The 288,358-nt window shown below is 43.1% G+C and overlaps 4 protein-coding genes across 9 annotated transcripts in view; 3 read left to right on the plus strand and 1 right to left on the minus strand.

Annotated features, from left to right (window-relative positions):
- Positions 1 to 55,314: 55,314 nt before the first annotated feature.
- Positions 55,315 to 148,742, minus strand: PI4KA (phosphatidylinositol 4-kinase alpha). Of its 2 annotated transcripts, XM_066603519.1 has the most exons (56): positions 148,593 to 148,742; positions 140,870 to 140,986; positions 139,564 to 139,657; positions 136,333 to 136,421; positions 134,876 to 134,948; positions 132,878 to 133,137; positions 132,646 to 132,712; positions 129,639 to 129,787; positions 128,391 to 128,456; positions 127,937 to 128,033; positions 126,525 to 126,716; positions 125,372 to 125,472; positions 125,132 to 125,261; positions 124,249 to 124,378; positions 122,028 to 122,123; positions 121,434 to 121,617; positions 116,121 to 116,224; positions 115,820 to 115,988; positions 111,911 to 111,961; positions 100,902 to 101,010; positions 98,289 to 98,425; positions 97,500 to 97,633; positions 97,310 to 97,392; positions 95,360 to 95,430; positions 92,475 to 92,599; positions 92,014 to 92,095; positions 91,112 to 91,195; positions 90,822 to 90,911; positions 88,911 to 89,030; positions 86,979 to 86,999; positions 85,874 to 85,966; positions 81,241 to 81,397; positions 81,025 to 81,152; positions 80,668 to 80,826; positions 78,503 to 78,654; positions 76,003 to 76,110; positions 75,685 to 75,812; positions 74,666 to 74,821; positions 73,662 to 73,741; positions 71,947 to 72,140; positions 71,550 to 71,640; positions 71,303 to 71,470; positions 71,032 to 71,085; positions 70,547 to 70,667; positions 69,440 to 69,569; positions 64,672 to 64,742; positions 64,347 to 64,419; positions 62,269 to 62,339; positions 62,073 to 62,179; positions 61,102 to 61,206; positions 60,842 to 60,967; positions 60,298 to 60,418; positions 59,236 to 59,395; positions 57,508 to 57,597; positions 57,325 to 57,408; positions 55,315 to 55,980 (listed from the first exon to the last, which is right to left on the minus strand). In XM_066603519.1, exons 1-56 carry the CDS (start codon positions 148,695 to 148,697, stop codon positions 55,929 to 55,931), a joined length of 6,309 nt encoding a protein of 2,102 aa, XP_066459616.1. In that variant the 5' UTR covers positions 148,698 to 148,742; the 3' UTR covers positions 55,315 to 55,928. The 2 variants fall into 2 exon arrangements, with proteins under 2 accessions (XP_066459616.1, XP_066459617.1); XM_066603520.1 differs by lacking the exon at positions 86,979 to 86,999.
- SERPIND1 (serpin family D member 1) lies at positions 104,239 to 110,953 on the plus strand. The gene is made up of 5 exons (XM_066603521.1): positions 104,239 to 104,371; positions 104,524 to 105,392; positions 105,650 to 105,923; positions 107,731 to 107,875; positions 109,982 to 110,953. Exons 2-5 carry the CDS (start codon positions 104,540 to 104,542, stop codon positions 110,171 to 110,173), a joined length of 1,464 nt encoding a protein of 487 aa, XP_066459618.1. The 5' UTR covers positions 104,239 to 104,371; positions 104,524 to 104,539; the 3' UTR covers positions 110,174 to 110,953.
- Positions 148,743 to 148,974: 232 nt separating the features above from the next.
- On the plus strand, positions 148,975 to 168,571 carry SNAP29 (synaptosome associated protein 29). 4 transcript variants are annotated; one of them, XM_066603524.1, is made up of 6 exons: positions 148,975 to 148,998; positions 149,126 to 149,377; positions 160,213 to 160,406; positions 162,154 to 162,239; positions 164,222 to 164,314; positions 165,736 to 168,571. In XM_066603524.1, the coding sequence occupies exons 2-6, from the start codon at positions 149,138 to 149,140 to the stop codon at positions 165,894 to 165,896; spliced, it is 774 nt and encodes a 257-aa protein (XP_066459621.1). In that variant the 5' UTR covers positions 148,975 to 148,998; positions 149,126 to 149,137; the 3' UTR covers positions 165,897 to 168,571. The 4 variants fall into 4 exon arrangements, with proteins under 4 accessions (XP_066459621.1, XP_066459619.1, XP_066459620.1 ...); XM_066603522.1 differs by having other exon boundaries at positions 148,987 to 149,048; XM_066603523.1 differs by having other exon boundaries at positions 148,987 to 149,010.
- A 31,888-nt stretch (positions 168,572 to 200,459) lies between these two features.
- The window catches only part of LOC136627971 (clathrin heavy chain 1-like), an 88,007-nt gene continuing 108 nt past the window's right edge, over positions 200,460 to 288,358 (plus strand). The window contains exons 1-32 of one of the 2 annotated variants that reach the window (XM_066603526.1): positions 200,460 to 200,594; positions 214,401 to 214,608; positions 239,777 to 240,045; positions 241,849 to 242,010; positions 246,898 to 247,011; positions 247,278 to 247,451; positions 247,989 to 248,186; positions 248,736 to 248,936; positions 249,071 to 249,223; positions 249,470 to 249,592; positions 250,180 to 250,317; positions 250,448 to 250,612; positions 251,410 to 251,590; positions 253,926 to 254,089; positions 255,260 to 255,385; positions 260,121 to 260,263; positions 263,250 to 263,484; positions 263,742 to 263,864; positions 265,981 to 266,126; positions 266,264 to 266,447; positions 266,985 to 267,177; positions 268,186 to 268,343; positions 268,422 to 268,586; positions 268,701 to 268,808; positions 271,092 to 271,259; positions 271,366 to 271,515; positions 271,600 to 271,731; positions 272,017 to 272,127; positions 274,099 to 274,269; positions 275,315 to 275,536; positions 279,401 to 279,476; positions 287,678 to 288,358. The exon at positions 287,678 to 288,358 is cut by the window's right edge and continues 108 nt beyond it. In XM_066603526.1, coding sequence (XP_066459623.1) covers positions 200,553 to 200,594; positions 214,401 to 214,608; positions 239,777 to 240,045; positions 241,849 to 242,010; positions 246,898 to 247,011; positions 247,278 to 247,451; positions 247,989 to 248,186; positions 248,736 to 248,936; positions 249,071 to 249,223; positions 249,470 to 249,592; positions 250,180 to 250,317; positions 250,448 to 250,612; positions 251,410 to 251,590; positions 253,926 to 254,089; positions 255,260 to 255,385; positions 260,121 to 260,263; positions 263,250 to 263,484; positions 263,742 to 263,864; positions 265,981 to 266,126; positions 266,264 to 266,447; positions 266,985 to 267,177; positions 268,186 to 268,343; positions 268,422 to 268,586; positions 268,701 to 268,808; positions 271,092 to 271,259; positions 271,366 to 271,515; positions 271,600 to 271,731; positions 272,017 to 272,127; positions 274,099 to 274,269; positions 275,315 to 275,536; positions 279,401 to 279,476; positions 287,678 to 287,814 — 5,040 coding nt within the window. In that variant the 5' untranslated portion in view covers positions 200,460 to 200,552 and the 3' untranslated portion in view covers positions 287,815 to 288,358. Of the gene's footprint in view, positions 200,595 to 214,400; positions 214,609 to 239,776; positions 240,046 to 241,848; positions 242,011 to 246,897; positions 247,012 to 247,277; positions 247,452 to 247,988; positions 248,187 to 248,735; positions 248,937 to 249,070; positions 249,224 to 249,469; positions 249,593 to 250,179; positions 250,318 to 250,447; positions 250,613 to 251,409; positions 251,591 to 253,925; positions 254,090 to 255,259; positions 255,386 to 260,120; positions 260,264 to 263,249; positions 263,485 to 263,741; positions 263,865 to 265,980; positions 266,127 to 266,263; positions 266,448 to 266,984; positions 267,178 to 268,185; positions 268,344 to 268,421; positions 268,587 to 268,700; positions 268,809 to 271,091; positions 271,260 to 271,365; positions 271,516 to 271,599; positions 271,732 to 272,016; positions 272,128 to 274,098; positions 274,270 to 275,314; positions 275,537 to 279,400; positions 279,501 to 287,677 lie in introns of both variants that reach the window. The other variant, XM_066603527.1, reaches the window with a different exon arrangement.

Consider the following 288,358-nt stretch of genomic DNA (forward strand, 5'->3'; position numbering starts at 1 on the left):
CACAAAAGAGCCTGAGATACTTCAAGCTGAATTTGACATGGCGACTTAATGTGCATTTTGTAGGTGAAAATGTATTTATTTATTTATTTTTTTCTTAATTCATATTATGTCTATGAAGGTCGACATAGCTGTCAATGGCTCATCAAGGCAGCTGCAATCACAGGTTCTCTGCTTTCAGAGAGTATATGGGGTTTAAGGGTGTGCTTCTCAAGTTGTGTAATTCCTGCATTTTATGTTGTTTTTTAAATGTCCAGTTTAAAATTAAGATTTTTGGCTTTTTCAGCTTCCAGTGATTTTAAGAAGATTTGTGCCTAGACGCACAAAACTAAGGTTTATGTATGAACTCTGCACATGTTGAACATTTTATTTTCAGGATGTAGTAATAAATTTTCTGTTTTGGGTCACTCTTTTGGCCACTAAGGGTGAATGCCCACGGACGGATTTGCATCGCGTTTCCCGTGGTGGATATCCGTGCATGAATATCGCAGCGGCAAGGTTCTATTGAAGCTAATAGCTTTCTGCCTGCCAACGCACACATGTAGATTTGTACCGCGGATTTCTGTGAGCGTGAAAGAATTGCGGCAGGTTCTATTTTACCATGGATTCGTCGCATAGATATCAATAAAAGCAACCCGTGGAAAATCACGATCACTCACTGGCACTTTTTTTTTTTTTTTTCTGCTTTGTTTTGATTCGCAGTACTCCCACGGCGTAAAATCGCAGGTGTATTCCTGCATCGCTCGTGGGCATGAGCCCTAATTATAAATTTTTAAGCATTGTTATGAAAAAAAATGTCATCTAAATATTTCTTTTGTGAATTCTCCTGTAAATGCTCACTGGATTTGCCTATGGCAGATACTGAACATGTGACTATACACCTACATGATTATATTTGTTTCCATTAATTATGCAAAAGAAGTTTTGTCACTTTCGGGCTCAGTTCTTGGGAACATGAATATGTAGAGCACCAAATCTGGCCACCTCTCTGATTTTATGTTGAAAAGAATGGAACCACTTCCAGTTATGTGCAGTAGCCTGCGAGCCAACCTATTCTGCGCCTGGCCATCTCCCTTCGCTCTACATAGAAGTGAATAAGCAGACTGCCAAGCATGTGCAAGTAGCCCTGGCAGTCTCTTTCAGCTGTCTCCTACTTTTGAAGAATGGAACTAGAAAAGATTGACCAAGCGACGCAGTTGTCAACGAGGGACAATTCAATAGTGGAGGGAAATCGAGCAAACAAAAGTCAGGTTTTCAATATGCAATGCTGTTGCTAAGTGCCTATAATGCCGCATCTTTTGACTTTCCTGTAGAATCTACCTAATGATGGTAGGACATAGGAGCGCCCAAAACTAGAGGAAGAGGAGTGGGGACAGAGTGACAGGAATATGTACATGGGAGGTAAAATAATTGACCAGAGACTTGCAAAAGCTTTTAAAACATTGCCAGTATTATGGGGGGAAAAATGGTGTAAAACGGGAATAACTATCTTTTTGGGACTAAATTGATGACCTATTCTCAGGATCAGTCATTAAGATGTGATTGATTGGGGTATACTGCTTGGGATTCATAAAATCCTAGAATGGTAGAGTTGGAAGGGACCTACAGGTTTATTGGGTCCAACACCCTGTTCAATGCAGGATTCACTAAATAATCTCAGACAGATGTCTGTCTAGCCTTTTGTTTGTAGACTTCCATGGAAGGAGAACTCGTCACCTCCTGTGGCAACCTGTTCCACTCATTGATCACCCTCACTGTCAGAAATTTGTTTCTCCTCTTTCAGTTTCATCCCATTGTTTCTAGTCTTTTCTTGTGCAAATGAAAATAGGACTGATCCCTCTGCACTGTGACAGCCCTTCAGATATTTGTAGACAGCTATCAAGCCTACTCTCAGCCTTCTTTTTTTTTTTTCAAGCTAAACCTTGCCAGATCCTTTAACTGTTCCTCATAGGACAGAGCTTGCAGACAGCTCACCATCCTGATAACTCTTCTCTGAACTTGCTCTACTTTGTTGTCTTTTGACTAAGGAAGAGTAGAGGGAGATAATTGCCTCAAGTGATGTAGACTTCCTGCTTCTGTTAATGCATCACAGAATTGTGTTTTGGCTTTTTTGCTGCTGCATAACGCTGTTGACTCATGTTTTTAGTCTGTGGTCTTTTAGTATACCCAAGTCTTTTTTCACATGTTCTGCTGCTTAACTTAATTCCTCCCATTCTGTATGTGCTTTTTTATTTTTATTGCCCAAATGTAGGACTTGGCATTTCTCCTTGTTAAAAAGTATTCTGTTAGTCACCACCCACTGTTCAAGCTTGTCTAGATCTTTTTGTATCCTCTCTCTCTTCTCTAGTGTTAGCTGTCCCTCCTACCTTTTGTCTCGTCTGCAAATTTGATCAGTCCCCCCCCCCCCCCCCCCCCCCCCCCAACTCCCTTCTCCAGATCTCTTTATAAAAATATTGAACAGCACTGGGCCTAGGACGGAGCCTTATGGCACCCCACTTGAGACATTCTTCCAGTTAGATGCACAGCCATTCATGACCACTCTGAGTCTATAACAACAAGATATCTGCGCTCCAGATATAGGGAGAGTACAGTAATTGAAATGCGAATGCAATCCTGAAGAAATGTGGACTTACTTGTTTAGTGCAGAGTCTGTCAGTAGGCAGAACTCCACACCATATTGGTCCACTTCAGCTGTAAACAATTACTTAGTTGGAGATCCCAATTGCGAGAGCCGCAGGGAACATAGACCAAGGGTGATCAGCCTTGGTAATAGTAAGAATCAAGAAAAAATATTTGTATTCCTTTTATGCCACAATACACCTATTCCAGAGTGTAAAAGTTAAAAGCGGTACACACTTCACAGGGGGGATCTGGGACCAACCACTTCCCTCCCATTCCTAGTTAGCCTTAAAGGGGTTGTCTCGCGCCGAAACAGTTTTTTTTTTGTTTGTTTTTTCCATAGGCCCCGCGTTCGGCGCAGGACAACCCCAAAGGATGTGTTAAAAAAAAAAAAAATTATTACTTACCCGAATCCCCGCTCTGCGACGTCTTCCTTCTTCTTCTTTCACCAAGATGGCCGCCAGGATCTTCACCCACGATGCACCGCGGGTCTTCTCCCATGGTGCACCGTGGGCTCTGTGCGGTCCATTGCCGATTCCAGCCTCCTGATTGGCTGGAATCGGCACACGTGACGGGGCGGAGCTACGAGGACCAGCTCTCCGGCACGAGCAGCCCCATTCACCAGGAAGAAGACCGCACAGCGCAAGCGCGTCTAAAAAAGCAAGAAGACATCAGGATTAGACGGATCCATGGCGACGGGGACGATCGCAACGGAGCAGGTAAGTGAATAACTTCTGTATGGCTCATATTTAATGCACGATGTACATTACAAAGTGCATTAATATCGCCATACAGAAGTGTATAACCCCACTTGCTGCCGCGAGACAACCCCTTTTAAGTCCCATTTACACTGAAAGATGATCACTTAAACAGTTTGAGTGACAGTTTTGAGCGATCATCTTTGCATAAACTTATAAGTAGCTAATTGGCTACTTAAGAGTTAAATGAAGGCGGAGCGGTACACCGCTGACAGCTCTGAGAACAGCAGCTGCTTTGTATATGCAAACAGCTGCTTACAATTGCACATATAAAGTGCAATTCAGCTGGTATCCTGCTGAGAAGCCCATGCGGGATACTAGCAGAAAGAATGCTACCAGTGTCCCGCTGAGTGTGGCGCTGATAAGTCTCATTGCTGCCTTTTAACTTGCTAAAAACCAACGATTAAGGAATAGTGCATGATGGCAGCGCGTTTAGACGCAACGGTTATAGCTCAAAAGATGGCTTTCAAGCAAATTTTGAGCGATAATCGTCTAAATTGGCCTTTTAAATGATGTAGACAATGGTGTGTCCTTGTCCTTTTTATAATACATGTATTGCACCCGCTTTGTACTTTATAAGGCCTTATATTGCACCTGCTTTGTACTTCATTTGTATTACGTGGGAATAAAAAAAAATAGTAGAAAGAACACACCATTGTCTACATCGTTTAAGGCTAACTTAAAATGGTTGGTTCCAGATTGGTCCCGCCCACCCCACACCCCAGTGCAGTGTGTACCACTTTTGACCTTTACACTCTGGAATAGGTGTATTGTAGCACAAAGGGACCCAAATATTTTTTTCTTGATTCTCACTGAGTATGATCACTCAGCTAGTTGTAAATCCCATATTTGTTTTTTTTTGTTTTTTTTTTTTTTTTTTTTCCAGGCAGATTTTTTTAAAGGCAGATTTCAATGATCTCAGAAAGCGGGTAGGAAGAATCCAATGGCTGGATGTTCTTAAGGACAGAAAATCTAAGAAGGTTGGGAAATATTGTAAATGAGATTCTCAAAGCACAATCCTTAACAATCTCTAAAAGAAGAAAGAATGGGAAGCATTTAAAAAGACCAGGATGGATGAACACAGAACTTGGAACACATGTTAAAAAGTAAGAAAAATATGTTTATTAAATGGAAACGGGGGAATATCTAAAGAAGAATATGGTGCAGTCTGCAGCAACTGTAGGGCAAGGGTCAGAAAAGCTAAAGCTAATAATGAATTGAGGCTTGCAACAGAGGCCAAAAGCAATAAAAAAGGATTTGGGGGGTAAGTCAAAAGCAAAAGAAAAGTCAAAAGATGCTATTAGATGCTTACAAGATGAAAATGGTGAATAGGTTAAGAATAGAGATGCGCAAACATACTTGTTAAGGGCGATTTCGCAATCGAGCATCGCTATTTTCGAGTACCTGACTACTCGGGTGAAAAGATTCGGGGGGTGCCGAGGGTGAGTGGGGGGTTGCAGAGGGGAATGGGGGGGAGAGTGAGAGAGCTCCCCCCTGTTCCCCACTGCTACCCCTCGCTCCACCACGTCGCCCCCCGAATCTTTTCACCCGAGTAGCCAGGTACTCGAAAATAGCGATGCTCGATTGCGAAATCGCTCTTAACTAGTACGTTCACTCATCTCTAGTTAAGAATGATGTTGACAAGGCCTAACTTTTTAAATTCCTATTTTGTATCTGTTTTCTCTCAAAGTAGATGAAACCTCACCTGATCTTCCCTGTGCTATTGGGGGAATAAAAGAATGCAGGCTATCTAGAAGCAGAGAGATGGTGAGGGAACACTTAGCTAACTTCAATGAATTCAAGTCTCAAGGTCCAGATGAATTACATCCTAGAATACTAAAGGAAGCAGCGAAGGTAATTGCTGAACCACTCATCATAATCTTGGAAAATTCCTGGAGAACAGAAGTCCCTGAAGATTGGAAAAGGGCAAATGTTGTCCCTATCTTCAAAAAAGGGAAGAAGGTGGATCCAGGAAACTACAGGCCTGTGAGCCTGACTTCTATAACGGGAAAGATCTTTGAACAAATTATTAAACAGCATGTATGCAAGTACTTGGATAAAAATAGAATAACCAGAGCCAACATCAGTTTGTAACAAATACGTCATGCCAGACTAATCTAATTTCCTTCTATGACAGTATCACCGAATGTGTTGATCAGGGAGATACGGTGGATATAGTTTTATCTTGACCTTTAGTTAAGCATTTGACAAAGTATCTCATACTATATTTATTGAAAAAATGACGAAATATGGGATTGACAAGGCAACTGTTAGGTGGTTTAACAACTGGCTGAGTGATTGCACATACAGAATGGGAGGAATTAGGCTAAGCATCAGCACATGTGAAAAAGACTTGGGTATACTAATAGATCATAGACTGAACATGAGTGAACAATGTGATGCATCAGCCAAAGAGGCAAACACAATTCTGGAATGTATTAAGAGGAGCATAGTCTAGATCACGTGAGGTAATTATCCCCCTCTACTCTTCCTTGGTCAGGCCTCATCTGGAATACTGTGTCCAGTTCTGGGCACCCCACTTTAAAAAAGACATAGACAAACTGGAGAAAGTTCAGAGCAAAGTTACCAAGTTGGTGAGCGGGTCTACAAATCATGTCCTATGAACGGTTAAAGGATCTGGGAAAGTTAAGCTTGCAAAAAAGAAGGCTGAGAGTAGACTTAATAGCCATCTACAAATATCTAAATGGCTGTCACAGTGGAGAGGGATCAGCCCTATTCTCATTTGCACATGGAAAGGCTAGAAGCAATGGCATGAAACTGAAAGGGAGAAGACACGGATTAGATATTAGAAAAAAACTTTCTAACTGTGAGGATCATTAATGAGTGGAACAGGTTACCACGGGAGGTGGTGAGTTCCCGTTCAATGGATTCTTTTTTTTTTTTTTTTTTTTTTTTTTTTTTTTTTAAATTCTTTATTTTTAAACTTTTCAGGGTAAACAAAACATTTCCATATAGTCTGAACACAGCACAACGATCACATTTTCGTAATTTCCATCAGATCTGGTAACTAGAGTGTGTGTGCTTAACCCGGTTAACTGCTTAATCAACGTAAAGATTAATCCGAACTGCAACTGTGTTATCTATCTGAACACCCTGTCTCAGTTAATTGAGAGTTGTTCGCTAGTTCCTTGGAAACCAGAGGTGGTTAGGGCTAGGGAAGAGGGGGGGTAAGGGGGAGGCACCTGTGGGGCGGAGGTAGATAGATGGGAAGAAGGAGAGTGAAAGTGAGGAGAGAGAAATGAGAAGGAAAATAAAAAAGAAAACATCGGAACACAACAGGAGCACATCAGGATTGAGGTCTATTGAGCTATTCAGGCGTTTAGGTTCTTATATTCCTCCGAGTTCTGATACTCAATCCAATGATACCATGTCTTTGTGAACTTGTCCTGTGTGTGTTTGATGGAGGCTGTAAGGTCCTCCATCTCCATAATCTCCCGGACCTTGCGCAACCACATTGAGATGGTGGGGGGTGATGATTGTCGCCACAGTTTTGGAACGCATGCTCGTGCTGCGTCAACCAGATGTCTCACCACTGAACGCTTATAGGAGTGCTGAGTGATCTCGCTGAGGTGTAATAGAAAAAATGCAGGTGAGTTTGGGAGTATGTGCGCTCTGAATTTGGAAGAGATCCGCCATACCTCAGACCAGAAGCCTGCTAGTGCTGGGCACTCCCAGAATATGTGCAATATAGTCCCTTGACAGGTGCCGCATCTCCAGCAAAGAGGGGACACTGCGGGTATCATTTTGTGAAGTCGGGAGGGCACCCTGTACCAACGCGAGAGAATCTTGAAACCCGGTTCCTGTGTCTTGCTTGACATAGATGATTTATGTGTGAAGGTGTAGATTCTGCTTAGTTGCTCTTGTGTGAACGATATTGCCAGATCCCTCTCCCAAGCTAGCGCATATGATGGTGGTGGTGTCTCTGTGTCTAGGGTTAGTATCTTATAAACCTGTGAGAGGGTGTGGCGTGAGGGACCCGACCCACAGCAGAGTTGCTCAAAAGGAGTTTTTGCTCTAGAGAATCCCAGGGCAGGGGGTAGGGATATAAGAAAGTGTCTGATTTGAAAGATTTGCCAATATGTCAGTGGCGTAGGTTCTGTAACGTTTGCTAATGCGTCTGCTGACAACCATTGCCCCTCTGATATAAAGTGGATCGCTCTAGATCTCCCGTTTCGTATCCATTGGTAGAACCCCCCTCCCCCTGTACTAGACGGGAAATCTGGATTCCCCAGTATGGGAAACATTGGGGAGGGCCTGGGTGATATGCCCTGGTTAGTGAAGATTCGGGAGAGGACCCTAAGAGTAGGACCCACTGTGGGGTGTGTACTGGCATCTACGGGGATATTCCCCTGTATCCATGGTAAAACGGTCAGGGGCACCGGGGAGAACGTCTGTTCCAGTGATACCCACTGTTTGAGCTCTATGTGCCTGTGCCAGTCAACCACCCGTAGTAAATTAGAGGCTTGGTGATAGGCCATCATATCTGGTAGGCCTAGTCCCCCTCTCTCTTTGGGTCTCGTCAAGGCGTGACGGGCTATGCGGGGGGGGGTTTGTCTGCCCAAACAAATCTTGAGAGTGATGAGTTGAAGAGTCGGAAAAATGATCTTGGGATGTGAATGGGCAATGCTTGGAGAATGTAGAGTATTCTGGGCAAGATATTCATCTTAACTATTGAACATCTACCGAACCAAGAGAACAGGCTTTTGTTCCATAATGTCAGATCCCTTTTGATGTTATTTAATAGACTTGGGTAGTTGGCTGCATAGAGGTTGGAGGTATCTGTGGTTAGGTAGACACCCAAATATTTGATATTGTCACTAGCCCAGCGGAAGGAGAAAGTCTTTTAGTTCCGAGAATAAAGAGCTTGATAAAGATATGTTGAGTGCGGCGGATTTTTGGTAGTTAATCTTAAAGTTTGATAACCCGCCATATATGCGGAGTTCGTTTAGGAGATTTGGGAGGGAGATAAGGGGGGTTGAGAGGAAGAACAATAGGTCGTCTGCGTATGCGGCTACTTTGTGCGTGGAGCCCCCTAACTGAACTCCCCCAATGTTAGTATTGGCCCTAATATGAGCGAGGAGAGGCTCCAAGCACAAGACAAAAAGGAGAGGAGAAAGAGGGCAACCTTGTCGCGTGCCGTTTGAGATTAGGAATGGCGTGGAAAATTGACCGTTTGCTTTGACCACTGCTGAGGGGAAGGAGTATAGACTGGATATCCAGCGCATCATATTCTAGCCTAACCCTAAGTACCCTAGGGTTGCTTGCAGGAAATCCCAATTGATTCTATCAAAGGCTTTGTCCGCGTCTGTGGACAGGAGGCATATGGGTGTAGATGTTTTTTTTTGCCTGGTGAATGATGTTGATGGCCTTGATAGTGTTATCCCTTGCTTCTCTCAAAGGCACAAAGCCCGCCTGATCTCCGTGTATTACGTCACGGAGGAGGGGTGATAGGCGAGTGGCGAGAATTTTCGAAAAGATTTTTAAATCTACATTTAAGAGGGATATGGGGCGGTAACTCTGGCATTGGGAGGGGTCTTTCCCCTCCTTTGGGATTACTGTGATGAAGGCTTTCAAGGTGTCCCTTGGTAAGCTGGCACCTGCAGGGAGGGAATTGAAGGCCCGGAGGAAATGAGGGGATAGGGCATTATAAAAGGTCTTATAGTATGCGAGAGTGAAACCATCTGGGCCGGGGGCTTTCCCTGTCTGTGACTCTTTTAATGCCTGGGCTAGTTCTTCTGGTGAGATGGGTGATTCCAGCGCCTGGACTACGTCCTGTGGGAGATGTGGCAGGCCTGAGTTTAGGATATAGGAATGAATTGTTTCTCTCCGTGCAATGTGTTCGTGCTCTGAAATGGGTGGGGATAGGTTGTATAGGGAGTGATAGTAGTCCCGGAACGCTTCTGCTATTTGTTGTGGCAGGTGGAGGTTATCTCCTGATGGGGAGGAGATTTTTGGAATGTAGGAACGTGTCCTCTCCTTCCTCAGGGCTCGGGCCAGGGTCCGGCTAGGCTTGTTGCCGAATTCATAAAAATGTCTCCTGCATTTAGTTAGGCAACCCTTAGCACGTGACATGTACAGAGAACGTACTTTTTCTCTTAATTGTATTAACTCCCGTCCCACTCCTGTGTCTAGGGTTTGCTTGTGAGCTGTTTCCAAGGTCTGGATACGGCTCATGAGGTTCCCGAGTTGGATCCCGCGTTCTTTTTTTATTCTGGAGCCAATGCTAATGAGAACGCCACGGGTAACACATTTGTGGGCTTCCCATATTGTAAGCGGGGCGGTCTCTGGGGTCGCATTGTTCCTAAAGTATTCTTCTAACGTGTCTTGAATCTCCTTTTTGATCAGTGGGTCTTGTATGAGGGACTCATTAAGGCGCCACTGCCATGTCCTACGGTGTAGTGAGGGGAGAGAGAGTGAGATAGAAATTAATGCATGGTCTAAGAAAGAGATGTTGTCAATGTGCGCTGATGTAATGAGGGGGAGGCTAGCATGCTGAACCAGGAAATAGTCAATTCTGGAATAGGTGTTGTGCGGGCGAGAGAAGGTATAATCTTTGGTGGAGGGGTGGGCAATTCTCCAAGCATCCACTAACTGGTGTTCATAAAGTGTCTTGCGAAACCTGCGGTGTGTGGACCCTGGTAGACTACTGACCCCTTTTGAGTTGTCTATGGCTGGGTTAAGGGACATGTTGAAGTCGCCCCCAAGTATCAGGGTGCCCTCCCGAAATTCCTCCAAATCCTCCAAGGCCCTCTCTAGGAAAGAGACCTGGGCGGAGTTGGGGAGGTAGAGTGAGGCCAAAGTGACTGTGGTGTCGCCCAACCTACCCTTGACGAAGAGGTATCTACCCGCTCCATCCATCCGCGTGTCCGAATGCTCCCAGGGGATGGAACCTGCGATGAGAATGGAGACTCCTTTACTTTTGGAGGCCGGGCAAGCGCTGTGGTAGACATCTGGGTAATGAGCATCCTTTAGCCTGGGAATCGAATCCGCTCTGAAATGGGTTTCTTGTGTGAAGGCAACGTGAGCTCTTTTATGCCAGAGAAGCCGGAGCAACGAGGACCTCTTCTCCGGAATATTCAGACCCTGTACGTTGATGGAGACAATATTAAGGTTAGGTTTGACAGAGGGCATTGTTCGATTGAGCTAAGGCCGCACCTGGAGGGCCTACCCGGAGGAGGAAAGAAGGCAGGTGTCTACTCTCTTAGGGAGAGGGAGAACGAGACCAGTAAGTGGTGAGAAATTAAGATAGGCAGGGAGGAGCCCGAGATAGAGTGAGAAGGAGGAGGAGAGGTAAGAAGGAAGAGAGAAGGGGAAAATAAAGATAACTAAGTAAAAATAATAAAAAAATTAAAAAAAAGGGGGGGGGAGTGGTGAGCACTAAGTAGAAAGGGGAACAATGTGTCGCTGGGTGGAGATGGAGGGGTTGAGAAAAGCTGCTGTGGAGCAGTGGACTACGGGCCTTACTTGTTGGTCCGAACGCCCACCTGGGCGAGCTGTTCAGTACAACAAGGCAGGCTCAAATTACCTAACTATTTTAACTCCTCAAGTAAGGAGCCTGTCCCCTCTCGTATAGGGGTGACAGCTCCAAACCGGGACCCTAGGTGGGTAACGTAGAACGGCAGTACGCTGCCCGTGAGGGTGGAATCAGAACCTTGAACAGGTCTATCAAGGAGCCCCGACACCCACTACTGCAAGAAAGAGATTCAGGAGCGTTTTATATTCAGGGGAACCTCAACGAGGGGAAACAAGAGAAGAGCAGATCAGTCTGTCCTCTAGAGCAATTCTTCCTCCCTCTCTTTGGCAACATTGTGAACTAGGGTAGTGAGCCAAGACGAGGAAACGTCCTGATTCATTAAGTCCCGACTTGGGGAGAGTTTCCGGCACTGCTTCTCTGGGCCCTGACTCCGGTGGCGGATTCTTCTTCTGTTGGTTGGTTGAAGTCTGGGGGTAAGGTCCAGTCTGGGACAGGGATTGCCGGGGTCTCCAGGAAGTGGAATGCACCTTCCAAATCGGCCGGCGACTTTACTGTGTAGATGCGGCCGCGTCTCCGGATGATAATATGGAAGGGGTGCCCCCATCTATATGAGGCATCTGTATTACGAATAGCTTCCAGCAGAGGTTTAACGGCCTTTCGCATATATAGGGTCAGCCTGGAGACATCTGGAAGGATGGTGATCTCTGAGCCTTTGAAGGGGAGCGGGCCGTGCTCCCAAGCGCTGCGTAGGATATCTTCCTTTTGTCTGAAGAAGTGGACCCGACAGATGACGTCCCTTGGATAGTTAGAATTGCGCCTTCTAGGCCCCGCCAGCCGGTGGACTCTATCCAGCTCAATCAATCTATCTTCTGGTCTGTTCAAGAGCTTATTGAAGACGGAGATCACAAAGTCGTAGAGGGCGTCTGGAGGGATTTCTTCTGGTACACCCCTGAGCTTTAGATTGTTGCGGCGTCCTCTGTTTTCTACATCGTCAAGGTGTAGAGTGAGATCTCTCATCTGGGTCCTGTGTTGGTTTAGGGATTGGGCTAGTAGTTGTAAGTCCGTTGAGGTGGCGCTTGACGTTTCTTCCAGAGTCACGACTCGAGCTGTTACAGATTGGACTGAATGGTTTACAGCTTGAATCGCTGTGGCATGTTTTTCTTCAATACGCCGTATCTGGTGTTCCAGGTCTGTTTTAGTTGGTAGGGCGCTAACCATCCTCCATAGCTCCTGCAAAGTATGGGTTAGTCCTGCGGGGATGGAAGCGGAGTTGCCGTCTGCACCCTGGTAATCTGGTTTCGAGAAAGGCGGTGTATTAGGTGACTGTGGAATGTTCTCCGTATTCCGTGTGGGATTCTGGTATAGGGCGCTGGTTTCCCTCTCATAGATAGGTGCATGCGGCGGTGGTGCAGGTGCTGAGGTTATCTCCAGAAGGGGTGTCTCGTGTCTGGAGGGGGGGCTCCCCTGTATGGGGAGAGATGTTGCTGGGGTCAGAGTTGCCACCATCTTTGGTGTTCTGTGGGCCTCCTTGTGAGGTGCTGCGATATTGATGGGGCTCCACTGTGATGATGTGCGCATTTGTTTCTCGGCCGTCGCGCTGGGCAAGGAGCATGTTGAGTGATTTTCCTTACCCCCCCCCCCCCCCCCGGCTGAGGAGGGAAGGTACTGTGTTTGGAGTAAGGGCTCTTCAGTTTTGAGGGAGAGGCTGCTGGGATCTGTAATGCCACGTCTTCTGATGCCTCCTGACCTGCCCTGTGTGGTGGTGAGGAAGTGCTGCTGCTGTGCTGAGGTGGTGGTACTGCATACTGTGTTTCCCTCTGAGGGGTGGGCATTTGGTCACTGGGGGCCATTGTTGGAGGACAGGACTGCATGTTACTGTCTCTGGCCTCTGGCTGACTCTGGTGCTGGGATCCCGCTCTATGTGCCTCCCTCTGCTCTTCTTTATCTACCCACTGTACCTCCGGTGTCCTCTTGTGCTGTCCTGGCTGAACAGTAGCGTCATTCAACTCCCGGGCAGGGGGGGGCGCCGGGCTCTGCCGAGGATCGTCCGCCGGCTTCTGCAGGGAACGCTCCTCAGCGGGGAGTCCCGGTCTCTTCTCCTTGCGGCCAGCGGCGCCCTGTTCTCCTGGGTGCGAGCGCTGAGCGGCGGACTGCAGCGCGCGCTCCGCTGTGCTCTCCACGTGCTTCTCCGGCGCCATGACAGGTGGACCGCGGGGGGAAGAAGCCGCTGCGCTGCAGAGGTATCGGCTCAGCGGCGCGCTGGCGGTTGTCGGAGCGCTCCCTCTCCTCTTGCCCCCTCTTGCCATGTCTCCCTGGGCTGGTGCTTGAGGTTTTTCTGGGTGTCCTGACTGTTTTAATGGTCCGTGGGCCCGGAGCTCCCTGTTCCTGCTTCCTCACACGGCCATGCCGAAGCCACGCCCCCCCGTTCAATGGATTCTTTCGATAGCGCAGCTGCTTTTTTTTTCTTTTTACTGCAAATGTCAATGTGACTTTCCAATGTTAGAATCGCTTTGCAACATAAGTGCAAGTTTGCGCTTCTGCGTTTTTTTTTTGTTCCCCCCCCCCCCCCATCCCCCGATGCGATTTTTAACATTAGAAAGTTCTATTGACATTTGTAGTAAAAAAAAAACAAACCTGCAGTGATATCACAGCGTTAAAAAAACGCTAGTGGGTAAAAGCCCAAAGGCAGGTCAAATATATCTGTCTGGGATGAGCAGGGGGTTGAACTAGATGACCCTGGAGATCCCTTCCAACTCTACCATTCTACGATATAGTATATCTACTGCATTTCCCTGATCAATGCAGTCAGTCATACAAGAAAATTAGATTGTCTGGCATGACTTTTTTTGTTACAAACCCATGCTGGCTCTGGTTAATTACTCCATTCTCATCAAGCTGTTAAAACCACTTGCATATATGCTGTTTTAACCAAGAAAGATCTTTGAACAATAGACGATTACCTCTGCTGCTTCCTTGTAGTGTATCCTAGGATGTAATTCATCTGGACCTTGAGACTTGAATTCATTTAAGTTAGCTAAGTGATCCCTCACCATATCTCTGCTTATGGATAGCCTGCATTCTTTTATTCCTTCAATAGCAGAGGGGAGATTGGTTGATGTTCCATCTACTTTCTGAGAGAAAACCGATACAAAATAGGAATTTAAAAGTTTGACCTGCTCAACATCCTTTTTAACCAATTCACCATGTTTATCCTGTAAATATACTATAGCATCTTTGACTTTGATTTTGCTTTTGACATACCCCCAAAATCTTTTCTTTTTTATTGCTTTTGGCCTATCTTGTAAGCCTCAATTCATTTTTAGCTTTAATTTTTCTAACCCGTACTTAGTTTCTGCAGACTGCATTATATTCATTAGATATCCCCCCCCCCCCCTCCTTTTTTTTCCATTTCATAAACCTATTTTTTTTCCCTTTTTTTAGCATGTGTTTATATTCTACCTCTGGCAATCAACTGATTTGACACAACAGTGATGCTAGAGTGAGGAGCGTCATGGCAGCTTCAATCCATACCAGGCACAGTACTGTACATTCTAGATAAGCTGTGCCTGGTATTGCAGCTCAGTCTCATTCTCTTGAATGAGACTTCGCTGCTCTCAGGCCTTGATTAATGAATGTGATGTCATATAATAATAATAATCTTTATTCATATATTGAAGAAGAGGCAGCAGCACTCGTGAACACCATGGCATCTCAAGACAGTTGATCAGTAGGAATCTAGAATGGCAGACCTTCACCAATCTTCTATTGATGATTGATCCTGAGGATAGGGACTCAACAGTTGAGTCCCTAAAAACCTCTTTAAATTGGTTAGTTCATGCTACATTGAAGATTTTCCCTTCATTTTCTAATCTAAATTGTAAGGGACATAATATGGTTGCGGCTTGGTTACAGAGGAGAACATCAGACTTTCTTGCGTGACAATGTCAGCAGTGTTTTCCTAGCTTACTTAAAGTTAGATACTTTTTGGTTTTATAAGTTGGATTAAAAAGGATAACCAATGTTTTTTCCTCTTGTTTTGGAAACCGTCCCATTTTCCAAACTAAAAAAGAAAATACAAGCTCTTAGGCCTCCTTCCCACAAGCGGATTTACACCGCGTAAATTCGCGGCAAAAATCCGCTGCGTTGCCCCCTGCTATTAGGTTCTATTGAACCTAATAGCACAATGCTCACGGTGCGGAATTCCACCGCGGAATTTCGCACCGTGAAATCACCCGTCCTCACCCGCAGCATGTTCTATTTGGCGCGGGTGTACACGCTGACGGCTTCCATTGCAGTCAATGGAAGCCGTCCGTTCACACTATCTCCCGCTGCAACCAGCGGAAGATAGCCTGAAAAAACGCTTCCCCGCCTACCGCCGCGCGTCAACATTGTGTTATAATTTATTTATTTATTTTTTTTTTTTACACATTTCTGGATGGATTGCTGGGAAGGGCTTATATATTTAAGCCCTTCCCGACAATTCATCCTGCGATGGCCGGCAGCCCATTGCTTTCAATGGAGCCGGCTGTATTGCCGGCTACATTGAATTCAATGGTCAGTGCTCGTTTAATCGAGACGAGTACCGCGTGGTGCTCGTCTCGAGTAACTAGCATCTCGAGCACCCTAATACTCGAACGAGCAGCAAGCTCGGACGAGTATGCTCGCTCATCTCTAGTAAGGAGTTAACAGAATTTTCTTTGTTTTTACAGGGTGATACTAAGGTGGGATCATGGCACTTCTCACACATGGAGTCAGTAGCTGCAGACCATGGTAAGCGGACCTCAGGCTTTGCAGCAGGATTTCTCATTTGGTCTGCGGTTCATTTTGACTCTGGCAACAATTTCTCAGGGAGAGCCAGTGATGCTGAGCAGGCACCACTGGCACTCTGTGAGAGGGCTGGGGCCAGGGATATTCTGACCCATTGTGTGATGTGCTACAATTTGTTAGGATTACCCAATTATGCTGCTTATGAGATTGGATGATGCCACAATATTTTGCCATAATATGGTTGTGTTAAATGATTTGGGCTTTAACATATCTACTGTAACTGGTGTTGTGCACTGTTATTCTACTGAGAGTACTAATATAACTACTATAATATTATAAACATTTAATATTAATGTTTTAAGAAAGTAGGGCCACTGAAGGAGATTGTATGAACAAATATGCTTGATGTTTCACAAGTGTCTTCAAGTATAGTTCCTTTCAGAATATAGTGTGCTGCACTGCTGTTTCAGTGTATTCAGTGATCACCATGTAGCCTTGCAACCAGGCTTTCTTCGAAAGAGATGGTTCTAATGCTCCACCTACAATGATGTCTTTTACTGAATCGTCTATCTTCCTCTCCAGGTATGCCAACAAAAACACTTGCTAGAGGAACCTGCTTCTTCTGGGTCTCTACTTACACTAGCTAGCATAGTGCTTTCCATGAACACAAAAATGAATTGGTGCTCAGTTTGTCATATTTTGCTTTGCGTAATCAGTAAATCTGAACCATTTTCCCTCATTTCTGTTATCTAGAACATTTATAAAAATGTTGAACAACACTGGGCCCAGGACTAAGCCTTGTGGTATGCCACTTGAGACATTCTTCAAATTGAATCTACAGCCATTTATGACCACTCTTTGAGTATGATCACTCAGCCAGTTGTAAATCCACCCAACAGTTGCCTTGTCAATCTAATGTTTGGTCATTTTTTTCATAAAGATGGTATGAGATACTTTGTTAAATGCCTTGCTCAAGTCAAAATATACTCTTATTTCTGATCAATGACCCCGATTTCCCTGATCAATCCAGTCTATGATTCTGTCATAAAAGGAAATTGGATTAGTCTTGCATAACTTGTTACAAACCCATCTTGGCTCTGGTTAATTCTCGTCCAAATACTTGCTGTTTTAATAATTTGTTCAAAGATCTTTCCAGGTATAGACGTCAGGCTCACAGGCCTGTAGTTCCCTGGATCCACCTTTTTTTAATTATTATTATATATATATTTTTTTTTATTTTTTTTTAAGACCGGGACAACATTTGCCTTTTTCCAATCTTCTGGGACTTCTCCTGTTCTCCAGAAATTTTCAAAGATTATGGTGAATGGTTCAGCAATTACCTCCACTATCTCTTTCAAAACCCTAGGATGCAATTCATCTGGACCTGCACTCTTAAATTAATTTGTTAGATCATGAGGGAATGCATAGCTCTCTTATTTATAGCCTGGATTTTTTTATTCCTTAAATGGCACAAGGAAGATCAGTTGATGTTGCATTTACTTTTTGAGAGAAAACTGATACAAAATAGAGATTTAAAATTTCAGTTTTCTCTACATTATTATTGACCAATTCAGCATTTTCATCCTGTAAAAATCCTCTAGTATCTTTTCCTTTGGACATTCCCCCAAATTCTTTTTTTTTTAATTGCTTTTGCCCTCTCTTGCAAGCTCCAATTCATTATTCGCTTTAGCTATTCTGCACTTGCAGTGTAGACTGCATTCTTCTTTAAATGTGCCTCCTCATTTCATTTGATAAACTGTTTTTCCTCCTTATTAGCATGTGCTGAAGTTCTGTGTTCATCCACCTTGGTATATTTTAAATACTACCCATTCTTCCTCCTTTTTAGGGATTGTTAAAGATTGTGCTTTGTGACTCTCATTTTGCAAAATTTCCCATACTACTTGGACTTTTTTACCCTTATCCAGCCATCTATTTGATCCTTTCTATCCAATAAAATCTGCTTTTCTGAAATCTAAGCTTGCAGTCTTGTCATCCAAAATTCAGGGATGGCATGATCGCTGCTTCCTAAGGTTCCAGCCACTCTTACTGCCTCAACCATTTCCTCCCAGTTGGTAAGAGTTGGATCCAAAATAGCTGACCCTATTGTGTTATCCTCTACCATATGGAAGATAAATTTCTGAGAAAGAGTGGATAAGAATTTGTTGGACCCATCACAACAAATGTCTGGATAGTTAAATTTCCTATGATAACTGTCATACTTCTTTTGAGAACTCAAGGTCCGTTTAGATCTGTCAATTTCTCGTTTGAACGATTGTAGAGTTTGCTCTGGCAGCTTGTTTATACGGGTAGATAAATCGTTGGCTCGTTCAAACGAGAAATCTTTCAGTCCTCCACACAGTGTATAGGTGAATGAGAGAGACTGAATGACCTGTATTTAAACCTAATGATTAGTGAATGAGCCAACGATGATTTTTTTTTTTTTTTTTAATCCTGCATAAAATTAACCAAAAGCAAAAAATTTGTTTGCTAGCTAGTTGCATTTACACTGAATGATTACACTGCAGCACAATTTTTGTAACAGATAAGCAGATAGGTGGCTTATACGGTAGTAACTTTAGTGTGCTGAATTCAAACATGTTTTTTTTTTCTCTGCCACGTAAAGTTTTCCAATTATGGGGTAAAATGCAATCCAATTGCCGTTCTATGCATTTGTTGGAAATATGCATCTACAATTAATCTAGTAGGTTTGCCATTAACCTTGCTTTATAAAAAGAACAAAAGTGATTGCACAACTATTTTGCAATCACTGTTACACACCGCGTGCTGACTGAACATAATAGGGGTAGGTTTATGTAGCATATTGGGTATGTTTCCCCGTGACGTAAACACTGCGGCTCATCCACCAGTAAGTTGTAATTAATGAACTGTGTTTTTACAGGTCATTGGTTAGACTAAATAAAAGAATCAAAATCATAAAACAAAAATACATGTTCAGTATCGCTGCGTCCATAAAAGTCCGATCTATCAAAGTAATGCATTATTTACCCCGCATGGTGAACATCATCCGGAAAAAAAAAAAAATTAAGCACACCAGAAATGCGCTTTTTTTGATTATTCTGTCTGCATGAAAAAATGCAATAAAAAAGTGATCAAAAAGTCGTATGTATTCCTAAATGGTACTAATGCAAACTATAGGATGTTCCGCAGAAAATGAGACCTTGCACAACTTTGTGCACGGAAAAATAGAAAGTTATTGCGCGCAGAAGATGGCAGCAGAAAATTTAAAAAAAACAATGTTTGTTTTTCATTTCTTTCCACTTTTTTCAGTACATTAAATGGTACATTAACCCCTTAATGACGTACATTAACTCCTTAATGACGCGACCCTATATATATTTTTTCCCTTTTTAAAAAATCGTAACTTTATTTATCCATCGACGTTGCTGTATGAGGGCTTGTTTTTTGCGGGCCGAGTTGTATTTTTCAATGGTGCTATTTAATGTACCATATAATGTCCTAAAAAACTTTTCAAAATTTCTAAGTGGAGTAAAATGAAAAATGCTGACATCTGCATGCAATAAGGTTTTTATTTTTCCGTCGCTGTAGTTGCGCAAGGGCTCATTTTTTGTGAGATTTCCTGTAGTCTAGATTGATACCATTTTGGAATACATACGCCTTTTTGGTTGCTTTTTATTGCATTTTTTCCGGGAGACAGGGTGACTAAAAAAAAAACCGGCAGAGATGCACTGAACATGGTAGATAATGCTCTACTTTGATAGATAAGACTTATACGGATGCGGCGATACCAAATATATATTTTTGTTTTATGGTTTAGATTTTTTTTTATTACAGATATGGCAAAAGGGGGGGGGGGGTGATTTAAACTTTTTATTTATTTTTTTTCTAACAATTAATAAAACTTTATTGATGTTATTTTTACGTTTTGTTTTTTTTATCCCCCTGGAGGACCACAACTAGCGATGCTTTGATTGCTCCTGCAATATGACGTAATGCCATAGCATTACATCATACTTCAATCTGACAGGCAGTCTATCAAGCTACTCAATGGGAACAGCTTGATAGGAAGTCTGCTAAGGCAGGCCTTTCAGAAGGACCCTGGCTGCTGTGGCACCCGTACGCATATTAGCTTTTTACTCCCTACTTATACACGAGCCAACCTAAACAACCAATCCGCGTGAATCAGCCAAACCAAATAACCAATCACCGTGAATCAGCCAACCCAAATAACCAATCACCAGGAATGAGTAAATCCAAACAACCAATCAGGTTGAATATGGTTTGGATTTCGGGAGTAATATAGATATATGCCACCTGTACAGCTCCCTGCGATCTCATGAAGGGGGGGGCGTACTTTATGTTTGGGGCATTTAACCTTTTCCAATCTAATTTGTATTCTCGTTTTCCTAGGGAACGTACTCTTTTTCTACTGTTATAGAACGGCGCTATATGCTGGCTAAAGCCAGAACTGCATGAGGCGACACGTTGGATAGGCTCTGACAGCAGAAAGGCTGGCATTAGGGTGATTACCCACTACAGTTTTTTTTCACTGCGAAATTCGCAGCGTTTTTTTTTCTGCAGGGGTCTATGGGACTTGTAATGTTAGAATCGCGATCACGCAAAATCGCAATTTACCGCAAAATCGCGATTTTAACATTACAAGTCCCATAGACCCCTGCAGAAAAAAAAAAACGCTGCGAATTTCGCAGTGAAAAAAAACTGGAGGGGGTAGTCACCCTTATACAGTAAGAGAACCCCGACGGACGTCTTCCAACATCTGAGCTGTACAGCCTTAAATCATAATGTCTTTAGACGACAGACAGTGGATTGGAAGGGGTTAAAGGGTTAATATCTGCAATCGGCCGCGCGGCCGATTGCAGCTATTGCCCGCAGGTGTCAGCTGTAATAAACAGTTGGCGGCTGCGCTGTATGAAGAGAGGTCGCCCGCGATCTCTCTTCATACATATGCCATCAAAAGGCATATTGGTCGTCGTTACGGGGTTAAAAAGTACTAATAAAAAATACAACTCATCCCGCAAAAAACAAGCCCTCATACATAGAGGGTTTTTCCCAGGTTTAGGGAGAACTATTATAGTGGCCTCCATCATGGACTGGGGCTACAATAAGACTTCAAGGGCTTTAGAGAAGACCTAAAGTAGACTGGGGACTAGGAATCCAACATAGTATGTAAGGCTGAAAAAAGACATGTTCAGCCTACTGCCCTCCAATGTTGTTGCAGAGGAAGGCAAAAAACTTCAATGAGGTTGAGGTAGAAGCCAAATTTTCTCATTACGGGGGAGGGGGAAAAAAAATTCCTTCCTGACTCTAATCTGGAATGATCCCTGCATCAACAATCCTTATAATATTCTATTCTATCATTAATAACTTTATTGCTCAAGGCATCCAGGCCCCTCAAGAAATATTTTAGCCCTGCACATCCTTTATAAATATCTGTAGGGAAGCTACCACTGCTGGGGGATTTAGCAGTTTTGAAGGAGTACATAGCCTCCAAGATCTCTCGGGACGTAATAAGACTGTAAGGGCTCATGTCCATGGGCGGTTTTTCATGGCGTATGCGATGCACAGCCGTGTGATACGTAGTGAATGGAGTCACTGGGCTTCCATTGATCTATGCACATGTGCGTCTTGACACTGCGTGTAGATACACACTAGAAATAGATTGCAGCATGCTCTATTTCTCTGCATACGATGCAGCGTGAGCCCTGTACATTTGTATAAGCAGTGTATGCAATGCTGTCCATATGTAATACATTGCATATGGGTTGCATTTTTATAACGCAACCCCGCTAAGAAACACAGCATACTATTTTTTAAAAAGTCACACTGCGCATGACTGCGTGAGTTTGATTCGCAGACATACACGCCAGATGGAGTATTTACAAACAATGGTAAAACACAGTATTTTACCAATATTGTCTTAGGCATGAGGCCTAAAGGGACATCCAGTATGCTGCAGAAATGGTAGGGAAAGGGGTATTACCCTGCAACAGATTTATTAGCAGGCTGTGTGGACTGATTGCTCTAAATCTGTAAGCATTGACGAGAAAACTTTTGGAAATGCTGACTGACAGCAGTTCCCAAGATTCTTTGTAGATGCCTTTTTCAGCTGAATACCAGACACCGTAAACACTTCTTTTGATTTTGGGAGACCTCTGTGAATTTGCGCCACTGACAGCATGCACCTTCTCAGCTGATTGGTCGGGGGTCCCAAGCAACTGACCCCAGCTGATCAACTATTGATGACCTATCCTAAGGATTCCAGGATTTTGCCCTGGAAAAACTGGATTTGAGGAAAAAGTAGACAAGAGGCAAGAAAAAAAAAAAACTGTACATGATAACCTCCCTTAGACAGTTTTTGTTTATTTTTGTATTTAAAAAAGCCATTAATTTCATCTTTGTTCAAAACAGTTTTTGGGTAATGTGGTCTTATAGATAAAGTAAATGCACACGAACGGAAATTCCGCGGTGGGCTTTCCCGCAGAATTTCCGCCCATGCCCGCTGCCATAGGAATGCATTAGATAAAGCAATCCTATGCAGACAGCCGCGATTTGACCGTGTGAAAACTCAATCGGTAAACAAATCACGGCATGTCCTATTTCTGTGCGAGTATCCTCGCAGCAGGATCCGACCCGGCGGTCTGCAGGGGGCCATAAATGCAAGTTTTTGAAGCAGCTATTTTTGTATAGAGAAGTGTATGGGAAAATTTCTGAAAGAAAACCCCAGACCTAGTGCATGCTGTTTCTGAAAAAGAAACACTATGGATCCAAGAAATGAGAAACAAGTAAGGAAAAACACTGCAAGAAAAAGTGTGTAATATGTTTTATAAACTTCTACTGATCTACAGCTATCGTCTCCACTATGGGTGTTTTTGCCACAAACACACCAGGGGAAATGCAGGATTTGTTTCTTAGGCTGGGTTCACACAGCACAGACTTGCTGCGGAAATTCCATGCGGCAAATCCGCCTGTGGCTCCTAATCCTAGGATTAGCCAGCCATGCGGACAAGATTTTGCAAACATCTCGTCCACACAGGGCGGCCAATCCGTCGCAGCGTAGCTGGCGTGGAATTGACAGCCGCAGCAAATCCTTTTTTTCCCCCCATTGCAGCCTCTCTCAACAAAATGCCGGCGGCCGAACCACTCCAAAACCTACGGCAAACTGCCACGGGTTTTGAAGCGTCGCTTATCCTGCGGAATTCTCGTGGTTTTTTGGTGTGGCCAAACCGTTGGCTTTCCGTCCGGTGGGAACCCAGCCTCAAGAATGCGATATGTGAAACCATCCATAAGCTTTTTTCTTTTCATCTTTTGTTAAATAACTCACAAGGGTGTTTAACCCATTCCCGCTGCAGGGCGTAAGTTTACGTCCTGGGAGCGGGGTACTTCCCACAACAGGGCGTAAACTTACGTCCTGGAGATAGCGCTGGATCATATGTGATCCAGCGCTATCCCGCAGCGGGAGCCGGCTGTCAGTCACAGCCGGCGTCTCGCTGCAGCAGCGGGGGGACATCAGAGATGCGCCCGCCACTGTTAACCCCTTCCCTGCCGCGATCTAAGTAGATCGCGGCAGGGAAAGAGTTCACAGCGGGAGCGCGGCTCCCTCTGTGTCTCCGGCCGGAACTCGCGATGTCATCGCGAGAGCCCGGCCTGTCACCATGGCAACAGGACGCCAGACACTGGCGTCCTGTATTGCCTATGCCTGAGATCGCTGTATGAGCGATAAGGCATGGGAGAGCAGTAGCTCTGCCATGCCTTATGACAGCGATCATCAGGGCAGTGATTAAAGTCCCTCAGAGGGACACAAACAGTGTAAAAAAAAAGAAAGATTTAAAAAATGAATTAAAAAAAATGTAAAAAAAAAAGTAAAAAAAACATTTTTTATGCTTTTTCTCAGATTAGCATAAAAAAAGGTAAAAAAAAAATAAAACCCCACATATTTGGTATTGTCGCGTCCGTAACGATGCGTACAATAAGTTGCACATGCTTTTGACTGTGCACCGAAAAAAACGCTAAAAAAAAAGCTAAAAAACTGAGGCAAAATGCTCATTTTTAGCATTTTGCCTCACTAAAAACGCAATAAAAGTGATCAAAAAAGTCGTATGTACGCCAAAATGGTACCAATAAAATCTACAGCTCGTCTCGCAAAAAATAAGCCCTCATAGAGCTCTGTACATCAAAAAATAAAAGTTACGTGACTTTGAATGCAGCAATTTAGAATAGAAAAAAGATTTCCAAAAAAAAGGGTTTTTATTGCAGAAAAGTGGGAAAACCTAAAAAAAATGTTAGAATTTTGGTATCGTTGTAACTGTACCGGTCTGCAGAAAAAATGGAAAGTCTCATTTATGCTGCATGATTAACGGTGTAAAAAAAAAATAAAAAAATCTATGGCAGAATTGATGCGTTTTCTCTCTCTGCTATCATTAAAAAAAAAATAAAAAAAAAATTTTACAATATAGTCTATGTACCCAAAATTGGCATCGATAAAAACTACAGTTCGCCACGCAAAAAACAAGCCCTCATACGGCCGCGTCCACGGAAAAATAAAAAAGTTATGGCTTTTGAAAAATGGAGATGGAAAAATACCAAAAAATCGCTTGGTCCTCAACTCCAAAATAGGCCATGTCATGAAGGGGTTAAAGCATCACAGCTAATGTATGCTAAAGCATTCTGTTAGAAAAAAACAAACTACAAATTACAAAATAAGAGATTGATGGCAATTTGAGAAATTCCAATTAAGATGTCATGCCCATGCCAAGAGCATGAAGTCTTTAAAGGGAACTAGTCATGTCCCCACAGCACCATAAACTAAGTTATGGTACTGTTAGGGGACATGAGCAGGAGCCAGGTGATATATAGCTATATTTATATATTTATACTCTCCTGTTCCTGTGATCCAGTGTTGTCACCCAATGAAGATTGTGTTGCACACAAAAATCTGACTCTTCAATTTCCTGTGCGTTTCCGAAGAAGCCTATAAAAGAACGCACGTACAGGACTATGAAAAGAATAAAATTTTCGTGCCGACAGCGCTGGATTGTGGGAGCGAGTGAGTGTAAAAAAGAAAAATATATATAATATAAAAATCTGGAAAGCACCGACCCCGTGTCCATGAGCAGAGAATCATTGTGATTCTCCGCTCGCGGCCGTCAATTCGCAGCATGCTGCAAATTGCCCCGATTCTCCGCGGTCAGCCTATCTGTCAGATAGTCTGACCTGCGGAGAACAGTCTGCCGGCTCCTGATCCCGGGCGGTGGCGGCTCCCGTGGCTTAGATCTGCTGCAAGGTACCGCACCCCCGTGGACAGGGGGCCTAAGTTTATGATACTGTGGGGACCTGACAGGTTCCCTTTAAGATATAACTGAAAAGCAGTCAGAGGGTGTGCCCCTTCTACAGTTTAAGAGATTATTTTTTATGTTTTTAGAATGGGGAAGGGCATTATTAGGCAGGGTATTGCTGTACTTGGTAATAGAATCCCACCCTTCTGCAGTATCTAGTTAGACTAGTTTACCTGGTTTCTATGATCATAAAAGTGAGCACTTAAACAGGACCAGTTTGTGGGTGGGGGATATCCACACTATTGTACAATGTAAAATCTTACATTATATGGGTAGATCCTGGTTTACAAAGGATTGCTAAATATTAACTATGGAAAGACCATAATCCAGTTTGTATTGTGTCAGTGCAGAGTGAGAACATAACATTTTGTGTCAAAATCCACAGCATTTGTGCAGATTTTGTTGCTTCACATTTGCAGTGGACTTCACCTCTTCAATTGAAAGGGTGAAATCTGCTGCTGCTTTGCCGTAAAAACTTTTTAAAAGCTGCATCAAATGGTCCCGATTTTGACATGTTTTTATTAGTGCAAATCTGCAGCACAAATTATGCTGCAGACTTTGCTTATTTTGGTGCAAATAGATACCAATGTGTGACTACGTCCTAATAGTACCATCACATTGTAATAGTGTCCCCAAATCTGGCCCCTTTAGTAATGCCCCCATAATGTGGCCCTTTTAGAAACTGTGCCCCCAAATGTAATCCTTTATCCCATTGTGGGTCCTGTGGCCACCCAGCGTTGCTATCAAGTGCTAACTTCTTGTTACCGCCCGTAGTCACCTAACGCAGAAGTGTCAGAGGCGGACTTGTCTGCAGTGCGGTCTGAGCGCCGGAGACACAGCAGAACAAGAAATTTTTTTCTTACTGCCACTCGATGACCAAACTCAGCAGCATCAGAGCCCAACTTCTCCTCTGTCTGCACTGTGGTCTACTCACTTGAGACACAGATGAAGAGTTGGGTTTTGACGTTTCCTGGTTAGGTGACAAGTTAGCTTTTGATAACTGCAGCATGAGAATGTAAAACTAAAGAGAGCACATCAACTTATTACATTGCCAGTTGGTGCTCATTATAAGCAAATGTTCCCTTAGGCCGGGCTCAGACGGCTGTGATTCGCTGCATGTCGTCTGCAGGGCGGCATGCAGCAAGTGTGCAATGACACTGCATACTTGCGTGCCACCAATCACCATGCACTCTTTGCGTATATGCATGCATAATACACTGCAGGATAGAACGTGATTTTTGTTGCGCACATACTAGGTACAATTCGTTTGAGTAGTAACACAGCAGCATATAGGAGATTGGTCACAGCGTCTAATGCACTCGGGCGTATGGTACAGCTTATTACGCGTGCTAGACCCATGTGAGCCCAGCCTTACTGAAACATTTATGTAGCTTACAAAACTGTAAAATGGTGTTCAAAGGTAAATATTCCCCTTTAGGTATGTGGTATAATGGTTACATAATTTATGTAATCTGTGATAAAGTATAATAGAAATGTTAAAAAATGTAGTATTTACAAAATGAGCACATGCAAAACGAAGAAATATTTTAAAAGGGAGTTGGGGGTCGATAAACTATGAGCGGATATTTCCAAAGAGACATAAATTCTCAAAGAAGCAATGTGCACAAAGCTAATGATTAACAACTGAACTTGACCTTACCTCTTGACCTTGACATACCTCATTACCATTTGCATTATTTTAGCTAATTTGCATATTCATATCTAGGGCTAGGTTTCCATCTGTATTGAAGGCTCTGTTCCAAGCCACTTTAGCAGATTTCTGTTAAAATCCCAAATGAAATGGCTCAGCATGGTGTGCTATTTTATCTGGGAAAATGCTGGAAAGCAGAATCAAAAGGTGGATAGACCCCATTAGAGTCCATCCGCCACTGCTTGTTTCCGTCATCGGACTGATCTGGTATTCCATTTTCTTCCTTCCATAATGACAAACTTTGAATGATAAAGGCTGGTGTGAGGTCAGTTAGCAGGACTAGGTCTTTTAAAGATTCTCTTTATGTTAGTGGCTCTCTGCTCTGGGTAATGGGGAGGCTTAACCCCTCATTGATGTGTATGAAGGGCGATTGCGCGGCGACCTTCCTTTATACATCCTGGGTGTCAGCTGTTTCTTACAGCCGACACCCGGCAACAACAGCTTCAATGAGCTGAGTGGCTCATCCGGGCTGTTAACCCTTTTAATGCTGCTGTCAATTCTGACAATGGCATTTAAATCCCCGAACATCGTCCTGTACGGCATCCCCCGCGATGAGATCGCAGGGAGTCGTACGGGTGTCATGGCAGCCGAGGGCCTTCTGAAAGGCTCCAGGGCTGTCATGGCAGGATGCCTATCAAGCCATCCCCAGATGGCTGTCAGATCGCACTGTCCCATAGAATAAAGTTTTCAGGTCATTTTTGTTGGTGCGTGCGCCGTAGAAACAAGACGCACTGGAAGATGGAATTTCATTTTTTTTCCATTTCTCTCTACTTAGAATTTTTTAAAAGTTTTTCAGTACATTATATGGTACATTAAATAGCACCATTAAAAAATACAATACGCCCCGCAAAAAACAAGCCCTCATACAGCGACGTTGATGGATAAATAAAGGAGTTATGATTTTTTAAAAGAGGGGAGGAAAAACGAAAATAGAAATAAACAAAAAAGCTCCGTCACTAAGGGGTTAAAGCAGCGTACCCCATTTTTGGACTTCCATATTTCCTAACAGAAACTGCATGCAATGTTCAGATTTTGAGCTTTTGGCCCTGTTTAATATGCATCAGGCAGTATCCGTATCAGTTTCCAGCTGTTTCCAGCTCAATCAATGTTTTGCTTTTTTGTCTTCAATGTTTTTTCCTGGAAAATTCATAGGAAAATCTATTTCCTGCAGAAATTCTGTATTCTTCTCCCATGACGGAACAGGAAAACAGAAACCCCCCACTCAGATGTGAACGGAGGGGAGCTTCAGCGTTGTGCTATTTTGACAATAATATAGCGCTGCATGTTCCCGTCAAATGTGAGCGAGCTGCAGGACAGAACCCGCAGCAGCAGTGTGAACCGTCAGAACAGCTCTTCTTTTTCTTGCCACAATGGGTGGCTGCAGTTTGCTAAGAAAGCGGGACATATTTTCAAGCGAACATCATGCTTACTACTAGGGCTCCTTCACACGGGTGTGTGGTTATAGTGTATCACGTGCGCAGGTTTTGCGCGTGTAAAATGCTAGGCCAATTTCCCATAGGCCCCCATGTTGCAATGCACACGTATTGCGCAAAATACGTGTGCAAGAAAGATCGCAGCTTGTTCTATTCTTGGTGCCTATTACACGTACGTACACACCAAGATCGTGCATGGGGATTGGTGGCATGCAGCAAGTACGCTTGTGTGAGCCCGGTCTTAGTATAGCCTTTGATATTCTGTACTCTTCAATACCTCTGGTTTACCCAATGGGGCAAGAAGACTGCAATACTTCAATGGATTGAAAACATGTATTTTTCAGCGGTACTGGTGTATCTAGTCTCCACTACACAAAAATTGGTGGAGACCTGGGATTGGGCTGTGGGAGGTATAGAGTACACCCACAGCTGCTGATGGGCTGGCTTGTGCGATACCCTCCTATCTCAGCTTCAAGCGGCTTCCCCGCTGGCCTCTCTGCAATGGGCCTGGCTGTAACGGTGTTGCCGCTGTCCTCCCTGCAACATGGCATGCCGTCTCTGCGCCCCAAAAGGCGACCCAGCTCTCTGTCTTAGTACAGTTGCCAGATAGGAGACTGACAGCGCGCGGCAGCTGGGAGCACAGAGCGCCGGGGGAGAGAGAGGGAGCATGGGCACCTGGTGAGGAGACTGATAGCAGGCGGCTGCTGGGAGCACAGAGCGCTGGGGGGAGCGCGGGCGCCCAGAGAGGACACTGACAGCACAGCCGTAAGCATGGAGGAGAGGACAGCGTCGGGGGAGAGGTGAGGGAGTGCGGGTCTGTCACATGGCATGGCGCAAGGGAAAAACGGTGACAGCGGGGCCCTGAGCGGAGTGGGGCAGGGGGTAGGGGTGGAAGAGCAGGAGAACAGTGGAGATTCAAGCAGGGAGCCGATAAGACAGCCGCTGGCGGCTGACAGTCACAGTAGCCCAGGAATCGGTATGGGAGACTCACAGCAGCAGCGGGGTCGACATGGCAGATAGGAGGCAAGACACCGACTGCAGGGTCTTCGGCAAGGAGGAGGGGAGCGCTGTTGTGGGCGTCAACAAGCCTCCCCTTAAACTCAACTAGGCCAACCCATGTCTCCACCTATTCTTCCAGTGGAGACAAGATACACCAGTGCCGTTTCAGCCACTATTTGTAAATGGGACTTTTTTTTTTTTTAAATAGAGAAACACGGCTGCTGTGGTACAAAAAACTGCAGCATAAGGCTTGTTTCACACAGGTGATAAACTGACGTGACAACGCAGAATTATGAAACTCTTGCTTTTTGATGGTTTTCACATTTGCGATGCTTTCACTCATGCGATGTTGTGTGAAAAAAAAAAATCTCAGCATGTTCTATTTTTCTACATTTTGCTCTTTTTTTTAATCACCCATGTTTGCCTATAGAGCTTTTGTTTTATCACATCACAACGTACAAACTTACGATTTTGATGCTTTGCGTTAACATTAGAAAGTCCTAATGTCTATCTCGTGAGAAAATTCCAAGCGGCTGCGATTGATTTTTTTTTTTTTTTTCTTTTTGGGTGAGAAAAAGCAGCGATAACACTCAAATATCTCATGAGCAAAATTGCAATATTGCCACGATTACCCGTGTGAAACTACCCTAAGGGTGCCTTCACACTTGTGAGAAAAACTGCGCTATGCGTGAGCGAATGAAAATGAATTATGAAACCCATGCTTTTCAATGGTTTAATTCACTTCTGCGATGTTGTGAGATTTGAAACTTGCTGCCTGCCCTATCGTTCTGCTTTTTTTTTTATCACCCACGTTTCCTTATAGAGCCTCCTTTTTTTTGCATTGCAACACACGAACGTGCAGTTTCCATGCGGTTTTTTTTTTTTTTTTTATCATTAGAAACTCCTATTGGCTTTCGCACAATAAAATTGCGTCCCAGCAGCGAGGCATGATTTTTCCAAAGAAAAAGCATCACTGACGCTAAAAAAAGAACGCATGAACATAACGATTTTAGCGCAATTTTCTTGTCGCCAGTGTGAAGAAGCCCTCAGTGTATGAACATCCACGTCTCATCTGCACATAATGACCCCCAATACTAAAGACGGAATAAAGTTTCACATATTAGCAAAAACGAACAACACAAATAATTAGCGTCATCTGATCCCTTCCACCCTGAAACTCTCCTTGTCCTCCCTCTTTCCAGGCGGTGGGCACCTTGTGGGAGTGGGACTAAGCCGGGTAATCCAGGTGTGGCTCCGCTAGTAATCTGGATGATGGAATCACCACTTTATTACAAGGTTCCCAGCCGGGGACATGATGACACACACGTCTCTTATTATCCAGAAGTGACCTTTTATTGGCGATGACACACGATACACACAAGACTCGTACAATATTTTACAAAGCCTCAGATTTCTTGTGAAGCCCATTTTTCTTTATAATCTTCTCCTCTGACGTCACACCATATTAACCACTTCCTCCCCAGATGTGCAGCACATTCCGGTGCTATAGCCTTAGTTTATATGAGCATTTCCTCTAGATTAACTCTTCCTTTGCCAGAGGCTGAAGTTCTCCACCTCTGGTGTTGGCAATGAAGGGGTGAATGCCATCTTTCTTCCACCCCCTCTGCTATCCCCCATCTCCCGGTCCCAGCTGCCTGGTTGCTGTGGTTACACAGCTTCATGTTCAGGCGGGTGCAGAATGCGAGATGAGAGAGGTAGAAGCATGAATAACAAAATATACTCCACCGCTCCCCGCCTCCTCCATAACACAGAGGACTGGCATCTGGACGAGGGAACCACTGGAAGAGGAAGTGGGGGAGGGGGCCATGGCGTCCATCTGACATATCACTGTGTAGCCCCCAATGCGAGTGCCTGCTGTGGGCGTCCTCAGGTGCTGCCATCTTCTGTACGTGACGCAGTTGTGAGGCAGCACGCCAGCGCTCAGGAAACCTCAGGCTAATTGCCTTTGTTTTAGCAAATTAGCTCGACAATTACGTTTATTGAATGCTGAATATTAATGAAGGTGTTTTCCAATCTCTGAGGAGTGCGACTATCCTGTGTGGTAAGGTCACACGCGGCGGGGAGGCCAGCAGCCCTCAATATGGTGGCAGTTGTAGGCCGTAACAGAGTCCCCGTGAGGCCGGGCAGATTTCTCACTTGGGGCTTATGCACATGGCTGTATTATAAACGCCTAAGGCCGTCTTCAAACAGACGTATTTACGTATGCAATACGCAGTGAATGGAACCCATTAAGTATGTTCACGTGTGCGTATTTTGCATGCGCATTCCGGATGCGCAAAAAAGATACGTGCTTTATTTTCCCAAGTGTTTGTTCACCAAAGGTCCCAATAGAAGTCAATGAGGGGTGCGTAAATGTCCAGAGGCGGGAGACACTTGTGTAATGGCGCTAGAAAAGAACGCATCTGGAACTATTTAGCAGTTTTCAATAGGTGCGTTTGTTTGCTGCACACGGAGGAACATGCCCTGAGGGAAGAAAAAGTCCAATAAAATACACGGATATGTGAATAAATACTTATAGCACACACAATTGCGCTTGCGTTCATGTGAAGCAGGTATAATACACAATAGGACACTCATACCAAATTGGCGCACTTCATTGGACTTATTTTCCTATAGAAGTAGTGGCGAATGTACTCCGCACCCAAATCATAACAGTTATCATTAATCAACACAGAATCCATTTGATCATTATAGGTGTAGTCCCACATCATACTTTTATATCCTTTCCACAGGGAATGCCATGTAAGCCTGATGGCTTTGAGTCTAACTTCTGGGACCTGCGCCAATTTTCTTCTCTGGACCCCGCTGCTACTGGCCAGAGTTGGGAGCACAGAGTCTAGTGCCCTGAGCTGCGCTGTTTCTGTAACTCCCTGAGGCCACCTCACACAAATATGAACCTTATTCTTTTAAATGGGGTCATACGCATGAGCGATTTTTCTTTTTAACTTTTTAAAATTTTTTTCCTTGCATAGAACCGCGATGTGATGCTATTCTACGCGAGAAACAAATCGTGGCATGTTCTATCTGGTTGCATGACCTCTCATTGCAGCACATTGTTTACAATGGAGCTGGCAGAAGAAGCACCGGCCCCATTGAATGCAATGGGAGAGCTCTGCGATCTTCTGCTGCGGCTGTTAGAGCAGCGGTGGGGATTCCATGCATCCCCGAAGTGATACTGGGCTGTTTTCACAGCCACTGGCTTTTCACATGGATAGCGAGGGCCATTACGCCCTCGCCTGTGTGAAGTTAGCCTTAAAAGTAAATTGGATATCCACAGCCACAAAAACTGAAGCATGTTCCATTTTTTAGTGAGACTGCTGAAAACTTGCCCATTATTGGCTACACTTGTTCATGCGAGTGCAATGTGATTTTTTTAATTTTTTTTTTTTGGCTAAAAAAAAAAAATCATGCACCTAACATATATTTTAGTCCAAAAACTTTTAGAAAGAAGAGGATTCTGCCGGGAAGAAAAAAATACTCTAACTGCAGAAAAAAAAAAAAAGCATACATCCATGCTCCTGAAAGCGCTAGATGTGATTGGCTGAACATCAGCCAATCACAGCCAGCACTTTTCTAGGAGGCTGGGATTTTCAATCCCCGACCAGAAGATGATGGAGAATAGTGCTGGGGACCCAGGAAGAAGATGCGGCTAGGCTGAGAGGTGATGTGTTTTTTGGGGGGTTTTTTGCAGCCAGGGCTCAGACAGTAGGATTTTTTACGGTGCATGTTTATGAACCGGCCATATGTTCATCGCGCAAAAATGTTGCACTTGCACACAATTGCGCTTGCATTCATTTGAAGCCGGTATAATACACAATAGGGCACCGATACCAGCGCGTGGACTGTTACCATACCGTGCGGAATTTGGCTGCGGCAAATCCCGGGATTAGCCAGCCATGTGGATGAGATTTATCAAAAATCTCGTCCACATGGGACAGCCAATCTGTCGTGGCAAAGCGGGCACTGCAATGCAGATTCCCAGGCTGCAGCATGTCTTTTTTTTTTTTGCCATTGCGGCCGCGCCAGCTGCAACGGAAAAGCATGCGGCTAAGTGCCGCGGGTTTTGGAGCTGCACTTTCCCAGTGGAAATCTTGCGTTTTTTCACTGCAGAAAAACCGCAAGATTTCCGCCAGGGATATGACCCATGAGACCCCAGTCTAGAGTATGCTGCGATTAATTAATTAATTAATTTTTTCCCTCTACTTGCCAATGACAAAAACTGCCTCCAATCACTTCTGTGCTCATCACATGGCGTGCAATGTCTTTTACTGTCCTATTGAAAACAATAAGCGACGCGTTCCGAGGAATGCAAAAAGATAGGATGTGCCACATCGCTCATGTGTTGGACATCATTCAAAAAAGCTTTACATGAGTGTATACATTTTTGTGCACGACTTAGCTCAACATATTTGCGCTAGGAAGTCTTTTTTGTGCTCGCAGGGTCTGGGTTTTTGCACACGGAACACAACTAGGCCCTGATTTAAATGGATATCAAGCCAAATGAGTTCCAGATGTGTTCTTTTTTTTAACCACAGAATTTCGCAGCGTAATGCGCTTTCCATTGGGTAAATGCGCACAAATGTAGAGCATATTGCATTTTTTTAATGCACGCAAAACAAAGAAAAGGAGAATGAACAAATTGAAATCAATAGATTCTATTTTCTGCGTATTGCGCACACAAATACACTCGTGTGAATCCGCCCGTACCTTGGTAGGAAAAGTCAAAAGTACTCCCAATGAGGCCTCAATAGACTAAAGAGAGTATAGTACCTGACCCCACTGAATACGTACCAGTACTCCCTAAAACTATTTCGGTACTCCTGCCCTACTGAATGATAGGGGGCGCTGCTCAGACACCCAGGCCGGGTTGTTAATACAACCGCTACACCAATTTTCAGACTGTATACATAGTTGCTAGGTTAGATTATCCTTCTTATTCCTGGACAATCTCGAAAGGTGTTTTGCTTGCATCGATGAAAGAGTTAAAGCCGAAAACCTAAAGAAAACCTAACTCCTCCCTGGCCTTTTCAATTTGCTGTTAGAAAATACAAAGCCCGTGGTGAGTGCAGAATCCTCACACAAGGTAAAATAAGCTGTGTATTTACCCGCGGAGTCTTGGCCATTGTGCGGTAATATTTGCTCATACAAACCCATTACACAAATAACTGCAAAGCAGAAAGGAAGCGTATTGCATCATGTTAACGTCTGCTGTCATGAAAAGAGGGGGGGGGGGGATAGAAGGGGTCGGCGTGCTGTGCCAGTGTTAGCGGAGATGGTGGCACACTTCCCTGCAGTGCTGCAGCTGCCACTTGTCTGCCCTAGAGTTTATGATCACACATGTGTATGTAAGAGCACTGGCGCCCTGCCAGCCAGGGAGGCCCTAGATAAAGCTTCCCCTGGCAGGGAGCCTGGCTCTACGCTGACATGAGCAGGGGGAGAGAGGTGTCAGGCTGCGCGTGGCGCTCGCTGTGCATCTCTGATCAGCAGATGTTAATGGGGAGTTGCCAAATCTCTCTGTGGGTTGACACCCTAGAAAATACATACTAAAGGAAGGCATTGATGTGTGTCACCATAGCAAAGGCCAAAGGCAGAGAAGAAGCTATTCATATCTGTATAGCTTTTTCTCTCACATTTAAATAGTTTATGGTTGCAATATTACGCTGATTGGAACAAGTAATAGAGCTGAATTTGTCATTTAACTGTTTAGTTACATTGACGATGAATGCATAAGACACCATCTACCTGCATTCTTATGTAAAACCGTAGCTTATGCTGCCTTCACACTATATGCTTTTTTTTTAACCACAAATTGGCACTACTTTCACTAAGAAGAGGTTTCCTGCCGCTGGCTGTATTCCCACTTTTGATGAAAAAAAGGCGTACCAGAGAGCGGGTCTCCAGAACTGTAGCGTGGCTGCTTCGTGCGGCAGTAATGTAAGTACATATAACTCAGCTCTGCCACATACGTATTACAGCCACCTATGGGGAAAACTGCAGGCATGGTTCTCTTTCTAAACCCGCGCGAGATTTGTGCGTTGAGACGCATGAATATCAACACCTTTCTTTTGAATAGGGTCATATACACTCGCGATGTTTCACTGCACCGCATAAAACCGTGGTATGCTCTATGTCATCGTGTTTCTCGGAACGCACTGCCTCTTGATTGCAATGGGACCTGTAAAGCATCGCATGGCTCTCGCAGGTCGTGCACTCACATTCACTCACGAGTTCAGATGCGCTTACATCCGCAGGTAAATCGCACGTTCACGTTCACTTCAATGGTTTCATTCACATTTCTGTATTTTGTACAAAAAAACCAAACACGCTCTATTCTTCTGTGTATTTGCGCACAAAGGGTCCTCATAAGTAAATGGTGAGCGCACACACGCAATACGCAAGGAGATGCGCGAAACCCTGCCTAATTGCACTGGAAAAAACACATCTGGAACTTATTAGCCATTTTAATCTGTGTCTTTGTTTGCTGTATGCAACTGAACTCGCTCTGCGGGGCAAAAATTAGAGTAAAATATGTCGATGCACACGCAAAAATGCATTGTTCATTCCGTAAATACGCAGCGCTCAGGTGCGTGCAAATACGCTTGCGCTCGAGTGAAGCCAGCCTAATAGTTGCTTCTCACTCGGCTTTCTGCACTCCAGACTTACTCAGGCATTTGCACCTTGGAGAATAGAATTCAGAAAGCTGGTATTTCTGGAGACACTCCCTACACAGCCTAAGGGATGCCAACTTGCCTGGTAACATTGTTACCAAAGGACAGGGGGCTAATTAGCTTGCTGCCTGCCATTAGCAGTCTTAGCGTCCTTTTTAATCCATCATGTGGCGTGCTCCAATGAGCATGTAGTCTGATTCCTCCCGGGCATGGGGTGGGGGGAAAGCCTCTCCCTCCTGCAGGCCCAGGCTTGTCTTTTTTGAGCACTTATCCCCCTTTTTCTCACTACTTGTGTTTACCTGATCTACTGACAAGTAACCTGAAAGTCATCCTGTCTGTTACCTACAATGATGTAACAAAAGCCAGGAATGGCTTGGAAACTGAAAGAGAGCACTGGAACTAAATAAACACAACGGGGAACATATCAGTCATCGCACATCACCGTACACGGCTATCCCCCTACTTTCATCTGCAGCAGTATATAAAAATATATGTATGACTAGCAGACAACAGGTGCAAAGGGTTAACTCACAAAATATATCATGCAATAAAATGTCCGAACATCCGTTATCAAGGTAGTTGGCTTTATGTGCGTGCTTTTGTTATTTTATGTGAGGTGTCTAGTAATCAATGAAGTCTTAGAGTTTATCTGGCAGCATCTTTAAGCCCCATAAACTAAAGTTATGGGCTTATAACAGGGAGAGTGCAGAGTCCGGGGATTAGATTGTTCTACTCACCTGCCTTCCAATTCTCCCTTTGTCCACCTCCAAATCTGCCGCTCTGTGCAAGCAGGGGAACAAGGGGTCAGGTGAGTATAAAGAACACGCCCCAGGACTCTGCGCCCCCTCTCCTCTGAGCCCAGGGCACTAGTATAAGGGGCTCACTGGATCTTTAAGAAAGTTTGAGGGAAATCTTAAAACATCAAAGTTGAGAATCTTCAGGGTGCTTTCACACGGGATGGAATTAGTCCATGCGGTCATCTCCGAATTATGTACCTGTTAAAACCAACGCATCTTTAATTCAAGAGCACAAGATTCAATTCTGCAGCGTAAAAGCTTTCTGCTGCGAAATTAAGGACATCTTACGTAATTGTTCTTGCGGATTTCTAACATAGAGGAGATGTAATTCTTCAGCTAAAGTCTGCGGAAAAGAACACAATCTGCAGGTAAAAATCTGCATTGGTGCACAATTTCCGCATCGGTGTTGCATCAAGTGGACCAATTCCATTCTGTGTGAAAGCACCTTGAGGTTACATTCACACAGATGAGCGCGATATTAGTCACGGAAACTCTGAACGATACCCCACTTGTAACATTGCGATTCTGGATGCGAGCATGATGCATTTTTGCGTAAATAACACACCGCCTCGCATCTATATACTTGCAATATTTTTCATGGACGTGAAAATCACAAGTGCTTCCAACAGTTTTCATTAGTAAATATGTTTTTTTAAAGATCCCATAGGAAATAGTGGGGAAAATAGATGTTGAAATCCACGTGTTATAAACATGGGCTAGTTGTGTCCATATCGCTATCAGACGGAACCCGCGCATAAAACTCGCCAGTGTGAATACACCCATAGGGTGGTTTACCACTGATGTTTTTTTAAGAAAAAAAAGGTTGCATTTATTGTACAGTTTTCTTTGTTTTAGCCCAAACCAGAAGTTAGTCCAGCAGAAGAAAGAACTATAAGTCTTTCCTTTATATTTACCATTCTTTCTTAATCCGCTTCTGGCTTTGGCTCAAAAAACTGTCAAAAAACTGTGGCTTTTAATAAGAAAATAAAGCAGCCCTTATAAAATGTGGTGTTTTAGCATAATGAGCATATCCAAACCGAATTCAAGAGTTAGGGCTCCCGCACACAAACACGGTTTCTGCATTTCAAGCTCATATTTAAAAATAATTTAAATAAAACGCCATGTTTCAAGCAGTTTTTGGTGCCATTTTCTCATTTTGTGCATACCGGTTCCTGGTGTTTTTGATATTCTATAGAAAAGCGTAAGGATGTGCTCACATAGTGGAAGTTTGCTGCAGATATGAAGCAGATTTCGCATCACATTTGCGTCAAATCCGCACCTGCTAAGTGATCCATTGATTTGAATGGGAATCCACGTCATAGCCTACATGGCACAGATTTTTCTACACGTGGATTTCAAATCTGTGCTTGAAAAAAAGAAGTGATGTCACTGCTTGATGTTGATTCAACATCAATTCCACGGTGGGAGTTCCACGCATGGATTTGCCCACTGAAAAGAGCTAAATCCGCTGTGGCCACGCAAGTGCATTGCTACGGATTGAGGTGGAATCCGCACTGAAAAATCTAACATGGATTCTGCCCATGTAAACGTACCCCATCAAGACTATACACTTCAACCTCTTCCTGACATGTGATGTACACATACATCATGTGTCATAGGGTGTAAAGGGAGCTGAGTCCACTGCATATACAGTAGGTTCTCACTGTGTCACACAGCTGATACAATGGCTTGGATTGGAGACTATTCCAATCTAGTCCATTTAACGACTTAGATGCCAAGGTTAATAGGAAACACCACATGTAAGCCATTATTGGGGAGGGCTCTGTCTATAACCCCCATTACAACATGATTGTGGGGTGTGAGGTTGTCATGGCAGCAGAGAGCTTAGTGGAGGTCCAAGCTCTGCAATGTTAGCACATTGTTTGCACAATCTGCTACTAGGATAGCACTGACAGCATAATACAGTTCTATTGCACTGTATTGTGTGAATGATCAAGCTATTGCATATACAAGTTCCCTTGAGGGACTTTAAGAAAAGTTTGATGTAATGTTTTAAGGTATCAAAATATAAAAGTTGAAAAAACCTTTTCCCATTCATCACATAGAAATCTAAATTAAAAAAATTATTTACTTAGCTGCATCTGTAAAATTCTGAACTATTAAAAGATCAAATGATATATCCCATATGGTGCCATAGAAAAGCTACACAATGTCAGACTAGCATTTTTTTTTTCATCTTATCTTCACAAAAAAATGGATTATACCTACCTGATAATCGGGTTTCCAGTAGTCTCCACGACAGCACCAATTGAGATTGCCTCCTCCTGATAGGACAGGAACACACTGAGAGGTTAAAAGCTCCCCCCCTTCCCCACTTTCCTCAGTGGATTCTAACGAATTGCCGGGGTAGGAGCTCAACTTAAATTTTTTTCTTTTAACCGGGGTTTTTTGTTTTTTTGTTTTTTTAATAAAATTATATTATATATATATGTTTTTTATATTATATAGTTTCTTTTCTATCAATTTAGGGGGGGGGGGGGAAGGTACGGGTGCTGTCGTGGAGACTACTGGAAACCTGATTATCAGGTAGGTATAATCCATTTTTTCCCCAGTCGTCTCCACGACAGCACCAATTGAGACGTACCAACTAAAGTTTCCCTAGGGTGGGATTGCTGCCGAGAGGACTTTGCGGCCGAAGGCCATGTCCTCGTCCTGCTGCACTTTTACCCTATAATGTTTAACAAACATGTGGGGTTTCTTCCAGACTGCGGCTTTGCGTATCTGCTTGACCGAAGCTGAGCTATGTTCGGCCTATGAGGATGCTACTGCCCTTGTAGAATGGGCTTTAAGAGCTAAAGGGATTTCCTTCCCGAGGGCCTTATAGGACTCTATGATGGCCAGGCAGATCCACCTGGCTATGGAGCTTTTCGCTGCTTTGTTCCCTTTATTTGGGCCACTGAACTGGACGAACAAGTTGTCGTCCCGTCTCTAGTGGCTTGTCGCCTCTATGTAGCCTAGGACTGCTCTCCTAACGTCCAGGCAGTTTAGGGTTTTTTCTTCCTCGTTTTTAGGTTTACTAAAAAATGAGGGGATTATTATGTCTTGGGACCTATGAAAATGTGATACTACTTTTGGCATAAATGCCGGGTCCGTTTTAAATACTAATTTGGTGTCTGAGATTTTCAGGAACGGGTGGCGAATGGACAAGGCCTGCAGCTCGCTAACCCGTCTTGCGGAGGTGATGGCTACTAAGAAAATGGTCTTGATAGTAAGCATTTTTATGGGTAGTGCTTCGATCGGCTCGAATGGTACCGTTGTCATGGCCCTTAGGGCCCAATTAAGGTTCCAGTCTGGAAAAAGATTTATGGGCCTAGGCCGTAATCTAGTTGCTGCTGCTAGGAACCTGTTGACCCATCTGTTGTCTGCAAACTTTGTGTCACATATGGCGCTAAGGGCTGCGACCTGGACCTTCAGGGTGCTTAGAGAGAGGCCCATCTCTAGGCCCTGCAAGAACTCTAAGATTAGTGGGATGTCCGGGATAGAATCCCCGCGATCCCTTCCCTGTCTCCATGAGGAAAACCTTCTCCTATCTTTCTGGTAGATAAGGTGAGTAGTCTTTTTTCTGCTGGACATTAACGTTTCTACTACTCTCTCTGAGAATCCCTTCTCTTTTAGTGAGGATTCCTCAAGAGCCATGCTGTTAAGTGGAGCTTGTCTAGGCTCGGATGGCTCAGTGGCCCCTGTGATAGAAGATCTGTCCAGGTAGGGAAGATGACTGGGTCCTGGACGCTCAATGTTGCTACAAGACCGAACCAGCTTCTTTTGGGCCAGAAGGGGGTCACCAGGATTAGTGTGCATACCTGGGTTCTGAAATGTTGTAAGTAGAGATGAGCGAACGTGTCCGTAACGGACACATCCGCACCCGGACACCGGCTTTAGCGAACACTGGAGTGTTCGCGCGTAAGTGTCCGGGTGCCGCCGGGGGGCGGGGAGATGCGCGGCGGCGCGGGCGGCAGTAGCGGGGAACAGGGGGGAGCCCTCTCTCTCTCCCTCTCCCCCCCACTCCCCGCCGCACCCCTCCGCGCTGCCACGGCGGCCCCCGAACTTTTTCGCCCGAACACCGAGGTGTTCGCAAAGTTCGGTGTTCGGGCGAAAAAGGGGCGGGGCCGAACGTGTTCGCTCATCTCTAGTTGTAAGACTCTGGGGATCAACGGTATAGGAGGAAAGGCGTACACCAGCCCCTCTCCCCAGTCTTGGCCTAGGGCGTCTACTGCTGTCGGACGATCTCCTGGCCGGAGGGAGAAAAAATTGCTTACTTTGGCATTTTCCCTGTTTGCGAACAGGTCCAATTGTGGGGTCCCCCACTGGTTGATCAGGATTCAGAATGCTTTCAGGGAGAGAGACCATTCTCCTGGGTCTATTTGCCTCCTGCTGAGAAAGCCCGCTTTTTGGTTTAGCGTCCTCTTTAAATGGGTTGCCGTGATCGAGAGGATCCGGCCCTCTGCCCAGTGGAAAATTTTCTGTGCGATGTTTTGCAGAGCGGGAGATCTTGTGCCCCCTTGGTGTCGTATATGGGCGACCGCGGTGATATTGTCTGACAGTATCTTTATATGCTGGTCCCGTAGCGAGTTCCCTAACTGCTATAGGACCTGCCATACGGCCTGTAGTTCCCTGTAATTTGAGGACTGTTCTTTTGTCCTTTGAGGCCTTGGGCCTTGAAAGAACTGGTTCCCCACATGCGCTCCCCATCCCCAGGCGCTTGCATCCGTTGTGATGCGAGTGGCTGGGTTTTGTAGCCAATGAACCCCTCTCCTCAGGTTCTCTGGGGATACCCACCAACGCAGGCATGTTTTCACCGCGCTTGGAATGTACATTCTTGTCCCTAGAGAGGACTGCTTTTTGTCCCACGTGGATAGGACTGAGGCTTGCAGGGCTCTGGTGTGAGCCTGGGCCCATGCCACTCCTGGAATGCATGAAGTCAAGCTTCCCAGGAGAGACATGGCTTCCCGAATTGTGCATAATCGTCTCCGTAAAAAGGTTTTGACTAGCCGTCGGATTTTTTGTATTTTCTCCTCGGGTAGGCAGGAGCATTGCGATTCTGAGTCGAGCGTTATACCCAGAAACGTTTTCTGTTTGTCAGGATCTAGGCTGGATTTTTCCCAGTTTATGATCCATCCTAAGGATTGGAGAAGTTCTAGCACTATCCTCAGGTGTTTCGTTAGGAGTTCTCTGGACTCTGCTATTATTAAAATATCGTCCAGGTAGGGTACTATTAGGACCGACTTCTTCCTCAGGTAGGCGGCTACCTCTGCCATAATTTTGGTGAAGATTCTGGGTGCTGAGGAGATCCCGAAGGGCAGGCATCTGAATTGATGGTGCTCTATTCCTTTGCCCATATCCACTGCGAACCTTAGGTATTTCCGGGACCCCTCGTGGATCGGTACGTGGAAATAAGCATCCTTTAAATCGATGGATGCCATGTAGGCTCCTTTGGGAATCAACTTTATCGTTGAGGAGATGGACTCCATCTTGAATTTTCTGTATCTGATGCGGGTGTTCAGAGGTTTCAGGTTCACTATCATCCGCTGTTTCCCGCAGGGTTTCCTTACTAGGAAGAGCCTGGAATAATGGCCCTGGGTTTCCTCGTTTTGCGGTACGGGGGATATTGCACTTACTTGTTGCAGGTCCCCAACGCTTTGCCTTAGTAGGTGTAACTGTTGTTTGGAGCCTCCCGTGATAATGAATTTTCTTCTGGGGAGGGACACCAGCTCTATCCGGTATCCCTGCTGTAAGATCTTTGGGATCCATGGGCCTTCGGAAATCGCAGCCCCTTGATCCACAAAGCCCCCCAGCCTTGCACCTACGGGGATGGCGTCAGGGTCTCTGCTTTGGCTCCCCCTGGTGGGGGTTAAATAGGATGTTCCTTCCTCTGCCCCCCTTGGGGCAACTCCAGCGGCCTGCCTTGCCCTTGCCTCGGTAGGCCTCTGGCTGTTGCCTTGGGGCCCGGAAGAAGGTCTTCCCTCTCTGTGGCTTTTCTTCCGGGAATCCCTTCTTTTTGTCGGCCGCCTTCTCTAGAATCTTGTCAAGGTCCGGTCCGAACAAAAATTGGCCGTAGAACGGGAGGGTGCATAGCTTATTTTTTGAGACTAGGTCGCCTGACCACGATTTCACCCATAACACTCTTCTGGCTGAGTTAGACCGGGCTGTAGCTATCGCCGAGAGTTTGACAGTTTCGGCCGCGGCGTCCGCTAGGAAATTTGTTGCCATACGCAGGATCGGAAGGGAATTTAGGATCTGTTCCCTCGGCGTCTTATTGGTTAGGTGTAGCTGTAGCTGTTCTAGCCATACCTCCAGAGTTCGCGCCACACAAGTGGCTGCGATCCCTGGCCTAAGTATGTTTGCCGCTGCCTCCCATGATTTCTTTAGAAGGCCCTCAGCTTTGCGATTCATGGGATCTTTTAACTGTGCGGCGTCCTCCACTCTTTTTGGATTATTTTGGTGATATTCTTGTGGACAGGGAAGGTATGCTTGCGCTTCTCCCCTAGTCCCCCAAATATCTCATCTTGTAGGGTACGTGGTTCTCTGGGTTCTTCCATTTTTAGTGTAGCCCTGACTGACTTAATCAATTCCATTAAGTCGTCCTGATGGAATAAGTATTTTTTGTAGTCCTCCTAATCTGAGGACTCCTCGGCCGCCTGTTCCTCTTGCTCCGACCCGATAGAACTCTCGGAGTCGGAAGGCTCGTCAGGAACATACGCCTTTTTCTGGCGTTTCGCTGGCGACGCCAGCTGTGACGTTAGGGCTGACCTACCTCTTCTTTCACCAGCTTCCTAACGTCCTCCCGATTCCTCTTTAACTAGCCTAGCTACGCATGCCTTGCATAGAGGCCTCTGGTACGTAGCTGGCAGTTTTATCCCGCATTCCACGCATTTTCTGAGTTTTGTTCTGGGGGTGATGTCTTTTTTATCCCCCTGACAAAGCAAGCATTTTTTGCGGGTAAATATGCAATTTTCCATACACAATACACTGGATATTTGCATTGTATTTTTTGCCGCACTGGCTACTTACGGCCGCTGAGGCTGAGGTTTCAGCTGTCTCTGGGGCTGGAGCACTCATTACTATACCGGTGCTGCAGACACCCTGCGACCTATAGTGCTGGTCTGTTCTGGCTTCTCTCAGGTTCCTTTTTTTTTTAATTTTCGCACTCCTGCACTAAGCCCCGCCCCCTCCGCTCCTGATGCAGACGCGATGACGTCATCGCACTGGACACGTGACGCGGCGCCCCGCCCCCCACCGTCGAAGGGCTTCCTGGAGCACCGCGCTCTAACTTCTGCAGGGAGGACGAGGGGGACTGAGGCTCCCGCTTTGTACCCCCCATGGGCCGCCGCGGGAGGAACCTGGCCCGGGGGTTACCACCCCATGTGGCGTCCCGGGAGTCGTCTGGCTTGGAAGGGAGGACAGGCTGAGCCACTGCCCTCCGATCCGCCTGTAAGTAATCCTGGCTGGCTTCTCCACCAGCTCCTCTCAGAGATCCTGCCTCCTGGCAGGACAGGAAGACACTGAGGAAAGTGGGGAAGGGGGGGAGCTTTTAACCTCTCAGTGTGTTCCTGTCCTATCAGGAGGAGGCAATCTCAATTGGTGCTGTCGTGGAGACGACTGGGGAAAAAATGAATAAGTAGTAATCCTAAGGCTGTATATACCCCAAGATGGTAGCATTAAAAACTAACGTTCACCCCACAAAAAGCAAAGCCCTCACACAGCTATCCAAGACCACATTAAGGTCTCAAGCAGGAATTGGATTTCCTAACAAATGGTTTAAGCTTATCTGCTCCCTGTAAAAATCCGCATATGCATCTGTTCTCGCTTAGTTGGACATCGAACACAGAACTAAGAGCCCTGCCTCCGCAGGGTTCTAGGACTAAGACTCTTATCTAGACCTTCTTGTAGAAATGCTAAGATCTTCGCTAAGTCAGGATTCTTTAGACCTAGAATATCTGAACCGCACTAGTGGGTGAATTTTTTTCCATACCCTCGAATATATCATAAAGGTAGAATGTTTACGACAGTGTGTGCATTACCTTGGATGGTAGTCCTTAATCCTTCAACCTGCGCCACTCAGAAGCCAAGCCATCAGTTTCACCCAATGGATCTCCTGGCAGAAGACCGGGCCCTGGGACAGAAGGCTCTGCCTGAGGGGGTAGCGTAATTGGTGTGTGTATTGCCAAGGAGGTCAACAACGGAAACCAGGTTCTTTTTGGCCACGCTGGGAGGATGAAAATAACCCTGGCCCAACAGTTGCAGATCTTCTGAAGGACCCGAGAAATCAATAGAAGAGGGAGAAAGGCATATGCCAGATCCATATTCCATTCCTGAGGATTGTCCGTGGGGTTCAGGGAAAAGAATCTGTGCCATTTTGTGTTTTTGTTTCCCCCAAATAGGTCTATTGGAGGGTATCCCCACTGAGACGTCAGGAAATGGAACACGTCCATGTTCAAAGACCATTCTTCTGGGTCCAGCTTCTACCGACTCCGATAGTCTGCAACAATATTCTGGAAGCCGCTGATAGTGACTTTATGTTGTCTTCTGCCCAGGAGAATATTCTTTTTGATAACTGCTGTAGATGAGGGTGTCTGGTACCGCCCTGATGACGAATGAAAGATACTGCTGTCACATTGTCAGATAATATTTTAACATGTTTTCCACGTACTGTATCTACGGCCTGAATCAATGTTTCCCACACTGCTCTGAGCTCTCTATAATTAGAAGATTGACAGCTGACATAGACCGACCAGCAACCTTGCAGGTTCTCATTTGCTATCTGTGCCCCCCAACCTTACCCACTGGTGTCAGTATTGACCACGATAGACGGGGAGAGGGACCACTGCACCCCTTTGTTAAGGATGCGAGGCGATAACCACCAACCTAAAAACTTTTTTACTGAGGTGGACAACTTAAACTTTTTTATCTAGTGAGAATTGGCTCCAATCCCAGGAAGACAAAAATTTCCTGCTGTAAAAGTCTGGAATGAAACTGAGACCAGGGGACCATCGGCAGGCAAGCCGTCATTTGTCCGTGGATCTTCATACCCTCTTATAGAGACTTAGTTCTTCCCTTATGCTTACTAATTGAGAGGCTTATATTCTTTATCTTAGTAGGAGGTAAAAAAGAGTAACCTTTAGAAGAGTGCAAAAGAAAAAGGACCAGGCTGTTCTGTACCTTAAGGACTAGACACTTTTTAGGGATTTTTACCCATGTGGTGGCTTAACTCCCCAATTTTTTTTTCCTTCAGCTGCCAAAATAATTTTTGCAGCGTTTTTTTCCGCCTGACATACAGGGCTTTTTAAAAAAATATATCTTTTTCACTGACTTTTTTCCCGTGTTTTAGTTTTATTGAGGGGTAAAAAGCTAAAAAAAAGTAACCATTTACAGTTATTTTTTTAAAATTAGTATATTTACACTAAAATACAGTATAGGAATGGGTTCCTCCTTTTTGTTTCAGACGTTTTGATATATAATATGTATGGTTTGGGATTACAGGGCGTATATGGTGACTATTTCTTATATGTATTTGTTTTTTCTGCAATTTTTTTCTTTACTTATAATTATTTTTTTTACTATATATGTCCCCCATGATGTCATATAAGACCTCTGGGGGACATTCACATGTTTTTTGTTTTTATTTGACATTTTTCCACTGTAGCTAGGGCAACCATAGGAGCCACAACTACAGGGAAAAACATCCTCTGTAGTGACAATAGCCACTGGCAGAGATGATCAGGGTCTGCAGGGAATCCTAGTGGTCACGTGACTGCTGGCTCTTGTAGTTGAAGTTATACTTCCACTTTTTAGTACATAGTGCTCATTGAGTGATGTGTACTCTGGAAAGGGGAAGACAGAAAGGGTTAAAAACCCCTCCTGTCTTCTCCTCTGAGTTATCAGCTGTGACTAACAGCTGACAACCCGACATGCTCCTGCTTGATTGCGAAAGCAGGGGCTTTAAACCCGTATTTTTTTAGCAATCAGCTGGGTTTAAAGCCCAGGACCAAGCGCTTTAACTTTTCAGTGCTTGGTCCTAGATGGGTTAAAAGATAGTCTAAATAAGAGATTATAGTAATTCCCCCTACTTCTGAGGAACCCAATTGGCTCAATCATGAATTTGGAAAAGACCCTTGGAGCGGTCGATATACCAAAAGGCAGACAAATAAATTGAAAACAGAGAATTTTGGAGCCCATAGTAACTGCGATTTTGGTACGACTTATAGGTGTCCTTTAGATCTACTGTACACATGACATTTTACTGATTAATCAAGGGAATTGTGGACCTAATAGTTTGTATTTTAAACTGACGATTAGCAATATATGTATTAAGGGATTTTAAATTAAGTATGGTTTTAAAAGAACCATAATTCGGTACCAAAAACAAAGACTAATAATAACCAAAACCGCTTCTCATTGTAGGAACTGGGATAATAGCTCCCATCTGTAACCCGTTTTTAACCCCCTCCTCTAATTTTGCTTGAAGAAGGGGTGTTTGATTTGGGGTAACCAAATATTTCCTAGGGGGAGGGATAAAAACTGAAGTTTGTACCCCGATATAATCTTCAGAACCCAGAAATTTCCAGAAATCTGGGACCATCTCCCTGCAAACAGATAACCTACCCCCTACTGGACCTGTCGTTTTATTTGCGTTCGGCTCTAGGAGGGAATATGGGCTTCTTACCCTTGCCTCCTTTTGGATAAGATTACCTGCCTGTCTTTCTCTTGCCTCTCTGAGTTGGAACGACTGTCTGCAAAAAGGCTGAACAGTTTTTAGGAAGGTAGTCTGTCAGGAATCCCCTTTTTGTTTTGTTTTTTTATCCCCTGCCTTTTCCATGATTTTGTCTATTATCGGACCAAATAAATATTCGCCCTGAAAAGGAATTGAACACGGCTTCTTTTAAGAGGCCGTATCTCCTGGCCAGCCTCTAAGCCACAGAGCGTGTCTGATGGAATTTCCCAGTAGCATGTTTCTGGCAGCAAATCGCACTGACTCCGCCCATGCATCAGCTAGGAACCCCGTAGCTTTTCTGAGTAGGGGGATACACTGCAGCAATAACTCTCTAAAGGTCTTCTGTTTAAATGCAACTCCAATTGCGAGAGCCATAGGTGCATAGACCGTGCGACAAATGTGACCACTATTTTAGCATCTATTAGATTTGCTGTGGATTCCCATGCTCTTTTCAGGAGGAGATCTACTTTCCTATCCATCGGCTCTTTTAGTTGCAACGCGTCTTCAAAAGGTAGAGAGGTTTTCCTAATTCATTTTGCCACCTGAATGTCTACCTTTGGTACCTCGTTCCATAAATTGGTGTCCTCAAGTGCGAACAAAAGTCTATCTTCAAATTCTCCAGACATGGATAACTTTTTATCGTCTTTTTCCCAATATTCTGATATGAGTGGACTTAAAGTCCTAATTACAGGAAAGCATTCCTGCACAGAGACCCAAGACGCTCAAATCATGTGTCAGATCTAGGTTGTTGGATATCTACTATTTCCATAGTGTTGCGAACTGCTGATATCAGTTCTTCCAGGTCTTGATTTGAAAAATATTTTTTATTATTGTCGTTATCCACAGTTATGGGCGCTGTTGACTTCCTCAGAATAATTCACTTCGGATGGTTCAGATGTGGAAGATAAATAACTGTGTTCGGGCCCTTTTTGATGGCCTAGAAGGTCCAGGCTGGGACTGGGAGATCGGTTCGGCTCTTATAGCTTGAACCTCCTCCCTTACCATTTGGCAAAGGCCATCTACTAGGTATTGTTGCTCCTCTCTGACAATTTTCGTCGTACATTAAGCGCAAACAAGCTTTTTTGCATTGTCATTTAGCTTCCTAGCACATAGCGCACATCTCTCCATCTTATTTTTTGCTTAGATGCTTCCTCTTGAAAATACAGGAGAAACCATTATACCCACAATACAGCTAACATTGCTCTTTGTTTGTCCAAGTGGACTACTCACGGTTGGTGGGTTTCCCATCACCTTTCATGCTGTCCACGTCTGGCTCGACATTTCTGGATGTTCTAGGAGGTGATCCAAAGCTTGTATCCCACAGGGTGAGCTCTATGGGGGTTTAATCACCATTTTAATTTTGAATTTGGCGCCCTAGACGCCGCCAAGTGTGTGTCTGACAGCATGACGTGGAGGCACGGTGCCGCATCATCACTCCGTGCCAGCGGCCACTAGACGCTGGCCCCTCTGCAGGGATGCCAAGCATTTGCAGAGGGGCAGTGATTCGAAGACCACCTCCGTTCTCCTCAACAGGTATCCGGACTGAGTGAACTCTTATCCCGCAGGGCACTGAGTCCGGGCCCTTCTGCAGGGATGCTGCAACATTTGCAGGGGGAGCTATCCGGAGACAGTCTCCGCTCTCATGAGCGGGTATCTGCCAGACTCCGTGAGTTTCCACCCCGCAGGGTGCTCCATCCTCCGGCACACATGAGAACTCTTGGTCTCGCTGGGACAGGAAGAACACTGAAGAATGGTGGTGGGAGATGGCCTTTTAAACTCTCATCTTCCTGTCCCAACGAGAACAAGAGGGCAATCTCCATGTGTGCTGTCAGGATGGATGTTATGGTAAATGCATTTTTGCCAGAGTGGCCCCTTAGATCAGTGTTTTTTGTAAAAGTGGACCAAGGTTCAGGATGACACTTATTCCCTTCCACCTAAGGAGACCGGACTGGTGAGACGGGTTGATTCACAACTGAGACTGAAATATTTATCTCTGTCTTTGCAGATGACTGGATCATTACTGTAGTCGTGGTGGCCTTGTCTACACACATAGGTATCAGGCTCAGCAATCGCTTATGACCAGGGTCAGACATTCTTTGTCACACTTAGCAAAGTGATGACTATCTCTGAAATGAGCTTGTGGCATAGTCGTGTACTTTGGGCTCTGTGGATATTCAATAAAAGTATGTGGATTGCTCATGCTGAATATGAAACTTTAATATGGCAACAAAAAGCAAGTTCAACAATTAATGCAGGGCTGTGATTGGGCCAAAATAGTAAATTCGCAGTTCCAGGAACTGGCTCGTTACTGGCGCCTAGTAGGTATTCCCCATACTCGGAGGGTGAAGAGAACTGAATTCCTCAGTAACAAAACCTCTTTATCAGTGTCACTAACACGTGATGTGCCTGGATTTTGGGCTTACTTACAGAGTCCTTCTTTTCAAATACGAGTCACCGGTCGCCTTAGACCAGGGGTCTCCCAACTCCAGTCCTCAGGGACCACCAACAGGTCATGTTTTCAGGATATCCTATGGAAAGAACATCTGTGGCAATGTCTGAGGCACTGATGATAATTACATCACCTGTACAACACTGAGGAAATCCTGAAAAAATGACCTGTTGGCGGTCCCCAAGGACTGGAGTTGGGGAACACTGCCTTAGACGGATGGTACAGAGCCAGGCGCTTAAGGATGTTCCCAGTGGTGGCCATCTCACTGATGCAGATCTATGGAAGCACTCTGTCTTGAATGCCCGTAGGGCGGTTAATGTACTGCATCAGGCTGGTTTGTCCTATAGGGTCTAGCAATGCTGAAAAACAAACAAACCTCACACTCAAGACTTTTTTACTTCTCACAACTCAGTTGCTCGCTAACTCTGCTTCTTCTCTGGTCCAGGATAGTATGCGCAATAAGACAGCCACATCCCAAGCCACAACCAGCGGCCTTCTCTTAAAGACACATATCACATCTATAGCATATTTTAACAATCATGTCGAGAAACAAAGTCATACTTATTGCATCAACCACATTCCACCTTTACTTTTCATATGCCAGTCTTAATGCGCATACCTCTTAGTACGTTTGGCACAGCTCAGGCTGTCCCTGTGCCAAAAAAAACTACAATAGTTACTGGTTGGCACAGATTCCAGCTACAATGAGGGTCATGTCTCCCTTGTTGAACCCCACCCACTTGTTTAAAAGTGGTGAAGCTGGAATAAAAATAAGAAAAAATGCCACATTTTTGCACAAAATAGCAGAATTTATGACTTTATGCCAGACTGTTAAATTCTTCCCACTGTTTTAGTATACTCCCAGCATGCCATTGTGAAACTCGAGCACAAGAGAAATGAAAGGTATGCTTTATGGCACTTCAGTATTATGCACGATTCTCTATGGGTGAAATTTACAATGCCTGGCATTTCCTGCCAGGCTTACTAAAATTTCCCCCAATGCACGATGCTTTGAATACATGAAGAGGCCCACAGCTCTTCATGTATTCAGCGCATCCCTGCGCCTTCATGAGCCGTTATTAACTGGTACGCCTGGTCCCGACCTAGCGTACATTGCTGGCAGAATTTAAGACAATTTGTGGCTGACATTATACATGAATCTGTCTCTCCAGGGTAGCCACACCACCTCTTGATAAGTTCCACCTACTTTTCGGAAAAGTAGTGGGGCCGACGTAAGAGGAAGAAAAGTTGCAAAACTTTTGGACAAGCAGGGTTTGTGCAAAAGTGTGCTAATTTTCTACGTCAGTATTGGCGTGATTAAGTTTGTAAATGTTCCCCTATATGTTTCAAATACATAGATTTATTCTCTATTCTCAAGAATGAAGAGCAACACTGAGACCACTACATTGCTTTACCTGTGGAGAGGTTTGAGTGAATTGTAAACCACGGCTTGTCAGTTGCCAGAAAACTACATGGAAGAAAAAGATGTAGGTCATTATACTGATTAAAAAATGTTATTGCTTTCAGTAAGAAACAAAATAATCTAAAAACCTTAATTTTTGGTGCAATTTCTTACTGCCTAACACGGTACCAAACTTTTTTCAGTATACTAACTTGCTACAACCAGTGAAAGCTGTCACAAGTCTTCCTGTAAATCTACAGTGCCATCTAGTGTTCAGCGTGTTCTACTGTAACACTCAAAATTTCTTATCAAACTGATCATCAATACGGTTAACCAAATTAACAACAACAAAAAAAAGTCTTTTTGTGCTGTGAAAATGCCATGAATACCAGTCAGCAGGGCAGACTTTAATTTACATTGCCAAAGCAATAGCTTGCCTACAGCAACTTGCAGCTCTTGGGCTGGTATGAAAGTACATAACTCTAAAAAATTAAGGGAACAGTTAAGCCCCTTTTACACAGGGCAGCTGTCGGGCAAACAATGCCTGACACTCGTCCCTGCCTGTACTTGCTCCCGTGCTGGTGCACAGGAGCGAGTATCGTTGGCTCGCAGCGGGGAGGCTGGAGATTTTTCTCCTTGCTGCCCTGCCTTGCCCCTCTCCATTCAATAACGGTTTAGTACTGAACAGCTGCTGTTTACACTCATCGTTCAGGCTGCATAAAATCCTGAACGATGAATGAGGAGTGTAAATAGCAGCCGTTCAGTACTGAATGACCGCTGTATTAAGTGAATGGACAGGGGCAGGGGAGAGCAAGGAGAGAAATCTCCTCCAGCCGACCCCGCAGCCCTGCTGGCCAATCTGTGAGCGAGCCAGCGTGACAGAACAGGAACGAGGACACACAGGGACAAGCGTTAGGCATCGTTTGCCCAACATTTGTCCCCTGTAAATGGGGCTTTAAACTGCAGTTCTTCATTGAGATCCAAGCATGAATATCCTGATGACAGGTTCCCTTTAAAATTTCAATCTCGCATTCTATCCCTTTGACTATCATCTGATTATTACACTCTTTTCCTCTCTCATTTTGACACCTGATTGCATTTCCTATTTAATCAATTAAAAAGAGTACCTGCACTTTCAACTCAGAGTGCTCCTGCTACGATTACTGTTTTCGTCTTCTTCGGGTGGCTTCAGAAGACTCCATAAAGCACTAAATGGGACTGTACCAAGCTGCCGGAAGCAACAGGAGGTCTCCAAAGTGAAAAAGCAGGTACTCTTCAAAGGTTTATTCACACAAGCAATTTTAACCCCTTAAGGACATGGCCTATTTTGGCATTGAGGACGCAACGATTTTTGGGGGTTTTCATCTCCCCTTTTCAAAAGTCATAACTTTTTTATTTTTCTGTCGACATGGCCGTATGAGGGCTTTTTTTTCTGCGTGGCAAACTATAGTTTTTATTGGTATCATTTTTAGGTGCATATAATGTATTGTAAAACTTTTTAAAAATCTTTTTTAGAGAGCAGGGAGAGAAAATGCATCACCTCTGCTATTTGTTTTTTTTTACAGTGTCAATCATACAGAAAAAAATGACAATACATTTTTTTCTGCAGCTTGGTACAATTATGACAATAGCAAAAATATAATTTTTTTAGGTTTTTCCACTTTTGCACAATAAAACCCCTTTTTGGAAATAATTATTTTTACATCACTGCATTCTAAGTCCTTTAACTTTTTTTTATTTTTCCATGGACGGAGCTCTCGAGGGCCTGTTTTTGCATCACAATCTGTAGTTTTATTGGTACCATTTTAGGGTATATATGGCTGTTTATATCACTTTTATTGCGCTTTTTGGGAGGTAAAAACAAACTACATATTTTGCCTCCATTTTTTAAAAAGTTTTTGCTGCACAGAATTAATAGTATGCTTAAATTATAGTACAGGTCACTATGGACACTATGATACCAAATATATGGGGGTTTTCTTAATTTTTATTTTTTTAAGGAGAAAATTAGCTAAAAAGGACTTTTGTTTTCTGACATTGTTTATGTCCCTGAAGGGGACCTGATCCATAGCAGCTATGATAAGGCATTGCAGGACTTATGTACTGCATTGCCTTATTGCTTGTAATAGCGATCATAGGCAATGGCAACCCATCGGCCCCCCCGCGATGTAATCGCGGGGGTCCGATGAAATGATGTTACAGAGGAAGAGCCCTCCCTCTGTAAACCCTTTACATGCCGCAACCTACATAGATTGTGGCACGCAAGGGGTTAACAGCGGGGCTCGCTGTCCTCATGTACCCCCGCTGTTGCAGCAGGAGGCCGGCTATCAGTAACAGCCAGCTCCCGCTGCCGGATGGCGCGGGCTAACTTCTGATCCTGCGCCATCCACATGACGTTATGTCCGGTCGCGTCAAGTACCTCGTTGCCATGATGTAACCTTATGTCCTGTGGCGTTAAGGGGTTTACATCCAAAAATGTGAATGTGTGCATTTACATTTGCAATTTTTTTTCCACAGACCAACGGCAACATGCCCTGTTTTGTAGCGATTCTTCTACAAGAATTGCCCATTCAAGTCAACTTTGAAAAACTGCGTGCAACCATCACCCTTGGTCAGATGTGAACCTACAAATCCAGCACTGCAAGCAGGGGCGTAACTGTAGGGGATACAGATAAAGTGGTTGCACCCGGGCCCTGAAGCCTTAAGGGGCCCATAAGGCCTCTCTTCTCCATATAGGGAGCCCAGTACTATGAATAAAGCATTATAATTGGGGCCCATGTTACAGATTTTGCATTGGATCCAGAAGCTTCAAGTTATGGCTCTGACTGCAAGGCCACAGTGTTAGCAACTGAACCACCGCACTTGTTATTTCATTGCCAGAGCATTGGAAGAGAGAGAATAAAATACACAAAGAGAACATAAAAACCCAATTCAGGCATCAGTCTTGGTCAGATTCAAATCTACAACTCCAGCAGATAGTGCTAAAGACTGAGCTACCATGCTTGTCCTTTCTTTCTTCTCTGGAGGAGGAGAACAAGAAACATAAAGAGAACATACAAAGTCCATGCAGAAGTTTTCTTAAGTCAAATTCGAACCTAGGACCCTAGTGCAGCAAGGCTACATTGGTAATGACTAAGCCACCATGCTTGTTCTTTCTTCTACTCCTTCTCCAGAGGAGAACAAAGTGAATGGGGAAGGATGGGAAGAGGTAGAATATATTTTTCCTCCGGAGAAGGAAAAAGCAGGAAGAGAAAGAAGCTTGATGGCTCAGTGGCTAGCACTGTTACCTAGTAACACTGGGGTTCTAGGTTCATGTCTGACTACAATCAAGATCGGGTTGGAGGGTGTATTTTCTCCTTGTGGTTATTCTTTTTGAGCACTGTAGCTCATTCATTATCACTGCTGCCTTGCAGTGCTGAAGTTGTAGGTTCAGACTAAGGCTTGTTTTACATGAGCGATCACGATTTTGCAGCGAGAAAACCGCGGGGAAAAAAATTGCGTCTTTTTCCTTAGATTTTAGAGCGTTAGCGCTGCTTTTTCTCACAAAATCATTGCTGCGGCTCGCGATTTTCACTTTCTTGATTTGGAGGTATATTTTGGGTCATTGTCATGCTGAAAGGTGACATTTCTCTTCTTTTTTAGCAGAGGCTTGAGGGTTTTGTGCCAAAATGGACTGATATTTGGAACGGTTCAGAATTCCCACCACCTTGACTAAAACTCCAGCTCCAGCAGCAGAAAAACAGCCCCAAAGCATAATTCTGCATCCACCATCTTTACTGTGGGTGTTCACACTTATGACAAAAAGCCAGATATGCAAATGATGAGAGTTGTGGTGTGATTAGATGAACGGTCTTGCCGCCTGAGACCCTAAAAGTGGTTCCACCATTGGCTTATAAAAGGCTGTCAAAGGCTCCTTGTGTGTGACCTCTTTTCCCACTTGTGTAGAGCTTGTTGACCACTAGATGCCTCTATGATGCTATCGAAGAGATTTCAGACAGTTAACAGAGTTTGAGAGGAGGAGCATTGTATACACATACATACTATATTAAATATATTAAACACACACACATATACATACACACAATTGGTGAGGCACCAGTATTGCATATTTAGACACAAGGATAGATCTAAGATGAATACTTTGAATTGTTTTAATTACATTTTACAGATTAAATACATTTCCATAAAATTTTTTACACACACAAAAGAAAAATTAACTTTCTTCATCTTTCCTGTATGAAGTGGGTTCCTCGTATTTGGAGGTGCAGTGCATTATTCAATCCAGGAGAAGCCTCAGACTAACGGCACAGTTTAGATGCTGGAGTACTGATTGTGAACTGACAGTGTAGTTAAGCTGGCAATGCTGTTTTTTCATTCAGTAAAATATATAATCTGCATTTTAAAGAGAATAAATATTTTATACCCCTCCCCCCCTGCACATGGCCACTTCAGCAAAATAAGCTCAGTTCCAAGAACTCAGCCCTAATATATTGCACCGTATTATCATAAATATAACTATCATGATTCTGTTGTAAATGTATTTTGGACAGAAGAAATTCAACAACCCAGTGCAAGAATTGGCTAACAAGTTGCTACAAGGTAATCTGATTGACTGTCACCTCCCAAGTCTACCAATCTCCACACTTCACACTTGCTGGAGTTACCCCTAACCTGTGGATATACGAGTGTGCAGAGACACAAGACTATAGTTCACTACAAACACAGGAAGGATGCACTGATCCGTGGGAGCTTTAGTAAGGGATGTCATTTTGATAGTACTGGATCATGTCATATGTTCTGCTCCTGTAGAATAAAACAGAAAGAGTCAACAATCCAGAGGAAAGACATACTAAAACATTAAAGGGGTATTCAGGCCTTTTTCAACTGATGACCAATTATCTGGATAAGTCATTACAAAGTAACATAATATGTTAGGCTGAATGAAGACCGTGTCCATCTAGTTTAGCCTGTTTCAACCCCCTTGTTGATGGACGGGGATCCTCATCCATCAGCTAATCGTCTGGTCCGTTGTCAGACTTTACTCCCATTGCAATTAGTGGGAGCACCCTGCTTCTAATACACTGCCTGCTCCTGTTACAGACAGAGCTGGATACCCTGTCTGTAACGAGGAGCAGAAAGTGCAATTCGTCCCCTGTCCGCTGACGATCAGCTGATGGACAGGTATTCAGAGTGGTGGATTCCCGTCCAGTCAACTACTTGTGACCTATATAGAGGGAAAACTAAATCTTTACGGATAATTCACTTTAATATATGGTTACAAAGCAGCAGATGATATGCACATATTGGGTATAAACATAACATATCCCATAAATCTGTTTCATTGTTTATAGCAATTGTGTCAAGGTAGAAAGTAACCCCTATCCACAGAGTAGAGAATACGTTTCTGAAAGGTGAGGTGATACCGATCCAACCTCTACCGAGAATGGGGGTCCCAGGAGTACCTACATGAATGAAGCAGCGGCTGCTCATATGCACTACTGTTTCATTTGTTTTAATAGGAGCACTGGAGAAAGCCGAGCATTTGCACCCCAATAGAGGAGCAGCAGAATGCATGGACTGATTCATGCAGCGAACTTTTGGAACCCTGTTCATAGAATCAGTGGGGTTCCCAGTGGTCAGGCCCTGACAATCAGAAAGGTATTATCTATCTTGTGGATCACTTTCTATGTTGACACAACCCTTTAAAACGATTGGTGCATGGTGGATCGAAAAAAAAAAAAAGTTGTTTTTTTTTAATTTGCAAATGTCAAAATATTAATATACATAACTAACATTTCTGTATTTAAGAACCCCAAATTATTTCAACATAAAAATTGCTTTTGATGACTAGGATTTTGTTCCACGGCCCGTACACTTTCTGTTATTACAAAAAAAAAAAAACAAGAACAACAAAACAAAAACTTTCCAAAAATTAAACAAACAACAAGGAAGGGTCAGAGATTTGCCTCCGTCATACAAATCAGAATTTCCTTGCTCCCTCTTTTCGCTTGCAGTCAACAATAAGAATTCTTACTGCATATGGATTTATATTCTGTAGGTCCCCAACAACATTATAAACGTCTAATATGGATATACGCATAGATCAGTTAATCTAATCAGCTGGAAAGAAATCAGGAAAAAACAAACCTGTTGCTGAGGAAGCAGTTTTGAATTATCTTCAAGATGAAATTTGCTGCCTCTTTCTCCGTCATATTGGGACTGAACCTGTGCCTGCGTAATAAAATACAGATGGGGATAAGAGAGCAGTGACCAGGTGAGATACAGGAAGACCGAGTGCTTCTCAAGAATTAGTATGCGCTTGTAACTTACTTCAACAATTTTATTGTTTGTCCACGGAAGCAAGGTAGTCCTGTGTCCAACATGAGAGTGACCAGAGACACTACAGCATCCATGTACGGCCTGTATGTAACAAAAGATGGCGGACAACTGGATGAATAATGAAATCAAAGACACACGAAGTTCTGTATCCTTCGCTGAGTTAGCTCTTCAGGAAGGGCAAAACATTTGCAGGGTGTTCTCTCATGATAAAGGAATTGGGAATTACTGCATTATGAGAGAAAATTTACTAAGGCTGGCATTTCCAGCATCGGGTTTTGTTCAATTTTCCTGGCACACAGTGCACTGAATACATGAAAAGCGAATCCCTGGCAGCTCTGTGATCCTAAGCATAAATCTGGAGTACATTTCTGGTATAATTTACACCGGTTTCTGGTGTTCATTATACATAAATCTGTTGGTCTGGGGGAGGCCACGCCCTCTTTCAACAAGGCCCACCTACTTTTTTGAAAAAGTAGTAGGCCAGAACAGAAAAGAGGAAAGTAGTAAATTTTTGTGCAAATACAAGTTTGCACAAAAATTAGGGCCTTTTTATGCCATAAACCGGCGTAGACATCTTCATAGATGTGCCCCTAGGTGCTTAGAGTGACAGTGTCACAAGACAGTTGCAGCAATATGATCCCTACAGGCAGTTAGGATAATGTGCTTCTAGTCATAGAATGGTAGAGTTGGAAGGGACCTCCAGGGTCATCGAGTAAAAACCCCCTGCTCAGTGCAGGATCACTAAATCATCCCAGACAGATGTCTGTCCAGCCTCTGTTTAAACACTTCCATTGAAGGAGAACTCACCACCTCCCGTGGTAACCTGTTCCACTTATTGATCACCCTCACTGTCAGAAAGTTTTTTCCAATATCTAATCTGTGTCTCCTCCCTTTAAGTTTGGACAGGCGTATAACAGGCACTATAAGTTTGAGCTGAAACGGAAAGGAAATCTGTGCTTTGCATACTTAGCCGATTCTCCGATCCTGTACAGTTAACCCTGAAAGTCAGCATTTGGTCTGTGAGCATGACTCTTTCCTTAATCAGTGGGTGAACTGCCACAGAAAACAATGAAGAAAAGATTGGCACTCAGACCAAGCACCAACTTCTAGGGGTGACAGAGCAGGAATGGAGAGTCAGGTAACTATAAAAAGTACACCCCCAGTATTCATGTTCCCTCTCCTATAAGCACCATAACTTACATTAATGGTGCGAATAGGATGTGACTGGTTGTCTTTAAAAGGTTTGCATAGAAAAATACAGCTGCGTTCCACCGAAAATAGCGCCACACCTGTTCACGAAAGTGGTGTCTGGTATTGCAGCACTGCTCAATAGAAGTGAATGCGGCTGAGCTGCAATACTAGACAACTCATGGACAGGTGTGACACTGTCTGTTGAAGAAGGCAGACACGTTGGACCATGGCTATAAGCCGCACACTCAGTCCTCAGGAAACGACATATAGGTGTCTCTTTTGGAGGAGATGTCAGCCCGTTCTTCTCAAATCAGTGGTGGCAATTTGTTCTAGCAGTGCCACTGTCTGGGACAGCAGCCGATGGAGCTGGTGTGACTCCGCTCATGGGTCCCATGAAACCTTGTAGCTGTCACTGAACCCCGAAGCGGAGTCACACAGTATATGTTCAGTATCACTGATCGCTCCCTTAACCTCACTAAAAAAAAAAAACAACCACAACTACAATAATTGTAACTTGACCTCCCTTACCTGACAGCCAGGTAGCCACGCACACACATCTCCATGAACCACTTAAAAGGTGTAGCTTCCATTTTGCGTCCCATGATCATCACCATCTCATCGGTTAACTTTATATCAGGTTCCCAGCCTAGGTTACCCCCAGGGGAGCTCTCAAACATAAATCCAAAATCTGAGAATAAAGATGTTGCAGCTCAGTAGGCTAAATGTGCAGACATACTAAGACATCCATTCAGTGTGCTAGGAAACGGAACATTGTAAAGCAGCAGAAAAGGGAAGGACCTTCGAGTACAGAACAAACCAACTTAGCGCACAGCTGCAATCCCAAATCAGATCAATGTTACTAGAATACACTAAGGAAGTTTTTCTTAATCCAGGACTTTCTCCTGTGCCTCCAATCATATTTACAGTCCATTAACCCCTAACAGTCACATTAAAATTTGGAAGAACATCCCGACGAAGGAACTTTTTAAATTGTAGATATTAAAATATATGTATCATGTAAATAGGGTTGTCACATTGGTGCATATTAACCCCTAATGGCAAAGTAGAGGTTCGTCTTAAAGACTGTTCATACCTTTGTTTCTGGAAAGTTTAACTTTTTTTAATATTTATCATCAAAGCTGCTTAAGGGTGTTTTTTCACAGGACAATTATCATTCAGATTATCGCTGGATCCTGGGAAACTGAATGATAATCATTCAAAGTAAAAGCTAGCATTTAAATGAAAATAAAGCTATTTTCGTAAGAAAATAGTTATAGCCATCACAAATGTGCATTTTTCCACTTTTTTTTATGGAATGTTGCCAACGTGCAGCTTCTTATACCGTGAACCATTAAGGCAAGATACTTTTATATGGCGTTATCCAGCTCCCAGTAAGGCCAAGGGATAACTGTATAGCTTTGTGTGAGGGCAGACGATGAGGAACCAAATTTGGGGAGCAGCACATTGGAACTACTTGAATACAGTACCATAGTGGCATGAAACAGACCTGAGCAGAATGGGAACTTTTCATGTAGAATTGAAATTTTAAAGAAAGAAGAGGGAGAGCGGACAAGTACTGGTTGGACTAACCAATGTGGATGATGTGCCCCTCCTTATCCAGCATGATGTTACCATTGTGTCTGTCTTTTATCTGTAGCAAGAACAGTAAAAGGCTGTAGGCTGCCATACTCCGAATAAAATTATAACGAGCCTGCCAGAAGAAAGAAGAATAGATAACTAATTATAATGTATGCCACTTGAAAAAAATCTAACACAGAATACAAATACAGTGAAATATATAGGGAAGAAAAATACTAAAGCTACCCATAGACATAAAATAGCAGTGTAAGCTAGTTTATGGTCAACGAGCATCAACCCCTGAATCATATTTACATCAGCCAACAAGGATCTTTACTACCAGAATAATCTGCTACCTCTCGCTCTGCCACCAATCCATGTTTACTCTATTTGTGTGATAGTCATGCAGGCTTGCTCTATATACATTGGGCTGTCAACAACATTTAGACAATTATCTATGTGCATAGTCAGGGTTAAAGTACGGTTTGGCCATATCTCCTTGCAAGAGGCTAAAATCTGAATTATTTAAGTAGAAGATGGTGCAAAGATATGGTACCTTTTGAAAAGCAAGAGTAGACTCATCTCCATACTGCCTAGTAAAATAGTCATACATGCCAAAGTCTGTTTGCCGGCCTAGCTGGTCCCGCGAGGTGCAGTTTGGAATACACTCGATAACACCACACTGATAAAATAAAAGCATATAGAGTTGTTGAATATTTATCACTGAATTTTACAACAAAAATGTACTATTACTCAAAAAATATATTAAAAAAAAAATAATTGCTTTAAAAAGCACCCTTCTTAGTTTCTACTCACGCCAGGTGCGGTTGCCACTACTCGGTACGGAAAGACGAAGAGATCAAGTCCAACTAGTTGGAAAATGTTCTTGAATAAATCAATTATCTGCAGAGCCAGCATATCCTGCAAGGAGGAAACGGGTGCAAAGTTATTGATCTAGAAAATGAGAAAATCTCAGACTTGCACATAGTGTTACTGTCAGCTAAATACTGTTCATGCAATAGTTATTAGCCCACATCCCTCAAGTGACATACATGTCTGACTCGGCGGAACATACAGGTTATTTCAGTCTTGCAGGGGAAATAAGCAGCTGCCATAAACCTCTGACAGAATTACATTTCCTTTGTCATCTATATCTTTCTAATAAAGGTTTGCCGTGTCCCTTACATATAGGATTATTGGTGGTGCTTTCCCTGCATGCACACATCAGCGGGACACATTTAGATTAGTATAGAACTTAAAGGGGTTGTCTCGCGGCAGCAAGTGGGGTTATACACTTCTGTATGGCCATATTAATGCACTTTGTAATGTACATCGTGCATTAAATATGAGCCATACAGAAGTTATTCACTTACCTGCTCCGTTGCTAGCGTCCCCGTCTCCATGGCTCCGTCTAATTTCGCTGGCTCCTTGCTTTTTTAGACGCGCTTGCGCTGTGCGGTCTTCTGCCTGGTGAATGGGGCCGCTCGTGCCGGAGAGCTGGTCACCATGGGAGAAGACCCGCGGTGCACCATGGGAGAAAACCGCAGTGCATCCCTGGGAAAGGACCGGCAGCCATCTTAGGGAGAAGATTTTTTAAACTCCTTATTTCGTCGGATCGGTGAGTAGCAAGCGGTTTAAAAACCGCTTTAATTTGCTATTTTATGCCAGGGGGGTGACCGGGGGAATGGGCTAATGTAAAATTTTGATGCTTGCTGCGAGACAACCCCTTTAACATTTTATTATGGAAGAAAATAATAATGCACCTTTTCACATTTCTGTCTACTCACCTGTCTGCAGTCATCGCCTACTTTAAAGATGGCAGCTTGCCAGCAAATCTTTTTATCTACATCTTCCTCTTCACTTTCATCAATAGAGTCTGAGCGGCAACGGAGGCCTGAGAGTTGGAGAAAGTTACAAGAATTGACTGATTTCTGTAAAAGCCATGCAATACTGGTCACTTCAGTGGTAAAAGTTGAAGTTTACCTTCCTTCTCCAGCTCACTGACTCCACATCTCTTGACCTTGAACTTGGCAAGATACGGAGCTTTTGCCGCACTACAAGTACAGATAAACGTGTTTCAGATGTCGCAGCAATGACATGCATATATCCAACAGCATATAACAAACACCAACGCTATGCGTTATTGGTATAGCCTGTATGGTACTATTCGCAGGAAGTGGTGAATTATAGGCAGGCGTCAGCTAGGCTCTCTTCACACCACGGTTTGATCTTTCTGCGAGAGGTATACATCAAGAGGACCCATTGCCTCCGACAGAACGCTGCAATGTGTGTGCGTATGTATGTATGTATATACATACATACACATATATACACACACATATACAGACACATATATATGCACACATATACATACACATATACATATATATGCACACATATACACATACATTAGCAATACTGGCCCTCCCTCTTGATGCAGTGCATAATATCTCCAAAGCTACAAACAAGGCCACCAGTCCTACCCATCACCAGTGGGTCCAATTCAGCCTTGGCTATCCTCGGCAGTCCGTACACTGAATAGGCAGGTAGAGAAGTTCTGTGACCGGCCTTGCAGCTTGGTCATCCTCAGAACCTCGTTCTCTATCCTGTTCTCCTGAATTCAGTGTTCAGCTGCAGCTTCAGCTTCCCCATAGGAAGCATAGACTAGGGGTCCACTGCCACTTGCAAGCAGTTTCCTAAATGTTACTTCTCCCTACAAGTGAAGTACGGCCGCGGAGCTGTATACATAAGCACTAGCACTGCCAACACATGGCCAGCAAGGACGTGAGGATTACCCTTCTCCTCTGTCCTTCTACAGCCTTGACTAGTGTCTTGTATGTGGGTGTGTAAATATTTCTACACAGCCCAGTGAGTCGAAGAGCCGGCAAGTCGGGGGGAACTGTATAGCAGAGATGTCAGTTTACAGCTAAACTTATAGTCCCCACAACAATGTTATTTATGCATTGCTTTAAAGGGTTAAAATGTTATTCTGTGCCCGGAATACCCCTTTAAAAGGGAGTCTTATCAGTTAAGCTATCTGAGGGCAGCATAGCTAAAGGGATTTATGTAGATCTTGTAGATACATAGTTTTCTATGATTGAAGTCAGTCTTTTCACATGGAGACCTGTATAAAGGCTATGGACACCTTTTTAGGGGTAATTTTTTTCCCACTTAAATGCATGTATTTTGGGCCAACAAACATTTTTGCATAAGGGTTTAATTAAAAATTTAGCACAGTTTGTCTTCTGCTACTTCTACATATCAGTGTATATAGAAACTGCAGTGTAAGGGCTCCCACACACTTGCGTTTTTTTAAAGACACTTCCTTGAATGTGATCATACTGCAGACATACACTTCCTTTATTGTCTGTGTAGCAGGGTGTGTGCGCTTATGGCAATTGCAATGCATAGGATTTAAAGGGAACCGGTCACTTCTCTAGAGTTGTATAGGAGAGCGTGCGCACAGCAATCTGAGAGGAGTCACATTGCCGTGCGGTGCTGGATCTTCAGCAAGTGACCGCGCAGGAACGAAGGAGCGGGAGGGTATAAAATAAAATACATCACCCAGCTCCCTGTCACATACCCTAAAAGCACCATTACTTAGTTTATGGTACCGTAGGAAGGTGACAGATTCCCTTTAACTCTCAAAGAAAAGGCAATAGACTAATACAGTTTTCAGGGGAAAAGTTGAAGTACTGCGCCTTTCCCAGAAAGTGGCAGAGGAGACACATACAGATACTTTAATTATAATGAGATGATTCTGCTAATTTTGTCTCAGTCTATACAGCAAAGCTGACAAGTCACCTCCAGCAAACATTCTGCGGTGTGCTGCAGTAACCAGAGTGAAAGTTGCAGGAAAAAAATACAGGATTTTTTTTTATATATGGCTATACTAACAGCAACAACAATTTTTGAAAAATTGGTTTATAATAAAAACCTTGCTGAAATAATGTCATTTTTGATACATTCCCTTTAAATATGAAAATAAAAACTCATAGAAAACTAAACAAGTCCCGTCTTCGTCTTATGCAATGACATTGTCAAAAACAACTTCTTTTTACCTTTGCATGGGTGTTCCCGATTTGTAGTCAATATCCAAAACTATAGCTTCTGGGTTACTAGGCAAGTAACAACCTAAAGATGGTAGATAAGAGGAAACTACAGATAACGCACCAAAATAATATACCTATATAACAGCACAGCAATATACCCCTGGTAAACAGCCCGTTAACATCAACCTTTACTACTGTTACACCGAAATGGAAACCACACCACAATTTTCCATTTCCTGGAGTCCGGGACATCACTTAATGGACTATCACAAAACGTGTAGATATTGAAGCATAAAACTTTCAAAATCTAAAAGTAAGTAGCAAGAATTCTTACCTGGTTGCACCTTTACTTCAGAGAGAGCATTAAGACAAGCTTTTTTACGTTCTTCTCCTTTAGGGTATGGTCTGGCAAGAGAAGAAAGGCGATAATTGTAACACAGCTAAATACACATGGAGAAAGAAAGGGGATAAGTGTGTGGTTGGGTTCAACATAATAAAAATATTCACAGCCTCATACAAAATCGATTAATTCACCTGTGGAGACATATTGGGCACAAGGTATATTGTAACCTCCTGGAACATTATGCCATGCAAGACTTGTTACTTGCACCAGCATGCATTAGAATCTACTGTGTCAGTAATTCACAAGAAAGGAAAGTATCACGGAGTACCAGTCCCTGGATTAAAAGAGCTTAATGCAAAATGTCACAGCTTATACCTTAGAGTATGTTATTGTAAGGGTAATCACTATAATAGTTTTCCCCAGATTTTAAACAGTTTTATGCCTGGATTGACTTCATTTGACCAATGAGACTGATGGGAAAGTTGGCATTGCCACCTTGTCAAATTTTCCTGCATACTACTGAATAAGCAATAATTACATATCAAAGCAAATATTGTTGCTTCACCGCCGGGCGGCTGGAAGAGATTTCTCTCCTCGCTCTCCCCAGCCCCCCAACATTCACTTAACGCAGCAGCTGTTCAGTAATGAACGGCTGCTATTTACACTCATCGCTCATCTTCATAATTTTAAGTTGCATAAAAGCCTGAACGATGATTGCTCAGTGTAAACAGCAGCCGTTGAGTACTGAACGGACACTATGTTAAGTGAATGGAGAGGGGCGGGGGAGAGTGAGGAGAGAAATCTCCTGCAGCCACCCCGCTGTGCAGCAACGATGATCACTCCTGTGCAAAAGCGCGTGAGTAGGGTACATGCGTGGACGAGTGTCGGGCATCATTTGCCCGGCAGTCATCCCGCGTAAATGGGGCTTAAGACATAAGGGAAAGGGTGTGGTATGATCAGTGATGCATCCAACACGTCCGCTCCAGATGGCTTGCCACAACTTTCCACTTTAAGTGAAACCATTTGACAAAGAATCATGTTCAGATAACAGGATGGAAGAACATCAGTCTCAGAGTACATTCATACGGGTGATAAAATCATGCAAAAACAAATTGCAGCATGTTGTATTTGTGTATGATTTTCTCACAAGAATAGAACATGCAGATGTGTGGTCTCCCGTACAGCACACAGATTGAGTGTGTGTTTACCATGCGGTGCGTATCACACCCGAGAATGTCGGGCACAACTCGCGCTCGCCCATGTGAATGCACTCCCAGTCTTATAGGTGCTGTGATACATAATAAAGTATAATTAAGTACAGATTGTAAACCAACTGGCTTCATCTGTGAGACATTTCTGAAGAGACACCATAGAAAAGAACAGAAAATCTGACCTTAGCAAAAGGGGCACTGCAAGCAGCTTATGTAGTGATACAAGGGGAATGACTTGCTTTCTACTTTTGCTATTAAATAAGAACATTCACTAACCATTTCCCACAAAAAGTACTACGTTCATGTCAGCATTGCAAATGTCCAGAGTCATCCGATAGTCCTGTTATAAAAGGTGGGACTTCGAGAGGTTGCATCAGAATTGGGTGATAAAAGTCTAATTGGTGGGGGTCTCACCACTGCAACCCCCACCGGTTCTGAGAAAAGGGGACTCCTGTCTCGTTCTTCTCATCACTGCGGGGATACCACTCACACCCGCAGTGGAACAAAGGCAGAGCATGTGCGGCTGACATGCCATTCATTTCAATGGAGCTAACGGAAATAGTCAAGCACTTATACTCGGCAATCTCCGCAGCCCCATTGAAACTGAATAATGTGGCACCACGCATGCGCAGCCATTGCTCTATTTAATCCCCTCCTCACTGGGATGGGGGGTGCAGTAAGCAGGACACGGGGACATGGGATCTCCATCCTCGGGATAGGCGAGTGTCTCAGTGGTGAAACCCCAATCAATCACACTTTTATGGGTAGATGGTAAAAGTTAATTCTGTTATAACCCCATTTTTTAAACTTTGTTTTAGTGAACACATCATAAAATTGATACATAGACATATTAAATAGATCATTGGTATATAATGACAATTGAATCTTTTTCAGGTTCCAGACTCGTCTCATAACTCAGTTTACAGTTCTTGTTGTCAATTTTGCAATCTACAAACATCTTTGAGACAATAAAACGTTTTTTTCAAACAATAATCCTGTCTGCATTGGTGTTTATTTACGCTAAATGGTTATCATCTAGAATTAGTTATGTTGCAGAGTGGTACAGGCATCCAACCATGGATCCCATATTTTGGTAAATTTATTACGGCATCCTCTGTTTTGGTAGATTACCTTTTCATAAATTTTTTCCATCCCATAATGGAAGGAGATTCGGTGGCCATCACTTTTAGAGCAATCGCCTTCCGAGCTAAAAATAATACCTCCCTCCTAAAGATTCATAGGTGGTGAGGCCATTGTTCTCCATCTAATAAGCCAAATAATGCCAATAATGCCATCTACAGTGAGTTTCTATGGGGAAGGTAAGATCATCGACACAAATATTGACACCTAAGGACACTAATCTCTAATATGCGTGCAGTCCCATATCATGTGCCAAAAGTCAGTATTCGGGTGATCACATCTATGACAATCTGATGTTGGGGTTCTGCCCATTGTATGTAGTCCTATGGGTGTTAGGTAAGATTGATGTATTATGTACAGTTGTATCATTCTGTTGTCCACTGCCGGGAATACTAATAGACCGGATTCCAGTATATCTTGCCAATCCTCCGGTGTTAGCTCTGAAACGAGAGCTTGCCAATTATTTTGAATTGGTAGAGGATTCTGACCAATTTTAGTTGATAGCAAATGTGTATAGCGCAGATATCAATCCTTTCGGGCCTTGGGATTGAAAAATTCCTATTATGGGATACTTTGAGACCTGGAACGTAGCGGCAGGAAATTGGGCGTTTGCTGCATGTCGCAATTGGAGGTACCTAAACAGCTACAAGTGGAGTGTTTGCAATTCATCTCGTAATTACATGTAAGAAATAAACATATTAGCCCTATACATATCTCCTAATGTTGTTAACCCTAGTCGTATCCAGTAATGAGGATCTAGTATCACACCAAAAGCCGGGAGAGTGGGATTATTCCATACCAGGAGTTCCGACATAGCACCCTCAAAGCGTTCATTGGATTTAGGCAGTCGCCAGTCAGCTAGGGCTAATTTCTGCAATGGGAGTAAATCTGCAGTTTTAGTGTATTCTGGTCTTTCTAGGTAGCTTATTATTTTTTTCCCCATTTACCATTTCAGCTAGATAGTAATCTGTTATGGAAAGTTCTTCATTTAAGAACCATGATCTCAAGTTTCTTAACTGTCCTGCGATGTAATACAGTTTGAGATCTGGGAGGGCGATGCCTGCCTGGTCTTTGCAATGAGACCGTTTCACCTTTGCACGGGACGAACCCCAAATAAAGCTGGTGAGTATAGAGTTTATAGATTGAAAAAATGTAGCGGGATCTTGACTGGCACATGCTGCATGATGTATAGGCATTTGGGCTGTATTGCCATTTTGATGAGATTTATTCTCTCCGCCACAGAGAGGGGTAATCTAGAACAGAGTTTAAGTTTAGTTTTAATTAGATTTGGTAGTGGGTCAATGGTTTCGGCCAAGGCATGTTCATGATCCCGTACCATTATTATACCTAGATATTTAAATTTGGATACCAATGGCATTTTGTATCTGGTAACGCAAGGGTCTATTATTGGGTTTTGTGCGGTAAACAATATTGCTGATTTTGCCAGTTGATGTACAGGCTAGAGTATTGGGAGAATGTGTTAATAACATCCATGGCATGGGGGGTGATTTGTCTGGGTTTTGACGAAAGAGAATCATATCATCCACACACAGTCCGATCACACTCTCCCATCCCCCCCATTCGATAACCGTGACAGCAGGCGTTTCCCCTGTATAGCCAAGGCTTCAATAGCCAGTGAAAATAAGGCAGGTGATAGTGGTCATCCTTGTCTAGTACCACTAGAGAGGCAAATTGTTGGAGGGGATGCCATTTACTTGAATATTAGCTTTGGGGGATTTATATATAAGTTTGATCCATTTTTGGAACTGTGGGCCAAATCCGAAGCGATGAAGGCAAGCTTCTAGGAAGCTCCACTACAGGGAGTCAAATGCTTTCTTGGTATCTAGTGAGGCTAAGGCCCATGGCATATTATATTTCCTGCCTATTTGAATGGCTGTCTGTACTCTGTGTATGTTAATATTTGTAGATTTGCCAGGCATAAAGAATGTTTGATCTGAATGCATAAGTGTTAGGATAATGTGATTGAGCCTGGTGGCTAGAATCTTAGTTAGTATTTTGTAGTCTACATTTACTAGGTGTTATCACCGCCTTTAGGTATTCTGTGCGTCAAAAGTTGCTGAAAGTTTATATCAGGTCTGATAGCATGAAGATAGCAGAAGAAAGTCCTCCAAATGTAGAAAACACAATATAGCACACCAGGTTATTCAATGAAGATGCTTCTTTTAACTACCCATCTACGATGGCATTTTGATTCTTTCCACGCTGTGATTCAAAACATTCTGGTGCCTTTCTTACATGAATAATAACTATTGGGGAGTAGGTTGCACCACTGTACTTTTGGAATTGGATCGATGCTACAGTTTTCAATAAACTTATAAGAGGTTACTGTACAGGCTTAGCACTTTTCTTCAAAAGTTATAGTGATGGATAAAATGCAACAGACTTACTTAATAATGGCAGACACATTGGTGATTTTATTGAAAAAGTCAAACTCCCGCTGATAGAAGTCTTTGGCAGGCCCAGACAGGGATCCTGTGATTTCCTCCATGAGCTGCTCCAGAAGATCTCCAATGTCAGCTGTTGGTGAACATGAAAAGATAAGCCATTACAGCACACGGTTGATAAGAATTAGAAAACAGGAATGGAGCTATCCCAGTGAAAATTAGACACAGTAAGACCAAATACTTTCGTTGTCCAAGTTACTTCTCATCGATTTCTTTTTCACACACCTCCATCCCCCTGCTCTGCACAACGTTATGCATACCCCCAGCATTACTCAAGAAGGAGTAATCTGTTGCTTTGAAACCTATTTTTAAACTGGTATTATCAATAAAAAAATGGAGAAATTAATCTGACAAGATGGGTGCATGTTCATCCACGGGTCACGCCTTATTCACAGTTTTTTTTCTTGTTCTGCACCATTCATTACAGCACACTATTGGTTGGCATGCAAAAATTCCAAAAAAAAACAGAACGTGAAACATTGTGAAAGCTCAAATCAGCAGTTACTAATAGATTTGTTATTTGCTGCATCACTCAAACTGTGGAAACCAAGAGACAGCAGGTGATCATGGGATACTTTAAGTTTAGGATCACTCTCGCAGAGATCTGTTGCATCTTGAGCTAAATCACTGGAGGGAAGTATTCTTAAGGTACGTTCACATTTGTGGGTAGCGTTATAGCAAAGTGGAGCACCACTACTACATTTAAGAAACTGTTGACTGCTGCTTTTTAAACATTTGAAATTTGGGGTATTTTTTCCATTTAAAAGGGATTTTTGTGGAGGAAATTTTTTTATTTTTTTTTTATTGGATTTTTTTTAATTAAAAACTTTATTGAACTATTTTTTAGTCCCTCAAGGGGACTTAAAGATGCGATCATTCGATCACTAGGACAGTACACTGCATTTACTTATGTAGTTCATTATACTATGCCTATGACATCAGTCTATTAGACTCTAATAAAGGGGTTTAATGCCCATTAGTGAGGTCGTTAAAAAGGCCTATTGACGGTCTCTAAGGGGTTGAAAAAAGTAGTTTAAAGGAAATACTTACGGTCCTTCTGGTGTCCTTCTTCATCTAGATAAATGTTTGTCTTCATGTTCCAGATAAACTGATGAGCCAAAAGCTGGGACTTGGAGGCTGCCCACAGAATGTATTCCCGAACATAACCCATCTGAGAGCACAAAAGACTTTTTAAATATTATTCACAGTAGTTCCAAACAGAATATACCAAACGGCAGTAAAGAGTCTCTTTTTAGTCTATCCATTTAGTGTGAGTATATAAAGAAATTAAAAATCATGACATGTAACGTGTGTATTGTGGAGCATACTAACCACAGCAACACATATTAATCCACAGCAGTAGCAGATACTATTTGTCGTGCTTTTCTTATATATTGAGACAGTTGTACGAGATACATTTTACCAATACAAATTATATACATTCTTAGAATGCATGGCTCAATTTTGTTTAGGCTTTTGCTTCCTCAGGTGCTTGACAATTATTTGTGGTATAAGGATCAGTAGAGAGAACTCACCTTGTCATATCTCAGGGCTTGTACGATTTGTGGAATGTAAAAAAGAATGGCATCCTGAAGATTAAAAGGGAAACAAAAAGAAAGACAACATACAAAAAGAGCAAATTAGGAGGTCAAAGGCTAAAGAGAAATAAAGTAAAACATTGAGTATGTGAAGAAAAAGTAAGGATATAGCGAGGAGAAAAAAAATGGAAAAGCAAATATCAGCTATGAAGAGAATAGCCAATTAAAAAAAAAAAACATTAACATGACAGTGTGCTTGAGTCGTTACCGGAGGGAATGATCGCAGTACTTTGACCCCATATTGCGCAGTTAGTGGATGTGGAGGGTACATGCTGGAGAAATAAGAGAGTCCGGTAGGTGGGTCAGTTGGTGCCCAGCATAGAATATGACTGAGCTCAGGCGCATCAGCATCTATCGTATGCCACGTTACCAGATACTGCAACACAAAATGATTTATCAGTCTTCAAAAGAAAAGGTTTAGGAGTTGGCACACGTCTGCTCACTTCCCGACTTACTTTGATTGCCTCTGGAATGTCACAGACAGCACCGGGGTCCAGTCTCACTAGCCGGGTCACTTCTCCAGCAATAGCTTCAGTGTTTTTAAATCTACAGATGAAAAATGTCACTGTTAACGAACTACTCTCATTAAAAAGCAGTAGGAAGAACACACAAAATCTGTTAGTATAGTGTCACAAGAGGTAAATGGGCCTCTCCGGTTGGTCCGGTAACCCACAATGACAGGACAATCCACATATACAAAGATATATCCTCTCCAAAAAACCTGCTTGACTCTATTTAATTATTTTTTAAACTTCTTTTCTCCACTTGTTCTGGAATAATACATCTCATCGTGGTATTCCAGAGTCTGAAAGAAAACATCACCTAGATGGGTATTCTGCAAGGAACATTCACCTTGTAGGTAACTGAACGGCTAAATGAGGAGAAATACTCCAGGCCAAGTTAACATTGTCTTTCCATTGCTTTTCACTGAGGCTGATGTACTTCGATCGCCAGTTGGCAACACTGTTCTCTCCTGTTTGATCCAGCTCCAGCTCAGGAGCAGACAGAGGGTTGTACCATGTAGTCAGGCGGTCAATATCAGTGGCCTAGAAAAGCAAAATAGGGAAAAGTTTGGTTTGGAAAGTACTAAAACGGTTCCCCACAAGCAGAGATTCTGACACGGGCTGATTTATTATTACACTTTTACATTTCGGCAGATTAAAAGTAGATCAGGCATCCAGAAGATGTACCAAATTACAGTGTGTGATAGATTGGGCGCATATTGAGAGACACTTTTGTTTTCTTTACGCTATCTCTTGGTGGTTTGGCTTAGTTTTGGCACAAGTTGAAACATTTAAGCCACATGTTTTTCTAGGCACTTTTCAAAACGGTCTAGGGAGATGCAAAACGCGTCTAAAAACCTTATAAATCTGCCACAAGGCATGTACATCAGTTTTATGGTGCAGAATGAGCCACAATTCTGGGTATTCAGCTTAAAGGAGATGTCTCGAGGAAGCAGTGAATTTTTTTTTTGTCCAGTCCCCCTAATTAAGCATACATTACTAATTACCCCTGTAAATGACTTTTCTAGCTGGTTTCTACTTACAGTTCCAGCGTTTCAGCAACTTATAAAAATTTTCCCAAGATGGCCGCCAGCTCTTTTCCCTTCGCTTGCTGTAGCCCGACGTGCGCGCTCCCGAGACGCTACCAGCTGTGTCTCCCTGACAACCAGACGCCCCGCAGCCGCCGACCGGACCCCTGGATTCAACGCGGCCGACCACGGCACACAGTCACCCGCCGCCAGGCAGCAGGTAACCGGCGCAGCCCCCCCGGCCCAGCGACAGCCCCCCCCCCCGGCCCAGCGACAGTTCCCCCCCCCGGCCCAGCGACAGTTCCCCCGGCCTAGCGACAGCCCCCCCCCGCCTAGCGACAGCCCCCCCGGCCTAGCGACAGCCCCCCCCGGCCTACCGACAGCCCCCCCCGGCCTAGCAACAGTTCCCCCAGCCTAGCGACAGCCCCCCCCCCCGGCCTAGCGACAGCCCCCCCCCCGGCCCAGCGGCAGCCCCCCCCCGGCCCATCACTTACCTGGACGGCTGGGCGGCTTCTCGGCTGGGCTTCTCGGCTGGGCGGCTCTGCACCTTCCTCTAACAGAGGATGGTACAGAATGGTCGCTCCAGCGCGCTCCCGAGCAGTGACAGCTCGTCTGCGCATGCGCAGAAGAGCTGTAGCGGCGAGCACACTGAAGCGGCTCGTGCTGAAAGGAGAAGACCAGACTGCGCAAGCGCGTCTAAAAAAGCAAGCTGCCAGCGAATTTAGACGGAACCATGGAGACGAGGACGCTAGCAACGGAGCAGGTAAGTGAATAACTTCTGTATGGCTCATAATTAATGCACGATGTATATTACAAAGTGCATTAATATGGCCATACAGAAGTGTATACCCCCACTTGCTGCCGCGAGACAACCCCTTTAATAAACCTCCTCAGTGTTATTCATTCCATACACAATGACAGAATAGTCTGCACTTGTGATGGTTTGTCCCAAGTTTCTCTCCAGGAATGGCTGAGCTAAGATCACTATATGAAGCAGAAACCTGTAAAATATGTACAGTCTAATCCATACTCCTACCAAGAGGGATAACAGCAGAGTCCTCCTTTTCATGTAGTATTTGTGTAACTGGGTTCCCCGGTTTGTTTTCTTTGTCAGTCCTGAAAGCAGAAAAATATATAAAATAGAATATAAAACCTTGATTTAAAGAATAAAAAATAAATAAATCTATATATATAAAAATGTATGTCTGTCTGTCTGTCCTTTATGCATTACTACACCATTCATCCAATTGCCATGAGACTTTGGGAAGTTGCTGAGTACACTCCTGGGAAGATTACTGGCATAGTACAACTATCCTACGATAGGTGGGGTGCGTGCGAGCATCGCCGACAGTTATGCCCCCCAGACAAAGATCGTTTGATTGCCATCTCAAGCACAAAAGCAAAAGGCATTACAAGCAACGGGATGCGTGTTCAACTACAAAATGATGCATCCGCCGAACGGTTCGCAAGACAATTGCTGCATATTGAGAATGCTGAGGTAAAATGAAAGCTGTGCTGTGATTGGTTGCTATTTCTTATACTGCTGAGGTAAAATTAAAGCTGTGCTGTGATTGGTTGCTATTTCTTATACTGCTGAGGCAACATGAAAGCTGTGCTGTGATTGGTTGCTATATATTATACCGCTGAGGTAAAATGAATGTTGCGCTGTGATGGGTTGCTATTTTTTATATTGCTGAGGCAGAATAAAAGTTGCGCTGTGATTGGTTGTTATTTCTCTTATTGCTGAGGTAACATGAAAGATGCGCTGTGATTGGTTGTTATATATTATACTGCTGAGGTAACACGAAAGCTGCACTGTGATTGGGTTTTATATAGTATAAAGCTGAGGTAACATGAAAGCTGCGCTGTGATTGGCTGTTATCTAGATATAGAAAAACGAATGTATGTATATCTGTCTGTCTTCGCAGCAACGCGCAACGGGTCAGCTAGTAAAAAATAAACAAATCCCATTTATAATTGGAAAGAGTATCTATGAAAATAGGATTTAAAAAAAAGATCAGTGAATATTACACAGGTTACCTGATTTTTTAGAGATTGTAGACATGCCACTGGACAGAGGGTATGTATTTATCCAACCCTGAGCTGTCTGCTGCCGAGAGCCCATAGTTACATCCAAAGTGCTACGTGCAACATCCACCATTACAGACAGGCTGTTCACTGAGGGATCCTGATTATCTACAGAGGATTAACAACCACAGAAAGAGTCTAGGGGTCAATAACAAGAATTGAAAATGGACGCTACGAAAAACATTAGCAAGTTTAAAAAATATTACCAGTTATACACGACAAGCAGAATGCTGGAGTACACAGCTTAAAGTGCCCCATGACACATTGGGACCAGTGGTCCATATTTAAAATAAAGAGAACACAAAAGCTTAAGAGGATTGCCTGGAATTAGAAAAAAAAGAGCTTTTTTTTCACTAGAATCAGCGCTTCTCTTGTCCGTGGGCTGTGTCCAATACTGCAGTCCAGTGCTGTTTAATTGAATGGGAACTTATTTCTAATCCTGGACAACCCCTTTGACTATACTGAAGAAAGATTAAATACTCAAAGTATGTGTAGCAAAACTTTCTTTATTCTTAGGAATAGTGGGATGTCTTCTTTAAAGTTGTTCTTCTAAAAGTAATTTTACAAAAAAAGTTGAATATTTAATAAAATTATTACCCATGAACAGCTGGTAATTCCACTGGTATTGGGGATTCAGCAAACACAGTCTACTGATTGTACAGTGAAAAGTTATACAACTTTCCAATAAACTTTTCAGAGTCAATTCTGCACTGTTTTCAAGATCTCCGTTTTCAGTCATACAATAGGAAACCTCATTGCTTCCATCCAGTGGATAAAAATCTGTCCAGGTTATGTTAGGCTGTACAGGTATCTCATATGGCAATAGCGGGGAAGTCATAAAATATACTCATGCTGATCTAAGAAGGTTTCCATAATTGATAGCATTATATAGCTAATGCATCAGTGTGATCCAGTATATTCAACAAGTAAACTCACACTGTTCATACAGGATCAGTTGTGGAGGATCTTACCTGGAGGAACCAGCTGATTGGCTGTAAGGTACTTCTTGTCTGAGAACATGGCTGTCCAAAACTTAATCATAATGGTTATATCTTCCCGGAGCTGCTTCTCTGATTGTGTTGGGAATTTAGGAGGAGAACTATTACAAGACAAAGAATACAAGACATCTTCTAAGAGGTTTGCATCCAGGCATGAAGATATCTTACAATAAACCATTCCATGTACATAAAAAGTATAATAAAATACAATGAATAATCACGATTGTCCAGCTAATTAGAACCGTTTATTTTGCATTCACAAAAAAGCAGGAAATGGATTAAACACGCTACCTGAAGTAATCAAAGGCTGTTGAGTAGATTTTTTCTCGAAGAACGTTACGGATAGTGGCATTAGGAACCACATCTGCATGGAGTAATGACAACCCTAGAATCAGCAGCCTGTAGAACAGATGGAACACGAATGATGTAAAAGGGGTTGACCAAAATATAAAAACAAAACAAGAAAAATCACATGGATGCTCACTTTCAAAAACGGCACCCCAACTGTTCAGTTTGTATGTGGTATTGCAGCTCAGCCCCATTCATGTCAATGAAGCTCAGCAGCAATACCAGACACAAGTGTAGTGCTGCGTCTGGAAGAAGGCAGCCATGTTTTTCTAATCCTGTACGACTCATTTAAATAGGCAGACATGATGAAAAACAGCAGCAATGGTGTTTAAACTGAAGCTACTGTAATTATAATACTAAGAAACTGCACAATCAGCAATTCCATTCTAGAATGGTATTACTTAAGTGTTCCCAATACAAAGAGCTGATGCTGCTAGTAAGCCAGCAGCACACCATCAGCAGAATATATAGTCTACATTCTGTGAAGGAAACGGCTAGAATTGCTGTTCATTCATAGGCTTCTAGTAGAGTTGAGCGAACGCACTTTGGCGAGCTTGATGCTCGTTCGAGTATTAGCATACTCGATGGTGCTTGCTACTCGAGCGAGCATCACATCGTGTTCGACCCCACCCCGCTGCACGCGTCAACTTGTGGCTGGGGAGGGGAGGGGAGAGGAGAGAGGAGAGAAGAGAGGAGAGGGGAGAGAAGAGAGGAGAGGGAGAGAAAAACAAACAAACAAAAAAAAAAACAAAGACTCTGCAACCGGCGAGTCCCATACAAAAATGCTCGAGTCTCCTATTGAAGTCAATGGGGTTCGTTACTCAAATAGAACTCTCGAATTTTACGAAAAGCTCAACTCGAATAACTAGGACCAGAGCATTTTGGTGCTCGCTCATCTCTAGCTTCTAGTCTTCTACCTGAACCTGAAAGGAACTAGTTGGAAATTCTAATCCACCAAGGCCTGCAGTCGGCAAGAGCCAAATCCAATAATTAACTCTGAAGCTTTGAAGGGGCTGGCCCACGATCAATATTTAACACCTGTACACAGGTGATAAAATGTTTGATCGGTGGAGGTCAGACTGCTGGGACCCACACCAATCATAACAAGGACTTCCCAATTTGTATGGCACGTTAGTTACGCATGAGCACTACTCCTCCATTTATTGTCTATGGGAACAACACAGATGGTCAAGTACAGCGGGATCCTCATCCTCATGATCAGTGGGTGTCCCAGTGTTCATACTGTAAGAAGGGGATAAATATGGTTGTGGAGCAGCCTCTTTAGAGTATGTTCACACGGCAGAATTTTCTGTGGTGAATTCTGCCATGACCTCCCCACCCCCAAAAAAAGAAAAAAACAAAAAAACATGTTGCAATCTGTTGCGGTTTTCGGCGCAGAAATTCTCGAAGATTTAGCCCTGTAAATGTGCCAAATCCCCATGTGGTATTCCAACACGGAAACATGATTTTCCACATCGTAATTTCGCATGCAGATTTGCCAATTGACATTGGATAAATATGTGTGCAGCCAAAAAAAGGAACCGAATGTGGATTTTGACAGAGTTCTTTGAGGCACAATTTACCATGGAAAATTCTGGTCGTAATTTCGACATCTGAATATACCCGTAGTCTAGTTTCACACAGGCGAGTGTGTTATCAGGCCATTAAAATTTGGCCCGATATCGTGCTCTCCAGTGTGAGCTATCCACACAAATGCTAGGCATTTGTGTGTTAAAACTGCCTTGCATCACTTCAGGAAAGTAGCAATCCTCCGCCTCAGCTTTAAGCCGTGGCAGAGGATCACGGAGCGTTTCCCATGTGTAAACATCGCATCGACGTTTGATGCACTTCACACGACATGTGATGCTGTGCCGACCCCATTGACGGTGACCAGCAGGGGAGAAGGCACAGCAGCGGACGACGAGCAGGGAAGAAGGCACAGCAGCGGAAGTGCCGCGGACGCTGTCAGCCACCCATGGACAGCGTTGGAGTAGCAGGTAAGATGACAATTACAGGTGCGGGACTGTAACACACCACCCGGGTCGGCATCAGGAGCGGCGGCGCCAGGGGCAATGGGCTTCACACACAGCTGGCTAATTCCGACCACCGTGGCCTAGAATCGTGGAAGCAGTTTGCTAATGGATGGAGGGTTAGGTAATAATGTACGCCCCACTGTGAAACAACCCCTAACTCTAAGCCTCCATCCAGTACAAAACTCCTTCCACGGTCCTAGGACCTTGCAAACCAGGAGGTTTTTAGCCAATCAGGAAGTGGGGGCGTCACCTGGTTGTCAAGCAGCCTAACACTGGTGGACACCCACCACTTCCGGTGGCGTCAAGGTACACCAGTACCTATGTTTAACATAAAAACTTGATTTACACAACAGGTTATTTTCTACTAGCACATTCCCTTTAAAATCTTGAAAAAAAACAAATACACATACTTAAAACGAGGTCCAATAGCTGCCACGTGTCTATTTAGATTTCCTTTTGCCCCTCCAATATTTAAGGAAAGGGATCGCTGCAGGAGGCTGGAGAATATCTCCACCTGGTCAGAGCTGCAGTACTTCGCAATTTCAAACCTCTGCATCAGGAACTAGAAAGGAGAGAAACAATCATTAGTAGAAGTTGTCATTCTTGTGTGTTTCAACCCACCTACATCCTTCAAATAATTCACTTCATGGACAACCAGTACACTAGCTCTATAAACTACGTATATTATGGATTTGTGGAAGCAGCTTTAGTGTTTAGTGTTTAAAGGGGTTTTGTCATTAAAACAAAAACGCTGTTCCCCGCTAAAATAACAAAACAAGGGTATACACGCTTGTCTTGGGGCCCCAGGACGCAGCTTACAGCCGGCACTACCATTGGTGGTGACTTCAGAGTAGACGGACCAGTGTCACAGTTGGCGCTCCTGGTATCAGCGCTCATATCCTGGCCCCCATGATATCAGGAGTTTGGGGACATGACGCTGTGGCCTCTGACTGGCTGTAGCATTCACCTTCTTCCACCCAGCCCATCTAACTAAAAGCTACCTCCGATGCCAGTGCCAGCTGTCAGCTGTCCGCTGCAACCTGGAGCCCAAGGAGAGGTGACTATGTCCTTGTTTATTATTTCAGACAAGGCCTAGCTGGGAATGGGGTTTTGTTTTAATGACAAAACCCCTTTAACCCGTTTAGGACCAGGCACCGTAAATTTACGGCGCCTGGTCCTGGGCTTAAAGCACCGCCGATAGTAAAATTACGGCGGCGCTTTAAGTCTCCTGCTATTAGTAACAGCTGATATACCTTTTCCACTGGGTTGAGGGTTTTTTAACCCTTCCTGCCTTTCCTTTCCCTAGTACACAGTGCTCAATGAGCACTGTGTACTAGAAAGTAAAAGAAGAACTGTAGCTTTCACTACGGGAGGCGGGGAAGGAGGCGGGGGGGAGGGTCATGTGACCTCCGAGGTTGCCTGCTACAGCAGAGCTGGAGGGTCAAAACTAGACCCCGGCCAGCTCTGCCAGTGACTAATGTCACTCCAGGGGTTGTTTTCCCCTGTAACTGGGGCCCCTATGGATGCCCCAGCTACAGTGGAAAAGTGTCAAATAAAAAAAAAAATGAATGTCCCCCATAGTAAAAAACATAATTACATACACAAAAAAAACAATATTACAGAAGTAAACAACAATACATACATAATAAAGAAAATAACACAAAGCCGACGCCAACCAAAACAGTCGCCGTATGCGCCCTGTAAACCAAAACCATACATACTATATATCAAAACGTCCAAAACAAAAAATGAGGAACCTGTTCCCATACTTCATTTTAGCATAAATATACTACATTAAAAAAAAACTATAAATATTTTTAAAAAATCATTTTTTTTAGCATTCTACCCCCAATAAAACGAAAAAAAAAACGAAAAAAAGTCAGTGAAAAAGATATTTTAAAAATCACCCTATATGTCACGGAAAAAAAACTCAGTAAAAATAATTTTAGTAGCTATAGGAAACAAAATAGGACAGTAAAACCACCATATGGGTAAAATCCCTAAAAAGTGTCTGGTCCTTAAGGTACAAAATAGCTTGGTTCTTAAGGAGTTAATAATCAGGTTTTATTTCAAATGTATTCCCCCTAAAATTTACTTATTTTTTTCGTATTTACACAAATTTTGTGTAACCGCCATTGTCTGTTGCCATCAGCCACATAGACATTTAATGGAGCAGCGGCACGCAAACTAGATTGACAGTCAGTTCAAACATCATCTCACCATATTGAGAAGGAAGAGAGAAGTCTCCTTCGTTCTAGTGATGGCTGAAGACCCACAGAGCATACATTTATCAACTATTCTATCAATAAGCGATTAAGATTCTCAGAAAAAAAATATGTTAGGATAAGTGAAAAAGGGGCATACTTGGAGATTTCCAAAGCCTGTTCTACTACAAACTAAATCATGGTCTATTCATACTGCTCTCAGTGTATATCCATAGATGACCAGTCTAAAATAATGCAATGTGAATACATACTAGTATGACTGATTGCTACAGGTAATGTGATTTATCATATTGCATTCCCCATTGACAGTATTGGAAAGTATTGTCTCTAGCTGACAAATTACAACTCACATCAATCCAGATATAATGGGGATTCACTTCTGGAGCACACGGTTGAGGTTGGCTTTGCTCCGAGGCAGCCAAGGGGTCTGCTTCCTTCTTCTCAGGTGAGAAGAGTCCAAGCTTCTGCTCTACCGTCATTTGCCAAGCACCAGCCATCTCTCGCATGAACTGTGAAAATATGGGATGAACTTAGGGAAAGCTAGGTACTGCGACACAATAACTAATTAGGCATCCAGCTTACAAGTCACAAGTCTTCCAGCAATACCGAAAGAAAACACTACACCATACCGAACAGATCGGACAGTTCCAACAAACCCAGTTATACATTTTCACTATAACATTTGGTGACGTCTATCTAATCCTTACCGGCACTTCAATCCCATCTTTAGCTGCCAAAAGCCATTCCCAGCAGGCTATCGCTGTCTCCACACCATGGTCAGTAAACATACGAAGAGGGGCCCAACACAAGTGGTGCAGAAGCTGAGCATCACATTCTAGAAGACAGACATTGGGATTTGTCAGATAACACTCCAACAACATTTTCATTGCCCTTCTTTTTGTAATACAATTAGACCCGGTTACCCTTGCTGGTGATAAGCATGGCGGTGAGCTTGAACATGACCTGTGTGTACGCCTCCGGCTGCCCCGATTCCAACGCATCATTCAGATGTTTCAACATTAACTTGTTCAGATCAGAGGACCGTCCAGTGGCTCGGGAGAACTCAATCATGCCGGCAACCTGCAGAAAAACTCCAAGATTGAGATTTCTGGGGAATTCATATTAGGGCTAGAGCAAGAATCTACGCTAAATGCCACAATCAGGACTGGAATTACCTATAGGCATCTGTAGGGGAAGAGTGCTGGTGAAGGGGAGATTTACATATTAATACATTGCACAATGTACATTGTGTATTTCTGGGGAAGTGGAGCCTGGCTGGGGATGTGAGCGTCCGTATGTTGTGAGAGCTCCATCCAGCTATTTAGACATCCATCTTGATCCTGGGTGTTTATTACCTGCTACAGCCTGCCAGGCGTGTTGGAAAGCTCCATGGCATTGTAGGCACTGGATCAGCGCAATTCCATAAGGACACGCAGGAGAAAAAAATCCCAAAAAACAACAGCCTTAAACAGGGGAGAGGGGTGGCTGGGATATTCATGATGACGCCAGAACACATGGTGCCATGGCCTCTCCAGGCAGAGCCGAGTGTTAGCCTTGCAGCGATGTCCTTGCTATAAAATTTGCAAGAGACTCTCTGCTAATTATACCCAGGTCTTCAGTGGTAAGGAGGGAGGAGTATATCAGTGACCATACTGCAGGGCAGGAGGAGAGTCTGCGACATCACAGGCCTCGCAGCAAGTATGAGTACAAGAAGAAGCCGTCTCAGTATTATTAGCAGCTAATTCTACTACAGAACTAGTAAAACCAGTAGAACCCACATTAAAGGACATATTTTTGGCTATTAACCCTTTAAGGACATGGTCTATTTTGGCGTTGAGGACGCAACGATTTTGGGGGGGTTTTCATCTTCATTTTTTAAAAGCCATAACTTTTATTTTTCCGTCGACATGGCCGTATGATGGCTTGTTTTTTGTGGCGACCTGTAGTTTTTATTGGTGACATTTTTGGGTGCATAGACTATATTGTAAAACGTTTATAAATTTTTTTATGATAACGGAGAGAAAACACATCAATTGTGTTATTTTTTTTACAGAGTTAATTATGCAGCATAAATGACACAAAACATTTTTCTGCGGGTTGGTACGATTGCAGCAATACGAAAAAATTGCTTTTCTTTTAGATTTTTTCACTTTTCTGCAATTAAAACCCTTTTGTTTGGGTTTTTTTTTAATCGCTGCATTCAAAGTCCTATAACTTTTTTATTTTTCCATGAACAGAGCTCTGTGAGGGCTTGTTTTTTGCGTGACAAACTAGTTTTTATAGGTATAACTTTGGGGTACATACAGCTTTTTTTAATCACTTTTATTGTGTTTTTTGGGAGTCAACGCTTTTTGCCGTGCAGGATAAAACGTGTGTTCAGCTTGTTGCACGAGCCGTTACAGATACGACAATACCAAATATGTGGGACTTAAATAAAACATTTTTTTTTCAGACCAATAGGGGAAAAAGCACAAAAATTTGTTGTTTTTTTTACATTTTTCTTTATTTTTTGTAACTTGCTTTATTGAAGATTGAGTAAAGAAAACATGCAAACACAAACATGTGCAGTACATGAATAGTACACATTACTATACAATTAGGGCAGTAGGGAGGTTTAGTCTCCTTGATACATCAGAAATAGCAAAATGATTCTTTAAAATGTGATCCAACAAGCAGGCCAAGGCCTATAGGCCACAGGTCTCGTTTCAGAACATAGGCCCACTAGGGGGTGCGTCGGAGCTCCAGAATGGATGAAGACATTAATTGTGGGGAACAAAATGTGAGGGGAGAGTTACACAGTCCCCACACCTTGTCAAATTTCCCAGGACACTTATGTCCCTTGTAGACTATATAATTATATGGAACCACAGAATTGACCAACTTCCTCCACATTGAGAGTGAGGGGTTCTTACGATCCATCCACTGCAATGCAATTGTTTTCCTGGCAAAGAACAATGACTCTCAAAAAAATTTTAATGTGGTGTTGCCAGCTTTCTTCATCTTATATTCCAAATAGACAAATTTCTGGGCTTGGTGGAATAGGGACTCCCACAAGTTCAGAGAGGAAACCTGTGACCTCCACCCAAGAACCTTCAATAAAGGGACATTCCCACATCATGTGCCAAAAATCAGAATACTTGCAGGAACACCTAATACAGTTTGTAGACTGTACTCTGTCCATTGTATACAATCTTGCTGGAGTGAGATAACACTGGTATACTATATACAGCTGGATCATTTTATTATTGGCTGCTGGGGATACATATAGAGGAGATTCCAAAAGCTCTTGGAATGTGTCCTCGGTTAGTGTCGGTATCAGTGTCCTCCATTTTAATAGGGCAGAGGGTATATCCTGAGAGGCTCGTAGTGAGATGAAGTGGAATTATAGTGCCGATATGAGGCCCTGAGAACAAAGGATGCCTATTAGGGGATAATGAGAAATAGCAGGTCTGGGCGGTGGGAACTGCGTCTGCAGCGCGTCTGACCTGGAGGAATCTATAGAAGTGAGAGCAAGGTAGATCGTATTTGTTTTGTAGTTGCTCGAGTGAGGACAGGGTGTTCTGTGGATAGGGGTCTGCCAGGGTCCGGATGCCATACTGATCCCAAAACTGGGTATCCTCCAGTCGGAGCACTTCTGAGAGTCCAGGGTTACGTCATAGGGGGGTGTCAGCTATTATATCCGTGAAACAGTTTATTGACTTGGCCTGCCGCCAAACCTGTGAGACCAATCTATGAATTGGTAACATTTTGCCTGTTAGATCAGAGGAAGATTCCAGTAGGGGCCACAGGCTAGGGATCTTTAGGTAATGTGCAAAATGCGCCTCTGAATTGGGGAGGGGGTCATCACCTAACCAACTTCTCAAATGAATTAGCTGACTGGCCACATAGTAGAGAAACAAATCTGGCAGGGCAGCGGCCGCATCTTGCTTCGGCCACTGAAGAGAATCGTAATTTGGGACAGGGGTTTCCCCATATAAAAGGAGGACATCAGGGACTGCATAGATCTAAAGAAACAGGAAGGGATATGTACCGACGCATGCTGCATAATATAGAGACACTTTGGTAATACTATCAGTTTGATAAGATTAATGCGCCCTGCCAGTGAGAGTGGCAGGGAGCCCCATATTTTAAACTTAGACTTGAATAGGTCTATTAGGGGGGTATATATTTAGCTCCAGCGACCTTCTCACATTGTTGGTTATCTGTATCTCCAGGTATTTAAACTGATTTGAGATCTGGAGACCGCAGAGCGAGTCGATATTACACAGGTGAATCCTACCGGAGACAGGCATCAGGGCCGAGATTTAGCCCTGTTGATTTCGAGGCCCGAAAAATCTCCAAATATATTAATGAGACTTATCACATCGGGGAGGGTAGCCTCAGGATCCACCAGGAAAAGCAGGAGTACATTTTTATTTTTACACTCTTTTTATCTTTCTTTTACACTTATGTCTCTGTAGGGGACTTGTACCATAACACCTATGATAGTTATGATAAAGCAATGCAGGACTTCTGTCCTGCAATGCCTTATCGCTTGTTATAGTGATCATAGGCAATGGAAAACCAGGATGCCCTCCCTCTGTGAGCCTCTTACATTCCGTGATCTACATAGATCGCGGTGTGTAAGGGGTTAACAGCGGGGATCGCTGTCCAGATGCACCCCCGTTGTAGCAGTAGGAGGCCGGCTATCGGTGACAGCAACTAGTAGTGCAACTTCCTGAGTGTCTAGAAGGCTCCCACTCTTCAACATACTTTGAAACACTGCGGCTAAATTTTTTTGGCAAGGATTCCCTGACGCCATTCTTCACTAACGGTGTCAAAATCCATTGACTTCAATGGAAGCCATCTGTGCGGGAACTGCACTGAAAAGGAGCATGCTGCGATTTGTTTTCTGGACCAAAAGGTTCGGGAAAACAAATCCGCATGCTTTATTAATTCAGTTGCGGACGCCCATGTTTTTTTTTATGGGCGTCTTGAACTGCGGATCATACGTGCGGGTGCCCAGCGCAGATTCCACAATTCAAGTCCGCCCGTGAACATTGAGACTTACTCTGAATGGAGGGAGACAGGAAGGCAAACAGGCAGTCATTCACAGATGGATGGGCCTGTTTTCACAGTCCGATCGTTGTTTAATATTTATGCCAACAGAGACTGACAAATTAATTATCGTTCGTTGTTGAGTCGCTGCTGGTATTTACGTGGAGCAATTATTGTTCAGATTGCCACAATCCAGCGAGAATCTGAACAATGATTGGCCCGTATAAAAGGACCCTTACTCAGTGTGTATTCAAATTAATAGAGGAGTGTAGTACAAAAGCGGACTGTTCCTACAGAGCTGGAGATGCTTTGTAAGGGCTCTCCACTCTGGTCAAGAGATGAAGATCCCAAACAGAGCACCCCCGCCTATTAACTCTGAGTTCCCTAAAACAGAATGCATGAAAATGGGTTTTCTAAACTGGATTATCCCTTTAATGACGGGGAACATTGTAATGCAGCAACTGTACAGCAGCAATTGCTGGCTGATACGACCTTACTCCTCAGCACCAATATGCTTACCTCTCCAGCATACCGGTTCCGCAGGTTCAGGGATGCCATGAAATTGGAATAATCTTTTTTGACACAGGCTGGGCGTTCCGTTAGCTGGGTTGGCTGTTGGAAATACAGTAAAATATTTACCAGTAATACTGGAAGATTGGTAACTCTGTTCTGCATTACACCAGTGTAAAACAAAAAGAAATGCAGACAGTGAAAGTGAGTAAGCGAAAATGTCGGAGGCAGCTATTCCATCTTAATAATTAAAAGTATTCAATATTTGATATTTCTTTTAATCGAATGCCTGGTATATGGACACTAATATCCATTAGTGCAGTTCTATCTAATGCTATAATGAAATCAGCAAGTTAATAATGGTCAGCTGTAAGAAAGTAGAATAAATGGAAAGGAATTATTGCAATGTGGTCCTCCCTTACACATAACATTGACCATGATTTACAATTGAAATATGCATTAAGGTTCAGAACGGGTTTAGAAAATATTACCAGACTGGCAGCCCAGGTTTTTAGGTTTCAGAAAGATGTCTCTGCAATAATCATGTAACAGTCAATTTTTTAACACACAATAGCTGTAGCCCCCGACAATCTGCTCTCTGGTTATCCCTGCAAGAATTCAGCAATGTTAATAGAACACCCAGCAGAGCACTCATGGAAAGTGTCACCATTAGAGATGAGCGAGCACGCTCGGATAAAGCAGTTACTCGAGCGAACATCGCTCTTCTTGAGTAACTGCTTACCGGTCCGAGCGTGTTCGGGGGGCGGCGGGCAGCGTGGGGTAGAGGGGGGGTGAGAGAGAGATCTCTCTCTCCCCCCACTACACCCTGCCGCCCACCGCTCACCCCCGCCCCAAGCACGCTCTGACCAGTAAACAGTAACTCGAGAAGAGCGATGTTCGCTCGAGTAACTGCTTTATCCGAGCGTGCTCGCTCATCTCTAGTCACCATGCACCGGTCAGACTGCAGTAGAGTAGAATGTTGTTCACCATTCATTCCCAAAACAGCGGATTAACGCTCCAACAGAGGAAAACTGGAAGATCACGTCAAGAAGAGAAGAGCTGCCTTGGCTGAAGAAACAAGTACAGACTGGTGGCAAATGGTGTTAGAACAAACCTGGAGATAGGAAGCTGGAGACTGGAGGGGAGGGCAACAACAGACAATGCATGGCAGGAACACATGGATAATGAGATCACATCATCAGTGCAGAGGTGGGAGAAAAGGTAATGGTGTTACATTGTGAAGTGACACATTGGTGAAATAAAATAACAACACAAATAAGTAGCCATGCTAGCTAACACATAAGGCAGCGCACAAGTGGACAGCTACTACTGGGGACTTATGTCTGGATGAAGCTTTAGTTGTACACTCTACATTTAAGACTTAAAGCACAACTCCTGCTAAAATTGAAAAACTGTCTACCTATACAGAACCCAAGGTCTGTTCAATGGCTGAAGAAATGCCATGTGCGGGACTATACAAATTAATATATAATGCCATACGGATAACTGTCACTTCACACTATCACCTGACCTTCAGTTGCCAAGATGCCACACTAAGGTTGACTTCAAAATGTGATCAGTCATTCTGAAGACCGATTTACACTTCCTACAATAGTATATAAAAAATAAATAAATCTTATTAAATCTATTAAATAAATCTAATCTCGTTATTTGTATAGCACCAACGTATTCTGCAGCGCTTTCAGGTATTTTATTTATTACCCCCCACCAAGCTGGGTACTCATTTTACCGACCTCGGAAGGATGGAAGGCTGAGTCAACCTTGAGCCGGCTACCTGAACCACACGGGGATTGAATCTGCAACCTTCAGGTCGAGAGCGAGAGCTTAGGACTGCATTTTTGCTGCCTTAACACTCAGGAAGCCCCTATCAAAGTAAAGTTATTGGGAAGTTGTGTTCAAAAGGCTCTCTTGACAGATGAGATGTGGAGCAAAGGTTATATGGCTCAGTAGATGAATGCTTATTAACAGCACACAATACTCAGCTGTGAAAAGTAAAGTTCTATCATTTGCCAATATACAATTATTGCATAAATTGCCAGTTTTTCTGAGTAATCATGTACTGAAAATAGTGTGTGGTGTGTATAAATGGCATTATAATGTGCTATTCTGAGTCCGACTTATTCATGAGCCAGAAATCCCAGCAGGACTGATGTAGGTAGTTGAATTCCAAGTCTTGGCACATGGTGCGTTTCAGGATTTCTCATGGGATTCAAGTGGAATTACAAAAATGTGAAGATATTTACTGAGAAAAGGGAACACTGAACATGAGGTTATATTCTAAGGTTGTATGGACTTTATGTTAGGAGGGGGAAGGGGAGGGAGGGAGAGGAAGGGGAGGTATTGTTAATTGTTTTTCTTGTTGAAAAAAAAATTCATAAAAAAACTCTTAATTAAAAAAGGTGGTTGCAGGTGTTACACTGACGATGTTACACTGAAAATAACCTGCCACAAAACACAGTAAGCAGCAATATACATACAGATAAGGCTTTCTGCACGCAGCACAAACTCCATACAGGACATACAATGTTTGTTGGTTAATGTGTGCAATGCTTCTAGGGTGGAAAGCGACGTACAGAATCCAAAGGAACATGCTGACAAAGAAAAGCTTTGTACGAGGCAGGAGGAGGTACTGTAAGGGTCCCATGCACTTCTATTCTTCTACTAATGTCATATTATTGTATTATAAGGCCTGATACAAAGACCGGATGGAATAAGTACTTCCGCTAGACCACCTAATCCAGTATGACATTATGTTCACATGGGCTACTTTAGTATATTTATGTACAAATGGGAGTAAGTAATAGTGCAAACTGACCTGTGGTACCTACTTGCAGCCCATATCAATAGGTTAAACTACATTGCATACAGCTTTATATTATACGTCCCTCTGATACAACTTATACAAAATAGTATCTAATCATCCAACCAGTTTATAGCCAGTAAAATAGATCACATTTCTTCATTAAAATTCAGTTAGCAATTGCATGAAAGAATGACTCCTAAAATCAGCTATGTAGTCACTCACCCCTAAAGTTGTGTTCTGTCTGTTGTAGCCTGCAAAATGTAATATGCTCTCAGTAGCCATGGCAAGGCCAGTGTGCTGAGAGAGACCGGATACCCAGTTCTGATGCTTGTTCAGGTATTCCTTTACCAGAAGTCAATACAAAAAGTATATTAATTAAATCACCTCAAAACGATCAACAAAGACAGGCATAAATTACAAAAAATGTAGGTGGGTAAAAGAGTTACAGTTGAACGATATCAAGTTATATGACCTTTGAAGAAGGTTTATAGGGTTGGTGGGGATGGGGCATTTCGACTCCCCACTAGTGCTAAGCTGGATTACCAGACACACACCTGCACAGATGTGCATGAAATAGCATAGTGAAGGGGAGCTTCAACAACTGTTGTTACATCTTGAGGCTTCATTCACACGAGCGTATTTCGGGCCGCGCTTTCACGCACAGCCTATATACGTTGAGATAGGCATATTTCTGCAGCGTAAAAACGCCCGGCCGGCCAAGATAGCGCATAGGAGTGCATTTCGGCTGGGTGCTTTTATGTCAGCCAGGAAAGATAGTTTAGGAACTATCTTCTAGCCAACAAAAAATGGCGGCACCTCCCATAGACTCCTATGTTAGCTGCCAGAGAAGGGAGGTGGGAGGGAGTTTAGCAGCTTGTCTGCTAAACTTCCACCGCCTTCCCTCCTTCTCTCCACCCCGTGCCGGCTGTTTGCAATGGGAGGGGGTGGGACAGGGCAGGAGATAGTTGCTAAGGTCCAACCCTGTCTCATTGCAGGCAGCCGACAAGGGGCAGGAGCTTAGCAGATTAGCTCTGCCCCATACTAGCCCCTTCCCTTGCCAAGAGTCGGCGAGGGTGTGGAAAGGAGGCAGATTAGCAGAATTAAACCGTGTCCTTCTGCCCAACGGCAATCCAGGCTCAGCGTATATGTGCTGGACCCGGGCCATCTGAACAGGTGCACAATCTGCAAATTTGTGCGCCCCCCCCCCCCTTCACGCGATTTTTGGTCGCGCTGTGGCCGTAACACAGCCAACCGAAAATAGCTATGCTCTTGTCTGTGAAAGAGCCCCGAGTCTGTTGTTCGGTGGGGATCAGATTTCCACAGATTACATATTTCTGGTTTATCCAATGACCAGGCTGGTGACAAAAAGGCCTTCCAATGGGAGATTGTTTGATTTTTTTTTTTCTTTTTCTGATGTCCATATCAAGAAATTCTAAGAGGACAAAGATCACATACACCCAATTGCTACAAATATACCATAAATGAAAATTGAAGGAAAACCCTTTAAGAATTTCATATGTTCAACATATCTATAAACCCCCATGCATCCTTTGGACACCAAAAGTGTCCTTCCGATTTGCAGCCCATCGGAGACAAAAATCACTGTATACTAGAATTCACAGGAAGTATACACCGAGAAATCCTTCTGATTTATAGCTCCGACAGACACAGTGACTACAGTGTAAAGCTACCTTAATAATGAACTGTAATAATTAAATGCCCTTTTACAAGCAAAGATAATTTTTCAAATGAATGAAAGATCTATTTGCATAAAGTGTTAATGGCCAATAACACTTTATCATCTTCATTTGCATGTAAAAGGGCCTCCAGGGACTGTTTGCAGAGCCCAGTGTGTGATTAATCACACACCCAGCTGTGCAAACAGCTGCATTGTTCTGCTCATGGTTGCCGCCGCCGGTGGAGATAACAGCAAGCGATCAACTAAGAGACACTTTCTCAGTGTCTGAACGACGGAGTTTAAATTCACCTTAAAATCATTGCTCAAGCGAAAAGTGCATTACGCCCGCGTTTATATGTAACGATTATCGCTCATTTTCGGTCATTTGAATGAATTTTGAGTGATAATCGTTACTTGTAAATGGTCCTTAACTCTTTCAAGATCTCAGCTAATACCTGTAAGTGGGATTTAGTCACAGACGGTGCCCATTTCATGGCTTCTTGCAGAATCATCCCACATCGAGCAGCAAAGTCCTTTACAATGCTCTGCAATAAAGCAAAAAAAAAGTTGATGAGGTTTGCAATTACATTTTGTTACTGTAGAAAAACACTAACTCAATAATCATCTATTTACAAAACTATTTACTAACAGTATGAAAATATATATAAAAATGCAGATCTCAAAGTTCATTAGAAAAAATAAAACAAATCAAGTAGCACTTTGCAGAAGAAGAGGATGCTCTTACCTCTCTGGCCTCATAAGTATCAGGCACAGTGATTCTATATGGAGCATCTGGAATGTCATAATATGGTTGGTCCTTATGAATGTCCTGAAATATGTTACAAACACAGTAACTACCAAGAACTGTTATTAGTGCAACATTAACTATATCCCATTATGTTAAATGTTTGTTTTCAAAAGCTCATCAATTCAGTGATTTAAGGAGTTGTCTTTTGCCTAATTTGCAAGTGGGTGTCCAGAGATGCTGCTGTACACCAGGCGGGACAGTTGCCAAGGCGACCAGAAAGGGTGGTAAGGATAGAACACATGTACAATACTTGTAGGGTGCTGGACGGTTGCCTGGTGTGCAGCAGTGTCTCTTCACACCCAGTTTTGGATTACACAGGAGCCTGGACAGTCCTTTTTAGAAAGGCACATAGGGGAAATGTATCAAGACTGGCATTTCAAATACCAGTCTTAATCTTATTTAAGCTCCAGTAAAATGCAGCCCCTTTAGCAAGAGGCACATAGCGCAATAAATTAGGTGTACCCCCACATGCTAAGCCCAACCCACTTTTTAGAAAAGTGGCAAGCGCAGTATAAAAGGAATAAAATAACACATTTTTACATAAAAATAGGCATGCACCAAAATTTGCAGCACAATTCTGCTCTACAGTGACAAATTCTCCCCAAAGTATTTTCCAACTACAGCATCTCACTGCCAACAGAGGCTAAAATACAGAAACATGCCAAGAAATACATTCTGTTATACTTTGTGCAGGACCCGAGTGGCCGAAGTATGCTTCATTTGTTCTGTTTTTTGGAGTTCTTTTAACCCCCCAGTCATGCACCATTTTTCTGGGGTGTTCCTTTAAAGTGTAGTTAATTGTAAATACCGTGAAAGCATATTCAGAAATTGATACACACCGCACTAAGTGACAGAGACAAAGTCTGCAAGATATCAAGCATGGTTTTCAACACTGTACCACTCCACAGTAAATGCGGGAACCTAGGAACAAAGTAAAGACCACTTAAGGCTAATGCAAAGTGTAAACTGTAAAGAAAAGTTAAAAGGTAGTAAATGTACTTGATTCAAGGCTGAAAGTCTCCTAAGTATAAAACTTCATGCTGAAAATGTACTACATAGTAAAGGGGTTTTCCAGGTTCAAACTACTATCCTTAGCTTGAAGCCCCCCGGATCAGCTGATTGCCAGGGCTGCTGTGCCGACAGCTGATCTATCATTAATGACCCATCCTAAGGATAAGTCATCAATAGTTTAAATCCCCTTTAATTTTTCATTTAATGACTCTATGCCTCTGTCCACTAAAAACACAGAGATGCAGGCTGCTATTTATCACTATAAATCTTGCAGGCATTTAATTCTCACTTGTCTACCAGTCCAGATAAATATTTGTCTGCAACCCTCCTGATGCGCTTGTGAATGTGATTGAAGTTCACCAGCAGGAATTGAGCATGGCTCTCCAACTCTTCCTCGTTCTCCTTTGTTTTAGGCTACAAGAGGAAACAAAATAAGAAATAGCACTTTTATACTGGAACCAGTAACAGAATGTGTCCTAAGTAGAGATGAGCGAACGTACTCGGTAAGGCCGATTTCGCAATCGAGCACCGCGATTTTCGAGTACTTCACTACTCGGGTGAAAAGATTCGGGGGTCGCCGTGGGGTGGGGCGTGGTGGAGCAGGGGGTAGCAGCGCGGAACAAGGGGGAGCTCTCTCTCTCTTCCCCACTCCCCTCTGCAACCCCCCGCTCACCCACGGCGCCCCCCGAATCTTTTCACCCGAGTAGTGAAGTACTCGAAAATCGCTGTGCTCGATTGCGAAATCGGCCTTACCGAGTACGTTCGCTCATCTCTAGTCCTAAGATGATGATACATACTTTCAGCTGGCATTGGACAAAGCACAATATTACATACTGCCTAAAGGCCCATTCACACCAGCCGTTGATCGCTTTAAAAAAAACAAAAAACAAAACGCTAATCGGCGATCGTTTTAGCGATAATCAGTGCGTCTAAATTTGCACCCATCCTGCGCTTTTCAGGCACTGCTAGCTGATCATTAAATTCAAGTCAACCTAAAAATCATTGTTGACTCTTATCAGAAGTTCTCCACAGGAGTGCTGATAGCATTGTTTCCCGTGGAGAACAAAGGATCTGATAAAGCTTCATTTGCACACTTAATTGGTACTTCAGTGGCTGAGTAGCTACTTAATACTTTATGCAATCACCTTGCATGGCCAGTGGAGCTTCTGCATACAGCTGTTCCCCCGCTCCAAGCTCCTGGCTGTCATACAGCGGGGCGCTCAGAGCAGAGGATGCAGAAGATGCGGGGTGTCACCGCTTGTCTTCTACATCCAGATGTTTTCTGCACGAAGCACCCGGCTGTTAACCCATTCCCATACTTTACTTTAGCGTAAATATACAGATTTAAAAAAAAAAAAAAAACAACAACTATAAAATGTTTTTAAAAAAGTTTTAAAAAAAAACTTTTTTTTTTTTCTTTTTACACCTTTCTACCGCAATAAACCAGAAAAACTGAAAAAAGTCAGTGAAAAAGATATTTAAAAAAAAAATAATTGCCCTATATGTCACGGAAAAAAAAAATGCAAAAATAATTTTGATAGCTGAAGAAAAAAAAAATAGGGCAGTTAAACCACCACATGGGTAAAATCGATAAAAAGTGTCTGGTCCTCAAGGTACAAAAAAGCCTGGTCCTTAAGGGGTTAATAATGGACTCAGATTTTTTTCTTTTGTATAATTTCAGCTATGTCATGAGGTTATGAATGTGAGACTTCTGATGTAAAGATTGGTGAAAGTTCCACGTAATAATGCGTTTTAAAAAGGTACTTTGTCAGCAGTTTGGACCCTGCAAACTGCTGACTGCGCTAGATAGACAGTCATTTCCTTACTTCCTTGTCTGCATGGATTGTATAGCAGGGGGTTTGTCTTTATAGCAGATAATGGGAGTTAACGGTAACAGAAATGTCAACTGACTATTACAGTCTTCTGGAATATACGGAGTAATGCCCCTTCCCAGAGACCATATAGTGGAGGGGAAGCTGCATACATAGCCTTAGCACTGTATACTGTTACTTCTCTGCCTAAAAGTGCTTTTACACAGAACAATTATCATTAAAAGGAAAATTTTTAAAAATTGTGGGATCATTTGAATTTGAACAATAATTTTTCAGTGTAAAGACGGCCAACGATTGAACGCCGAACAGCAATTCGTTTGCTTATCGCTCATTGCATGCAATCTGAAAATTCTTGGTGGCTCGTTTGCTATCATTTGGTTTAAACATTCACTGGTACAGTAAAGCGAACAACTAAACAACGCCGGAAAAACAAAATAAAATTTTTAAAAAATGTAAAAAGGATTCATCTGTGTGTTTAAACTGACTGCCCGAGCAAATGAGCCAAGTGTTACATCCTTCGCTCAGGCAAACAATTATCGGTCAACCCTTATCTAGGCCTCCAACAGTACATGTTATAACAAGATGCAACAGGACACAAATTTGATGCAGGCTTTTTTTATCCTTTATTCACATGAGCGTATATATGAGGCTAAATTAGCCACGTCAAAAGATCACGACGATTTAAAGCATTAGATTACAATGTATCCATTCAGATGAGTAAAAACATTGGCAATCAAAAAGGCCTTGCCCTATCTTTTGACCAGATACGCTGGAGGCTCCCATAGGCTTCTATAGGAGCTGGGGGGAAAAGGGAGGAGGAGGGAGTTTAGCTGCGTCCAGAGCTGGGAAGAGTTTACAGGTGGCTCTAGCTAAGCATTAGCAGTAATTCTAAGGATTTATGCCGACCAAGGGATTTCACCGCTGCAGCATATATTTTCACCAATACGCCAAAGCCACTCGTGTGAATGGACGAGAAAATGCTAATTAAGATCTGGACTTGATTGCAGTTTTTTTTCTTCTCACACAATTTTTGGCTTATTTTCAGCTTTTTTTCTAGCAGCACATCTGTGCTTATTATTTTCTCCCCCCTCCCCTCTATAGACTTCAATAAGCAGCATGAGCCATCACCCTCCGTCACTTCTTGTATTCTGTCTTGTTATCTCCAGTACTATAGACAAGAGTATATTAGAAGGAAGGGAAACACGTGGTGACCAGTACTCTAGAGTGATTTTCAGCACAAAAAACATCATTTTAGTAAGTAAAGTGATTTGCACCGTCACCATTTATCACACAAATGCTTAAACTTCTATGTCAGATCGTTAGGAAGCCAATCATCACTTACCTTATCAGCCATTACAGCTAAGAAGGCATCAAATACTTTATCAGCTACAGCAATAACACACTGCATCATCCCTGAAAAGTGAAAAAGTTGATAACATTTTATATAGAGCACAAGAAAAATTCACATAGTGTCGTGTGTGAGCAATACAGTACAAATAATAGGAGTACAAGAAAGGAGTAGGCAATGCCCAGAAAAATATATGAATCTCCATTATTTTGTCAGTTCCTCCCCCAATTAAATGTGCAGCAGTTTTACACAATCTACACAACAGCCAGTCTATTTTTATGTTTTAATAAAAGGTGACAGTAACTCCATGCAAGTCATAAGAAAAGTTTTTATAGCCTCCAAAAAAATCGTTGCAGCATGTGAACACACCAAATAAGTTTCTGGCCTTCTAAAAGTTTACGGAAAGGCAGAGGTAAAAGTACCGTTTAAAAAATACTGCCAATCAATGCCTTCTATTACAGTTCCAACTCCGACCGCAAAGAGGACAGAGCTGTCAACATCTGGTTGGGCTGCAATGAGTGAAGGGACTGAAAACAGCAGATTGCCAGGAAACCCGAGTGGCAGACCCCTAACGATCAACCATTGATGGCCTATCCCGAGGATAGGTCATCAATAGTATAGGGGGTAAACGTCCTGGAATAAGGGCAGAAAAACAAGTCAGTACCAACTATTGTGCAATTCGAAGGTAATTATAGAGCTGACTGTTTATTAAATGAAGCCTCGTTACTAAACTAGTCTTTTTTTTTTAGATGTACCAGACATGTCAGACTGAAGGGGTCTGATATCACAGTAAGATGGCCGAGAATGCTCAATCCTGCTATAGGTTAGGCAATAGAATTCTCACATCAGTGGAGAGTGACTAGAGTAGAATGGGGACCTGTGCCGTGAAAAAAGGGTCTCTGGACCCCAACATTCAAGACTCCCACTGAGAGAACATTTATAGCATATGCTTATGGGCTAAATTATAGGTAGCAACAAAGAATACGATTTAATTTCAACTTTTTAACTCAATGTAGTTTAAGGTCCAACATTCTATGGTAATTTCTCAATAACTTTATAAGGGACAGATCTTTTTTGCCATGAGCCTCAAATCCCCAATGTAGACCCAAATGAAAAAATGTTGCCTGTGTGCAACTAACCTAAGGAGCCAGCTCTCTCCACTGGTGGCTGAAGGCAGCCACAGGACTTTATCATCCAAGTTTATGGGGCTGATCTATTAAGGCTGATATTTCATAAGGCAACCTTAGGCTGGGTTCACACAGGGCGGATTTGCCGCGGTTTTGCCACACGGAATTTCGCCGCGGCAAATCCGCCCGCAGCCGCTAATCTCGGGATTAGCCAGCCATGTGGACGAGATTTCTGAGAAATCTCGTCCACACGGGACGGCCAATCCGCTGCGGTAAGTCCGGCCGCCACAGCCGCGGTTTTAGAATATACAGCATGTCCATTCTTTTTTTCATTCCGCTGCGGCCGCGCTCTCCTCTATGGGAGCGCCGGCCGCAGCGAAAGAGCGAGTGGCCGGGCCGCTTCAAAGCCTATTTCCGCGGCGGTTCTCCTGGCGGAAATCTCAGTTTTTGCTGCGGCCAAACCGCGAGATTTCCGACGGGAATCCGCCCCGTGTGAACCCAGGCTTAGTATGATCCCTGGCATCGGACGATGTACCTAATATACTTACATTAAGACATGCATACCTATTAATACATTAGGCATATCCTGGACTGCATGTGTGGCAAAAGCAGTCTACAACAGTTACACACTGGTGTAGACGTAAACTATAATTTACGACAATCTTCATCCATTTGTGATGAAACCCTAAAAGATGATTTTATTTGCAATCTATCACAGGCTTTCTGTCAGCCAAGACATAACATTCAGTGACAGTGTGGAAAACGGAGCCAGTAGACTTGACTGAAGACAGAATAAACCTTCTAAATAAACACACACCCGACTTATCTTTCTGGATAGCTTTGTCTTCAAAGTAAAAGAACATCACTTGGAAGCGATCCTGATCTGTTGAGTTCAAGACTCTAATGAAGAAACATATGTGCAAATTGAAAAAGGCAAAAAGGTGTAATACACATAGTAATCCAAGTATGTTGTGACAACAGGCACGCCTTCCTGAAGTTATACCCACCTCATGTGTTCCAGGCGATAAACAGAGAGCAGATAGGTGGACATGGCAAAGTCTAGCTTGTTGATGAGTGCCGACACCTCAGGAGCAGGATCAAGCAGATTTATAATTGTGCTCCTTAGCTCATTAAGTTCCGCCTATAAAAAGGAAAGAAAGAAAAAAAAAAATCATATCCCAAATAAATAATGAAATAGATTGCAGTCTAATAGGGTATACATGGGTGGCAGATTCTCTTTAAGCTAGGCTCATAGGCTAAAAGCAGGTGATCCACCGAGTCTGAGGATGCTATACCTACCTTCTCCGTCATTACCCCGGTGTCAGCGCTGGAAGCTCATTGTAATTTTATAATGGACAGACTACTTAGCAGCGATGGTCAATGTATTGAATGGCAGCTTCAAACGCTGACACTGAGGAAATGGGAAGGAAAGTATAACACTTACATCCCTGCCCTCAGCAGGTCACTTACTTTAAGCCCATAAGCCAAGTCTATAGGGCTAAAAGTAGGTTAGAGAGTCTCTTTAAGCTACATTCTCAAAATGGGATTTCTCATATGGAAATATTAGATTTTGAGTTGTAAGAGAATGAGAAATCTGAGAGCGATTAGCCCCCTCAATGCAGCCGTACCCCCTCTGTAGTTTCAGCAAGGGATGCACTTCAATGGGCAATTTGTCACTTACTTGTTTCCACTACACAAATTTCAAATCTGCTTGGAAAAAACCCGCACCATTCAAGCAGCGATGTGAAATGCGTGAGTGAATTCCATCATGTAAACATACCCTTAGAGGTACTTACTGGTGTCACAGTGTCATTCTTCATAGCAGAGTTGTACTGCAGGACAGAACGCAAAGGCTCCTTGCTAGGGAATGTCAGCAATGGTGACTTAGTGGCTATTTCGCAGACTCCTTCATACCACTCCTCAGGCCACAGACCTGTAAATAATTGTAAGATCTTGGCGTTTGTGAAACACACAGAAAAATACAATATGCTGAGCTTAAAATGCCATTTATAAACATTAGTTGAAGGAAATCTGTCACCAGGTTATACTGCCCTATTGGACAGCAGCATAAAGTAGTGACAGTCTGATTATAGCGGTATATCACAGTTTTCATATAGTAGTTTTCATAAAATGATTTTTTTTATCAGTCTCCTCATATTTATGAGCGCTCGGCTACCCTTGGGGTGGATTCAGATAAGCGTGTGCGTACATAGGTGCGCACAAAACCACACTTCTATTAGAACCATTGGTTCCCTATAGTGTGTTCCCATGTCGTGTTTTACAGGCGTGCAAACACACGTACCTGCAAAACATAGGATTTGCGTGCACCATAGGTCTGTGGTGCATGTCAATATTCCACAGCGGGGAGTCCCCTTGTCACTGAACACTGTGACAGCACTGTCACAGTGATCAGTGACAAGGGGACTCCCCGTGGGGCTGAAGAATTCCCCTGTCACAGATGTGACAGCTGTGGCAGAGGATTGCGATGTTCTCCCATTGCTTTCAATGGGACCGTTGCTTCTGCAGGCCCATTGAAAGCAATGGGCTGTCGGCAAGCCCTGCAGGGATTTTCGGGGAAGGACTTTAAATATAAGCCCTTCCCTGAAAATCATCCCCAGAATGTGATAAAAGTAAAAAAAAAATATATACACTCACCTCTCCGCAGCTCCCGTGGCTCAGGTGCATACAGCCGCGTCTTCTCCCTGCACTGCTCTGAATCTCTTTCAGCAGGCAGGGATTTAAAATCCCTGCCTGCTGAAAGAGCTGTATATGATTGGCTGAGCACTCAGCCAATCACAAGCAGCACTCAGCCATTCATTTTATTTTACGACATAACGGATTGGAGGCATAATGAGGCATTATTTCTGAGTGGGGGCATAACGAGGAATTATTACTCACTCAGAGCACAAAGAGGCATTATTACCGAGTGGGGCAGTAAAAGCAGCACTTGTGGGCCTACAGGAGTTACAAAAAGGCAAATACTATTACTGTTTGGAGCACCACAAGCAGCATTATTATTATTTGGAGCACTATAGATGGAGAGATTGTGTAGAAATGTGGAAAATATAGGAAGGGTGCTGAAAAAGCAAGGAGCCACAATGTCTGCGTTGAAACCTGCAGAAACAAGTTGAGGCCAGGAGACATTAACATGGAAGTTTGGACCGGATAGAGAAGATTGACAAAGTGAACAACCTTAATCAGAGAGGATGTCACCTGTGATCACTGGATATAATGGTACTCTAAAATACCTGTTTAGAGCTGGTATCTATCAATACAGGCTCACTCTATTGGTCTTTGTATAGCTGTTTTTTTCAATAACAGTATGGAGGTAATATGGGATCAGGGTGTGATGGTATTATTTGGACCTCATATAGTGTTGTTATTGGCAATGATGGTCTGTAAAATGGTCTTTTTTTCCTGTAACAGTATGGTGGCAATTGTCACTTATGTGATGATAATATGTGATCATGGTATGGCGGTATTATTTGTCCCTTATATAATTGTTGGTAATGTATATGTATATGAGGTATGCAATATCATTTTGAGGTCCAATCTGGAAAAACATATCAATTCTTAGTGGTTTGTTAAATTATTCCTAAGCCTGTAAAGTAAGGGCCCACTTATTGGCATAGTATATGTATATGTTTTTAATGTGACAGGAAAGTGTGTCCTTACATGAACTTTTACATGAGGCTGGTAAATGTTCATGATCGAGCAGAGCTCCATTCAAAGCCTTATTATGGGGCACAGCTTTTTCTAGTTACAGCCCTGATCGGAAGTAAAATAGTCACATCAAATCTGCGGAGCTACTAGAGGCTAAAAGGTGTAAAATATAGCTGTTGACAAGTAGAAGGCACACAGCAATTTCATGTGCACATAGCTATATAACAGAGCATTGATGGGTTTACTGTAAGAACTCGAAGTCCATTCTGTGTGCTGGCAACACAAACACACTTGAGTGTGCATATTATGGGGACCTAGAATTTAGAATGCTGACATTTTCAGCGATTTCATGTGAAGTACTATCTGCTTAGATAGATTTCCTGTCCTACCCAGAATATCTCCAATCACGTGTAAAGAATCATATTATAGACCTGCTGTACAAAAGACACTAGTTAGAGCACATTATTGGCAACACCATAACTAAGTTTTCCGCTCTCGCTCATGACCTGAAGGTTGCAAGTTCAAACCCTGAAATGGTTCAGGTAGCCGGCTCAAGGTCAACTCAGCCTTCCATCCTTCCGAGGTCGGTAAAATGAGTACCCAGCTTGGTGGGGGGTAATAAATAAAAATTACCTGAAAGTGCTGCGTAATAAGTTGGCGCTATACAAATAACAAGATTTATTTTATTTTAAAAGTGACTTTTGTAATGATACTTTTGCCATCACAATCCATTAGCAATGATTTACCTGAGCCTTCCACTGCAAAGCCCATCAAAACAGAGTATAGCCAGAAATCCCTGAAGAGCTTCTGAAGTCTTGGTTTTGCCTCTTTAATGGGTGGTAATCTTCTTGTTAGCTGGAAATCAATGATAGAGACCAAAAATTTTCATTAAAAGGGAATGTTATAAATAAAAAAATAATCTGAAACTCATATATAGTTAGGAGATCCTGGATTGTACCAAGATTGTGAAGCTTACCATCTGATAAACACACACAAAAGGTACCCAACCATTATGGTTATATAAACGGAGGAGCCTTATACCGAGATCCCACAGCTAGGATCAGAGTGAATGAAACACTGTCAGAACCCTTTAAAGTGAGCAACGGGACGAGACAGGGGTGCCCGCTCTCTCCTTTCCTGTTTATATTGACAATGGAGACCATGGCCAACGCCATACGGAGAAACGACTCAGTTAAAGGTCTCATGATTGGCTCGGTGGAACACAAAATGTCACTCTTCGCAGACAATTTACTGCTTTACCTGTCTTATCCCCGGGTCGGCATGCCCGTTTTACTGAGGGAATTCGAAAACTTTGGGAAAGTCAACAACTATAAAATTAATGCTCAGAAGTCAGAGGCCTTAAATGTCTCCCTCCCGCAGGCCGAGGTCTCCCACCTGGAGTCGGTACTACCCTTCCACTGGGTCAAGTCACACATTAAATACCTAGGGACCTCAATCCCAACAGATCCCTCACAGGCTTTCAAACTAAACTACATTCCCTTTATCGAAAAACTGGAAAGAGACCTCGACAGGTGGAACCCCCTATATTTATCTTGGAATGGAAGAGTTAATGCAATTAAAATGGACGTACTACCCAGATTTCTCTATATTTGCCAAACAATTCCGATTGGACTCCCGCGATCGTTCCTTAAAAAAATTAGATCTCTAATCACAGACTTCGTTTGGAGAGGCTGCAGACCACGCCTGCGTTTTTCCCTGCTAACAAGGGAGAAAGAGAAAGGGGGCTTAGGCCTCCCGGACTTCTCCCTATACTACAAGGCCAACATCGCAACATGCGCCCTAGACTTACTTAAAAATAGGAGCTCAAGGCTTTGGGTGGAAATAGAACACACGGGCGATACTGACGCCCTGGACGGAGCCTTCTGGATTCCACCCAAAGGGCTTAATTCCATCCCCAACATCTCTCCCTTTTGCCTCCAATTAATCAAAACATGGGCAGAATTCGCATCCAAATACGGTCTGGTCAATATCCCAGGCCCGCTAACGCCGCTCACAGCAAACCCCCTTTTTGAAACCACCCTACACCACAAGAGCCTTCTGACACTCCCAGTCACACCGACCCCCAGAATAAGAGACGTAGTGACACAGTCGGGCCTAAAACCCATGACAGATATCCTAGGACAGAATCCACCGCAACCAGGATCCTGGCCTCAATACCTCCAACTGAGGGGCTTTGTGAGTTCACCGACACCTAAAGAAAACCTAACACCACCATTCACAGCATTGAAGCAACTTTACCTATCACACACGATTCACAGACACATGATCTCCAGACTATACAAAATGCTGCTGACTCGGGAGGCGGAGGACGAAACGCCAAGATATAGGGAGCACTAGGAACAAGAACTGGGCGAGAGCCTTTCAGAAGATGATTGGTCAAAAATTTGGGTCCTAACTCACAAACTTTCCTCGGCGGGTAAGATGGTATAGAACCCCTGACCAGCTTCATAGGATCTTCCCTCAAACCTCGCCCCTATGCTGGAGATGTGGTGAGAGTAGAGACACAATGATCCACATATGGTGGGAGTGTCGGCCTGTAGCTACCCTTTTGAAAGATTTAACAACCCTATTTAACCAAATCAACCATGCAAAGGTGACAATGACACTGAAGCTAGCTCTGCTCTCACTCTTCCCAGGATCTGTGAAGGATGCTAAAACAGGCCTGCTTAGATTTTTCATAATAGCAATGAGGAGACTCATCCCGAGGTTCTGGCGCTCCTCATACATTCCCACCAGGGGTATGTGGATAGAGGAGCTCCACACCCTCATGAGATATGACGAATTAGGAGCAGAGGAACCCAAGGTCTGGGAAACAACCTATAAGACTTGGCAGCGGCAGCCGTGGGTGGCATTCAGAACCTCAGACAACTTCAAGAGATGGGTCGAACAGGGACTGATCTAAGCTGCACAGAACAGCAACCGTCAGCTAGGGAAGGGCCAATAGAGAAATGATCCTGATGCCTCCACCTGGAGAAGGCGACTACTAGACCTCAATGCGTCTCCCCTCCCCCCCCCCCACCCCCATTACCCACCCCCCTTCCTTCCCTCATTGGGGAGAGTGGGGGGGGGGGGGGGGAGAGTGGGAAGAGTGGGGGGGGGGGAGGGGGGGAGGGAGAGGGAGAGGAACCTAGGGGAAATTTAAAAAAAGCTCGGGACCCGGCGTCCCACATACAAAAATGCTCGAGCCTCCCATTGTAGTCAATGGGGTTTGTTACTCGAGTTGAGCTCTCGAATTTTACGAAAAGCTCGACTCTAATAACGCGGACCTGAGTATTTGGGTGCTCACTCATCTCTAGCCCTGACAGCTATCAATACTGACGGACCTCACTGACTGAATATTTAGCAGCACAAGTCAAGATTCAGGCTGTGCTATTTTTGAGATCAAAAATATCTATCCGAATGGTAAAAATGCCATCGTGAACAGGTGCATTTACATGGGCCGATTATCGGGCACAAATTTTTGTTTCCTCATAATCAGCCCATCTTAATGTGCCAACGATCAGCTGACAAATGAGCAAACCCTTGTTCACTGGCTGATATGCTCGTTTATGCAAGAATTAAAATACGAGGTTGGCTGCACATCTCGCCACGTACGAGGTAGAACTATTTTATTAACAATCCGATAGTAAGTCCTCATAAAGCTGAGTGACTGGCAGTGAAAGAGGCCGATCGCTGCTCACCACAGTGATCGCTGTGGTGATCATCACAGTGATTTGCTGATCGCTGCTCACCACAGTGAGCCAATTCTACATTTGTGTAGATGGACTCTAATAACATATATAAAAGAATTTAAAATAAATTTAAAACTATTTATAAATCTAAAACTGCACGATTGCTAATTTTCACTGTTTATAGTATTGAATCATGGACTAATCGGAACAATAAATAACAGATGCCTGACTTTAGAAGAACTCACACTGTACAAAAGAACCACTTCTCCACGAAAACTGCTAAAACTTCCATGCAGTTTGTTATTGAAAATGGGACAATGAAATACAGGAAATAAAAGGGGAGGGATGGTAGGGAGGGAGCAAGGGGGCCTCCAAGTAGGAAAGGACATTAGCTGATCAGGCATTTCTGTGCATGTTTGATGTTTTGGACTATTTACTCTGGAAAGTGGCAAAGGTCATGCTTCAGCTCTTCTGAGCAACAGCTCCATAGTCTCGGTCTGGCAGTTGTGGCCGGGAGTGTCCAGGTAAGGACATTACAGACTATTTTTCTTCAGACATTAACTAAACGTGCACAAATAATGTGCATCTAAAGGGCTAGTTCAATATGAACATAGTTCAGTAGATACAGACTTGTAGATATTTTTCAAAGCATTTCAAACTACTTTTGCTTTTCCAGAATCACTGCTTTAAAGATGGGCCTCTTACATCTTGCTACGAGCTTACTTCTAATTTCATCGGTATTATGTGGTGTCAAAGATCTGCAAGATCATTTTGATAAAAGCAATGGGGAAAGTCCTTTGGGAGCAAGAGGTCTTCCTCCAGATACTGAATTGAGTCTACAAGATGACACTGTGACCAATGACCTTATACCTGAAGGAGAGGATGATGAGGACTATCTAGACTTTGATAAACTATTTGGTGAAGATGAAGACTACCCAGAAATCATTGATGCTCTTCCAGAAATCAAAGGTGATGATAAAACCCAAGGAAATATATATGAACTCTATAGTGGAAAAACTAGGATTCAAAGGCTTAACATTATGAATGCAAAGTTTGGCTTTAATCTTTACCGTGCCATTAGAGAAAACAAAAATGCTACAGATAATATCTTACTGGCACCAGTTGGAGTGTCTACAGCATTGGCTACAATATCAATGGGAACAGAAGGGCAGACTGCAACGGAAATTTACTCCACCATAGGATTTAAAGAATTTATCAACGCCAGCACCAAGTACGACAAAACCACTATTCACTCAGTCTTCCGGAAATTGACACACAGACTGTTTCGAAGAAATTTTGGCTACACTTTAAGATCAGTCAATGACCTTTACATACACAAAAATTTTGTTATTAATAAGGACTTCCAAGAGAAACTTAAAAACTTTTACTATGCGGAGGCTCAAGTTGGTGACTTTGAAGACAAATCTTTTCTCCAAAAAGTTAACCAACGGATTCAGAAGCTCACCAAAGGACTGATAAAGGAAGCACTTGCCAGCCTGAACCCAAATATTCTAATGTTACTTATTAACTGCATCTACTTCAAAGGTAAGTACTAACTTTCTAATATGACTCAATAATGCATAGAGAGACTAGTGTAAAAAAAGGGAAAAATTAAATATACACTCTAACTGGTTGCTCGATACCTTTAAGAGGACAGCCTAATAAAACTTCACAGCAGGAATCTGATTGGTTGCTTTATGCAACCCACTACTTTTCCTTGCACTAGTTTTGTTAATTGTCCTAAATTCCTCTTCTATTTGTCCATAAAGCCAAGTGTATGAATATGTTCTCTTGTCACACAGGGACATGGGAGAATAAGTTTCCAATAGAGCAAACCTACAATGCAAATTTCCGTGTGAATGAAAAAGAAGTTGTAAAAGTTCCTATGATGAAGCTAAAAGGAAGTTTTTTGCTTGCTATGGATTCGGACTTGGATTGTGAAGTTCTGCAGTTGCCTTATGTTGGTAATATAAGCATGCTGATAGTTGTGCCACACAAACTATCAGGTATGAAGCTCCTCGAGAAGCAGCTCAGCCCACATTTGATAGCCAAATGGCAAAAGAGTATGACGAACAGGTAAAATACAAAAATGCTAAAAAGGGTTTAGCCTCATTAGACAAACATTACGCAAGACAGGAAAAGAAGATAGGCAAATAGTTACACAATAAGATGCATAAGCAGAACAAATGGATATCATTTTGCTTGCAGCCCCTATAATTGCTAATTGTAAATTGGGTTTCAGCATATTCTGCAAAAAGTGCACCAAGCAAACCTCTTCAAATAATGACATCTATTTATAAAATATTCTGTGGTAGCAGTAAGAATTTCTGAATGGAAGTGTGCATTCTAGGGAAAACATGTCTCAGTCAGAATCATCGCCTGACCAGTTCAGCCGCAGCTTTACAGGAAAAGTGCCTATAAGAGGAGTATTTGACAGAGAGCACAAAACTGTAGTAATACTCCAATATACTCTAATATCTGGATAAACGCATTTGTTTTGCTGCCATCGTTGGCCAGCACATTCTTTTATGAAGAACATCTGGTTTAAGATCTACAATAAAAAACAGGAATTTGTGAGGGTCCTGTGAGGACTTCCCAGCAGTGTGCTAGAGTCAGTTTCTGGGCAGTACTCATTACTGCTTCCAAAAGTTCTGCAAGCAATTTCTAGAATTTTAGCTAACCTGGAAAAGTAAAGGCCCATTTACACAGAGCGATGATCACTCAAAAATCACTAAAAAGCGATCGTTTGAGCAATAATCGTTGCGTCTTAATGCCTTTTCGTGCACTACTAGCTGATCTTTAAATTCAGTCCAACCTAAAAATCGACATTCAGCCTTATCAGCAGTTCTCCATGGGGAATGCTGAAAGCATTGTTTCCCACTGGAAAACTAAGGAACTGAATGGAGATAAGAGCCCTCGGGCTATTAGCTGCTTTCAGCTAAGGCTTCATTTGCACACTTAATTGCTCTTAAGTAGCTGAGTAGCTACATGATAGTTTGTGCAAAATGATCGCTCAAACCTGTCACTCAGTCATTTGAGCGATCATCGCTTCGTGTAAATGGGCCTCAAGGCTGCAGCTATTTAGTGAAAACCTGATGACTAAAAGGCCTTCAGGGTTTTCTATTTTCTCCTGCAGCAAGTCACTATGCAGTTTGTGGTAATTTATTCTAACCAAGGAGGACCCTGGTAAAACGGACTGGCTAAGTTTGGGTAAAGTTTAGTGAACAAGGTGCATGTCGAAATGAGAGAAAGAAAAAAAATCCTTTCATATTCCTCAAGGAGAGTGTATAAAATAGACACTTGCCATAATAGTGGAGACAAACCTCACTTACGGTGCCTTTAGACGGAGCGATTTATCATTCGCACAAGTGAATGATGCCAGAGTTCGCTCATGCAGCCTGTTTATACAGGCAGATAAATCATTAGTTCGCAAAACAGTTAGTCGTTCACATTCATTTACGAGTAAATAAAAACGAATGAACGATCAGTATTTAGACCGAACAATTATAAAATGAGCCAACAATGATTTTCATGCTTGCGTTTAATGAAAGATAAGCGAACAAATTATCGTTAATCGTTCGATGGTTGGCCATGTTTACACTTAATGACTATCGTTCAAATTCAAACAATTCAGTGATTTTTTAAAATGATAATCATTCCATGTAAACGCACCTTTAATGTGGGCAATTGCTAACCTGCATCAGTGATGCACAGGAACAATGGCAGGGTAGTACTCTATAGACTTTGAATACATCTGAAATTATTATTTATGCCCTCTCACTTGAAAGAATAGGAGTGTAATTTTTATCATGTATAGTACTATAGCCCATGCTAAAATACTTTCCCACATGCTAAACAGATCAAGTTTAACCTTTGTTCTTAGGACAAGAGAGGTTCATCTACCAAGATTCAAGCTGGAAAAGAACTACAACTTGAAGGATGCGCTCAGCAGCATGGGCGTGAAGGACTTGTTCACAAGTAGAGCAGATTTTTCCGGCATTACGGATGAGGACATCAGTATTGGCCTGGTGAGTATAGACGCATATATTGAAGTAAAATATATTACCTCTGTAGGTTAGTCCCTTCTGGATGTGACGTCACCTGAGGAATCAGTCATGACTCGGTGCTTGCACAAGGGGACTTTACCTTTACTATCGTAGGTGAGCCCCCTACTTTAGGTTTATAGAGCAAATACTTGGTTTTGGATTACCAAAACATAATAATCAACAACTGACCATTCGCTTCCTAAGCCCCGGTAGGGCATCTCTGGGTTGTGAGATGACCTGCCATTACACTGGAGCAACATAGCGGGAACAATAAACTCATCACTGTATTTTTTGCATTACTAAGATTGGACTAATACTACTAATAGTATATTTTTTCTACAATAATATCCAGAATAGTATGTTTGGTATCCTTCACAAACATATTATGGGTGTCACCATTCTGATTAGACAAAAGGGCTCTACAGAAAAGGCACTCCCTCTCCTGTGTAGATTACGAAATACATTCTACCAAAGAATAACACAGTAAGGGTTCATGTCCACGGGCAGGTCTGAATTCCGGGATCCGCGGATGATCTGGAGTTCAAGCCGCCTGTAGACTATTCATTATTAATTAAAGAATGAGAGTTTGTTTCCTGGACCTTGCGGTCCGGAAAACAAATCGCAGCATGCTCCATTTTGCGGCGGATCCGACAGGGATGGCTTCTATTTAAGTCAATGGATGCTGTCTGATCTGCAGTCCACCCGGAACTGTCACTCCGGGTGTGCTGCGGGTCCCGCGGAAAAGCAGGAGATTTAAAAAAAAAAACAAAAACAACAAACTCCACTGCGCATGTGCATGGGGTGTGCCGGCACATGCGCGGAGGAGACAACGGACGACCCGCACGCATGTGGACTGATAAGTAATGTCCTCATGCCGCGGGCAGGGTGTTATCCAGCGGTGGGGCTCCCGCCCACAGAACCCGACCTGCCTGTGGACCTGAGGCGTAAGATTCTCAGCTCATTCTCTAGCACTACACCAAATTAGATTACATTCTTCAACCCCTCTAGTGCTGTGAAATTGTACTTTTAAGCCGTATCATACAGTGAGACTGCATACGAGAACCTATTCAACCTTTGATTTTTGCCTGCCTGGTATATTTCCTATGATGATCTAAGAAACAGCAGACTCATAAGAAAGTGGCATACACTCCCATAAAAGGAAAAAAAATAACGAATTCTTTATTACAAAGATAGGTACAAAAACACAGAAAAAAAGGTTACAATCTCTAAAAATTAAATACAAAAATACTACTAAAGTCTTCATTATAACAGAATTGAGTAAGGCACACCACAGAAAATACTGTACAGAAGGATAACATGTTATCCAGAAATATTTATATGTTCAGCATACAATAAACATTCATTGTTCATACCAGCAAGGAAGCCTAATGCTGGAAGGACCATCAAAAAAGAATATAGAATCAAAAGACTAGCTGTGACAAGCTGATCGTGCACCCTGATGAGGCTACCCATGTAGTAGGAACACATGTGGAATATTGCTATGTGGCATACCGTGATTAGGCATCACTAAATCCATGATCAAAACCTTTATTGATGAGATTACACTAATTGAAGTTTCTTGTACTATCAGCTTGGCACATTGTGTTCACAAACAGCAGAGTGCAATTCTCTTAAAAGTTTCTCTTATAAGTGCTATGTCTTTGATTCTATATTCGTTCATGGTCCTTCCAGCATTAGGCTTTCTTGCTGGTATGAACTATGAATGTTTATTGTATGCTGAACATAGACCGTAAATATTTCTGGAAGACCTCTTATCCTTTGTACAGTATTTTCTGTGGTGTATGGCTGCCTTAATAAATTCCATTATACAGGCTTCAGTAGTTTTTGCATTTATTTTTTAAGTGATTTTAACCTTTTTCTGTGTTTCTGTAATAAAGGGTTTGCTATTTTTTCCTTATTGGAGTGTGTACCACTTTCTTATGGGTCTGCTATTTTTTAGATCATCGAAGTTGCTCCTGGACACCTGTGGCTGGACCTCATTCAGGGGTCATTATTTGGGTGGTGCTCTCTTCTTGTTTCATCTGGCATATTGCCTTTATGACCTTTCGCTAACATAACATTCTGTAGTTTCAGCAACAAGGCAGCATCACAGTGAATGAAGAAGGCACGCAAGCAGGAACTGTCACTGTGGTGGGATTCACACCGTTATCCATCCAGGCACGCTTTATTGCGGACCGCCCTTTCCTGTTTCTCATTTACGAGCATCGTACACATTGCGTTGTCTTTTTTGGAAAAGTTGCCAATCCTACTAAATCATGAGAAAATCCCATATCTAAGCCTATGCTTCATATTTAGATATGATTATTAAATTGTATTATATATGTAACAGAAACCACACCTAGCCGAAATTCTGAAATCCCAAAACGCTATAGAGAAATCATTTTATATGCCACAATAGTACAAAACGCGAGATCTAATTAGATCCATTGCATTGATATGTTCATAATCTAATTTAATAGGGGTTTCCTATTAAAGACATTCACTCAAATACCTGATTCCAGGAGGTCCAGCTGCTGAGAACCCCAGCGATCCTGAGACCGGAGCACCTGAATGTCCTCATATGAAAGGAGCGGTGGTGCACAACTATGACCACTGCTCCATTCCCTTATATGGGACAAGCTGAGATCAATGGGCTCAGTAATCCCACAAAAGTGAATGAAGTAATAGACACGCATGTGCACTGCCATTCCATTTAACATAAAGAGGTGCTCAGGTTTTGGGATGGCTGGCTGCTCCAGTGGTTGGACCGCCAGAGATCAGACATTTATCCCCTTTCCTGTAGATGTGGGATAAATGTCATTAATTGGAAATCTCCTTTAACCTTGTGCATGTAACCTTTAACCTTATCACATGGGCTGAGTGAACAATCTTCGACCAGGTCTCTTCCAAGTTATATTCATTTGGAATAATAGAATGAGAAATAGACAAATGTCAGCCTATACAGTGTTCTCCAAAACTTGCCTGACAAAAATATTCACAGTTCATGTACTATAGTATAATGCATTTATGAAAGTATTCAATAAAATTCAAGTCATAGTAGCTTCTTGTCCGTTTATGCGACTTATAAATAAAACACAGCAAGAAATATAGACAAAGCTATTTCCTAAGGTGGCTAAAGTGATTTCTGATGAAGCTAGGCTTGGCAGTACTTTTACTCAAGGTTTGTGCAAGCTTGCTAAATATTTGTTTTCCTGCTAGCAATGTAACCATTAACCCCATGTATAATGTCCTCCAAGTCATTAACTGGAAAAATTACCCAAGAGTTGAGTATACAGTGGCATCACACAAAACATCAAACAAGATGAGGCCTTTTTAAAGAGAAACCAACACAATTTGTAAGCTTTTATATAGGGCATACTGCACTGTACAGTTATTCTCATAACTTCCATGTACGTTAAAAGCTTTCTGGGAAGTTTCTTTAAGACAGAGCTGAGCCAAAAACAAAGCACTGAACATCAGTCTTCCTGTATGTCTTCTAATCTCACCCCCAAAAAATATTTTATCAACAGGCTGGTGTATGAACTGCCTTGTACGATGCTGGATGTGATTGAACAATATAGCCCATAGTGTCAGTGCCTTAAAAAAAAAGTGTCACAGTTTGAGAAAAATCAAATAGATAGCCCATAGACACATGTGAGAGGGTCACTTTAGCGGACTTTGGTCATTTAAGAACCTTTTATGTATCGGACCCTGCCAGGAGAGCACAGGGCGCGGCCGTCCAGGTGATGGTTTTCTGGCACAGAATTGTAAGAAAATTGAATTTTCTTAAACTGTTGTGTCAGAGTTCCAGTAGCAAATCTATGGCCTGCTATATAGGGGTCTGAGTGTTCGATGGAGTCTGAAATCACATACGCCACCAATGTGATGATCTCACTTTTACAAGGATGTGCTCTTCGCTGTATGGAATGTAGTAAATTAATCCAACTTCCTGGACTTGTCTTTTTTATGACATCAACAATTGTGATTGTGAGATTATTAAAAAGCAGAAACACTCACCACAGCAATTACAGGAATCAGGACTCCGAGGTTTCCCGCACTGCTAGAAGCCTAGCAAAGAGCATATTGAAAAGGTGAAGTAACATAAAAAAATAGTAACATCACTAAGTGATACATGACACATGCAAAGAAGTCCAAGATTTTGTTTATAAGAACCAAACACACAGCAGTGCACTGGCTATACTTTATATAGCTTTTTATTGTTATTGTTATATCCGGACACTACAAAAAACAAAAAACTTTGTCTGGGATGCAATTGGAACAATCAAAAAAGGGAATGGGTCATCCTGTTACAAAATGACCTATTGTTTAAATCACGTTTTCATGTTAAACATACTGTTTAAGAATTTATGGTGATTCTTTTTAAGTCAACAAAATGTTTGGATTTAAAGAAATAAAGGAGATGTTAAATACAAACTTCCGTGTTATACTTTGCTCAGCTCAAACAGTATAACAAGTTATCTCCTTTTGTATGCTGTAGAAAATTAGCATATACTCATGGTTTAATGGTTTTTATTTAAATTTCCACGTCACAATCTATAGTTAAAATTTTTTTTAAAAAAACTACTAAAATCTCCTCAGTTTTTGATCGCGATGTACTTTTACATGATACGATTGTCGGGCCATTAAGTGCAAAATAGACCCCCCAGCAATATTGTTCAGTAGATGGAGGTGTAGCGGGCCAGAGATCACTGCCGCCTACTCTCCTTCACAGTAAACAGACATTCATTCATACATGATGGAGTGATTTTTATGCCTGCACAAACTGAATGAAGAAAGATAAGTGAAGAAATTAGCGTTCGTAATTGTCGCTGTCAGTATTTTCACGGAACAGTTATCGCAGAGATTCCTGCGATACAGCAAAAATTTGAACAATAACGTTCTATGTAAAAGGTTCCCAAGCCTAACAAGCTGACATTTCCTGTTCAGTAGTCATCTCATTATCATTACAAGCAGAATTACAATAAAAGTGGACACTGGATCTACCATTTAGAGTAGGTGATGGTCATAGCTTATTTACTGCTCCTTCCTAAACCCCCATTTACACGCAATGATTATCGCTCAAAATTTGTTGTAACGCATTTATCTTTCAGTCTTCAGCTGAATGATGATTTTTAGGCGAGCATAAAATCCATCATTCAAACGGAGAGAGATAGCAGTGACCACGCACTGTGTTCTCCATGGGAGCAGCTGATTACATTGTATTCAGCTGACAGCCCAAGGCAGCCCTTGCGAATACAATGCAGCTGAGTGCAAAGCCCAGACCACATGCTGGGATTTGCAAACAGCTGCTGGAGGCTCATTTACATGCAAATAAAGCTGATAAAGTGCTAATGGGCATTAGTGCCCATTAGTACTTTATGCAAAATGATCCCTAAAACTGTCAATCTTTCAATCCTTTGAAAGATTGTCTTTGCATGTAAATGGGCATTTAAGCATGTTCTGTGAAATGCACAGAGGTCACTGTACAAACAGTCTCCCATAGAAGGCACTGAATATCTCCTGCACTGAACCACCTATGTTCCATGAGGCTGCTGTAAAGCATATCTGAATGCTGTTAGCAGCAAATCAGGCAAGATGGCTGCCCTCATACTCCTGTACAAACAATAGAATAAAAAAAGATCAGAAAATAACAGATGATAAAGAAAACTATATCTAGTTATACTTATATAAACTAGTTTATATTATTTTCAGACTTTATGACAGATGTACTATATGACTGTATATACCTTCTTTGATATATATAGCAGTTAACTTTGACACTGGCTAAAATTACGACACTTTTTCTAGCCTGTGTGGAGTAAAGAGGTGACTTTTTTCCCTCATTTATGACTTTATAAAAAAAACTATCGCATTTCAGAAGGCTGTCTAAATCCTGGCCAAGCACTAACCCATGACCACTTTTCTCAGCAGTTTTACAAATGAGAGTAAATGGCACTCCACTCTTGATCATAGAGGGGTGTCCAGAATTGGGATTATAGAAAGAGGCTCTTTCACCAAGAATCTTGTCTCACTTATTATTGGTGACATACTTAAAAAATAGTTAAATGTAAAAAGCTACAATACTTATGAGTTCCTAAAAATCACTACAAAGTTTCAGCACCAGCTTACATGAAGGATGTAAAGTATATAAGGTACAGATGAGATTAATGAGTGAAGGCAATTTCTCATTCAAGCACAAACATAAAACAGGACATTGATCAATGAACACTCTGATCCTGCAAGCAAAAACTTAACCGGTTTTGTTATGGGACTTTGACCCATTCTAGTGTAGGTGTAGACCTTGATATACTTGCCACAAAAAAAAAATTGCGAACTTCATGAACCAGACTTGCTGTCCCGTAGATAAATAGCTATTAAGCAGAATTGGTTATACCTCTAGCTATGCTTGGTTGTATAGCAAGATGTGTAACCAGTAGAAAGAAGAAGATTGTGATCCCACTGTATAGAGCTCTGGTAAGACCACATCTGGAATACTGTGTTCAGTTCTTGAGACCTCATCTACAGAAAGACATTGATAAAATAGTACAAGTCCAAAGACGGGCTACAAAAATGGTGGAAGGTCTCAAGAACAAAACAAATAAGGAAAGACTTCAAGAACTTAATTTGTATAGCCTGGAGGAAAGAAGGAAGAGGGGAACATGATCGAAAACTTTAAATAGGTTAAAAAGTATAAATAAGGTTCAGGAGGGAAGCGTTTTTAGTAGGAAGCTAAACACTACAACAAAAGGGGCACAATCTGAGATTAGTTGGGAGAAGATGTGAAGCAATGTCAGAAAATATATTTTTTTTTACTGAAAGAGTAGCAGATGCTCGGAACAAACTTCCAGCAGACGTGGTTGGAAAATCAACAATGAATTCAAGCATGTCTGGAATAAGCATATATCTATCCTAGGAGAGAAATAAAGAGGAAACAATATAAGGGGCAGACTAGATGGACCACGTGGTCTTTTTCTGCCATCAATTTTTCTAGGTTTATATTTACTTTAATATTAAAGCTGTTACTAAGCTATGCAAAACATTTTTTATGAATCAAAAATAAAACCTAGCAGGCTTCTGTGAAGTACATGATGCAATCAAACATAGTGGCACAGAGATAATCTCAGCATCTTAAAGTACAATACAATGCCATGCATTACAACCTATCGAGGTGGCCCAACACCACATTGAGAAAGCACTCAATGATATGGCTGCCAAGTGTACATATTGAGACTTCTTTACGAATACGGTCTAGAAGTTAGGCAGTGCAAACTTAGACTAGACAGTCTTAACCCTTTCCAGTCCAATTTGTATCCTGGTTTTCCTAGAGGGCTTACTCCTTTTCTGCCGTTATACAACGGCCTATCTGCTGGCTAAAGCCAGTACTGCTTGATGTGACACGTTCGATAGGCTCCGACAGCAGAACGGCTGGCAATATACAGTAAGAGAACCCCGACGAACGTCTTCCAACATCGGAGCTGTACAGCCTTAAATCATAATGTCTTCACAAGTCAGACAGTGGATTGGAAAGAGTTAAACTACGCCATATTTATCACAAGAGCTTTGCTGAATGATAAATCTGTTGAATTTTAAGGCTGTCTAGTCTAAGTTTAGACCAACTATTAGTTAGCTCAGTTTATGCCAAAAATTGCAATTTAGGCCATGCCCCATGTTTTGGACAAGTAGGTAAAACTGTACAAAATTGTCTAAACACACGGTAAATGTGGCGTAAAGCACGTAAGACAGGTTTCTAGCACAACTGGCTAAAGAAAACTGTCCTATTTTGAATTTTAAATCTACCCCATAATATTTTCATCAAGCCCATGTTAGAAAGACAGTCATCAGTATGAACACTTGAAAAAAAAACTAAAATTCTGCCATTGACAGTATCTATGATGGGTGCAAGCTACACTAACTAAAATGCCTCACCTTGAGCGCTGGACCCTTTTCACTGGCCCTCTCACTGGCTCGCTTGCCCTCCAGCCCCAGTTGCACAAACAACTCCAGTAGGTTCATCAGTAGCTCATCAACCAGCTGTTCTCCTTGGATGTTGGCTGCAATGTTTGCCAGCGCATTAATGACGGCCAATGAGCAATGCCTGACAACAGAAGGAAGAGAATGAGGTGAATGAATGTTTGTTGTAATGGAACAAATGTCAGATGTCTTACAAAATTGACCTATTCATTATCATATGAACTATTTTTGTGGTTAAGAAACAAGAACAACATACCTGTAGCCATGATCTTTGTAGTCCTTCGTGGCAGAGTATACAACCGAACTAGCCTTTACACTTATCTGCTGAAATAGGTTCCACACCTCCTGGTAAATATATTGCTGTGGAGAAAAGATCAAATATATTAAAAGCTCTAACTCACATAGACACAATCTAGTCACTTTTACAAGTATGTACAAACTTTTTTTTCTAAAACCCTGAAATTCTGTATTTTGTACACCAACCACTGAGCGTAATATTCGGCTGATACTTCCTGGTCTTTAGGGAATGCTTTGCCGCAGTCATCTCACTAACATCACAGGCAGGATTACACTGAAACCTAATACCTATCTGTAGATAATACAGGATTCACCATTCATGATCGGTGATCAGCTGTGACTAGCTACACCCCCCTCCCTGAAAATGACCTCTGCACAGGTCACAAAGCATGCCTAGTCTCCCATACAAGTCAATGGGTCAGTTCCTGTCCATTGTGTGAATGGCCCATGAAGCTGCTGTAGAGTATATCTTCTAAATGCTGTAAAATGTAGCTCAGGAAAGATGGGCACCCTCTTAGTGAAGAACAGATAGCAGAAGAACAAAATTCTACAATCAGAAAAAAATGGATTAGAAAAATGTAATATGTTTCTCTATATGGTTTTAATTAATTAAAGAAATGTTGGCAATATAGTTAGTCCCTTTAAAGAAATTAAACAGACGTTATTGAAGGTGACAGAACAGTCACTGACAACTGCTTAATGTTCAACAAAGAGGCGCTCAATATTTGTTTCTAGGCTAAACATGTTGTGCTAGTCCAACTGCAGCATAAAAACTAGTATATAGACTTTCTTGTGACATCCCAAAAAAGGTTACAGTATAAATAACATTCCCAGAAGAGATTGATGAATTCCAAGTTCAAGGCTGTGCTCTTGTGGCTCAAAATTAACTCTTTACTGACATGGCCTATTTTAGACACCATGGTTTTTTTGTGATTTTCATCTAAAGCTAAGCACGCTGCTCTTAACTGCTTACAAAGGGAATATACATTGTTACTACTCAATTACACTAGCTAAAAGCTCCTAGCATCGAGTTTTCGACCAAGGAGATAAAAATAGTCGATTACTGGCCTATCTTGCTGGAGAAGATAGCGATATACCCCCCAAATGTAACAGTTTGAGACGTTCCGGAGCAAAGGTTACTGACCCCGAGCTTATCAACAATACATTTGCAATTTTTACACAAACCTGTATACTTCTAAACTCACTTGTTTCAAGGGAGCCCTAACTGTTTAACTAGACAATATTACCTTTCCAAAATTGCCCCCAAGTAGTGTGAATATGCTAGAAGGGGATTTGAAACAGGACGAGATTGTGGAGGCTAGACAGTCTTGGGCGAACAAGAAATCCCCAGGACCCAAAAGACTTTTAATGAAATGATACAAGAAAAATGTAGAATTCATAGTCCCGAAACTTCTTGCTCTATACAATAGTATCCTTTGGGAGAGGATTCTGCCGGGGACCATGCGAGGGGCCCTGATAATCTTAATACCCAAGCCTAGGAAAGACCCAGGGGACTGTGGCTCATACCGCCCTATCACTCTCCTCAACAACGATTAAAAGATTAAAATCCTAGCCAAAGTACAGTGATACCTTGGGTTAAGAGTGCCTCAAGCTTACAAGCTTTTTGACTTAAGAGCAGGCTCTCTCCCGAATATTTGCTCTGCTTTAAGAGCAAAAACGTGGGTTACAAGCCTTGCTGTCAATGGGGCCGCTGCTGCTGCCGGTGGTCCAATTGAAAGCAATGGCCTGCCGGCAACTCCTGCAGTGATTTTCCCTAAATCATCCCTAGCTGTAGTAAAAAATATATACTCACCTGTCCGCCGCTGCCGGGGCTCAGGCGTGTTTAGCCACCGCTTGTTCTCCCTGCATTTTTAATCCTCACCTGCTTCAGAGCAGTGCAGGGAGAACAAGCGGCGGCTAGACGCGCCTGAGGCCCGCACAGGTAAGTATATATTTAAAAAAAAATTTTTTACACTACAGCTAGGGATGATTTCAAGGAAGGGCTTATATTTAAAGTCTTTCCCCGAAAATCAATGTGGGGGTGCCGGGGTCCTATTGCTTTCAATGGGGCAACACCATCCCCCATTGAAACCAGTGGGAGAGCTTCGCGAACCGGAATGGATTAATGGCTTTTCCATTCATTTCAATGGAAAAAATTGATTTGACTTACGAGTGTTTTGGGTTAAGAGCTCCGTCATGGAACGAATTAAACTCTTAATCCAAGGTACCACTGTATTGGCGATGCGTATTAATAGGGCCCTCAGTCACATTATACATGCCGACCAGTCGGTATTAATGGTGGGTAAAAGTGCAGCCATGAACATCAGGCGACTTTTTACTAACCTAGCAATGTCACACTCTGACCGGGGAAGCGTACTTTGATCTTTATTGATCTGGCTAAAGCCTTTGACTCGTGGAGTGGAAATATTTATGATAGGTAATGTCTTGCTTTGGGTTTGGGACAATTTTTCTTAAATAGGTACAAGCATTATATTATTTCCCGGTAGCACGGATATGGACGAACACTCATATATCCAAGCAGTTTTTCCTTGCCAGGGGAACACGACAGGGCTGCCCTCTATCCCCAATACTTTTTGCTATTACAATTAAGCCCCTTGCAATCCAAATGTGGGTGTCAGAGTCCATAGGATTCCAGTTGAGAACCTATGAAGAGCGCGTGAAGCTATACGTGGACGATACTCTGCTGTTCTTACAAGACCTGGAGTTGTCCCTGACCTCAGTCCTTTCTATTTTCAACGCCTTTGGAGTATACTCCGGAGTGAAGGGTGAAGGTTAACTGGGATAAGACTGGACTGATGGCAGTTGATAGCCCTGCGACCTCTCTAACCCTCTCTGCTCCCTAACATGGACAGACAGTGTCACCTACTTTGGCATAGTGGTACGACGGTTCACTGACTACTTTTATGTATCTAGCTCCACTTTTGAAATGGGCAGGAGATACGGCAACACGTTGGGTTTTACTCCCATTGACGCTAGTGGATCGTATAAATTTAATTAAAATAAAGCTGCTGCCCAAATTCTTGTACGCATTCCAGAGTACGCTGTCTTAATCCCTAAATGATTCGTCACAACACTGCACAAGATTCTCCTTCTTATATTGTGGCGAGGCTCTACTTCGAGAATTAAACTGGAGATCCACTGCATATCCGCGGAAAAGCAGGGGGCGTCGCTCCCCCACTTTCGCTGTTATTACTTAGCCAGCTAGTTGGTGTGTGTGGGCTGGTGGCTGTCATCCACTGACTATAATCCAGTAATAGGACTTAAGCGCAGAATAATAGGTCCGAAACAAAGCCCAAAAGGCTTGCTGCTAAGGGGACCCACGTCCCATGTAAGTACATTACCCACACCTATGTGGGTGACTCTGAAGGTCTGGAGTATCGTTCTCCATCTGATACTCAATGCAGCAGTCAAATGGTCACCCCACACTCCCCTATGGAACAATCCCAATCTTCCACACTTATAGTGCATACCAGACACAGTCTTCTAGAGTCGTCATGGAATCACTACTCTCTCGGACATAGTGGAAGGGGGCAATCTCTGCTCCTTCTTACAACTACGGATACGTTTTGACCTCTCCAATAGTTCTCACTTTAGATACTTCTAACTCTGACATGCCCTTAGAGCCCAATTTGGGGGCCTGAACATTCCCCTTGATTTGGACCTGAAGACCTGGCACAGATGGCTAACCTCCTGAAACCTCTCTCTAGTTTTTATAGGCAGATGACACATAGCCTAACTCTGCTAAAGGATAAGAGTCTTGAGAAATGGGGATCAGAAATACTGGACCTGGACTCGGATGACTGGAGTGGCCTCTTGGCAACCTCCAGACCCCCGTCCCTAATTAGTGCTAGGGACAGACTAGTATAAGTTAAGTTCCTTCATAGAATACATCACACCCCTATGCGGCTGCATGCTATGGGCCTATTCCCTGAAGCAGTCTGTTGAAGATGCCTGATAGATGTGGGCACAATTATGCATATCTTCTGGGAGGGTCATTCTTGAGTTTATGGAAGCAAATTTGTGAACCCCATGTATTTTACACCCTAAGATTTGCCTCTTTGGCCTTGAGACATCCCGTTTAACGCAACAACACGCATTCTATACAAACTACTGCTTTTCTATGCAAAAAAAAAAAGTTATATTACTCAACTGGAAGCATCCCAAAAAACTCACTAAGATTGCCTGGCTGCATGAAATGAATAGTGTTACCCTTTTATATAAGCTGACATTTAATAAGATATGGGGCTGATAGACTGAATGCCCTAACACTGCATCAAACATGTCTGACTAATCACCGAAATCCCCTTCGCAGTGTTGTTATAGTCGAGGAGAGCAATCCTGGGGGAAAAAGAGTGAGTGACGAATCGCACCACCGTCCCCACGCTTTATAGAATTTGTATGGGCACTTGCGTGCCTTGTAGACCAGGTTATTAAAAAGTATAATTGAATTAGTGAGTTTTCTCCACATTGTCAGGGAAGGGCCCCTTGGGTCCATCCACCGCAGCACAATTACCTTCCTAACCAGGAACAGGACCTCTTGGAGAAAAACTGTCATGATGTTACCACTGTTCTTCATCAAAAATACAGAATAGATAGATCTCAGGGGTTGCGGGAACCGGGATATTAAGAACCTCAGAAAGCAAACTTGTGACCTCACCCCAGTATGACCGGATCAACGGACAGTCCCAGATCATATGCCACAAATTGGCATAGGTGCATGAGCATCGGATACAATGTCAAGATGGATTCCTACCCATTCGCTGCAATCTCGACTGAGTGAGGTAACTATATATAGCTGAATCATTCTGTTATTTACTGAGGGGGAGACAAATAAAGGAGATTCTAGTACATCTTGGAATGTGCCTTCTGTCAACGCTGGGATCAGAGACCTCCATTTGGATAGGGCAGGGGGTATCACCCGAGTGGCCTTCGAATTTATTAAATGAGAATATATTACTGATATAAGTTCCTGGGACCCCTGCGACCACAGAATTCCTATTAGGGTGTAGTGAGATATATTACTACTCGTGGGTGAAAACTGTATCTGTAGCGCATGCCGAATCTGGAGATACCCATAGAAGGCTAATCAGTTTTAGCTTAGTGTCCGTAGGAGGCAGACTGTCACACCTACAGAGGCCCCTTTTTTATTTTTTTACGCTTATTTTTAGCTTTTTTTCTGAAGACAAGGGAATAACGGGGAACATGGAGAGGTTTTAAACTAACAAGCTTTTTTCTCTATTCATTTACTTACATTGCCGGTTATCACCATACACCCCAGTTGGTCTATGATAAGCACATCTAATTGGGATGGTGGCTGACAAAACTTCTGTTGAAGGATCTGCAGAATTGGCTCCATCACCTTTGGTGTATCCCTCAGGGCAACGGAAATGTGACCCAATGCACGGATTGTATGATCAGGAATCAAATGGGCATCCCTGAAAACAGAAGGAATGGTCACATCATTGTGTATTGTTTTATGTGATTCGAAAGGTCTTCAACATGAGTCTACCAAAAATAAGCTTGTATTTGCTTTTTTTTAGCCTTAGAAACATGCATTTTATTTGTAACATGTCTTGATAAATTTGTAATCTACATACTTCTTTTTTTTCCAGAATATGGATACATGCACTACGACGTGTTTTCCGTTCGGCCCAAAAATCCGACGGAAATAGCACCCATATGTATACATGTTTTTTTGGGTTTTTTTAACCACGAGTTAAAAAAAAAAGTTTGCAGCATTTTCTATTCTTCTCTGATTTACGGACAAGAATAGCACAAGTCAATGTGCAACTTTTTAAATCAGCTGTGTGCATGTACCCTAAAACCAGTAAACAGCACAACATACTTTTCATTCTCCTGTGATATATAAAGACGATTGGATAAACTGGCAAGGAAGGCTTCTACAATAACTGGGTCAATAGTTAATCCAGCCTTTAAACACCTGAAATGAAAGACAAAAAAGAAAATAAAGGTTTACATTTTTCTGTCACAGCTTCATATAGTCACTTTTTGTCTGTATGCCTCTCTACAACGATCACACAATATTGCTAGAAAATGCTATGGCCAGCTAAGCAATTGAACATCAGCAACCTAATATGGGGGAAATGTAGTCTACGGATTGGGAATTGCGCTTAGTGGTGCTCTACTCTAGTTATTACAGAGGGCCTGAAGTCTTGTTTTATCATGCCAATTATGTCTTAACAGGCCATTATGGATAAGGGTTGTATTGTTGCGACAGATCTACCGATTCTCTGTCATATAGCGGAGACAAACCGTAAACCATCAGCTGAGAGGCAGTGGTGAAATATTAAGGGAATCAAAACTCCATTAGAATGCAGTCATAATCCTATCTACATTTATTATGATGCTAGACCAAATGGTTGATGAATGGAGTTAATGGATGGGCCTTCTCAACATCTGTCAAGCAGAAAAGCATATGAGATGCTACAAACTGTACAGTATATAAAGACGGACTTTTTCTACGTGGTTTCAAACCTATATACTTTTATCTATCATGCTTACACCTTCTTGCAGGAGAACAAGCAGAAATATATATGTGCTGCAGTGAAGAACCTCCTGTTAAAAAGCATGTTGTCTGCAGTCTTGTATAGTATATCGAAAGTGTAGTTTTTCTTGCAATCTTATGTGACATTTGGTAAAGAGTTAAAAAATACAACTGATTAACTAAGAATGGCTAACTGAAAGATAGCATAAAAAATGAAATCGAATATGCTAGGACATGTTTAGATGTGTGTTGAGGCTTCACTAAGAACTTCCATCGCAGATCGTCACATACAGATGTATTGTTCTTCAGCATGACTCTAAGGGTAGTTTCACATGGCGATCACGATATCGTGAGAAAAAAGTGGCAAAATGAAGTCCTTTTCTCACGATTTTTGAGCGTTAACGCTGCTTTTTCTCGCAAAAATATCGCTGACTTTTTTAGCGCAACTTTTTTAGCGCAAAAGTCAATAGGACTTTCTAATGTTAAAAAAGCATCACAATGGCATGAAAATCGCAAGTTTGTGCTTTGCAATACAATAAAAAGGAGGTTCCATAAGGAAAATGGGAGATTAAAATAAATAAATATCACACATTGTAGGAAGATAGAGCAGGTCATAATTTTTTTCTCTCGCAACATCACATTAGTGAAAACATTGTAAATGTGAAGAAAACCATTGAAAATCATTGGTTTCATAATTATGCGTTTTACTCACTTAATGCTGTGCTATCAGGGTGGTTTATTTACACTTTGAATTACTTTACAATGGTTATAGTTGGGTTAAGATAAAGAGAACAATAGCTTTTTAACCTGTTCCTGCTATAGGACCTATAGCTACGTCCTGTGGGGTCGGGGTATGCATGAAGAGAGATTGCGGGGCGACCTCACTTCATACAGCGCGTGCGCCACCTGTTTATTGCAGCCGACACCCGGCAGCAATAGATGCAATCTATGTGCAGGTGTCATGGCAGCCGGGGGCCTTCTGAAAGGCCTCAGGGCTGTCATGGCAGAATGCCTATCAAGCCATCCCTGTGGGGTGACTTGATAGAATGCCTGCCCAATCGCAGTATGATGTAATGCTATGGCATTACGTCATACTGAAGGAGCGATCAAAGCATAGCTAGTTGGTGCCCCCTGTGGGGACTGAAAAAAAAAATCAAAAAAAAAAAAAAAAAAAAAAAAAATCAGAACAATGGCACTTAGAATTTTTAAAAAGTTTTTCAGTACATTATATGGTACTTTAAATAGTACCACTGAAAAATACAACTTGTCCTGCAAAAAACAAGCCCTTCTATAGCTACATCGATGGATAAATAAAGGAGTTAAATTTATTTAAAAGGAGGGGGGGAACGAAAATGGAAACAAAAAAAAAAAAAAGGGGAGCTGCGTCATTAAGGGGTTAATGGGTTAAGCTAAGACCATGTTCTATGCCCTGCTATCACAATCAAGGTAAAATTTGCTGAATATGTATGATGGAAAAAACATAGGAGGAGGGTGCACTTTTGGATGAGTGATAAATGTCCTTTGTGGACAACCCCTTTAAGACAATGACACTCAAGGATACCTGCAGATGTTTTCAATGGCAATGTCTCGAAGCTGCTCGTACATGGAGGGCTGGCTCTTCTTACCATGTATAATGTTCATTGTTGATTCAGAGTGTTCATTTGTGATGCTGATCTTTATGTCATTAGCCCCTGTGAATAGAGGTGAAACAGGTATGTGCCAAGGAGAGCATCAGAACACAAGTCTTTTCATAGACAGAAGGAAACACTTCTGCAGGTGGTGCCAATGAGACATCCAGACTAAACTAGATCACTCCTAAACAGAAGTGACACTTGATAATCCGATTTATGATACACATAAAATAAAAGAATATCACCGTCACCTCGGTGATTTAGTAATAATGTAGCACTTCTACCCTGAACAGTCCAAGGCCTCGTGACTGATTGATTTAAGGATACAAATGTATAACTAATGGAAACATATTCTACCACTGAGACAAGGACAGAGGAAGCCATAGGAATTGAATGGAAAAAAAAAAGTCCAACTGACTGAGGTTTTCATCTCCTTTAGATGCAACAGATTAAAGCCCACAAGGATGAACACTTTGTTACACTGACATTGTGTTCTCACTAAAGATGAGCGAGTATACTCGCTAAGGCACATTACTCGAGCGAGTAGTGCCTTAGTCGAGTATCTGCCCGCTCATGTCTAAAGTTTCTAGTGCCGGCGGCGGGCAGGGAGCGGCGGGGAAGAGCGGGGAGGAACAGAGGGGCGATCCCTCTCTCCCTCTCTCTCCCCCCGCTTCCCCTTGCTCACCGCCGCAACTCACCTGTCACCCGCGGCGGCAGCCGAATCTTTAGACACGAGCGGGCAGATACTCGACTAAGGCACTACTCGCTCGAGTAGTTAGCCTTAGCGAGTATCTGCAGATTCCCCAAACCTACCTGATTGATATTGGCTGTGATATTTATAGAGCTTCACCAACACTGGAGATGGTATGACCAGAAAATCACGAAGAGATGGAGTTACGGAGTGAACTACCACAGGAAAGCGCTCACAAAGGCGACCCAGCCCCTTGTAGGAAGGAGAACATTAAGTAAAATGTTAAGTATTTGCATAATTTATGTCACAACTTCTTTTTTTCCTGCATCGGCAGTGGAAGCAATAATTACCAACTGGCTTACCTGTAAGCAGCAGATCAGCAGAGGCATGTGGGCGATGATAATCTTGCTTGAGGTCTTTGACTGGAGCTTTTCTGACAGTTTAATGCATAAATTCTCTGCACCTATAGTGTAGTCAAAAAGGACCCTCTGAATTAGTATGTGATGATCCGGAATGGGAACAGATGTACTCAACTTGAAAAAAGTTTTACAAAAATATGAATATACAAGATATGTATTTAGTGCTGTGAAAAAGTACTCTACCTACTTCTAGATTTTATAGCTTACATAATTTTTTAAAATGTAATCTATAATAATATGTATAGATTACATTAAAAGAATCTGAGCGATACAAGGGAATTATTACGGGATTTATTTGGAGAACAGTTATCCAGCACCAAAATCATCTAAGGAAAAAGGTCACTGCCCTAGGCTCAATGTCCACTTGCACGCACAAATTCCACTGCTGAATCCTGCAGCTGAATCCAGCCATGCCCGCAGATGTGGAGAGGAAAATACATTTTCTTACCTGACCAGATCCAGCGTGGGTCTCCTCTGTGACGGCCGGATCTGCTTTCTTCAGCACGGAGAATGCGTCTGGACGCATGCGCAGTGCAAAGGAAGCCGTCCCCCGGAATCCACAGAAAAATGAAGCATGCTGCAATTTCTTCCCAAGCGCGCAATCCACACACCGGAAGTAAAAAAAAAAAAAAAGCATTCCTATGGACGGTTTGACTTGTGGATCTCCAGCGTGGGTTCCACAAATCAAATCCACCCTTGGACATTGGGCCTTAGGGCTAATGCCCACAGACAGATTTCTGCAGCATGAAATGCGGCGTTATCCTGCAGCTATTAGGTTCTAAACCGCAGCATGCTCTAATTGCCTCTGAAGAACGCGCGGCCAGCTTCCATCGTAGTCAATGGAAGCCAGCCGTCACACGTGGGCACGAGGCCTTAAACCAGTTGCACAATCTTTGTCAAGAGGAATTTGACTCAAATTATTGTTGTAGAATTTTTGTTTACATTCTTTGAAAATGTTGCCACACTGATAAGAGAGACAAATGTATAATAATATTATTATTATTATTATTATTATTAATAATAATACTACATCTGGAGATTCTCTCATAGTACAATATGGTCTTGGCTGTAACATAAACAGTGATATCTTTCTTACCTTGCTCATCTTTAACAGCCCAAACCATGAGGTCCACACAAGCTGCATTAGCCTGAAATCTCAGTTTCAAAGGGCTAAGTTCATTGTGAGGCCTATCCACTTCATGCAATACCTTCTGCAGCTCAGACTGGCTGCTGTTAAACTGTTCAAGTACAAAGTCGTGGATCTCCTTCACGAAGGAGGTCTGGAGGTCTAAAGAAAAAAGTACACTTATATAAATGTTGAATTTGCAGAACACATGTATAAAACATGAAAAGACAGGGATTTGGTTTCAATAACATTTTACGTGAAATGTGCAGTTTAGGTATAGCTTTTTTTTTTTACATCCAAAATTCTATGTTACACAATTTCAGAAAAGTAGTTTTCCTCATATAGATATCCAAAATCGGTTTTCCTTTCCACAGTGCATGATAAAACCTTGGCTGTTTGCAGATGACACTAGAGGGAGCTTCCTGCACACAGATTAAAAGGGGCATCCCATAAAAAAACAGAAAAAATTTTTCTACACATATCACTAAATAGGTGACAAAATGTTTTTGATGGGATAACTCCTTTAACACAGCTCATTAAGGAAGCCGCATAAATCCATACACAGCAATCTGCTCCTACTGGTGGTTGCAGAACATTATTATTTAACACTAGTTAAAAAGCAGGGAATTGGAAGTTTTTAATTGTCGAAAAAATGGAGGTCCTATAAATATAAACAGAATTATAAACTTCTTTAAATTTGTAGAAAAAAAACCCTTTCAAATTGGCATTAAAAAGGTCGACTTTCACTTTATGTAACAGAGTAGATTTGTATTCCAAGCTTTTGAAACTACTACAGCCTTTATACAAAATTAAAAGAAAATCTAATAGGCGATTTATATGTCCCATCTGAAAACAACAAAGTAATAGAGATGGAGAAAAGCAGAGCTCTGTGATATATTGGTTTACATCATTTAAAAAAGGATTTATGAGGAAAAACAGCATAAATCCTGACAGGACTCTTAGGCCAGTTTCCCACGGGCAATCGTGAAAATGGTGGCGAATTTTGATGGTTTTTCTTGTGGGAAAAAAAAAAAGAAAAAAAAATCGCCAGTTCGTGCGCTGCAATACAAAGGAGGCTCCATAGGGAAACATGGGATAGAAAAGAAAAAAAAAACACAGAAAGATAGGACATGCTGCGATTTTTAAATATCGTTACATCGCATGAATGAAAACCTTGCAACTGGGAATAAAGCTATTGAAAAGCATGGGTTTCATAATTCTGCGTTTTCACTTACAACACACAATGTTATTGCCTGAGTGAAAATGGCCTCTGGAGAAACAATAAGGATACCTTTACATGTGGCAAAAATTGCTGCAGCATTCTGCAGAGGAATGCCCACAGCAATCCCACTGGAAATTCCCTGTGGCACACTGATGCTTACCTTTCATATTATACAGTGTATCTCTGAGCATCTTAAACATTGTTACGTAGAGAGGATCGCTGAATGTTTTATAAAAAAGATCAGAGTTGGGATTAGCCTAAAACCAATAAATAAAAATCTGAAATTAGTTTGTATTATGCAAGAGCAAGAAAAGTAACTGAAATACGATTCTGAGATCTAAGAAATAACTAGAGACAGCAAACCTAACTTTATAAACATTTCCTAACTTTTCCACAATCCAGGATGATATCAGGAAAGTTTCACAATGGGTAATGAAGTATGAAAATGAGTAATTCCTAGAGGCTTTACAAAAGTTGCTTATTTACCTGTTCCCTTATTAGCCAGCTACCTATACGTCTAATAGGATTTTGAGTATTTTACGCTCAGAGCTGTTCAGGATGTAAATGGAGGATTTGTTTCAATATACAGTAATCCACATATTTAGTAATATTACCTCTGTAACTTCAGTGATGAGACAATCTAATGAGCTCAAAACTGGATCTGCAACAATCTGCTTCACCTGCAAGGTTTAAAAAAGTAAAAAAGAAAAATAGTTAAAAAGATAGTTCAAGCTGTAATTCCACATCCAGCACTAATAAAATGACTAAAGCACCAGCCAACTGTGCCGATACCCCTTGGATAAAACACATGCATTGTAATAAAATTAATATCGAACGGTCTGTGCAGACTCCCATGTAACCTACTAACATAGGAAGAAATAACTACGAACACTGCAGTAATAACTGAATCATAAACTTTACAAAATGTGCTGAAAACAAATGCAAATCTTGATACTTTTTTGAACAGAAGTATAACTTTGTTACGTAGCTGCAACTTCAGCACCCACTATACAAGACACCAGTATTATAAATGGCACATAGTAATTTGGAACCCCACAAGCTTCAAGATACGTCTCTGTGTTCAGTTAATGGTGTTTTCTGGGTTGCAAAATGACTAACTCTATAATTCTGCAAGTTCATACTAAAATTATGATATATTCCTATTAAATCTAGAATAAATGATTGATAGGAAGGGCAGTAGAGTAACTTTTAGTTCATGTGGAATGGCACGATTGCTTTAGGCCGCCTGTCCATGGGCGGGACGGACTCCGCATGCAGAATCACGCAGCAGAGTTCGACCCGATGCCTGGCTGGTGACCCCAGCATACCTGTCCAGCGTCTCTTCTCTGTACTGTGGATGTGCCAGCCTGTGCTCTGGCACGCATGCGCAGTACAGAGGACACACCGCGCCGTCGCTATGGCGGTGATCCGACTCCCACGGTGATTCTGTAATGATGATTGCAGAATGGTCGCTGGGCGGACAGCTTCCATTGAATTCAATGGAAGCCGGCTGTGCGTAGCCCGCAATTGATTTCCGCTCGTGGGCAGGCGGAATCCCGCTCCGGACTCCGCAATGCAAATCGGTTTGTAGACAGGAGCCCTAAGACTGAAAATGTAGTATTGCCAAATGAATTGGCTAAGGTGCTGCATTCCTAAATCCGCTGTCTAAGTAATGGAGGAACACACAAAGACCAGGATTAGGCACAACCTTCTAGCTGTGAGAAACAAACTAAAAACAAATAAACGGACGAAAAGAAAACCTTATATAAATAGCCCAAAGCAATTCTTTTACACCCGGTTGGAAGGAAGGGCACTTAATCACTGTTTACTATTCTCGTCATACTTCTATTACGATACTATACCATGCACAGTAGTTGACGCAGGGTTTCTTGGGGAATATCAAACTCTTTACTGTTGACACCAGTGAACAGAGGGGAGACAGAGAAGCTGGAGCTGATGGTGGTGAGGTAATAATCTGGATCTACTGCGCTGCCATCTGGCAAATAGGATCCTGTGATGAGAGTTGAGAGGAATAAAAGTACAATGAAAAAGTAGTCAGATCTGTTTTTTTTCAATAGACAAATAAGACTTTCCAATAAGAAATCATATGATAAAGTCTAAAGACAAAAACACGGACATGTCTGTAAAAAAAATAGGGGATATGTTTGCTCCATTTAAATAACACTTGTGTTTTCCAGATCCTCTAACAATGAGCCATTTGTACTGTGTTTGAACATGGCCTTAAATTCTTTAACCCCTTGAGTGGCACGCCCGGAAAAGTTCCGTGTCGAGCTCCACTGCTCATAGTGACATAGCCCGGAAGATTTCCGGGCTATGTATCACTATGGGAGCTGCAGAGCACAATGCCACAAGCTGTGACAGTGTGCTCTGCCTGCACAGACCCACAGAGAACACAGCAAGGGCTTTGAAAAACCAGCAGAAGATATTGCCGACATGTCGGCAATGTCCTGCTTTGTTTACAGGTTGCCATAGAGACCATCGGCTTGTCAGAAGCAAGCGGATGGTCTCTGTGGCAGGGAGAGCTGGTTTTTAGCTGTCAGAGGACAGCTAGGTTCTAGCTCTTACAGCAGAGATCAGAGAAAACCTCCGATCTCTGCTGTGTTAACCCTTTACATGCTGCAGTCTATGTGACTGCAGCATGTAAAGGGCTGTCACTGCAGCATGTAAAGGGCTGTCACCATCGGACCCCTGGAATGTGATCAGGGGTCCTGATGGGTCCCTGTGGAAGTCCCCTAAAGAGACAAAAAAAAATAAAAAATTTTTAAAAAATTAAAAAAAAAAAGTAAAAAAATTATTAAAAAAATAAAAAAAACACTTGTCTCCCTTTACTTTGTAAAAAATCAAAAATACAATCACACATGTGGTATCCGTGTGCGTCGTAATGACCCAGAGAAGGAAGTTAATACATTATTTAACCCCTTAATGACATGGCCCCTTTTTTCTTTTTTCCCCATTTCTTTTTTTCCTCCCCCCTGTTTAAAAAATCACAACTTGCCCCGCAAAAAACAAGCCCTTATATGGCCATGTCAATGGAAAAATGAAAAAGTTATGGCTCTTGAGACGCAACTGCAAAACTAGTTGAAATTCAATGATTAGACCATTTTAAAAAACCTGCCCTGGTGGGCATGACAGGGTGGTAGGAAACCTGCCACTCAAGGGGTTAAAACAACATTTCACAGTTTGTATCTAAAGTTTAGTAAACTGATAAAGATATTGGTTCACGTATTATCAACTGATTAGGAGTTTTATAATATCTTTTTATCCACTCATATATAGAGCTGCTTCCAATATTCTGCTACATGCCCTTGGAAAGAGACAGCAATTTATCTTCACTCTGCTATCAGGTGTTTTTCAAGTGATAATATATTTTTGATTCAGGGAAATTAGGAAAAAATGGATAATAAAGAGTTATCTATGCACAAAGCACACTTTTTAATGTTGGGGAAAAAAGGGATCATACTGGAAAAGTCACCAATGTCTTCACCACTTTGGAATAATATGCACTTAAAGAAATTTGCATTAATACAAGATAAATATTCTAGGACTGAACAAAATGTCACAATTGGTGGAAGTCATGTAAATGATTTAAAGGTGGAATGTAATACACTCACTTATGACCTATTCCGTCATTTATAATTTAGAAATGCATATTTTGGAAGTAGAGAGAATAATAAAGTTGAAGATGTACACGTTTACATTCTTCTGTGCAGGCACTAAATGTGCACCAGCGTAGAAGTAGTCGGAGGACAGTTGGGGGAAGTGATCCTGTCAGTAAATCAAGGGACAGCCACCATCTGTCACTTGATTGACTGACAGCATCACTGTCCATTGTTTACATAGCCAATCGAACAGCAGAGTGCCTTGAATGCGGAATAAGTTGGCTCTATACAAATAAATATTATTATCATTATTAAGACCTCTCTAAAGGAATAGGCCGATTTGGAGTTGCCTGTGACAGAACACAAAAGTTGAAAACATTTTAAAAACGGAACAAGAAAATGGCCAACCCCTTAAAATAATTTTGTCAGGTGGTGTGAAATTCATGGATAAGTTGTCAGATTTTAACAAGATAATTTCAGACTATAAGGCTACATTCATACGGATGAGCGAGATATCGCGCTTGCCAACATGCTTTTTTCATGCCGATGCGGGGGTGTTTTTCATTCACAAATGCTCGCTTCTCTTCTGTGAAATTGCAATCCACAGGCGCACGTTTCACGAGCATCAGAGAATAGCAAGGGTTTTCCATGTATCTGAACGGGAAACATTACATCACACGGCACGCAAGAGTCCTACGATGTCTTTTGAGGTCCCATTAAAAACAAGATGCAGGTCCCCCTAGTCTGTATGCAGTGCCCATATGCACAGATTCCACGGCAAAATAGAGCATGCTGTGATATTTCCTCTGCTCGCGGAATGCGCAAGCAGTTCATGGCTCTCAATGCCTGCATTTAACCGCGGATTGTCCGTGCAGACAGCGATTGCAAATCCCGCAATACAAATCCGGACGTGTGAGACCAGCTTAACAGTTTAGTTTCCTTTCTTTCATCTCTGTCACCCATTAGGATGGGATGAGGGGGGAGGTAAATAACATGTAAAGTTTAGCAAGATATTTATGTACATGCCTTTTTCTAAAAGATTTTAGATACTGATATAAAAGAAGAATAAAATTCTAAAAATGTGACATCACAGCTCAGACATAATGCAATATACTCATCTCTGACAGCAAGAAACAAGCAGAATCATGCTACTAACTATCAGTACAAGAGGTAAAGCAAAGCGAGTCATTATTCATCTCCAAAAATTAATGAACACTGGAAATTAATGAACACAATCCTGTTCCATTACCTTCAAAATATTGGATGGTGGATCCTGCAGGAGATCCAGGAAGGGGAACGACACGATCTGGGCTAACCTATGAGGAGGCAGCAAGGGAACACTTTAACATCCTGGCTTAATAACAAATTTTTTGCATCTGTATCACTAACCACATAAAGGGGATTGCCAGTTTGACATAACTAAACTCTAATTTATATTATATATACAGATAACACAGACATTAAAATAATTGCACATTGACCTGTGAACCACTAGATACACTGCTGGTCTTCCTCTTTAGCGAGTCCCCTTGACATACATTGAGGAGTGAATTTGGAAGAATAGACCGAAAATCATTGAAAGAGCGTCTACGGATCCCTTCCAGTTCTCCTGTAGTCTTCAGGGATTGAGGGGAGATCTTAGGAAACAACTTGGACAGTAGAGATTCTTCAGTATTACTATATCTTCCAAATGCCCGAGATATACCAATCAAACACGGCACAGCATACTTGCACAGGTATTCTGCAAGCAAAAAGGAGAGATTCATTTTTAAAAAGTACACGCGCTTTCACTTCTGGACAGTCCTGCTCCATCAGGCGTTTTATATAAGGCTATATGGGGTTGTCTTCAGCTGCCGTAAGGAGCCGAAAACTGCCAATGGAGCAGGGGTGCTTCGAAGTGAACGTACATGTACTCTTTAACGTATATCATGAAAGAGGAAAAGTCACAGAAAAGTTTTCCAAAAAACACACACTTTGTGGTGCCTACATATCTCTTTCAATAACTTAGTATGATCTACCATAGAATAAAACCCCAGTAGTCTGAACAGAAAACTACAGACTGCTATTTATCGGAGACTGTTGCAAGTGAACAGGATTGTCAGGATAGAGTTCCATTCTATTATTTCTGAGGTGTCATGGCACTGGCACTCTTGTGTGGATGTCCCAGTAATTGCCGAAGAGGGGATGTGGTGCTGTAGTGCGAGTTGCTGTCAGATCTGGACTGGATCACCAAAGCAGTGTCAGCCTTAGGCTTAATGGCTACCTGGGCAGAATATACCCCCCCCCCCCTTCCCCAAATAGGGAATAATACATTTTATATTGCACTGATAGGCAGTCTACTTGTATTCTGCTTGTGCCGAAAGCAGCAAGACAGCAGCATACCCACACCAGAAAAATCAGTAAGTAAATACATCACAAGAACCAAACTCATAAATTAAAGGGCCATTCCGGCAAAGAAAAAAAACATACAAATACATTTTTCTATCCCTGCCCCCTTCACTTGATTGCCTGTCACACTCTGAAGGGCTCCTCTGTTTATTGCAGTCACTTCCCTGCAGTGCAGCCCCCTCTAATGCTTATCAGGCACCGTCTTGAAAGTGAGCATTTTACTTTCAATCAATCCCACAGCATTAGATAGGGGGCTACACTATTCTGCCTACTAAGGGGAACTTTAATTAGCATTACCTTCTATAATCACCTAAATAAGCTATAGACCATAAATATACAGTCAGGAGGATGAGCTGTGATCTCCTCTATTAAAACTATATGACAGGAGTTGTGTGATCATCAGTAACTGTGTCCCCCTCTAGGCAGTTTCTGTAGTAGAATTTATGCAATAGAATAACACAGATTGAGACAGACTAGAAACTTCACACAAACTGTAGTAGATCTGAAATCGTCAGAATTGAGACCACAAGACGATCATAGAATTAAGTTTAAGATAGAAAGAAACAATTAACCAAGGTAATACTAGGTCACATATATACTGGGCTACATAATGAATGGAAAAGAAAATTCCTGGAGTGGCCCTTTAAATACAGCATGAACCAACCTCAATACATAGATACAATACCAGAACCAGGCTCATGACATAAATACAGTAGTAAAATTAAGCAACTGTGTTGCGGGGGTTGCCAATGCGCCGTCAGCGTCGCCTTAGAACATCAGAGGGAAGAGACAGATTCAAAGGCATCACATGCACTTGCGCTTCTGTCTACCAACGCAAAGGCATCACATTGGATCATGTATTTTCTGGTTAGAATTTCCTTTTTTTAAAGCATAAATACAGAAACTACCGGCTTTGGGTAATTCTTAGATAACATAAAAATTGTCTTCTCTCATTTTTCTCTTTCTTACATGCAGTGGTAAAGAAATGTATTACAGAAGAACCAAATTAGTAGAGTTACATTAAAATCTAATAGTGCTCATCTGCCAAGGAACACATTTCATTTCTAAACCTCTTTCTACAAAGCGCTTACCTTTGTCCTGGATCTGTGGGGACTGGCACATTCCAAGTAGACATTGCATCACTTCTAGGATGGTCTCCAATATCTGAGGACACATGGCACAAGCACTTACATCAACTACTGCCAGATAGGGAACGGATAGGAAAATTCATTCAAATATCTTTCAATCGTTCTAAATGATATCAGACTTATTTTGATACATAATATTGTTTCCCCTTTTTAGGACAATGATATATTGATTTAATAAAATGATGGATGGATACTTTTAACCCTTTCCAATCCAATGTCGGGCCTGCCCCGACATCATCATTTCCCTCCACAGCTCCGATGTCGGGGCAGGCCCAACACTGCAGAGCAGGAGTGCATCTGCACCCGATCATCAGACACATCGGGTGCAGATACACTCCTGCACTGGTCCTCATCAAGCACCCCCGAGGAGAAGGCAGAAAGGGTTTTTAACCCTTTCTGCCTTCTCCTTTACACATTACATAGCGCTCAATTAGCGCTATATAATGCACAGAGATTCCGGCTGGCGATCATGTGACCGCCGGTGTTACCGGACCCCCAGCGGTCACATGAACGCCAAGCCAGGAGCCTGCACCGTGGGGGGACCTGCTTACCTGTCCGGCGTCTTCCGCATTCTCCATTCTGCCTCCCGGCCCGGCGATCATGTGACCGCTGGGTGCCACCTGACCCCAGCGGTCACATGATCGCCGAGCCAGGAGGCAGAAGAGACAATGCGGAAGACGCCGGACAGGTAAGCAGGTCCCTCCCATGGTGCAGTGAGCACCTGCACCCTCCTGAACCCTGTCAGTTCAGGAGGGTGCAGGGAAAATTTATTTTTTCTCATCCATTCTCCCCAGCTCCAATTTATTTGGAGCTGGGGAGAATGGATGAGAAAAAAATAAATGGATTGGAAAGGGTTAAAGTGCTTTTTTTCTGCACAAAGTTTTAATACAGTAAGCACAACATGCACGCATCACTCTAATGACCGCGACAATCTTCAGCCAGGTTTAGACCACCAAATTACCCTCTATGTCTAGTGATTTTTATGGCATATTTCAATCATTGAATTGAAACTGATGTTATCTGTGAAAGTATTAAAATATCAAACAATTGATGCCTGAATTATCTGGTGGGGAAATTATGCACCAGTTTTGCTAATTAATCAACAGCTGCTCTTAGTACATAAGGATTATGAATTTTGGCCTCCTCCGCTCCAGAGTAACTGACGGGATTCTTTGTACAAATACTGACACAAAATCTTGTGATCAAGTGCAAGCTTATGATCATTACAATATAGCGCTAGGTGTTTGCACATTGGCATCCGATTTGATCTTATCTCATTTGCCAAGAATTTGAATCTTATACTGAATATTCTGGATGTCTTGGAATAGTGCAGCATGTCTTAGCACAGTATACTAAATCTTCTATTAATTGTAGGACTCCAACCGAAACAAAACTTTTACCTGTCCTCTGAAAGCCACATCTCGGTGAGCAACATCTGAGAGCAAAGTAACAAGGCAGAAGCTGAAAGTCTCTGCCACTGGAAGCATGCCTGTAACGGGGGGAATAGAACAACATAAAGAACCAAATTCAATAATGAAATTACAACATAATTTGTATCCATTAAAAGGCTTTGACATTGAAAAGATAAATTTTGTGCTAGTGGTTACCTTGATATGAAAACATTGCACTTAAATTCAGGTTGCAATCTTAATTCATTTTCAGACTCCCTGATATGCAGTTTACAAACTGCTCTTAGTTTCAGACTTTTCTCAGGTGGACGAGACCCTCCTAGTAATACAGTGCTGCCTGCACTAGTTCACACATATTACAACAGCTTAATTCCTTGAGCGGGCCACTTTTTAACCCTTTCCGATCCAAATTTCCCTGCCACCCACATACTCCCAAGCTCTTATTTATTTTTGGCGGGACAACGCTTTGTGGATCCCTTAGAATTACTCAAACAGAAACACATAAAAATGAACGATCATGATGATTTTATTAGCAATTCTTTGAAAATTAAATAGGAGTTAATATATATTGTAGAGATGCAGTACATGGAATGGTCTGTAGAGGCCTATAGACAAGCATTCTGGTGCCTGAGATGGGGGAAAACACCTACAGGTGTGGCAGGAAGTAAAATAAAGGGTTCAGTTCCTGTTACATTGAGAGAAGAAGTAGGCTGGGAGCCAGACGAGAGGTCCAGAGAGAGGGCCCTGGGCTGGGAGCCAGAGCGAGAGGTCCAGAGAGAGGGCCCTGGGCTGGGAGCCAGACGAGAGGTCCAGAGAGAGGGCCCTGGGCTGGGAGCCAGAGCGAGAGGTCCAGAGAGAGGGCCCTGGGCTGGGAGCCAGAGCGAGAGGTCCAGAGAGAGGGCCCTGGGCTGGGAGCCAGAGCGAGAGGTCCAGAGAGAGGGCCCTGGGCTGGGAGCCAGAGCTCCAGGAAAGTTGGGTGAAACGTTTCTGAGGAAAGCTGCATGAAGTTGCCCTGAAAAGTGGGTGAGAACCACAATTGGACTGTTATTTTTAAGCCCTGAAGTAAAGGATGTTTAAGTTAGTTGTTCAGAGCTGTGCTGAAGTAAGTGGATGTTGCTTTGAACGTATAAATAAATGAGAAATTGGATTTTAAGCTGCTGGTGTTTACTGTGATGTGAATGATCCCAAGTTGTCACAAGTGGTGGAGGATTGCGCTGGCAGTAAAAGACCCACTGATAAATGTCCTGGGTGAAGACTGCAGTAGGAGGAATGCAAGCTGCCTCTACAAATATGGAGGAGGTGGTAAAACAGCCGGTACAAATGTCTGTACAATAAGAGACCAAACAACCAGCTAATGAAGCAAATGGCTACACTGGCCGAATCAGTCAGGGCTAAAGAAAATATAGCACCTCCAAGCCAAAATGTCAGTGTAATGCCCTGTGAAACTGAAATAATTGCTAGTGGTGACCAAACGTCTGCTGATAGTCAAAGTGCCAAGAAGAAAAAGAGAAAGAAGAATGCTTCTAGTGAAACAGAAGGTGTCAGTGCAGACCCTGGAGGTACAAAGTGAGACAGACAGCGAACACTTGTTCAGACTTCAGGTGAAAGCAGAAAGTACAGCTGCCTTTAAGAAGAATGAGCGACTCAGAAGCTGAACACATGGTGTTGCTGGAGGAGAAAACCATACAGTGTGAACAGGACTGGAGGGAACTGCATATGAAAACCCAAGAGTTAGAGATGACGTGCTGCAAGTTAGAAACAGATTCTACGGATGCAAGTAATCAAACTACAGAGTTGGAAAGGCAGCTAGCAAAGAGAAATGGTGAATGGGAGTCTCAGATAACGGAGCTCAAAGAAAAGCTGGAAATGGAGAAAGCTGCTTGCAGCCAGGCAGAGAAGCAAACAACGCTTTTGAAAGACCTATTAGACTTCTATGAAAACCAGGAAGAACTCCGTGAGCGGCTGCTGTCCCAGCTACAGATGAGGAAGAGGAAGAACATGAAGCTCAAATCCAGGAGCTTAAACAGGATCATGCTCTAGTTATGGGGGAACTGTTCAAACAGTTAAAGCAAATCGAAAAGGAGAAAGAAACCTTGGAAAAGACCAAGCAGGCTTTGGAAAGGGAGTGTATTGAGCTGACCCCATGAGATGAAAGGGTTATAGGAAGACAAGTGTGAGACTGAATGCAAGAGAAATACACACACACACACACACACACACACACTTTTGTGGACCAACAGTCCCTTTAGAAGCAGATTTAAAAAAAAAGGTGCACACCGCCTTTACACTTGCTGCAGTCAAATTTTTAATAACATAAATATTAGCTAAACCATAGAAAAGAAGGAATTTATTTACAACTTGTCCTTTCTACTGATTATCAGCAGTGATAAGTTAGAGGAGAAAAGGCCCATTTACACACAAAGACAATCTTTCAAATGATTGAAAGATTGACAGTTTTAGAGATCGTTTTGCATAAAGTGTTAATGGACACAAATGTCCATTAACACTTTATTAGCTTAATTTGTGTGTAAACGAGCCTCCCGAAGCTGTTGGCAGTGCTCAGCAGGTGGTCTGAGCTCTGCAATCAGCTCCATTGTTTTTGCATGGGCTGCTGAAAGAACACAGTGTAATCTCCATCTCCTGTGGAGATAACAGCGTGTGGTCTGTTTTCTTGCAGAGGCTGCTGGAAGAATACATGTAATCTTCAGCTCCCGTGGAGAACACAGTCTGCCGCCTGAACTATGGTTTTTAAACTCACCTAAAAATCATCATTCAGACGAAAAGTGCACGATGGTAGTGTTTACACGTAACGATTATTGCTCATTTGTGGTCGTTTGAACTAATTGTGAGCAATAATCATTGCGTGTAAATGGGCCTAAAGACACGAGGAAGAAAATAAGTTTATGTATAGAAACATTAGCACTTAAAAATAAGGGAAACTAGTGTATGAATGTGCTCGCAGATGAGCAGACTTGTCATTAATGCCTACTACATGCACAGACTCTCTAAAGATTCTTCACCTATGAATAGGGATAAATATTAATTGCTGTCATTTTCTTCTACAATACAAGAACAAAAAGTTATTCTTTATTGATAAAAGTTTTACCACTGATTTTTTTTAAATAACAGATATAGGAGGCCCCAAAAATCTATTTGACGGGCCGCTGCTGGTGAATATAAAGATACCTCTGACAGGGTGAGATTTTGGGAAAATAAACATACCTTTGTTTTTTCGAGGTGTGCTCTCTTCTATCCATAGTACCTTTGGAAGGCCCCTCAGCAGCCTCAGAAGGTATGGTACAATATTCTCTTTGTGCTGAAAATGGAAATAAATAATAGTAATATGTATCTGATCAGAAACCATTAGATAATTCCATCTGATGGAATAAAACACCTTCTTTATTCCCATATTATTATTTGAGTTTCATCCAGCAGTTGATAGTAGCCTTAGTTTTACTTAAACTGGGTTTACCAAATAAGACTATATCTTTCCATAGAAAGTGTTCTATTCACAGAGGCAAGAAGTTATTCTGCACATGTATCTCTCTAGGGAGACCACAATGTGGCTGAAGATTCATATGTGACTCCTGACTGCCCTACACCATTGCCACGCAAATCTTCATATTTCACCAACAGTCCAGTATTACTGCCAGGGCCCAAGAATGCAACACATTTGTGAGCCTTTCTGACCCAATTGTCTTCTCCAGTGTTGATCCTTGACTGCAGACTCTACAGCAGGAGCAAAAGCTATACAGGGTTACTATAAAAGATATAGACACTTTCAATGCTTTATAGAAACCAAAGTATTATTGATGCAGCCAAACTACTTACATGGTTTTTCACTATATGTCTACGTATATATATGGCCAAGTTACAAACGTCTGTTTTTGACCCCGTATTCAATATGATCCACTTGTTCTTCTGCTACCGGGGTCTCCCAAAACTTTTCCCATAAACAACCAGTGCTCTGATTTTTTTTTTCTACAGACACGCACGTGATGCAGACGTCAGGAAAAGCTAAAGTTGCGAAAACTTTCATCACAACTTTATGCCACTACACATATTGCGTACCAATGTTCAAAGTATCCACTTCTTTTATATTACACTATATTTAAATGACTATTGTTTGGATGATCACTGGCATGCTCCTATTAGGGCTCATGCACAGGCTGTTGTACGAATCTGCAAGAGACAATACTATACCTGGAGCATTGCTTCTGGAAGAGAATCGTGTGCCGCACAGAAGCACCATATGATAAAACATAGCAAGTACCTACGGTTCCATATTAGAGCCTTGCCATGTACACAGACCCTTAGTGGAATAGACCGCAAGATACAGGTTCATAGAGGAGACGAGAATTTGATATTATAAACGGCACTGTGACAAGTACATTTCATTATGCAGGCAGGCCATTTGTATGAGCAGTAACATGGCCTTTTAAAGGAGTGGTGGTACTGTCCCTTTAAATGGATTTATAACATAATGGCCATCAAAATAACAATGTAATATGTGCAGTTAGCAGAATACCTGAAGGTCAGATTCAACCAGGAAAATTCCCACAGCAATAAGTGCATCTCTGCGCCTCTCGTCCAGTTGAAACACTCCATGAAAATCAACGGGGCACATACATAGCAACTTCTGCACCTGTTAGGGAACACAGCAGAATTTAAGGTTTTCTGAAAATGTTCAAGCAGCGCTTTGTATTCTGGTATTTTATGTCGGATCTGCGACAGAACCTCCGACCAGAGGTTCCAATCCAGATGTGAAACCGCCCTAAGACCGGTTTCACGCGACCGGATTCCCATTGCAGAATCTGCAGTCCGCGAGGAGGATCCGCAGTAAATCGCAGGCATTGAAAAGGTATGGACTTTGGCTTTTTCCTTTACACATGCGGAAACGAATTGCGTATTTCGCAAGCGGAGGAAAAGGGGAAAAAAAAAAACGCAGCAAGCTCTATTTTGCTTCGGACTCCCTCTATTATAGTTAATGGAAGCCGCTCAACCCGCAGGCCATGGCAATTAACATTGCGCATGGGTTACGGATACTCGTGTCATCGCCTACTGCCGGCATGGGAAATACAAGTCTTAGAAGAAAAAAATAAATCTGTACTGTGCATGCCTAACGGAGAGCATCCACGGTCATCTGCAGTACAGAAATAGCAGGTACGTGGGGTCGTTGGCTGGGGTCACAGCCGGATTCTGCTGGGGGATCCCGCATGCAGAATCCAGCTCGGCCATGTGCAGCCGGCCTAACTTTACCTGTAGTGAAAAGGACACAGTTGTCAGAGGTCATTGTTACCATGTGGGCCAGGCTTGGCGATTTTTCAAGTGGCGGACAAAGATGATAAGGCTACAGAAACAGTACGGAAAAGGAGATAGGAAGGAGAAAAGGGGTAAGAGGGAGGAGGGGGGAAAGGGAAAAATGGGAGAGGAAGGGAAGTATCCTGGGCAGGCTACCCAGACCAAGAGAGTCAATTTATACAGTAGCCGATATGTTAGACCAGAACAATCTGAAAGGAGGACGCATGGGAATTTGTGCAAGTTCTATGGCACCTGGATGAGTGCATATAAAAGGACGCTTTGGTGCATAACTTAATAATTAAAGGGGTTTTCCCATGACTTAACATTGCTTTATAGACACTGTGTCCTTCCTGGTTGCTACTGACCAGGACATGTGACTGCTGCAGCCAATCATTGGCCACAGCATTGACCTTCTATTGTCAGTGATTGGCTACAGCAGTCACATGTCATGGTCAGCAGCAACCAGGAAGGACACAGTGGCTAGAAAGCAATTTTAAGTTGTGGGAAAACCCCCTTTAAGTTAACAATAAAGCAAGTGGTCCAAGGGTGACGGCGCTAGATCTTCACATTATCTCTCATACTGAGGTTTCATTTGCACCACCAGAACTTATGTTCCTAGCTACCTAGGGATAATCAAAATAGTGTGCATAGGCCAAAAAAATAAAAATCACTTTTATGAGAGAGTTTTGATACCTGATGTACATATATCAAACATTTTGGACTTTTATATAAATACAGTCGGTCACATCTAACATAACTAATGAACAAAATATAAAACACGGATCATGGAAAATTAAAAAATACTGTTTGATTGCCTCTGTTAGGTGACAAAGTACAGTTTGCATCTGCAGAGTAGGATAGGATTAGGAGGCCCTGCTTGGCTAAAACCATGCAGACAACTCCGCTATAAGCTTGCAGGCACTGCGGACCTTGGTAAGCAGATTACGTTCCAAGTGGAATGCTGCAGTCCTTCACACCCAAAGCCAACGCCGACTCACCTGAACATTCGCTCACCTGGTGCATCGCCCTGTGTCTATAGGGCAGTGACCAGCTGACCAATGGGCAACTTTCACAAAAATAAAAATAAACTCATCATTGTGGGCAGCATATCTCCTATGTAAATGGGGACTGTGCTGCCAACAACAATGAAGGTGTATGGGGGACGAATAATTGTATTAACCATCATTCAACCCCTATACAGTCCGATTCGGCCTGTGTGTAGACCTATAGGAGCTCATACCACGCTGTATAAAAACACTCAGTTCCAGTTCTACGTGTTCCTGTTCTACCTAGAAGAAAATAGTGTAGTCTATGTCGAAAAACAAGATTCTCATCAAGAGGTAGAAGTCCTACAAGTATCATAGTTCTATTTCAGGCACTTGACACAACTTGTCTTCACTTACTGCTTTATTCAGGTGAATTACATTCTAATGAGATGAGGGCAAAGTCAGGGCACGCTCGTCAGCGTATCACATCTCATACCTGGAAGGGTTTTATATCCATCAACCGCTACAGAGGGGAACATTGTGCAGCCGGCAGGTGGATTATATAACGGGAAGCCGAGAGACTCAGCAAGACAACAGTGAATAGTATTCTTTGGGGAAACCCAATGCACGGAGATATGCATTTAAACACCTCATAAAACCTCAATGGCAGATTCATTGCTTTAATCATACATCCAATAGTGTTCACATTCTAATACAGAAACTGTTTCCAGTATGTTGAGTATCTTGCTCACTTGGCCGCTTCTTCATCTTCTATATACACCTTGGCAGAACATGCGGCACACACGCTCCATACAACTCCTCCCTCCCATGGCAGTCAACGGGGGAGAATCAATTGGGGATGGTAGTCTCCCATTATAGTGACTGGTCCTTTGGATAGGTGATAAAGGTTGATATAGTGCAACCTCACCATAAGACCACCACCTTCAGGAGACTCCTTTCCCATAAACACTAAGTTTTAACCCTTTCCAATCCACTGTCTGACATCTTCCTACATTCTGATTGAAGCTTGTACAGCTCCAATGTCGGAAGACGTCTGACAGGGTATTCTTACCGTCTATTGCCAGCCACTCTGCTATCGGAGCCTCTCTGGCGCGCGCGCACACACACATGCACAGGCTTTAGCCAGCAGATGGCACCGTTGTATAACAGCAGAAAGAGAAAGCCTTTTAGGAAACCCTGAATCCAAAATTGAATTGGAAAGGGTTAAACTAACTGATTTGCAATTAAATCACAATCTATTTATAGTGGCCCCCTTAAAAAGCACCACCTCTTATTCTGGCCAATGACCCTCCACCCTTTTGAACAGGTCTTTTTAGTTGGCACCTGCTCTGAAGACCACATGAGCCAATGGCCAATTAAAAGGGATCTGTCAGCCCCTATGAAAACCCATAGACTAAAGTTATGGGCTCATAGGAGCTGAAGTGCTTACATTGCTCGTTATAAAAAGTTTTGTGCTTATAATGGAGAGGACTAGTCTCGTCATTATGAGTGTGTGGCTATGTAGACTGCGAGATGCTGCCACAGTAGCTTTGTGAGCGGACAGTTGGGGAACCGTGGGGGAGGCAAGTTTGAGTGCCACATTCTCGGACTCAGCTGTTATGAGCTCATAACTTTAGTTTATGAGGCTCATGGTTGATGACAGATTCCCTTTAATTGGCCCCTTCTATGCATATCCTATGAAAGAAAATGCAGCAATGGACAGGAGGCCACCAGAGGAGGCAGGGGCCACGCTTTGAATCTCTCTTGCTGCCTCTGGGTTTTCATTTTTAACAAGGAGGAAAAAAAGTTAGGAAACTACAGAACAAACCTTGGCACAGAAACATGGAGAAAAATGAGGAAGACATTTCCCAACATATACAAGAAGAAGGGGGTGAAAGTAAGAAAGTCAAAAATAAAGAAGAGAGAAAAGAGTTAGAGGATCTCTGCAGAAATAGATTTTGGATTGACTCTGGAAGAATCCAGTAAAAGATCTCTATAGCTCACAGACTGCTAAAATTCTAGCCAATACCACCGCATTTTATCAAATTTATTGTATGTCTCATGGAGAGAAGACAGTCAATTTTCCATATTAAAAAAATTATAATAATCGAAGGAGGCTCTTCTTCCACGGCCTCGATTACATGCCCAAACCACCAGCAATCGCTTGAAAACTGAAAGGGACATTTCAAATACTGAAGAAGGAAGAAGTTTGACCAGGTTCCACAGTGAGACTTGAGACTTTACAAATCACTTGCTGTACGTTTGCACAGAAGGGGGATAAGACTCTGCAAGACCAGAAGGTATGAAGAAGAGAGGCCTCAGCATCTCCTCTCCAGCATGACTGACAGGGGGGTATGGAGATGAGAGGGAACTCTAGACCAGTGTTCCCCAACTCCAGTCCTCAGGGACCCCCAACAGGTCATGTTTTCAGGATTTCCTCAGTATTGCACAGGTGATGTAATTATTGCTGGTGCCTCAGACATTGCCATAGGTGTTCTTACTATAGGAGATCCTGAAACATGACCTGTTGGTGGTCCCTGAGGACTGGAGTTGGGGAACACTGCTCTAGACCAGAGAGAAAGCAGCTTAAACCCAGCATCTTTAAAGCTGGAACAGATAGAAGATTTGTACATTAAGACATATCTTTTGTCTCTGATCTTCTGACTGTAGAAGATACAACATAGAGGGCTGATCAGCAGGTACATCGGTGATTAGGTATGTTAGGCAAGAACCCACACGAAGATCCTCAAAGGGGGACTTGTGGGGACAGTGGCTTTAGGCAGCAATGTAGAAATGAAATGGAGCAACTGATATCCTCTCCAGACTGCAGAGGAGTTCAGCTCTGTAATGGACCAGAGCGTCTCTAAAGAGGGTTAATTTGTGCCTCTGACAAAGCAGGACACACCAGAGCAACCTGCAGAAGTCCACAGTAACATAGTTTGTAAGGCTTAAGAAAAAAAAGGAAGAACATACATTCAGTTCAGCCAATTATCCTACAATGTTGATCTAGAGGAAGGCAAAAAATCCCATGGGATAGAAACCACTTTTCCCTTATTTTAGGGAAAAAATTACTTCTGTGAAGTCAGCACCCCATCTTTCAAAAAAGTTAAATTTTTTTCAAAAGTTCTGGATGCACCCCAAACAGTTCTAGAGTTCCCTATTAATTTTAAAAAAATAGTTCTAGCGAATTAAGCAAAAAAAAAAAAAATCAACAAACGTATCTCGGGGTGCCAACTTCAAAAAATGATATCACTAAATCAGCGAGAACTTTGTAAATATGCATTAAGAGTTTTCTTCAGAACTCTTGAGGTGCTACCCAGAACTCTTATAAAATCGCAGTATTTCCCCAAAAATTATTTGCACATACTAACTTTGAAATTTTTCGATCCGGCATCTGAAATTCAGCGAGAACTTTGTAAATATGGGTTACATACAGTTCTCACCTACCCACCTCCTATCTGTGCCCAGTGCATTGGGCTCACCTCTGCAGGCTGTGACCATGCCCACATAGTGCTCTCTATAGGTGATGACAGATTCTCTGAAATGAGTCCTGAGCGCATATTTAGGATTTCAGCCGCAGTTCAGTAGCGCTGCTGATTAGAGCCACCTGATTGGCTCTTCGGCACCACGTGACTACACAGCGTGCACACGGATTGCCTTCAGCAGCCGTGCACTACACACTACAGTTAAGCAGCACGGGGTTAGGTTTAGGGTTAGGTTTAGGGTTACCTAAACCTAACCCTAAACCCTAACCCCAACCCCTAACCCCGTGCTGCTTAAGTGTAGTGTGTAGTGCACGTCTGCTTAACTGTAGTGTGTAGTGCATGGCTGCTGAAGGCAATCCGCGTGCACGCTGTGTAGTCAAGTGTTGCTGAAGAGCCAATCAGGTGGCTCTAATCAGCAGCGCTGCTTAAAGGGGTTGTCTCGCGCCGAAACGTTTTTTTTTCCAGAGGCCCCCCGTTCGGCGCAGGACAACCCCAATGGATGTGTTAAAAAAAAAATACATATTACTTACCCGAATCCCCGCTCTGCGAAGTCTTCCTTTTTCCTACTTCTTCCTTCACCAAGATGGCCGCCGGGATCTTCACCCACGATGCACCGCGGGGCCTTTCCCATGGTGCACCGTGGGCTCTGTGTGGTCCAGTGCCGATTCCAGCCTCCTGATTGGCTGGAATCGGCACACGTGACGGGGCGGAGCTACGAGGACCAGCTCTCCGGCATGAGCGGCCCCATTCACCAGGGAGAAGACCGCACAGCGCAAGCGCGTCTAAAAACGCCAGAAGACAGCGAAATTAGACGGATCCATGGCGACGGGGACGCTAGCAACGGAGCAGGTAAGTGAATAACTTCTGTATGGCTCATATTTAATGCACGATGTACATTACAAAGTGCATTAATATGGCCATACAGAAGTGTATAACCCCACTTGCTGCCGCGAGACAACCCCTTTAAGTGCGGCTGAAATCCCAAATATGCGTCCTGGGCAGTCTTCAGTACTAACCCTATGGACAGCACGTGGTTACACATCCATATAGCAGGTTGTACCGACACCCTACCTACACTGAAGTCTATAAATCTATGCGGTGAGCACCTTCATAGAAATTTCTGCAAGAGCTTTACCAACACGGACAGTCCTCCACAACTTGGCACTCTGTATTGCGGACACGCACAGCACTGATTTTTTTTTAACTCCTGCTTTTCCTGCGTCATTGCCTGGTGATGACGCGGAATCTGTGACCTTTCCGCAATGTCAATTGCAGAAGGGCCGCGGATCGGACGGCTTCCATTGACTTCAATGGAAGCTGTCCGTGCAGAATCCGCGCAAAAATGGAGCATGCTGCAATTTCTCATCGGCGAGCGGAGACCGCAATTGGTTTTCTGCTAGTGTGGCGCAGAATGTTAAGGCAGAAGAATGTAGTCATAAGCTCTCGCTCACGAGCTGAAGGTTGCGAGTTCAGGTAGCCGGCTCAAGGTTGACTCAGCCTTCCATCCTTCTGAGGTCGGTAAAATGAGCACCCAGCTTGGTGGGGGGTAATAAATGAATATTACTGGAATAACCCTTTATCACCTGGATAGGCGATAACTGATCGGTCACACCCCAACAATCACCAAAAGGGGGGGGATCCTATGATCCCCACGATTGAATGAAGCAGTAGCCTGTAGGCGAGTATCCGGTGATTAAGACTTGATGTTACAGAATACTCATTTAAAGAGGCATTCCCATCTTGTCTTACTACTGCCATCGGTGCGGCCCGGAGACATGCCCCCGTGGCACGGAGACGGGAAAACATCGTTAATGGGTAGATTTACACTCAAACCCCATTTTACAGTTCATATCATTACACAGCATTTACAGCATAACAACTATGGAACTAAATTGCATTACTGCTCTGAAGATGAATCCTGTACTACAAGCTGCATTTACAGTCCTATGTGCTTCAGAGCTGCCATCTCCCAGCAATCATTGCAGGTTCATTATCTATAAAGCACTGCCATTACACAGTAATCTGATGGAGGATCACTCGCTATACCTCAGGGGTCCTTGCCGTGTTCCGGCTGTACGAGGGTCCCAGCACTAGACTTTTTCCTCTACTGGCTTGGTCCCCCATAATTGTACCTATGCGCAGTAAGGCGGCGCACCCCGCAGAGCGATTGTTATGGGCGGATTTCCTCTTTGGAACTATAACTTTAGAATGATCATTATGATCTGCATCGCAGCCAATCATAATGGTATCAGAACCCTCCGCCTATAAGTAAACGCTGCTGTGTGTAATCCATGGAATGAATGGCGCCCCCCAGTGACAGTTGGCGACAGCCAGCCTGGGTGCGGCAAATAAGGGGTGAGCGCCCCCTTCCTCCATATTATCGCACAGCACCTCCCCCCTGGGGCTAATCTGCCCGGGGATTCCTCCCCAGTAACTTCCCGCTGCGCCCCCAGTGGCTCCCCACAGCGCCGCGCCTCACCTTCTCCAAGGCCGCCGGTCTCTGCACTGCCAGGGAGCGGGCAAGGGACAGCACGGTGTTAAAATAAAACCCCCGGGAGCTACTGCTGCCCCCCTTGGCCGCCATGTTCCTCCCGGAGCCGTCAGCTGACGTCAGCGCTCAACATGACCAGGTCACATGACCGTCAAAGAAGAAGCAGACGAAGGCGACGGCCCTGGTTACCATGGCAACTCGCCTTGGAACCGATTGTAGAAGCTACTTCCGGTATCCAGACCAAAACATACACTAAGCAGAGGTGTATTGTACAACAATAACCGATAGAGGGCGCCATGAATTGTCAGCAGCTACAGTATTATCCTCGCTTTAGCGGAGCGCCGTGAGGGCGGAAGTAGGAGTGTGGTGACGTTGGCAAGAGGGCGGAAGTGAGGTAAGGAGTCAGGTGAGCGGCCGGGGTCGGTGTTGTAGGGTTGTTTACCGGTAAGATGAATGTCCTCCTGTGTAATGCTGTCTGTAGTGTTGCTCCTTCTAATGTCTGATGGTGCCTTCTTCCTCAGTGCAGAGTCATCATGTCTAGGAACTACAACCCCTTTGATGAAGACGAAGATGATGACTTCAAGCCTGTCAAGTGGAACAATGAGGAGGACCCCTACGAGTCCCCGGCGGATAGGAGAAGGCGGGAGGAGGCGGACAGGCAGAGGTCTCTGCAGCAAGAGGTGATGAGGAAGGCGCAGTCCACGGTGGACAGCAGCAACCGATCCGTGGCCATGATCTACGAGTCCGAGAAAGTTGGGGTGGAAACAGCAGAGGTGAGTGACCTAACGGGGTGCCCCCTCGCCTTATGCCTTGCTGTGAGAACGTTGGGCTACCTAAGGTGCAGCGCCGCACACCCCTGGAGCGACCAGGCAGAGCAGCGGGCGCCCCGTGATGCCGCGCCATCTACTCCAGCGGGACATCAGAGCTGGTCGCAGGAGCTCCTAGCAGTAAGGTACACAGCGACTCTGCTCACGATTCGTTGTACGGCCACAGATGGCATCATCGCCCTACTACATCACATTGTAATCCACGTGAATGCTGCAGCCTACAACTGCAAGGACTCCAGACCCGATGGGTGTCTTGTAACTGTCAGGTCCACCGCACTCACTCCCATTAGGATGCAGTGTAACTAGGCTGCGGTGTGACCTTTGGTCGCGTGATGTGTGTCAGGTAAGGTCGCCGTGTAGCCCTAGTCTAAAGGTCCTTTTAGACGAGCGTTATTATGTCCCCTATGGGGAGATGGGCGGATGATCAGCGAGCATTAAATTAAATGACCCAGTCTGTCAAAGAATGATTGTTTGCTTGTTCTACGGCTGATCAATCATCCTTGTATACAACCTGACCATTGACCAAGGACCGTGTAAAAGGACCTTTAGAACCGCAGTAGAAGTTGTTCTACGAAGTTTTTGCAGGAATGTTTCTGAAGGAGAAAACTTTTAAATAGTAAGCCCCTATTTTGCTCTATACTATATCTTCATCTTATGGACTATTAGCCACAGTCCACTGGGGAGGATTAGTCATTCACTCACTAAGGGGCCATAAATGAACTTTGACCCGACAATACTTTGTTTTCTCTTTTATTTGTTAATGATGTGACCATCATTAGGTAGACCAGAGCTCCGCATGCATATCCAATAGAATTATCTGCAAATGTCCAATCCGGATGAAGGTTCAGTGATGTCTACAAAACCCACTAATGTGACATAAGGCTGGCCAATTACTTCAATTAATCACCATTTAGTTAATGCATTCTAACTTTCAGCAGAATAATGAAAATCAATATTAGCGATACCCCATGTGGGGGCACAGCCTTCTGAAAAGGTTCACGCTGACTTTTCTGCAGGACCGGGGGGATCTGAAGACGCTCCCGGACTCCTCATCACCTAAATTATAAGCACCATAACTTAGTTTATAGTGCTTATAGTCGGCGACAGGCTGCCTTTAAAGGGTTGCTGTATATACAATTTTCTAGTGAAAAAAAAGGCATCTTCGTATTTTTAGGTTGTTTAGAGAAGACATTGAAAGAAATCGAGGTTTTAACTTTAGACCAAATCACTTTTCCCTAATGTGACACTGTTCAAAGTTCTCATTTATGCCACAATTCATGTGGCCGATTCTTGAGATCCTTGTGTATGTATAACACGCATTTGTTACATCTCCCAAAACCCTTTCTTTTGATCAGAACAGATTGTAAGAAGCGGTGCAGGGAAGTCTACAAAACTGTACACTAGTTTAGCCTTCTGTGCACTTTGGGAATGCATTTGCTCAGTTCCACAAGAGTGATCCAGGAAGGTGACTCTTATCAAAAATGCCATTCCACCCTACCCCCCAACACAAGAGTTCACATTGCAGGTGTTTTCCAACACCAGAGCCTTGAGATCACCTTCTCACCTCGCCATTGATATTCTTAGAGTTTCTTTTTTATACAAATGCTGAAAGTTTCAGAGCCACTGCTGTATGACGGGTGCAGCACACCTGAACACCAGCCGGGAGAAGATCTTTAAAGTGTAACTGTACATTCAAAAAACTTTTGACATGCTAAAAGTCGGTATTAGTGTATCTTGACGTTAGGGATAATTCTGTTGTTAGGCTTATATGATTACTAGTAAATGCTTCCATGTTACACCTGTAACATGGAAGCATTGAGAGTTAGTAATGTAAGCCTAACAGGACAATTATCCCTAAGCCTAACCGACCATGGCAGGCAAAAAACACTGCAGCGCGGGGAGGCTGGGAGAGTTACTGCGGCAGCGGGGAGGACAGCAGTAGGCGCCTGGGTATAGTCATACCATAGTAAGCTTCCAGGACCTGCAGGGCACCCATCTCGGCAGCCAATCAGGTTCAGGGGGTGTCACCGGACTGTCACTGCTCTCTCCAGCTCTACTACATGGTGGCGTCAAGATACACTAATACCCTAAAAGTTTTCATTGGTAGGGGTCTAGGTGCTGAGATTCTGCTAGCTAGCTGAAGACAGGCTCATAAACTTGCTATTGAGCTGGCCTTTAGCTAGCAATCAGAGACAAAGAAAGTTCTGAGATGTCTTATGACTTGTCAAAAGTGTTTTTGAAAGTACAGTTGTAACAGGATTTACAGTTCCGACAGTCATCAACCCGTGATATATGACACCCAGAGGCAGACTGCAGGGTCTACTTATTTCCATCTCTCCAGCTCCTGCACTCGTGCAAATTGGAACTCGAATCGCACCCTGCGCGGCTTAGCACACTCCAATACATTTCGCTGCCACCACTGACTGTTTCTGACAGGTAGGTCAGCCAGCTCGGTTTCCACCAGCCAATAGACAATTAACACACTTTGGGATTATGGATTGCGTAAAGGGAACCTATCACGTTTCTACAGCACCATAAGCTAAGTTATCGTGCTATAAGGGGACGTAACAGGGAGCTAGCCAATGTGTTTTTTGTTAATATTCACCTGGTCCAGCTCTGTCGCCCTCCAAAGATCACGTGGTGTTGAAAAATCTGACTTTTCAGAGTCCTGTGCGCCTCTTCTCCCATAGACTTCTACTATAGGATTGTACGGCACTCTGAAAAGAGTCCGATTGTCCAGTCCCAAGCGATCTTCGGAGGGCGACAGACCTGAATCATGGGAGCTGGTGAGTATAAAAATACATCACCCGGCCCCCTGTCACATCCCCTAACAGCGTCATAACTTTGTTTATGGTGCTATGGGGATGTGAGTGGTTCCATTTAAAGAATCACTATCTCGCACGGTTCTTCACCACAGATATCGGTGTTTGGTTTGTCATCAGCTGTTAGAGGACATTCCATAGTGTGGATCTCCTTCAGTTACCTTTTATGAGCCCCCAAATATGCATAATGGACATTCAGCAGTATGAGATATCTGGGTCACACCTGCTATGAAACCTATTCGGGTGCAGTCCCATTATGCCATGTACCGCACCAAGGGACCTACCTTTTACACGGACCAACAATCGTGAATGAGCATTCGTTAGAATACTCGTTTATCCAGTCGTTGCACTACGTAACAGGGCAGGGATCCGCCAATGAACGAGCAAACACTTGTTTGTTGGCTAATTGCGTCTTTTGTGCAGCCAGAAAATTTGTCCCATTATCCACATCACATATCACTACTTGAGCAGGAAATTTACTACCAACAGCAATGACAAAACAGTGGGACATTGCTGCGGATGGGCAGTGTGTCAGCAGCATCTGGTTCTGCATTGTGGGATCATCTGACCCAGTTTTACTAGAAATGTTTCCATTCAGCTGAGTAAAAGTTCTAACCAATTGGTAGAAGAAATGGATTCTAGGATATTTCAGGCATTTGATTTTAGTATTTTAGCCGACCATTCAGGGTGTTGTCACTGCAGCCAGTTTTCCTTTTTTTTCTGCTGTTTTTGCTGACTTCAGTATTAAAGCGAGTTCTCAGAAAAAGTAAAAAGTTGACTACATTTTGTTCTTCCTGCCTTTCTTGGAATGATTGCTAACATGGTAAGTTGAGTAAGTGCCGTCTTGCATGGAAGCTCCTTGTGCAACATATATACATACAGAATCTGCAGTAGATAAAGGGGGTATATGCTGTCACCTTATGACACAATCACTTGGTTAGCTTTCTTAAACTCTACATTGTTGCACAGAAGAAGATGTAAGTCCCTGTTTACACGTCCAGTGAAGGACGGTGCTGTATGTTATCAATACTTAATGTATAACTTTTCCATTCATCATCATCAAGAACACTGTTAATATTCTGAAAACCTATTTTTTAATTTCAACTGATTTTATTGAAAAAGATAAGCAAATTATTGCGTGCTGATCAGCTAGAAAATTCCCCTCGCAGGGGGTGCAATAATGTCTTTCATACTAAAAACAAAACATCTAAACAATTAACTTCCACACAGGGCCCCGTTTACAGGAAATCTAATAGATATTTCTGTTGCTCTCTTTTAGGCCTAGTGCCCACGGCCGTGACGGGCTCTGCAAGCGGAATTCTGCAGCGGAGTCCGTCACAGCGCCCCCCACCCCCCCAAAGACCCCATACTCGCCTCCGGATCCGCTGCCCCGCATCCCGTGCCGGTGCGCATGTGCAGTCCAGCGCATGATGCGCCGGCAGTGTCATGTGACGCGCCCACAGCACCGCATCACGCGCCGGCCAGGTCATATGACACGGGCGTCGGTGGACGGGGAAGCGTTTTCACGCTATTTTCCGCTGTGCTACAGCGGAAGATAGCGTGACGGACGGCTTCTATTGACTGCAATGGAAGCCATCCGCACTTATGCTCGCGGCAAATAGAACAGCCGCGGGTAATTTCACAGGGAGGAATTCCATGGTGGAATTCCGCACCGTGAGCATTGCGCTATTAGGTTCAATAGAATATAATAGAATAAATATAATAGCTGCAGGGCAACGCCGTGGATTTCCGCCGCGTGATAGGCTGCGGGGCCCGTGGGAATTAGGCCTTAGTTCTTCTTTCTGTCTGTTTGAGGGGAATGTGAAACCTAGATTAGGACTAGTAAAACTATGAAAGACGGTAGGGGGAACTAGGTCAGGACTTCAGTACCCGACATATGTCCCGTCTTAAACATTCCTTCTGCTTCTTGTTTTCTATCCCATATTGAGTACTCTGGGCAATCCAGGTATAGCCAGGGAAAACCATGGCTACCAAGTTTTTAGCAATAACGCCATTTTGTCTTCTCTCATGGCCAACCATTTTTCGTATAGCATCATTCTGGAAACCCTAGCTACAATCGGGTCAATGAGAAGAGTGGGTGAGAAGCATTGAGAGGCAATGTATATTCTAGCAGCCATACAGATGAACTGCGAGAGTTTATCCTGTTGATTATTGAACCCCGTTGGTTTGTAGGTCAGGAGACAAGGGGATGGAGAGAGGGCGAAAGGTTTGCCTAGGGCTCTGGACATGAGGTTGGTTACCTGCCTCCAGAGAGACCTCACCACCGGGTATGTCCACCACCGAGCGTCCCCAGGGAGTTACAGCCTCAGAAACAATTTGGTGAAGTACTTGGGGAGTATTTGTGGATTATTGGGGGAAACCAAATATGTTCTATGAAGTATTTTTAATAATTCGGCAAGAGTTAACTGATGGCTGGCTTTTGATATGAAAGTGCAGCAGTGTTGCCATCGAGGTAGGGAGAGGGAGATATTTAGATCTGATTCCCAGCATAGCATAAATGGGAGTTTATTACCCAGTGCCGGCTGATTCATATCGGTATATGGGGAGGATATCACACCGGGCTGAAGGACGGACCATATACATAGTCTCTCAAAGCCAGTGGGTTTTGCCTTGGGGTTGTTGTTGTTTATTAGGGATCGAATGAAGATATATATTTGTAACAGTTCTAACCAGAGATGTCCTGGGATGGAGTTATTGTCTATGAGTTGTTGTGGCGCGAGGAGTCTGCCATGTGGCATGTAATGGTAGAGTAAAGTTAGGCCTCTATTTCGCCACCATAGGAGGCTGGTTTCTTGGGAACTTAATGTAAACGCTTGCTTGGGGATAACGGATAGCAGAGGGGGAAAATTTGACATCAGTGAGAACTTGAATCGACATCTCCTCCAGATGCGATAGAGATGGTATAGGGAAGCCCTTAGGCCAGCGGACTGAAAACCTATTTTTAATTATGTTGGGGCGCATTTATTACTGATGTTGGGTCAGATTTCTAGTGTAAGTTGCACCACTTTTGGCACAAATCAGTTTAGGCAAATGTACTATTGATTTGTGCCAAAAGTACAGATGTTACACCTCACTCCACTTTTCAAAAGTGTCTAGAAAAGTGGGCATGGCTCGCCGCTAGGTCAGAATTTAGAGACATTTATGATATGTGACTTTTTTTTTTTAAATCGCTAAATTTGTAGAAGCCCTGCTGCTGTGGCTGGGTGGTATACAAAGTGACTTCAGAGCTCTACAAAAATGTAAAAATATGACAAATGTATTAATATCATGTGACATTTGTTAATTTTGTCATATTTTACCATGGAAAAGAGAGGGAAAAGCTGCCAAATAACTGGCAACAAGAAATTCCCTGATGATAAATATATATAATCTATCCCAGCTAAGGATTAGCTACAAAGTATTCAATATAGGAAATCATCCTTTTGCTAAATGTAACCGCACCAAGGATGTCTGGGAGGCAGAGCGTCAGTTCCCCCTCCATCTCTGACCAAAACTGTAATTAAGGTTGGCTTCAAGGGTGTAAGCGCACATTTGTGCAATGGGCATTGTGTCTTTATGTGCGCCTGCGCTTTTATTGAGTGCACATGTTGTGCGTATTTGTGCATGCAATGGACAATTAAGTTAAATTAGTTTAATATGTGCTTTGTTCATGCACAATACACGTGAAAATAGAACATGTTTTTTTTGCGAGAATGAAATGTGAGCACATAATACGCTCATGTGAATGAATTTATGGAAATCAATTGGATCTATTCACTGCGTATTGCGTACACAATATGCTGCGCAAATGCGTTTGTGTGAATAAGCCCTTAGGGGTACTTTCCTTTCCATTGTACCTGTGGACAACAAGACAAGCGATGTACTGAAAGATCTCCAGCAGGAGCTGACCATTAACGAGCCCGGACGTCTGGAAGCAACAGACCGCACCCTAGGCCGCAATCCAGGAGACATTACATTGAGTGCTGCTAGAGCGCTGTGTCACAAAAACCTGACATAGCAACTCATCACACCAGGTTAGCAAGCCCAAGGAAATTGGCAGCAAGGTCCAGTATGCAAACCATGGCTCCTTCCTCTCTTGTCTCGGGTATGGGGCTCCTTCTGGGTAATGCTGGGATCCTGCTGGTGAAGTGCGGCATTGGTCCTGCATGGCTGGGGTGGTAGTCCACACTATGGACAGTACAGCTGTTCACATCCCGTAGGCAGCACTTCACTCTACATTAGTGCATCAGAGGTACTCCAAGAGCTATTCTAAATAACTAACCTTATCAACATCTCCAGCTCTCTTTTATATTGCTCTTCATATCTTTCAGTCTCCACTGGGAGGCAGCGTAGCCATATTCTCTACACCTTGCAATATTTTCCGCCTTCTTTAACATTGCTTTTTTTTTTCTCATCACCTAAAGTGACTGTTTGCACAGTAAATTCCATCTTTTTTGGAGATGCAGACATAGTTTTGAACCCTCTGGGCTCAATTGTACTGCACTCGCCTAAATACACCTTCTTCTGCAATGCTTCAGATCCAAGTCTTTATCTGATGCCCTGCCTTATACAACTTAAGTCTCTCTCAATACAGCTGTTATTGACCTACTACTACATAACTTTGCAAGATCACCTTTTTAATCCCTTTCAACAAGCTAGCAGCGGCTTAATTCTACCTATATATTTCGCTGCACAGGGTCAAGGATGAATTCTTCAACAAAACTGCGCACCATGCAGAAGTTCATAACATTAATAAATCACAGTTGGGTACTCCGAAAAACTGGAATCTGCCAAAACCTAACAAAAGGGGCTAAAAGATATCATATGATAACAACCGGATCCCAAAGAAAGTAAAGACCTGTCTCTACCTGGCCTTTTGTCTCCTATAAAACCTCCTCCTGCAATGAACACAGTGACCTACCAAGCAGCCGCAGTAGCACAAGAAGTAACAAGGTTGCTACTTTCTCTGTCCTGCTTCACACAAGTGGACCGGTCCGGCCAGCGACCCTGTGTACCTGTTTCCACTGTATTGAGAATGACCGCTGCGGCTGTGATTTTTCTTCCGCTTGCGGAATACATTTGTATCCACGAGTGTGAAGGAAAAGCAAAAATGCATGCCTTTGAATGCTTGCATTTTACCGCAGATCTCCCGCACGGACAGCAATGTCGGAATACGTAATCCAGATCCACCCATGTGAGCTTGGCCTAACTTTGGTAGAGAATTGGATGAGATCCAGATGTTTATCAGTACTGCTTTATTCCAAATCACAAATAAGACATAAAAGATAGCTGAATTGGAGTGCCGGGAAGAACAGATTTAGACCAGTCCATTAACCAATGCTTGACCACTACCAGATCACTTCAAGACAAACCTGAAGACTTGGAAAACCGTGAAAGGCAAAACAACCTTTGTTTTATCGGAATATTTGAAAGCATTTCAAACATTTCTCCAGACCTTCTCATCAAATATCTCACCACAGACTTGCCGCAGGTTCTCTACTTGGACCTGCCCCCTGATCCCTTGATTATCGAGAGGGCCCACCATATGGGTCTACGAAGAGCATGACATGACAACCAACCAAGACCTGTTACTGCCCGATATCACAACTGGACAATTCAAAAATAGGTCAAGAGTAGGTACTGCGAAAATATGGGCAAGTCCCAACTTGGATGGTCCACAATTATAAAATTCTGATCTTTCAAGATTTTTCCACATAAGTATCCTTGAAATGGAAAGCCTTCTAGCCAATTTGTTAATCACTCCATGAACGTAATGTGTGGTTTCAACTCTCGTACTCGGCAAGATTGAGAATAATGGAACAAGGAAGACCAAGTATTGTTGAAGACCCTGATTGTTTATCAGATATGAATGAGAAAGTCATCTCCATCCCGCCTCCTGTTCCCCAACACACTTCGTTCTAATTCACCTTCTCTCCCCTCTCCACCTATTATTTTTTCTACATTTTTTTGCCTAAGTGACTCCCAGGCATATATGTACTCACATAGCCAACGTTCTAAAGTTTGAAAGGCTCCAAGGTCTGATGATCAGATGATCTGGACCATGTTTGTTCTGTTTTGGTTATTTTTGCCGTCAAACATGTTGTTTCTGTAATGTTTTTCACGCGGTTGGGCCACCCACAACTATCGGCCACCCTTTGCTTGCTGGGATGAGTGCTTGACCGCTTAATAGTAGCACTTCCCTGCAAAGGTCTCTTATGTCAACTTTATAATTTTATCATCGTTGGCTTGTTCACTTATCGTTCCGTTTAAAGAGCACTCAGTCAGTCCCTCTCATTCACTTATACAGCGAATGTGAGAGACTGAACAATTCTCGTTTGAATGAGCCAACGATGTATCTGCTGGTCTAAATAGACTGCACGAAAATCATTCAAACGAATGACTGAACAATAATCGTTCAGTTTAAATGCAAGCTAAGAACTGAACAATGAATGAGAATCGTTTGGTTCTCATCCGTCGTTCAGTTTCAGCTGGCATAAAAATCATTGCTGGCTCGTTCACTTATCAGGCAGTTTAAACCCTGATCGTTCAGTGTTTCACATAGTAAAAGTCTAAACAGGCTGCCCGAGTGCGAACGAGCTAGTGATGATGTCAATAGCTCGGTTGCTCAGGCAAACGAGAATCATGAGATTCTCGTTCTGTCTAAAAGGGCCTTAGGCTAAGTTACATCAAAGTCAGAACCTTCGACTTTCGTCTTCATGACTTCTCTCAAGCTGCACTAGTTCTTTATAATGCACTACCCCAGACAATCATGTTATTCACATATACCCACAGTTTAAAGCATGCCCTAAAAACACATCTCTTTAGGAAGAGCTATCACATCCCCTAATCAAACTCTCCTCCATTTATCCCACTTCTACACTCAGAAACTGATCACAGTATCCCCCATACACAGTAATACACTTCATATCTGTGTAGATAGATAGATATTGGCTGGTGATCGGCTCACACAGTTTTATGTATACTAACCTATTTATTTAAAGGATGGATGGACCATTGTACAGTACAAGCACTTGTACCTCTTGTGTCACCCTTATTTCCTCATAGATTGTAATCTTTTGTGAGCAGCAGGGTTGTGCTTTATCAGTAAGCCAAATCTTACTCTAAGGCTTGCTGTCCACGGGCGAGTTGCCATTGTAAGATCTGCAGCGACAAATAGCCCGCGGACCTCGCATGACACGCATTCCATAAATATGGAAAGCGCAGCCCGACGTCCACGAGCGGAGAATCATAGCAATTCTCTGCTTGTGGGATTCAAATCGTGGTATGCTGCAATCCTCCTCATTGAGCCTGTCAGTGCTCTCCCTTCCTCCCCCGCAGCGGAATATCGCTAGCGATATTCTGTCATGGCCGTGGACAGGGGGCCTAACTCTTCAATTTCCGAGACTCTGACTCCTTCATATATGTTTTAGATGAATGGAACATATATTTATAGGACATTTCCAAACTTTACTAAACTTTACTAAATTCCTATGAAAGGAAATATGCAACAAATTCTTCATTTAATTAATTATAACATATAATTTTATAAATCTACTAACTTCACCAAAATGGGACTCCACAACTCCGACTCCACGGCCCAGGTGGGCAGGGCCCTCACTCCTCAAATGGTTTATTAGTTTAATATTCTATATATTATCTGATTTTGTCTGTTCGTATTCCCTTTGCTTTGTAAAATGCTGCAGAATATGCTGGTGCTATTTAAATAAAGATTATTTTTATTATTTTTCTATTCCCTACTTCTTGCTAACTTATTTGATTAGTTCTGATTCCTGAAAGTGTGTGTTCACTGTTGGGTCTTGTATTTATCCTCTGCTATTCAACAGCTGTACAGTATTGTAATACTAGTTTAAGCCACCACTATTCAGCCAGGTCAAGTGAACTAACATCAACATCACATAATGTATATTTACCCTTTGTATTTTTATATTTTTTTAACAGGAACTAATGCGGCAAGGAGAAGCTTTGAAGCGCACAGAAAAAATGGTGGACAAAATGGAACAAGACATGAAGACCAGTCAGCGGCACATCAACAGCATAAAGAGCATGTTCAGTGGTTTCACAAATTACTTTAAAGCCAAACCTGCAGAGACCCCACCGCAGAATGGAGCCTATGATTACACAGCTAGCAGCAAGTAAGCTGATGTATCTATTATACATATAATTTAATGATACTTCCCAAACCTAGTCTTTGAAAATCGTACGCGATCAGTTGTGGAGTGCGACTACTTTATCTAGTATTGCAGATACAGTAGTAATCGTAGGCTTTGTGTCATCACGCTACTAGTGCTAGAGTGTTGCGATGCTTGGCAGTACTGAGGGCAGCATACACCACTTAGATTTCCTCATGCTACCACTGTATAATGTGTATGCATGCATAGATTGCCCTTAAAGTTAGGAAATGCCTTAAAAACACTCATCTTTTTTTTGGGGGTTTTCTTCAACTAATTGTAGATGTACATTAACAGATACAAATAAACACTCTAGGTCAGTGGTTCCCAAACTATTTCAGGCATGGAGCCCTTTTTGAAGCAAAAGTTTCTTGTGGAGGGTGTGTTCAGAGGAGGCGTTAGGGGCGTGGCTTATCACAAAATATCATTATTATAAAAAGGACAAGGCCGTTTAAAATGAAAGAAAAAAGTGGTGGGAAGAGACTGGATGGGCTATTAATATACGTTGTTTTTAAAATGGGTCCCCCGTGGCCGCCCCGGTAGTGCTGGGGTTCCCCGTGGCCGCCCCGGTAGTGCTGGGGTTCCCCGTGGCCGCCCCGGTAGTGCTGGGGTCCCCCGTGGCCGCCCCGGTAGTGCTGGGGTCCCCCGTGGCCGCCCCGGTAGTGCTGGGGTCCCCCGTGGCCGCCCCGGTAGTGCGGGGGTCTCCCATTGCCACTATTCTCTTCAGAGAGAGAAATGGGTTAAATTACTTACTACACACAGCTTTCCCTGTCTCTGCTGCACTGCTAACCCCTTCCTCTCCCTGAAGCTAGAGGTTTAGCAGTGCGGATTACAATAGGGGTGATTGGGACAGCCGTGGGCCCCCTTGGATCTCGGGCCCGGGGCAGTCGCCCCAATCGCCCCTATTATAATCTGTCATTGGTCCCCCCTCCACTCACCGTTGTAGCAGTGTCGGAATAGTCTGTACTATATGGATAAACATCTAGGACCTGCGGTCAGCATAGCAGCATGGATCACGTGACTGGAGCTGGCTCATGTGATCTGCGTTGCTATGCTGACCGCAGGTCCTGCACATTCATTTCTTCAGTACAGGCTATTCCGACACCGCTACAGCGGTGAGTAGAGCAGGGACCTAGACCCTCCATCGAAGCCCCTCAAAATCACTCACGGAGCCCCAAACCCTGTGCTAGGTTGTTCAAGCATCTTATAGATTCCCTACAGTGATCTGTCTGTGTTGCAGAATCCTCTTAAAGGAGAAATGTCAGAAGGATAGAACCACTAATTTAGGACATATTTTAACTAACCACAGAAAAACAAGTCATGAGTTTTATCAGTCTCCAGAGTGCTCTCTATGTTAATTAAAAGTTCTGGTAAACTGATTGACCATAGGGTACTATGTGGCCACATCCACGACAGGACAGTGATTGGCTGCAGCAGTCACATGTCCTGGCCAGCAGCAACCAGGAAGGACAGAGTGGTTGTGAAGCAATTTTAAGCAATGCCTGGCACAAACCATGAACAGTCATGGCACAGTTTCTGGTAGAAAACTTTTTTTTTTTTTATTGCCACCTGGCCCTGCTTGGCCAGTTGCTTGAGTGATCCTTCCTGATTAGGGCACTGCTTCCAGAAAAATAGGGTAGCACAGATTGAAAAGACCAAATATTTTGTATGTATTATGATGTGCTTAAACTAAAACATCCTTTGTATTTAGATTACAGGGTGCCTTGTCCAACAGCAAAGAACATGAAGACAAGTATGAAGCCACACATCCAAACTTGTTGAAGCGAGACACTCTAGGTAAGAAAGGTATTAAAACCTATAATATAAGGTCAGCAACCAGGGCCTTGGGTAGTTATCCAGTCGTATCCATATCTAAACCTCGTGTGGCACAGTGTTAAGGCAGCAGATAAGCTCTTACTCACAACCTGAAGGTTGCAGGTTATCCCCATGTGGTTCAGGTAGTCGGCTCAAGGTTGACTCAGCTTTCCATCCTTCCGAGGTCGGTAAAATGTTGACTCGGGAACGCAATGGCAAACCACTCCACTAAAACAGTCTGCCTAGAAAATGTCACAATGTGACATTACCCAAGGAGTCAGTCATGACTCTGTGCTTGCACCAGGGGACTTTAACCATCCATATCTACAGGAAGCTATGTAGCTATTGGGATTGTATTGGTAGCAGTCCTACTAGGGCATTAGCTGTGGACCTGTTGGATGGTGCATCTTCTCAAGGCTAAAATCATGCTGATGGTAAAGCGAGTGCTGTCAGGATTTGATTTTTCAGTCAGCAACTCCAGAATCCTCTTAGGAAAGCATTGTTTTCAGTGGACTATGTGCACTCACTAGCCCTAAACTTACATTTCAGTGTAGGTTGTATATATTCTTCTCACTTCCTAAAGTAATTAAGTCTGTATGTTGTTGGTCTCACCTGTTTTTTGCAGTACATATTGCTGACATCCGGTTTAGTTTTGTATACTCATTAAACTGGGTTTGATTTTGCTGACCCTTAAGTTGCTAAAATTATTCCCTAGCTAAGGAAAACTATCCTAAACCGTGAACATCTCTGTGCTTGAATAGCTTAATAGTTGCATTTATTTTCCACTGTTACAAAATGTGGTGTTGTGAAGCACATAAAGAACAGTTCTACTATGTACATATAGCTTGAACTAGAATATTATTTACTTTTTCAGACCCAAAAGCAAATTTATATATCTAACATTTTGTCAAAACACAAAACATATATTCAGTCAGATGGTTTGTGGTTGGTTAGACATCTGCCCTTTCTCAGATGGTCTCAAGGTCACTCGGCTGTTAGAGTCTTTAGTCCAAACTTGACCTAAGCAATATCCACATTTAGATAATCTCTATTATAGCATGGGTGGTCTAGTGGTTCCCCGTTTATTTCCCATACTGCAGAAACATACTGGTAGGTTAGTTAAATTCCTTTTAAATTAGACCTAGCATTAATGTGTCAGGTTTAGGAAAGTGCATTGTTAACAGGGATTTCAATGATTCTTTGGAGGAGATTTCGCTCCTCGCACTCCCCCGCCCCTCCGCATTGACTTAACATAGTGGGCGTTCAATACTGAACAGCTGCTATTTACACTGAGTGATCAGCTCATCGTCCATCGTTTATGCAGATTACAATTTTCTGTTGTGGCCCCTGTAAAAGTGAGAGAGTAAAACGTAATTGCAAATTTGAAGAGCAGCATGTGATCAGCAGAAATCTGCTTTCCTTGTCCATCTATGTCTGTGGGACCGCTGCTATGACTGAAGTAAGGAAAAGTAAGTTCTGGTAGTACAGCCTATGCGAAAGCATATTCAAAGGATGCCCAACGTAGATCAGTACCTGAATCTCCTACAGACAACAGTGGATGACTTCCTGGATGATCTGCCCCATTCTTAGTGGAAGGAGGTCACTTTTGAGTACGCTTTTGCATAGTTTGCATTGTTATTTCAAAATGGGACCACCAGTATTGAGATCTAGTGCTGGATCAGTCTTTTTCACTACACCCTGTATAAATATAGGAAACAAATAGAAATGCTCAAACCCTACAGTTTTGTTGCTGCGGGAGTCTGATCCTGTTTTGTAAGAGTTAGATTGTTTCAATTTTTCTAACATGTTTTCCTTTTTGTACGAACACTTGCATTATAACAATAGGGTACAGTACACAATAGAACTACCTAAACCTAGCTCCTAGTTTATCCAGCTGTAATCAAGGTTTTTGTTACATTTTGCTTCCACAGTAGGCTCATGTACTTTTTTTCCCTTTTCTCTAGACACCAGCAGAGGATCGGGTGCAACAGGTTCTGAGTATCAACACAAAAACCCAGCTCTGAGAGACTACCACAAGAAAATTGACAATAATTTGGGTAAACATGTTTTTTGTAATTGTCCGTTCATAAGATCATTATACTGACCCGTGTAGCACAGAGTGCTAAGGCAGCAGAAATGCAGTCCTAAGCTGTCACTCACGTGGTGGTGGTGGTGGTGGTGGTAATAAAAAAAAAAAATATTACTTGAAAGCGCTGCGGAATAAGTTGGCGCTATACAAATAATATTTATACAGTAAGGCTGTAGTCAGTGGATACACACGTATTCTGGAAACTTTGAATAGTCAATCTATATAGTGGTCATGTGTCTATACAGCTAGACTTTAGGTCCTGAGTTATCAGCTGGCAAATTCTCCATTCTATGGATTATATTTTTTTTCCAAAAAACCCCACTAAAATACTGTTGGTTCTCCAGTGCTGTGTAAATATTTAACCTAGCATTTAAGATATTTTTTTTGTTTAAAATATGGGGGGTTCCTTACAAAAGCTATATGAATGTCAGTAAATAACATTTGGATTATACATCACATTACATTAAGCCTCTTTCACACGGTGTTTTTTTAAAGCATGTGAAAAATGCCCAAGCTTTTGGATCTTTTTTTCATGTTTTTGTTTTATTTAATATCCTTTTTGTACAGATATTTTTTTCTGTTCTGAGAAACCTGTAGAGAAAAACATAAACAATATAAACCTAGGGAATGCTGTATTTGGACAAAAATAACAGTGATACCAAAAAAACTATAAGGTTGTGTGTAAACCTCTTCATATTTTATTGTAGACTTTTTAAAGTTAGCAAAACTTGCAGTAGAGTCTCCAGTGCAAATACGAACAGAGCTTTTTACAAGGGATGATGAACGGGTCTGAGCATTCTCCCACCAAAACATTACCCAGAGTGAAGGTGCTGACAAACAAGCAACTTTATTGAGTGATTGCATCTCTATGCGCACCAGTAATCCTTGTCAGCAGTATATCTCCCCAATAAACAGAAGATATGCTACCGACAATTATGAGAGTTTATGGGTGGGACAAACAATCGTATTAATGATCATTTTCCCCCATACTATCTGCATCGGACTGAGTGAAGGTCATTTAAATGGTCGCTGCACTTTGATTACATTGACATCGTATTAGCAGAAGTTGTCTAAATAGTACAGTACTTCTGTATGCCTAGTTACGTGTGTGTGGTGGAGGAAGCAGAATCTCCCCCTGGCTTGGCAAGAACTGCAGAGGGAAAATCTGTTGAAAAATACAGTAATACAAGTCATATAATGGCCAGAAATATTGTAATTCCTCATGTAGACACATGTCAGCTTATTCTGAAAAGTCATGTGAAAGTGACCTGCATCCTAAAATTGTGTCGTGTAAAAGGACCCTTTTGAAAATCTTCAAACATTTTGTGGGAGAATAAAACCAGCTACTTCTTTGCAATTGGTCAGTGTAAACCCTTGTTTCTCTTACAGATGATATGTCTCATGGCTTGGGTCGGCTTAAAAATTTAGCACTTGGATTGCAGAATGAGATTGATGACCAGGATGAAGTAATTGGGCGCCTAACAGGAAAGGTGGATAACATGGACTTGAATATCAAGACTACAGACAAAAGGATCCGGGAAGAGCTGTGAAATGCTGCATATGTTTCTAACCACAACAGTCCTATTTTAAATCTTTCCAGCATTTTATAGATGAAACCATCACCTATTCCTCAAGTGTTATAGTGTTCCTCTTGGGAATTTCATATTTGCCTGTATTCCCGGGATAATAATACTACACATTACATGCAGTTCATGCAAATGTAGAATCTACAGTATATTCCCTTTATATGCAGATGGCTAACTAACACTTATGACTTCATACCTCTTAGATTTTCTGCAAATGGTATATCTACCTATTGATCACCATTTGCAGACATAATTCCCATAAAATGATGAATACTTTTATGAATACCTTGTATTTCTTATATTCTAATGATCTGAAGTTACAGCCTGTCTTATTGTCCATAGTCACATTCACAATTCTGCTGATTTGACATTGTAAGCCATCTCCAAGCTTGGCATCATACAAATCCTGAACAGTTAAGCTTAGGTCCTATAATGCAATGGGGTAGCGTTTGCTACATAAGATTATTGGCATTGCCTTATGTATGGAATACACTCCACTGATTATAAATCACAAGCGCTCTATATGGAAAGGAGACATTTCATTTTTGAAGCTTGCACAATTGTGAAATTATTACAGGCAGAGGCAGAACAAAATAAGTAATACAACATATTAACAAAGTTATTGCTACTGTATTTGCAAACTTTCTGCAACTATTCTGTGTGAACACGCCAATTTGATTTGCAATAACGAGCATTTTTAGTAGTAGCACTCTTCTATGGCTCGATTGTTGGATTTCCTGAACAATTGATTTTTAATCAGTGCTTAAAACTGTACTGTGAAACTTCTCCATACATTATTGGCTATCCCTGTATCTCCAAGGTGTTTTTTTTTTACATGTACTCATACTGTAAGCCTGTCATGCACTATTAGAAAATTTTCCTTTTCAGTTGTTAAAATCCTTTTTTATATAATTGCTGCTTACCAAATGTATTCAACCATCCTATGTAGTGTTATACCTGTTTATGTGATAGTCTTATGCAACTGCCAAAATTTAATTTTTCCCTCACTTACGAGGCTTTCTCTTAAATGAATGGTAACAGCTTGGTAAACCATGACCTAAACATAGGTTCATGAAGGCAATGTCCGAAATTACATTGAACCTGACTGATAAGCAAAGTGGATTCTGATGTAAATGGTTACTTAAATCATGAATAAGTGCCTAAGCCAATATGATGGTTTGTGCGTCAGCAATAAAGGAAGCCTATTTTAGATGCTACATTCTCATTACCCAATCAGCTGAGCGCCAGAGCCATTATTGTAATGTATGGAGCTCCTTTTGATGCTGGAAGTTAGCGTCATACAATGCACCGTTGCCCAGTGTGATACTGAGTCTTTTTAAAGTGAATAGGACTCGGACTGCAGTACCACATCAAGCCATTAAATATAGGAGTTTTCTGGGCTAAGATTTTGGTGACCTATCCTTAAAATGAGTCATTGGTGTTAGATCGGCAGGGTCCTACTCTCAGGATTCCCACCAATCAGCTGATTGAAGAGGTCGCTGAGCTGTGGTTCAGTGTAGCGACCTCTTCTTAGTTGTGTGATATCATGTTCATCAGTTACATGGACTAAGAGCAGCTTAATCCCATTCCAGTGAATGGAAGTGAGCTGTTAGACTATCCACAGTTGCTGTGAGATATGCAGTGCTGTTCCTGGTATGCTTTGCAAAGGGTGAAATATGCTGCAAATCTTCAAACCACACGATTTGGTGCAATTTGTGCAGCTCTGGATTCTGTGCAGATTGGTGGCTGTGTGAGCATACTCTTAAAGGGTTGTCCAACTGTTAAAAAAAACAACAAAAAAAGGGTTGACCATACAGTAAAATAACTAACAAAAAAGTCACCTGTCTTCTCTCCCTGGGAAACAGTGGAAGACCTCCTGTGGCACTTCACGCCTACACTGAAAGGGGGAGTCAGACAAAGGCTACAGCCAATCAGAGGCCGCAGCATCACCATTGCAAACTTTTGGCATCATGGCACCCAGAAAGTGAGCACTGATACCAGGAGAATGGGCAGGCATGCTGCAATCTCTCAGTGGCCGCAATGGTCACCTGACTTCTGCTATCTGTAGAGACCCAGAGCATTGCAGGAGTCATTTCGCTGTTTTTCGGCGGCTTCTTTTGTTATATCACAAGGCTAGCCTTTATTAAAAAAAATTAAGTTAGACAACCCCTTTAAAAGCCAGAGCTAATTTGGTTTCTTCCTTCAACCTAACTGAAATACATGTTTAGGCCTACATTGCCTCAATTACGTTTTCTTCCATGTTTCAAGAAAAACCTACAGTGCTGGCGATAAAAGAAAGATGAATTCCAGAAAATGGAGTATCCAGTCACCTGGAGCCAATGATCCCGGTCCTTACAAAGGCAAATATAGCTGGATTATATAAACGTATCTCATATGTAAATGATCAGCTGTGAGATGATGCAGATCATGCCATTCCAAAAGAAAGCTCTTGACACATCCAGAAAAAGTAATGTGTTGCCTTCCTATTAACATTGTCAGCAAAGTAATGAAACCAATGCGAAAGAGGGCATGCAGACAGAGGGTTTTTATTTATGTCTGCTTCCATGATTGGGGAGACAAAATATTAGACCTGTACTCTTAATATGTGATTTATGAAATATACACAAAACTTAACGATGTCTGATGTTTTCATATCTTATTTCTCCTTTTGTTTCTGTGAGAATGGTATGACTGTCTTGGGTTTCTGTTTGCTTTTGGCTGTACTCATGGTGAATAGTATAACACCTTTTTGTGAATGGGGAATATAAGAAAACCATTATGGTTTTTTTCCCTAATACAGGGAAAGAGTCTAAAAATAACATTTATTGATTCTATTAAAAAATATAAACTAGGCCGACAGACAAACGCAAAACAGACAACCTAAAAATACAAAAACTAAGCCAGGTTTCCACTTGTCCAATAAATGACCTTGAGTATGATAACTAGAATCTCCACACAGTCAACACACCTTGTATTTACAGTATAGCAAGGAGGGCAGGCTAGAGCCTGGACGCATGCACAATACTTAGTCTTATCCAAGAATACTAAATTGTGATCACCGATGAAATTGGGCATTTACATTGGATATGTATGCCACGACCAATCACGGCAACGGCTTATGCCCCTATCCCATTGAGAATGCATGTTTATGTATGGGGAGTTTGCAAAGTATAGCCTTTTATTAGGTTGGCTACGCGGGGCAGCCATTCCCTTGCTGTTCTGGGCAGATGTGGGAGTTGCTCTGCTCCTGCTGTATGATGATCTTTTACTTTCCATCAGCACCACAGGAGTTAAACCCCCAGTACTCTCACGCAGCTGCAGGGTAATTGGCCCTTACCTACATATTTAACTGCACTGAGGATCCTCCTCCTTGCCTGAGTATTGGTGTATGTTTGCCTGTCACTTAGCAAAGGCCTTCTGTTCCTGTCTTCGGTGTCTGCCCTTTTTCTACCCGGATTCGTGGACTTACTTGCATCATTGCACTCTGCCGATCCTATCATGATTCCAGATTCTGGCTGTAGCCTGCACTATTTCACGGTGCTTTGCACCAGTATCTGACCTCTGAGCGTCATCTGGCAATCACACCCGGATTACTCCTGAGGCAGCGGCCTGCTTGGTGGCCCACTGCGAAGGTCAGATCCCTGTACAGGAGTTAAAGGTTGAATACCGGGCACCTGTTAGGATAACGTCTTCAGGATTAGCTCAAAGTCAAACCAATTGGTTAACACAGTGGGTCCACACTAGCTGTCCATAACACCTTTACAAGGGTTTAAACCCCACCATCTCTGCAAGGGCTCTCCTCTGTTAGAGGCAAGAAGAGCCAAACCACAACAAAAAACCATCCAATGAGAGGGTCGGGAAGGTGGCTATACACACCCTACCTTTCCCCCTCAAACAATTTAAGAATCGACTCCAAGGACCCCCTTGACCCCCATGCGATGCTCCTCTGATATGGAACACTTCACAAATTTGCGTGTCCTTTTTGTACTGCGAGCAGATATGCTTACATCTGCAGTTTCCCCCAAATTTGCATTGGCACTCATTAAATTGCCAATGGACTCCCGTTTTTTGCCTCCACCGATTGTCCGAAGGACTGGGAACCACTAGCCAAGCTGCAAGACCCGGCTCTCCCCTGAAAGGACTGCCCGTATCTCACAGAGGCCATCATTCTTAACTCAAAGGCCTATGTCTTTGCGGTCCCATCTAATATTAGGGCGAACTGCTTTTCTTTGCCTGATCTGCTCATCATACTGCAGCCAGGTTTACCTTTGCCGCTGCCACCCGACTCTCAAAAGGAATGCTACCCCTACTTGTCAACAGAATTAAGGGGCTTGTCCTAGCCGAAATTGGATATGGGTCACCCCGCAATCCAGACTGCAGGTCCTCTCTCCATAGTTTTTAGAAACTTGCGGACACTACCCAAAATGTTTCTCAAATCCTTCCACCACTGCACGGGGAGGATTAAAAATCAGTCGCTTCACCCCTAAAGTAAACAGATGCCTCAGAGCGCAACACGATTATTAAAATCATATAAACATAACATAGACATATATGTCTGTATCGCAATGATCCTGGCGAGCCATCTCCGCTCCCTTTTTGGACCCCGCCAGAACCTTCAAAACTCGGACCATCTGCAACAAACCAGCTGCTTCAGCAGCCGACCCCCCTATCCTCAACGACGAATCTTTTTACCTCCCTGCAGGACCGGCCGTTTGCTGTTCATTTTTTCTGACCCACTGATCTCTGGACCGACCCTCATCTGGACTTTGGGCATCCTCTTCTCCACGTCTTCCAGTTGGGCAACAGGGAAGCTCCCCGATCAGTACATCGCCAGCAGAGCTTCCCCTAGCATGTCTACTGCTCTCTGGTGTCAGCCGAGTACCAGGCCCCGTGCCTTTTTTGAAGTGAAGCCTAGCACTCAGCGCTGAGCCGCGCTGTCTTATGGGATTCCTCCAAGGCTATTCACCTCCTCCCAGCAGGTGGTGTGGGGGAGACCCGGCCTGAAGGGTCCTCGGAAAGGCTTCCCAGTCAGCAGCAGCCTCTCCTCGTTTTCTTCGTCCCCAGTGCTTTTTCCATTGTCTTTTGCAGCCAGTTATTACCTCGGACAGCGGCAGCAGCGCAGGATCGCTCAGTCACAGAGTCCACATCCATCAGTGAGTAAAGATTCTTCTTTTTTCCTCACAGCTTCCTTGTTCTCCTGCTTCTGTCTTCTTTCCACTCTACTTTCCAACAGTCTTTGCTGCACTTTTTTATTTACTGCTATGCCCCTCCTAAATCCCCCTTCTTGGTTTACTATCAACCCTTTCCTTCCCAGATCCCTGTTAATAATAATAATCTTTATTTGTATAGCGCCAACTTATTCCGCAGCGCTATTAACCCTGCTAACCTCCTTACTGTTGTAATGCTCCTGTACTACAGTATATGGAAAAGTATCCATACCCTTTATTAAGCCTGCTTTGCAATACAGAGGATACCACAAAAAATGTATTCTTTGTTTCCCTTTTCTGAATATTGTCGACTTTCTTGTCTTTAGCAGACATCAGTGAGCGGGGTGGAGAGTTAGGCTGGCTGCACACGGCCGTGACGGGCTCCGCCGCGGAATATTCCGCAGCGAAGCCCGTCATGGCGCCCCCCAGAGACCCCATACTTACCAGCGGATCTGGCGTCCTGGGTCCCGCATGACGCTTCGGCGTGACGCGCGCGCAGTGTCATGTGACACGCCGGCCACGTCACAAGACACGCCCACAGCGTCACATGACGCGGCTGACCGTGTCATATGACGCGCCGGCCGCGTCATATGACTCGGTGGCGGTGGGCGGAGAGGCGATTTCACGCTATCTTCCGCTGTGCTACAGTGGAAGATTGCGTGAACAGACGGCTTCCATTAACTGCAATGGAAGCCGGCCGCGCGTACACCCGCGGCAAATAGAGCATGCCGCGGTTGAGGACGGGAGATTTCACGGTGCGGAATTCCGCAATGTGAGCATTGAGCTATTAGGTTCAATAGAACCTAATAACTGCGGGCAACGCGGCGTAAATCCGTCCGTGGGAAGGAGGCCTTATGCTGTAACCCTTGCCAGCCGCTCTAGATATTCTACAAGGGACCATCCTGCTCATTGCTTGATTCAGTTGTCCATCTTCCTCTGTTATTTGTATAAGGATCCCACAGATCGGATGAAGAAACTAAGAAGCGCAAAGCACTCAGGGATAATCTCCTAAGGAAAACTGATTAGTAAGTGAGAAGACTGAACGGTAAATTACTTAATTCACCAGTGAGGGTCGTAGGCCCATAAGGACCTCCATCAACTTCCCTGTGTCCAGAAAGGCAGAATCCAAATGACATGGTTCAAAGTAACGGGAACTGACAATTCAAGTGGTGAAATGTTTGCAGTGTGTTTATTGGAGGGAACAGCAATAAATGCACAATAAAATAATAAGGTAAAATACTAATAAGATAAAATCAGATCAAAATATAAAAAGATAAATGAATGAAAAACATGGGCTAATACTGGATCGCGTTTCGGGGGGTTAAGACTAGGCCATGCCCTCTTTTTCAAGCAGTAACTATAATGTCCATGTGACAGGGAATATAGCAGAAGTGATATGGCCTTCAATTGAACTTTTGGGGAGTAAAAGGTGAGCTAAAATGGCAGAAACTGACATCTACAATGTCTATGTGTCTGGAAGTTAGCATGCATTCCAGCATGTGTTTCAGTCAGCGGATGTTCTGTTAGTGTGATCCAAAAGCCCGGGTGTGGCAGGAGGGATTTTGGAATTGGAGCAAGGGAATTCTCACAAGATTTTGCACGCTCCAAACAATATGTGGAACAATTCAAGAAATTGGGACATAGAAACAAGTGGCTTGTAGTATATGTTTGAACACCACTTAACTGGGAATAAATAAAATAAAAAAAATATCAATAGAAAATACATAAAATTACACTTTTTAAAATAGAAACAATATAATAATAAAAATATAATAAAATATAAAAATGTAACCCACATAATATACATAAAAATAATGTGTAGAAGTGCCTAAAATTTTTGTTTCTTAATCCTATTCATTCTGGGTTGGATTGGACGGCTACAACTGGCACACTTCATGTTGGATGTTCACATTGGACAAGGATTCTCCGCCACCCAATGAGGTCATATACAGAAGGCCACTGTGACCCACTACACCAAGTGAGTCTCTTTCTGCACATCCATCTGTTTTTTTTCTCATTTGGGAGCGCCTTTCTTTCTTATACATCTATCTGTAGATCCCACAGATAGTCTAGACTATGAACGGAGACAATGCTCTGACTTGACCATCTCTCTCCATGACTTCTGGACAAGTGTAATTGACAACTGTATTAAAAAAAAAATAAAGATATTCCACATAGTATATATAGGTTGTTTTTTGAATGTTGTGCAATAGCCAATACAATTGCATTTGTCCTGCCATATGTTCAGCTGGAGCATTTCAAATGGTCCTGCTGAACATAATCAATGAGTGCAGTGTTAATTCAGCATACACTGTGGCCCTTAGAGAATTACAAACCCCTGGAATTCTACTTTATACAGTACAGTAGGAGCCTGATAAAAATAAAGCTTCCATGAATAAATCCTAAAACTTAGAACATGCATGAATGCAACTACAGTATGCTTCATCTGGGAATCTAATTCAAAGGATACACATAGAACATTTGTACATAATAGATATATACATAACATATAATCAAAGTTCCCTTTAAACACAAGGTATTGATATAAATGCACGTAAACAGCTGAGCAGTAAAAACATCTGCTACAGGCTCTTTTTTGTTAGGGATCTGTGTTCTGCTGGTGTTCAGCTTCTTCTCTGGAGGCTTCTAGTGTAAGAAGGAAATTGGAGACATTCCATTATATACACTAGGGCATCACTAAAATCAAAAGCAACCCTACATAGAATGCATATGGCTAAAGGGAAGTTGTAGACAGAAAAATCCTCCATCTATTCCACACCCTGCATTTCCTTCGGGGTTTTTTTTGTACCAAATCATTTTTTAATTGAAATTATATTTTTAACACAATTACTCCTTATTTTCAAGACATTAGTACATACAAAAATATAATATACTTAGAACATTACCCCACCCCAAAAATGCAATCAATCATAACTATATGTTTAGAAGTTTGTGCGTTGTGATACGATAAAAAAGAGGCTCCATAGGGAAACATGGACTATTAAAAAAAAACGCAAAACACAGAAAGATAGAACATGCTCTGTGCTCTGTGCCATTGAATGACTGTGATTGGTTCATCAAGCGCTGGCTCTGATTGGCTGAGCCGCAGCGCTCGAGAACCATTTACAGCCAGCGCTTCCTGGAGGCGGGGATTTTGAATCTCCAAGCCAGGAAGCACTTGCTGAAAACTCCAAGCAAGTCTGCTGGAGCTGAAGAGGAGACCAGTGGTGAAGCTGACAGCGGCTGTTGAGTGATTTATTTATTGTTATTTATTTTTTTTACTGCAGCTAGGGCTTATTTTAGGGCTTTTAAAGTAGGACTTCCTACTGTAAAAGTTGCATTGCACCGCACGAAAACTGCGTTTTCGTGCAATGCGATGCAACAGAAAGGAAGGCCCCATAGGCAAACATGAGCTACAAAACTTTGCAAATCGTGGCAATATTCAGCAACCCACAATTTTTTTTTCTCACAATGTAGCAGATTACAAAACATCGTTAATGTGAAGGAACTAGAGATGAGCGAACGTACTCGTCCGAGCTTGATACTCGTTCGAGTATTAGCGTGTTCGAGATGCTCGTTATTCGAAACGAGCACCACGCGATGTTCGAGTTACTTTCACTTTCATCTCTGAGACGTTAGCGCACTTTTCTGGCCAATAGAAAGACAGGGAAGGCATTACAACTCCCCCCTGCGACGTTCAAGCCCTATACCACCCCCCTGCAGTGAGTGGCTGGCGAGATCAGGTGTCACCCGAGTATATAAAAATCGGCCCCTCCCGCGGCTCACCACAGATGCGTTCTGACAGAGATCAGGGAAAGTGCTGTCTTGCTGGAGTTGCTATAGGGAGAGTGTTAGGAGTATTTTAGGCTTCAAGAACCCCAACGGTCCTTCTTAGGGCCACATCTAACCGTGTGCAGTAGTGTGGAGGCTGCTTTTTGCAGTGTTGCACTTTTTTTTTTTTTTTGCATATCGGCCGTGCAGAGCATTGCGCCCTGCAGTAATTATACATAGTCCAGGGCCAGTAGTGGTGGTGAGGCAGGGACAGAAGATATATTTATTGAATATAGGCAGTGGGCCTTTCCAAAAACATTTGGGAAAAAAAATCTATTTGGGCTGCCTGTGACCGTCCTCAGTGTACTGGGTCTGTGCTGGGGGTAGTTCTCCTAATTCATACGCAGCCAGCTAAGTGTTACAGCAGGCTTGCGCAAAATTATTTCCTGGCTCTGTGTTGGCTGTTACATCACCGCTGTATTCCAGTCCACAGTGCAACAGTCTGCAGTTAATTTACATACTCCAGGGCCAGTAGTGGTGACGCAGAGAGAGAAGACATATACAGTGTATATAGGCAGTGGGCCTTTCCAAAAACATTTGGGAAAAAAAATCTATTTGGGCTGCCTGTGACCATCCTCAGTGTACTGGGTCTGTGCTGGGGGTAGTTGTCCTAATTCATACGCAGCCAGCTAAGTGTTACAGCAGGCTTGCGCAAAATTATTTCCTGGCTCTGTGTTGGCTGTTACATCACCGCTATATTCCAGTCCACAGTGCAACAGTCTGCAGTTATTTTACATACTCCAGGGCCAGTAGTGGTGACGCAGAGAGAGAAGACATATACAGTGTATATAGGCAGTGGGCCTTTCCAAAAACATTTGGAAAAAAAATCTATTTGGGCTGCCTGTGACCGTCCTCAGTGTACTGGGTCTGTGCTGGGGGTAGTTGTCCTAATTCATACGCAGCCAGCTAAGTGTTACAGCAGGCTTGCGCAAAATTATTTCCTGGCTCTGCTGTGCGTTCCGTAAGCGAAGTCAGCCTCCAACCACAGGCCAATAAGCGGCACATTTAGTTACAGCGTTCTGTTTCTGCACTACTGGTAATACACCATGCTGAGGGGTAGGGGTAGGCCTAGAGGACGTGGACGCGGGCGAGGACGCGGAGGCCCAAGTCAGGGTGTGGGCACAGGCCGAGCTCCTGATCCAGGTGTATCGCAGCCGACTGCTGCGGGATTAGGAGAGAGGCACTTTTCTGGCGTCCCCACATTCATCTCACAATTAATGGGTCCACGCGGTAGACCTTTATTAGAAAATGAGCAGTGTGAGCTGGTCCTGTCGTGGATGGCAGAAAGTGCATCCAGCAATCTATCGAACACCCAGAGTTCTGCGCCGTCCACTGCTGCAACACTGAATCCTCTGGCTGCTGCTCCTCCTTCCTCCCAGCCTCCTCACTCCATTACAATGACACATTCTGAGGAGCAGGCAGACTCCCAGGAACTGTTCTCGGGCCCCTGCCCAGAATGGGCAGCAAGGGTTCCGAATCCTCTCCCACTGGAGGAGTTTGTCGTGACCGATGCCCAACCTTTTGAAAGTTCCCGGGGTCTGGGTGATGAGGCTGGGGACTTCCGGCAACTGTCTCAAGACCTTTCAGTGGGTGAGGAGGACGATGACGATGAGACAGTTGTCTATCAGTGAGGTAGTAGTAAGGGCAGTAAGTCCGAGGGAGGAGCGCACCGAGGATTCGGAGGAAGAGCAGCAGGACGATGAGGTGACTGACCCCACCTGGTTTGCTACGCCTACTGAGGACAGGTCTTCAGAGGGGGAGGCAAGGGCAGCAGCAGGGCAGGTTGGAAGAGGCAGTGCGGTGTCCAGGGGTAGAGGCAGGGCCAGACCGAATAATCCACCAACTGTTTCCCAAAGCGCCCCCTCGCGCCATGCCACCCTGCAGAGACCGAGGTGCTCAAAGGTCTGGCAGTTTTTCACTGAGAGTGCAGACGACCGACGAACAGTGGTGTGCAACCTGTGTCGCGCCAAGATCAGCCGGGGAGCCACCACCACCAGCCTCACCACCACCAGCATGCGCAGACACATGATGGCCAAGCACCCCACAAGGTGGGACGAAGGCCGTTCACCGCCTCTAGTTTGTACCGCTGCCTCTCCCCCTGTGCCCCAACCTGCCACTGAGATCCAACCCCCCTCTCAGGACACAGGCACTACCGTCTCCTGGCCTGCACCCACACCCTCACCTCCGCTGTCCTCGGCCCCATCCACCAATGTCTGTCAGCGCACCGTCCAGCCGTCGCTAGCGCAAGTGTTGGAGCGCAAGCACAAGTACGCCGCCACGCACCCGCACACTCAAGCGTTAAACGTGCACATAGCCAAATTTATCAGCCTGGAGATGCTGCCGTATAGGGTTGTGGAAACGGAGGCTTTCAAAAGTATGATGGCGGCGGCGGCCCCGCGCTACTCAGTTGCTAGTCGCCACTACTTTTCCCGATGTGCCGTCCCAGCCCTGCACGACCACGTCTCCCGCAACATTGTACGCGCCCTCACCAACGCGGTTAATGCCAAGGTCCACTTAACAACAGACACGTGGACAAGCACAGGCGGGCAGGGCCACTATATCTCCCTGACGGCACATTGGGTGAATTTAGTGGAGGCTGGGACAGAGTCAGAGCCTGGGACCACTCACGTCCTACCCACCCCCAGAATTGCGGGCCCCAGCTTGGTGATGGTATGTGCGGCGGTGTATGCTTTCTCCACTAAACCACCCTCCTCCTCCTCCTCCGCAACCTCTGTCTCGCAATCAAGATGTGTCAGCAGCAGCACGTCGGCAGCAGTCGGTGTCGCGCAGCGTGGCAGCACAGCGGTGGGCAAGCGTCAGCAGGCCGTGCTGAAACTACTCAGCTTAGGAGATAAGAGGCACACGGCCCACGAACTGCTGCAGGGTCTGACAGAGCAAACCAACCGCTGGCTTGCGCCGCTGAGCCTCCAACCGGGCATGGTCGTGTGTGACAACGGCCGTAACCTGGTGGCGGCTCTGCAGCTCGGCAGCCTCACGCACGTGCCATGCCTGGCCCACATCTTTAATTTGGTGGTTCAGCGCTTTCTGAAAAGCTACCCACGCTTGTCAGACCTGCTCGGAAAGGTGCGCCGGCTCTGCGCACATTTCCGCAAGTCCCACACGGACGCTGCCACCCTGTGCACCCTGCAACATCGGTTTCATCTGCCAGTGCACCGACTGCTGTGCGACGTGCCCACACGGTGGAACTCTACGCTCCACATGTTGGCCAGGCTCTATGAGCAGCGTAGAGCTATAGTGGAATACCAACTCCAACATGGGCGGCGCAGTGGGAGTCAGCCTCCTCAATTCTTTACAGAAGAGTGGGCCTGGTTGGCAGACATCTGCCAGGTCCTTGGAAACTTTGAGGAGTCTACCCAGATGGTGAGCGGCGATGCTGCAATCATTAGCGTCACCATTCCTCTGCTATGCCTCTTGAGAAGTTCCCTGCAAAGCATAAAGGAAGACGCTTTGCGCTCGGAAACAAAGGCGGGGGAAGACAGTATGTCGCTGGATAGTCAGAGCACCCTCCTGTCTATATCTCAGCGCGTTGAGGAGGAGGAGGAGGATGAGGAGGAGCGGGAAGAGACAGCTTGGCCCACTGCTAAGGGTACCCATGCTGCTTGCCTGTCATCCTTTCAGCGTGTATGGCCTGAGGAGGAGGAGGAGAATCCTGAAAGTGATCTTCCTAGTGAGGGCAGCCATGTGTTGCGTACAGGTACCCTGGCACACATGGCCGACTTCATGTTAGGATGCCTTTCTCGTGACCCTCACGTTACACGCATCCTGGCCACTACGGATTACTGAGTGTACACACTGCTCGACCCACGGTATAAGGAGAACCTTTCCACTCTCATACCCGAAGAGGAAAGGGGTTTGAGAGTGATGCTATACCACAGGACCCTGGCGGACAAACTGATGGTAAAATTCCCATCCGACAGCGCTAGTGGCCGAAGGCGCAGTTCCGAGGGCCAGGTAGCAGGGGAGGCGCAGAGATCAGGCAGCATGTACAGCACAGGCAGGGGAACACTCTCTAAGGCCTTTGACAGCTTTCTGGCTCCCCAGCAAGACTGTGTCACCGCTCCCCAGTCAAGGCTGTGTCGGTGGGAGCACTGTAAAAGGATGGTGAGGGAGTACGTAGCTGATCGCACGACTGTCCTCCGTGACGCCTCTGCCCCCTACAACTACTGGGTGTCGAAGCTGGACACGTGGCCTGAACTCGCGCTGTATGCCCTGGAGGTGCTTGCTTGTCCTGCGGCTAGCGTCTTGTCAGAGAGGGTGTTTAGTGCGGCTGGGGGAATCATCACAGATAAGCGTACCCGCCTGTCAACCGACAGTGCCGACAGGCTTACACTCATCAAGATGAACAAAGCCTGGATTTCCCCAGACTTCTCTTCTCCACCAGCGGACAGCAGCGATACCTAAACAATACGTAGGCTGCACCCGCGGATGGAAGCATTGTTCTCTATCACCATCAAAAACGTGGACCTTTTAGCTTCATCAATCTGTGTATAATATTCATCCTCCTCCTCCTGCTCCTCCTCCTGAAACCTGACGTAATCACGCCGAACGGGCAATTTTTCTTAGGCCCACAAGGCTCAGTCATATAATTTTTGTAAACAATTTTTATACGTTTCAATGCTCATTAAAGCGTTGAAACTTTCACCTGAACCAATTTTTATTTTAACTGGGCTGCCTCCAGGCCTAGTTACAAATTAAGCCACATTAACCAAAGCGATTAATGGGTTTCACCTGCCCTCTTGGTTGGGCATGGGCAATTTTTCTGACGTACATTAGTACTGTTGGTACACCAATTTTTTGGGGCCCTCGCCTACAGTGTAATCCAATTAATTTTTTGCCCAACTGCATTAAAGCTGACGTTACATCAGCTGTGTTGGGCACTGCAATGGGATATATTTATGTACCGCCGGTGGGTTCCAGGGAGCCACCCATGCTGTGGGTCCACAGGGAGTTGTAACTGTATGTGTCTACTTCTAAAGAACCCCAGTCTGACTGGGGCATGCAGTGTGGGCCGAAGCCCACCTGCATTAAACATGACATTACCTCAGCTGTGCTGGGCAATGCAATGGGATATATTTATGTACCGCCGGTGGCTTCCTGGCACCCACCCATGCTGTCGGTCCACACGGAGTTGTAACTGCATGTGTCTACTTCTAAAGAACCCCAGTCTGACTGGGGCATGCAGTGTGGGCCGAAGCCCACCTGCATTTAATCGGACGTTACCTCAGCTGTGATGGGCACTGCAATGGGATACATTTATGTACAGCCGGTGGGTTCCAGGGAGCCACCCATGCTGTGGGTGCACACGGAATTCCCATTGCGGAGTTGTACCTGCCTGTGACTATTTATAAAAAAGCGCGGTCTGACTGGGGCATGCAGACACCTTGACAGAATGAATAGTGTGTGGCACATAGGTTCCCCATTGCTATGCCCACGTGTGCAGCTCCTGATGGAGGTGGCACAGGATTGGATTTCTCATTGCTTCTGTACAGCATTGTGGGCTATCGCCCCGCCCCTTTTAAAGAGGGTCGCTGCCTAGCCGTGCCAACCCTCTGCAGTGTGTGCCTGCGGTTCCTCCTCATGGCAGATGCACTTATAAATAGACATGAGGGTGGTGTGGCAAGAGTGCAGCGGAAGGCTGCGCAGGGACACTCTGGTGTGCGCTGTAGACACTGCGTCGTGCGCGCGCGCGCGGGGGGGGGGGGGGTTGGGCAGCATGTAACCCAGGAGAAGTGGCAGTGGAGTGTCATGCAGGCAGTGATTGTGCTTTGTTGGAGGTAGTGTGGTGCTTAGCTAAGGTATGCATTGCTAATGAGGGCTTTTCAGAAGTAAAAGTTGTTGGGAGGGGGGGGGGGCCCACTCTTGCCGCTATTGTGGCTTAATAGTGGGACCTGGGAACTTGAGATGCAGCCCAACATGTAGCCCCTCGCCTGCCCTATCTGTTGCTGTGTCGTTCCCATCACTTTCTTGAATTGCCCAGATTTTCACAAATGAAAACCTTAGCGAGCATCGGCGATATACAAAAATGCTCGGGTCACCCATTGACTTCAATGGGGTTCGTTACTCGAAACGAACCCTCGAGCATCGCGATAATTTCGTCCCGAGTAACGAGCACCCAAGCATTTTGGTGCTCGCTCATCTCTAGAAGGAACCCATTGGAAAACATGGGCTTCACATAATCCAATTTGTAGCACTGTCGTATCGTGAAAAAAAAGCGTGATTTTGTCGCCTGTGTGAAACCGGCCTTAAGAATAACAAAATCCAGTTTTGTAATGATCATAGATTTTCAGGAGTTAATGGCTGTAAAAATATCTGTAAATTTCTGATCAATGCTTGAGGGTGAATATGGTCATCTCTAAGGAGAATGTAATGCTGAGACCCATCAAACAGGAGAGAGGTGGTTCCAGGGATTTATACCAAGACCGGCTTTGAGCCCTGCTATATTGTTTCAGTTTTTTGGCTGCTGTAACTTATTTTTGAGAAGTCATAGCGAGTGATTTAGTGCGTCACCCTCAAGAGTATTTCTGGACTGGGGTGCTGGGTCACCAGGCAGAGAATCATCATCACAGTGAGGTCTGGAATGTTCCATATTAGATGGTCTCCGCTATCTCTTTTTTGGATCTCCCTATGTCTCTAAGGCTGGTCTCATATGACCGGATTTAAATTACGGATTCCATGATCAACATCCACGTGGACGATCCACAGCAAAAGACGGGCACTGAAAGATCTGCATCTTCAAATTTTCCTTCACACTTGTGGGTACGAATTGCGTATTCCACGAGCTAAGAAAAATCGCTGTATGCTCTATTTTTATTTTACCGCGGAATCCACATGGAAGGCCTCCATTGATGTCAATATGTGCCTGTGTGCCTTTGTGATAAGCAAAACGGTTAGGTGCCGTACGGAGGGTCACCAGGTGGACTCACAGCCAGAATCGACTGTGGGCCTCCCGCATGCAGAATCGGATACACACGTGTGAGCCCGGCCTAAGGCTATATAGCCGTGACAATGGGAGAGGTATATTGCACTACCAGAAAATGTGGATGACAGCAGCACCTAGATGTACCTCAGACGTATTGCTTCAAAGATCAAGCTGCATTCTGGGTACCACAGAAGTAGAAAACTCAGAGCTTCATTAAAAGTGCTTCATCTTTATTAGTTGCACATAAGTAAGACAACGTTTCGACTGATTTGTGCAGTCTTTATCAAGTCAATGTGAGTGGTATATTGCACTACAAGAATGTACCAACCTCATAGGCAGTAATATATAGTAAAGATGAGGGTGGTTGAGGGGGACAGTAGGGGTGAGAGTGGTGATTCTTGGCTGCAATATCTCAGCCTGCTGTATCACTAGGAGGACGATGATCTTGCAGCTACTGACAGGAGGTAGGCTGTGGGCTCCAATAGTGTACTGTGTCCAGTGTTGCAGTATAGCATGACTAAAATGCCTCCTAAGCAGCCGTTTCAGTGGGTATTGCTATATCTAACAGTATGGCATATCAGTACACTCAGAAGCCCAAGTGAAGTATGTCCACTGAAACAGATATCAGGACATTCCCCCCCCCCCCCCCAAAAAAAATTTGTATGTTTAAACAACTGTTTCTTTAGTTTTTTGCGATTGTGGTAGTGTACTTTTCAGTAACTAATTCACCCCCTCACCATCATATTAAATGTCAATTTTCAGTATAACAATACGTTTTTAACGCACATGGCAAAGTATTTATGTGTCAGGATCAGCAGATGTGGACTCTCTGAGCCACACTTTGTGTGAGTTTGGGTTAAATCCAGAAGCAACACATGAGGAACCCTGATCTTTACTCTTTCAACCCACCAGTCAGGATCTGGAATTGGTCACAGTTATGTGCTACTAGACCAATATGTGATACCTGAGCATGTGAACAGAGGTGTAGTCAGGAAGATCCGAATCAAGGCAAGCTGTTTAAAGGGGTTTTCCAGTGAAATACTATTGATGACCTATCATCAGGATAGTTCATTAATAGTTAATTGGCCGGGGTCTGCCGATGAAATCAATGGGAGCCGTGCCCGCAGTTGCAAGCGCCAGCCCCAATAAGGAGATTGGCGCGGAGGTTGTGTATTTGGAGTGGTAGTTTCTGCGACAACCTCCCATGTAGTGGCCGGTGCTTGTAACTGCTAGCACGACTCTCATTGATTTAAGATAGGTCATTAATAGTTGATCAGCCAGGATCTGCTGCTCAGGACAGCGATTGATCAGCTGAGTGGGTGCATGCTGTAAGCACCACAATAACACAAAGGTCAGAGTGGAAGCCTCCGCGCTGGCCTCCGTGTAGTGGTCGGCACTTGTAACTGCAGGCACGGTTCTCATTAATTTCAATTGTACTTGCATGGTACAAACAGACCAGAAGTTGGAGAAGGTGAAGTAGATAGTAAAATGGTCAATACAATGACCCGAGGTCAGGAGAGGAGAATGCTGAGTAGTCATGTATAGCCAGAGTCATAAAACAGGACGTCAGCACTAGCGAATAGCACCTAGAACAAAAAGACCAAAAGCTTAGGTACCTTAGTTAGGGAGAAGTTTTGCCTAATATAAGCAAAAGAGCTGCATGATTAGTAGTAGACAAAATAGCATGGTGCATGCTGGCCCTCTAAGACTGCAGGCATATACGCGTGCGCAACAATTGAGCAGCAGAGTAATAAGACATGAGGCTGGAGCCCGGTATCTGCCACGGACATAAGAGGAATGCACAACGTGGTTGCCAACAGATGGAAGTAAGACAAGATGGGGGCTTCAAATTATTACAGTTTCCCCCTAATGCCCTCTCTTCGTTGTCTCAGAAAGTTATTGAACCTTCTTCAGAGTTATTGGAGCGTTAATATTTTCAACAGGCAGCCATGAATTCTTTTCAGGTCCAAAGTCTTTCCATTCCACTATCTTCCTTTCTCCTTTCTGACATCAAAGATCTTGTTTTACTTAAAATTCTTCCTCGATATTGGTAAGTTCAGTAGAGAACATAGAAGACTTAGAAAACCGATTCAGTATGAGAAGTTTTAGAAGAGATACATGAAAAGAATTGGGTATCCTCCAAGACGCTGGTAACTGAAGTTTATACGATACTGGATTTATTTGTTTTAAGACTCAAAATGAACCCAGGAATTGTGGTACAAACTTGCATGAATGTAAATGTAACCGAATATTCCTTGCAGGATAAACAAACTCTTTACCATGGAGAAAAAAGTAGGAGGAAATCTGCACATTTTATTGACTGCCTTTTTCATACAGTATACAACTTAAAAAAGAAAGTCTTTCACCTTTTTTCCAAATGCTAAGGAATTCATGATGAGAAGTATCCACAGCAGAAACTAGTGATATCAAGGAGGGTGTTAGCAGTGGTACCCGAGAATGTTGACCATATACTATATAGAACGGAATGCCCCCAATGGATTTATTAACATGATTGTTCAAGCAGCGTTTGGCCCAGGGCAGGAGGGACACCCAGTTATCTTGTTGTGAAGATACAAAGTGGCTCAAGAAGATCCCCAAAGTCTGATTGGTTTACTTGACCATTTGTTTGCGGGTGGTAAGACAAAGGCAAATCCAATTAAAAATTTAGCAGACAGGGCAATATTCCCCAGAACCGTGAAGCAAATTGTAGTCCCCAATCAGATATGATGTGAAGCGGCAGGCCGTCATATTTAAAGATGTGCTCCACAAATAACTGTGCCAGACAAAAGGCAGATGGTAAATTTGGGAGAGAAACAAAATAAGCCATCTTAGAGAACCTGTTGATGATTACCCAGATCACTGAACAATCGGATGAGTCAGTAATGAAGTTCATAGTGAAGTTAAGCCAAGGAGACTCTGGATTGGGTAAAGGCATTAGTAGATATGCGGGTTATTGCCGAGTAGGTTTGTTGTGTGCACAGTCTTGACAGGCAGAAACAAAATCCTTTATATCAATACTTCAAGAAGGCCACCACTAATGCCATGAAATAAATTCACTAGTTTAGCGAATATCTAGATGGCCAGCAAACCTGGAACAGTGTCACCAGGATCTGTGTCCTTTGTTTAGTGGGAAGAAAGTTGTATTAGAAGGCAAAAGCAAAGAAGATACAATCTTCTGTGGTTCAGTGAAAAACTGCGGCTTTTAGTAGGTATTAGGCACATGAAAGGATCAAGACAAAGCATTCACTTTAATATTTTTATCAGCACACCAGAAATGTAGAAATTGAATAGAACTTTGAGCCTTTCAAAGAACAGCAATCAGCAGACCTGATGTGTTCTTGTAGTGGGCTGACTGGAGGTACATCTGATTTTTATTATCGGTATATATGTTGATTGTGAAAATACATCCCTCCAACAAGTGTTGGCACACTTGGAGAGCCAATTTATTGGCCAGACGTTTATGATCACCAATAGTATAGTTTCTTTCAGTGGGCGGAAATAATTTTGAAAAAGATCTGCAAGTAACATTTTTTGCTTTGGTATATTTCTTTAGTAGTACTGCTCCTGTCCGAATAGATAATACATGTACTTAATGGTGAATGCTTTAATCGGATCTGGTCGATGAAGCTTAGGTGCCGTAGATAATGTGATTTTTAGGTCTTGGAAGGATTCCTCAGTCTCCTGGGACTAAAACTCAGTATTAGTGCCACATCCCGTCAGAGTAGAGATGAGGTTGGTGAGGTTAGAGAAATGTGGATATTCATGAAAATTATGGATAGCCTTCAGAGTTTGCAGCTTCGGTCAGTTTAAGACTGTAGACAACTTTTTTTGGATAGACCCATGGCAGAAATCGTACAGCATAGAAATAGAAGACTAGATTATTCCAAAACACAGTTTTCAACTTTAGCATAAAGATGCTACAAGACTTCTTTAACATGTTTATGATGTGCAGTTAAATGAGAAGAAAAAAATCCGAATGTCATCAACGTATACTACTATGGAAGAATACAAAAGTTCTCAGAAGATATCGTTGACGAAGTCTAGGAAAACTGTAGGTGCATTACATAGACCGAATGGTGTGGTGGTGCTTATTTATTGGGTAATTATGATTTGTTTTCTTTTTTAGTTCGGACACCAGTGCCCTTGGGCACGATTTGTAGTAGTGAGTAGTGAGGTGCTGAATAACACACAGAGCCAGAAATTTTGCTTAACTTGATGTAAACACAATATTATTATTCACATCCCTCTTCAGATTTGCATCTTTTTATTTCTTTATCTCCCTCTCTTCATATTTACATCTTTTATCTTTCCTCTCTCTACTCACTGTTACAGCTGACTCTCCTTTTCTGTTACTCACTGTTTCTCTGATTTTTCTCCAGTTTCTCTGCTTTCTTCTCCTGACTCTCTTTTTCTCTCTCCTTCTCTCTTTCCTTCTCTTGCTTCTGCCTCTTCCATCTGCTGCTCTTGCTCTTGCTCTGCCTGTTCTGCCACTTTTGACTCCTGCGACTGTTGTCCGGCTATTTATCGCCTCTGTCACCTGACCAGTCTGTCTGCAGCTAATCGCAACCTATCTGGTTGCTAGGCTACCTGCTTCATCTGAGTCTCTGGGTATTTTTTCTAACCTGTGCAGCTGAATAAAAAATGACTAACTGGTTGCTAGGTTACCTGCATCAGCTGTGCAAAATGACTCAGATTAACCCCCTAGGGACGGTTATTATATTACCGGTACCCACAGCTAAACAGCGCTATGTAGTTCCCTTTTACAGGCCACTACAATGACTGTCGTTGGTCTTAAATTCAGTCTTCCATTCATCTCCTTCTTGAATTCAGATTAAGTTATAGGCCCCATGTAAATCCAGCTTTGTGAAGATTTTGGCTGCATATACACTGCCAAAGAGTTCAAAAATCAGTGGTACTTATTATTAATAGTGATGCAGTTTAGAACAAAATAGTCTAGGGATCCTTGCTTTTTCTTAACAAGCAAAAACTCTGCCCTAGCTGGAGAGGAGGATTTTCAGATAAACCCATGATTTTCTTCAATATAAGTAAGTAATAAGTCCCATGAGGTGGCAGAGTCTCAGCCTCCTATTTACCGAAAACATCTGCATAAGCACCTTGTGTACGTGAGAAACTGGAAGCAAGCCATGTGAATGACAATGAGTGCACCAGCAGGATATTTGTCCACAGACCTGACCCACTACTGGAGTTCCCTAGTTCTCCTCCTACATACAGTAAGTCTATCCTCAAGCACCTTATCAACACCCTCTATGGATATCATCAACCTTGTATACCCAGATGAAAGAGCTTACTGCTTCCTTACATGACAGATCTGATGGATGCGATATTTTTTTCTTGTCAACAATTCCATGTCAACACTCGTTGCTGTCTATGTACATCTCCCCTATGTATATCTCCTTCGCCCTTCACCGTTCTCTGTTTTTGTTAATAATAATCTTGTTATTTATATAGCTAATATAATTTATAACCACCCACCAAGCTGGGGGTCATTTTACAGACCTCAGAAAGATGGAAGGTTGAGTCAACCTGAACCATGAGGGGATTGAACTCGTAACCTTCACGTCATGCGACCTCAAATGAAACAGTTGGTTAAAGTGCCTATTCTACAGAGGGAAGAGCTAGTGAGGCTCCTTTCTTTAGCATTCTGTTTAAATTCACAGCCTCTACATGTGATACGACTGCCTCTCTATCACAAGGCTATGCTTATTGAAGGGCTCCTTTTTCCTTTCATGCATCTTATGTCAGGTTTTCACGAAGACCATTACAACTTGCTTTACTTTTTTCATTGTAAACTGAGTTCTGATTTTTGTTATTTTGGAATAAATACAAATTTGTATAAATAAAGAATTAAAAAAAGTAATTGTGTTAATGGAAGTATTGAGTCCATATTCTTCTTTAGAACATCAAGTAATTAATTTAGCATAGGCTTCTTAGCGGATTCTAATCTGGAATAAGATGAGGTATTCATAAATGTTCTAAAATTCCTCTAGACATCACTAGGGGCTGGTCAGCCTTCAGGTTATCAGGTTGAATTTTTCCAGGTTCTACAGAATTGAGTGCCCTAAGATACAAAATTCTGCAGTGGAGGAAGTCTCCAATACTGCCCTTAACTCATTTGAATCAGTTGGAAAAACCACAACCTCTTTAGCCTAAATGAAATGATTGAAATTACTCTGGACTGGTCTTGCTTAATTTTCATAAATACCCTTGGTATTAAGAAACTGGAAAGAACATATAAGCCAGTCTAAATCTCCATGGCACCATGGTACAGACAGGACATTTCTTCATTTTGGCATTGTATCTGGTCACCATGAGATCAATCTCTGGCACTCTCCATTTCATTTGCTCTGCTTGAGACTTATAGACTGTTATATCCGTGCAGCACACAATTACGGCGTCCCTCACGGACGTCAACTACACATCTCACCAAGACATAATTAATGTCCACAATGGACCGATGCATTCATTTATTATATCCCAAAAAATGTGGAGAAAATGAGATAGGTAAATAATGGTAAAGGGAAATATGACAATGGGAACACCTTGCCTAACCAACTTTGGTGTGGCAGACCCTACATATAAGCAGGTCAATAGCTTCACGTGAGGAATCTAGGAGGCCTAGTGTGTCCCTAGATGGAGGACAGGGAAGATGTTTAAGGCAAAACATCACCAAACACCTCAGGCAGGACAATAACTGACTTCCATTACGGCTAATTGGCTGGCTAAGGGAAACACCTCCCTGTCAGCCAATTAGTCCATACACAACAGGAGTTGTTGTAGCTGGGTTGTGAAGAAAGGCACATTATAGACTGGACCCAGTAAGGAATTTCCAACAAACAACACCCCAGGGGCTTTCTGTAGTGACAAGAAAAAGCAGTTATTGGCACCCATTACTAAATGATAGGGCACATGCACCAAAAGTGTGGTCATGTGGATAAGGACTGACGTTGTGATGTCATCCTGGCTCCACGTCCTGATTGTGGCCTGCGGTGCACAACAGACTACCTGCTTGAAACCACCGGACCCCCACTCAGCTGTTCTGGCACAACACTGAGAGTTCCTCTTATGTGGATTGCCAAAAAATGGAAAGGTTTGCATCTGCACACAATAGGATCTTCATGATGTCCTCCAGAAGGGGTTCTGATCTTGTGCCTCCCTGCTTGTTGATGTATATTACAGATGTCATTTCTGACCGTACCTGAATAGCTTGCCTTGAAATTTGAGAAGCAAAGTGCAAGAGTGCATTGCAAACTGCTTTAAGTTCTCTCAAGTTTGATGACATTTTCAAGTTTGATGACATCTGGCTCTCCAGATGGCTCCAGATGCTTCCAAGTCTCTTGTACTGAAAGGCCTTCTAGGTTGGCTCTCCAACCAGATTGGGAAACAGAAAGGTTGAATCATAAACTTTCCATCTTTTAAATGATGCCACCAGTTGAGGGACCAACAAATTAATAGAAGCAAAAAGCAACTGGAATGACTGGTAATTCCATGGGGAAAGGACTTTCCTCTGTAAAAGCCAAGGATGCCACAGGGCCCATGAAACTGCATCCCCACAGCTGCTGACATAAGGCCAAAAATCTCATTAGTGTTTTGATGGTATCCACTCAAGGTACTGTGATGAAATTCATTGCGGCAACAATTCTCTAGCCCTGCGGGACTTAATGAGAGGGTCATAGTTTGGGAATTTATGATGAATCCTAGAATCTACATTTTTCTTGTCAGAACTTTTTTGAACTTCTCCCAATTTATTATCCAATCCAGACACTGGAGAAAATCAACAAGATTTGAAGATGAAACTGCAGCAATTCTCTGGAGGCAGCTTCTACTAATCAATTCTCCAGGTACGGAATGATGGAAATACCTTGAGTTCTGAGACTAGTTGCCAGTACCACCATCACCTTTGTAAGTTGTGAGGGTTTGAGGCAAAAGCAGTACATTGGAGATGTCTAAACTCTCTGTAGAAGTCTTAAGTATCTTCTGTAAAGAGAATGAATAGGTACATGTAGTTAGCCATGCTTTAGATCCAGGAAGGCCATAAAGTCTCCTTGTTTAGGAATTATGATGATAGACCTGAGGGTCTCCGTCCTAAATGTTTCTTTGTGGATGAACTGGTCAAGAAACTGCAGCTCTAGTATCATCCCCCATTTCCTTGAAAGCTTGGTGACAACAAAAACAGGGGAGTATATTCCTTGACCTCTCTCGGAGTGAAATGTATTGCATGACTCTCGTTTGAAAATAGTCTTCAATAAAGGTCTCTATGACCTGTTATTTTGTAAGAGCCACAACTGTGAGACCTGGTAAGGCTACTTCTGAGCCTAGAATGCCTGCCAGAGTGCTTCTGGTGTCAGAATTCAAGTGTTATCTCCTTAAAGGGGTTTTCTGAGTTTGTTTTTATTAATTAGTATTCTCCATGCCAAAATATACTAAAATAGCCTATACTTGGCTCCTCGAATGTCATGTGCTGGCAGCTGTGGATCTCCTTTGTGAAGCTGTTGTTAGCGCAAAATTCGCTATTCGATATACTGTGCGTTTCCAAATTAAATAATATGTGTACAGGCCTGGAGAGCCTTTCAAAGACCACACGGCTACATCATGTGTCCCAAAAGAATCTCCCTTTATTAAGCGCGCGTAAAACTTAAATAAGTTTCAACACAGGAAGTGAAGTAATTTAGGAATACAGTTACAGTAGTTAGCGAGCCTATTGGTCGTTCTCAGAGAGAGGTATTTGTGAGGTAGCTTGTGATGTCATCCATCTGGGAGGAACTTCAGTGAGCACGCTCAGTTCATTCTTGAATTTGGTCTCATGAGGAGAACATCCTGTTTCTCCTCTCTGCTGTCCAAGACAAAGCACTCCTAGATAGGTTTGGCCAGTTAGAACTGGTTTAACCAGTATTTGGGACAATAGGCACTGCTCCTTAAATTCTTGTGGAGGTGGGGGGGTGATGTTTCTTCCCCCAGAGGTTTAAACCATTATAGACAAAATACAGTATATTCACAGTTGACAAAAATACAGAAAATACATATAGGATATCTCCCACAATTCCCTCCTTTGTTGTGCGTATTTTCATTCTCCTGGATAGTTTTTCCTTCCTATTTGTGTTCTCGGGCCTTTCCCTACCACCTACAGGGGACCCTAGCTGTCACCTCTGCCATGGGAAATGCCTCCTGCCTTATCCCTTCCTACTGCTGGGTGATATCCAGGATAAGGAAAATACCTCACAACACGTTACAGTTTCCCAACGGTATTCTAGGTATATGGCTCCTGAAAGATTGATCTTTATTCTACGTCTTCTGCATAAGCCACCTTGTTCATAGGTTAGATCATACAACATGTTGAATGTGACTGGCTTTCCAAGGTGTGATCTCAGGTTATATTGTTTGTTACATATTAACATTGGTCTGATTACACAATATGGCTGAAACATTGGTACACTTACTGCTACCTTATTGCATCTGTTGACATTTTTCTGATCTTTGACACATTACCAGGGGCGTAACTATAGAGGATGCAGGGGATGCGGTTGCACCCGGGCCCAGGAGCCATAGGGGGCCATAAGGCCTCTCTTCTTCATATAGGGAACCCAGTACTATGAGTAAAGCATTATAGTTCAGGGTCCGGTTCCAAGTTTTTCATCGGGGCCCGGGAGCTTCAAGTTACGCTTCTACACATTACATATGAAACAGTATAACCCTCTTCATAGGATGTACGTCTTCTGTTACCCTTATGAGGAAGAAGAGAAATGACAGCCCAATGACTGCAAGGGTCCTACATATAACAAAGGATATGGGCCACATTTGTCTCCTTCCTTGATTATCTTTATTCAATGTCTGACATGAACCCAAATTAGCTTTTCTTGAGGTTTCACTGTGATCGTAGTGGTTAACAGTACTTGAAAGGATTCTTTGCATTTTGATCTGGAAACATGGAGAATACACATTTATGAGTGACAGTTGATATAACTCCTGATATAAGGCACTCACATGGGAGGTGAGGCCCTCCTTTTTGGCCTGGAATAAGCATAGGCCTATTACAGGAGCCCTACGCAACAAAACGTTTATAAGGACTCAACTTAAGTTTTACAATCAGGCGTGGTTCTAACCAAGTAGATGACTAATAAAATGTTTGCCTCCATTTTTTTTACTATGACTTCTGCTGTATCCAAATATTCAAAATTACTTTCATAAAACATATTCTTAGGTCATATTTTTGGCGTGTTAAAAATTATTTTTATTTTATTTTTATTTTTTCAAGCCACGCCTCCAAATAACATTAAAAGAGGTCTATGCAAACCAACAACTCCAAACACCTACCTGTGGTAGCTGTATGCTATCATCCTGCAGTCACCGAGAAGGTACCTTGACCAATTGGCCTGGATTGTAACGGGCGCATATTATGCATCCCTGTACAAACCCTATTGCAGCAGTGTTGAACCCTGGGGTAAGCCAAGCAGAAGACACCATACCACACATTACCTCCTTGGATGAATGGGTTAGCTCAGGGATCAGATGTGACATCATGGAGTACAGCGTGCAGGGGAGGCACAGGCATTTACCTTTCTGCCAGACCCCAGTAGCATTCCGCTCGCTATTCCACTCCTCCTTTTTCTTCTTTTGAGGCCTGTTCCTGTAATTCAAGCAACAGAGAAATATCTACACCTGTTTCGGGTGCAAGCAGGTTACCAGCCGTTACCTCATTCAAGGGAAGTCAGGCTGCTGCGGTGCCTGCTCTCTGGTTCCTTCCAGCCTCAGTGGTTGTCTCTTTGGCATAAGCCTGGACTCTGATGATAAGTCACCTGTGCGGAAAGAGCTAAAACCTTGTAGAACAAAGACACTGCTTCTGCATTCTGGATTGGCTTACTCGAGGACCCCATGAAACTTCCACTGTGCCACATAAGGATGTGAAATCGTGTATGATTCCCAATGTGTACCTTAAGTCGGTGCAGACACAAACAGTCTTACCTGCAGCCAGCTTACATATTTCAGTGAGCGCCATCACCTCTATTTCCTGAGTAACTGAGTGTCTCAGGAGGAAAAGAGTGGTTTTTGTATAATTACCTCTTTCTGTCGGTTACCACTGCATAGCCTGTTTTACTTGTCCATTTCACCGATATTTGGAACCATCTATGGGTAAAACTCAAGATTTACATTAATCATGGCAGTTACAACATTATTGTTAGGACCCCTAGTTTCTCTTTTCATTTGTGTTTCTACAATCATACAACCATGTGCTTACTATTTAATGTCATGGTCTGCCCTTGCTGCCCCTTCCTCTTAACTTTCTAAATTCAGTAAAAGACATGAAACATCATTTGGAACTATACCCCTCTTGATTGCGATATGTGAGGGTGCTAGCAGGGCAGTCTCATACATAGCCTGGAAGCTGAAAGATGTTTAGTTTGCACTCTATACAGTATTTTATGGCCCCTTGAGGGAGCATGACGTTACGGGGCCCCACACCATCTCCGGTACCTGCACTAAAACATACTGCAAACAGGAGATGAAATATTGTTATTACAAACTACAACCATAACAACTGCACAAATGATGGTTAACTACTGGTTTACTAAGGGACTAGTATCCCTGATACCATTCGGGATAAACTCAATTACTGGCATCCAAAATTTCCTTTTTTTTTTTTATCAAATGTAACGATTTTCACGTAAAATACTGTTGTTAACTGAAAATGAGATACACTCTAAAATAGAACTTTTGTTATTAATTTGACTAAAGTACTTAGGTGTCTCAAGTACACAATTATCTCATTTTAGTATCTTAATTCAATAATCAAATTAACACAACTCAATATTTTTAAATTCTCCACATACTCCAAGAACCTATATATATATATATATATATATATATATATATATATATATATATATATATATATATATATATTTACACTGTGGCAATCCTGGACTATTATCTCACACAACTACCCTCAGAAATAAATTAGATGCCCCTCCTTTGGTCACCTACATTTGTTCAAGTGAAAGACTTAACATGGAGTCTAATAGTGACCTTCCCTCTATACATTACCACAATATACATATATATACCAACATCCACTTAAATGGAGACACACTTCTCCCCTAGGCTGGTCTGTGTGGAGGGTGGAGCAAAACCTCTTCCTATTGTTCTTCCCTCCCATCTCCTTACATCACCTAGCTCCACCCCCTGTGGCTTGGCTCAGCGTTTTGTCTTTCTTGCCTCATTTAGTTTCTAGCCACCGGACAGTATACACACCATATAACACAATCTAACTCTCATACGGGCCCTTCATCTATACACACAAATTCACACTCACTGGGGTTTTCACTCACTCATATACAGACTGATAAGTATCTCATGTGAAGTAGAAACTGGGATTGTATTTACTGTACATATAACTTCCCATATTGAACAAAGTATATAGTTATAAGAAAAACTCTTATGTACCGCGGTTTTTACATATTTTGTTCAGAATAGGCTATCCAATGACAAACACAATACAACTTATGCCCATTTCCACCCGCATGCTTATATTCACCACTCCAGATAGCAGCCATTATCACCGTTCATTGTTAAACCTTCTACCTTTCCTTAACTCATTGACTTGCTTTTTCCTTCACCCATTTTTGTGTGTCCAGTTATGTTTACAAACATCATCTCATTGAATTTGCTTGCGAGTCATACTTTGATTTTTCCCACACCTCACGACACAGGTCTGGCTTACCTCACTAATAAGCACTTACAATTTCGTCCCTGCCCATCTTGTCCTAATTGGAAAAATCCTTAATTAATTGAGATTCTCTACTCCCGCACCTCATAGCGCAGATCTGTACTTTTGGCACCACATTGTGGAACCTCAACAGCCTGCTTGGCCTGCCATAATTGGAGGAGACTTCTCTGGTGCACCCACATCTTTACTCCAAGCCCAAATTCCCTTGAGTTGATGGATGCCAACATGGCAAATGCAAGCATTCCATGTGCACCCCTCCCCCCACATAACAAAGGGAGACCTCTTCAGCCACATGTTGCACAATGGAAACTCTCTGACCACATGGACACTACTGTTTTTAACCCTTGAGCTAACTTTGCTTATATCAACTTTCCTTTTTACTTTCTTTTTAACAAGTTATACCACTTTCTTTGTTCCTTATTAACCTGCACAGTCTGTTCACACCATTCACTACTACAGAGACAATATAACCCCCCATAGCTCACACCTTCTTACACTCAGGACATTACTTCACAGACAACATAAAAACCACACAGTATATCTACTTATTGTTCTTTTGATACAGACTTATCATATTTCAACTCACCCGGCCTGGGGCGGATCATAGCAGAGAGGGAGAGATGGTACAGGTACAAGAATAACTTATTACCTTGTTTGAGCTCATTATCTGTCCATCTCTGCTTCGAAGTCCCCTTGTGTCCGGATAACGATGAAATATCTTCATATCTCTGTATCTTCATTATCTCAGCAGTGCCTCCAAATTTGTTAGCGCAAAATTCGCTATTATAGATATACTGTGCGTTTCCAAATTAAATAATATGTGTACAGGCCTGGAGAGCCTTTCAAAGACCACACGGCTACATCATGTGTCCCAAAAGAATCTCCCTTTATTAAGCGCGCGTAAAACTTAAATAAGTTTCAACACAGGAAGTGAAGTAATTTAGGAATACAGTTACAGTAGTTAGAGAGCCTATTGGTCGTTCTCAGAGGGAGGTATTTGTGAGGTAGCTTGTGAGGTCATCCATCTGGGAGGAACTTCAGTGAGCACGCTCAGTTCATTCTTGAATTTGGTCTCATGAGGAGAACATCCTGTTTCTCCTCTCTGCTGTCCAAGACAAAGCACTCCTAGATAGGTTTGGCCAGTTAGAACTGGTTTAACCAGTATTTGGGACAATAGGCACTGCTCCTTAAATTCTTGTAGAGGTGGGGGGGTGATGTTTCTTCCCCCAGAGGTTTAAACCATTATAGACAAAATGCAATATATTTACAGTTGACAAAAATACAGAAAATACATATAGGATATCTCCCACACTGTGTTTACCGGCTTCAATAGCCTGGCTGACAGGAAGTCACAAACTGCTGCAGCCATATACCATACACAGGCCGGCTGTCAACATAAACCTGTCACGGAGGACAGGTCACGCAGAGAGCCATGAAAGGTGGACGTAGCCTAATTATTATGCCTTAGCATGGAGTACACTACTTAATAAAAAAATTAACTCGGACAGCCCCTTTAAGGGTTTTATCTTGAGTTCTAACCCAACCTCTCTAGAGATTTTTCTGCCCTCTGGACTGGTACCTGAAGAGGCAGGCTCTTTTGGGACACATCATCTATCCTACACTGTCCAGAGTACATACATTCAGCCTCATACAGTATTTGGGAAGAGTCTTACTTACTAAGATAATGATTTCATTAACATTTCCATCTGCTCTACTAGCCCACTCACAATGACAGAAGTACCCCACTGTTGTGCTGCTGGTTAGGATGTAAGGGTATAAGTAACTGTAGGGGCATGGCTTACAGCAGAGTGAACCTTAAGTCAATTTTTAGAAAGACTCAGCAGGTCTTATTTTCACTTTATGTATAATTGATCTTCTTTATTTATTTTTTCATATATATGGAGCACAGTTTAGGTCGGATGCTCAAGCAAGTAAGCCAGAAGAAATCATAGCACTGTATAAATAAGCATGGGCGGGTTAAAGCTGTCTGGTGCCGAAGCAGATGCAGAACCAGTCACGTGCTTCCCACCTGTACCTGTCACTCAATGAGATGTATATGTAGGGATAGTATTCTTTTGCTTTTAACAGTTTTTTTTACTACACTCCTCTAAGCTGAGCTAATAATCTGAAATCATGCACATACATCCATTTTGCCGAAAATGCTGAGTAAACTATTATCTGATAAAATTAGCTGAGTTAGCAAGTATGGAATATTCTGAATTTCACATGAATCACTCTTTACTTTTAAACCATTGTGCTTGATTTAGCAATATGTTTTTCTTCAGCTGAATTCAGTTAATTACTGCTTGACCCATGATTAACTCAGTCATGTGTCAGTCCAGTGTTAGGATCACAGAAATGTTGAATTCCTTGGAAATAAGAAGATACCATCACAGGGTGATTACACCCCTCACTTTTTTTGTGAGGGGTGTAAATTAAATTTGACCACGACATTTGAACACACCCTTGGCTATTCAATTAATTTAATGAGAATTGTGTATCTGAAGGATGGGAGCACACAGAACAATTCAGAATTTGATAAGCAGCACTATACAGACCCAGAAAGGGGGGACTATTGTTATATGGAACTATTATTTATGCACTGCAATTTACACACTGTATGGTGCTACCTTGCACTCTCATTGATGCCAATGAGGTCACAGTGTGACTCGCATGTGGCCATGACTTGGTTGAATTTTTTTGCAATCTCCAGCTTTTAGAGTAACGGGGGAAATTGGAGTACATGGAGAAAAATGCAAACTCCATGCAGATGTTGCCCTTGGTCAGATTTGAACCCAGGGCCCCAGAGTTGCAAGACCACCAAATATATTGTCCCATAAACTAAAGTAATGAGCTCATTGAAGCTGGGGTGCAGAGTTCAGGGATTTTACTCTGAGGGCTTATTCACACAAGCGTATATCGGCCGATATACGCTACCATCTGATGCATTGGATTCCAATGCATCAGATCACATCGGCATATTCCAGCGGTGTAAAATCGCCTGGCCGGCAAATACAGCGCTGGGCAGCAAAGATAGTCCTGGAACTATCTTTTTGCCCGGAATATGTCAGCCTCTGCATAGGCTCCTATGGGAGCCAATGACAGCGTCTGGTGAAGGGAGGTAGGAGGGAGGTAAGCAGCATGAGGGGAAGGGGGCTTTTTGGCTGTAGACAAGGGTGGGGACGGGGCAGGTGCTTAGCTCCGCCCCATCCCACCCACTCCCATTGCAAACAGCCAGAGAGAAGGAGCGGTGAGCCGGTGATGGGGAGGAAACGGCATTGCAGCCTCGGCGTATATGCACCTATAAATCGCTCATCTGAATGCTTCCATTGGAAAGCATTGGTTCCATTACTTGCAATTCTTTTGACGCATGTAACTTTGCTGCCGAAAATCGTCCATGTGAAAGAGGGGTTATACAGAGAGCAGCGGGTGAAAAGGTAAGAAGATAATATAAGGGCTCATGTCCATGACCATGCTTTCACCGCATATCACGCATAAGGTATTAGTGTATCTTGACGCCCCCTGAACGTGATTGGCCACTGATCTGTGTTGGCTGCAGGTCCTGGCAGGCCACTGATCAAATGTTGCAGCACCAATCCAGGCCGCCTTGCACCTGAGTTAGTTTGCGGATCCTGCTGCATCTGAAAGCACCTCCAGGTGTGTATAAGATTGCGGTCCGCTGCCGGGAGGACACAGCAACGGTGTTCCACAATGTGGCAGATGCCGACCTTCCACAGCAGCAGAAGAGCGCCGCGCTTCTGCTTGACACAACAGTCCCCTGCACACAGCGTTTGGACAGCAGGGAGGCACCATCGGCGGGGCGAGTGAGAGTTACAGCCACCGGCTGCACACAGCTGGGAGGCTGGGGGACAGGCGGTGCATTGCTGTTACAGGGCTGGAGCAGAGAGGCGTCGGCGGGGGAACCGGCCGCAGACAGCATCACAAGGAGGACAGTTGGGGGGGCAGCGGAAAAGACGGTGACCTGCGGTAACAGCGCTGCAGCAGAGCGCCGGCTAGCATACACGGACGGCTGCTCACTTACAATGCCGCTTCCGCTGTACTCCAGTTTAGCTCCTTCAAGGACCTTGATGTCTTGACCCAATCGGGAGCTGGGGGTGTGAGAGGGACGTTGCTCCTGTCAAACCACTAGCTTCCGGTGGCGTCAAGATACACTAATACCCACGCATAATACGCGGTGAGTGGAGGCAATGGACTTTCATTGATCCATACACATCGGCATATGGACACTGCGTATCGATACGCAAGAGAAATAAATCGCAGCAGGCTCTATTTCTATGGGCTCCATATAATACTTTGTCCTTACACAATACATTACATACGGGCAGAGTCTCGATATGCATCTCCGCTCCTAATACAGCAGGGAATTGATAAAATAAATAAAGTCACACTGCGCATGTCCGTGACGTGTGACCCGCAGGCATGCGCAGTGCCTATACTCAGCCCATGCCCAGTCTCTTCCGGCAGCGCGCCTGGGGATGTAATGTGTTAAATTCTGCGGGAGACCCGTGGCGTTTTACGCATACAGCAGTGGACATGAGCCCTAATTGCGTATGTGCAGCGTTTATTACACACCCATAGAAAATAGGGCTCTATCATGCGTAATACAGGGGAAAATAGAACATGCTGCGTTCTTTATTACGCGTGTATTATACGCAATGTATATACGCAAATGTGAGTGGATCAATGAAACACAATGTACTTTCATTGGATCCGTTCACCGCATATTATAAGCGCGTAATATGTGATTAATTTATGCTTGTGTGAGCCTGCCGTTTATTCACATAAGCATTTTTATGCGGCTATTTAACCACGTTTTTACGTTGGCCCGAAAATCGTGCCCATCTGAAGCTTTGGGTTCCAATGTATTTGTTCAGATGACCAATTTGTAGCCACATAAAAACGTTGCACCGGAAACAATAGCACATATATGACTAAAATCGGCGAGCGAAATTATACGCTGCCGGAAAAGATAGGTCTTGCTCTATCTTTTGACCGATATATGCTGGCAGCTCTTATAGACTCCTATGGGAGCGGGAAAAATATTGAGGGGGAGGGAGTTTAGCAGCGTCCAACACTGGGAAAAGCTTACAGGTGCCTCTATATTGGCGTTAGAAGTAATTCCGAGGATTTATGCTGAGCGAGGGATTTCCGGGCTGCGGTGTATTTTTTTGCTAATGCATCACACACGGCCGTGTGAATGAATGAGAAAACGCTAATTAAGCTTGGGACTTGTTTGCGTCTTTTCTTCATTCAGGCGATTTAATGGCACACGTAAAAATGCACACGTTTCTGTGCAGGCGCCCTCAGATTCAGAGGTAGTTGGCTACACCGTGATCTTTGGTCACGTGATCCCTGTTCACCTGGTAACATGTGAGGGTGACCCGACATTTTAATATTATGGCGCTGTGGCTAGGAGCGCGCTATTTATTACAAATGTTCCTGAAGATTCCTCAAAGACAGAAATTCTTAAATCCAGGATCCATAAAACAGGCTAAAAATTCACTGACTGGGAGTTCTGATTTGCAGCTCTGCTAATAGCCAAGGACTGTTGGCCAGTGAGCCACTACTGATCAGAGCCACATCCATACTACACGGCGTCATCGGCCAAGTATGGATGAGGACTTCCCATGATATATTCCGCACACAGCCTGCAGGGGGAGACATTGCCACTGCGCGCCTGAAGACCCCCGCTCTCCTTCTTTGCTTCCATGGTAACATCCCCACCCCTGAGTGTGCGCCCATCTTTGAGTCTGCGCCGCCGGCTTGTTAGTGCGCCTGCGCGGGTTAGACCTCAGTCATACCGTGTGTCCCGGGCGCCGCCGGCGGAGTCTCCTTAGGACACGGTTTGAGCTGCGTTGGAGCCCGAGGCCGGACTAGTAGCCATGGCGCAGATCCTGCCTATCCGCTTCCAGGAGCACTTTCAGGTAAACGAGGAGCCTTCGGGAAGGAGAAGGGTCATTAGAATACGCGGGGCTCGGTGCAGCAATGGTGAATAGCGGATTTTCGGTGATGCGTGCTGGAGGGGAACGGACGAGGCGAGGAGCATCCAGCCTGCAGGAGAAGTGAATCAGCAAATGTCCTTGTGGATGGCAGGATGGGGTTAACTGGTGCATCTATGTAGCACTTCTCCTGCTGGTTGATTCTGGGGGGCTCTTGTGCCCCCTACGGGCTGTGTATGGAGTGCTGTACACTGTGCTGCGGGGCCCAGCCCTTTAATAGATGGCTGATCACTGACTGCATGCAGCCCCCTGATATTTGTGCGCCCCCCAATTATTTTGGCCTAGACGGCAGTGTGCGAGCTGCGGCTGCTGCAGATGTGCCGCTCTCCTCCCCACCACCTCCTCTTAGGGTTATTGATTTCCAGCAGTGAGGAAGAAGGAGGGGTGCAGGGGCGTCCCCTCGTCTCCGGGTACCGGTGGAGGCAGCATACTCAGATTTAGGATAGATCATCGCTGCCTGCGATGACACAAATGAAGAGATCCATAATACGTTGTAATCGTTCTTTGTCGGCACATAAATCAAATGTCTTGTTCCCCGGCCTTCAGGGCTTCCCACCGGAATTGGTGGCAGAATACTCGTTCATCCTTGTAAAACATTTCTCTCTAGTCATTGCAGCATGGAGAGCAATAGAATTAAATGGGACCCGGGGAGATGACCTCTCCCGCCTGCGCTCTACTCAATGGACAGTGCAGCACTGAAGAGGTTAATGTAAAAAAAAAAACAACTAGATATTGAATAGAGGGCAGGAAGTGACCCCCAACACCCTTTAATGAATTATCGGGATACCCCGCTTCTATATGCTGCTTGGGAAAAGGCTGAATAGCGCATGGGTAGTCAAGACTTATTACGCCTTAATACCAAGTTGCCTGGCAGCTCCAGGGTAATTGGGGCAACTTGCCCAAGGTCAGGGTTAAGGCCCAAAACAATAATCCTTCCGTGTAAATGCAGCCGACAATCAAATGATAAATCGTTCGCTTTTCGTTCATGTTATGCAGATAACATATAAGAATCATCATCGGCTCGTTCAATAATCGTTTGGTTTAAATACCGCTCATTCGCACTTCTAACGGTGAATGTGAGCGACTGACCGGTGTGTTTGCCCGAGCGAACAAACTAATTTTAATGCCATTCGCTCATTCAAATGAGAACTAATTTGGTGTAAATGGGCCCTTTAATGCCTATGTTGTACCTGGCTGGCTGCAGAGGTCTGAGTCATTCACTTGGGTTTTACAAGCTGGTTCTGCTGTCTGAATGGGCACCTAATTGGTGCTCAGATATGTGAAGTTTTGTTACTGTGTGTCGGAGCATAATCATGGAAACATAAAATGTTGGAAAAGGGAATAAGAGTCCAAATCAGACTGTGACTCGTAACTTCTGAAAGGAGGCACAGCTTGAGAATCTTCGGACAAAACGGGCATCAATCAGCTCACAAAATATGGAGATTCAGGTCGTTCAGGTCTGGTAATGACTTCAATGTAGGATTTGACCTGTTATATTTTTGACATAGCAAATGTGTCATGTGTTTTCTGCGTTTGTCGCATTTTTGTTATTAATTCGAATGTAATAGAAAATTTCAAGACACAGAAATGCTGTTCGTGCATCAGTGATCCCAATGGGGTATGTAATAAAGTGAGAACGTGTCACCAGTGGGGTGTACCAGCTAATAGCAGGGTGGGTTTCTAAGGGTAAGGCCACGTGGGGTGGCGTTTGCTGTGGATTGGCCGCAGATCCAAATATGCATCAAAATCCCAAAATTTTGGTTTGGATTTTGATGCTTATTTTGGTGCAGAAATCACCCCCTCATGTGAAGAGCTGAGACTTGTGCCACAAATCTGCTGCAGATCTCAGCTCCACTCCCCCTCAGATTCTGAAGGTTGCTGCTGCTGTAGTAACTGTGGTTTTCCATGTGGACAGTCTGCATGGCAAATCCACCCTGCTGAAAAAAACTTTGAGCTGCCAAATAGTAGCTGTAATTTATGCATCAGTACCAATAAGAGGATATTTTCATTCCTACTGTAATTTAAAAAAAAATGTAACCTTCTTATTAAAAAAAAAAACAAAAAAAAACTTTATTGCCATATTCTGAGCCCTATAAGGCCGAATGCACACGGCCAGGTCGAATCAGACCCTGTGCCCTGGCATTGCCCCTGCGAACCTCTACTCTCTGCTCCTGCGGATGTGCCGAGAAGGACGCGGATCCGAGGCGACTCGTAGTGGGACAGACTGCTACCGTTGACTGCAATGGAAGTAATCCGTGCGAGGCTCACATTACAGTAGGACATGCTGTAATTTAATTTTTCTATTTTTTTTTTTTTTGTCCCCCCTTCCCCAACCCCCCCCCCCCCCCACGAGCGGAAAACCACAGTTGAATTCCGCTCGTAGGCACGGAGAAGCGTTTTGTAAAGCATGTCTATGGGCAGTGTTTGCTGCGGGATCTGGAGGCGAATGCTCGCTCCGAATCCCGCAGTGCAAACAAGGCATGTGCATTGGGCCTAACTCTTCTTTTTTCTCCATCGATGGGTGTGAGTAATGAATTTTTTTTTGTGGGGTGAGCTACATATTACTTTTTGATCCCTCTGTGGTAATTTTATACTCGAAGATAGGGTGATCAAAACCTTCCAATACAAACCTTTTTTATTTATTTCAAACAATGTTCATGCTGTGGATAAATAATGTACCACTTGGAGCCGGGGCTCTTTCGGACGTGGTGATACTAATGACTATTTTTGTGTTTTTCTTTTTTTTTTAAAGTTGTGGGGAAAAATTGAATTTTTAAAAATATTTTAGAATTGGACCAAATTTAAAATTTTAATTTTTCCTTTAGACCCCCTTAGGGCTCATTCAGACAACCATGATTTCAGCGTCTATTATGCAAGCAATGCACGGCCGCGTGATACTCAGTGAATAGAGTCAATAAAAGTATATGGACTTTCATTGATCCATTAACATTAGCGCATAAACACGCGTGTAAATGCTCTATCACACCGCATGCAGCATGATCCCGATTTATTTATTTTATGGGGAGTGTATGCAACACTAGGGCCAAGGCTTCATGGCAACCATCAACTAGTCACATCACGTGGGGCTGACAACTTGTATGCCGCGGTCAGGATTGACAGCACATGTAAGCTGTTAAACAGCTGCATTTGGCGCTAGCTCTGATCGTGGCTGTTTGTTAAAGGCTGTGTACACAAGATGTTGAAAATCTCATCCGCGTTGCTGCTGATGTAAATGCATGCTGCATTTTTTTTCCCCCATGCTGCAAATTTTCGCCATGTGAGCATGGCCTTACAACTTCATTCTGGCTCATATAAAAAGTACTTACAAATGAGCGTTGTGCTCCATAAGTGCAATAGGGGGGCACTCTGGGGCTACTTCAGGAATTGCAGGACTTCAGATGGCGCCTATGATGTTGTAAATGGCAATAGGATTATTTCAATCTAGTTGCCATTTGCGACTTGCCCTGTCACCTGAATATAAAAGTGGTTTCTAAAGCTTAAAAATAGGGCTTAGATGAACACAACTTTTGGTTGATTTGATAGACCGTGATACTAATTAAGGGCTATTAGTATAATTGGGATTTTATCACTGTTGTTGTTTAACTACCTGATTGTGTTCAGATGTATCCGGTGATTTAATGAAAGATACATGTAATGATGATGATTAAAAATGTTTATTTACGGTTATGTAAAACGAAAATGCTTCAATAAAAACTGATTAGGCATAAAAGTAGTTTCTTTGGCACCTGGCAAACACGTTTGCTAGATGGCTTAATAGCCCGCTCATGGCTACGGGCGTGTTTGTTTTTTTTTTTGTTTTTTTTGTTTTTTTTTACCGTGTGATGCACGGTTGCTTAATACGGCGTCAATGAAAGTCAATGGACATTCATTAATCCATGTACATGTAGACACGCGAGGGAAATAAACTGCTGCATGCTCTTTTTCCCCACGCAGCGGGAGCCCTATATATTTGTATAAGCAGAGTATGCAAATACGATCCGTACGCAATACGTTTCATACGCAACTTCACTATGAATCAGAGCGGCGAATAACAAAAAAAGTCACACTGCGCATGACAGTATTCGTGGTCTCTGCCAGCAGACCCGATGTTCACAAACGCCAGATACGCTCGTGGACAGGAGGCCTAACGCTAACCGCCAGGAGCAGAAATGGCAGCGTAAATGCTACCTCTGGGTCCTGAGACTTCTCTTCTGTCCCAGCTCGAACGCCCCCTACAGGAACTGAAGGGGCAACCTCCGCACCGCTCCCAGGTTCCAGCTGTCAAGATTACACAAGCTGCGTGCTCATGAGCTGGAGAAGAGTCAAGCAGTTGGTAGATGTGCGTGCGAGTCTGAAGGAGATAAGCCGCTTGTGTGCAGTGCTGTGGTGTTAGTGGAGGGACGGCGTGCAGTGCTGCGGTGTTTGTGGAGGGACGGCGTGCAGTGCTGCGGTGTTTGTGGAGGGACGGCGTGCAGTGCTGCGGTGTTTGTGGAGGGACGGCGTGCAGTGCTGCGGTGTTTGTGGAGGGACGGCGTGCAGTGCTGCGGTGTTTGTGGAGGGACGGCGTGCAGTGCTGCGGTGTTTGTGGAGGGACGGCGTGCAGTGCTGCGGTGTTTGTGGAGGGACGGCGTGCAGTGCTGTGCAAAAGTTGCTTTATCCAAATAGTTTTTGCTTCAGCTATACAAGCAGTATAATCACCCAGTGTGAATAGTGTCTATCAATTCAATACACATGCTGGCTGAGGCACTCAGCAGCCGGGGGGTAACGCTGATCTCTGCTCCCAGTATGGCAATTCATGGATTTTTAACGCCTGTAATTATCTGAAGCAAAAATAATTTGGATAAAGCAACTTTTGAAGCTAAAAATTGTGTATTGCATATTCTTCTCTTGATATGGATGGTTGTGGACTTTGGGATCTGTTTTATGTGTTTTCTGGCGGTGATGGTTCCTCTTTGGATACAGTATATTTTTATGTGCCTGTATGCAGTATATTGTTCATGAGCATTGCCCCATTGCTGCAAGTGGGTTCGAGTTCGTACAACTACCAACTCGGTCAGAGCTCGGACATAAAAATCGGCCATGCGAATGAGCCCTAAGACCTCAGTTTAAAAAAAAAAAAAAAAAAAAAGCTTGGCAGCTAAAAGCTTATCAGACACCATCTTGAGAGTTGGATTTTTTTTTTCTACTTTCAATCTATCCCATGATGCACAGCAGGGACTAGGGGGCTATACAAGTTGTCTGCTAGGGTGACTATTCAATTATCATTACCTTGTTTATTCACCTTTATAAGCTACTGACATGTATACAGTCATGCAGATGAGCTGTGATTCTCCTCTATTATAACTGTGTGACAGGAGCTGTGGGATCATCAGTAGCAATGCTGGCTTCACAGGGACGTATTTGTGCACACTACGCTGAAGATAGAACACTAAGTTTCAATGGGTTCGTTCACATGTGTGTATTTTGGTGTGCGGCAAAAAAAGCTCTATATTGCTGCGTATATGTGTACCAAAGGTCCCCATAGAAGTCAATGGGGGTGTGCAAACACGTACGTCATATGAAAGGAATTGCGCTGGAAAAAGAACACATCTGGAACTCATTAGCCGAATCGTCCGTTTCAATAGGTGTGTGTTTGTGTCCTGTGAGCAAGAAAACATGCCCTGCGGGCAGAAAAGTGCAGTGAAGTATGGAACGGTGCAAAAAAGCCTAGTTTATTGCACAAGAACCTTGTGCTAAGGCGTGCGCAATTGCACATACGTCCGTTTGAAGCCAGCCATGTTCTCCCCTGCCCCACCCCCCTTACCCTCCAGGTAGTTTCTGTGGTAGCATTCACACAACAGCATCACACAGATTTAGGCCCACTGTTCACGGGTGGGTTGGATTCCGCATGTGGGAGCCCGCAGTGGAATCCGACCCTGCCCGCCGCTGAGGACACGGCTTACCCGTCTGGGTTTTCTGCGTGCCTGGCTGGTTTTTCTGTTTTCTTCACTGTTGAAATGTCGGCCGGTTCGCTGCCGCACTTGCACAGTGGAGTTATTTTGGTTTTTTTTGAACACCTGTTTTCCCATAGAATCCGCGGCCCATCCGCAATTCAGTTGCGGGCGAGCCACGGATCGGATGGCTTCCATTGACTTCAATGGAAGACGTATGTGCGGGAAACACACTGAAATGGAGCATGCTGCGATCTGTTTTCCGTAACAAAAGGTCCGCAAAACAAATCCGCATGCTTTAATTCATGTGCGGACGCCCGTGCTTCCCTATTGGTGGCTTGATTTGCGGATCTTCCGTGTTGGTGACCCTCGCGGATTCTGTAAATCAGATCTGCCCGTGGACATTAGGCCTGGGTAATTGACTAGAAGCTTCACAAATACTTCTTTCTTTAAATTTTTTTAGAACTTCTTCTGAATCCCCTTTGGGGGAAAATGGGCTAAACCGGATGGGCATAACTTATTTTTTTGGCCTAGCGTACTATGAATGTTACTGGAGTGGTGCTTTAAATCCCAGCCTCATGTGGTCACTTCCACAAGGAGCTGCTGACCATTATGAACCATGTAGAAAACATGCAAGTACAGAACAGGTAAGTACACTTTGTTTTTAATTTTCTTCTTTGCAACATGCGCTAACACAACTAATTCATTTATGTTAAATTCCTTAAGAAACCCTTTTAATTAATGTAGCTGCAATTGGGGTGTTAGTGTTCGCCGGGCAGAGGGGCTGCATGTGATGGTCACGCTGACAAGCTTAAATCTCTTGTATTAAGCCTAGAGGACCGCATGTTCAGTACACTTGCCACTGTATTTCATACTAAAGTAGAAATTGATAGAAATAATATCTAAAGAAATTAGAACTTTCTATTAGGTGAATAAATCTGAGGAAGAAACCTTAAATTCTGATATTGGTCATACCATTCATATGGTTTGGTCTGGTCTGTGACCTGAGGCTTTCTTGCCTTGGCTGGTTCTGCGTTCTTGATGTAACAGAGTTTAGAATGCAGATGTGGAATATCTAGAAGAACCTTTTCTCGCTGCGGGAGATCAGGATTTCCATCTCTGTTAAGTATTTGAAGAAGTGAAACTCAATTCAATGCGGGAAAAAACTGATACGTTCTTTTTTCCATTTTATTTCAATGGGGTTTCAAAAAAACAAAGGCTTCTGTTTGCTTTCATTCTGTTTTTTCGGGCGGAAAAAGAATTGTGCGCTAGTGATCCATCCAAAAGGAATGGAACAAACCAAAGACTTTCCGTTTCCTTGCTGTTAATTTGAAACCCCATTGAAATCAATGGCGGGAAAAAAATGCATCTGTTTTCTGTTGCTTTCCTTTAAAAACATAGCAGAGATGTGGAAGCTTTGTACTGAGACCTAACACAGGTGTGAAAGCAGCCTAAGAGGGGTTTCACATCTGCGCTGGAACCTCCGGCTGGAGGGTCCGTCACGGAAGCGGCTGCAAATACCGGAAGAAAAAAGTGCTGCATGCAGTGCTTTTTCTTCTGTCCCAAAATCAGGCAACCTGGCAAAAAGCGGTTTATAGTCAATGGGGTCAATAGGGCCTGCCTGGCGCTGTTTGGTCCTGTCCGTATTGGGAACCGTTCGGCCGCGGGGATTCCCCTTTCCCGTTTTCCCCAAAGGAGTAGTGCCGGCCACATTGAAAGCAATGGGAGAACTCCACAATCCAATCCTGCTATTGTGATGGCTGCTCCGGAGGATCCCTTCATCCCCGAAGTGATGCCAGGCTGTTTTCACATGAAATCGCCTCACCTCCACGGGGCTTTCACATGGTGGTGAGCGTGCTATGGGGCCATGAATAATAGCCCAATTTCGCCCTCGCCCGTGTGAAGGAGTTCTAACAGAAGAGTTTATAAGCAAATGTATGTTTCAAGAAATACAAGTTTGGTTTTTTTTGGAACTTGCCTAGTTCATTGCTCAGCAAGCTTGCAATATTTTCTGTGTTTTTTTTTACCTGCTTTCTCCTGTGATCGACAATGGCATCCGAAACCAAAAAATTGGACAGCAAACTTGGAGATAATTCTTGATAGATTTATTCATCAAGAGTTTTCTCTCGTGTTCTGTCCCATTTCTTTATAATGGTTATTGATGGTGTGACTTTCAAATAAGTCACCACTCTTACAACTAAGTGGGGAAATGCTACCAACTTTCCTGTCTTGCCGACAATAGCAAACATGTATTGTATTTACTGCATCTGGATTGCATGGGAGCACCCGCCAATGACATGGAAATTGGTAACGCCCAGGAATAACAGGAATGGCACAATAAAGTAAGGCCACTCTCATACAGCCCATTTTTTACAGCGTTTAGCGTGGCGTTTCAATGGGGCTTCTCAGACGAGCATTCGAAGGCTGCGTTTTACGAACGCCCTCTACTTTATATTTTTTTAGTGCGTTTTCAGCGCTTTTTAACACACCCATTGTAATGATGGTGTGTTAAAAAACGCTGTCAAATGTGTTTGAAAACGCCATTCCAAAACACTTCCCAACTGAAGAGGCTGACTGCTTCTGCTGCCTAGATTCATGTAGAGTGGTACATCAACTACTGGCACACCAAAAGGCATTCTGCTGTAATCCTATTGTCACAATTTTTCTGTAGAAAAAGAAAGGAAAACTAGCAGAAATCTGTGTTGAAGCATGAATCTCTACTGTAGCTTTGTGTTATGTCCCTCTTACTCACGTCGACAGTCGGGTAAACGATTGCATGAGTGCTGACGTCACGGCTAAGGTCGTTAGCGCTCATGCAGAGCGATTTTATAAAAAACTAGGTGAGTTTTTTTTTGCACTTAACCCGCACAATGATCGCTCCAATTAGTTGGTTTGAATAATAATCGTCCCATGTAAATGGCCCGTAAGTTAAGTTGTAGAATTACTTGTATTCGCATCATTTCAGTGGGGCTGCACAGCTCAAAAAGATTAAGGGTCAATTAAGTGGCATGGTATAACCCCGAGTCGGTTAAACTTTACAAGTATCAATCTGTCCGGTTAGGCTGCTACTATATGAGTGTTAGTGGTTAGTACTCATACTTGCGTTGCCAGGCTGTAGGACAAACTGTGATTTTTCTATCTCGGACTTGGTCAGAAAAGAAAAATCGCCCATGTATATAAAAGCATAGAAAACGGGTCATTTTCTTGTGAGTCCCATTCATATTGCAGTGGGCTGCAACTTGCGTGAAGAAATTGTGCAGATACAGCCTAGCGCTGCTTCTACGTGAGCGCTAGCAGCTGTCAATAGTGCTCATGTTCTCCTGACCATTCTTGGACTAAACCTGCCAGCAATTAGTGCCATCACATGAGTGTTAGTGGTGCTCATGTAATAGCCGCCTTAGAAAACAGTAGTGTTTTTGAATCAATTTCACCTGCTTTGGTGCAAATGGAAGAGGCAACAGTAACATGACCCCGCCCCCCCCCCTTCCTCACCCCAAAGGGATATAGCTTTGCAGGTAGTGGCCACAGACCATTAGGGGCTAGCATAGGGCTACTTGATTTTGGCCTTAGATTAAAATCTTGACCTTCTCCAAAATTCTCTTTATTTTTTTTTTTTCCCATTAAAATTTTCCTGTTTATTTCTTAAACAAACTAAAAGAATTCCCAAATGCATTTTCTCACATATGGGAACTGCATGCACAGCAATGGCGTAATATATACTGATATCTGAGTTGTATGGGGTAAGTCTAATTTTCAGGACCTATGAATGGGAGCCTGTCAGCACTTTTGGGACCACTAAACCAGTAGTGTGTCGTCATTACCAGCATGTTGTCATTATCTGCGCCGTCTGCATGTGCAGTGAAGCAAAATTTATTGTCCTTCACAGCATCTCCATACTATTTTCTTAAGGAGAACGTGCACCTAATGATGTCCAGCAGTTTAGCGGATCTCAACTCATGAGTTGGGGCGCAGTATAGTAGTAATAATTTTTCAGTCAACCTTGAGACGGCTACCTGAACCACGCAGGGATTGAACTCACAACCTTCAGGTCGTGAGCGAGAGCTTAGGACTGCATTTCTGCTGCCTTAAGGCCTCCTTAACACAGGCGACAAAGCTGCATGATTTTGTCGTATTGCAACAATGCTACAAATTGCATGTATGTGAAGCCCATGCTTCCCTTTGGGTTCCTTCACACATGCGATGTTTTGTAGCATGCAACAACCCGACACATAAAGCTCATGGGCCCGGCGATATGTCCATGACTCGTGAGATTTTGTAGCCCATGTTTCCTTATGGAGCCTTCCTCTCTGTTGCAAACTAAGCCCTAGCTGCAGGGGAAAAAAACACCTTAGAAGCGATGTCCGACACTGCTGAAGCTTCCTCTCAGTCCCCGGCACTGTTCCTCTTCATCTCTTGTGGCCGGGGATTGAAAAGTTCCAGCCTCCTGGAAGCGGTGGCTGTGATTTGCTGACACTTAGCCAATCAGCCATTCATTGAGCGCTGGCTGTGATTGGCTAACCGTCAGCCAATCACAGCCACCGCTTCCAGGAGGCGGGGATTTTGCAGTCCCCGGTCAGAAGAGATGAAGAAGCTGCGGCGGAACCCAGGACAGCGCTTCTAGGTGATGTATACTTGTTTTTTTTTTCTCTGCAGCTACGGCATATTCTCGCGGTAGGGCTTATATTTCAAGCCCCCACCCCCGTGCTACAAGATCACAGTATCAATGCGAGAAATCGCACTGACCAGCGATGTGATGCCATATCGCCTGTGTGAAAGAGACCTAAACACTCTGTGCCACATGAAGTGGTGACGCCATTGAGCTTCCTACACCATATATAAAACAGAATCTGACCGACAGAAGAACAACACAGTTAGGGCTCTTGGAAGGGGAGGATAGAAATAACATACTGAGAATACAGCTAAGCCGTTATTATCTCAGACACAACTCAGCAGTCCTGACAGAACATCCTGTGGTGATGTCACTGCTGTGGGAGGAGCCAAGCTGTGTGTGGAGTGTAGTAGAGCTGCGTGTGTGCATGTACTATGCGGCAAAGCTGTGTGGCGCATTGCGCCACCTGAAACACTGGTACTGTGATTTGCTACACAACTCAGCAGTCCTGACAGAACACATTGACCCACCACCACCACAGAGATCCAGTGGGCTGAAGGACCTGTTGTGATGTCACTGCTGTGGGAGGAGTCAAGCTGTGATTGTCTTGTGCGGTAATCAAGCTACTGTGAGTGTGATGTGCCGCAAGGAACACTGTGGCTATAATGTCCTAATAATTACTAGTTAGTACACTATACACTGTACTATTCACCCAACCTGCGTCCCACTGCCACTTCAACCTCTGCCCGATATTAGCCCCACACAGGGTCTATTTCCCAATTCGGAGAAAGCTGTGAATCGTGGGGGCAATAAGGTGCAAATCGAGATGAATTACATTTATCATCCTGCCGTAGGCTAACCACACTGTCTTCTGGTGCCACCGCTTTACGTACTAATTCAGAAGCGAGTCCTGGCCTAATCGTGGGTCTCATGACCCAAAGTCTGAGCACCTTATGTGCGTAGAATGATGTTTAGTGTCAGGCCGGGACTCGCTTCTGAATTAGGTATGTAAAACGGAGGCACTAGAAGATAGTGTGGTGGGCCGCCTGCTCTCTCCTTATCTTTTCGGACTGATTCTTCTCTTAAAGAAGTCTCCTCCAGATGCTGAGGATAAAAAGTCTGTTGTGTTAATTGACCAGTGGTACGGATTTATGTCCATTTATGTGGAGATTATCATTGAGGATTTTACCTCTTCGAAGGAGAGGGTAACATCGACAGCTAATGTGAATGGAACATGTGGATTTTGTTGTGGAAAATCCTAGTGAGGTCTCAGGATCAGACACCTTGTAGCTGTAGTAGTGCACAGATTTTATTTTTGAAACTATTTTTTTTGTTCCATTTTTTTTCTTCCTGTGACTGATGAAAATTGCTTTATTAATCAATTTTCTTACATCCAGATTTTGCTGATTATTTTCCTCTTGGCAAATCCACACGTGCACATTTTGATGTGGCTTTTTCTGCCATTAGTGAAACAAGCCTTTTTGTGACAGCTGCCCTTGCCAGAGGTTTGCTGGGTTTAGTAGGACCCAGCAGCTGCCTCCATGCACTGTGATAAGTCACATGACCTCTGGGACAACTAGAGGCAAAAATTAAATGGACTTAAAGGACATCTGTCACCACCTTTTGAGCCCCATAATGTAGTTTATGGGGCTCAAAGATAAGGGGACAGGGTGTCCACAGAGCTGCTTTTTATACTCGTCAGGTGCCCCGTTCCACCACTGGTTCCCCGTGAAATAAGCATGTGCACACAGCCTTATGATGAGTCAAGCTGTGTGCGTGTGCTAATTTTATGGGGATACAGTGCTGGAACAGGTGTAAAGGAGCTTCTGACCCTAAAGCCCTCCCTCTTTGAGGGTAATTTATGGGGCTCAAAGATGGTGACAGATGTGTGTGTGTGTAATGTAATATATATATATATAACTTATATCCTGCATTTTGTCCATCTCCAATTTGGCACACCCTCTGAAGCAGCAGCAGCATGGAGGACATTATACAGCAGTACTAAGTAGTGCAGTCCAGCATTAGGGTAACATAGAAAATCTTCTAGAGACAGCAGCACATCTTTGTGTCTGTGCCTCACTCTCATGTAACACGTGGACTAGAAATGTATAGCGATTTATAGATAAAATATATGTGTTAGAGGGATCTAGACATTGCTTAGACCACTCTTGTGTTTAGACATTGCAGAGTAATAATGGTGATGGACCTGCACCACTTTTGTATCCGCACTTTAAAATGGAGGTAAAAATAGCCAATTTACCCGGCGGTATTATCTATAGTGCTTTCTCGGTGGAACAACTTGTTCATATCTTGCTTTGCCTTTCCTAGCAGTTTGTCTCTGTAAAAGTAGCCTCAGGTTAGTAGTTTATTCAAAGGATGATTCTTGTTGGAAGCTGTCCCGGCGCTCACTCGGAGTATTGCCGTTTCTGAACTTGCGTTGCTGGATTGTTTTGATATTAAGTGAAGGCTTTTCATTGTAAAAGTATGAAAATGATTGTTCCCTGTATTAGAGCAAAAAAGGGAAATTATTATTATTATTATTATTATTATTATTCAAGCCTGAAGAAGACTTAGATTAAGTTGAAACGTCGCCATTTTATGGAGCAATAAAACCCTTTTTTTACTATCTTTACACCGTTGATGCTGCCGCCTCCTTGGATACCATTGCATTTATTTGGGGTTTGGTTCATGACCCCACAGGTGGCTTGGCATATACAGACTGGAACCTCTGCACTGAAGTGCATGTGTTAGGTGTCCTGCGGGATTTTCCTATCTCTACTGGCATCATGATGCCCAGGATGGCAGTGGTAATGCTAGTAGAACAGGTGGTAATGCTGCAGCAGTCGGGTGACTTCTTTGATATGATCTGCTACAACAAACGCTGGTACCATGGTGTGGCTACAGCGCTGGATCGCAGAGATGGGGTAAGTACTAATGCTTTTTGTTTTTAGCACAATTGGTGGTATAGGGGTACTGTTTTCTGGTAACCAGACAGCCCTTTTAACGCCGTGACATACTATATACGTCCTTAATAATGAAAACCTTAAGAGGGAGGGACAGAAAAAAATGTATCAGTAGCACATTTTTAGCTGCATTGGCAATTAATGTCCATTTTGGTATCCAGTATAGTACATAGTTGGGGACATCCTGTTGTGTATAGACATTTATTGTATTTATTTTCTTAAATTTCAGCTTCAAAATCTGGGGATCAATCCAGCCAACATTGGCTTCAGCACCCTAACCATGGAGTCTGATAAGTTCATCTGTATTCGAGAGAAGGTTGGAGAACAGGCTCAGGTAGTTATCATTGATTTGGCAGATCCAAACACTCCATTAAGACGTCCAATATCTGCTGAAAGTGCCATCATGAATCCAGCTTCCAAAGTCATTGCTCTAAAAGGTGAGTCTCAAAGATTACTTCACCAACATTTTTAATCATGCATCAATATTATACGCACTTTTAGAAAGTTACGTTGTGCTATCAAAATATAATTTCTTACCTGAATACGTAGGATTTGGTGTAAACTGCTCCAAAAATTGTCACTTTTTAGGTAGCACTCGCCAAAATAAGAAAACCAGCGTATCCACTATAAAGTTAGTGTTGGGTAAACTTGTGTAGTCAAACTAAGTTGAAAGACCTAAAATGTTGCATCTTTCTGTGCAGAACTGCGCCTGGTCATAGCAGGTGTGGATCTCAATTTCTGACATTCAGGCAGTCCAAAATAAGCACATATTTTAAGAGGTTATTTAAATGCCAGTCTTAAACGTGGTCCTTTGCTTCCTTCAAAGCAGGAAATCTACATACCCTGTGTGTCTTTTCAATGATGTGACATGCAGTATAGAAAAACCAAAAGGTGACTATTCTCAGTAAGAGAAACAAAGTAATCTTGTAGATATGATACATTTTAATGACTAACAAAAAGAAATGATGTTACAGTAAGCTTTCAAACCTACTTGGGGTTCTTCCTCAGGCTTAATGGAATAGATCCGAAGAAGTTAGTGTGTGTATGTATAATATATACAAAATATTCCACCTCTAAATCTGTGTTACATCTCACAAGATTCATCCTCACACACAACTATTTCTCCTTTTGCAACGCAATATACCTTTAACTCACCGGAACTGCCATGGGCAGTAAAATGGCACTGCAATATGCCAAACTTTTCATGGCAAAACTGGAGAGTCTTCCTGTCCTCTTGTTCCATCAAACCATTGGCCTATTTCCGCTACACTGATGACATCATAATCATCTGGACCAACTCTGAACAAAACCTAATAAAATCCCATGAGAGATTTAATGCATTTCACCCCACCACCTGACATTCAGCTACTTGTATACTGGAATCCACTTTTTGGACCCCACCATAAAAATTTTTTAAAACTCAGTACCGACATCTCTGTACCGAAAACGTATTGATCGGCCCACATAGCTCAGATGTGACAGTTTCCACTCCAAACACATTAAAAGGTCCACAGTCCACAGCCAGGCCATCAGATAGAACCGAATCTGCTCTAACCCAACAGACAGATGATCGTTTTATTCAATCTTTAAAAGGCTATTTTTGAATCAGGGCTCCGATCCCACCTAAGATGATGATCAAATCGCCAGAGCCACCCGGATACCCAGGAATCAACTACTCCAATACACAGAGAAGGAAGGAAACTGTCGTGTACCTCCTAGTAAGTAACCGACAACTCACAGCTAGAGGTACTAAGGAAAACCGCAAGGAAACTGCATCATGCCCTACACAAGGATGAATGCCTAGAACCATATTCCCGGACCCTCCCCTCCTATGTTACAGGCAACCTCCAAATTTGAGGAACTTTATAATCAGTAGTGCATTGCCCTCTGCACACGAAAAGGAACTTATTCCTGCAATGTAAGGAGCTGTAAGACCTGCTCACATGTGCAGACCGTGGACAGGATACAAATCCCCAACACACAGCAGGACTATAAGATCCCTTTGACATTGCAGTAAATGTCCTGTTGGGGCCTTTATGTTGGAAAAACAGGACAAAAACTGAAAGCGAGGATGAGATCTCATCGCCACACAATTACAGAAAAAACAGACATCATTACCTGTGGTGGAGCATTTCGCCTAGCTACTTGCACAATATAGGATATAGGAAGGTCACTATATTAAATAGCAACTTCCAATCTCTATGTCATAGACTATGAGCGTACAAGTTTATAATTATCTTTGACACTCCCAACACAGACCTAAACCTTTCCAAACTCTTCATGGTAGAGTGGACCATATGAGAAATCTGGGACAGAGATAACACGTGTGCCTAGTCCCCCCCCCCCCCCCCCCCCCCCCATCCCCACACCACCACCACCACCTTTTCCTAATACCAATCTACAGACCATAAAACTTTCAAATCCTCATCAGTGGACTGATTAAGTATTTACTTCTCTGCTCAACCAGTATTTGGTATTGTTTGAAGTGCAAATCAAAGTGTGTGTGCGTGCGTGCGCATATATGTATACTTTTTCTGGTCTATTCTATTAAGCCTGAGGAAGATCGCTTTTTCTCTTACTGAGAACAGTCATATTTTACACTACTAAACATGTAACGCAAGGAGGTAACTAGAGATGAGCGAGCATACTCGCTAATGGCAATTGCTCGATCGAGCATTACCCTTAGCGAGTACCTGCCCGCTCGGGAGCTAAGATTCAGCTGCCGGCGACGGGGGAGAGTGGGGAGGAACGGAGGGGAGATCCCTCTCTCTCCCCTGCTCATGTGCGCAACTCGCCTGTCACCTGCGCCGGCAGCCGAACCTTTTCTCCTGAGCGGGGAGATGCTCGCTAAGGACAATGCTCGATCGAGCAGTTGTCCTTAGCAAGTATGATCGCTCATCTCTAGAGGTAACTCTTTTTAGCTTTTTATTTTTTTTTTTGCTTCTCTGAATGTTTATCGTCTACCCGATTTGCTGTTGGCCATAAACTTTGAGATCATTTTCCTTTTCCCTTGACTTCTTGCAATCTCATAAGATTGTTTTATTATGCAGTAATGCAGATACTTGTGTTGCTGCCAATGTAAATAAACATAGCCCATATTGTTTGAAGGTTTATTTTTAGGATCCCATTTCATTTTTCTTAGCTTTTATGCTTGCCTATTAGCGCTTCACCTTTTATCTTGCTATTGTCTAGGCTTTCTTCAGAGGTGAAGTGCAATAAATGACAGGATCTGTAGACCTTTCCTCTGAAAATGTATTGCATTTTTCATGTACATGGATACACCAATCATGTCATATTGCACATGACTGCTATGACATGTAGTCACTTTTTAGTAAAGGCCCATTTAAACAAGACTATTATCGTGCAGAGTTGTTCAGTTTCCTGCAGGAGTGCGGGAATTTGAACCATAGTCGCCCTGTGTAAACGTATGCAGAAAACTGATTGACTAGCTGTTCAGTGGAAACGGCAGTCGTTCAGTTCTGAATGACTGCATACAGTGAATGGAGGTGAGGGGGAAGAATGCTCCCAGGCCGCCCCGCATCCACGCTGGCCACACTCTGAGCAGTCCATCGGTACTTGCTCCTGTGTAACAGCACAGGATCGAGCTTCACTGGAACGAACTGGTTTGCCTGACAGCTTGTTCCGTGTAATTGGGGCTTTAGGTAAGCTAAGATCAGCAGGAGACCACTACATTAGCAGCGTGGGAGTGTAGCGGGGTATGTTAGAAGGTAAGTTTGAGTGTTTTTTTACTTTGTTATTTCATTTGCAGCTTTCTTTTTTTTAGAATCCAAGAAACTTATTTTAAAAGTTTTAGACTGGACAGCTACATATGTGGTGCTTTTTAACTTTGCAAAAGGGCAACATTAGTAGGGCAGAGACGTGTAGTGGCCATGTGGTCGCAAACCTGACCAAAAAGTGGTTGGACTGCAGATAAGTGTAGTTTTCCTGCTTAAAAAAACCCATACATTCCTTAGCAGTTATTTTGAAGTCCATGTCGGCCTGCAGTAAAACTGCCCTCGGCATTGATTTTTGGCACTACAGTGGCTGCCACTTGTGTATCTACCTGTAGCAACTAGAGCCATATGGGCATATATACATAAATATCAATGACTTTTGAGGGAGCTTATCACACAATCCACCCTGCTCTCGCTTGCCTAATATTTTAATGTCCCATGTATTTTCAGTGTGAGTTTAAAGGATAAATGTACTGTGAGATTTCAGGGTTATGTTGATACATACCGGTTTTTGCTGAACAGGCAGATGAAGTGGCATAGTAAATTGGATTTTAAAGGGGTTTTCTGGGCAGAAAATAGAATTTATGAAAATGCTGAAGTCTAGGAGGGTACCTTTACACATAGCGATAATAATCGTTTGAGTGAGCAAACAATGTCACGGTTTGCTTGTTCCTCCGGGCAGTTAGTTTAAAAGATAAACATGAAGACAAATCGTTTTTTGTTTGTCTTTTCTTCTTAAACGAGATTGTTCAGTTCGCTGTACCAGTGAATGAGAACGACTAAAAAATTGGTGTTTTAAACCTAACGATTAGTGAACGAGCCAATGATTTTTATGTTTGCATTAAATGAATAAGTGAAGGAATTAGCGGTCAATCATTGACTGTGTTCACACTGAACAATTATCTTTCAAATGTAAATGATTCAGCAATTTACCCCCTTTTTTTATTTTTTTTTTATGATCGGTCCGTCTAGAAACACCTTAAGCAGCGTCAACCTTTACTTTTTAGCTGCTGCTCTGGACACTCTTCTTCATCAATCTTCTGCTGTGTTTACATGCGTTATTTCCACAGTAAACACATCAACAGACTGTTACCTACAACTTGCAGCATGAGCTTGTCTACAGACCAGCGCTGTAGCTCCGCCCCCATCTCACAGGTCCTGCAACTTACCAGCACCAACCTCCCTCTCCGAGTGCCAGAGAAAGCTTCTGAAGCAGACAGACAGGAGCTTCCAGCGCTCTGAACTGTACATGACTCATACAGTGCAGTGCCTCCGCCCTGGCCTCCCATCATGCACTGCTCACAGGATGTTGGAGGCTATAGATGGGAGGAAGTAGCAAATGCAAACAAGATGTCAGAGGACGTATAGAGGGGAGGGTCACGTGATATAGAAATTGAAGAAAGTAGCTAGCCCGGGCACAGTAAACCTAATACAAAAGTGACTTATTGTGGTGATCTACATTAGATTTTAAAATGATAGTCTGTCTCCAGAATACCCCTTCAAGGAGTTGTCAGGGATTACAAAAACATGGCAGATTTCTTCTAAAAATGGCTTCACACCTGTCTACAGGTTGAGTGGTGGTGGTTAACTACAGTGCCAAAAAAGTTGCCATGTTTTTCTATTACCCGACGAGCCCTAATCTGCCTGTTCAGAGTTGTGTACTTTCCTCCTCCTTTTTTTTTTCTTCTGAACTACAAATGTAATTAAGCTATATGATTGTGTTGCATTACTTTTTTTTTATAATTTTTTTGGTGGAGGGGCATTGTTTTTCAATGATTAAAAAAGAACTTTCAGAATTAGTATTTAATTATGGCAAACATGTTAGTTCTTTAAATATCAATAGCCGCTGTTTTCTTATCCTTTTTTTCACTGTTAGTGTGCTATATTTTTTACTATTAGAGTTATGGAAGTCAGCATTTTCAGAGTAAAACGTTTTTTTACTAGCACGGCAACTTTGAAATTTTTTCTTTTTTTGTAAAAAGGCTTTTAAATATTAATTTACTTATTTTCCGCAACCTTTTTTCCAGTGTTGGCGTGCTAGCAGCTACACATGACAAAAGCAGCCGTTTTGGCCGTTCACAGTGTATGGCTTGATTACGTGCTAGTGGCCTTCACATTCTGCTCAATGTGAATAGCTACATGACTGACTCTGCTCTGGGTAGCTGCTAGTTACACTTTATTCCTGGGCCTTTATTGCATATTTCGCTGTTGTCTCAATATCCTTTTTGCTTCTTAGTATTATGCTCTTCCCTTCTGTTTTTTTTCCATTTTTTTACTTGTGTTTTTCTGTTTTTTGTTTCCTTCTGCTTTCTCTTCTCGAACAGACGGTGAGTTTTTACTTTGTCCTGTCTCTCGTGACTATCTTTGTGAGGTAATGTTCATAAAAATGGATAACTGATATGTTCCAGTTTCTCGTTTGTCCAGCAGTTTGTGGATATCTGTATGTAACTTCTCAATTCATTATACAATATTCCATTGTTACACTATATGATGGGATCTTTACTACATTCCACTACATTAAGTCATCAGAAAATTGGCATGGAGAGATGGAGGAAACACGCTAAGCTCGAGTAGACCACCCACCCCTTGTATTCTAAATAGCAGAACCCGTGCATGAGGCTCCTCGGGCATCATGTAGTTGCCTAGGAAACTGCACAAGATTCCTCATGTGCCAGTAGGGTTTTGATATTCAGGTGCTTAGATCAGGGTCTCGCAATGCTGCTCTTATTAGCTGCAGGAGTACTCTGTTATTCAAGCAACTTTCTGAGCCTGGAGATACAAAGATTTACTTCTCTGACTATTTGATGTACACTGTGCATAGGTCGTCCAAAGGCCCATTTAGACACAACGATAATCGCTCAAAAGATGTCTTTCAGCTGTTCTCTGCTCGGAGCGCCCGGCTGTTGTACAGCAGAGCACTCCGTGCGGGGTATGCTGAACATAGCTGGACTGCTTTGTTCTTCATACCATGACTGTTCATGGAGCGCTCAGCTTGTATACAGCTGTGCGCTTCGTGCGGAGTATGAAGAATACAGCTGGACCGCTTTGTTCTTCATAACCCGGCTGTCCATGGGGCGCTCAGCTGGTATACAGCTGTGCGCTCTGTGCGGAGTATGAATAACATGGCTGGACCGCTGTGTTCTTCATACCCCCCTGTGTTCAGGGAGCGGCATATAGCTGAAACAATGGTATCAACTGTATCCCGCTGCAAATTCATGATGAGGCTGATCCTTGTCATTCAGCATGCTGAAAGACAACGATCAGCGACTGCTTAACAAAAACTGCACGGTGTCTGTGCCGTTACACCCAACGCGTCTTTTGAGCGATAATCGTTGTGTCTAAATAGGCCTTAAGACTCTACATGCTGCTCTGACTGGCGTGCACTGGTTATTGAAAGTAGTTAATGTTATATCTCAGAATAATTATGCAAACTAATGCATAAATTGCATCATGTAGTCAGAGAAGCTGGTATCACCATCTTTGTTTCTCCAGGCCCAGAAGGTAACTTTTTTAGGATTTTTATCCACACAATTTGCATGAACGCTGATTAAAATTTTACTTAAAGGGGTTATATGAAAACAGCAAGTCATCCCCTATGCACAGGATATGGGATAACTTATTGATTGGTGGAGGTCTCACCGCTAAGACCCCTGCTTAACTCAAGAATGCTCAGCCGGCGCTCCATTCAGAGGGATATCACTGCAGGGGAGGTGGGCCATTATTTGTGGAGTGCTCCCGTTTCCCATTCTTCTATCAGGAAGTTAACCCCTATCCACTGCTTGATATTCTATTACAACCCCTCTAATTTTACATTAATGTACTACCTTCAAAAGCAACCGATTACTTGGCTACAGCTGAGTGCCAACTGGGTATTACCTTTCGGCACCTTAATGGGGCATGTTGCTAAAGACTTTAATGCTGTTAATTCAGTGATGACCCTGTCATACTGTCAGAGATGCAGTTTATTGAGTGATGACGCCTACTTGTCAATTTTATAAACATCCAGAAGGAATAATGGGAATGGTGCAACACAGAGAAAAAGATGCTTTACCACTAGTATTTCATGGGATAGTATCTACTGCTGCAGGGGGACCTAAAGACCCATAGCTCCTATCAAACGTGGCTTATTAAAAAAACACAGCTAGATGGCCCCTTCCCAGTACTTTAGAGCAGCAAGCCCCTTAGATTTTCCCGGGCTGGACCACAAGTACAAGAAGCTTATATCAACACACACCATCAGCACATTGATTGTGAGTAATGCATTCAGATCTAATGTTATTTTTAACTCCTTAGTGATGGACCTATGTACCTTAAGGACCAAGATAAGAAACAATGGGGATATGTTATACATATGCCATCTCGCATTATATCACAATGTACGACTTATACTTTAACATATAAAAACTGCCCTGAGGAGGTCTCGCCAGCTGGGGACCCATTAGTTTAACAAGCCCCAACTGTCGAAGCGCCCCGCCAGGGAAAATGAAGAACCAAGCTAAAAGAAAAGAGAAAACTTGTAAGCTAGAAAGGGAAATTTAGGAAAGCGAAGAGGGAGAGAAGAGGGTAAGGGAGAGTAAGAATAAGGGGTATGGTGTCCTGAAATACCTGCTCGTGTTTAGCAAACTTATGCCTCCTACACAGTACCATTTAGCATCCATCCAGTAAATGAGGGCCAGTCAAGGAAGTCCAACCATACCAACCAGGTGGAATAGAAGCCTGTGAGATCGGTGTCAAGGTCGGAGCATTTGAGTTCCTCCAAATGTTATAGGGAGTCCATAGCTTCAACCAAGGCTATCTTGGGGATAGTTCCATTTTCCTTCCAGCTTCTAGGAATATTTTGCATCATTGCCGTTACAAAGTGTCTGAGCCCTTCTTTAAAATTTGAGATCAAACCCAAGAACATGGACAGCAGAGCAGTTTCTGGTGTTCCTTTAAGTGAGATCGACTTATGGCTTTGTAAAGACTAGAGATATCCTGCCAGATGGGTGCTATAAGCGGACACTCCCACTATATGTGTATCGGCAAACCTGCATCTGAGAGATCTCTCCAGAATTGATCTGGGGGTGTGGGAAACATTTTGTGCAGTTTCTCAGGGGTCCTGTACCACTGTGACACTATTTTGAAATAAAGCTCCTGCGATCTACAGGATATGGACATTTTATGGGACATTGTGTATAATTTGGTCCAGAGCTCTCCAGAGAACAATCTTTCTACTGCCCTCTCCGGTGTCTCAACCCAACCAGGTTAGAACCTACTAGTCTGCTCGCCTAAGAACAACCCACAGACTGGTGAAATTAAATGCGTAGGTGCTTCGGGTGAGGGGCATAATTTTTCACAGGGGGTAAGCTCCATAGTTAAATTAGAGGGGAGTGCAAGAGAGCTAATGTAGCTCTTTATTTGAAATTATTGTAGCCATGAACCGGGCGGTGACCCAAAGTCTCCTAAAATCCGAGAGCGGTTTCAGTCTCATGGGACCCATTACATCTCGCATTCCTATAACAGGTACCAATTGAATAAATTAGAGTTTAGAGTGTGACAAAGTGGACTAAATCTGGAGGCTTCCCACCAGAGCGATGAGAGGGCCATGTGACGACCACCGTTAATTGACTCTTTCCAATTACATAGTAGGTTTAAAACTAATGTTGAGGCTCCTAGTTTTTTTGCCAATGCAACTCTCCATGGATTCAAAACGCACTACTGATCTGGAACAGGTTTTAATGGTGACCCATAATTTGGACGTGTGATGATATAAGAAATCTAATGTGCAATTGCAGATTGTTGCTTTATGGTACAAGTCCAGGTTAGGTAGCCCTGACTCTCCCAAAGCGTTGGGTTGTGTTGACATTTCATAGCTAAGGGGTCGGGAGGAGTTTTGCCAGACAAACCTAGTAATGATTTTTCAAAGCGTTTCAAAGTAATGTTTAGGTAGGTTTCAGGGGACAGTCTGGAATAGATATAGAATTCTAGGAAATATAGCCATTTTTAGGGCATTAATTCTACCACACCATGAAAGTGGTAATTTGAGCCAATCCTGCATTTCTGATTCAAAGGTCGGTAAGATGGGTTTATAATTAAGTTCAAAGGGTAAGTCAGGGTCAGCCGATAGATGGATCCCCAGGTATCCTCCAACGAAAGGGTATATCTCCTGCAGCTGGTGGACCTCACCCAGAGGGATGCTGATGTTTACGCTGCTCTCACACAGGCGTCTGTAAAACGCTGGCTTTTTAAATGAGATATTTTACAGCATTTTTGAATGGCGTTTTCAAATGAGTGTGACAGCGTTTTTTACAAACCAGACCGCAAAACCAAACCAAAATTTTTTTTATAAGCGTGATATACTGCAAAATGGGGAAAAAAGACTTGGTACAGTGTTAGCCAGTAGAGCAAAGTGTGGTTTCTCTTACTGAGAACAATCAAGTAATCTTGTAGATATGATACCTTTTAATGGTTAACAAAAATACATGATGCTACAGCAAGCTTTTGTGGATATCTCGCCCCCTTCATGAGGCTAATGAATGAAACTAGTTCGAATGGCACATAATTATAACATACAGATGCAGAGGGGAGAGAACGCCTTCCTCCTGATCTAAATAAACGTTCACACACAGTAATTTGGTAGTCACTGTGGCAGTATAGTCCTTTTAAGGGCTTCTAACTCTCTCACCGAAAAGAACTCCCTAGTAATTAAAATATAACCTTTATTTAAATTCACTAAAACGGCGTACACACAACTATCTAAAACGTATATCCAATTCCTTACAGTATCAGGAACTAGATTGGTTGATCGATATTGTTCAAGATCTCATGAAGATGTAATGTCTCTTCAGATAAATTCTGTAAATGTATTTACATTTACTCTGTCCCTGTGTTCATAGGCACTCGTGACCAACCTTCATTCAGCCCACAATATAGAATATGTAGATTACCGTATCATACTTTAAGCATTACTCTGTCTTTTCATATAACTCAAAAGGCAGTGTGGAAAATCCAATTCTACTGATGACACCATCACATTTCAATATCATAAAGCACTTAGAGACACTCCTATTGTTGATCTTCTGTAATAGGGAGTATGGTCACACTATCTATAGACCATTGATTTTTTTCAATCACTATATATCACTTTATGGCTACCATCCATATACCCTGTTGGTGGCTACCTCGATAATAATAACCGTTATATACAGATATATGGATTCAGATGTATTGACTCTTTTAATATGGTGGTTACCTCGGTAATAACCGTCATATGCAGATATATGTATTTAGATGTTTTGAATCTTTTAATATATACTGTGAGATGTATAATCCATAATACCAAATATGTCCTATAGCTTGGTAAGTCTATTATACATCTGGTGTCAGATATATACCACAATATGCCTATTGAAAATATGGACAAATATTCTTAAAAATCCACTGGCAAGTTCTCATACTTGCATACAACTACTCATTATTTACTAGGAGGAGGACAGCTTGTCCGATATCCACTACAGTGCCCGCTCCTAACACCTGAGCACTCAAAACCTAAAACAGACAAACTGAACCAACAGATAAGTCGTAAATCAGTCCACTGAGCTCAGGACAGTTTTAGTATGTGTCTTATCTCTCTTTCGACCTGCACATGGAAGGAGATGCAGTGTCACCTATTGGATGGCAATATTATTACATTATCCTTTTTCCAGTTACACTAGAGTAGTTCCACACTATAATAAGACTTGACTATTCTTAAATTGCAGGCTATACATCTTCAAGTTGCACCATACTATCTCATCTCTTTAATCTTTTTTCCCTTTAACTTGGGATATTTACTTTTATTCTGCACCCTTCTTTGGTTTCTAGAGGTTCAACTACTCCTTTTTTGGCCAGGTGTTGCTTTCACCATTATAAGATGTTCTTTTACTTTCCTCGGCAGGCTGCAAGTCAGGGTTAGACGAGCTATCTCAAGGGCTTGTTTAATTATAATATGGAAGCTGACTCCTTTTGATAAAGTAGACAAGAGTTGCTAAGTTTTTTGTTTTTTTTTGTACAGTTTATTGCATTAATGTATGGGCAAAGGTTTTCATTAAAAAAAAATCCTTGAACAATATAAAAATGTGTGTGCAGGTTTAAAATCCATTAATGATCTCAGTAAAAAGCTGTATTCGCTGTCACTAAGGAGTTAACAATTCCAGCCCTGCTAACTTGAAATAAACGCCTTTCCATTTTTGTTACCATAAGTAAACTGGCCTAATTAAGGGGGTTTTCCAAGCCAGTCCTCTCCTGAGATCTTCCTCAGAAGTTTGGAATGATTCTTCAGTCTAATGAGCGCACTGGGCAGCGACATACATGCATATATTGTTCTGTCTCTGTTGGACAACCGTGCAAGCGCTTCAGATGGAACAACTTTTCCATGGAATCAGGGGAGGACAGGAGGGACCTGGATGCACATTCCTGTGTAACTGTACATGTATTAAGTAACTGTTTCTGACTAGTTAAAGCCAATCTGTCATTAGATTTTGGCAAATTAAACACACAGCATAGTGAAATAGGGCTTTTAAACACTAGTCTACCATAGGGATGGGCTGTGACTCAATGGGGAAGTTGCAACTTTGCTTGGGGATAACATGGCTAGAAGGTGGAAGAAGTGTTTAACCCATTAATGACCAAGTACAGTAAAGGCTTGTTTAGACGCAACAATAATCGCTCAAAAGATGTCACTCAAGCAACTTTTGTCTTCAGCATTCAGCTGTTCCTCCGCTCCGAGCGCCCAGCTGTTATGCAGCCTGGCGCAGAAGACAAGCAGGACAGCCATTTTGGACTTAATATTAAGAGACCTGACCGAATAATTGGTGCAGGTTGGGGGGTACCTAGGAAATGGTGACCATAATGGAACAGATTTCCACAATAGGGTGTTTTACCAGCGGACACAAAAAATTGCTAAACTTCTTGTTTGGTCCTGCACAAGTTGGGTAAGGTAATTATCTTTATTTATTGACAGAAACTTGTTGCCTTTACGAGGCAAAGTTTGATTCGCTTAGAGATGTCCCTAACCTTATTGACTGGGACAATTCCCTCAGAAATGAGAGTAGAAACAGAGTATTTTAGATTTTGTTAAAAATATTGAGCGGTTTATACCATACAGGCATAAAAAGGTTAGGAATTGTAGAAAACCAAAATGGCTCTCTAGATATATCTCTATAAAAAGGCAGTTAAACAAAAATAGAGCATTTAACCGCTTAAGGACCAGGGTGTTTTGATCCTAAAGGACCATACATTTTTAAGGGATTTTACCCATGTGGTGGTTTTACTGCCCTATTTTTTTATTTGCTTTTCCTTCAGCTACCACAATTATTTTTGCGGTGTTTTTTTTTCCTGTGACACACAGCATTTCTAGATCTCTTTTAAATAAAGTATGGGAATGGATCATTTTTGTTTCACACGTGTTAATATATAATATAAAATTTATTATTTTATCTTTCTAACTTTTTTTTGTTTTTTATTTTCTAGCCCCTATGTCCCCCATTACGTCATATCAGACATCTGGGGGTCATTTGCATTGTATTTTTATTTATTTTACATCCTACTTTTCCACTGTAGCTGGGGCATCCATAGGAGCTCCAGTTACAGGGGAAAACATCCTAATGTAGTCACTGGCAGAGCTGATCAGGGTCCCTAGGTAATAGGGGGGTCCCCAGCGGTCACATGATCGAGGTCCATAGTGGAAGAAACACTTCCACTTTTTAGCACATGGCACTCAATGAGCGCTAAGTAGCCGGGAAAGATGGCAGAAGCAGATAAAAACGCTTCTTCCTTCTCCTGCCTGTTCCTGCTTGGATGCAGGAGCAGACGCTTTAATCCCGCACTTTACTTCTACGATTTGGCGATTTAAAGTCCAGGACCAAGCGCCATATATTTTCCACGCTTGGTCCTTTTAAGAGGTTGAACTACTAAAACAAGAAGGCAGTGAAGAAACACTAAAGTTAGAAGGAAGAAAATAAATTATGTAAAAAGCAAAGATGCAGACCTAAAACCCTTCTCAAACAAAGGGAGTATAACTAACCCTAAACTGCTCTTCAATTATACAAATGGTAAAAGGATTAAAACTCAAAGTGTTCACTTATTAAAAAGTAATGAGCGAAGAATTATAGGTGGCGATGAGAAGGCAAATCTATTAAATGGCTCTATCTCCAGCATATTCACTGAGGAGAACTACATTTTCATGGGAAATGCAGAGTAAAGACCCATTTACACACAACGATTATCGCTCAAAATTTGTTCAAACGATGTCTTTTGAGTGATCATTGTGTGTAAATGCTACAATTGTTAGCTCTTTGGCCGAACGATGATTTTTAGTTCGGCATAAAAGTCATCGGCCGGCCAGCTGATTAGCAGGGACCGCTTGCTGTGATTCTCCAACTACGGGCGGCTTGAATTGCGGATGAACCAAGTGGGTGCCCCGCGCGGATTCTGCAACTGAAATTTGACCGTGGACATTGGGCCTTTAGCTGTGTGTTTTGGGGCTCTGCTTTTACTTCAAGCTTTAGCATTTTTTCATTTTTTTTCTTCCCAGTTCTTGTCTTTTAAACTGCATCCTGATTGAGACTGTTATGATAACCAGAGCAGCGCAGCAGTGTTTGCACTAGAAACTGAATTAGAAAAATATTTTAGAGGTCATCGAATTCTTTAGTCATAACAAATCTGCTGAACGTTATCCTGCCGCAGAATCCCAGACTGCCAGCTGAATTCCTGGAGTCTTCTTCCAGCCAAGTGTTACATACATTACTTCTGACTTTACCAGCTCCACACAATTAATATTCCCAGCCCCTCATGTTTCCTTGTAATGGCTAACGCGTGTTACATTTTTCCCACAACCTGCTGCTGTTGTAACTGAACGCAATAATAGTCTTGGAAGGGAAGCAATTATTGTAAAATCTATACGATTTGTGTTAGTATGTAGCACAAGATCGGTTTCCTTACAAATGCAGAACATATGAGTTTTGGAGACATGTATAAACATACATAGAGCCCAGGCATGTGTCTCTAATTCTATATATTTTTTTTTCCCCCAGTCCCCCTCAGACTTCTTGCCAGGGAATTTTTTTTTCACCCCCTTGCATCCACATATTTTGTATGGAATAGTTATTGGAACTCATTGTGCTGTGTGCTTAAAGGGGTTGTCCCGCGGCAGCAAGTGGGTCTATACACTTCTGTATGGCCATATTAATGCACTTTGTAATGTACATTGTGCATTAATTATGAGCCATACAGAAGTTATAAAAAGTTTTTTACTTACCTGCTCCGTTGCTGGCGTCCTCGTTCCCATGGAGCCGACTAATTTTCGCCCTCCGATGGCCAAATTAGCCGCGCTTGCGCAGTCCGGGTCTTCTGCAGTCTTCTATGGGGCCGCTCGTGTAGAATGCCGGCTCCGTGTAGCTCCGCCCCGTCACGTGCCGATTCCAGCCAATCAGGAGGCTGGAATCGGCAATGGACCGCACAGAAGCCCTGCGGTCCACGGAGACAGAGAATCCCGGCGGCCATCTTCAGCAGGTAAGTATGAAGACGCCGGACCGCCGGGATTCAGGTAAGCGCTGTGCGGGTTGTTTTTTTAACCCCTGCATCGGGGTTGTCTCGCGCCGAACGGGGGGGGGGGGGGGGGGGGGGTTAAAAAAAATTTTAAAAAACCCGTTTCGGCGCAGGACAACCCCTTTAACCCTTTCCAATCCAATTTTGGATTCAGGTTTTCCTAAAAGGCTTTCTCTTTTTGCTGTTGTACAATAGTGCCATCTGCTGGCTAAAGCCAGTGTGTGCGCCAGAGAGGCTCCGACAGCGGAGTGGCTGGCAATAGACAGTAAGAATACCCTGTCGGACGCCTTCTGACATTGGAGCTGTACAAGCTTCAATCAAAATGTAGGAAAGCTTATATTGTGTGTGGAAAAAATAGAATTTTTTTTAAAAGTCTTTGTATATAGTGATCGCTTTTGTTATGGAAGATTCTTTAAATGAGTGTTTCCACAGTTTACACAGCTGAAGGCCTTTTACACGGGCCGACAGTCTTTTAAACAACTGCACGAGTGCTGACATCACCGCCAAGGTCATCAGCGCCCGTGCAGAGCATTCAAACTGAAAGACTTGCATTTCATTCACTCAACACTTTACCTCCTATGGGAAGCACTGAGCGGGGAGCATTTACAAAGGACAATAAGCTAGCGAGCCAACAAGTTTTTTTGTTTTTTTTTAAACAACCAAGGACAACAAGTGTGTGTGGTTTTTTTTTTTTGGGTTTTTTTTTGTTTTTTCATCCCTTCCCATTTACACTGAACGATAACACCGCAGAATTTTTTTTTTTTTTAATTTTCGTAATTGAAATGTTTCTGTTAAATTAAAACATGCTGATTACATTGGTAAAACTGAATAATAGCAGCACGTCTCATTTTCAAGTTATTTAATCCCTTAGTGACCAAGCATTTTTTTTTTCCGTTTTAAAATCATAACTCCTTTTATTCATCAACGTTGTTGTTGAAAGGGCTTGTTTTTTCTGGGACAAGTTGAATTTTTCAATGGTACTATTTTAATGTACCATAATTTACAGAAAAATTGAAGAAAAAAAAAATCTAAGTGGGGTAAAATGAAAAAACAAACGGCATTCCGCCATCTTTCGATGCGTCTTGTTTCTACGGCCCACAGACTGCAACAAAAATGACTTGATAACTTTTTTTCCTATGGGTCAGTTTGATTACTACAATACCAAACTTATGTAGTGTTTTGGGGGTTTTTTTGTTTTTTTTTTTTGCTGTACTACTTTAATTTTTTTTCAAAGACATTTACTTTTAGGTTTTTTTCTGCATGCATTAGCTTTATTTTTCCATCCATATAGTTGTGCGAGGGCTCATTTCTTATGAGACGTCCTGTAATTTGCGTTAGTACCATTTTGTTATACATACAACTTTTTGATCACTTTTTATTGCCTTTTTTTTTCTTGGGTGACAGAATGACCAAAAAGTGAATTAAATAATGCATTACTTTGGTAGATCTGACTTTCACGGACACAGCAATAACAAACATTTTTTTTGTTTGTTTTTATGATTTTGATTCTTTTATTTAGTCTAACCAATGACCTGTAAAAACACAGTTCATTAATTACAACTTACTGGTGGATAATTCGCAGCGTTTATGCCACGTGGAAACATACTCTATATGTTACATAAACCTACCCTTATAGTGTTCGGTCAGCACGCGGTGTGTAACAGTGATTGTGAAATAGTTGCGCAATCACTTTTGTTTTTATTACACAAGGTTAATGGCGAGCCGACTGGATTAATTGTATAGGCATAGTTCCAAAAAATAAAATACAACGGCAATTGGATTACATTATTCCCCATAACTGAAAAACTTTACGTGGCAGAAAAAAACGGATATCATATTTGAATTCAGCACTCTAAGGTTACTGTATGCCGATTATCTGCTTATGTGACAAAAATTGTTACACAGTGTAATCGCTCAAATTCCAAACTTGTTCTTTTTAAGTCTTCCTTCGTGTTTAATATTCCCTCGAATGCTTTTTAATGCTTCCCATTGTGTAGGTGGAGTAATAGAATCTAGATCGAGAGTAGTCAGAAAAGACTCGAGTCGTCTTAACCTCAGGCCATATGTATGTCAGTTTACATGGGCCTATTGTAGTTTGATTTTTATGCCTACTGAAACTGAACGATTAATGGTAAGCAAACAAATTATCAATTATCATCATTCGTCGTCCAGTTACTGGCAGTGTTTGCACTGAACAATTATCGTTCAGATTCCCACGGTCCATTGAGAATCTGAACAATTGTTCCATGTAAAAGGGCCTTAAGGAGGAAAACATCTATATAGCTATAGGAATTGTGTAGGGGAGAGAAGAGGCTGTAATTTCTGCCCTGTGAGTTCAGTAGCTGCCAAATGTTTACAAGTTGAAGGGGCATGAAGCATGCTTTTTAGGGAGAAGAGTTAACAAATGGGGACAGCACCTTCCCCCCTCTTATGTATGAGGGCCATTCATTAAAGATTTCCCCTGACCCACTTCCTGTGGACGCAGAGCAATGAAACTTGGCCTAGTTATTAGACCTTCTCTACATAGGGGCCACCTAGGGCCACACACTTCTCCCATCTCTTTATGCAACTGTAAACGCCTCACTTGTAGAAGTCGTCAGGATGCTCTAAAAAACACATTATGACTTCAGAAATCAGAGTCTCATCATCTGAAAAGTGCTTGCCCTTCAAAAATGACTTAGTTGTTGGAAAGAGGTGGAAGTCCGATGGTGCGAGGTTTGGTGAATAAGGGAGATGCAGTAGAACTTCATATCCACAGCAGCATGCTCCCATCTGGGCAACATGTGAGTTGTGAACTGGGGCATTGTCTTGCAGAAGGCGGACACCTTTGGTTTTGATGGCCTCCCGCAACTTATGCAGCAGTGAAGCATAGTATGCCTCAGTAATCGTGGTACCCCTTGCTCGGAAATCCATCAAGACTACTCTGTGCTGGTCCCAAAAGACTCTGAGCAAGACCTGACCTGTCGAGGCTGGGCACGTGCCGCCTTTGGAGGTGATGAGTCCGCATACTTCCATTGCATCAACTGGACTTTATTCTCCGGATCATAGTGATGGACCAGCTTTCATCCTGTGTGATCAGTCTGTTAAAGTCCTGGTTTCCATGGGACATCATCGAAAGAGCCTGGGAGCATTCAACTCGTTCCTGCTTCTGGAAAGGTTTGAGCAGCTGGGGAAACCAGTGAGTGGATACCTTATGCATATGAAGATGGTCTTGGATGTTTTTTTTTTTCCACAGACCTCACACTAATCTTGACATTTTGGGCTAGGTTGCACGTTGACTTTCCAAAATGGCAAAGTCCTACCACATTTGAATTGATGGTGCCAGTTCTTGACTGCATCATATGATTGGGAATCCTCCCCATAAGCCTCCATCTCATCCAACGTCTCCCTTGGAGTGTGGCCTTTCAAGTAAAAGAACCTGATGACTGCTCTGTATTCCACTGGGTCCCTCAGACCTCTCCCAGCTTCAGCACCTGTGAGGGCTCATGTCCACGGGGCAAATATGATTTAGGATCCGCAGCGGATTACCTGCACGCGGATCCGCACCCCATAGGGATGCATTGACCACCCGCGGGTACATAAATACCCGCGAATCGTCAATAAAAGGGATTTTAAAAAAAATGGAGCATGAAAAAATCTGGACCATGCTCCATTTTCGTGCGGGTCTCCCGCGGGGACGGCTCCCGCGGGCTTCTATTGAAGCCTATGGAAGCTGTCCGGATCCGCGGGAGACCTAAAATAGGAATTTAAAGAATTTACTCACCCGCAGCGGGCCGGGAAGCTCTTCTCTTCCTCACGGCCGCATCTCCCTTGCTTCGGCTCGGCGGATGTGCCCGGCGCATGCGCGCGGCACGTCGACGACGTGCCGCCGGCGTGAGGAATTCATCCGCCGGCCGAAAAAGAAGATCCGGCCGTGAGGAAGAGCAGAGCTTCGCCGCCCGCTACGGATAGGTAAATTCTTATTTATTCGTATTTTCAGCGCTCATGTCCGCGGGGCAGGAGGGACCCGCTGCAGATTCTACATGTAGAATCCGTAGCGGGCCCGATTTTCCCCGTGGACATGAGGCCTGAAAGAAAGACCGTTATCAGTTCAGAGTTGCAAATTGGCATGTAACCTATAGACATATCATTACATAGGTGCAGTTTCAGCAATCTGTGATAAATAGAAATGGGTCAATGGGAGTCTTTAATGAACGCCTCTTGTACTCTTGTATAAATAGTACAATATTCTAATGCTTCGGAAACCACCCGTAGGAGATATATGGAAAACTTCCAGGGAAGCATGAACACTGGGTGTCACATTTTCTAGTTCTACTACCAGAAAGTACATTCTTTTTCTTGGTCTTAAGCCAGTATGAAAGGGTGGAGCTCCTTTGGGTATGGGTGGGCAGCTCTAATATGCTTAGTGGAAAGCAGTTTTGCTTTTTGCATTTCATTGCGAGAGAATTCGACTAACAACATATTTTATGGGCTAAAAATACAGTAATCTTATAGTTTTCACGTAGTTAAATGTAATCTGTAAAAATCAAGGCTCTGCCCATACTGGCCTCATAGGTTCTCTTTTACAGGGATAGTTATGGACACTATCTCAAAGGATCCCATTGAGTTACAATGGGTCTGTCATGTTTCTGTGTTTTTGGCTGGAATAGCACATCATGATATACTTTTCTAGCTTTGTTGGATAAAGGAAAACTAAAAAAAAATGTAAATGGAGCATAATTGAGCTTTAAATATTTGGATCTATGCTTTAATTTTAGGGGATTTAATATTCAACTATACCCTACTAAAATACTAGATATCGCAACCTAAAAATGTTAAGCTGCCAACATAAAGATCAAATTCAGCTGATCTCCCTGCAACTCGGTAACCAAAAAAACTAGCAACCTGTATTCTGCAGTTAATCTCACCACTGTCCTGCTGTATATTCTTCAGGTGAATGCACACTGGTAAGATTTCCCACAGAATTTCTGCCCGTGTATGCTACCATAGGATGGCATTGGTTTATCTAATCCTATGCAGGCAGCCGCGATTTTACCGCATGAAAACTCTCGTGGTAAACCAACCGCGGCATGTCCTATTTCTGTCCGAGCCTCGCAGAGGCCCGCAGCAAAACGTCACCGCTGACGCATCGGCGCCAGCCGGCGCAGAACAGAGAGAAGACGCCGATGGAGGGGAGCCGTGGGTTGTATCCCTCTGCGAGAATTCTCGTCCGTTTGCAATCACCCTTGTTTTACATGTTTTCACTTAGTTTCACCAAAGGTAAACACCAGTCATAAATGTGTATAGTGTTCCTTCTAAATATTTGTCGCTATTGAGCCCGGAGGTAAAGGTTCGTCTACTCGGGCTATTGAGCCCGGAGGTAAAGGTTCGTCTACTCGGGCTATTGAGCCCGGAGGTAAAGGTTCGTCTACTCGGGCTATTGAGCCCGGAGGTAAAGGTTCGTCTACTCGGGCTATTGAGCCCGGAGGTAAAGGTTCGTCTACTCGGGCTATTGAGCCCGGAGGTAAAGGTTCGTCTACTCGGGCTATTGAGCCCGGAGGTAAAGGTTCGTCTACTCGGGCTATTGAGCCCGGAGGTAAAGGTTCGTCTACTCGGACTGATCGGGAACAAACCTTTATATGCCTGATCATTAAACTATGTAAATATGTCAGAAATCAGTTGACAAATGAGCAAATGCTTGTTTGTTGCTCGATTTATATCGTCTATGTAGGCTAAACAATGCTCACTTGTCTGCATGACCTCTCCGTGTGCAAACAGAAGAGGTGCTGTTGACAAATGCAGTCCGTATGGGGGTACAAGTTATCGTATTAACCATTGTCTTCATGCTAGCGGTCATCTGCTGCTTGTAGGCTGCAGTAATTGGTTTCGACAGACATGCTATAATTTCAATTGGCAACTCTAAAATAGGCGATCCATATACTTATCAAATATTGCAGTGTATTGCCAACATTATTTGCCATAATTGGCTAGGGTAGTTAAAGGGGATGTCCTAGTATTCAAACTTTTTTCTTTCTTTTCTTTAATTGCTGGGCATGGCATAAAATGGACAATACTCTCATTTCTTCAGCCCCTCTGGAAACAGGTAAAGGGCTCCAGCTGCCAGTATGTATGTCCTGTGGAAGTCAGGTGACCACTGCAGCCAATCAGACGCAGCGGCGGCACTGTTCTGAACTCCTGGCATCATGGCAACCAGGATATGAGCACTGATGCCAGGAGTTCAGATGGTGATGCTGGAGCCTCTGTCTGTTGTCACCTGACTTCCGCTTAACATGCATACTGGGAGCCGGAGCCCTTCAGCTGTTTCCCGGGGGCTGAAAGTGGGTGAGAATTTTTTTCTTATTTTTGAAAGTAGGACAACCCATTTTAATGAGTTTATGGTAAAAATCCTGTGGTTCAGTGGAGTTATGTCTGCAACCCTAGTAGTCTAGGGCAGTGAAGGGGTTAATATCAGTATGCCTGGTGGTCTATGGCATAAAAAGGATTAAAGTTGTATTACTAGTGTCCTGTGGTTTACTTGCCCTTCCAGGCTTCAGCATTGCCCTTTACCAGGAATGCTGAGACTACAATGGACAGACATTCCCCTCCCGCCTCCCCTCCACCCTGTCTGATTGCTCCACATGGTTCCCACTCACACAGACTATCCATGCCCCCATGTGTTTTTTGTTTTAATACAAACTGCCCCTAGTCATTCTTTCTTCCTTGACTCTTTTTGCTCCCCACAGTCCTTCCTCTCTTATACGGACTGCTCTCCTATGCCTCCCTCACACAGGCTGCTCCCCATGGTTCCCCATCACTCTGACTGCTCTCAATGGGCGATGCGTTCCGAGGAATGCAAAACTATTGGACATTTTTTTTATTGGTGTTTCTCTGAGACTAGATCAGTGTTTTCCACCTGAGCTTTTTACATATTTTATTGCTGATTTTAAATCTATTATATTTTGTTTTAATAACTCATTATGGCTTTTAAGCATTTTATGTTTTTGAAATAATTTTCCTCTGGAGTATTTTTCTTCACAGTGTCTGGTTAGCGGCTATAGATTTTTACAACCAAGTGAATAGTCTGTAACCTTGGCCACATTAAATGACTGACAGTGCCCCGATGTGTAGGGAATGCATTTTATTTAGCTCCAGTATGGAGTCCCTCAGCAGGTAGGGTTAGGCTTGGGTCACGTTGCTGCATTATTTCCATGATGGGATCTCTCTTCGGCCTGCTGCTTCCTGGGTCGGAGCCAAATTCCATTGAATACTCTTGGTAGAAAATTCTTTTCATGTTTCGAAGACTAGCAGGGAGGTGCTCCTGGAAATTTTTTTTTTTTAAATTTTGGGACCTAAAGCTGCACGTGATGTAGATTAATGCCAAAGTACATTTATACTATAGTGAAGTGGAAGTATGTAATGCGCACTAATAGCTGGGACGTGCCGAAATGTCTACCTCGTCCCAAATATATTAATTTCATGCCATTATTCAAGTAGATAAAATACATTGGCCAGGCCTTCCCAAACCTGCATACAGGACTCAAAGATTTAGTAAATATACTAATAAAATGATCTTACCCTGTTTCCCCGAAAATAAGACGCGGTTTATATTAAGTTTTGCTCCCAAATATGCGCTACGTCTTAATTTCAGGGGGTGTCTTATTTCACCGCGGCAAATCAGTCTGTGGCCGCTAATCCCTCAATTGGCCAGCTTTGTGGACGAAATTTCTCAGAAATCTCGTTCACATGGGACAGCAAATCTGTCATGGCAAAGCTGGGAGAAGCCGGTGTTGTGGTTCGGATTCACCGGCCACAGAAACGGAAAAGCGTGCGGCCAGGTCGCTTCAAAACAAGTGGCTGAGTGCCGTGGGTTTTGAAGCAGCGCTTTCCCGGCAGAAATCTCGCTGTTTATCGCTGTGGCCAAACCGCGAGATTTCCGCTGGAAATACGCTCTGTGAGAACCCAGCCTTAAGAATCACACACAGGCTGCCTGACACACACAGAGCCATAAAAAAATAAGGGCTGTAAAGTAACGTACCTGTCTGCAGACAGAAGTTCCTGTACCACTTGTAAGCAGGGATGGTATTGCAGCTTCCGGCCACCAGGGGGAGCTCATCACAGCAGACGTGTACAGCAGGAACAGAACGTACAGTATGGACTTTTCCAGCCAGCAAGGGGAGCTCACAACAGCACACTCGTACAGCACAGCAGGGACAGGATAACAGCAGACTGTCTGCAGATCTAGCTATACATCTGGAGGTAGGAGACAACGGCGATGGCAGCAGGGGACGGGCCTCTTGACTTGCCTGCACACTTTACTATGCCTTATTAGCGGGAGTGCCTTATATTTGGGACTTCTGCAAATGTCTTACTGTGTCTTACTTTCAGGGGGTGCCTTATTTTCGGGGAAACACAGTAATTTGCTTAGGGTGATCAGTCAGACTCCAACTTCTAGCTTTCTGATGCAAGTTACAGAATGTAATAAGTCGATTGGTTGCTACGGTTAAAAGCTCCACATTTCGTCTGCATTGCTTTTCCTTCAGTGTAAATGAAATAAGTGCTCCGAATGAACGGTGAACGAGAAGTTGTTCACTTTTTGTTTGTTGTCCAGTTTCTGCAGCAGTAAACGCATTGAGGGATCAGAGGTGTAAATAGGCTGCCATTAACTTGGCTGCTTACTGTAAATGGAAGTGGGCAGGCCAGACCGATCCCTGGTCCACTCTGCTGCCATTCACTAGCGATAATCGTTTGTCATCTGTGTCAGCAAGTGACAACATCTGCGCCGTATAACTATTATATGTAACTATAACGCACAGACTTGAAGTGCAGAATTGGTCTAGGTTGGCGCTCCTCCCAGGAGGGCTCTGTATACACAGGATAGTGAAACTTTAAAATGCGTGACGCACAAATCTGATCTAGATGGGGTGGTCATCTTTACGAAAGAGGTATTTTTTAATTTTTTTATTTTTTTTTGTAGAGGTTTCGCTGTATAGTCTCCAGCCACCCCTGCCTCTATAATAGAGCTTTTGATAAGACTTAAAGGGGTTGTCCCGTGAAACAAAGTGGGTCTATACACTTCTGTATGGCCATATTAATGGACTTTGTAATGTACATTGTGCATTAATTATGAGCCATACAGAAGTTATAAGAAATTTTTCACTTACCTGTTCCGTTGCTAGCGTCCTCGTTTCCATGGAACCGTCTAATTTTCAGCGTCTAATCGCCAAATTAGACGCGCTTGCGCAGTCCGGGTCTTCTTCTTTTCTCAATGGAGCTCCGTGTAGCTCCGCCCCGTCACGTGCCGATTCCAGCCAATCAGGAGGCTGGAATCGGCAATGGACCGCACAGAAGCCCTGAGGTCCACCTAGGGAGAAGATCCCGGCGGCCATCTTCAGCAGGTAAGTAAGAAGTCACCGGAGCGCAGGGATTCAGGTAAGCGCTGTCCGGTGTTCTTGTTTAACCCCTGCATCGGGGTTGTCTCGCGCCGAACGGGGGGGGGGGGGGCTGTTGAGAAAAAAACCGTTTCGGCGCGGGACAACCCCTTTAATGGTCAGACAATTTAGCTCACTTAAAAAAAAAAAATTGTGTAGAAATTCTGAGTAAAATTGAAATGCATTTTTGTGCTGGCCTTCCAAGGGCTCACTCACTGTGTATTCGGTCACGTAAAGGCGCTGCTTCTGAACGAAATGTGTGTATTCCCTACATATTTCAGGTTTTTTTTAATGTGTAAATATGTAGGGATTACCAGGGGTGAAGCTAAAGGCTCATGGGCCTGGGTGCAAAAGTTTATTTTGGGGCTCCCCAAGTTCTCTTCCCCCTTAACGCAAAGGTGTAACTTGAAGCCTCTGGGCCTTAATGCAAAACCTCTAACAGGGCCCCCAACTATAATGCTTTATTCATAGTACTGGGCTCCCTAGATGGAGAAGAGAGGCCTTATGGGCCCCCTAAGGCTCCTGGGCCCGGGTGCAACTGCATCTCCTATAGTTACGCCAGTGGTAATCACTACTAATTTACACTTTAAAAAAAAAGCAAGATTTTATATGCTACCATAGACTTGCATGGGAAATTTTGGTGTGTAATACAGACCCAAATTGGAAATGCTGTGATTTTATTTTCCCTCGTGTGCGTGAAAAATGCATGTATAACCACCCAATGCAAGTCTGATTTTTATCTGTGGTACGTGCATAATGCAGAACCAAAGTGTGTGTGTGCGTGCTCTCCTGGATGAGCCGTTGTCATTTATCACTGACTTACTCATTTCATGTTGTGTTTTTAAGGATAAAAAGACCCCTCTGGTATATTTGTTTTGTTCCTTTTTTTTGTTTTTTAGCTGGTAAAACCCTTCAGATCTTTAACATTGAGATGAAGAGTAAGATGAAGGCTCACACCATGGCTGAAGAGGTTATTTTTTGGAAGTGGATATCTGTCAACACAGTGGCTCTGGTAACGGAGACGGCGGTCTACCATTGGAGCATGGAGGGAGACTCTCAGCCACAGAAAATGTTTGATCGTCATGCAAGTCTTGCCGGCTGTCAGATCATTAACTACCGGACTGATGAGCAGCAGAAGTGGCTTCTTCTGATTGGCATCTCTGCTCAGGTATTGCCATCATGTAAATTCATCTCATCACTTTCGTCTTAACCTGGAAAATTCCAGCGGTAAGGCCATATACACATGGACATATGCAATTTTGGTCCATAAAAAATAGTTTTCACTGCATGTGTATTTGTGTTTTTGGTGCGTATGAGTGTTGGTTTTTACACAATCCCAAAGACTTGAACGGGAGATTTTTGTTTGTGATTATATAGACCAAAGTAGGACATGCAGGGATTTTTCTAACTCGGACTATCGGTCTGAGAGAATAAATTGCACGGGTAAATTTAACCCATTCAAATGACTATGTTCTTCTCCCGTGCAAGTTCTGTCCAATTCTGAGATGGACAGAACTTGCACAGGAAGATCACTTATGTGAATACAGCCTTAGGCTTTATTCACAAGAGTGTGTATATCGGCCGTGCTTTCATGCCAATCTGCGTTGCCCATCTGATGCATTGGTTTACAATGCATCAGTTCAGATGGGCATGTTCCCGCGGCGCAAAAGCTTTCACATCAGCCAGGAAAGATGGCTTAGGAACTATCTTCCTGGCCAGAATACAACTGCGGCTCCCATAGACTCCTATGGGAGCCAATGGTAGCTGTCGGGGAATGGAGGTGGGAGGGAGTTTAGCAGCATGTCTGTTAAACTCCCACCCCCTTTCCTCTTTCTCTCTACCCGTTTGCTGGCTGTTTGCAATAGGCGGGGCGGGAGCTAGTTGCTAAGCTCCCGCCTGTCCCACACCCTCCCATTGCTGGCAGCCAACAAGGGGCAGAATCTTGGCACACTAGCTCCCACCCTGTCCTATTCCCTTCCCTTGCCAAGACCCGGCAATAGGGAGGCAGTTTAGCAGAGCTAAACTGTCTTTCCCCTGCCCGATGACAATCTGGGCTCGGAGTATATGCGCCTGACCCGGGCCCTCGGTTGCGCTGTGGCCCTTAGGGGTGATTCACACTAGCATAGCTATTTTTGGTCAGCTGTGTCATGGCCACAGCGCGACCGATAATCGCATGAACGAATGCACAAATCTGCCGTTTGTGTGCCTGTCCAGACGGCCCAGGTCCAGCGCATATACGCCAAGCCTGGATTGTCGTCGGGCATGACAGTATAGCTCTGCTAAACTGCCTCCCGCTTTCCACCCACGACTCAGCAAGGGAATAGGCTGGCGCAGGACAGGAGCTTAGCAACTAGATCCTGTCCCATCCTGCCACCTCCCATTAAAAACAGCCGGCAAGGGGACGAGGGAAGGGGGTGGGAGTTTAGCAGACACTTTGCTAAACTCCCTCCCTTTTCCGGCAGCTAACGTAGGCTCCCATAGAAGTCTATGGGAGCTGCTGCCGTATTCCGGCCAGGAAGATAGTTCCTGTACTATCTTTCCTGGCTGACTTAAAAGCGCACAACCGAAAAACACGCTTGTATGTGCCATCTTGGCAGGGCGCAAATACGCCCATCTTAGCTGATGCATTGTAAACCAATGCATCAGATGGGCAGCGTATATCAGCCAGCCGTAAAAGTATGGCCGATTTTTCTCTCGTGAATAAAGCTATAGACGTTTTCCAGTCTTCAGTTTTATTGGATTCCTCCAATAATCTTTTGCCTATCCAATGATTGTGAGAAGTGAGATCTGCTAGGATAACTTTTTTTTTTTTTCTAATCGCAGCATTTGATACAGGCTTTGATCAATGTGACTACAGACCAGTAAAATGTGTGTAGTTTTTACTGATTTTAAGGTTTATTGCAGTGACCTCCCTTGATGTATATATTTTGGTGCATATTGAATTTAACATCACATTATTGTACTGTTACAGCAAAATCGCGTGGTGGGCGCAATGCAGCTATATTCTGTGGACAGGAAGGTGTCGCAGCCAATAGAGGGCCACGCTGCAGCTTTTGCTGAATTTAAAATTGAAAGAAATTCAAAGCCCTCCACTCTTTTCTGCTTTGCTGTCCGTGGTCAGGCTGGTGGCAAGGTAAGTGAGTCACAAAGACTAAAATATAAGTGATAATCTGTAGGACTTTATTTTTTGAAGCCACCCACACAGAACACAAGTCAGATGGAAGGGAGTGAAGATTAGCTGATTACTACAATTCTATCACAATGGCTCTGTGGTGCTCATTATCAAGGATGTTAGAAGAATGGCACTCTACAAAAAGTGGCATTGTCTTACAAAAATAAAAATCGGTCTTGTTGGCTATTGCAAATCAGTCTTTTTTTCACTCCTTAATGACGTGGCCATTTGCTTCCCATTTCCGCCATCTTTGGGTGCATCTTCTTTCTACGGCACACACACTGCAACAAAAATAACAGGATAACTTTTATTCTATGGCTATGATTACTACGATACCAAATTTATATAGTTTTTATTCTTTTTGCTGTACTACCTTTATTTTCTTCAAAAGAGATTTAATTTTTTTTTAACTTTTTTTTTTTTCTGCTGCCAAATTCTGACAGCTATAACTTTATTTTTCCGTCGACATAGCTGTCCGAGAGCTTGTTTTTTTGCAGGACGTCTTGTAGTTTCTATTGGTACCATTTTGGAGTTTCGTATTACAACTTTTTGATCGCTTTTTATTACACTTTTTCTTGGGGACAGGGTGACTAAAAAGCGCAATTCTGGCGTTTGTTTACCTTTTTTTTTTTTTCCCTGATGACTTTCACCGTGTGGGGTAAATCGGTGCATTACTTTGATACATCAGACGAACACAACAATACCAAATATGTGTTTTTGTTTTATTATTTAGATTCCCTTATTATAAATATGGCAGGAGGTGGTTAACTTTTTTTTTTGTCTGTTTGTTTAATAAAATATTTTTTAAAACTAGTTTTTAAACTTTTTCTTTTTGTCCCCATAGTGGACAAGAACATGCGATTTGGTTTGAACGCTTCTGCAGTATGATGTAATGCCATAGTATTATATTATTATACCGCAATCTGATACACGGCAAACTATCAAAGCAATCTGCAGTGGCAGCCCTGGGGCCTTTCAGATGGCCTCCGGCTGCCATGGCAACCACACAGCAACCCGCGATCTTATCACAGGGGGCAATTTAGGCCCCTTGGACATCAATCGGGACATTTTAAATTCTGCTTTCAACTGGCGGCATTTAAAGGGTTAACCACTTCAATCAGCAGTCCTGTTGTCCTGAACTGTTGCGGGAGGATGTCGGCTGTAAGAAATAGCTGGCGATCGTATTGTATGGCGCAGGATCGACCCGCGATCCCCCTCCATAATACCCTGAACCTCCAGGATGTAACTGCACGTCCTGTAGCGTTAATGGGTTAAATTTTCCTGGAAAATTAAGTGGTTGCTTTGCTAAACAAGGCGAGTCAACTGGACTTCCCTTTGGCTGGATTTCCACAAGGAAAATCTGTGCCTTTTTAAGCAGATAAATGAGACCTAACGAATTAACTTCACAATAATTAAGGGCTCATGTCCACGGGCAAAATATGATTTAGGATCCGCAGCGGATCTCCCGCGTGCGGATCCGCATCCCATAGGGATGCATTGACCACCCGCGGGTAGATAAATACCCGCGGATCGTCAATAAAAGGGATTTTAAAAAAAATGGAGCATGGAAAAATCCGGACCATGCTCCATTTTCGTGCGGGTCTCCCGCGGGGACGGCTCCCGCGGGCTTCTATTGAAGCCTATGGAAGCCGTCCGGATCCGCGGGAGACCTAAAATAGGAATTTAAAGTATTTACCATCCGGCGCGGGCGGAGAAGATCAGCTGTTCCTCACGGCCGCATCTTCCTTGCTTCGGCTCGGCGGATGTGCCCGGCGCATGCGCGCGGCACGTCGGCGACGTGCCGGCGACGTGCCGCCGGCGTCAGGAATTCCTCCGCCGGCCGAAAATGAAGATCCGGCCGTGAGGAACAGCTGATCTTCTCCGCCCGCGCCGGATGGTAAATACTTTTAAATTCTTATTTTCAGCGCTCATGTCCGCGGGGCAGGAGGGACCCGCTGCAGATTCTACATGGAGAATCTGCAGCGGATCTGATTTTCCCCGTGGACATGAGGCCTAAGACTGACACACAAACGTACAACAATTAGTTTCCCTCAATATTGGAATGGTGGTTGTCCTTCAGCAACCCACCATCAGGGTTGCTGGTTACGCTCTCTATAGAGATGAGCGAGTATACTCGCTAAGGCACATTACTCGAGCGAGTGGTGCCTTAGCCGAGTATCTCCCCGCTTGTCTCTAAAGATTCGGGGAGTGGCGGGGAGGAACAGAGGGGAGATCTCTCTCTCCCTCCCTCTCCCCTGACCCCCCCCCCCCCCGCGCTCCCCACCACAACTCACCTGTCACCCGCGCCGGCACCCGAATCTTTAGAGACGAGCGGGGAGCTACTCGGCTAAGACACTACTTGCTCATCTCTAGCTCTCTACTATATCTATTTAGCTGTCGGCTAGGCAGGGCTATCGTGCCTGAAACTATTTTAGACATTGTGTCTCTGACCTAAGTCATTTTAGGATTGACGGACAGTTCTTGTTCTTAGTTCCTATTTAGGAAGGACCTCTGTGCCTGCTACGGGCTTAAATCTGTTGAAGCTCTCAAACTGCTAGCTAAGCGGGGTCATTGTGCCCGAAACTACCTTAGATATTGTTCTTTTTAGCTTTCAGCTTAGTAGAGCTTTTGCACCTATTATTGTAGACTTTGTGTCTCTAACCAAAGACGTTCTTACAACTTGCTGGCAGTTAGGATTGATGGTTCGTTTTCAATCTCTTGGCCCCTAGGTAGGTAGGACTATCTGGCCAGCTATTGGCTAAAGTACATCTGAGTTATATAGCTGCTAGCTGAGTAGGTCATTGTGCCCGCCACCACTTTAGAAAGTGTATCTTTTCAGTTGTCCATCATCGCTGACAGTTAAGATTGATGGACATTCCACAATCCTTCAACTTCCAGTGGGGCAACGTTTGTTGTCTTCCATGAGTTGAAGTTTATTTAGACATGGATATTTGGTTCCTGAAGAACTATGCAAACAGAAACGTGTTGTCATTAACCAGAATTATGTACTAGAAAGAGATATCTAGTCCGTATTCCGTCCTCTTTGCCTATACTAGCTATAGTGGAGCTACTGTAAAGGGACACTATCGCACTAATTGAGGAGGGTCTATCTTTCTAGCCTTTGTAATCCCATCATCTGTAGCATTTAGCAAGTCACATTTTGGGAACACCTAGGTGTTCTTGATTCTTGAAATGACACCAAAAGTATACACTATGTATAAGGGACAGATCTACTCGTTAATGACTTGACACGTTGACTGGTGACTAGTCGTTTAATAACTATTTGTTCCTACTGTTATTGGTGTCTTATAGGGGTCAAATCTCTGAATTGTACCCCTCATCTTGTCCGTTCTTGATTAAACATCCTGCAATAACCCTTCCAATATTGAGGGAAACTACTTGTTATATGTTTGTGAGTCTGTCTTAGCACCGTATGTTTTAATGAATATCTAATAAAGTTGATTTTTAGTGTCTATACTGCGAAGGGCATTACAATTTGACATGGAGCCCTCTGCTCCAGTGAATGTCCATTAAATGTGCCATCTACTTGGTGCCATCTACTTAAATACAGTTCATACAGCTTATGGCATATTGGATGTACTTTTTCTTTAGTGCACCATTTGAGAAATGTGCAACAGTATTTTGCAAAAAAACAAACAAAAAAACTACACAATAATTAACAATGGTCACAAACTATTAAAAGCGGTGCACCTCTTTCAGAAATAGGCTGTTCAGTGCTTGTGCCACTTTTGGAATACAGGTTACACCACTTTTTTGGAATGTTGAGGGAGAATTACAAAGCAAAATGTTGACAATTTGAAACCAATTTCTGCATGAGGGCTCATGTCCACAGGCGGTTTTTCATCACGTATTATGCGTGCGGTGCCCGGTCGCGTAATACATGGTGAATGGAGTCAATGAAATTCAATTGCCTTTCATTGATCCATGCGCATGAGCGTGTAGACAGTGCATCATGTATGGGCAAGAAAAAGACCGCAGCATGCTTTTTCTTGGCGTAACCCACAGCGGGAGCCCTATACTTGTATGGACAGCATATGCAAATGCTGTCAATATGCAATACATTGCGTATAGGTGTTAGTTCATATACAACCCCATTGTGAAACAGTGGGAAATTTTAAAAAAAAGTAACAGAGCTGCGGGCATTAGATAGGCGGGCATGCACAGTACACTCTCTACCCATATGCGTTCTCTGCGACAGAGCCAGCTTTACAAGGCCGGTAAAACACGGCACGTAGGAGCCCTAAAGTAGAGTACACAGTGTTTGCTAAACTTTGTGTGTGGTTTGTTTTGTTTTTGTATGTGTGTTTTTAATGCCCACCTTAGGCTGCCTGTCCACGGGCGTGTTTTCATTGCGTTCCCTGCGGCAATAATCTGACCGCGGGGAACGCAGTGAAAGCTCTCCATAACGTTGCTATGGAGAGCGCTCCCCCCCCCCCCCCCCTTCCTGTCCACGAGCGGAGAATCATTGCGATAGGCTAACAGCGGAGATCCGTCTGCCGGATACTGCAACGCCCGTGGATAGGCAGCCCTAAGAGTTCCGAAAACTGTCTTGTGAAATGGATGTGCTTAAAGTGTGCATGTACACAAGCAATGAGCTGGAATAAAGTGAACACGAGTCTAACAGACCTAGTGAATTGTGTCAAATATCTTCATTGGGAATACATTTTTACGGAACTAACCGAAATTTTATGATGTGTGACTAATATCAAACTTCAAAACCATTTGAATTTACAGAAAAAAAAAAGATAGTTGGAATAACTTGTCAAGCACTTCTTCTCATTTGCATCCTGTATATAGTAAAGCACTGGTTTGTCTGCTTCCATCTAGCTGCACATTATAGAGGTTGGACAGCCTGCCAATGGAAACCAGCCTTTTGCAAAGAAAGCTGTGGATGTCTTCTTTCCTCCTGAAGCTCAGACGGACTTTCCTGTGGCTATGCAGGTACAGGACATAAAAGCGGAATCTTATCACTAGTCGTAAACTGCCTACTTAATTTTTTTTTTAATCCCTTCTATAATCCCAGCTTTATCCCCCTATCTTGTAACACCTTGAATGCCATCCATGTTTTTCTCCATTGATGAGACTTTCCCCCCCCCCTTCTTTTGTCACTTATTATTAGAATGTGGTTTCAGTCATTTTGCACTAAAAATTCATAAAATGGTGTTCTGTATTTATCAGTTATATTTCTATATTGCTGTTTTGTACAGATTGGAGCTAAACATGGAGTGATCTATCTCATTACAAAATATGGCTACATCCACTTGTATGATCTTGAGTCTGGTGCCTGCATTTACATGAACCGTATCAGTGCTGATACCATCTTTGTTACTGCACCTCATGAACCTACCTCTGGAATCATTGGTGTGAATAAGAAAGGACAGGTAAGAATGTCAGTTTTTTTTTTAACAGTGGTATTGTGGAAGGCCGGTCTCACATGACCGGATAGGAATTGCGTATTCCGCTAGCATTTGATTCGTGGTAATACGCGGATCAATCAAATGTGTTTGATTACACTATTCCGTTCACATTAGCTGGTCAGAATTACTTAATCCGCTCGTGAAAAGTACAGTGCAGCAAGTTTTTAACACTGATATCCGTGGCATAAAGCCCATTGTTGCCTATAGTCATGGATATACCCGCAATTACATTGCGTTTGGGCTGCGGGTATTCACGTCATCGCTAAGTGACGGCGCGGGAAATCTAAACACACACAAACGCTGTACTATGCATGACTGTCTGCATGAGTACGCGGTCATTTGCAGTACATTACACAGCCGTATGTAAGGTCATGGCCGGGCTCACAGCTGGAATCCATATACGACCGTATGAGCCCGGACTAAAGCTGAAAAGCTGTAGTTTTACGCTCGCTAATCTTCTTCTTTTTTTTTTTTTCCTATACTTTAAAATGTCGTCCTCAGGTACTATCGGTTTGTGTGGAAGAAGACAACATTGTAAACTATGCTACAAATGTCCTACAGAATGCAGACCTGGGTCTACGTATGGCTGTCAGAAGCAACTTAGCAGGTGCTGAAGAGCTTTTTGCGCGGAAGTTTAACACTTTGTTTGCTCAAGGGAATTATTCGGAATCTGCTAAGGTGGCTGCATCTGCCCCAAAGGTACCTTTACAAATAAGTTTCCAACAGACTTTACATAGAGCTACAATATGCCTTAAGGCCCATTTTAGACGGGATGAATGTCGGGCAAACGATGCCAGACACTAGGCCCCGCACGTACACTCTCCCATACTGTTGCACAGGAGTGAGTATCGTTGGCTCGCGGCGGGGTGGCTGGAGGAGATTTCTCTCCTTGCTCCTCTCCATTGACTTAACATATCGGCCGTTCAGTACTGAATGGCTGCTACTTGCACTGAACGATTATTGGTCAGCTCATCCATCGTTGATGCAGCATGAACGATGAGCTGAACTCTGATCGTTCAGTGTAAATAGCAGCCGTTCAGCACTGAACGGCTGATATGTCAAGTCAATGGAGAGGGGAGGAGAAGCGCGGGGAGAGAAATCTCCTGCAGCCAGCCCGCTGTGAGCCAACGATACTAGCTCCCTGCAGCAGCACGGGAGCTAGTATGTGCGGGGATGAGTGTTGGGCATCGTTTGCCCGTCATTCATCCCGTCTAAATGGGCCTTAACTTAACCTCAATCTCTCTCCAGGGAATCCTTCGTACTGCAGACACTATCAGGAAGTTCCAGAGTGTACCAGCTCAACCCGGACAAGCTTCCCCTTTGCTTCAGTATTTTGGCATACTTTTAGATCAGGGTCAACTGAACAAGTTCGAGTCTCTAGAACTCTGCAGGCCGGTCCTGCAGCAAGGACGCAAGCAGCTGTTGGAAAAGTGGTTGAAAGAGGATAAGGTAATGTTAATGTAATATAATATTGCTTTCTGGCTGTTAAATTGCTTTGTCTTGTTGGTTCTTGTCACTTTTTTCTGTTGTGGTTTCCCACCTTTATATATAAATTTTTCTTCTTCTAAAATCTTTCTCTTCAGCTGGAGTGCTCAGAAGAGCTGGGAGACTTGGTTAAGGCTGTAGACCCAACGCTTGCACTTAGTGTTTACCTGCGTGCTAGTGTGCCAAACAAAGTTATTCAGTGCTTTGCAGAAACTGGCCAGTTCCAGAAGATCGTTCTTTATGCCAAAAAAGTAAGTTTTTAACTCTGACTGCTAATTTCACTTATTGTTAGAGAATAACCCAGACTGCTATGTATGTTTTTAGAAAGCTGTATGCAGATGACCACATGCTCCATCTAACCTGCTCTTTATAGTTCCTTTTTAGTGATCTCTTAGGATAGATATAATAATCATGAGCATGCTTGCATTCACTGACTACTTATTTTACAACCACATCTGCTGGAAGTTTGTTCCAAACATCTACTACTCTTTTGTTAGGTGGGTTACACACCGGATTGGATCTTTTTACTTCGGAGTGTTATGAGGATCAGCCCAGATCAGGGTCTACAATTCTCCCAGATGCTTGTTCAGGATGAAGAGCCCTTGGCCAACATCAACCAGGTAAAACTATCAAACAATCTCCTTTTTTTATGTGCATTTTAGTCCTGTTTATTCATTGCCTAATTCAGGTCATTGATAAGTGACAGTTTCTACCATTTCCGAAAGTAAACATTGTTGTGAAAGGATGAACTGGTGATTCAGCTGCATCCCTTCTTAAATCTTTATTCTATTTTTACATTTAATTGAGCAATTATACTCCTACTTATCAGCAATTAAGCGGTAATTACGTTATTGTTGCAGAGGCCTGTATCAACCAATTGCATAGGTCATGAATCCCACACAATGCAATTATGAGTCAAGGGTTGGCATCCTTGTTCATAATAAACCTGAAGCTAGTTTATAAAGGAAAGATATCATTAGTTACTATGCCCTAATATTGAATTGTCAGAAAAACTGAAACAACTTGGAGTTTTGTGGCATGTTTTTTGTTTCATTTTATTGACTGTCAATTGCATTAGCTACATTGCACTGTAATCAAGTGGCAAAGAGTGTAACTAATATCTATGGGTTTGCAATGGTGTTTTATATACTGGCATGATGTAGGTTCTGAAGAGCATTTAATTAAAGTTTGACTTTCTTAATCCTAGATTGTGGATGTCTTCATGGAAAACAGCCTTGTACAACAGTGCACATCATTTCTGCTTGATGCTTTGAAGAACAATAGGCCCGCAGAGGGCCATCTGCAGACTCGCCTCCTGGAGATGAATCTGATTCATGCTCCACAGGTAATTAATTATTTGCATTACTTTGTTGTTTTGAGATAAATAAGACTTGGGTTGTTGTGAAAGCCTAACATTACAGCCTCTTACAACAGCTTTTTCAATCTCATCTGTTTTTATCTTCTCCCCCTCACAGGTTGCAGATGCCATACTTGGTAATCAAATGTTTACTCATTATGACCGGGCTCACATTGCCCAGCTGTGTGAGAAAGCAGGACTGCTGCAGAGAGCTTTGGAGCATTATACAGACTTGTATGATATCAAGCGGGCTGTAGTACACACACACCTTTTAAACCCAGAGGTGAATTTAACTTTTTAGAGATTTGTTTTGTATTGCAGTGTAGAAATGTTGTTACTTTGATTTGCTTATTAATTACTTGTTACATTAAAGTGGTTGTCCCGCAAAAGCAAGTGAAGTTAAGCACTTCTGTATGGCCATATAAATGCACTTTGTAATATACATCGTGCATTAAATATTGGCCATACAGAAGTTATATACTTACCCCTCCCCGGTGTTGGCGTCCCCATCTCCATGGCGCCGAGCGAAGCCTTCTTTTGCCTCGATTAGACGCGCTTGCGCAGTCTACCTCTTCTGTCCCATTGAATGGGGCCGCTCCGGCGTGCTCGCGCCGCACAGCTGATCTGCGCATGCTACTCACGAGGCTGTACAAGGATATAAAAAAGCAATCTTCACCTCGCCCTATTTTCCTGCCGCTCTTGTTCCGATGGCGCCCCATCATCCGCTGCTCTCTTCCTGCAGCAGCAATAACGTCGCGGATACCAGGGTCATGTGACTGCTGCAGCAAATCGCCTGCACACGTTGACCAGTGATTAGTTACAGCGCTCACATGTTGCTATAGCTGAATGTCATTGCTGCTGCATTAGGAAGTGGAGAGCTGCTATGCACTGATGCTGCCAGAATGGGAGAGGCAAAGAATCGAGGTGAGGGGGGAGTATGCTACCTTTTTAGCTTTGGGCACCCAAGTCAGCAACTTGGGTACCCAAGTCAAAAACCTTTTTATGCTAGGATAGCTTCTTGAAATAGTCTTCATCAACCTACTACATATGTTGTTTTTGTCCCCTTCTCGTTAAATTTAGTGGCTGGTGAATTTCTTTGGCTCCTTATCAGTGGAAGATTCGGTGGAGTGTTTGCGAGCTATGCTGTCTGCCAACATCAGGCAGAACCTGCAACTCTGTGTCCAGGTGGCATCCAAGTACCATGAACAGTTGGGCACCCAGTCATTGGTTGAACTGTTTGAGTCTTTCAAGAGTTATGAAGGTATGGTCATGACAAGAGACATTCTATGGCAGTCTTCATTTAAAAAGGGGTTAATGGGCATATAAAGATGAATATCAAATGACTCAATATATTTTCCATAATGATTTTTCAATGTTCCTCTGCAACTGCTCTCCTTTTTTCTCGCCACTTCTTGCTTTTATGTTTGCGGGATGATGTGTCATCCATCCATAGTGGTGACACATTACTTGACTGTGATAGCTAATTGCTGGTGACATGACTTAAGGCAGGCATCAGTTGGCTTCTGCTGCATGATGTGGATATAGAGAATGAAATTTGTAAACACAACTTTTTATTATCGTTTTATGTATTAGGAATCCGAAACAACAATTGACATCCATAACACCAAAACAATACATTATTGCATCATAAATTCAAAATAAAACTAATACAAGACCTGGTTCTTCCACCGCTGCTCAGCCAATCAATGCAGCACTGGATAAACCAATCAACAGCCATCTCGTTGTAGAGGCGGGATTTATGAATTGGCTGAGCCGCGTCCAATTATAGCAATCGCATTGGTTCATCTAGCACTGCATTGATTGGCGGCTGAAGAGCCAATCGGAGCAATCGCTTCCTGGAGGTGGGATTAATGAATCCTGTAACCAGGAAGTAATGATGTACGAGTGGCTGAGGACTGCGGGAACCGTGGTGAACCTCCTAGAGAGCAGCGGGAGGGACCTGGACCGAACCTGCTAGGTAATGTGTTCTTCTTTTTTTTTTTTTTTTTTTTTAATGTAGTGTAACTAAGGCTTATTTTAGGGTAGTGCTTATATTTCAAGCCTCCCCGAAAATTAGGCTAGGTCGTATTTTCAAGGAAACTGGCAATTTAATAATTTTGGGCACACATCAGGGCTTAACTGGGACAGTTGGCGATTTAAACTTAGCAATGCAGAGATAGTCTGGTCAAAATGGTTTCTTCCTTTTTACATACTTGTGGGTTCAGATTAGCAGGCAACCTTTATATTTATTAAATGCTACTAACTGTAGCAGCCCTTCTGGCTAAGGCTGCCTGTCCACGGGCGTTGCGATATCCTGTGGCGGATCTCCACCGCGGGAGCCAACTAACAGTTCTCTGCACTGAGCCTATCTGACAGTCTCACCGCAGAGAATCGCTATAATCCTCCGCTCGCGGACAGGGGGGCTGCGCTTTCCACAGCAACGCTATGGAAAGCGTTCACTGCGTTTCCCGCGGCTGAATTATCGTTGCGGGGAACGCAATGAAAATCACCCGTAGCCAGGCAGCCTAAGAAGTAGTAAACTACTGTTCTCTCTCATCAATAGAGCTAATATAGGTCTATTATTTTTATCCTGTAGATTCACTACCTTTTGCATAATTCGCCTGTGTTTTCTGCTCTGCTTTGTCTACAAACTTAAGGGGGTTTTCCCATTAATTGGGTTGTGTAGTTTCAATATAAACATGTTTAAGGGCTGAGCAATGAGTTAAAATAAAAATAACCCCCCCCCCACTCTCCTGTCTTTGGTGGCACAGCTAACTAGATCCTGCTGCTCTGTCCCTGTCTTTTGCAGCTGAATGTCAGGTGACCGCTACAGCCAATCAGAGGCTGCAGCATCACTTTCCAAACCCCTGACATCGACTTAAATCCTGGGCGCCATGGTTCCAGGAGTTCACTACAGCCTCTGATTGGCTGCGGCAGTCACCTGACTTGCGACAATAGGCTAGGACAAGGCACCGGGAGCCAGTTATCTGTGCCCCGGAGGGAAAGAAGACAAGGGAGTGTGCATTATATTTTAACTCATACCCAACCCTTAAACCTTTTTAGCTTGAAAACACACAATCCCTTTAAACACATTCATAACCTATTACAAACCCTCTAGTGAATAGAGCTGCAGTGCGCATGTGTGACCACCAGTCCATGCACTACTCTGGGAGAAGATAGCCAGGCATGTCTCCATAGACAGTGAATGGAGTGGTGGTCATGCATGTGCACTGCCACTCCATTCACTAAAAAAAGTTTGGGGTGCACGGTTCTCGTGATCTCTGGGGTCGCAGCTGTTTGTCTCTCCGTGATTATACATTTGCTTTCCACAGAATAGATAAAAGTAATATATTTGCTGAGAAAACACATTTTGTCATTTTGAAATAAATAGACCCATAGAATTATGCTACAATTCCTACAAAGGCAGAAGGGAGTTGGTAGGTCAGCTAATCCAGACCTCTATTATATAATATAAGTAAAACATTTTATTTATTTTTTTTTGCACCGTTACTTTGAATTCTAACACAAACCTTATCATGTGATCGTATTTAGTTGACATTTGGTGGTAAGATATGTCTGTGTCCACTTTCCTTTAGGACTTTTCTACTTTCTGGGATCTATTGTCAACTTCAGTCAAGACCCTGATGTGCACTTCAAATATATCCAGGCGGCCTGTAAGACTGGACAGATAAAAGAGGTTGAGCGAATATGTAGAGAAAGCAACTGTTATAACCCCGAACGTGTCAAGAACTTTCTCAAGGCAAGTGCTGAATTATTTGTTTTGAAGAAACATCATTTTCATGATTATAGCTTGGCAGATTAGTAGGGAGCAAGCAGAAAGCTTTGCTTCACTTTTATGTCAAGCGCACTACACTCCCTAGTTTTACTTGCAAATTTTTTGCAATAGTCAGTATCTTTAGAATTTTTACCTTTTTTAACTTGTTTTTTTGTATTCAGAACTATTTCCCAATGGCAATATTTTTATAGAGCATAGCTGCTAATATCCATATTGAAGTCAACCAGGTGGGGTGAGGACTACTAAAAACTGTCCATATCTTTTGATGAAATCTGTTACACTACTGCACAAAGCTGAATTGGTTAGCTTAGCGTATGAGACTCTGTAAACCCATGAGTGACATGCATGCCGGCAGAACCTCTGTTGGGCGCATTCCCATTACGTCTGCACTGTATTTGTTGGGAAAGCTCCTAGTATATATGCTAAATGTATCGATAGGCCCCAAATCATCCGACGGAAGAGGTGTATACATAGAGTTCCAGTTATCAAATTTATCTAAAAGAAAAAGTTTGTTGCCCGTGGCAGCCAATCGGAGCTCTGCTTTAATTTCCTGTCGTGCTATGGTGATTTGAAAGCTGTGCTTATTGGTGGTTATGAGCAAAAAAAACACAGTTCTGCTTTTTAGACTGTTTTGATAAATGAGGCTTTGTGTTTTTTTTCTTTCTGTATAGAATAGTGTAGTTGACTACACAATTACATGCAAACGTAGGTTATACTTTTTTATGCTTAACCTGTTTTTTTTTTTGTTTGTTTTTTTTTAAAGTTTTAGTTAAAAAAAACAAAACATACAGAGACATGCTGTGACCATTAGCAATGGTCCTCCTATCCAAATTAATGCAGCCAGAGCTGGCACATGTATATTAGTAGTAGTAATGAGAATCATGAAATGGGCATATAAAATTTTGTGGGCCTACATATGCCACTTTGTGTTTTATACAGTGGCGCACACAGAACAATCCATCGGAGGCCAGGAAATCTTCTTGATATATAATATAAACACACGCCGCAAACAGTGTGCACCCCAATTCTTATAAATATGTACATTCAGGTTTGCTTTTCTCATGCTGGCTTGTTAAAAAGAATATCCTTTTAAATGGAACTTCTTTTTTTTTTTTTTTCCACTTCCATCACCAGGAGGCCAAACTTACAGACCAGCTTCCACTGATAATTGTCTGTGACCGGTTTGACTTTGTCCACGACTTGGTATTATATCTGTACCGAAACAACCTCCAGAAATACATTGAAATTTATGTGCAAAAGGTGAGTTGTGTTCTTTATGTAAAACGCTAAGCTGTAGTACCTAGTCTGCTCACAGTACCGCAGCAATAATATAGTCTTCAGCATTTAAAGCAATGTGATGCGCTGTAGTAGCAAGCATAGCTGTATCTATGTAATCAATGAAGGGGACACATCACTCACAGGAGTGCGGGGGGGGGAGAAACCTTCATTCTGCTGAAGTGCGAGCAGTGTGGTGGCCAAATGTGTAACCCAAGCAGAACGTTGGACTCAGTGCCCCCTAAAACTGAGAGTTCCGCATGTACGAAAGGCATGCATACCAGTTTTGCTTATGTCTACATGTAAATATCTTCAGAAAAATCAGTAGCACTGGAAGAATCTAATATCAGATTTTGAGTCCAATATTTTAAAGTAGTAACCTACAAAGAGCCGGAATTGTACCCCTTAAAAAGTGAGTGAACCCCCAAACCCTTAACACTTCCTAAAAGCAGGAGAAAGGAACTTGCTTATTCTGACGTGCCGGGTTTTCATGCCCTTTCAGCCCTTACATGTTGCGATCTACATAGATTGTGGCAGGGAAGGGGTTAACAGCAGGGGTCGCTGTCCCGATGCACCCCTGCTATTGCAGGGGGAGGCTGCCAGATAGCGCGGGATCTCTTATGATCTCACGCTATCCCCAGGACGTAAATGTACATCCTGTTGCGTTAACTGCCCCTCTACCAGGATGCACATTTACGTCCTGTGGCAGGAAGGGGTTAAAAAAATTGAAACAAGAGGCCATGTACTTCATAGCTGTCAACCACAAATCTGTTAAAAATATATGCCAGAGACAGCTATTCTGCTTTTAGGAGCAGGCACAGCATGCGATGTATAAACATACCGCTTCATAATTTATGCACACAACCACCTTTAGGCCTCCTTCCCACGAACGGATTTCCGCCGCGTAATTCGCGGCGAAAATCCGCTGCGTTGCCCGCAGCTATTAGGTTCTATTGAACCTAATAGCACAATGCTCACGATGCGTAATTCCAGCGCGGAATTACGCACCGCGATTTCTCCCGTCCTCACCCGCAGCATGCTCTATTTTCTGCGGGTGAGGACGGGCTGTACGCACTGACGGCTTCCATTGCAGTCATGGGAAGCCGTCCGTTCACGCTATCTCCCGCTGTAACCAGCGGGAGATAGCGTGAAAAAACGCTTTCCCGCCCACCGCCGCGCGTCATCTGACGCCAAATGACGCGGCCGGCCGCGTCACGTGACACGGCCGGCCGCGTCACGTGACACGCTCGGTGACGCGGCGGTGGTGGGCGGTGACGGGCGGTGACGTGGCGGTGGTGGGCGGGGAAGCAATTTCACGCTATCTCCCGCAGGTAAGTATAGGGGCTCTGGGGGGCGCTGTGACGGGCTTCACTGCGTAATATTACGCAGCGGACCCCGTCACGCTCGTGGGAAGGAGGCCTAATGCAACTTTGCATAAGACACTAAATATAAGCAAAAATTGTTTATGCACACATCTACTACATAAAGCTACAGTACTACACTTGTACACTCACTGTTGCTTATGTTAAAGAAATGCCAAAAAAAACACGTGTGCCCTACAATTTTCGAATGCAAATTTAAATAGCAGATAATGTATGTATGATTTTCCATCTTTTAATACAAACTATAACCCTAATTATCACAAACCCTTAAACCTAATATAAAGAGGACTTGCGCTGATATTGTTAATTATTTCTAACTACACTAGTGGCCAAAATTGTGGAAACCTTCTGGAAAAAGTGTATTTTTGAGGTTCGGTGGCTCATAACACCACTTTTTACTGGAGTAATACCATGAAGTTGTACGTGAATGTAACGCAATAACTTTTATGAAGGAGTTTTATTAGGACAACAGTTATAAAGAAGAAAAGTGAAACACATAGAAAAAATGAGAGATACATGAATTGTCACCATGTCAGTTAATGCAGAGTTGGATAGCCTTTAGTTTTAATTACGGCCTTACAACGCCCTCTCATGGAGTTAACCAAGTTTTCTAGTTCTGCAGCTGTTATAATGTGAAACCGGGATTCAATTATTGCTTCTATTAATTGGGTTTTATTGCTGGGTTGCTTTTGAGTAACAAGTTTCTTTAGTCGGGTCCATAGATTTTTGATTGGGTTAAGATCTAGGCTATTCCCAGGCCAATCTTTGTTTATGTTTCTATCAATGTTTCTTCTAATGTCTTCATAACGGTGTCCTTGTTCACATATTAGTACGATTTAAAATTTCGTTCTGGGTGACCAGTCAACTCTTTGCACCATTTCTTTTATTTTATTGCGATTTACAAGCGCACTAAATGAAAGAACACACAAAACACCAAATGACTAGATAGCAATTTCATAACACACTGACAAATGAGGTCCTCTCGGCTCCAATATATGACATCAATAGCTGAAATCTACTGTGACCTGATTGGCTCATTCCCAAAACAAGATGACGCCTCATTGGCTCTCTAAACATTCATGCTCATTGGCTACATTCAAGTGAAGGAAATCTACTTCATATCAACCTCAGTTAGTTGTGCTTCCTTTTTCTGGTTGTTTGGCTATAACTTTTGATAAAATACAGATACAAATTTGTAATTGAACATACTTTGTATTACATTCCTGATTAAATTACCTTTCCATTGATGCATAATTTTATGGTATTACTTCAAAATAAAGTGGTGGTGGGACTGTCAAACCCCAAAAGTACACTTTTTACAAAACGTTTCCACAATTTTGGCCACTAGTGTCGTTTCACGAAACAAAATAAGGCAATAGTGGGTGAAAATGTCATTTCTGGCTGATTTAAAATCTGTTCTATCTATCAGAAATATATTGGCATTCTTCTCTAGTTAGAATTATGGCTATGACTTTAGCATTGTAATGGTTCAGGTACAGAAGCAATATAAGGATTTTCTCGTCTGTGTCATTGAGGGACACAGCTTGGACCATGGGTATAGCTACTGCCACTAGGAAGGAGATTCTAAGCGGAAAGTGTTAGTCTACTCATCCTGCAGACACCAAGCTAGTAATTTTTAGCTTAGTGTCTGTAGGAGGCAGACCTCTCAGTTATCGGTCCTCGGTTCTTTTTCTATGACTACCTTCGGGAATACAGGCCAGGCACTAGACTCATCGGAGCTGCCCCCCCCCCCCCAATATATATAAAAGATAAAGAGATTATTGTTTGTGTTTAGTGCTACTGTTTGGGGTGACTTATTTGATGCCAGGATCCATATGCTGCTTAAGGTTTGGGCCATAAAGTCCATAAACCGCTTAATTAGGTGCAGAGATTATCAAAGTGCTCATCTTTTCCACTTATCTTTAAATAATAGACACCCTGTAATGTGGTCCCTGATTGACAAGAGAGGGTGATAACATGAACAGATGTACATGTTTCTCCTCCTGTCCCTGTATGGCTTCAAACAACCCCAGATGAAAAAGTATCGCAGATGTCCCTGCACACTACCAGCAAAGTCCCCTGCTGCCCCACCTCTGTTCTTCACACAGGCTGAAGTGAGAGCTGCAAATTATAGGTTTCTCCCACTTGTGTCTATTTTAGCTTGGTGGTAGATCACCTCTTCAGCTGTGATCTTGGTTTTATTTTAAAGATTCTTATCTAGAGCTTTTAGTAGCCAAGGAAATACCAGAATGGTCTTTGCTACTGAAGTCCTTCCTTGCCAGGAAAAAATTTGTGTTTTCCAGCAAAACTTTTCATACAACAGCTGCACTTGCTTATGGAGTTGAAGATAATCAGCTTATCGGGCGGCGAACCTCAGGTGATCAACTATTGATAAAATATCCTGAGGATAGGTTATCAACAGTATTTTGCTCTGGAAAAGACCTTTAAAGGGGTTGTCCAGTGATAGCAAGTGGTGTTAAGCACTTCTGTATGGCCATAATAATGCACTTTGTAATATACATCGTGCATTAAATATTGACCATACAGAAGTTATACACTTACCCCTCTGGTGCTGGCGTCCCCGTCTCCATGGCGGCGACTAAAGCTTCCTTCTCCCTGGATTAGACACACTTGCGCTCTCAGCCCTCTTCTGTCCGGCTCCGGCGTGCTCGCGCTGCAGAGGTCTTCTGCGGGGACGCCAGCACCAGAGGGGTAAGTGTATAACTTCTGTATGGCCAATATTTAATGCACGATGTATATTACAAAGTGCTTAACACCACTTGCTATCACGGGACAACCCCTTTAACTCCTTGAAGACCAGAGTGTCTCGGCCCAAAAGGAACACTTCTGCATTCCCTACCTAGTGCTCACTGAATGCTGTATAGCTTGTAAAGGAGAAAGCAGAAGTAGTTAAAAACTACTACTACAGGTCTTCTGTGGTGTCTGACAGCTGAGAACCCGATCTGCTCTTACTAGATTGCAGGAGCTTTAATCCTCATGCTATATATTTTGTATTGGCCAGGATTAAAGCTCAGAACCAAGCGAGTATATTTACGTTGCTTGGTCCTTAACGGGTTAATTTATATTAAGTGTAAACGCGCATGGTTTATTTGAAAGACATTTTTTTTACATCAAAGAGAATAATTAACAGTGATAAAAAAAATGTAAAATGCATGCTTTTTCCAACTTTATTTTTTACTGCAGACTAAAATGCTGCTGTTTAATAGCACTGTAAATGTATAATTCATATTAAATTATATTTAGTCCTTTTATTACCATACTGCTGCTAGCTTAATTACAGCTGTAATACTGTACTTTAAATTGTTTTCTATGGCTAGGTTAATCCCAGTCGCATCCCAGCAGTTGTGGGAGGCTTGTTAGATGTGGACTGCTCAGAAGATGTAATTAAGAATCTCATCATGGTTGTACATGGGCAATTTTCCACTGATGAACTTGTAGCTGAAGTAGAGAAGCGAAACAGGTAAGATATTGTAGTACAGTACTTGAGGATATTGAAAGGCATTCTGCCCAGTAACTTTTTTTTTTTTCTTGTATTATATAGTTATCCTGTTAGTGTGTTTTTAATATAAAAAAACATTATTTAATAACCTATCCATTCTTACTTCTGTCATGAGGTCTTTGGTTATTTGCTATGAATTCTGAATGTTGCCTTATTTGATTCTTTAAATGTATATTTAAAATTATACACTAACACTTGCCATTGTAGGCTTTACTGGCATGTTTTTAAAAACCTATACTTTAAGTGTATTGCTTCTATACATATTTGCCCATTTTTACATTAAAATGTACACTTTTGTCACTGTAGACTTTAACAGTGTTGTTGTTGAACATGTAAACTTAAAAATATACACAACCCTAAGCCTCATGTCCACGGGGAAATTCGGGCCCGCACGGTTTCCCTGTGCAGAATCCCACAGTGGATTCCTCCCGGCCCGCAGACATAAGGCCTTTAAATACATTATACACACCTGTCCGGATGCTGCGGGGCTCTCCTCTGTCGCGCCCAGATCTTCTTTCTTCTGCATGGCAGATGCGCCGTGTTTTTTTTTCTTTAAATCCCCTGTTTTCCCACGGTTTGTGGCACGGACGCAGTGTCTGCTGCGCATGTGCTGTGGATCTGGACGGCTTCCATAGGCTTTAATGGAACCTGCGGAAGCCGTCTGTGCGGGAGAGCCGCAGAAAATGGAGCCTGCTGCGGGTGCTTTCCCGCGCATGTGAGCCGCACGCCTGGGGAAAATAACCTCCGCAGGTATTTAATTACCTGCAGGTGCACAATGAATGCCTATGGCTGCGGATCACACGTGTGAGACCCGCGCAGATTTTTTATATCTAATTTCCCTGTGGACATTGGGCCTGCACTTTTGAACTTCATTTCACCAGTTCGTTAATAGGTACAGCAAGCAATATATATATATTTTTTTTATTTAAAACCTTCACATTTCACAGATGGTAAAATCCTAATGTGAACAGCCGCTTGAAGGGATTTTCCAGGTAAAAACTATTGGTGACCTATCAGGATAGGTCATCAATAGGCAATCACTGGGGACCCTGTGCTCAGGATTCCCATTGATCAGCTGATCGCCTGGCTCACTGTCAGTGCAGTAAGGCTGGATTTCGTCCACGAAAGCACCATAGCTGACTTCACTCATGTTGAAATCAGTAGGGACTGAAGCTAACTATTACACTTCCTTCAGGTCTGCTTCAAACATGGAAAGGAGAAGTCAACAATAGTTTTTGCCTGGAAAACTCCTTTTAACTGTCATACTGTTTTAATCTATTTGCAACTCATTGCTCAGTTTGTACTAGGCCACCAAATACCTTATTTATGCTATCACGCGGGCACAGAAAGTCTGTCTGCACAGTCGCCATGGGAACCCAGCGTTTAACACCCTAGATGACATAAGTAGCAACCGTGGCATCTAGGAGGTTAAACCGAAGGAGGAGGCTCCTGTGTTTGCAAATGCAGTCTTGGGGTACTGAGGGCTTATTATGGCAGCCGGTGACCCAACAAAGTCCGCCATGCCTGTCATGGCTGTAGACCTACTATGCCAAACATTAGAAAAGCGATCAAATGATTGCATTATGAGGTCACACAATATTTACCAACCCCCACAAGAAAAAAAAGCCAAAACCAATAAATGCTACTTAGTCCCATGGACCCCAAATTGATACCAATAAAAAAAACACTTGGCATCACAGTAATCTTACTGACCCATAAAATGCAAGTGACATTAGTTAAGCCACACAATGAATGTACAGTTTATAATAAAACCAATAGCTAAATAAGAGTTAAAGGAGTATTCAGGGACTGTAGATTAATTTTTTCTCTTTTTTTCTATCAATGATCGGCGGGGACCTGGTCCTGCGCCTCGGATCACTACCGTTCAGCTGATTCCTGGGGCCACTGTCAGTGGAGTCAGGGCAGAATATGGTGGTGATAGCTCAGCAGCCTGGGCTGGTACTGCAGCACAGCTCCGGTTGAATTCAATGGGAGCTGTGCTACAGTACCAACCTGGGCTGCTGGACTGTGGTCACCGCTTTCTGCTTCCTGTGCTGACTGCAGTGACAGATGCCCCAGGAATCAGCTGAAAGGTGGGGATCTGAGCGGTGGGTCCCCACCGATCGATCATATATTAAAAAATGTACTGGAATACCCCAGGTCACACCATTTGTAAAAACTCTCTAGAAGGCTTCTCAAACCAATTCTGGACAACTTGGGCCCAGTGGCACATTGCATTATCTTGCTAGAATATTCCATTGTTATAGAGGTTCATGAAGTCTGTGAATGGCTGCAAATGGTCAGCAAGCAGTGAAACCTAGTGGGCACCAGTTAATGAACTTTTCAGACTGTCCAGTGGATGCAACCTATGCCATGAGAACACATCCAACTCCAGTATGGAAACACCAGCAGCCTGCACATTACCTAGTTGACATCTGGGGCCCATGGCTTCATGGGGTCTGCACGACACAAACCCTACCATCGACCTGAGAGTCATCAGACCGTGCTATCTGTTGCCATTCCTCTAGGGTCCAGTTGGCAACCTCACAAGCCCAGGTAAGGTACTGGCTTGTGTCATGGTGTCAACAGAGGCACTTCTGCTTCCATATTCCATATGTGGGGCCTCCTGCTTTGAATGTGGATGTGATTTCTACTAATCACTTAGCACAAGGAATTCTATACAGAGGAAGGATAGTTTATAGCTTTCTGAAAGAGATGCAAAAACAAAGTAAAACTTCTTGTGTGCTTTAATGCCAAAATAGGTGTGGTACTTAAGGGGTTGATAAAGTAAAATAGTTTACAAAGAAAAAAAAAAGAATCGTGTTTTGCAGTTTCTTGGTAAATATTGGAAATCGCATCCATTGCGGGTGTTGTATATTTCAGTGATCAACAACCTATTCATTGAGTGTTAGTAGTTTACAGATCTTCTCACACTCCTCCATATCAGGTTAAAGTTGCTTCTGCCATGGCTGGAATCCAGAATCCATGAAGGATGTGAGGAACCTGCAACACACAATGCTCTGGCCAAGATTTATATTGACAGCAACAATAACCCTGAACGCTTCCTGCGGGAAAACCCTTTCTATGACAGCTGTGTGGTGGGCAAGTACTGTGAGAAGAGGGACCCACACCTTGCTTGTGTAGCCTATGAGAGGGGCCAGTGTGACTTGGAGCTAATTAAGGTCAGTATCTTGGCTCAGCCACAAGAGGAGAACGCATAGCTGTTTTCAAGTAATGTTCTTTGGGTATAGGCCATAATTTTATGGGCAGTTTTCAATGCAATTTTTTTTCGCCAAAGTCCGAAGTAGACACAAAAGGAAAATATAAAGGAAGGCCTTTTCTTTCCTGCTGGATCCACTACTTGCTTTGGCTCAAAAAACTGCCGCAAAACCTGTGTGAGAAACCACTCCTCATAAATGCATCATTTATCTTAACCTAGGTGTGCAATGAAAACTCCCTGTTCAAGAGTGAAGCCCGTTACCTTGTACGGAGAAAAGATGCTGATCTGTGGGCCAGTGTGCTGGAGGAAAACAACCCATTCAGGCGACAGTTGATAGATCAAGTAAGCTGGAGATGAAATTGGGTAATGCTAGTCTATCGATTGAACACTTCTGTAAGTTAGGATGTTGCTTGTGAGATGAAAGGAAAGCTGCTTGAAAAGTTTTGTAGCAACTACATATGCTGAGTGTAGCATGTTGGTAGTTTAAAAGGGGAAATTCAACTGAAATGATCTGATGTATGAAAGATACAAATAACATCAGATGGCTGACGTTTGTGCTCTTTGGCAGCCATTGACTTCCAGAATAAAAGGGCTATATAGAGCACTTAACGCATACCTGAGCTTTAAAAAAAAATAAAAAAAATTCACAAACAGCTCAGGTCTTCATTACCTGCTGTTTGAGCTCTGTAAATTCAGTTTTCCATGTAGATTTTCCCATTTTTCTGCTGCCCTGCTGTTTGCAATTCACTTACCAGTGGGGAAGTGTCCTAGGTCAGCCTTTCTAGCAGTATTGTACTGGCCAGGACTTCCTCTCCCATGCTGTCTTCATAGCCCTGCTCCAGTCAGGTGCAGGGCACCCTCTGAATCCCCAACCCAGGGTTTGCATGTAGTAACTAGCAGTGTTATAACGTCCCTATTACTGGAGAAGCCAAATGCCTAACAATAAGCAGTGGATTGCAAAGCTGCTGGAAGGGAGACTCCTAGTGGTAGTGAACACAAAACTTTATTTTCAGTGGTAAAACTAAAATAAAAATGCAAGTATAATACAAGATTGATGATACACATATAGGCTGTTGGATGAGCAAAAGTTGTGTGAAATGTTAGTTTCCATTCAAGATTTCTATACACAGTGTCAGGAGATAGAATTGGTTATGCTGAATTTCAGCATTCCATCTTTGTTTTCTCTGGAGATAAGCCACAGCCAGAGCTTTTCTGGCTGCAACTTACTTCCCTCTGTCCATGGAAAATGCATGAATGTTTGAAAACATTGTTGTGTATGAGGAGTCGGGAGAAATGGTTGTTGGCCTAATTTGTCTGACAGCTATTGAAGCTATATGGGCACCTTTTAGACTGGTTTGCACTATTACTGAAAATCTTACACATTTTAAGCAAGCTGCTTATTGGTCCAGTAACAGAAATCTCTGAGCAGTACTAAAGGGGATTAAGCCCTATACAGAGCCCTTTCATTGATATTCTCTCACATGTATTTAAACTGATATTCTGATATATATTTATTAGATACAGTTATTGTTTTTTTTTTAAGGGATTTTTCTGGGATTTTAAATATTGGAAAAGTTATTTTTTAAGAGGACCTTTCAGCTCTCCTAATGTTTGTGTGCTAGTAAATGATTGTGTTCCCCATAATATAATAGTTCTGGAACATTGTTTCTTATAGTATTGTGGCAATTTTTTTTTTTTTGGTTTGTTTTTTTTGTTCTTCTTTCTTAGAAATTTATGAATTGGCGAACAGCGGAGTCTTACCATTAGGGAGTACCTCTACACAGTCTACAAAGTTTGACAAGGGGGAATAACACTGATTTGTCTGTATTTCCTCTTATAAATTTATGAACAAAGAAAGGAACTGTCACAAATCTGTCCAGAGAGCTGACAGGCCATCATTAGAGCATCTGTCATAGGATAGAATCAGCAGGGCTGGCTGCATAGCTGTAGCTGTGGCCCTTGTGACTCTATCCCTGTGGGGGTTTTTTCCCTCATGCTCTCCTCCCTTTGCCTGGACAAGCTTTTCTTTTGGTGGGGCTCCCGAGGATATCACTGTGTCAAGTGGGTGGTCTGTACTACTCCCTCTTAATGGGTGATGTTAAATGTGATTGACAGTGCATAGCGGGAGCAGCTGCCTCATCATTGACAGCACTGGGTGCCAGACCTAAGAAGAACCCAGCTGGATGAAAGGAGGTGGGGTGGAATAGGGTCAGTGGGCCATAGCTGCAGAGCCGTGCAGCCAGTCCTGCTAATTCCCACCTGGGACAGATCCTCTAAGTTTGAATTAAACAAACCGCCTCTTCTAACAAGCAGTATTTGCTTCTGCGCAAATCGTCTTTGAATGTTTCCTCATGTTCTCAGTAGTGACAAATGCCTTAACAAGCCCTAATTTAAATTGAAATGTAAGAAATATGACAGGTTCGGTTTCTTCATTGGTCTTTTTTTTATTATATCAAAGGTGGTCCAGACTGCTTTATCAGAAACTCAGGATCCAGAAGAAGTGTCTGTAACTGTGAAGGCTTTTATGACTGCTGATCTCCCAAATGAGCTCATTGAACTTCTGGAGAAGATTGTGCTGGATAACTCTGTGTTTAGTGAGCACAGGTCAGTTGGGAAGGTGCTTTGGGGCATTGGGGCTGCAGGCAAGTATCTGGCCCTGTTCAAGAAGTCAGGTGGGATTTAAGAAGTTGGGTGTATTTGTTTGAACGTCAGGCTGCATAAATTTGCCATTTTTGTTTCAGAAATCTGCAAAATCTACTCATACTGACAGCCATTAAAGCTGACCGCACACGAGTAATGGAATACATCAACCGTTTGGATAACTATGATGCGCCAGATATCGCTAATATTGCCATCAGCAACCAGCTCTTTGAGGAGGCTTTTGCCATATTTAGAAAATTTGATGTAAATACATCTGCCATCCAGGTGAGGAACATGAATCAATCCTCTCTATATACTGGTATAGGGAGTTACTGTCATTGTGCTTGGTTATCAGGCTAGGCCATCATTTTTTTAATGGATATGAGAGCGTTTCAATATTTTTCCTGTAGAGTACATCTGTACTGGATGTAAAATCCCTGCAGATTTTGGCTGGAATAAACCTCAAAATCTGCGTATGTTACATGCTGGTTTGCCACGAATTTCATCCCCTCTGAAAGGGGTCTAATCCACTGTGAAAATCCACAGCATAAATTGTCAACATACGCTGCAGATTTTTGCCCACAGCGTGTGGATGAGATTTCTTGACATCTCATCCACATTCCTTGTACTGTAAAACACAGATTTTCCGCTGGCCAATCTACTCTGTTAGGGAAAATATGCATAGCTTTTGCTACGTGTGGTCGTTAACCTTGGATTTTAGTTAATTGCATTAATTGAAAGTGGTTCTGTCAGAGGAGATGGTGCTGCGTTTTGTGCCTGTATTTTTAGTAATCCTTATATTCTGTTCTACACCTCCTGCAGGTCTTAATTGAACACATTGGAAATCTAGATCGTGCTTATGAATTTGCGGAGAGATGTAATGAACCTGCTGTGTGGAGTCAACTAGGCAGAGCTCAGCTGCAGAAAGACTTAGTAAAGGAAGCTATAGACTCCTACATTAAAGCTGATGACCCCTCTTCTTACATGGAAGTGGTGCAGGCAGCAAGCAAAAACAGTGAGTGCTTTTTATGCCATTGACCTTTTAAAGAGGTTGTCTACCCTTTTTTTTCAACTGATGAGCTACCTATTCCTTGGATTGGTCATCAGTAGTTGGAAGGGGGTCAGCTGCTTGGGATCCTCACTCATTAACTGATCGTCTTTCCCACTGTCACTGCAGCAGCTTTGATGATGGCAGCAGCAGACAGGAGAGCTAGCTTTACTCCCAATGAAATCAATGAGAGTGTTGCACTGTTATTTGACTTCTTTCCCAGTACATGATGTCAGTAACAAGAGCAGGAATTGTAGGGACACCGCGGTGATCCCATTGATTTTTAATCTGCGTGAATCTGGCATTCCCACTTCCCCCTGTCTGCTGATGACTGTGTTCAGCCAGCTGCAATGATAGTTGGCCAGACAATTGGCTAATGGACTTGGGATTCTGAGTGACACACCCTCGTCCATAAACTACTGATGACTTGTCCAGAGGTTAGGTCATCAGTTGACAATAGGGCAGAAAACCCCTTTCAAGTGGACTATTTATTTCTACTCACGTTGGCAGTCAACAATGGTTGCAGTGGTTCTGTCATGGTTTTTTTTCTTGGAAACAAGCCTGCATGTGTGACATCTTTCTAAATATGTCACAATTATAACAGCCGACCATCTGAGCAGAGAACAGCTGGATGCAGAAGACAAGCGGGGCCACCGCGCTTGTCTTCTGCATCCCCTGCTCAGAGCGCAAGGTGATCCCTAAACATTTGAGCGATCACATTGTGCTGTTAAAAGCACACAATGATTATTGCTCAAAAGATTTTTTGAGCATTAATCGTTGTCTAAACCAGGCTTAAAACATAGGCCTGGATGGCCAACTTGCAAAAGCCTATGTGGAAATTAATAAGGCAGCACCACCAAAACCCTATTAAAATCTAATCTATAGCCACCCTGACGTGTTTCGCCTTGCGGCGTCCTCAGGGGAAGAAAAGAACCAGGGCCATGTCTAAATATGTCGACCTGTTTGTTTTCACAGGTAACTGGGAGGACCTGGTGAAGTTCTTACAGATGGCACGAAAAAAGGCTAGAGAGTCCTATGTTGAGACTGAACTTATATTTGCTTTGGCTAAAACAAATCGTTTGTCAGAGCTGGAAGAATTTGTTAGTGGTCCTAACAATGCGCACATCCAACAGGTATTGCAGTGAATGCTGTACACTGAACACTGGTCAGAAGTGATGCCTGTTTTACGGTAGTTTTCTGTTGCCTTTTAGGTTGGAGATCGCTGTTATGATGAGGCCATGTATGATGCTGCCAAACTTCTTTATAACAATGTATCAAACTTTGCGCGGTTGGCATCCACCTTAGTGCATCTTGGGGAGTATCAAGCTGCCGTGGATAGTGCAAGGAAGGCTAATAGCACCCGTACATGGAAAGAAGTAAGAAATTTATACTGTCATAATAACTTTACTCTCAAGAAGTTTAACTCTCTAGTATTCTCTGCTATGGAGGTTTTACTGTCTTTTCACGTTTTGTGTTTTGTTTTTTGTTAGGTTTGCTTTGCTTGTGTGGATGGCACAGAATTTCGCCTTGCACAGATGTGTGGCTTGCATATTGTGATCCACGCTGATGAGCTAGAGGAACTTATCAGCTATTACCAGGTGAGTAACTGTTTGATCTGACTGGTCCAGGATTCACTGTGGGATTGTTTCTTAGAAGATGCTTAAACTGTGACCACTGAGACAGAATTTTTTTTTTTCTCTTTGGACATTTGGACTTCTCTGGGTGCTAGCATTCTCAAAGACAAAATACATAGTGCAGTACCTTTTAATCCAATGTCTGATCATCCAAAAACTATGATGATCTGGAACAGAGCTGCAGTATGATGTGGAAATATACAAGATCAGAGGAAATGTTTTGAATTTTTTTTTTTATTCCATGTAATTTGTCCATATATTCAGCATATATGTCTGGGCATGCTCTTTGCCAAGAGTTCCCTTTTTGCATATGGGTCTGCCTACTTTTTGTTAGTTCTGTGAACCAGTCATTACAAAGTGAAGGTAATTTACGTACGCACTTTACCAGCATGTGATTTGAGTGTAGCTGCAGAGGTTAATCTATTTTTACTCAGTTTTACGTTCCCTTTTCACTCTGGTTGCAGATTGAGCATAAATGGCGATCCAACTCTGTCCATACACCACCAGATAAACACGATCACCATTTTTTGTAAAATGAGTCAGAAGTCCCAAGTACACTTGCTGTTCTCCAGTAGTCAAAGGGTTAACACTATCAATGCTATAGGTTTATCACAAACGAGGACTGGCTTATTAACGTTTTAAGCTTTAATGGAAAAAGATGCAGTGCTTACAAAACGATAAAATGACACACAAATAGTTATAAAATAAAGGGGAGGAGACTAACACTTAGTTTTTAGTCTTGCTTTCTGAGAGGCCAGGAAGAACAAAGTCACACATCTCAGACTTGGCTAGCCTTTTGCATGCACATCTTTCTGTTGTCCAAGCATGTTATATATTTTTATTTGTAACTCTCTATTACTCCAATAGGCAAATCTTTAATTTTAGGATTGGACAGCAAGTCAGTTAGGGGGCAAATGCCATGAATGCTCAACAGTCTTTCTTCCAGAAACTCCCCTCGCTAATAGGGGATGGGGATATTCAATTTCATCTGCCCTACCTGTACAACCTAGGCTTAGGAGGCAAATGTGACACTTCTCTAAGGGATTATAGCACCCCAGAACTCTCTTCCTGCAATAAAAGCCAGTGGCCAAAAGTGTTTAGAGAATCAAACAGTTAACCATGTGGATACCAAATATAGGAATACAGTCATGTTAAAATATATACAGTCACGTTACCCTTTCATAGCGGTGATGACAAATATTGTAGCATGCTTCTCCTCTATCAAGCATTATGAGCTATTATATGATGGTCGAAAAGTATCACCATTGCCTTTTTTAAGCTAAATAATCCCAGAATTGGTATAATAAATGGCATATCCCCCATTCTACTAAACAATATAGAACTTTCAGACAGGCTTTAATATTGGTGGTGGTTAGTTTTTGTCTGTACAGCCCTCACCCTTTCTCAGACTGTCTCCTTCTCCTATCACCTGTCTACCATTTACTTCCTTTAACAATTAGGCCGGGATAAAGTGGGATTTCTATGGGTAGGTATGTTTTACTGTAAATCTGAGGATGCAAGAATAAATAGGTTTACACACAAGCTAAGAATAAAGTATACTTGGTGATAAAGAGTGGAAAAACATAATAGAATATTAAGAGACTTATCAAAGGATACAAACGGGATCTACAAATATCAACGAGATAGGAAAAACAATACAATATTATACTTTGCTAACGGAATATCATGGATGCCATCTGGGGAGAGCCCATATTGATCCTTACATCAACACCCAGAATTCTAAAGTAGACTTGCATACTTCTATAGTTCTATGGTGGGCTTTACCCTCCCTTTGGTACAATCTTATGTAGCATGAAAATCCAATGAGGCATTATACAGCCATTCTCATCAGTTGTGAGACCTCTTCTTTTTCAGCTAGAGAGGCTTTGCGCATATCCAAATATTTTCCTTAAAGAATGTTCTGCTAAATTAATGTTAAAGTCCACCCTAACTATACAAAGTAAGAGATTGGGGTTGATCTTTTTAGGGTGAAAGCTTTAAGTTGCTACGGTGACAGTAGGACATTTTTAGGGCTTTTTTTGTGTAAGTTTGTCTGCATATTACATGACTCGGCATTGTTTGTTAGGTATTTTGGCTATTCTGTCCAGTGGGCCAGTAATTGAGTTGTGGGTGTGCCAAGACATTCACATACAGATCACTTCTGGGTGCTGTGAACCAACTTTATTACTGCTAACTGAGGTCTAATATCATTATAAATGCATTTAATTGCCTGTTTCTCTTCCTTAGGATCGGGGATATTTTGAAGAGCTAATTGCACTCCTTGAAGCTGCCCTGGGCTTGGAGCGTGCTCATATGGGCATGTTCACAGAACTTGCCATCCTTTATTCTAAGTTTAAACCTCAAAAAATGCGTGAACATTTAGAATTATTCTGGTCCAGAGTCAACATCCCAAAGGTGAGTCAAGAATCTGTGTTTAAATAAAATGTATATTCTGGCCCATGTTTTCTAACTGATACTACTAGATCGTAACTTCTACTTATCATTTTTGTTATGTTTACAGGTCTTGCGTGCAGCAGAACAAGCCCATCTGTGGGGTGAATTGGTCTTCCTATATGACAAGTATGAAGAGTATGATAATGCAATTATCACCATGATGGGCCATCCTACCGCTGCATGGAAAGAAGGTCAATTTAAAGACATTGTCACCAAGGTAAACCAGTAACATGCAAGTATGGTTTATGTTCAGGGATGGAACACTACACATGTCTGCAATAAACCTAATTTACACTTCCAGGTAGCCAATGTGGAGTTGTATTACAAAGCACTGCAGTTCTACTTGGAGTACAAGCCTCTTCTAATAAATGACCTTCTCCTTGTCCTGTCTCCACGCTTGGATCACACACGAACAGTCACCTTCTTTGCTAAGGTGAGTGCCAATTCTCTTTTCTACATAAGCTTTGTTAACGCATTGGTTTTTTCAGACCCTCCCATGTGATATTCTAATCTACTTCTATAGGTTTGCTTTGGTATATATAAATATGCATTTATATATAATTCTATTTGTTTTTCTTTTATAAGGGCATGCTTTTTTGTAGCAAACACAAGCATGACCAGTAGTAGAATAAATTATTAGAATCCGATTTTGAAATCCATTGTGGACACTTTCATTTTGTTCTTCAGTCACCTGTAAACTTTTTTTTTTTTCCTTCAGACGAACCAGTTGCCCCTTGTTAAACCTTACTTGCGTTCTGTCCAAAATCATAACAACAAGTCTGTAAATGAGGCTCTCAACAACCTGTTGACAGAGGAGGAGGATTACCAGGTACAGTATTTTGTTCAGTAACCTTCTACATGGTCTACTCTACGCCATGTACAAAATAGAGGTTTAGTCTTTATTCTCTTTACCTTCAGTGTAGTCCATCCTGACCATTTTCTGCAGCTATACTATTTTCAGAATGGCACATTTGGAAAATAATGGTTGTGTGGAGATCTTATATTTATACCATACCGCATTCCATTAATGTTGTCTGTAGGGATGAGCGAGTATACTCGCTAAGGCACTACTCGCTCGAGTAATGTGCCTTAGCCGAGTATCTCCCCGCTCGTCCCGAAAGATTCGGGGGCTGCCGCGGGGCAGGGAGCTGCGGGGGAGAGCAGGGAGGAACGGAGGGGAGATCTCTCTCGCCCGCCCGCTCTGCCCGCTCCCCGCCGCAACTCCCTGTCAGCTACGGCACCCGAATCTTTAGGGACGAGCAGAGAGCTACTCGGCTAAGGCACATTACTCGAGCGAGTAGTGCCTTAGCGAGTATACTCGCTCATCCCTAGTTGTCTGCCATCCATTTACAGTATATGTGCAGCCTGTATTAGGTCAACAGGGCCAAGTGCTGAGAATTAATTTTCTTGAAGCCCTTTTAGGTCATTTTTTTTGAAACCCTACTAGTAACAGTGAATGTAGACGTGTTGGATTTTACATGCAGATTAGTACAGGTAAAGCCTCACCACATTACAGTGCCAGCAGGGGGATAAGATTTTACAAATCTCAACCACATGCTACAGAAACTTTTTCGAGCAGGAAAAAAAAAGCATGTTGTGTTTTCCAGATCCACATCCTGCTTATTCTGGTGTGGATTTGTTGTGATGTTCACCACTTTTAATGTAGTAAGGGTGAGATCTGCTAGGAGTCCACAGTGAAAGGAGCAGTAAAATGGTTATGTGGATTTTTCTGCAGATCTTGCCACAGATGTGGTGTAGCATGGACTGACTTTAAAAAAATTGTGCTGATTAATAGAGGGAGCATGAGGGCTTATTGAGATCAATGTATAACTAAATGTACTCCCTCTAGTGGTGGATGCAGACAGTTGGCACACCATATTGTAGGCTATGTGGTTTCTGTTTAAAACAAAAACAATGACCTATACCCGGATACCACTGGTGGATGACGGACTTTGTTGACTTAGAGGTGGGAACTGTCATGATTTCTATCTTTTTAAAGGCAAGAATAAGGTTATATACAGCACTATTGTTCCCGTAAAATCTGGCAAGGTTCTCAATGGAGACTCTGAACAGAGTCTGCATGAAGTCTCAAATATACGTTGTCTATATACAGTATGTTTGCATGCTGAATCAGAAAACCAGAGCTCAGAACACCATAAAGATAGATTAAGAAATTAATCAAAACTAAATTTAGAAACTTTATAGTAAAAAAAAGTGGAAATTTATTTTAGGCATGTTGAATAATGTATAAGGATTTAAACAATCTGCTATGGAAATGCATTAATGGGGCTGTCCAAGTTGTGGGTTTTACCTAAAAGGGCTGTCCCATGCAATAAAATAACTAACAGGAATATACTCCTCTTGTGCTGGGTTCTGTGCTTTTTTACAGGCTGCAGTCCTGCGCGGTTTACAGGACTGCACAGGCGCTTCAACCAATAACCGCTCAGTGATCAATTGCTGCGCTCTTATTGGCTGCAGCGTCTGTGATGTCCCACAAACTGGCTGTGGCAGCCTGTAAATGTGACGTCACAGGGGGGACACAGAGGAAGCCGGTAGGGGCGAATATATATGTTTTGCTGCATGGGAAAGCCCTTTTAGTTATAACCCATAACTCTCCACAACTCAGGCAAACTCTTTAAGTGCCCCCCCCCCATATGTGAAGCATCATTTTTTATGTCATAAGTCTTAGAATATTTGAGCATCTTGAAGAGAAACAATTCTGCAATGGTTATGTCTTGTTTTTTAGAAGAGGGCATCCGCTGTAAGAGGTTCTGTAAATCATGTCTGTATTTATTCACAGGGCTTAAGGGCATCCATTGATGCGTATGATAACTTTGATAATATCAGCCTAGCACAGCGTTTAGAGAAACATGAGCTGATTGAGTTCCGCAGGATTGCTGCCTATCTGTACAAGGGGAATAACCGCTGGAAGCAGAGTGTGGAGCTGTGCAAGAAGGACCGCCTGTACAAGGTACAACAGGGGAGACGTGGTAAAGCCACAGTCTAACCCAATATATGCGGATTTATGCAAAGTGTTCAGCTTTAGGTCAGTTGGTGCAGCTCTGCTTACGTGAATTATGACATGAAAAGCAACATTAGACTTGGTGATACCATTTAATAATTTTCACCCTGGCTAGTGACGTTACTAAAGGGAAAAGAAAGATGGCAACCTCTTAACATTGGGGATTTGGTACCCTTAGAGGACCATATGTAATTTAAATGTGTTTTTTTTAATTTTGTTTGGGAAGGGGAGATAACATTATAAAATGGAGAGAGAGAAGCAAAACCGTAATCTCCTTTTAATTGTCCTGCCTCTCCAGCGTCACCACTCCCTGTCTGGGAGCTCCTGCATAGTTCATGTGACTGCTGCAGCCAATCACTAGCATTAGCAGTCATGTGTCCATGAAGGGCACATGACCACTGAGGGCAGTGATTGGTTGCAGTATTGATGTGAAATATGAACTGCACATGACTGCTGCAGGAGCTTTCTCGATCAAAGCCGTGAGGACCAGACTGGTGAGTTTTGGGTTTCTTTTTTTTTTGTTTGTTTGTCATTTGTTCATGCTTCCCTTAAATTTGGCAGCTGAAATGTTATCACAGATTCCCTTTAAGACACATTAACTCTTTCTTGCAAATGAACATCCATTAAAGCATTGTGTTCCTGCAAAAACGCATACCATTCCATCCAGTGGGTGGCACTAGTACAGGAGCGGTGCTTATACCACTCATAGCAGGTGACCGCTGTGACATACAGCTGACATCCCACTGCAGTGGCCAGGATTGAGCCGTTTAACCTTTTGGCAGCTAGGCTGTCACAAAGAGGAAAGCGGAGGCCTATTCAACAGTTTTCTATAGGGCCCAATCTTTTCTGTTTATGCTTTAGAATTAATGTGACACCAGCTGCATTCTTAAGACATCTCTTCTATATATTGAATTGTGTTGCATTTGCCCATAGTGAATGATTTATCAGAAATGAACCTTACAAATTGTTCATACAACTTTATGTATTTCTGCAGGATGCAATGTTATATGCTGCAGAGTCAAAAGATACGGAACTGGCAGAGAAGCTGCTTCAGTGGTTTCTTGAGGAGGGAAAGCATGAGTGTTTTGGAGCGACACTCTTCACCTGCTATGACCTGCTGCATCCAGACATTGTATTAGAGTTGGCCTGGAGACACAACATCATGGAATTTGCCATGCCTTATTTTATCCAAGTCACGAGAGAGTACTTAACCAAAGTGAGTTTTTTTTTATTTATTTATTTATTTATGGTTTGTTTTTTTTTTTAGAATTTCCTGTTTAAACAATCAAACTTTGTACTGAACCTGCTTTAAAAAAAAAATCAGTTATGTTAAGTATTTGAGGCATAACTTCCCTTTAAACCCTTATTTGTTATTAAAGGGCTAGTTCATTGCCTTTTATTAATTTTGTAAACTAGCCCCACAGTATTATATAGGTTAGTATTATCTTGTTCAGTTACTTCTTTCCATCTGAACATTCCTGGAGCCTTCTCTTCAGGTGGGTCATATGATCTCATTGTGACTGTTTGGGAATTTCTTGGTTTTGAACGCTCAGGAAGTCAGTTTTTCAATCAGCCTAATTCCTGTTTTGATGCTGTTACATGAACTGCACGACACAGGTTCTTCACAGGGGATACAGACTCCTATCACAGTTACTTGTGATTTAGAAGCACCTGTCATACAGTTAGAACTGTCATCTTAAATCATTTCTCCCTGAATGTATGCATCTGGTCTTTAGCTGATTTAGGAGACTAGAGAGTTTAATGATATTTAACTAGCCTCCTATAAGGCAGAGATGGTACTGGCTCTGTCTGGCCATGTGATGCTGATGCATCATGGGATTGCTAGCACAGCATAGATGAAGAGAAAGCAAGGAGAAATAAAAAATCAAGATGGTGCCTAACAAGTATCAGATATGAGTCTGAATTGCATGGAAGTTAGTGCAATATACATAAAACATCCAGAGTGTGAAGGACAATCAGGTGAAGGGGTACAGTGATGTAAAGGGGAGTTTTTACTGGAGTGACCCTTTAATTGTTTTCAGTGTTAGGCTGCTTTCATTTTAGAATATTAACCCCCAACAATTCAAAAAATCTGTAACTTACTAGGTCACTTTCTGATAAAATTGGGTTTAGATAATCTTGTCATCCAATTATCAGGTGTAGCTAAAAATGGTGCTTTTTCTTGCTATGACGGATCAATCGGTTGCATGGTAGGAAAGAGAATGACTGCAGAATAAGGCTTCTGTGGGGTTTGGAGATTAATATATACTAAAAATATAATGTGTTTATGCCAGCATCAATCAAACAAAAATGGGGTCAACACGGATTCAGCCAGAAACTTTGAAGCTCAGGATACACCCAGCAGAAACTTCAAGGCCAATTGGCATCCTGTGCGGGAGATTTTATAACGTGCAGCACCATTGGGCATAAATAGCCGTAAGCTTGGGAAGGTGTTTACATGCGCTGTGGCATTGGTGAGAATAGTTTCTATGGGTAAACCCTGGAGACAGATTTCCTTTTAAGTGTCTGTGACAATCTCTGAATGCCTAGAGTAATCCCATTTATTGTCCCAAGGATTAAAAAAAATATGAGCATACTTCTTTGTTTATTTTTGTGTGTTGCTGAAAGCTATAGCTTTCGTTCAAAAAGTTTTTATTAGGACGGTAAATACAGCATGTATGTATCATATTCTGTGTTACAGCAGGCATCGGTACATGCATATCAGTGCGGAGAGTCTCCTATGTTTGGCGCTCTCAGGTGCCCTGCATCCAAATTTCCATTGTCCTAGAATTTTACTGAAATAAAACCTAACTATCTAACCATAGAGCAGAATTGAACACATAGGAAAACTGTTGTAAAATAATGAGGAGAGAAAGAGATATAAAGGGTATAGGTAGTAGGGAAAAGGGGGGGGGAGGAAGGAAAGGGGCTAGGTAGGGGTGGGGGTTGAGTCATCAGTATACCTCCATGGATGTACTTGCGTTCTCATAAGTTGGAGCCTTCAAGGGAGGGGCCGGCCAGGCCAGGAATTGGTACCAAAACATTTACTGGCGCGATGACCTCATGTTTCTCCCTTTCCTGAGTAGGAGAGGGCGGGTGGCATGCCTATGATAAGACCTACCCCTGGGCTACCCACTCCGCAGCCCTGGGAGATGACCTGAATTCCAGCCAGGGTCGCCAAATTGCGTAGAACCCCTCGGTGGACATGTCCTCGTCCGCCCTCATCTCCTCATACTTCGCCAGCTCATTAACTGCCTCGAACCAGTGTCTCCTTGAAGGGTGAGCAGTGGATCACCAGAACCTTGGGATAACTTGTCTGACTGCCTGGACAAAAAAGCGGAGTAAGCCTTTCTTGGTCTTACAGAGAGCGGTGCTGTCCATGTTTCTGGGATCTATCTCGAATGTGAGCCGCGCTTCCCCTCCACATAGACTGTTGTGTAACCCTGACACGTCTTCCCACAAAGCGGCTATCGGCGGGCATTCCCACCAAATGTGTGACATATTTCCCCTTATGTCCGGGCATCTCCAACACGCGGGGGAGGCCTGAGAGGACATTTTGTGTATTCGCTCTGGGGTTCTGTACCAGCATGACACAATCTTGAAGTTTAATTCATGGAGTCTGGAAAAGACTGTACCTTTATGTGTCAGAGCAAAGACCTTCCCCCAAACCACCAGAGGGAAACCTTTGCCCAGTTCCTCCTCTCAGGCTCTCACATAGCCCGGGAAGGTGTCCCCCATCTCCCACTGTAGCATCATCCTATAGAGTAATGAAATTAAATGTCTGGGACAGTCAGTAGACATGCTGATCTCTTCAAAGGGGGTGAGAACTCTTGTTAGATTCGGTCCAGGTGTCAGGGAGTCCAACGAGCCCCTCAGCTGAAAGTATTCCATCCAAGCCCCTGGCGGTGCACACCCCTCCGCAAAGAGTTTTGTCAGGGTCCTCAATCCCGACTGCCCCATCATATCCCTCAGGCATGGAGTTTGCGGGGACAATCAACAGGGATTTTCGCTGCTTGAAAGCTTTGAATTGGGGGTTTGCTAGCAATGGGGTGAGTGGACCAGGGATCGAGACCAACGGATACCCTCTCACAAGACCTGACCAAGCCTCCAACAGTTGGCCCAACAGGGGTGATAGTCTAGGGGAGCCTCTGAGCAGGCCGCCAGGGATCCAAAACATGCCCTGGGTCAATCTGGGCTCCAGGTCGTGCTCGATTTTGACCCACAGCTTAAACTCCCGATGTTTGAGGAGGCTCAGCACGCAATAAGCTATGTTAGCCTTGTAATATAAGAAGTCCGGGACGCCCAGGCCTTCCCTCTCTTTGGTTCTAGCAAGCAAGCTATATTTTAGCCTGGGTCTACGTCCTCGCCAGACAAAGTTTGCATCAGAAAGGGCCTGTGTAGCTTGATGGGGAAAGCCTGACATACATATAAGAACCTTGGGAGGGAGTCCATCTTAACCAAATTAATTCTACCCCCCTGTGACAGGAAAGGTGGGTTCCAGTTATTTGGGTCTCTTTTTAGCGTTTGGTTTGAACACGTCAGAGGGATCTGCCGGTAGCTGGACCCCCAAGTACTTAATGGAGTTGACTTGCCATTTGAATGGGAACTGTCCCTGCAGACACAGCATCTCAGGCCGCGAAAGGGAGACATTCAATATTTCAGTTTTCTGCAGGTTGATTTTGAAGTTGCTCACTGCGCTGAACCTGCCAAACTCCTGCAACAGAACCGGAATTCCCACGTGCTGGCAGGACAAATATATAAGGAGGTCGTCCGCGAATAGGGAGAGTTTATAGTCCGCTTGTCCCACCCCTGATAGTCATTCCTCCTGATAGCGTTGGCCAAGGACTCCATTGTTAGGATATACAAGTAAGACGACAGTGGGCAGCCCTGTCTTCCATTCTGAATGGGTATGTTATTCGACAAGGTTCCGTTGACCCTGACCCTGGCCGAGGGGTTGTTATACAGAGCAAGGATCCAGTCTCTCTGAAAGATATAGCTTTGGATAGTTTGGTGCATTATTACAGAACAGCATTACCCAATTTAAAGTATGACTCTCTTAAAAGTTTCATTTTCTTAACAGGTGGACAAGCTTCACGCTGCAGAAAGTTTGAGGAAGGAAGAGGAACAAGTAACAGAGCCGACTCCGATAGTATTTGGTAACGTTTCCTTGATGGAATAAGGCAATACATTAGTTCTATGATTTTATGAATCCTCATGTATCAGTAAATGTCCTCCTCATAACCTGTGCAAGCACTAGATAGGGGTGGTTCAGATAGGGTGACTCTTTAACATTGTCCTTTAAAACTGAAAGTGACTCATCATCTTATTAAAACAACCCATTTAAACAGCACCCAATAACTCGACTGACATGTCTGTTTTAGTAAATACTTGCATTCTCCATGAGATAACAATTTAGAAATATATCTTTTGTCATAACTGCATTGTGCATTCATCTATTACTTCTCCTGGGTGTGTGTAAATAAATTGACAACTGGGCATTACTATTCCAATTGTTTTAAAGAGGTGTGTCCTTACACATTGAGTGCAATGCGTACTTATGTTCAAAAAGTTTTTATTGAAAGCCCTTTACATGCACAATATGAACGTGGATATAAGATACAATAAATGAAAATTGCATAAACTATTTGTCATCTATTTTTGTCGATCAAAGTTGGTTCTCAAAAAATGTAAACAAACCTACCTCATGAACAAGAATCACCACCTCAAGAGGCCATCACCCCTTAACTCCAGCTTTTTATGAAGGACCCATTCTCTAGTAGGGTTAATTCCCTATAAAATCAATCCTCGTCAGTGTGGCAACCTCTGGTCAAGATTTGGGGTTAACGTTTAAACAAGGGGGAAGATCTAGGATGGGAGGAAGAAAAGGAAAGTACAAAAAGGAGAGAAAGGGAAGGCTACGGGTATGAGGTGCCCCGTGGGCTTACTCTGTGAATCAAATCTGATCATTACGGTTTGGGGAATTATGCTATTCTCCAAGCAACTTTAGAAGGAAGGCGCATCTCTGAAGTCTATGCACCTAATCCAAAAAAACAGAAGACTACTCATCGAGGTCATAGCATCTAAGTTCCTCCATGTGTTTCAAACGATCCATGGCCTACACCATATTCTTGGAATTGCAATGCTCTGTTTGCAGAATCTGAGAATCTAGTGCATAGCCTTATCTATATATCTCTCTCTACAAGACTTTCTTAGACTTGGAGATCAGACTTGGAAACGTGGATAAGAGTTCAGTCTCCAGTGTGATAACAATTGGAGAACCACTGAGAGCTGTTTGCAGTCTGGAGATATTCAGCCATAGTAGAGCTATTAGTGGGCACTCCCACCATATATGTAGCATTGTGGATGAGAAGCATCTCCGGCCCTGGTCTGAAATGCATGGGAATAATTTATGTAATTGAGAAGGAGTCCTATACTACTGATATATTATTTTATAGTCAAACTCCTGTAGCCTACTTAATGTACAGGTTTTAATGGTCAGTGTGTAGGATTTGTCCCAAAGCTCTCCAAAAATTGATCAATCCAGTTTCCCCTCCCAAGACCCAATCCAGCTGGTTACAATATTGCTCATCTCTCTGTTTAGTAGCAATCTGTAGACCAAGGAAACCACATGAGAAGGAGCCTCCAAGGACAAACACGTTTTTTTTTCTAAAGGAGTAAGTTCAATTGTCAGCTTAGAAGTAAGTATAAGGGTGTTGATGTAACTGGCATACCTGCAAATATTGGAGACACGAACCTGTTGGTACTGCAGATTTTCCCCTGCTAGATAAAAAAAAAAAAGTCCTCATACCTAACGTTCCCATCACATCACATGTTCTAGAGAAATCCACTGCAACAAGAAATGAGAGCTAAGAATTCAACATTGTAGAGGGTAGCTGAGGATTTCCCACTAGAGGTGTGAGGAGACCAGATTTTGAAATTGGGCTTTTTTTCTATAACGCTCTTGGAGAAAGACTGTTAAAACAATCAGTAAGTAGGCTGACATTCCCAATTATTCACAGCCAGATCCTTTTTGGGGAGGGAGGGGAGGTCCGGAAAGCTCCCTGAATCTGAAGGGGATTCAAATTCTGTTCTATTGCCACCCAAACTTGGGTTGTGACGTGGTGAAAAGAGTCTAGGACACAGTTACAGATGGTAGCTTTGTGATATAGCTCTAGATTGGGCAAATCTGTTTCGATCGTCGTCCTCCCCTCTGAACCCCCCCATCGCCCACAACTTAGAATGTGCTGGTGTTCATTATTTAATACGAGGCAAGTTATTTCTCCAAGTGGCCAGCTTGGTGTATTCATGGGCTATGTGAAAAAAGGCGAGATTAAAAAAAAATTTTTTTGGGTTAGCCCCTTACAACAACAATTAAGGCAGCCTTCGTAAAGAAACTTGTGGATGACTTCTGCCAAAGACAATGATCTTTTGTAGGATATGGTTTCTGCAGTTTGTTCGGACGGAGCTCTAGTCATGCTGGGACAAAACTTTGGTTTTAGCGCATTAGTCAAAGGCAATGCACCACACATTGTTACGCACTGTGTTCTTCACAGGCATGCGTTGGCCACAAAAACCTTGCCTATGGAAACAACGAACAGAGAATGATAACTTTGCAAACTTTCCCCTGCTGAACAACTGATAGTAAGATTGAAGACTTGTCTGGAATTGGAGACCTTTCTGTATGCAGGGAACTGAAGCAAGCAATTGCTATGAAGTTAAATGAGCTTACAAAGTGTCCCGACGGATACTTCCCCATCAGAGTGTGATATCCAGCATGGGTGAGAGCCGTTCACATCTAGTGTTGCGACAGCAGATGTTAATGATGAATACCTCGACAAAATCATTGAAGTGTAGCAGAGCCAGGTTCAGCAGCAACTCTTCAGAGCAACAAGACTTAATGTTTTGGTGTCACCAAATCGTTCCGTACCCTCTTATTGCTAAGAAAGCCCCTGAGATACTCGTACCGCTTTTTACAATGTATCTTTGCGAGCAATCTGAGAATGGCAGACCTAAAAACCAAAGAAAAGTAACAGACTTTGTTGCAAAAATGACATGAGTGGCACTTGCCAAGGTGAAGCCGCGCATTTCTGAACTTGTCTCCGAAAGGCCACAGCAAAAGTCACATTGATTTGCAGTAAATATTCATTAGGTTCATTGTGTACAACTGATGCTTGGTTCTTTTTTGTGCACTAAGAAAATATAAACTTATGTTTTGAATCTGAAAAATCTTTTTTTATTTTTCCAATTATGAAGGGTTTAGTGAATTCGCGTATGAAACTTTGCTGGGTTCAGTATCTCCAACGAGGATAAGAACCACTGCTATAAAGGGACATGGTCCCAGATAGCATTCTGGAGCCTAGACCTATTCCAGAAAGTGTTGCCACCATGGAACTCCCAACAAACCTTGTTGAAAGCTTTTAACCGTGTCTATAGACAATAAACATATTGGGCAACTGGATTTTCTTATCTTTGAAACCAGAGGAAAATGTTTTAATAGTGTTGTCCCAAACTTCCCAGCCCTGGACAAAACCAACCTGTTCCTTATGTGGGGAACATAGGGACTTAAGCAATGGACAGTCATTTTAGAGAATATGTTAATATTGTTAAAGAAATTACTACAGACCGAGGGTGGTGTCTTTCCCTGGTTTAGGGAGAGTTAATAAAAGAAATATGGGAGTGGGATCAACGGGGATGTAATGCTTTAGCTATCAATCTCCCACATTGTCACCATATTCATAGTATCTCATATTCATAGTTCTCATCTTCTACTTAAGATATAGGATTTTTTGATTTCGAGGAGTAGCAGAATTTTGTGGTGGAGAGAGGATATTCCGGCCTCTAGAGCATCAAAACAATGTAATTTATTATCTGACTCTTGTAAGCCTAGGGTCTGTAACAATTGGGGAAAGCTTATTTTGGAACCTGTCTGTCTTTAATCTCATACCATGTGAAATTAATACCTCTCTAGGGACACATTTTAATGCTTCCCACTGAATGGGGGCAGATGTGGGGTCGGTGGTCCGATATGAAATTAATGGTTTTCCTGATGTCTGACATACAAGTGCTGTCCTTTAATTTATCATGTACGTGCTAATTAGGGCCTTTGTTCCCTTTTCAGTCTTATAGCCAAGGGAACAATAAAAAGACGTGTGGTCCGACCACCGGAAAACCTGATCCTTCTAGAAGATCATGTGAAACTAAAAAGTAATCTTCTATAGGAGTTTTGTGCCATGGAATTGGAACCATAATCTTGTGTGAGGGTGGAGAATTATCCATAGATCTGTCAATTTTAGACTTGCCAGGATCCTCCTCAGTCTACAAATCGTGGAATAGGAAACATAAGAGCAGACAGTGGTGGTATGCATGGAGGGGTCAAACACGAAATTAAAATCTCCACCCAGTATGATACTGGAACTCTGCAAATTTCAGCCAGTTTCTGGAGAGCTTTGGTCACAAACGAAATTTGCTGCTGGTTGGGAAAATAGAGGTTAGCAATAATATATGTATGCTCAGATATCAGGATCTTTAGAAGGATATATCTTCCTTCTTTGTCAAGATGCCAAGCTGTGTAAGTGGGATTGAAGGATTTGTAAAAAAAAAAACACCAAAAACTTTTGATACTGCACTTGCTTTACTGCTTGGATTAGGAGCATGCTGCTATGTGTTATATTTATTGTTACAGCTAGGAACTCCAGAAGCCACAACATGGGTCTCCTGAAACATGGATATCATGATTTTCTTGTTGTGGACTCTATATAGGATTTGGCTACACTTTTTCGGCTTATTGAAACCCCTGGCGTTTTATAGGTACAAAATGTCAGGGACACCATCTTATGGTAACTAAGCAGCATGCTTTAAAGTCAGCAGGCCAGTCCCGCAGGGAACTGGGAACAGGAAAGAGAAAGGGGAGAGCAGTGAAGGGGAGAAGGTAGTAAGATGAACGAGAGGACTTAGGAAGGTATAAATAATAGAGCAACCAATAACAATCCTGGGTTGCATAAGATCAACCCCATTTTAAAACTAAAGGCCCTTTTACACGGGATAATCGTTCTGGTCGTTCAAAACCCTGCACTCCAGCTGGGTTTTGATCGATAATCATCCTGTGTAAAAGCATACAGAAACTGAATAACTGGACAAGAATCAGTCAGTCATTCAGTTTTAAGCATGCTTAAAAACCCGAATAACTAGTGTTCAGTGTAAACAGCAGATGTTCAGTTCTGAACAGCCGCTACTTACAGTGAATGGAGAGGGTAGAGTAGGGAGAGGACTCTCCTCCAGCCGCCCCGCCTCCCTGCTGGCCATGCTGTGAGCTATCCAGCGATACTCGCTCCTGTGTAACAGCACGGGAGTGAGTATATACTGAAACAAGTATCGCACATCGTTTGCCCGACACTCCTCTTGTGTAAAAGGGCCTTAACATTTGAGGTTTGTCACTACAACCCATTGTGTTGTAATCCCTAAGTGGGGGGAGGAAAGCCAATTGGAAATGAGTTGTTAAAACTGGGTATCAATATAAACCCACAGTAGAAAGACAATTTCCGTAGGATTCCCCAGGGCTCCTCTGGTTAAATAACTAGTAAAGAGAACTGTAAAAATAGGCCCAGGCAGGACTCTCCCAACACTCCCACATAACAATAAACTGTTGGACAGTTATAACAGGGGATCAGCAAATAACTCAAGCAGAAATTTAGGACAGCACTTCAGCTCGATGTTTGGAAAATTGACCTTGCACCAGGCCAAACGTAAAATGAAACCTCAAATAGGGGCGGGAATGTAATTTCCTAGGTGGCCGAGGAATGGGCTTCTGTAGAGCTTAGTCTTGCCTCAGTTCCAGTAGGGTGCCATTTCTGTTTGGTGGCAAGGGTGGAGGTGTGAGTGACTCTGGCGAATTTCGTAATGCAATCATGCGTGGCTCAAGGTGGAAAAGAATTCGGGGAGACCTCCCAGGCCCCTAAACATAGCAGCAATGCCATCACACTTGGCACTCAGCTCTTCCCCTTTACGGCTACGAGTAATGGACTGAGGGCCCTGCGGAGCTGGAAAGTCCTTCTGGCAAGATCAGGGAGGGCAGTGAGAGTAATGTCTCCAAACTTGACAGGACCCTTTTCTTTAAATATTTTTTAGTTGTCTCTTCTTTCTTCTTATAAAAATGGATCTTGCAATTCACGTCACGTAGGCAGGAAGGGTCTGAAGGCTTGGATCTTTGGGTTCTGTGGATCCAGTCTATTTCAACAAATTTCCCCATGGGATGTTGCAATAGATCACTGAAACACTCTTGCGCCCATTCTTCCAATCGTGTTGGTTCTACCTCCTCACCCATTACATCTTTGCTGGTTTTCTGAATCGTCCAGAACCGTATCTGGTGTTCTTGCAGGACAGCATGATGGTCCTTTTGTAAATATCTGATCCTCAATGACCTCCGCCTCTACTAAATTAAGTTGTATGTGTTGCACCTCTTTCTATAGTCTCTAGCGCCTCCTTATTGGAACACTCAAGGTGGGCAAACAGGCCATCCTGCTTCTTTTTAGTGCGTATGGCTTTTAGATGGGCCTTCCAGTTCCAATCATCGAGATCCTCAGTTGTTGGCGAATAGGAGGAATTTCTCCTTCCTGGGGCATATGGAGGTTTGGGGCTGGAGGAGGAGGGGGAACCACTGCACACTAGAAGTGAACTGTAGGGCTGGTGTGTATAAGGAGCCCGGAAGACTCCCGCTTACCACCACCTTTGTGGAGGGCTGCAGGGCTCCTACAGAAGTGCTCTCCACGATCCCCCTCCTTCTCAGCTGGGAATTCAAGGCAAGAGTCTCCCACTGTTCCCCTGTGCGCACAAGGAGTGCAGCTACCAGCACCATATTAGATGATTGAGCCGTGCTGTTCTGCCAGGGCTGAGTGCTGAAATAGAGCACTATGGGGCCCGAGTCCTCTCATTCAGCTGCCATTAGGGCAAGAGGCTCTGTTGCGACGACCCATCTACCAGAATAGGTGCTTATTCGTTACTATTAAGGCTAGTATAATGCTGTGGTATGCAGCAGCGCCAAAGCGTGCCTCCTAACCTGCGATCTGCTAAGCTGTGCCACTGCAGTGCGTGCTTAATGAGGGAAATATCCTGGTATTCCAATGACCAGCAGACATATGATTTACCTTTTTGTTCTTGTTAGATTTATGCATTGGCTGACACATCTGCCTATCATCCCAGATAATGGGTGTGATTTGTAATAGTATTGAATGTCCTAATTCGACAAGTAATGCTGTAAGAGATTATAGACATGTTGAATAGTGTCCGAGTGACATTCAAGCACTATAACATGTCAGGTTGGGGGGCGCGAATGACTTGTCAGGGTCCTTTTACACTGGACCATTATTGTCCGCTCTTGTCCTTTTCATATAGGAGCAGTCACTCCGTTAATGGAGGGAGTCATTTATAGATGGGTGACTGCCTGTTTACATGTGCCAATCATTTTACTTGTATGCCTGCACACAATGAACGATAAGTGAACGAATTATTCGTCGTTCAGTCGCTGCAGTATTTGCACTGAACAATTGTTTAGATTCACACAATCCAGCGAAAATCTGAACGATTATAATCGTTCTGTGTAAAAGAGCCCTGAGGCCAGGTAAGATTACCGCGTATTACGCATGCAATATGTGGTAGTTCGTAGTCTATCAAATACATTGCCTTACACAGTTTTTTGCACACATCTGCGTGTAGGAATTGCATAATGCACAAGCACAAAAAAAAACGTAGCCTGTTCTATTTTGCCGTGTATTTCGCACAAGAGAGCCCATTGTTCTCTATGGGTGCATAATCAATGCCCCCCATATGCAATTACATTTTGTATGGGTGGCGTATATATGTGCTGTTGTCAGGCGACAGAGCGGGATATTTAACAAAAAAAAAAAAAAAACAGGGCATGACAGCATGTGTGCGATATGTGGCGATAGGCCATGTCACCGCTGGCTCCATAGGGGTAAAACGTTGCATGACTTGGGCAACATTTAATGCATACGTCCATGTGAGCCCGCCCTTAGAGTGCAGCAGTCCTAGCTGCATTAATCTGTTCACCTATGGCTAAACCACTATTAATCAAACAATAAATTTTGGCTTCTATTTTGTTAAACCCTTTCCTTTTTTAGTATAGGTTGCAGTTTTTAATCAAGTTGGTTTTTAGTGTAGTCTTAGATTGTTTTTGTATTTAAAAAGTTACTCAACTTTTAACCTAAATTTCTTTTTAAAAAGGGTTAAAAGTGCAGGACTCTCATAAATTCCTTGTTATTTGTAAAAATACGACCCATTTACTTGATTATTTTTATAGTGGTTCAAGTCTGCTTTATCTTACTGTAGCCATCTTTCTTTGCAGGTCAACAACTGATGCTTACTGCAGGCCCTAGTGGTGTGGTGCCACCTCAGCCAGGCTTCGCTTATGGATATACAGCACCACCAACATTCACTCAGCCTCCCCCTTCTGTTTCTCCTGGCTATGGGTTCAACATGTAACCGAGCAGTATTCTTCCTTTTCCACAAGGAATACATCTGAAGGGACAGCTTAGCCCACATTTCAGGAGATGACTGTAGTTCATCTTGGACACCTTTATTTATTACATTTGCTTTACAGACTTAACTGGGGCAGGCAGCTTTTCAGCCATTCACTACCATTGTTCACAAAATCCATTTTATTTTTCTGTATGGAGGGAATGGCCTGAAGTTGATGTCCTTACTCATTTCATGACTATTATATGTGCTAATGGAGCAACCATTATGTACTGTATACCGCTAAATACAAAACATGGCAGCTCATTCATGTTCATGCACAAACCCTTTTACCAACTGCTACGTCATTAATCCATCTTACATGATCAAATGGACAGTCGTGCCAAGTGTGCATCCATTGGGTTTTTTCCATGTCTTTCTCTAAACAGGAGCTGGAGTCTCATCTGACATAACTCACAATGCGTAACCTTGTTTCAACGGCTTACCCTCTGTTTCATGCAATGGGTGGGGGGATAACAGTACTATTTAGGAAACATGCCAATCTTTAAAG

The sequence above is a fragment of the Eleutherodactylus coqui genome, chromosome 5 (genome assembly GCF_035609145.1).
Source record: "Eleutherodactylus coqui strain aEleCoq1 chromosome 5, aEleCoq1.hap1, whole genome shotgun sequence".
NCBI classification, from domain to species: domain Eukaryota; kingdom Metazoa; phylum Chordata; class Amphibia; order Anura; family Eleutherodactylidae; genus Eleutherodactylus; species Eleutherodactylus coqui.

Excerpts from the sequence above, each read along its gene's own strand:
- SERPIND1 (XM_066603521.1), top strand. The coding sequence starts at position 104,540 with ATGGGCCTCTTACATCTTGCTACGAGCTTACTTCTAATTTCATCGGTA. Across the intron at positions 105,393-105,649 it reads TAACTGCATCTACTTCAAAG|GGACATGGGAGAATAAGTTT; the intron begins GTAAGTACTAAC and ends CTTGTCACACAG. Across the intron at positions 105,924-107,730 it reads CAAAAGAGTATGACGAACAG|GACAAGAGAGGTTCATCTAC; the intron begins GTAAAATACAAA and ends CTTTGTTCTTAG.
- PI4KA (XM_066603519.1), bottom strand. The coding sequence starts at position 148,697 with ATGGCGGCCAAGGGGGGCAGCAGTAGCTCCCGGGGGTTTTATTTTAAC. Across the intron at positions 136,422-139,563 it reads CACACCTCGAAAAAACAAAG|GCATGCTTCCAGTGGCAGAG; the intron begins GTATGTTTATTT and ends CCCCCGTTACAG. Across the intron at positions 97,634-98,288 it reads AGAATGACACTGTGACACCA|GCGGAACTTAATGAGCTAAG; the intron begins GTAAGTACCTCT and ends TCCTTTTTATAG.
- SNAP29 (XM_066603524.1), top strand. The coding sequence starts at position 149,138 with ATGTCTAGGAACTACAACCCCTTTGATGAAGACGAAGATGATGACTTC. Across the intron at positions 149,378-160,212 it reads TTGGGGTGGAAACAGCAGAG|GAACTAATGCGGCAAGGAGA; the intron begins GTGAGTGACCTA and ends TTTTTTTAACAG. Across the intron at positions 162,240-164,221 it reads GTTGAAGCGAGACACTCTAG|ACACCAGCAGAGGATCGGGT; the intron begins GTAAGAAAGGTA and ends CCTTTTCTCTAG.